The sequence below is a fragment of the Diceros bicornis genome, chromosome X, assembly GCF_020826845.1.
Source record: "Diceros bicornis minor isolate mBicDic1 chromosome X, mDicBic1.mat.cur, whole genome shotgun sequence".
NCBI classification, from domain to species: domain Eukaryota; kingdom Metazoa; phylum Chordata; class Mammalia; order Perissodactyla; family Rhinocerotidae; genus Diceros; species Diceros bicornis.
The window spans coordinates 109189066-109432672 of NC_080781.1; the positions used below are offsets into that span (position 1 = coordinate 109189066).

Consider the following 243607-nt stretch of genomic DNA (forward strand, 5'->3'; position numbering starts at 1 on the left):
TGAGGAGTACTGGTCAAGTATTTTGTCAAATGTCCCTCGATTTGGGTTTGTCTGATGTATTTCTCATGATTCAACCAAGGTTATGGACTTTGGGGAGGAAGACCACCGAGATGAGTTGCTCTTTTCATTACATCACATCAAGGATGCATACTGTCAACATGACTTATCACCTAGCTGAGGAGTGTTTGTTAGGTTTCTCCACTATAAAGTTATTTTTTCTCCCTTTCCATAAATCTACTCTTTGGAAATGAATCACTAAGCACAGGTCAAACCCAAGTGGTGGGGAGGAGTTAAGGCCCACCTCCTTGAGGGGCAAATATCTATATAAGTTAATTTAGAATTGCTCTTTACAGGAGATAGGTCTCTTCTCCCTCATTTGTTTATTCAACCATTTATGTCAGCATGGACTTATGAGTATTTATTATATACTTTGAGTTATAATCCAATGCTGCATTATTTTGTTGTTCAATTTCTTCCAGCTTTAGCCTGTGAGAATTCTTTCAAATTGGCCTTTTGTGTCCCTTTGACATGCACCTACCTTTTTTTTTTTTTTTTTTTGAGCACTTCCGTACTTTCTGTCACTCTAAGATGCTCCAGGCTCATCTTGTATAGTTCCTGCTCCAGCCCTATAATCAGCCATTTATCCAAGGAGCTCTGGTTCCTTTTATTTGAGATGAGTATTAGAAACCAAGATCTGGGTGGTAAGTGTGCTCATTGCTATGGAGATGTCATTTCTCTAAGGCTCTCTCAGCTGTCAGAGCAAAGAAATACATGCACGTATCCTAATCTCTTTATATATACACACTATAAATATTGCTATGTAACCATGTCTATATTAAATTAAATATGAGTCCTTGCAGATGTCTCTGACTAATCCATTAACACATGGATCATTGTAGCTTTCTCCTCTTATCAATAACTTCCTTCTCAATAGTCTCAATAATGAGAAACCTGGCTCCGACCATTTACTGTTTACTTATTTGTTCAATCCCAACATAACATGTTCAGCAGTTTCAGAATTGCTAACCTGTACCCCCATGAGAAACACCTTTACCAACTAGAGTACAGTTTTTATGTATAGTCCTTTTTCTTTGGTGTCAGTTTCCAGTCAAAACACCGTTTTCCAAAATTACTTAGGTCAGTGTCCTTTTTTCCCCACCCACATTACCTTCTTAATATTAGATTCACTTAAATTATCTGTCTTTCTAATAAAACCTGTTGGGATTTGATGATGTACGTAGCCTTACTTATTTAGTAACTAAGCAGTGGCAGTCTTTTGTAGACAGCCTCCTGCCTTGCTTTCAGAAGGCATAGCATTATCCTAAAGCAGTTTTACAGTTCTGTCCTCTTGCTGCACTAAGGTTTCATTCCTTCAACAAACATCAAGTGCTTAGTCTGTGTCAAGATCTTGAGGGAGCCTAATGGAGAAGCAGACAACAATGATGATTCCATCCAGACTCTGCGTGATTAAAGAGGTTGTCTTCCCTTATTTTAATGCCAAACCATTTATAAAATGTTGGGTTAAGTAGAAACCCAATTCTCTAATTCAACATGCAAGCAGGTATTTCCCCTTGCTTATATGTAAGCAGTATTCTCAGTTATCAACAAAGCAAACTTATTTGAGAATATATAAAATTTGTTGACATCTTAAGGAATTAGTAATTCATTAGAAGATACGAAGTCCATTCTCAAAGAAAAGTCATTTCTAATTTAGTTATGAATAACTTAATTTTTTCTCCTGATGAAAGACATGGAGGTAGAGCCATTCTAAAGGACACTCTAACAGTTGAGAATATTGGTCATTGGGATTCATGCTGTGGGTCGTTATAGAGACTAGCCTGACAGCCCCATAACTTGGTTGCAACGAGTCTGCCTGTATTAGTCTGCTAGGGCTGCCATAACAAAATACCGCAGACTAGGTGGCTTAAATAACAGAAATTTATTTTCTCACAGTTCTGGAGAATAGAAGTCCAAGATCAAGTTGCTGGCAGGTTTGGTTTCTTCTGAGGCCTCTCTCCTTGGCTTGCAGATGGCCACCCTCTTTCTGCCCCTGCACAGGGTCATTCCTCCGTGCACATGTGCCCCTGGTATCTCTGTATGTCCTAATCTCACTTTCATTTAAGGACACCAGTTACATTGGATTAAGCCCCGCTTTCAGGCCCCATTTTCACTTAATCACCTCTTTAAAGGCCCTATCTCCAAATAGTCACATTCTGAGGTACTGGGGGTTAGGGCTTCAACATGTGAATTTTGAGGCAACACAATTCAGTACATAACACTGTCCCCAAAAGTTATTTTATTTAAAATAAATCTAAAAAGTGATAAAACTCTATTAACAGGAAACAGGGAAATTGGAAATACTAAAATTAATTACTCAGCCTGTGGCTGTGTTTTTTCGGGCCCTGTGTTTAAGGTTATACATGAAATACATCTAAACCAGACAGGCCCAAAGATGAAACAAATTGCCAGCATAGACTGTCAAGGCTTATAAGTATATATATATATAATGTTTAGACATGAAACAGATACTTAAGTGTCTAAAATCCAAACTCATTCCTTCACATGCACTGTATAAAACCTTTTAAACATCTTTATTGATATGTAATTCACATACCATAGAATTCACCCATTTAAAGTGTATAATTCAATGATCTTAGTTGTGCAACCATCACCACCAAATTTAGAACATTTTCGTCACCCAAAGAAGAAACCCTATACCCATGAGCAGTCACTTCCCACTTCCCATTTCCTGTCACCCAGTCCCAGCCCCAGCCACACTAATTTACTTTCTGTCTGGACATTTCATATGAATAGAATCATACAATATGTTCCCTTTTGTCCCTGGCTTCTTTCACTTAGGTTAGTATTTTCAGGGTTCACCCTTGTTGTACATTGTACATTTTGTTTATCCATTCATCAGTTGATGGACATTTGTGTTGTTTCCCATCTTTGTCTATTATGAATAATGATGTTCTGAACATTTGTGCACAACTTTTTTATGTGGACATTTGTTTTCATTTCTCTTGGGTACATACCTAGGAATAGAATTGCTGGATCATACGGTAACTCTATTTTTAACTTTTTTAGGAACTGCTGAGCTGTTTTCTACAGCGGCTGCGCCATTTTGCATTTCCACCAGCAATGTATGAGGGTTCCAATTTCTCCGCATCCTCATCAACACTTGTTATTGGCCCTTTTTTTTTATTATAGCCATCCTAGTGGGTGTGAAGTCCATTGTCATTGTGGTTTTGATTTGCATTTCCCTAATCACTAATGATGTTGAGCATCTTTTCATGTGCTTGCTCTCCATTTGTATGTCTTTGGAGAAATGTCTATTCAAATCTTTTGCTCATTGGGTTATTTTTCCTTTTGTTATTGAGTTGTAAGAGTACTTTATATATTCTGAATACAAATGCCTTATCAGATAGATGATTTGCAAATATTTTCTCCAATTCTATAAGTTGTCTTTTCACTTTCTTGATGTGTTCTTTAAAGCACAAATCTTTTTAATTTTTATGTATCTATTTTTTCTTTTGGTGTCATATCTAACAAACCATTGCCTAATCCAAGGTCACAGAGATTTACTCCTAAGTTTTCTTCTAAGAGTCTTATAGTTTTAGCTCTTACGTTTAGGTCTATGATCCATTTTGAGTTATTTTTTATGTATGGTGTAAGAAAGTGGTCCGACTTTATTTTTTTGCATGTGGGTATCCAGTTATTCCAGCACCATTTCTTGAAAACATTATTCTTTCTCTATTGAATTGTCTTGCCATCCTTGTTGAAAATCACCTGACCAAACTGTAAGGGTTTGTTTCTGGACTCTCAATTCTATTCCATCGATCTATATGCCTATCCATTTGCCAGTGCTTGATTACTGCACCTGTGTAATAACTTGCAATTGGGAACTATGAGTCTTCCATCTTTGTTCTTCCTTTTCAAAATTGTTTCAGCTATTCTAAGTTGCTTGCATTTCCATATGAATTTTAGGATCAGCTTGTCAATTTCTGCAAAAATTTTTGGAATTTAATGGAAAAATTAACCCTAGTTCTCTAATAAAAAATATTTTTGATGTGCTTCTGAAGAGCTTATCAGAATTTGAAAAGTCTTTGAGAACCAAGTTTGAAGCAGGTGGTTGAGGCTAAAACAACATAGGAATAATTTCAAAGCAAATGATTTTCAGAGAATCACCTGGATTGCCTTGAACCATGTATAATATGCTTTGGATCTCAGAAATTCATGAAGGAGTTATAATTATGATTTCACTCATTTTTTTGCATATTTTCTGAGTTTCTACTATACCAGGTACTGTAAAGAATAGAAAGGTAAAGTATGGCCCTTTCCTTCAAAGGTCACAATCATAACACATTAATAGAAAGCTTTCCCCACTATTAAAACTTGTTAATAAAGCCTCTTCTGATTAATGCAAGGGCATAAGCAGTGTGAGGATCAGTTACACATTTATTCAACTTCCAGTTTTGTGGGAAACCTAAATCTTAGGAGGATTTGGGAAAAATCTATAGAGAAACCATGACTTAAGGATTATTTACATGCAAAATATTACCTTTGGAGCAGTGTTTGGGAGAGCAGAGTTGGGTTATATATGCTGATTGCTGGCTGGGACTAGTAGCAAGGCTTAGGCATACAGAGGATTCAATGACTGGCATATATGATCTATAAGATGACACAAATTCATGAGAAATCCCTTTTAATTTAAAATATTATTTATTTTACTTTAATACTTGCTCATTGTAGAAAACTTGACATATACCAAAAAGTATAAATAAGAAATAGTCACCCATAATACTGCAATTCAGAGATAACCAATATTAATGTCTTAGTGTATTTAACTTTATGCATATAATTTTTAAAGAGTTTATATAATTATACAAGATAATTTGAATAATATGCTACATATCATGGGCCGCTTTCATGTTTTTTCATGGTGCATAAATGTTCCATCATATGGACACAATTTAAGCAATCTTTTAAACATTCAGGTTGTACCTCTATTTTATTATGAATAACACTTGGAGATGTAGAGGTAAATATTTTTGTCAGAATTTCTAATTATTTACTTAAAATGGTAGATCCTTAAAATGAAAGTATACAGCATGAACTCTTAAGGACAAACAGTATCATAGATTGTAAAAATCTTTTTCACAGGAATTGGGAGCCACAGATTGTAATCTTGGTTCTAGTCACCTTGTGACTTCAGGAAAGTTAAGTAATTCTCTGAGAGCCTAATAAAATGAGGTATTTAGATTAAGATTCTTTCTAACTCTAATGGTCCATGTGCCTGTCAGCATTCCTTCAGAGGCAGTGCAGCTAAGAATTTACTCACTTTCTTATTTGCTCAACAGATATTATAGAGGACCTGTGATATGCAAGGCACTCACAAATTATGTCCCCAGCGAAGTCGTAGCCATGTGAAGTCTGTGGAAGTCAAGCCTGGGAGCTCGCTTCCAGAGATGGGATTCCTGGCAATAGAATTGACTGGCAGAAGAAAGGGGGGTGGGTAACAGAGTGGGCTCGCCGCCACTCCCTACATGTCTATAAGGCTGGCCCCACACCCAGGTGTATCAACTCCTCTGGCTTTATTACACTTCCATAGCTTCATTTGTTGGTTTTTCACCCTGAGAAGGAATAACTAGTTAAGCTGGTATCAGTTAATTTTCCTTATCACTTGGCATATGCTAATAGTTAAGTATAAAGAAAAATAGGGCATTGGAAAAATGTTGGAAGGTACCAAGAAGGAAGAAAGGGAAGTAGATATGGGAGATGGGAAAACCCCGAAACAAACTCCATGGACCTCACATTTTTGCCTAGGGTATTCCTAGTTGTGTCACTGTTAGAAGCCATACCAAGGTTACTTACCTCTGGTATATGGAATGTTAGACCAGGTCGATGATAATAAATTGGTGGCTCACAGCCTAATCCCGACAATAACCAAAACTACCAGAGGCACGCACTAGGAGTCCCAAATCAGAGCATCGCTGAGAGCTGCATTGCAGTAAGTTCAGCTGCTCCTGAGGCTGGCGGGCAGTATTGGGCCCATGGCAACTAGGAACCTCAGCAAGGCTAAGCCCATCACCCATCTTATGCAACAGCCAGGACAGGTCAGGCTTTGTGCTGTTAATGTCTTTACACTCATGCTGACATCATAACTTCTGACCTGTGGCACCAGAATGGCCCAATCAGTGGCTGAGTTCTACCCCTAGAATTTCTAATTACAACTGACCATGCCCCAAATCAGTATATTGAGAAACATTTTCCCTGATGTTTTTTCCCCCAAACACATTCATCAGCTGAATCAGTAAATATTGTCTCTTCTAGGTGGTACTCAACATTTAAAATATTGCAGTGCATATTATTCATTATCTGGATAAGAAGACCAAAAGCATGACTTAAAATTGCTGGGAGAACAAAAGGCCTTAGATTTTCACCATCCCTAGTTGGGGGGGAGGGGAGGAATATTGCAGCAGATGGCAGTACTTTGCCTCTCCTGGGCCCACACCAAACAGAGAGGGAACCAGAAAACAGGAATGAACTGTACTAATCTGCTGAACCCCCAAACAAAACTCACACATATTTTAGTGAACCGTAGTGAAACTAGCCTGTTATTTACAAAATAAAGTGTTTAGTAAAGCAGTGCAAACCAGAACTGAACCTGTTTTCTAAAAATGTTAAATATGAGTAAAACCTAACTTTAAAATAATGGCCAAAGAGAACCTAAATTGAATCGTGCGTTGGTAAGTCAGAATCTATAATCAGAAGAGTCTTCTGGAAGATGCATTTTGGAAAAGAAAGGCACTCTTGGTGTTAATGAAGGTCTGTGTGTTCAAGGGCAGGAGTGGCGAAGCCCTAAGTATGGGGGGGGAGTGCAGACAGACTCAGAGGCTGCAACAGCTGGCACAGACATGGGTGGCAATGGGCGAGGAAGGTGGCAGAAAGCCTTAAAATCCCCTGGGAATCAACAGGAAATGGTGGAGCATATGCTGGAGAGGTCAATGAATCATGATTGTAGGGCCTCTGAGTGCCAGGCTAACAAATCTGGGTTTTATTCTGTTTGAGCAGGGAAAAGACATGCACAAATATGTGTTTTAGATTGTATTGAGCTAATAAAGTTACTATGCATGTTAAAGTGATATTGGGATATAAACAAAGACATCACTGAATTTAACATTGAGTGAGGCTCCTGGTCTGGAATGCTCTAAATATTCACAGTGGAGTTGAGGTCATTTAGGCATCCAGAAAAATAAATTCCTAAATCAAATGAAATTTTTATTGCCAGATGAATAAATTGTTGCTCAACTGAAAGAAAAAAAAAGAAGCCCTGGGAATCAAGTTGAAATAGATACAGAAGGCAGAGAAGAATGTTGCACTTCATTGTTGATTATTATGGATTGACTTCACCCATAGAATGTATATGAAAGTTGATCACAGGGCGTTGCAAGTATGAGGTGCTCTACAAATGTTCTATCTAAATTGAGTCTGCTGCAGTGCATAGCACAATGTGAAAAAGGTTAAAGTAATAGAAGAGAGATTGGAAATTATGTGTGACTTCATTGGCTTGATTTTTGCCTTGACATGGGCATTCACTAAATCAAAGGCATAAGCCATTGGAGGCTGCATTCAGTCAGCCAAGCTTTCATGCCTCTCCATTAGGGAAAGGATTTCTTTTAAGCTTATAAACAATTACATGAAAGCTTTTCACTCTCATGCATTAATGTCAAGAACAGGCCATTTTGTTTCTCCTTTTTCAAGGTCCTCTCCCTTCACTTCTCTCAAATTGTGGTCTGTCTGGTTGGTCCCCCTTCCTCAGAAGCACCTGAGCTTGTTAAGCATGCAGACTCCTGGGTCACACTGAATCAGAATCTCTGGGGGGAGGGAGGCAGAAATCCATTTTTAACAACTATCTAGGAGATTGCTTTGCACCCTCAAATTTAAAAATCCCTGAGCTGGGAATGGAAGTTCAAGCAGCTAACTCATTTGGTTAAAGGCCCAGAGGCAGACAAGTAGGGCCGTGGATTTGCCCAAGGCCTACACCACACAACCATTGATGGATGTGCTGGTGAATGTTTAACAGTCGCTTCTCCAAAAGAAACCTCAATTGGTAGCATTTGCCATTTCCATTGTGTGAATACTCACTGTGGCCAATTTCAAGCTACCAGTGTGACATCACCTAATGGGAACTTGAGAAGAGACACGCAGCAGTACACTTTTATATAGTATTTCCACCATACAGATACAATAGATGTAAATGATCTCAAGATCATATATAATAGTAAAAGGTAGGAAAATAATTAGGAAGTGATGAGTTTTGAGTATTTATTACTCTTGTCTTTATTATAACTTATCTTGTAATTTAAATTTTAATTATGACTGTTTAACAAATGGCTTGCACATTTAATGATCGCCTCTCACTGGTATTATAAGCTGGCACCATCACACAACTGCCTGCAACCCTTCCTGTAAAACACACTACTCTTCTTTGGCCTGTGGACTAATCATGGCACATGAGCAATCTCAGAGAGCCTGCCGTCTGCCCAGTGAGGAAGCAGCAGGGTGTTGGGAGGCTGGAGGTGGGGCTGTTTATAGAGATGGATTTGGCCAGTAACCAACATCCATGAATTGTTATTGGTTTGTTCACTCTTCTGGGGCCTGTGTGGCCACACAGAACCCACTAGGCAGCTACTCTAGCCTCATTCAGAGGCCTGCCCTAGAGCCTGAGCTAAGAAAAAAAGACCACAGGTGGTTGGGTATTTGTGTATGCCTGCAGCCCACAGGCCAACTGTCCTCTGCATCTTATACTCTAGCCCAGGATTTCCTGAGTGTCAAGCACAGACAACCTGCATCAGATGGGGGGAGGGAAGGAGGTGTGCTTAGAATGCAGAGTCCTGGGCCCCACCCCAGACCTCCTGAATCAGAATCACAGGGAACCAGGGCCCTGGAATTTGCATATTTACAAATTCACCAAGCAATTCTGATAAGCACTAAAATTTGAGAACTCCCTGGATTGGACCAGCTGTAGTTAAAGATAAGTACACATACCCCCAAGGGTACATGAAGACTCCAAGGCATATATAGGCACACATAGTTTTAAAGGCATCAATTTCCAGATCTTCCCCTTCCATATGTTCTCAGATATCCTAAAATCCGTCTGCCTGAGGAAGAGGCAATCTGCAGAATCTCCTTTCCTGCCTCCCCTTTCAAGATCACCTATATCTCCCTTGACAGACAAAAGAAAATCATGCTTCTCATCCACCGCAAAACTTACTATGGGGCATGGCCCCGGGATGTAAAAACCTCCATGGAGACAAACCAAATGCTGGTGTTGAGGCTGAGAAAATTAGTGAGTACAATAACGGGGTAACATATCTTCTTGCCAGTCAAGTGGTTTCCAATTCTTTGCTCTCAACAAAATTGAAGGAGTACCTAATTCTCAGCTAACCATTAAAAACATAACTTTGACAATAGATGACTGCTATTTTTTTATATACTTGGAAAGGATTCAAAGAATTGAGTGGCATTGCTTATAACAAAATTCTCATCTACTTAAATTTGTGAATAAGGTTTCTCAATGCTTATATCTATAAAAGGAAAGAAAAATAGAAATAAAATTGAGACTGAACCCTGTCTCCTTTTCGCAGTAAGAAATAGTCATCCACAGAAATATGAACTAATTGAAAACGGCTCCATACACCTCATTTAAAGCTATATTTCAAAAAAAAAATTTACTCGTGTTTATTAATTATTGATTAAAATTGTTACATTCATGTTGATTGAGTGTGTAGTGCTATAACTGTAAGGCTAACTCGATTCAGAAGAAAAGTTTTAAGATTTAGAGCATTATGGTCGCAGGAAATGAAAAATACAAGTTGAACGTGTGTATCTGATGTTTGCTGCAAGGAAGTATGACAGGATGATCAATATAAACCCTTTCGAGAATAAAAATATATTACATTAGGATAAAAATCTTGGAGAAAAGGAATAGAACTACACATTCAAGGAGAAAAGGGAATGATATATAGTTTTCGACTGTTAAAGAGAAGCTTATCCATGCGTTTTTGAAAGGAATGATGGCAGCTGTCAAAGTGTTATGGTATGAATCTTATGGTATATGAAATATATCTTAATAAAGTTATTTTAATAAAAGAAAAGTGGGAATGGGGTGGTGTGTATGGTATTTTGGAATATCTACTGACTCTCCTCCATTCCTAAAAATGAAGTTCTGAAAAAATATATTGGATTACAAAGTATTACAAAATTTAAATCAATTCTTCTACATTCAAATGGGCTGTTTTTTAATAGAGAAGTTTCCAAGCATTTCTTTAAAATAATGGTACATACCAGGGAGCAGCATGTGTTCTGGCTCTGCCATTAGCTTTATGACTTTGGGCAAGTAGCTTCCCCCCTCCCTGGGCCTCAGTTTCCCTATCTGCAAAATAAGGGATTGGGCACAAAGATATTTCAAGTTCTTCCAGCTCTAACACGTGATCTCACCACCTAATTCACCTTGTTGGTTTTTATTTTCCCTTCAGCTCTCTGTTTATAGGCCATTGTATAATTTCAGTTCCCCTCCACTAGAGGGTAGCCAGAGAAAGGAGATGAGACTCAAAAGGGTTCCTTGTATTTGTAGTCAGTCCTGACCAAAAAAAAAAAAAGTTGGCAGAAGAAATTGATGTTACAAGGACAAAAAAGAAATTGCAATTTCTGTTTGTTTTATTTGTCTTAGCTATTGTGCTCCTATATTACACAAAGAAATTATGAGAGAGGTGTTTTACATAATTTTCTTTTTATTCAATCTAAGGAAATCAAGTATATATATTTGTCTTGTCCAGACTGTCTGTTCCCAGCTAAGAAATTCAATCTTTATTAAATCAGTCTTCAAGCCCACCCCTTTCCGTTCTTTTTACTGGGATTTCCAATCGAGAATTTTGATCAGGAACCTTCATTGATTTCCATTTGCTTACCACAGAAAAAATTCTAGCTCTCTGGACAACTTTCTAATCAACTTTGTTTCCCACTACTCCCTAGAAATTATCCTGTACCCCAGAGATGCACTTTTCCATAAAAATCCCACAAATGTAGCCTTGGGGTTTGCGGGGCTACCCCAGCTGTGGTGTGGTAGAAAGAGCTGCAAGTTGGAGTCAAAAGATCTTATTGCACAGAGCTCCTTGGAGAAATGGCTGATTTCAAGGCTGGGCAAGGTAGGCACAAGATGATCCTAGAACTTATTGTTATATCAGGAATTAAGGAAGTACTCAAGATAAATGACGGGGGTATGTCACAAGGACAGGAACCAGCTTGATGGGGCCATAGGCCAAATCTGTGACAAATTGAGAACCAAAATAGGTAAGTACAGTAATTAATTATGAAACATTGAAAAAGTAGAAAGCCATAAGTCCATACCAATAATAAACATAAATAACTAAATAAATAAAATGGAGGAGAAGGGAGGGATCTTGTTGGCAGTAAAGTGCAACTGGTGAAGGTGAAGGAAGTGCTTGATTTGGAAATCAGCATTTTGCAACCATCATGTTAAATATCGGTTCAGACAAGAATCATCAATGGCTTTTGATTTGGAGTAGGATATTTGCATGATCTTAAAGTATTACCCGACAGATTGCCTGTTAATTTCATAGTAAAAAGAATAACTATACAGTGAAGAAAATGGACAACACCTTGACCTAGTGATCAAAATTAACATCACCAGTGAGGCACAGATGGAGGCCATGTGCCTTCAGATGTGAGACCCTGAGAAAGATCCAGCATCACCTATGTAGTACTCCAGATGAAGATGCATCACCTGAATCTAATCACAAGGAAACATCAAACAAACCCCAAATAAGGAATGTTCTGTTGGGAAAAAAAAGAGGGGGATGAGGACTGCATTCTTCAAAAATGTCAATGTCATAAAAGACAAAGAAAGTCTGTGGAAATGTGTCCAGGTTATAGAAGATTAAAGAGACATGACAATTAAATACATACTTGATCCTAGACTGGATCCTGCATGGGAGGGGGGAGAATGCTGTGAAGGACATTATTGGGTCAATTGACAAAACTGGAATATGACAGTAGATTACATAAAATTATTGTGTCAATATTGAATTTACTGAAGTTAATAACTTTACTATGGTCATGTAAAAGAATATTCCTATTCTTATGAAACGTACACTGAAGTATTTAGGGGCAATGGATCATAAATTATGTAACTTATTCTCAAATGATTCAGAAAAAAATATCAATATGTATACAGAGAGAGAGAGCATGTGCAAATGAGCTATAATAGTAATAATAGGTATTATCTGCACCATTCTTATTCTTACAACTTTTCTGTAATTTTGAAATTATTTCTGAATTTAAAAGCTTAAAATAAAAGATGTGTGGGCTGGCCCCATAGTGTAGTGGTTGGGTTCGGTGTACTCCACTTCGGCCGCCCAGGTTTGCTGGTTCAGATCCCAGGTGCAGACCTACACCACTCATCGGCAGCCATGCTGTGGCAGCAACCCGCATAAAAAATAGAGGAAGATTGGCACAGGTGTTAGGTCAGAGCGAATCTTCCTCAAGCAAAAAGAGGAAGATTGGCAACAGATGTTTGGTCAGGGCGAATCTTCCTCAAGCAAAAAAATAAAATAAAAGATGTGGTTGCAAATCCAGACCATGCCCCTTAGATCTCTATGACCACAGGCAACATATATGACTTCACAGCAGAGGCAGTTACCAATCATTGAGCACTGACCATGGGCCAGGCACTGTGGTAAGCATTTTACCTGCATTATCTGTATACTTCAAGAGAGGTTTTATCCCAGCTGTATAGATGAGGAAACTGAGGCTCAGAGAAGTTAAGTAACTTGTCCAAGATCACCTAGTTATTAAGTGGCAAAGTTGAGATTTGCACCCAGGTCTGATACTAATACCCCATTTCCAAAGAAGATAATAGTACTTAGTCATACTTTTTTTTTTCTTTTTAAGTAGTAATTTTGATATTCTAAAATATTATTTAATTAATTTATTTAACATTGTGATAGTGTCTTTTCTGTCTTTCTTCACTGCCCACGGGGCAGAGATCTTTGTCTATTTTGTTTAATGATATATTCCCAACCATCTGGAATAATGTCTGGCACATGGTAGATGCTCAGTAATGTTTTTAATGAAGACTTATGCCTTAGGAGTGTTGGGAGGATTAAATAAGATGATGTAATTAACACTTTTGGTATCCTTTGCTATAACTTTTGAAGAAGTTTGTAACTTTTTTTTTTTTTTTTTTTGGTGAGGAAGATTTGCTCTGAGCTAACATCTGTGCCAATCTTCCTCTATTTTGAACGTGGGTTGCCGCCACAGCATGGCTTGACGAGTGGTGTAGGTCCACACCTGGGATCCGAACCCGTGAACCCAGGCTGCCAAAGTGGAACATGCTAGATTTAACCACTACGCCACGGGGCCAGCCCAGTTTGTAACTTTTGAGCAGAGGCCCTGTCAATTCTATCAAAGCTTTGGGAATGACGAATCTCTCCTCATAGAACAGAAGTGGTAAGGCCTCTACCTTGCATGCTTGCGATCAGATAGAAAACAGGCAGGCCAAAATGCATGCTCTGCTTGCATCTATGAAACATCTTAAAGGCACTAAATTACTGGAAAGTTTTTCATAACTTAAGACTGAATTTTAAAATATAGGTAGTTTCCAATCTGTCAATTCCTGGATACTGGCAAGGAAACCCGTTTTTTCCCAAGGGAGACAGATTTTCCATGCCATTAGAAATGAAAATGTGATAGTAAGATCTCCATTCTAGGAGCCCAAAAGAGCCTAAAAAATTGGAGGGTTCGCTGGAAACTCAAGAGGTGGAAACTCCAGACCAGACCAAACAACATTGAGATCTCAGGCATTTTCTTAGTGCTGGCCCCACTTTAAGGAGGAATAAAAAGAAATAATGGGAAAAAAAAATATGTCAGCCAAACAAAAGTAAGAGATAGTCTGTGATTTTCATGAGAACGGTGTCTAGTTTTGCTAACCACTTAATCCCAGCCCCTAGCCCAGTGCCAGCATACAGTACGTACTCAGTAAATATTCATAAACTGATGGACTGTGAGCTTTTGCTGCAGTAACAACCTCAAATCGCAGATACTTAACAACAACAAATCTTGCTCTCTTGCTTGTGGTTCTGTAGGCTGGCTGTGGGTCTACTAGGCTCAGCTAGCCTGGCTTCTTAGGCTTGAGTTCAGGTCTACCCCTCCATCCAGCACCCACACCAAAGAAGAGCAGCTACTTGTAGCAAGCTCATCTTTTAGTGGATGGCAGGTGTACAAGAAAGAAGCAAAAATACAAGATGCCTCTTAAAGCCTCTGCTCAGAACTGATACACTATCATTTTGGCCCATGAATATGGGCCAAATGGAATCATTGGTCAAAATAGGTCACATAACCAAGCCCAACGTCAATGGAATGGGGAAATATACTCCACCTACTCTACTGGGTGGGATGTACTGCAAAGTTGCATGGCAAAGGGTGCAGATGTATAATTCTATTGTAGGGAAAAGGTAGAGATGAGAGGGGCTGGCCTGGTGGCATAGTGGTTAAGTTTGCGCCTTCCGCTTCAGCGGCCCAGGGTTCACCGGCTCAGATCCAGGGCAGAGACCTACTCACCGCTCATCAAGCCATGCTGAGGTGGCATCCCATATAGAAGAGCTACAACTCTACAACTATGATACACAACTATATACTGGGGCTTTGGGGAGAAAAATGAAAAAAGAGGAAGATTGGCAACAGATGTTAGAGAAGGGCCAATCTTCCTCAAAAAAAAAAAAGGGTAGAGAAGAGAATAAAAATCCAACATTCCAGACACTCTTGTCCATACACCAGAGCAGAGTTGAGGTGGCTGTGAAGGCCTGTTTATGTTATTATGATTATATTTATTCATTCATTTGTGCCTTATTTAATTAAGACCTATCTCTTGCACTGGATAAGAGCTCCTTGAGGGCCCAGATGGTGTCAGGTTTGGCTCATCATTGAATCCCCAGCATCTAGGACAGTGCCTAGTACATAGTAGGTGTTTAATATTGTTGAATTAATGGATAAATAAATGGATCTCTGTGTGTTCTATTAGAGTGTTACATGACCCACCTCTCGTTCTAGAATCTCAGTGTGTGGGGCCGGCCAGGTGGCGCAAGCAGTTAAGTGTGTGTGCTCTGCTGCAGCGGCCCGGGGTTCTCCGGTTCGGATCCCGGGCGCGCACCGATGCACCACTTATTGAGTCATGCTGTGGCGGCGTCCCATATAAAGTAGAGGAAGATGGGCACGGATGTTAGCTCAGGGCCAGTCTTCCTCAAGAAAAAATTAAAAAAGAGGAGGATTGGCAATAGATGTTAGCTCAGAGCCGGTCTTCCTCAGCAAAAAGAGGAGGATTGGCATCAGATGTTAGCTCAGGGCTGATCTTCCTCACAAAAAAAAAAAAAAAAGAATCTCAGAGTGTTTCACTCTGTAGTCAGAAATGCCCTGCAATCACTTCAGAGAGGAGAGGTCACTGTTAGGGTTTGGAAGAAAATATTACAAAAGGACAAAGGCTTGTTTAAGAGATTCTAGAAGAGAAACCTACAAGCTGAAATTTAGGTCTGATTCTACAATCACAGAGTGTATCTGCAAAGCCTTGATAAGAAAGGTCCCTCTGGTGACACTTGATTTATGGCATATATCGAAAGTTAGAGATAACACGTTATCCAGTCTTGCACAAAAACTCCAGGACATACACCATTAGACCAAGGAGAAAAACTCCTTACACAAGCCTCGAAGGGAAAAAAGAAATCATTACTGCCCATTTACTTAGTCATGTTGAATAAATCTTAGTTGTTAAATAAAATGGGCCTTATTTTCAGTTAACCCTCCAGGGGCTCTCTGTGCTGTCAGACAGAGATGTTCTGTGAAGAACCTAGTTCAGATACAGGGAGAAATCGAATGCCTACCTGACAGAGAAGCAAAGGTATGCCCTTCTGTACGTCCCACATTTTTCCACAGAAATATCCTAAAGCAGAGTCGTATGAATGCTGTAAGCATAATATTTCATTGAAGTCTTGGATTTTACCTTACAAATCCATGCAAATTTTGCTTTTTACTCCATAATATACCCAAGTTTGTTGTAATATAAAAATTCCATTTAAAATCACTCGTCGTGGGCCGGCCCCGTGGCTTAGCGGTTAAGTGTGCACGCTCCGCTGCTGGCGGCCTGGGTTCGGATCCCGGGCGCACACCGACGCACTGCTGCTGTGGCTATGCTGAGGCCGCGTCCCACATACAGCAACTAGAAGGATGTGCAGCTGTGACATACAACTATCTACTGGGGCTTTGGGGGGAAAAATAAATAAATAAAATGTAAAAAATAAATAAATAAAATAAAGGAGAATGTTTTAAAAAAAATAAAATAAATAAAATAAAATCACTCGTCGTCTAGTAAAATGGACACTCCAGGAAAATGCACCTTGTTGCTTTACATATGACTCCTTCTCCATCCTACCCTACCCTTTCCTAGGCTCATTTACCCCTGTTTGAGAAACAAGTTTTTATCCTTGTGCTGAAGCTGTTAACCACGTTATAATATTTAGATCTGCCTGGCTAGACTTTGCCACCTTATACAGAAGGGATTACCAAAAGGGATGCCAGAAGGGAGTTGACGGGCTCTTAAGCAAGTGAAAACCAAAAAATCAAAATCAAGGAAAGTGAGACAATACTCCAAGAGGTTTGGGGTATTTCTCCAGGAGCTCTGTTGTGAATGGTATTGAAAGAAGCAGTGAGCTCTTTTGCTGTTCTGCCCCCATGGCCTAACTTGAGATGTCTCTAAAATCCCATGCCTCTGGGATCCCAGCCTACAGAGATCACCCAGTCTCTTTGCACAATGGAAATGTGTCTGCCTGGTGGGGTATAGGTTGTCTAATAGGATTAGAGGAGAGACTTCTTTTTATGATTACAAGAGTAATTCTCATTCATTATGTAACAAGTTGAAAAGTATAAAAAAGCAGGAAAAAAATAAGCTGATGACCCAGAACAGCTCCATTTTGGCGTATTTTCTTCCAGCTTTTTTTTTTCCAGCTCTTTCTTTCTTTTTTTTCTCTGTAACAGAGATCATAATACATATTTAAATTTTTATCTTGATTGTGTCGTTTACTATTATGGAATTTTCCTATGTCCTTAAATATTCCTTTAATGATTCTGTTTAATGATTGCAGAGTATCCTGATATCTAGATTGCCATAATTTACTCAACCATTCTCTTAATGTCAGAGGTTTAGATTTTTTCCAATTTTTCAGTTTTCTAAATAACACTTGGATGAACACTTTTGTGCACAAACTTTTGTCCACATTATAGACTGCACTTAGGTAAGTGTCTTAGAATGGGGATTCAAAGGATATGCACGTTTTTAAGGCTCTTGATACATACTGTCTATCCACCAGGGTTCTTAGTTGCAAGCAACAGAAGCTGACTCTGGAAGGTAAAGCAGAAAAGGAGTTTATTGAAGAATATTGAGTCTTTCACAGAATTGTTGAGAGGACTAGATAATCAAAGCTAAACTGCCAGAAACAATGCCCCAAACCAGGTCACAGAACAAGCTTGATAAAAAATATATCATAGTCTATGTAAATGGCAAGTCCTAAAGTTGTATATATATGGTGGCCTTGAACCTCACTATAAAAAAACTCACCACCCTGCACTGTCACCAGCATAAAAAAAACAGGACTTCTTCCTTTCTTCACCTGTGTCAGCAAAAATGGAAGTTCCATGCAGAGCCTGGTTTAATTATCTTCCTCACTACCCAATCCAAGTCTCCTGAGAGCAAGGGTGACGTCACATGCTTGCAGGCCAGCTGCAAGAGACACTGAGCATCTGAGACAGGCCTTTTCAATCTGGAATTTCCACAAATATAGAAAGTAAGGTTGCCAGATAAAATACTGGAGGCCTGGTTACATTTGAAATTCAGATAAACAATAAATAATTTTTTATTGGGATATACTTTTCTTAAGAATTATTCATTGTTTATCTGAAATTCAAACGTAACCAGGCGTTCTATATTTTTATTTGCTAAATCTGACAACCCTAATAGAAATGCTGTTGAAAAGATGATGGGCAGCCATGAGTGAATATTTCAAACACCCACCACACTATCACATTGCTTTAGCAAAAACAAGCACCCACAATTAACAGGAGTTTCTAACTCACCAATAGTAACAATTTGAAAAAATGTTTGCTAATTTGATAGACAAGAAATGATATGTAATTATTGTTTTAATTTACCTTTATTTGATTTTTTGTGAGGCTGAACAACTTTTCAATCCTTCAATATTTTTCTCTCTCCTTTTGTGAACAGGTCAATCTTGCGCTGGTCATTTATCTGTTGGGATCGTTCTGTGTTCATTAACAAAGAGAACATCGGCTCTTCATACAATGAATATATTATCTCTGTGCCTAGCTTATTGTTGATCTTTTAATTCATGATCCTTTTATTTACAGAGGTTTTACATGATCAAGTCTCTTGCTTTTCCCTTCATACATAGAGCAATTTTCCTCTAGAGATCAGATAAATACTTACTTATGTTTTCTTCTAGTTTTTCAAAGTTTGACTTTTTTTTTTAACTCTTTAATGTGCATGGAGTAGGGTGATGATAAATAGACTTTTTCTAAACAGTTAACCAATTATCCTAGTAGGATTTGCTGAACAATCCAAGGGGTTTCTTTTTCAATACACGTGTCAATGTAGTCAGTTTCTCTCTTCCATTACCTGACAGCACTGAGCGCTTTAAATTCCTCCTTTTAGCATATCCCTGTGACTTAAAACCAGCACATACCAATAACGACAGGAATCTCATTTGGACTCCTCTAATTGCTCATTTTATACATTTGGATTTGTAAGTATAGACATTCAAAAGCTCTCTCTGTGCTCCTAAGAACTATACATGACATTCAGGTGATTCAAATGATGATGGCGTTATATCTTTGGGGACCAAATGGCCTGCCTGCCTCTATGTAGATGTATACAACTGGGTCAAAGAATATGAATGACTTCTCCCAGAATTTTGATCTCTCTCTAAAATAAACCTTTTATTACAATAAAATATTGTTAATAATGATTTAATCTCTATTTGGAAAGAGGCAATACACAATTTATAGCAAGATTTAAAGAAACACAAACACCCAAGTGCAATTCAATATCTTCTTCATTAAACCTCAAATATCAAGCATAGCTTAACCTAACACTTCTGTTCCCTCTTTTTTTCACTCACGATGCTTAGGGTGTTGTTCACCAAAGAACCTTATCTGGAATACTTTCCACCAGTCTCAGAAAACATGTAAATTGTTTTTTCTCCTGTGCCTCATCAACTGTATCTTTTCCCTTCCATGACCCAAAACAGAAAGAAGAGAGAAATATCACCTTTGTATTACCATTTTGTACAGGCTCTCCCTTCCAGTGCCTGGATTTTTCCAATCAGGAAAAAAATTTGTTCTCCACTGAATCCCCTTATCCTGTCATTTGAAACACAGATCGGTGTAAAATCCCAATTTGCCTCATATATACGCAGGGCTGTCTCTCGTCTGGAGTCTTCCCCAACTCCCTTTAAGACTATTTCTTAGTTGTGAAGAAATCAGACCATACCTCCATCTGATATGTTTTTTTCAATTCAGGCAGTATGATATTCGTGGCTACGAACTCTGGAGCTAGGCGGCCTGACTTCGAATCCTGACATCTTTATCTACTAGTTCTCCACGTCTCAGCCTACTTATCTGTGAAATTACCATAATAATGGTACCTAGGCCATAGAGTTGTTATGAAAATTAGATTTTTTAATACTCGTAAACCACTTAAATAAGTGGATGGCACATAGTCAATTTGATATGTGTTAGTTCTTCAATCATGTAGCTGATTAGAATTCATGACCCAGTGTAACAATGGAAGAGAAATGATCCATGAAGTTTGGATGAAACTTGTAGAAAAAACCACCCCGTTCCCTGTATCCTAGTTTACAATATTATAAGTATGTATGTAATACAGAACTCAGACCAACTGCTACCCATAATTCAATATATTGTATTAATCTCTACTGAGAGGCTAACTTCTAGAATGTCCCTATTGGACACCCAAATAAGTAACCTAGGAAAACATACATTTCAGTCATCTCTGAGTATTCTTCATTGTTACATATGTGTACATGTGTCCAATGCAAGTGGAAACATTGTCCTCTGAATTTGGATTAACATCATATGAAACTTAGCAGATATCATTAGTAGGTACTGATAAGAGACATGTCTACAGTATGTAAAATATTTGTATCTGGGCAACCAATCAGTGAAAAATATACTTTTGAAACAAACTTAAGAATTTCTTATAAAAAGTTCGGATTTATTAGCAATAGATTGTTCATGGATAAATAAAAGTTTAAGAAAAACTAACTAAAATTCTGTTACTATTTTTTTCAGTTCTACTGACATATAATTGATATACAACATTGTGTAAGTTTAAGGTGTACAACATAATGATATGGTGCACACATATATTGTGAAGTGATTACCACAGTAGGTTTAATTAATACCCATCACCTCACACAGTTATAAACTTTTTTCTTCCTTGTGATGAGAGCTTTTAAGATCTCTTAGCAACTTTCAAATATATAAATACAGTGCTGTTAACTGTAGTCACCATGCTGTACATTACCCCCCCAGAACTTATTTACCTCATAACTGGAAGTTTGTACCTTTTGACCCCCTTCACCCAATTGCCCCACCCACTACCCCCACCTCTGACAAACACAAATCTGATCTCTATTCCTGTAATTTGTTTTTTTTAGATTCCACATATAAGTGAGATCATACAGTATTTGTCTTTCTCTGTCTGACTTAACTTACTGAGCATAATGCCCTCAAAATCCATCCACGTTGTCGCAAATGGCAGGATTTCCTTCTTCCTCATGGCTGAATAATATTCCACTGTATAAATATACCACATCTTTTTTATCCAGTCGTCTGTTGACAGACACTTAGGTTGTTTCCATATCTTGGCTATTGTGAACAATGATGCAATGAACATGGGGGTGCTGATATCTCCTCAATATCCTGTTTCCATTTCCTTTGGATATATACCCAGGAGTGGAATTGCTGGATTGTATGATAGTTCTATTTTTAATTTTTTGAGGAATCTCCAAACTGTTTTCCATAGTGGCTGTACCAATTTGCATTCCCACCAAGAGTGCATAAAAGTTCCCTTTTCTCCACATCCTCGCTGGCATTTGTTATCTCTTGCCTTCTTTTTTTATTTATTATTTTTTTTCTTTTTTTTTTTTGTGAGGAAGACCGGCCCTGAGCTAACATCTGCCAATCCTCCTCTTTTTGCTGATGAAGACTGGCCCTGGGTTAACATCCATGCCCATCTTCCTCCACTTTATATGGGACGCTGCCACAGCGTAGCTTGACAAGTGGTGCGTCAGTGAGTGCCCGGGATCTGAACCCCAGGCCGCCGCTGCAGAGCGCGCGCACTTAACCGCTGCGGCGCCGGCTGGCCCCTCTTGCCTTCTTGATGATAGCCATTCTAACAGGTCTGAAGTGATATCTCATTTTGGTTTTGATTTGCATTTCCTTGATGATTAGTGATGTTGAGCACCTTTTCATGTACCTGTTGGCTATTTGACTATCTTCTTTGGAAAAATGTCTATTTAGGTCCTTTGCCCACTTTTTAATTGGATCGTTTGTTTTTTGCCACTGAGTTGTATGAGTTCCTTATATATTTTGGATATTAACCCCTCATCAGATGTGTGGTTTGCGAATATTTTCTTACATTCCATAGGTTGCCTTTTCATTTTGTTGATCATTTCTTTTGCTGTGCAGAAGCTTTTTAGTTTGATGTAGTCCCACTTGTTTATTTTTGCTTTTGTTTCTTGTGCTTTTGGTGGCATATCCAAAAAATAATTGCCAAGACCCATGTCAAGAAGGTTTTGCCCTATGTTTTCTTCTAGGAGTGTTGGGGTTTCAGGTCTTACGTTTACGTCTTTAATCCAGTGGTGTAAGATAGAGGTCTAGTTTCATTCTTTTGCATGTGAATACCCAATTTCCCCAGCACGATTTACTGAAGAGATTTTTTTCCCTCACTGAGTATTCTTGGCTCCCTTGTCAAATTTTAGTTGATCATATATGCATGGGTTTATTTCTGGGCTCTCAATTCTGTTCCATTGGTCTATGTGTCTGTTTTTATGCCAGTGCCATACTGTTTTGATTACTGTAGCTTTGTAATGTAGTTCAAAATCAGAAAGTGTGATGCTTCCAGCTTTGTTCTTTTTTCTCAGAATTGCTTTGTCAATATTTTCTTTATGTTAATTGCCAAGTAAAAATTTTTACCATTTTAATAGCATTTACTATTTTTCCCTCTACAATTTGAATGATATTTACTATTTTTCTGGTTATAAATATAATGCATGTTCTATGTACAAATTTTTAGGAAATACAGGCAAGTATAAATAAGAATATATATATCACCTCTAATACTTCCATTTAATGATTACCACAGTTACCATTTTTGGTGCATTTCCTTACTGTTTTTTCTACAAATGTATTTGGTCATTCACAAATATTTATTGAGCAACTAGTATGTTCCAGATGCAGTTCTAGGTGCTGGGGATACAGCAGAAAACAAGGCAAAGTCTCTGTCCTTATGGAGCTGACATTCTGTTGTCAGAAATCAACAAAACAACCACAACAAACATAAAACATAGATAATATAATGTCAGGTGGGGTGAGGGACTAGATGGGATGGTTTGTTAGTATTTTAGATAGAGTGGTCTGACATGGCCTCTCTGTGGAGGTGACATTTGAACTGAGACCTAAATGAAGTGAGACCGAAAGCACAAGCAACAACAGCAAAAATCAACAAGTGGGACTGCATCAAACTAAAAATCTTCTGCACAACAAAAAGACAATCAACAAAATGAAAAGGCAACCTATGGAATGGGAGAAAATAAATGCAGACCGTATATCTGATAAAGGGTTAATATCCAAAATATATAAACAACTCATACAACTCAATGGCAAAAAAACAAACAATCTGACTTAAAAATAAGCAGAGGAACTGAATAGACATTTTCCCAGAGAAGACATACAAATGGCTAACAGGTACATGAAAAGATACTCAACATCACTAATCATCAGATAAATGAAAATCAAAACCACAATGAGCTATCACCTCACATCTGTTAGGATGGCTATTATCAAAAAGACAAGAGATAACAAGTGCTGGTGAGGATGTGGAGAAAAGAGGATCCTTGTGCACTGTTGGTGGGAATGCAAATTGGTTCAGCCACTACCAAAAACAGCATGGAGGTTCCTCAAAAAATTAAAAATAGAACTACCATATGATCCCCACTTCTGGGTATATATCCAAAGGAAATGGAAACAGGATATCGAAGAGATATCGGCACCCCCATGTTCATTGCATCATTATTCACAATGGCCAAGATATGGAAACAACCTAAGTGTCTGTCAATAGATGGCTGGATAAAGAAGCTGTACTGTATATATATGGTGGAATATTATTCAGCCACGAGGAAGAAGGAAATTCTGCTATTTGCAACATGGATGAAACTTGAGGGCATTATGCGAAGTGAGATAAGTCATACAGAGAAAAAAAATGTTGTATATCACTTATATATGGAATCTAAAAAAGTCGAACTTGTAAAAACAGAGAGTAGAATGGTGCTTATCAAGGGCTGGGGGTGGGAGAAGTGGGGAGATGTCATTTATGGGTACAAACTGGCAACCAGTAGATAAATAAGTCCTGGAGAGTTAATGCACAGCATAGTGATTATAGCCAACAGTACTGTATTATAAACTTCAAAGTTGCTAAGAGACTAGATCTTTACTGTTCTCACTACAAAAAAGAAATGATAATTATGTGACACAATAGAGGTGTTAGCTGACTATGGTGGTAATCATATTGCAATATATCAATGTAGCGAATCAATATGTTGTACACTTTAAATTTAAACAAGTTATATATCCATTATATCTCAATAAAAATAAATTAATTTTTAAAAAAGGTAAATTAAAAATAAAATAAATGAAGTGAGGGAGCGTTCCAAGAAGCAAGAAGCAGCAGTACAAAGGCCCTGAGGTAGAAATAAGTGTTGCATTTTCAGAGATTCTTGTCAAAAGGAGCCTTTTTGCTTAGAGGAGAAGGAAGATATGCCCAGGGGATAGGGCAACAATGCCTGACCTTCTACCACTAGCATCTTCTAGGGACTATGGCCGAAAGGAGTATATATTCACACATACAAAATTAGGATAATATACTAATTTTTATTATCTACTAACTGTAGATAATACTATATCTACAGTTTTTTTAATCTCACTTAAAAAAATTAATATTAGCATTTTTTCAAATCATAAAGAAACCACAATTTTTAAATGGCTATACTATAACAGATTTAATACTTATATTCAACATGTAGGTTTATTTCCAATTTTTCTAGATAATATTATTCTACAAAATTTTTATAAATAATGTTGTGACTGAGATATTTGTATATAAGTTCTTGTGAAGCAACAATGTTTAATTTTTTTTTTTTTTTGGTGAGGAAGATTAGCCCCGAGCTAACATCTGTTGCCAATCCTCCTCTTTTTGCTGAGGAATATTGGCCCTGGCTAACATCTGTGCCCATCTTCCTCTACTTTATATGTAGGACACCTGCCACAGCATGGCTTGACAAGCAGTGCTTAGGTCTGCACCCGGGATCCAAACCTGCAAACCTTGGACCACCGGGGCGGAGCACATGAACTTAACCACTATGCCACCGGGCTGGCCCTTAAATTTTTAAAGAAAGATATTTTTTGAAAAATTAACATATGTGATCTTGATTTTTAAAAAATCAAGTGGAAAATTTTCTTTCCAAGCACGTATACAGTAGTTTTTCCATATGCCAATTTCATAGCTACTGCTTAAATATTTATAGAGGCATTTATAGAGGCTTAAAATTATTTTCTCTCCATAAGGTAATTTCTGCCCTATGTCCTTTTCTTCCCTGATGGAAGATTTAGGGACATTGTCACTTTCAGCTAAAAGAATTATGGATCTTCAGTTTAGCACTTTGTCAACAAGACTCTGATGCTATCTCCTCTTTATATGTCTTTTCTTCAGATACCAAGTATTTGATTCCAGAAGGAGAGACTCTATTTGACTAAGTTAATTACTAACACTCATAGTGGGTGGAGACTATCACCACAAGCCAACTCAGATGTTGCCAGCCAGTCTACGGACTGACGTCATTGGCTAAGTGCCCATTTTTGGTCCAATCAGTAGCTACTGTTAAAGAATAGCCTAGAGCAACTTGCTTCAGCAGGGGATTATGGGAATAGACAAGATCAGTAGGCATGCCCAATGCTGATTTATATGTCTAATAGGAGAGAAGAGAAGCTTCCTTTCTCGATCATTGGGTACTCTATAGTACATTCGTGGAGAGAGGCCAGTCCAGGGACTCCAAAGGCAGGGTTAGAGAATTTCACGTGGCTCTCTCATAAGCATCTCAAACTCAACATGTCCAAAATTTAACTCTTGATTCTTTCTCTAAAGTCCTCTGCAATCTCCACTAGTCTTTCCCATATCAATAAATGGCACAACCATCCAGACAAGTTTTAAAGCCCCAAATCTGGAAGCCATCCTTGGTTCTTCCTTCCTACCTAGTCCTGACATCCATTATTCAACAGGTCCTGTAAGTGCTATATATATATATATATATCTCAAACTTGTCTGCATATTTTCATCTTTACTGCTATCACTCTAGTCCAAGCTATCATCATCCCTCACCTGAGCTACATAATTGCCTCCTAACTGGTCTTCTTGCTTCCATTCTTGGCCCCTACAATCCATTCTTCATAAAGCAGCCATAGCAATCTTAGAAAAACATTAAAGTGGATTACATTACTCTTCGGCTTAAAGCTCCTCAGTGGTTTCCCATTGTTTTTAGAAAAATGAAGGGATTGAACTAAAAAATCTACAATGTCTCCTCTGGATCAAAAATGCTGTGCTTCCTGTGAGGCAAGGCATAGATACGGGAACAGGAAAGGCATATATGGGAGATAATGAGTAAAATCAGCCCAACTGGAAAGGAGTTAGAAAGTGATGTAAATGATTTGAAAGATATTTGGGGGTCAGGTAAAGTCATTTTGACTTTATTCTCTGGATAATGGGGGAGGCTATGAGGGTTTTAAAGAAGAAGGACATGATAAAAACAGTCTTTGGGAAAGACTTAACTGAAGGCAATGTGCAGTCTACTGTTGTCAGCAAGGACTGAAAAATAGAGTGGTGACTGGGGAGATGGAAAGAAAGGAATGGATGTTGTACATCTTGTAGAAAGAACCAAATTATTCCAGGGGTGTAAGAATAGTTCAACATCAGACAATCATTCAATGTAAATCACAACTTAATGGATTAAGATGAAAAAATACGTGATTATATCAATAGGTCTGGGGAGGGGAGGGAAGTACCTGATAAAATTCATCACTCATTCATGATAAAAACTTTAGCAAGCTTGGAATAGAAGGGACTATCTTTAAATTTATAAAGGGTATTTACCAAAAAAACTTACAGCAGATGTCATCCTTAATGTTAATAATACTTTAGAAGAATTCTCATTAATACAGAAATTGTGTCTACTATTCAACGTTGTACTGGAGAGTCTAGCCAATGCAATAAGAAAGAAACAGAAGAAGTATAAGAATTGGAAAGGAAGAAACAAAGCTGTTGTTACTTGCAGATGATATGATTGTCTATGGAGAAAATCTAAGATAATCCACAAACTATTAGAACCCATAAGAGAATTCAGCAAGATTGCTGGATACAAGATCAACGTCAAAAATTCAGTAGGGTTCGATATACTAAGAATGACTAATCAAAAAATAAAATAGAAAAAAAGATCATACTCACAGTAGGACAAAAGCTATTAAATAACCAGCTTTTTATTAAGTAAATTTAACAAAATATATGTAAAACCTTTCTGGTGAAAATTGTAAGATGATATTACTAAAGAGAGAGGTATACCATGCTCAGTGATGGGAAGACTCAATATCACAAAGAGATCAGTTCTCCCCCAATTGATCTATTAATTCAATACAATTCCAATAAAAATCCCCACAGGTTTTTTTGGGGTGTGAAATTTGATGAGTTGATCTTCTAATTCACATGGAAGAGAAAAATGCCAATAACTAACACATTTTGAAGAAGAACAATATGAGAGAATTTTCCTTACCAGATATGATGACTTATTATAAAGATATAGCAATGAAGACATTGTGGTATTGGCACAGAGATAAATAAGAGGTTCAGTGGAATGGAAGAGAAAAGCCAGAACAGACTCACCCACATATGGAAACTTGGTATAAGAGAAAGGTGACTTTACAAATAAGAGGAGAGAGGATAGACTGTTTATTTAATGGTGCTAGAACAATTGGTTGTCCAGATTGAAAGAGATTGATAATATTACATCCCTACCACACATCATGCACAAAAGAAAATCCCAGGATAATCAAATACTTAAATAGAAAGTAGAATGTCAATGCCTTTTAGAAGAAAGTCTGATAACAACAAATAATCATGAGGATAAGGAGAAACGAGAATTTTCACAAATTGCTTGTACAGCTCTGTCTCACCACTTTGAAGAACAATTTGCTAGTTTATGGGAAAGGTGAGAATGGGCTTGCCTATACAAACTCCAGAGAAACTCTTACATAGGTTCACAAGGAACAATGTACAAGAATGTTCATTCTAGTACCATCTGTGATGGTGAAAAATTGGAAATAACCTACAAGTCAATAGGAGAATGGGAAAACAAATCGTAGTATATTCACAATGGAATAGTATATAGCAGTTCAAAGGAATGAAGTAGATACACATGTGTTAATGTGGATAACACTCAAAATCGTTATGTTGAATTACAAAAGCAAACTGTAGGATGATGTGTACAATATACCATTTATATAAAAATTTAAAATACACAAAACAAAATTACATATTGTTTATAGATAAATGCATATGTAGGGCCGGCCCGTGGCTTTGCTGTTAAGTGCACGCACTCTGCTACTGGTGGCCCAGGTTTGGATCCCGGGTGCGCAACGGTGCACCGCTTCTCTGGCCATGCTGAGGCCACATCCCACATACAGCAACTAGAAGGATGTGCAACTATGACATACAACTATCTACTGGGGCTTTGGGGAAAAAAAGGAGGAGGATTGGCAATAGATGTTAGCTCAGAGCTGGTCTTCCTCAGCAAAAAGAGGAGGATTAGCATGGATGTTAGCTCAGGGCTGATCTTCCTCACAAAAAAAAAAATGCATATGTAGTAAAAGTATAAAAACCTTCCATGGGAAGTTACACGCAGACTTTAGATAGTGGTTACCTCTAAGTCAGTGGGGAATACGATTGAGGAAAGGTACAGAGGAAATTTCAAATGTATTAATAATGTTTTATTTCTCGAAAAACTGAATTTTTTTTGGAATTATATGAGGAAATGGATGTTACCTAAACTTGTTGTGGTAATCATTTTGCAATATATGTATGTCAAGTCATTATGCGGTATACCTTATACTTATACAGAGATGTATCCCAATTATATCTTAATAAAACTGGGAAAAAAATTAAAAAGAAAAACTCTGAAGCCCATAGGGCAAAATATTAAGATTTGGCATGTCTGAATGGTGGTTAAATAGGTGTTAATTCTCTGCTTCTTTCTATGTGTTTGAAATATTTCATAAATTCACAACATTTTAAAAGAATCAACAAGACTGGGTGACTGATAGAGTGTGGGTGTGAAGTTAAGAAAGGAGTCAAAGATGACTCAGGTTTCATTTCTGGTGATGATGTCATTGACAGAAAAAGAGAAGCTAGGGAAGCTGGCTTTCTAGAAGATACGGAGCTATGTTTCTGACGTGTTCATCTTAAGGAAACAGCAGAGCATCCAGCTAGAAATGCACATTAGGATGTGTGAAGCTGGAGTTTGGGACAAGAAACTAGCCTGCTAAGAGGGAATGGCAAAGCAGGCCATTTTCCTGAGCCCCACTCTGCCATCACATCACAGGAGCCAGGCGATAAGAGCGTTTAATGGAGAAGAGATTCAAGAGCCAGGGCATGAGGAACAATGCGGATCAGGTAATGAGGACTGAGGAAAGGTTGTTGAATACGGTGATGACTTTCTGGCGAGAAGATTGCGTCACGCAGTGATGAGTCCAGGTGGCAGGCAGCTACGGAATGAGTGAGCAGCAAAGGAAAGGGAAGCAGTGTGGCCCATTCATTTTAGAAGATGGGCAATGAAAGGGAGGAGAGATACTATATATGGTTAATGGATACATATATATGTAGTAAAAGTTGAAAAACTTGCAAGGGGGGCCGGCCCGGTGGCTTAGCAGTTAAGTGCACGCGCTCTGCTGCTGGCGGCCCGGGTTTGGATCCCGGGCGTGCACTGACGCACAGCTTCTCCAGCCATGCTGAGGCCGTGTCCCACATACAACAACTAGAGGGATGTGCAGCTATGACATACAACTATCTGCTGGGACTTTGGGGGAAAAAATAAATAAATAAAATCTTTAAAAAAAAAAAAGAAAAACTTGCAAGGGAAGTATACACATAGACTTTATATATATATATATATATTCAGACATACACATGTGTATATGAATATATGCATATTTATATATATGTGTGTCTTAGTCCGTTCAGGCTGCTCTAACAAAATACCAGAGACCGGGTGGCTTATATACAATAGAAATTTATTTCTTACAGTCCTGGAGGCCGGAAGTCCAAGATCAGCATGCCAGCATGGTCAGTCAGGTGAGGGCCCTCTTCCAGGTCGCAGGCTTCTCATTGTATCCTCGCATGCCAGGCAGAAGGGGCTAGGGATCTCTGTGGGCTCTCTTTTATAAGAACACAATTTCCATTCATGAGGGCTCCACTCTCATGACCTAATAACCTCCCAAAGACCCCACCTTCTAATAACATCACATTGGGTATTAGGATTTCAACATATGAATTTTGGGGGACACAAACATTCAGACCATAGCAATATGTATATATAATGGAATATATTTTAATCATTCATGATATTAATTAACAGATTATTCAAAATCTATCACAGTGAACAAATATGGTATATACATAATTATACGTATATATTATATGCCTGTTCAAATTTTCAGCTTGTGGAAAGAGGATATGAAGAAAGAATTTAAAATTTAGGATAATCCCAGAGCCAAAATTTCAAATGGACTACCAGTTACAATCGCAGAAAAAGAAATTCTCAGAAAGTTGTTCACGTGGAGTACTGTGAGGGGGACAAGAAGTCAAAAATACACCGACTCTGTGGACATTTTCAGCCATTTCAGGAGAAATATGAAGCCCAAGTCAACAGCCATTAAGGATTAGATACAAAAAATAAATCCTCTAAGAGGGAAAAATTGCTCTCTAACTACTAGCAGCAAAGCAATACAATGGCAAAGCCTTGATATGGAAAGATTCGGGCTCTCTCATATTCACAAACCAGGAGAAGAGCAAGTGACCACATGAAGTCACTGAGCTGGAGGAAGCCCAGAAAATTAAGTAAAGGGCCAAGGAGATGGAGTCGTTTCCACAGGATAATAGACCAAACAGCATTTCCCACGTGTATTTGACCAAAGGACACTCTTCAAATTATCACGTGTGGCTGGAATTCCACCAGAAGCTCAAGATATAATGCTTATTTGAATTCAAGTAGACAACTAAGCAACCAAAACGTTTTACTGGCAAATTAAATGCTGCAAGAAAAAATTATGATTTGATTCACATGCTTTACAAATTTTATGAGACACCAAAATACCTATGATAACATATTTAGATTAAATTATTTTTATTTTATTAAGAACAAAGTATATTAAGCTCATATAACTTATGTTTTTAAGTTTTGTTATAAAATGTGACATATAAAAAGCAAGGTTTGGGGCTGGCCCAGCGGCATAATGGTTAAGTTTGCGCGCTCCGCCTTGGCGGCCCAGGGTTCATGGGTTTGGATCCTGGTGAGGACCTATGTACTGCTCATCAAGCCATGCTGTGGCAGCGTCCCACATACAAAATAGAGGAAGATTGGCATGGATGTTAGCTCAGCAACAATCTTCCTCAAGCAAAAAGAGGAGGATAAGCAACAGACATTAGCTCAGGGCCAATCTTCCTCACACACACACACAAAAAGCAATGTTTAAAAATGAGTGCAGTGCTTTTGTGTCTTTTTATCGTATTTCTTCACATTATGAACAATTGTGCTGAGTAGGGATTTTATATCATTCAGTCATTAAACAGATATTTATTGAGTGCCTACTGCATGCCGAGCACTGTTCTAGGTGCTGTGGGTATAGCAATGAAGAAAACAGACAGAGCGCTGCTCACACATAGTTTATATTCTATCGGGGAGAGACAAACACTAAACAACACACACAGGTAATAAGTGCTTTGGGGAGAAAATAAAACAGAGAAGAGAAAAAAATAGGGGGGCTGGGGCTGGGCTGCAATTTTAAATGGGGTGTTTAGGGAAGGCCACACTGAGGAGGTGGCATTTGAGCAAAGGCTGGAAGAAGGGGAGAGAGGGGGCCACGTAGATGTCTGGGGTCACAGCATTCCAGACAGAAAAATTGGCAAGTGCAAATGCCTTGAGGCTGCAGCCTGCCTGGCGTGTTTGAGAAACAGCAAGGAAGCTGGTGGGCATGGTGCCAGTGCACCAGGGGGAGAATAGAGGAGGGCAGAGAGGTCACCGGAGGGCACGAACCACTGTAAGGACTTTGGCTTTTGCTGAGTGAAATGAGGAGCTAGTGGACGGTTCTGAGCAGATTGCTATGATCTGACTTTCATTTTAACAGGATCACCCTGGCTGCTGTGTTGTGAACAAACTGAAGGGGCCAAGGCTGCAAGCAAGGAAACCATTTGGGAGGCTGATGCATTACCTAGTAGAAGATGATGGTGCTTTGGACCAGGGTATTGGCATTGGAGGTGGTGAGAAATGGTCTTATATTTTGAAGGTAGAGCCACCAGGATTTGTTGATGTACGGCATGCAGGGTGGGAGAGAAAGAGAGAAGTCTAGGATGGCTCCAAGGTTTGGGGCTTGAACAACTGGAAACATGGAGTTGCCATTAACTGAGATGTATAAGCCTTTGAAATGTTTTTGGGGAAGATGATGAGAAGCCTCATGTTGGACATATTAAGTTTGAGATGTCTATACTAAATCCAGGTGGGCGCTTGAGTAGGCACTTGGATGTACAAGTCTGCAGTTCAGGGAAGAGACCTGAGCTGGAGTAAATCTGGAAGTTGTCAACATATAGATCTGTGCTGTCTAATGCAGTAGCCACTAGCCACATGTGGCTATTAAACACTTGAAACGTGGCTAGTCTGAATTGAGATGTGCTGTAAGGATAAAATACACACTGGATTTCAAAGACTTAATACAGAAAAAAGAAAGTGAAAAGTCTTATTAATAATTATTTTATATTGATCACATGTTGAAATTATATTGCAGAGATATTGGGTTAAAGAAAATACATTAAAATTAATTTCACCTGTTTCTTTTTACTTTTTGCATGTGGCTACTAGAAGATTTAAAATAGTCTATGTGGCTCACAACATATTTCTATTGGACAGCACTGGTACAGATGGTATATAAAGCCATGAACACTGGATAAGATCATCAAGGGAACAAGAGGAGTGGCCAGAGAAGAGGTCCAAAGATTAAGCCTTCTGGCATGCCAACATTGACACACACACACAAATATATATATATATATATATATATTTATATATGTAAATATTTGTATTTGTATAAATGCTTTTCTAGTATATAAATATATATATTGTATATATACACACACACATTCAACTTTATTGAGCTATAATTGTAAATAATAAAGCACACTCATTATACATATAGATGTATATCCATGTAACCACCACTATATTTTGTTTTAATTGCAACTTAATATGAAGAAACCATTTAGAATAGATTGATTGGAGCAAACGGAGGAACACAAATATCCTGTTTTACAACATTTAGGTACTCTTTATTTCAGAAATCATTTCATTCTAGATAACTCAGCTCCTGAGTTTTTAGAAATCAAAGGCTCTAATTGTTTATATTCACTTGTAATTATTCCAACTTTGTTAGATTCAGACTCGGGTTGAGCACCATAAGACTCTGGTTTTTGCTTATTTTGTTTATTTGTTTGTTTGTTTATAACTTTTCTTTCAACCAAAATACCCTGGGGAGTGAGGAGAGTGGGTTCATACAGCACAGGGCCACTTGCATACCACTGAACAGACTCCCTGCACATCTCTGGTGGGGGGCCATTCACATCGTCTAGGATGTGATTGGCGTTCCCTAGAATTGCTCAGTGTGGCAGCCCTCATGGTGCATATGTTTAATACGTAATTCCGAATGTCACAGTAACTGGAATCACTGGGGCGGACAGTATATTTCAGTATGATGTTCAGTTGGTAAATGCTGCCTAAACATCAATCCCCCGACTATCACATTGTCATTCTCCTGATGATCTTTTATGGACTTACAGCACTTTTTGGGCACAGCACACCATTTTGAAAGGCAGGTTATCACATAACAAGAACAACCATATGAATGTGTTCCCTTAGACACCATCGTTCCAAACACTTTCTGGCTTCCTCGGCAGTCTTTTTTTGCCACCTTATCCATGCCAAACCAGCACACAGAAGCAGTTTATCAGGGTGTGATTAACTTTAGACTTTTCGAGGAAGGAAATTGCTGAAAACAGGCAATGTGTATTATACTGCTATAGTTTTACAAGCACAACTTTTCTCTTTTCATTATGGAAAATCTTATATACAACAGACACAAAAGCAGAAAGAATAGTGCAATGAATCCTTATATAGCCACACCCAGCTTCAACAATTATCGGCTTTTTGCTAATCTTGTTTCATCTGCCATCACCCCCACCCCCATTTTTTCTTGCTGCAGTATTTTTTATCGAGCTGAAATTCATATAACATACCGTTAACCATTCTTTTAAAATTAAAAAATTAATTGTGATAAAAAACACATAATATAAAATTTACCCTCAACTATTTTTAAGTGTACTGATCAGTAATGTTAACTATATTCACATTTTTGTGTAGCAGATTTCTAGAACTTTTTTATCTAGCAAAACTGAAACTATACCAATTGAACAACTCCCCATTTCCCCCTCCCCGCAGCCCCTGGCAAACACCATTCTACTTCTGTTCCCATAATTTTGACCACTCTAGATAGCTCATGTAAGTGGAATCATACAGGATTTGTCCTTTTGTGGCTGGCTTATTTCACTCAGCATAATGTCCTCAAGGTTCATCCACGTTGTAGCATGACAGGATTTCCTTCTTTTTTAAGGTTTAATAACACTCTACAGTTAATCTATTTAAAATGTACAATTTAGTACATTCAAAATGCTGTACAGCCACTACCTCTCTCTAGTTTCAAAACTTTTTCATCATCCCAGGAGAACACCCCATATCCATTAAGTAATCACTCCCCATTTCCCCCTCTGCCAACCCCTGGCAACCACTAATCTGCTTTCTGTCTCTATGGATTTGCCTTTCCTGGGTATTTCATATGAAAAGAATCATAGAATATGTGACCTTTTATGTCTGGTTTCTTTCACTTAGCATAATGTTTTCAAGGTTCATCCAAGTTGTAACATGTATCGGTAAGTCATTCCTTTTTATGGCTGAAAATATTTTATTATATGGCTATACCACAATTTGTTTACCCATTCATTTACTGATAGACATTTGGGTTGTTTCCACCTTTTGGTTATTATGAATAATGCTGTTATAAACATTCACGTACAAGTTTCTGTATGGACATATGCTTTCATTTCTCTTGGATATATACCTAGGATTGGAATTGCTTGATCATATGGTAATTCTATGTTTAACTTTTTGAGGAACCGCCAAAATGTGTTTTCCATGGCAGCTGCACCATTTTACATTCCCACCAGCAATGTATGAGGACTCCAATTTCTGCACATCCTGGCCAACACTTCTTATTTTCTTTCCTTCTTTCTTTCTTTCCTTCTCTCTCTCTCTTTCTTCCTTTCGATTATAGGCATCCTAGTGGGTGGGAAGTGGTATCTCATTGTGGTTTTGATTTGCATTTCTTTAATGACTAATGATGTTGAGCATCTTTTCATGTGATAGTTGGCCATTTGTATGTCTTGGGAGAAATGTCTATTCAAGCCCTTTGCCCATTTTAAAATGGGGTTGTTTGCTTTTTTCTTATTGAGTTATAAGAGTTCTTTATTTATTCTGGATAGTGAACTCTTATTGGATATACAATTTGCAAATATTTTTCCCATTCTGTGGGTTGTGTCTCCATCTTCTTTTTTTTTTTTTTTTGTGAGGAGGACCAGCCCTGAGCTAACATCCAATGCCAATCCTCCTCTCTTTTGCTGAGGAAAACTGGCCCTGGGCTAACATCCGTGCCCATCTTCCTCCACTCTATATGGGACGCCGCCACAGCATGGCTTAACAAGTGGTGCATCAGTGCACGCCCGGGATCTGAACCAGCAAACCCCTGGCGCAGCAGAGTGCACGCACTTTTAACCGCTTGCGCCACCAGGCCGGCCCCTCCATCTTCTTGATAATGTATTTTGATGCACAAAAGTTTTTAATTTTGATGAAGACCAATTTATCTATTTTTTCTTTTGGCACTTGTGGTTTTGGTGTTGAATCTAAGAATCCATTGCCAAATCTGAAGTCATAAAGATATACCCCTATGTTTTCTTCTAAGAGTTTTATAGTTTTAGCTCTTATAATTAGATCACTGACCTATTTTGAGTTAATTCTTATATATGGAGTGAGGTAGGGGTCCAACTTCATTCTTTTGCATGTGGAAATCTGGTTGTTCCAGCACCGTTTGGTTTAGAGACTATTTTTTCTCCATTGAATGGTCTTGGCACTTTCTGTAGTGATTGAAAGCAAATCCTAGACACTATGTCATTTCATTTGTAAGTACTTTAGTTTGCATCTCAAATCTATAAAGACTGTTTTTTAACATAACCATCATGCATGGTCATATCTAACAAAATTAACAACTATTCCTTAATATCATTTAATACCCAGTCCATATTCAAATATTTCCTATCGTCTCAAAATTTTCTTAAAGCTGGTTTGATTGAAACAGGATCCAAACAAGTTTCACGCATTCAGACACAGTTCCTTTCACTCTGATATACCAATTACAGCCTGAATCCCACCACTGCCACCACAGGTGACAGGTGAAAGCAAGCACAAACAGTATAATCTTCCATTCTTGGCACTGGATGTTGTCTTTTCCCTGTTTTAATAATATTGTTCCAGTTGTCAATTGCTACATAACCGATCACCCCAAAACTTAGTGGCTTAGAAGAACAACATTTATTTTATTATCTTTCATCGTTTCTGTGGTTCAGGAATTTCAGGAAGAGCTAAGCTGGATGGTTCTGGCTTGGAGTCTCACATGTTATTGTGGTCAGATGGTGATTGGAGCTGGAATTGCAGGGGTGCTGAAGCAGCAGGGGCCTGACCAGGCATTCTTCTCACTTCATATAGTCTCAGGGCCTCTCCATGTGGCCTCTCCACATGGGCTAGTCTGGGCTTCCTCACTGCAGGGTGGCCTCAACACAGACTGCTTACAATGGCAGCTCAGGGCTCCAAACAGATATCCCAAAGAACTAGCTAGACAATGTATCCCTTTTTATGACCTAGCCTCAGAAGTCACATTGTGTCACTCTGCCATAGTTACAAGCCCACCCAGGTTCCAGGAGAGGCAACATAGACCCCCAGCCTCATGCGTGTGCAACCTGTGCAGTCGCACAGGGCTCCACACTCAGAAGGGACCCACACTTGGTTTAATGTTCTCCTGTCATTGTCTTAAAATTCTTAATACATTTGAAGCAAGAAGTCCTACATTTGCCCTTCACACTGGGCCAAGCACATTATGTAGTTGGTCTTGTCTTGAAGGCAGAAGTGTAAAATCACATTGTAAGAAGAGCACGTGGAACGGGAGACACCGTTGCGGCCATCTTCAGGAAATGCCGTCTGCCACAGACAGCTAATGCTTATCTGAGTGCTTACTGTGTGCCAGGCGCTTTACTTCATTGAATTTCCACAAACATGTAAGCCAGGTACTAATTATTATTCTCATTTTGCAGATGGGGAAAATGACCTGCTCATGTTTACTCTGTTAGAATGGGAACCAGGATTTGAAGCCAGTTCAGTAAGACTCTTGTACCCTAGTGCTTCCCCACCATGCTAGTCTGCTCATGGTGATTATAAACCTTCTCATAGACCCTGACCATTTGGGTTGTTGTGCTCCTGTTAGTTCTCTAGGGTGGTCAGATAACGGACGTCAGCATAGCGCCTGGCACATAGTAGGAGCCCAACAATCTTTCACTCCCCTCCCGCCCCCTTAGTGTGCCCACCAGTTTTGGTTGCGTTGGTTACCATTAGGCCCTCTTTTTGACATCAGTAGAAATAAGGTCCTTTTTATTCAGTAAATGGTGATTGCACACCTACTAGGTGTCAGGCTGGGTGCTTCTCTGGCCTCTGACATGGCTCCGTCCCCTAGGTGGTTTGTTTTCCTGTGTCTGAATTAAATCCAGTCTTGCCTCCTGTACAAGGAAGCAGTTTGAACTAGAATTTAGTCACCAGGTGATTTCTAAAGCCTGCTCCAACTCCAAGTGTCTGCCCTCCCTGTCCTTGCTCCTGCTCCGATCCTAGTCCCTGCAAGTTTCTGGACACAAGTGATCTGTCCCTCAAGGCTCCTGAAAGTCCTCCTTTGCTCTTTTCAATGCTGCCCCAGAAAGAGCTTCCACTCAACTCGCCCAGCGCCGAGTCCTCATCTTTCCCCCCTGGACCACTGGGTCTCCTTTGAGTTTCCCATTCAGGAATATACACTTACAGTACAAAGTAACATCTAATGCTTTCTACAACACTTGAAATGCTTAAGACCCTTGCATTCGCATTTTCAGAGGCATATCATTAGCTTCCTGCAGGGAAAAGGGTCATCCTTAAATCCACAAACATTTATGGGTAGAGCATTTTTATTACACTCTTTAAAGGAGGTGAATTTAGAAAAAGTAAAAAAAGAGAGTGAAGTTTGTGGCTTTGTCTGGGGACTAAGAAACCTCTCATTATTCCAAGTGGTGAAATAGGCTGTTAATATATATTCAATATGGTTTATATTATTAAAAATGTCTTATAATTGCAATAGGGCTGTCGCTTTTTCAAATACTCATATATTACACATATTATTGTATCCAATCTGACGCTATCACTATAAATTCACGGATGATGGATCCATAATCAGATCAAGTGAGATAGAGTTTTTCCCAGGGCCTTCAGGTTACTTGACACTATGTGGTGTATTGGAAAGGGAACTAGAAGACCTGGGTTCTATTTCTGGCTCTGCCAAATACCATGTGACTTGTCTTTCTCAGTTTCTTCATCTGTAAAATGGGAAAAATAGTCTTGGCTCTACCTACCTCTCGAGGTTGTTTTGAGGATTGAAAGAGATAATGGATATAAATGTGCTTTGGAGACTATACAGCTCTCCACAGTTACAGTTTGCTTGTTATAAAGGCCTCGACAACACAGAGAAGTGGGCATGGCATCACGATTGCTTTTGTTTTGCTTTATATTTATCTTATCCAAGTAACTGTGAACATATTCTCTTTGGAAAAGCCTCATATGATAAATTTATATATTTTAATTAATTCTTGAGTGACCCTTATGTGCTGGGCACTGTTCCAGGCCCGCCCTGTCCAATTTAGTAGCCACTAGCCACATATGGCTATTGAGCACATGAAATGTGGCTTTTGCGACTGAGGAATTGAATTTGTAATTTTATTTAATTTTAATTAATTTATTTTTAAATATAAAAACTGATATGTGATACAGATATCGGAAAACTTTTTAACAAGTTGTATATGTGAATCTACTCTTTCAACTAATGTTATGAAATCTAAATACAGACCATGGATTTCTTATGAAAATTTAGCATCTGAACAATATAAGGGTGAAATACACTCTGGATTTCGAAGACTTACTATGAAAAAAAGAAAATAAAAGAATCTCATTAATAATTTTTATATTGATTGTATGTTGAAATGACAGTATTTTGGATATATTGGGTCAAAGAAAATATACAGTTAAAATTAATTTCACCCGTTTCTTTTTACTGAATTTTAACGCGGCTACTAGTAAATTTAAAAGTACCTGTGGCCTGCCCCGTGGCTTAGCAGTTAAGTGCGTGCGCTGGGCTACTGGCGGCCCGGGTTCGGATCCTGGGCGCGCACTGATTCACCGCTTCTCCAGCCATGCTGAGGCCGCGTCCCACATACAGCAACTAGAAGGATGTGCAACTATGACATACAACTATCTAGTGGGGCTTTGGGGAAAAAAAAAAAGGAGGAGGATTGGCAATAGATGTTAGCTCAGAGCCGGTCTTCCTCAGCAAAAAGAGGAGGAGTAGCATGGATGTTAGCTCAGGGCTGATCTTCCACACACACACACACACACACACACACACACACACACACACACACACAAAGTACCTGTTGGCTTGCATTGTAGCATTGTATCTCTATTGGATAGTGCTGCTCGAAGCATTGAAAAAACAGTGAACAAAGCAGACAAAATGTCCTGCCCTCATGGAACTTAAATTTTAGTGTGGAAGACAGATGATAAACAAAATAATGTAAACATATATATATAGTACACCAAATGGTGGTAAGGGCTTTGGAAAGAAATAAAGAAGGGTAAGTTAGATACGAGATGGTAGGAGGATTACCATTTTAAACAGGGAGGTCAAGGAAAGCTTAACCGAGAGGCTGACATTGGGCATGACCTAAAGGAGTTGAGGGAGTAAGCAATGAAGCCATGTGGGGAACAGCCTTCCAGGTAGAAGGAACAGTAAGCGAAGGGACCCTGATGATGGACAATGCCTGACATTTCAAGAAACCACAAGGAGGCTTGTGTGGCTCCAGCACAGAGTGCAAGGGGGAAGATCAACAGGAGATGAGAGCAGAGAGGTATGGGAAAAGAGATGTGGTGGGACAGGTCGTGGAGATTGTGATAGGCAGCTTCTGACATGGGCCCCAATGATCCCTGCCTCCTCCTGTTAATGCCCTTGTGTAACTCATCCTCTTGATTGCGGGCTGGATGTAATGAATAGAATCCAGCAAAACTGAGGGGATGTCACTTCCAAGATTATGTTCTTAAAGACTGTGGCTTCCACTTGCTGGTAGTCTCTCACTCTCTCGTTTGCCCACTTTGATGAAGCCAGCTCCCATGTTACGGCTTGCCCTATGGAGAAGCCCATGTGGCAAGGAACTGAGGGCAGCCTATGGCTAACAGCCAGTAGGGAACTGAGGCCCTCAGTCCAGCAACCTGTGAGGATCCAGGTCCTGCCAACAACCACTGAGTAAGCTTAGCAGCAGATCCTGGCCCAGCTGAACCTTGAGATGAGTGAGGCCTCAACCGGCACCCTGATCATAGCTTTCTGAGAGATCCTGGCCCCGCACTTTGATTGCAGCCTAGTGAGAGACCCTGATCTGGAGGACCCCGCTAAGCTACGCTCAGATTCCAGATCCACAGAAACTGTGAGATAATAAATGTGTGTTGTTTTAAGCTGCTAAATTTGGGGGTAATTTGTCTCATGGAAAGAGATACTAATACATTGGATCTTGTAGGCTACTCTAAGCAAAAATTGGGCAAGGAGGGTGATTAGAATCACTGGCTAGTATGTTACAAATAGACTGTAGGAGGGCAAGGGGGAAAGTAAGGGGGTCAGGTGAGAGGCCACTGAAATAGGCAAGATATGCTGGTGGCTGGGACTAGGGTGGTACATGTTGGTAGAGATGGTGAGAAGTGGCTGCATCTTGGATGTATTTTGAAGGCAGAGGCAACAGGATTTGCTGTTGGATTGGACATGGGGTGTGTAAGAAATGAAAGAGGTTTTTGGCCTGAGCAACTAGCAAAGAACTGTCATATACTGAGACAGAGGAAACTACAGAAGGAACAGATTTGTGGAGAAAGAATAGGAATTAGGTTTGGGGCATACTTCATTTGAGACACCTACTGCCCATCCAAGTGGGGATGATGAACTGGATCTATAAATCTGGTGGCTGAGGAAGGAAACATAAATTTGAGAGTCTGCAGCATTTAGATGATCAAATGTGCAAGTCGCCTTGCTCCCCACTCCCACTTCCCATCCATGAGCCCACTGTTAGCTCACGTATAGGGACATAGATACACATGCGCATATATTATTGTTTTCACAAATAAGATTGTTCTGCAACTCGCTTTTTAGCAATATCTTTTGCAGCTTTTTCCATCTAAGTACATACATATATACCTCATTCTTTTTAAATAGCTGTAGAGGCCAGCCCCGTGGCTTAGTGGTTAAGTGCGCGCGCTTGGCTACTGGCGGCCCGGGTTCGGATCCTGGGCACACACTGACGCATGCTTCTCCCGACATGCTGAAGCCGCGTCCCACACACAGCAACTAGTAGGATGTGCAGCTATGACATACAACTATCTACTGGGGCTTTGGGGGAAAAATAAATAAATAAAAATTAAAAAAATATAGCTGTAGAGAATTCCTTGGTATGAATGAACCATGTATGCCCATTTATTCATTCATTCACTCAACAAATATTTTTTGAGTACCTACTATGTGCCAGGCACTGTTCTAGGGATTGAGGATAAAGCAGTCCATTATGGATGGATACTTTGTTTCTAATACTTTGCTATTACAAACACGGATACAATGAGCATCTTCATGCAGGCATCTCGGTTTACTTGTAAGAGGTTTTATTTGGCAGTGATTCATAGAAGTGGAATTTCTAGGTTAAAGGGCTCAATGGCATTTCTGATACTCGAATCTCAGGTTTAATTAGGATAGTGTTAAACTGGCAGGCAAATTTGTGATGCAATCAAAGATATTTAACAAATGTGGAAAAGAAATCACCCAATAAAATGCCCTATTGGAAGCTGTGGGATTGCCCCTGCAATTTCCCTTTACTCTGTGAGTGTAGTCATGCCCAAATCCTACTCATCTTCAAAGGCCAGCTCAGACACCCCTTCCTTCAGGAAACCTTCCACAGACCCTACTGGGATGCGATCTCCCCTGCCTCTTTACCTCAAGTATGGTCCTTGTCACATACTACCTCGTATCATAAATACATTCTCTACTAGACTTTCATTTTTTTCCTGAAGGGAATGGACAGTGTCTTTAATTCATCCTGCATCTGCCCTCATGGCATAGCACAATGCTCAATGTTTGTGTAATTAAACAGAAGCCCTAAAGCGAAAAAGTGAAACCTATAGTCTCAGGAATGAGCGTGGAGCCTGCACAATGACCAGATGGTGTTTGTACACCATCAGTGTCACATATGCTTCTGATGGCTCACGAGGTTCTGCAGAAATGGCCTACTTCTCCGACTCCATCTCACACCACTCTTCTTCCTTCTACGCTCTAGCCACACTGGCCTTTTTTCTGGCTCTGAACACACTAAGTCGGCTCCCTTCTCCAGGCCTTTGGACCTGGCATTCCTTTTGCCTGGAGTGCTCTACCTCCTGCTCTCTGCTGGCTGCTTCTTTTCCGGCAAGACTCAGCTCAGTTTTCATCTCCTCAAAGAGGCCCTCCTTGACCATCTATTCTAGATTAGGTCCGCAACTCCAGTTACCATCATATCACCTTAATTCTCTGCATAGTATTTATCTCTTTCTGAAATTAACATGTTCATTTGTTTGCACTAGGATGTAAGCTCCACCAGAAGAGGGACCCTGTCTGTCTTGTTCAACTCTGTGTACTTTCAGTGGCTACAATAGAGTGTAATAGTAAGGATGCTTTGGGCTGAAAGTAACAGAATATTCAACTGAAAGTCACATAAACCAAAAGGGTTTACTTTTATCACACACAAAGGAACTCAGAGGTAGGCAGTACTAGGGTTGGTTCAACAGTTCAATGCTGTCCAGATTCTGGATTGGCTTTATCTGTGATGATCTTTGCCTTCCCTCATGGTTGCAAAATGGCTGCCAAGGGCAGACACATCAAACACCCCTCTCAGAAAGAAGAGGGGGCAGAGGTCTCTCTGCCCATCTCTTTTTATCAAGGTGGAAACACTTCCTCAGGAGCCCTCCTCCCACAGCTCTCTTTTATATTCCGTTGGCCCAAACTGAATGGGAGTTGAGATGATTCCTCTAGTAAAGAAGAGCGAGATTATCGTGATTTTTTTAACCAGTCATAATTCATCACCTGGAGCTGGGCCTGCCTTCCCTAAGCCCTATGGCTCTGCCCTATACCCAAAGCAAACCTGAGCTCTCTTAGCAAGGAAAAAGTGTTATGGCTCTTGTGGAGGTAACCAACAATGTGGGCCACACAGGCATTCTTGAATTCTCATGCTGATTCGCATGCATGAATTCGTGCTGATTCACCTACATTCAGCAATTAACATACTTTATATACACACCCACCGTGCAAAGCCAAGATTGGTGATACAAGGCCTCTACCTTTACAGGACTTCCAGGTCCCAAGCCCTCTTGGACCCTCTATCTGTGCTTTACTGGGACTAATGTGATGACTGCTGATATAGACTTGCTGCTAAGAGACCTGGCCTTTTCTGGGTTCACAGAAACCATCAACCATGCCCTTGTTTTCATAACAAAGTCCTACATGTAGGTGTGACTGTTTGATGTTTGCAGCTGAGAAAAGTGGGGAAAGTGCCCTATGGCAGTGGTAGGAACTTTCCTAGAAGGGCTGCATGGTTCCCCAGAAATTATTGGCCATTTCCAAACTCACAAGAAATGAGGTAACCAGACAGAAAATTGCTGCCACCAGCGGAGCCTCTCACTGTGCACTTGCCGAGGTTTTAGAAGGTCACTAGTACTTCAAGATTCCCAGCCTTATTTCTGTCTTAAGCATGTTTGTTTTACATCTAGTTAGAAGATGTTCTTTGCTTCTGGAAAACAATTTCTTAGAAGGTGAAGAGGATAAAGAAAGAAGTAGGAAATGGAGAGGTGATAGGGCACACGTAAAAGCTTCTCGAAGACCACTAAGTCCTCCAGACTCCAGGCAATGGCCTTCCCAATACCACCCCCACCCCACCCCCAGTGCACAGTCACTGCTGAACTAGACAACCTGCCATAGGCTCAGGCCCCACCGCCCAGCTCTCCCTCGCCCTGGTGGGGATGGGGAGTGGGTTCTGCCACGGAAAGTTTCCACTCCCCGAAGCCTGCTCCCTCCCGGGGTTGCCCCCGTGAGGAGGACCGACTGGGTAAGAAAACGGTGTGAGAGGACAGGACCAGGCGAGCCACTCCGGCCAGAAAACCGCTCTCCCTCCTCCGACATCAGCGCGACCCCTCCCCGGCGGAGCACACAATAGGCGGCCGCTCCACGTTGTTTCCCAGCCCCTCGCCGCCTCGGCCCCGGGGGCCTGCGGGGTGGGGGAGGCGAGAGTTCCCCAGCCCTCCTGCGGCCACAGCAGCCTCTGGGGCAGGAAAGGAGCACTGGGGTGGAGTGGAGCACGCCCCACACTTGGAGACATTTCGGCCCCCCCCCCCCCCCCGCGAAAAATGAAGCAGCCAGATCTCCCCTCCCGGATGCGACTGCACCAGCAACATCAGCTTCGGGCGGAGCCCGAGCGGTTGCCACTTCCCCCCTCTTCCCTCGTGACCCTCGCCCCCCCCCACTTCTCCCTCCCCCTCCACCTCCACCCCCCTTCCTCGCCAGACACACCCTCCTTCTGGGGCTGGTCGCGAGCAGAGCTCGGGCGCTCTAGGGGAGGGAGTGGCCGCGGCTGCCGCCCGTGGGGCAGGACAGCGAGCGAGCGAGCGAGCCAAGGAGGGAAGGAGGGAACGAGGGAGGGGCGGCGGAGGGAGGGAGGGAGGGAGGAGCAGCGGGAGCCGCGCCGCCGCCGAGCTGCGATGTGGCCGGCCGGCCGGCGTGTAAACAGACGGAGCAGCAGCGGCCGCGGCCGCCCCGGCCCGGGGCAGTGAGCACGCCCGCGAGCCCTGTCCGTCGCTGCCATGGCCGAAGTGCGCAAATTCACCAAGCGGCTCAGCAAGCCCGGCACGGCGGCTGAGCTCCGGCAGAGCGTGTCGGAGGCCGTGCGGGGCTCCTTGGTGCTGGTGAGTGGCCGGGGGACGGGGCGTCCCGGGGGACGCGCTCCGGGCGAGAGCGACGGGGTGGCTTCGCGCGCGCGGGGGCCGGGACCGGGACGGCGCTCGCGGCGGCCGCCCGGTGTGCCGCGCGCTCTTTCTCGGCTTCAGTAAGTTTTCGCACCGGCCGCCGCTTGCCGGGGTCCGAGTCCCAGGCGCCCGCTGACAGCGCTGCGGCTGCCCGGCGCGGCCCGGCTGGCCGCCGACAGGCTATCGGGGGCTGGGGACGGCTGCGCGGGAGGCGGGGGCTCCGAAGCGGGGCCCGGGCCGGGGGGGTGAGCTAGGGAGCGGACCTCGCGCTGCCCTAGCCCCGGCACAAAGAGCCGGGGACCAGGGCGCCACGAGATCCTGATTCCCTCCTGCAGGCACCTGAGGCAGCCTAGGCGGAAGGATGCGATGTGCGTTTTGCACATACACACTCGCGCGCGCACACACGCACCGTGTACACAAAAAAGAACCCCACCCAAAAAGCCCCGGGCGCCCTAGCTCCGGCGGGCGGTGAGAACAGAGGAAGCAGAGCGACTTCCTCCTGCTACTGGGGAGAGAGGGTGGTGATGGGTGTGTGGAAGGGGTGCTGCTGCAGCTGCTGCGGCGGAGGGAGGGGATTGGAAACAGCGAGGTTCCGGGGCCAGTGGGCGCGGGGTCTGCCGCAGGGCAAAGGTGTCCCCTAGAACCCGAGAGCGCTCCAGAGGCAAGGAGATGGGGGCGTAAAGGTTTGGGGGAAGATGGTGTGTGCCAGTCCAGGGATGGAGGACCTGGGGTCAGAGTCCCACCGCTCAGGGCTGGGGGATGGGGATTTGAAAGCGCACTGACCGCCTGGAAGCCCTCCCGTCGCACCCTCAGCCTCATCCGGATTGTCTGACTCAGGAGGGATGCGGATGGGTGCTAACGGGCACTTGCCCCTTCTCCTGTTTGCAAGACACTCGTTGCCAATTTCCTGGACTAGCGAGCAAACCCTAAAGAAGCAATCAGACTGGTTAATTAGCGCTTGTTTTGTTACTTTGGTTTTTTGGTCGTTTTTGTCTCTCTCCTCTCCCTCCACCTTACAGCGTGTCGTCTGCTGTGTTTAAATTTCACCACTTGTAAAAGTGGGCTCTTTTTGTTAAGACAACTTATCATCGGAAGGGAACTTCACAGCTTTTCCTTGTAATTTTTCTGTTGATCTTGTAGAATCTGCGATAAAACCAACATTAAAGGGAGGCCAGGGCCCTGATCCCAACAGTGGAGAAAGTTGACATTAGTGGGAGTTCTGGAGGAGGATCAAAGGTAAAATATGTACCTTTGAGATAAAGATCTGATCCCTAATAGCTACAACTGTGCAAAGCCAAGTGACTTTAAAGAAATCTCTCGATTATGGCTGGACCCTTGAAAGTTTGATCCTGCTGTTTAGCAGAGCTAAACCCAGACCTTTAATGTTGTTTTAATGGACCCAGCTTATTGTGTGTTTCACTGATTTTAGAATGAGGTCCTGTTGGGGTCAGATTGGAACCTCCATTGTCGTCACAGCCGGTTAAGAAAGGAAGGCAAGCTGTATGCAGGGCGTTTATACCAGGGCTCTCATCTTGTATGATTGTTAACAAGTGATTCAATCTGCCTAGCACAGGAAACGCTTTCCTAAATTCAGGAAGAAAGCCTTGCTAGAGCAGAGGTGGCTGGCCCTTTACCAGGTCGTGTGAAAGGAGCCTGTGAAGTGGACAGATGGTCTCAAGAGAATAAATGGGACTCTGCAAACCTTCACTGGGATTTGACCAGCATGTGACCTGCCACCCTCAGCAGCAAAAAGTTAACATTAGCGTGCTTGCCCAGGATTTTAGGTTTTAAAAAGAATTTTGTGTGGCACAGGTGCAGCTGCCCCTTCCTAACCATTGGCTCTGGCAAAGCTGGAAAAACTTAGTGGTAGGAGACTCTTCTGGGAGATGCTGCCAGCCTAGCTTACTTGGGACCTGGGCCCCAGATTTTTACCAGGCAGGGCACAGGAATGATATTTATTTACTAGTCTGGTATGTGATCCCCGTTGAGATTTTGGGGGTGGGGGAGAACAGATTCTAGGAATCTAAACCAATATCTCTTGAACCCCTACTATGTGCAAGACACAATGCTAGACACCCTATAATTAGAAGTGAATGTGGATGACTTTCTTCATTTGTTTTCATTAGTTCCAGCCTGGGTTGGGTCTGTGTGTATGTGTTTGTCAATAGAACACCCAGATGATGTACCTAATGAATTTTAGATCATTCATAGCACCTTAGTGAATGCTATTTTTAAGCAGTTCAGTCAATTCAGAAATAAGGAAAGTCTAGGGCCTGCCCCGTGGCTTAGCGGTTAAGTGCGCGTGCTCCGCTGCTGGCGGCCTGGGTTCAGATCCCGGGCGTGCACCGACGCACCGCTTCTCCGGCCATGCTGAGGCCGCGTCCCACATACAGCAACTAGAAGGATGTGCAGCTATGACATACAACCATCTACTGGGGCTTTGGGGGGAAAAAATAAATAAAATCTTTTAAAAAAAAAGAAATAAGGAAAGTCTTAAATGGAGTGGATTCTCCTAAATGGCTCTGTTTCTTGGGCCCTGCTTTTCTGACACAAAGAGCTGTTAACCAGAGTTAGCAAAGCCATGGGTGGCTGGAGAGTGAGGGGAACGTGTGGCAGCTGCTGCCGCCATAACTTCTGATTCTGTCTGATTTAAGCCCCAAAGTGTTTATTAGGGACAGCTGAGGTAGGATTGACACTTGCTGCTATAAACCAATGACACTGACGTTAGGGCTTCAATATGGAGTCACATATCCATAGGACTTCATTACGGAGCCATTTCTCGAGAAGACCAAGCTCTCTCCTCTGCTGTATCTCTCACTAGAACTTGGAAAACCCACCAAGCTGTACAAATGCACAGCAGATATACAGTATTTCCTGTTTAGGTGGTTTTTTTTTTTACAATTATACCCTTGTTGACATGTTGCTAACGTCATACAGTTTTGCTCACTGTTTGAAAAATTCCGAAGGCCTGGGCTATATATAGCATGTAGTTGTGTATTCAAATCTTCATTCAGTTCTTAGTGCTTCCACGAATCTATTAACCGCATCATGAAGCAGACAGAAAGAGAGACTGTTTCATTGCTGCATTTTCCTATAAGTTCGGCGTTTTTGTGAAGGTCAGTTTTAACTCAGGGAAAGGGATAATTGCAGAATTAACCACTGGCAGACATTTCTCAAGAGGGGCTTGGGGAAGAATATTATAACGCGAGTGTATGTGATTAACTGAGAAGTGTTTTCATAACGCTGTTTTTGTTATAATTTGGGATTTAGCTATTTGTGCCTCAGGGGAAACAAAGGCAGTTGATATACTTGTATTCTGTCTGCCCTTAAGAGGAGTGCTTGTGTCAGCCTGGGAAAGTCGCCTGGTAGGTGTTTAAATACTGTTTGCTTGCCACTGAACTTACCGTCAATTCCTTGTGCGCCAAAGGATCAGGAAAGAGTTGCTAGATGTTACAGTTTGTAGCCCCTTGAGGCAGGGTGATGCATGCAGCGTCCCCTGGCTGGCACTGGCCAGATTTCATACAGTAACTCCAGTAGAGAAAAACTCTTCCCAAACTGAGAATGGCAGAAAAGCGGCTGCAGCTATTGACTCCCCCCACCCGCCACACACAACTTACCTTTGCGTGGAATGTTCCTTAGGTTCGCATTTAGGGAAGGCTTGAAAAAGAATCAGCTCCCCTGCTCCCTCTTCCCAGGGGAGTTAGTGGAAAGTACTTAATATAGGACAAAACAACATACCCCGTGGAATAAAGCCAGTTTCAACGGGCTTCTTGAGCAGGCGTTTCCAGTTCAGAGACTTGGCTTGGCTCTGAATGAACTTCGAGTCAGGAGTGTTCATGGGAGTGTTGGCACCTAGACATGAAATCGGCTCACTACTCCTGTGGGCTTCTCCAGCTTAGGAGGGCCCAGGGCAAGCCACTCCTGGAGGAGCTGTCCCAAAGCCTGGTGCAGAGTTTGCTGTGAACCGTCTTGGAAGCACCAAATAGTAGAATTTGTTTTTTAAGACAAACATATTAAACAAATTCTCTGGATTATTATTATTATTTTTGCTGAAGAAGATTCGCCCTGAGCTAACATCTGTGCCAGTCTTTCTCTATTTTTTAGTATGTGGGCTGCCAGCACAGCATGGCTGCTAACAGAGCAGTGTAGGTCCGTGCCCAGGAACCGAACCTGGGCTGCTGAAGCCTAGCACGCTGAACTTAACCACTAGGCCACCAGGGCTGGCCTGATTCTTTTCCTATTCTAATCATCAGTAAGCCTTCTTTTTGAAGTGTTTATTGCTTTTTTATATAATAAATGCATGTTTATTGTAGAAAAGTTAGAAAAACAGAAAAAGAATAATCACTGTCTCATTACTCAGAGGGAGCTCTGTTAATATTCTAATGTATATATGTCAAAACCCTTCTCTCTCTCTCTGTGTGTATGTATATATGAAAACATGAATTGAAAAGATATACAAACTTTTAAATAATTTTTTCACTTATCGATATCTGATGAACTTTTCTTCATGTCAATAAATATAAATCTACATAATCATGTTTAGGGACTGCCAAAAATTCCACTATGGGTGCACCAGAGGTAATCATCCTTTATTGTTTGATATTTTGATAATTTCTAATTTTGTGGTGTTATAAACATAAGCTGTCCGTTTACATTTAAATTTAAATTAATTAAAAATAAAGAAAATCAGCTTCTACATTGTACTTGCCACAGTTCAAGTGCTCAATTAGCCACATGTGGCTAGTGGCTACCATACAGGACAACACAGATAGAGAACATTTCCATCATTGCAGAAAGTTCTTTTGGACAGTGCTGGTATAAACATTAATTGAATGAACATCTTTGAGCAGGCATTTTCAAACTTGCTAGATTGTCCCTTTAGGATAGATTTCTAGCATTGGAATTGCTTGTTCAAACAGACACATTTTTAGTATTCAGAATTCCTCTTAAACGTACTGTTAAATTGCTCTGCAGCAAGTTGCTGCATTTGCTCTGCTGCACCAGCAGAATATGCAAGTGTTCATTTCCCCTCTCCCATGCCAGCACTGGTTATTAGTAGTTTTTAATCTTTGCAATCTGATAGGAGATAACTGGTACATCACTGTTCTAATTTGCATTTCTTTGATGACTCTTGAAGTTGAACAGTTTTTCATATGTTGATGAGCCATTTGTGTTTCTTCTTTTGAGGATTTGAGTGAACCTTCTTACAGACTTATTTCCTTGTTTGTAATTCTTGCAATAACGGTCTCCACCCCAAAGGTTCTGTTTCGATAGGTCTGGGGTGGGGCCAGGCATCTGTATTTTTAAAAACTACCCAAGGTGATTCTGATGTGCACAGAAACGCTGATCTAGACTGCTTGCCCACTCAAGGCAGGAAAGTCCCCTACACGTACCCCTCACAAATGATTATTTAGCTTCTCTTTAAACACTCCCTGCCTATTAGAGGGCTATGTTAGAAAAGGTTCTTGAGCTGAAATTTACTCTCTGTAAGTTCCACCATGGGCTAGGCCTAGGTCTGCCGTTTGGAGCCACAGAGAATATTTTTGCTTCCTGTTTCACATGACAACCCTTCAAATATTTGGAGACGGCCACCATGTCACTTTTAAATTCACTCTTTTTTTTTTTTTTGAGGGAGATTGGCCCTGCACTAACATCTGTTGCTAATCTTCCTCTTTTCTCCCCAAAGCCCCAGTACATAGTTGTGTATCATAGTTGTAGAGTTGTAGCTCTTCTATGTGGGATGCTGCCTCAGCATGGCTTGATGGGCGGTGAGTAGGTCCACACCCAGGATCCGAACTGGCGAACCCCAGGGCGCCGAAGCAGAACGTGCAAACTTAACCGCTATGCCACCAGGCTGGCCCCTAAATTCACTCTTCACAAAGCCAAAGAGCCTTCATTTCTTTCCTTCGTTCCTCACATGACTTGGTTTCAGGATTCTTCACTATCGTGATCATCCTGTTTGGGCTCTTTTCCAAGGTTTCAATGTTGTACTTAAAATGTGGGAGGCAGAACACAGGCCCAAGAGTCAGACCTGGGCTCGAATCTGACCTCTGTTACCTGCTTGCATTGTGAACTGAGGCAAGTAACCAGATCTCATTTTCCTCATCTGTGAAATGGGGGTAAATTGTTGTACCTACCTTGTGGGGTTCTTGTGAGGATTAAAGAAGTAATATATAGAAACCATCTGATGTTTAAGTGATTATAAAGGTTAAAAAAAATCTGGTAAAAAAAGTATTCTAGAAGAATCTATCACAGAATACAGTGGAGTGGGGGCAATGTTTCTTACTTGTTCTGGATATGAGCCAAGAAGTCAGGGGCTGTGTATTCATCTCTATTCCCAGTGCCTCACACAGTGCCTGGAATGGCAACAATACGTAGGAGGACTGGGTATTGGGTGACTGGGCCAGGTGACTACAGTTGTATAGTTCCAGAGAGAGAACAAAGGCTTTAACTGAGGCAGTGAGAATGGAGATAAGGTGGAAGATTTAAGAGGCATTTCAGTGATAAAATCAACAGGATTTGGTGATTCTTGAAGGGGGAGGAGAAGGGGGGAAGGAAGTGGGAGGAAGAGAGAGAGAGAAGGGAGGAGGTGGAGTCAAGATGAGCTGAGGTGTCTCAGCTTGGGTAAACAGGAGGATAAGCGCGTTTGCTGATAGGGGAAGGGAAAAAAAAATGAGCAACCTCTACTTGAGAGGGTTGTCAGGGCAAAGCCAGGTTTCAGTTAAGCAAGGCGGCGAAGAGAACATTCTAGGGAAAGGCTGAGCATGTAGGCTTGTGTTTTGGCAAAAGACTAGGGTTCTTGAGGGCAGAGAAGAAAGTGTTCCAAGTGGGATCAGGAAGGGGAGGAAGAGGCAGGGTTGAGCCGACAGAGATGAGATTGTAGGCGAGATTAGCTAATTGAAGAGGTTTGCACCTTTGGGGGTGATTAGGGAAGTAAGAGGCAGGGTGGGGAGGAATGGTCTGGAGGCCAGCCCCAGACTTCCAGTTAGAACGGTGATGGGAAGTTAGGTCACCCCCTGGGCCGCTCCCCCTCCCAGGCTTTGAGCTGAGCAGCCTCCTTTCCCAGGTGCCTGAAGAGGCTGAATAGGATGTTTCCTGCCCTGAAGGGACTCACAAGCCAGGAAGGGAGATTAGATGCTTGCAAATAACTGAAATGGGGAAGCTAGAAGAACAGCAGGAGGCTAGTGGTTCTGCCTTCTATGTTATGTTACTTGCATCATCTCTGTGCCCTCTCCCCCCATGCTCTTTTTTTGTGATCCTTAACATTTTTTTCAAGACTCGGGTCCTTTCTGGGTTCAACAATGCTAAATAGGCTTTTGCTGATGAACAGTTAATCTCTATGGCATTTCCCACATTTATTTGACTACAGAGCCCCCCTTTTTTTATGGGAGTTGGGAAAGTAAATGGTAGCATCTAACACTCTGAGAAATTCGTATATAGCATACATATGTAACTCACCTTGGCGTTCCTTTACCTTTTTTGTGTGTTTAATAAAGAAGGTTTTTTTTTCTTTTTTTTTCCTGAGGAAGATTGGCCCCGGGCTAACATCTGTTGCCAATCTTCCTCTTTTTGCTTGAGGAAGAGTCACCCTGAGCTAACATTCGTGCCAGTCTTCCTCTCTTTTGTATGTGGGTTGCCACCACAACATGGGCGCCGACGAGTGGTGTAGGTCCCCACCCAGGAACTGAACCCTGGCCGCCAAAGCGGAGCGCACTGAACTTAACCACTAGGCCACCGGCCTGGCCCCGGCATTCCTTTGCTTGACCTCTGTGGACTGCAAGAAGTGCTTGCTACCTTCCCAAATTCCCAGTGCTCCATCTCAGGAACTCCCCTTGCTTGTTGGTTGGAATTCAGTTCAGAGGAATCATTCACCTACCTGGTTTTGCTTTCTTCTGACATACAGAATCTTCAGTAAGGCATGTTGAAAAATTATTGTTTTTTTTTTTTTAACACAGAAGGGAAGGCCAGAAACCACAGGAGGGAGAAGGAGCTAGAGCTGTTTCCCCTTTTCTGTAAATCCTATGGTAATTTCATGTACATATCTCTTTGGGATTTAGATCTCTTGGTTTCCTTTAGCTTTTGTCAGGAGGGCACAGGGGTGCATGGGTAACATTGGCCTGTTGCTTATATCAATCTAGAGCCAGATGCCTTTTTGATTCTTGCAGGACCCTACCTTGGAGGCTGCCAGAGCAGTAACTGGGGCAAAGGGACAGTCTCATTAGCTCCATTGCCTGGAAGCTTCTGCTTGTTAGAGCAGAGTGGTTACAAGTGGGCTCTGGAAGCACACAACCCAGGTTCAAAGTTCAGCTCAGCTACTCTGGGTGACCGTGGGACAGTTATTTAACCTTCTGTGCCTTGATAACCATCTCGTAGGCTTGTTGAAAGGCTTAAAGGAGTTGTTGCATGAGAAGCACTTAGAGCGGGGCTTGCCACATGAAAAGCTTCTTGTTACTATTCCCGGGCTTTATGGTGGGCAAAAGAAGTCTTTTGTGTATGTGTTACAAGCCAACAGAAGTTCAAAAGTAAACTGGCAGAAGGGAAGCAGGTACCCTTGCTTTTTTATTTCCTTGCTCCAAATCATGCCCAAAGGGTGAGCTACGTGGCTGAGCCAAGAGTCACACCCATCCTGGAAGAATAAGCTGGCAGACCTCTCTCCATTAGGTTCTTGGTAGTATCCATTCCCAGTTGGACTTGGTCATATTGAAGAGCCCAGTGAATGTGAGCTAGGGCTCTGGGTCTTTGGCAGTTCTCGCCTTCAGACTAGTCTGATGAATGAGTAGGAAGGCTAGTCCTGGAGTGGGGAGGAACACCCTGTCCCATGCCCTGGGAGAAGGTCCTCCAGTCTGGGAACTTTCATGCATGGCTTTTGGCAGAAGCATTCACCTTTATGACGGTGTGTTCAGTGAGGTTGATGGCAAAGGGATGGCTAGAGGAGAATTGGGCTCTGTATGGAAGACTAGAACTTCAATGCTCTTTCCTTCTCAGAACTTTATTGACATCCCTTTTGCTCATTAATCTTCACTTTAAAAAATTAAGTGAATATTGAAATTCAAATGCCTTTTTTTTTTTTTGCTGAGGAAGGATTAGCCCTTAGCTAACATCTGTGCCAGTCTTCCTCTATTTTATATGTGGGTCACCGCCACAGCATGGCTGACGAGTGGTGTAGGTCTGTGCCTGGGATCTGAACCCACAAACCTGTGCCATGGGCCACCGAATTGAAGTACACTGAACTCAACCACCATGCCACAGGGCCAGCCCCTCAAATGCCTTTTTAAAGATCTATTTTGGGAACATGTATTTTAGTGGAAAAATTTTAAAGCTTAAAGGTCTCCTACGAAATTAATGTAGTTTTATGTTCGGCTATTCTGGTTTTGTGGTAGCAGGATAAGTTCTGTTACGAATAGTGTGTATGAGTTTCCAGCGTTGTTGATACCGTGGAAAATATGCCATGTGTTCCAGCCACACGTGGTTTACCTATTGTCTATGCACAGCCTCACACATTCACGCCTAAATTTGCTATTAATGATTTCCTGGAATTCTTCTCCACCTTCTTTTTATTGCCCATTGAGTTTATTGTTGACAGGAAGTTGTATTTTTGCCTTTCCTGACAGCTTATGTCAGATTATATATGTTTCAAGCTGCTGAGAAATGTTTGAAGATCTAATGATACCTCAGCTTTCCCATCATGTTGCTTTTCCTAACGGCTGAAACCTTTTACTGGGTGAGATTTAACTAAGGAGTCAAGTGTTCTTCCAAGCCTCTGAGACAGAACATCTTTATTTGAAGTGTTTCAGCGAAGTGTGTCAGGAGGCTGGGGACTGCATTTCTATAAAATGTTATTTAGACGATGACAAGATCTTGTATTTTCATAGCTCCGATCTTATGAAGAGTTAAAAATGCTCTTGTGCCTATGACCTCACATGTTCTCAGAGGTCACTATTAAACACATAGCGCATTGTCGTCACCTCTCTTTTGTAAGTGGGGAAACAGGCATGGTTTCAAGTGAGGCAGGCTGTGGGTCATCCAGATTCACTAAATGACAGACTAGGTAGTGGACTCCAGGTGTCTCGATTCCTCTGGAGTAATTAGGTAAAGAAGCAGTAGCTCCTGGGCCAGATTCCACACTAAATCAGGTGGAGGAAGCTCTTTTTGTGTGGTTTTGGTGATGATCTCCTTCTATTGGGAAACAGTGTTTATTTCTGAACAAGCTTAGGTCTCTTTAGTGGGAAAGTAGGAGGTGTGGACAAAAAAAAAAGAGGGGTGGGGTTGTTATTGAGAAATGTGGGCAAGATCAGTATAGATTCTTCCTTGCCAAAGTAAGCCTAAGGATTTGGAGAACTGTTTGCAATTGGCCGCTCTTCCTTTCTTTGCTATTTCAATAGCTATATGGAAAAAAGTCTCCAGAACACTGGCTCTGCAGAGGTACCTGGGATCATTTTCATGGAACTGTTTTTATGATTTTTTTTCAAGCGGGTTAGTGCTGTCCAAAAATAACAACATATATATTTCTCTGCGTGCCTTTTATATTAGTAGTTTAGTTTTCCCACTTGAGAAACTGCCAGCTTTAGCCCTTGCAGGACCTGTTGTGAGTGTTCGTGGTGTGAGTGCAAGAGTGCTGTTGGCATAACCAGTTTATTTTCACAGGTTAACAAGTTCCTAATGCTCCAGTGCATTAGATGGTTTCCTAGAGACCTGAAGGAGGGAACACCACCTTCTAAGGTGCCTAACTTACCACCAAGAAATAACTGAAATCCAGGAGGGCTCTGAATTAACTTGCAAATATTGAACTAAATTGTAATTTAAAAGCTCATAGGGGCCAATAGTTCTCCTTCTGTCCAGCAGAGTGTTTACATCACGCTCCATTGCTTGTGGAGCAAAGAAGGATCTCCCTGCTAACCTGACCCCGGGGAGAAGTGCCCCTCCATACGACTGACTGACTTGACTGCTTGTAGAGGAACTTTGCCTCTGTCTGCCCTTCGAAATGAAACGGTCTGGCAGAATTCTCACCAGGAGAGCCAGAAGAGAATTCTGGAAGGCTTCTCTCTTCAGTTCTGTAATTGAAGCCCAGCTCCCCCTCCTTGCCTCCCTCCCTCCCTCCTGTCTCCGCATGTAGCTGGAACTACTCCCGATGCCCAGTGCTGCCCACTGCTGCCCACTGCCGGCTCAGCACCACCGCAGGCTCAGAGACCAGCCTGGGCCTAAGCAGGGGACGTCAGAGGACTCTCGAACTCAGAGCTCAGGTTCTGGGCCTCAAGTCCTATAGGCTGCTGGTTCTGCCCAGTTTTTAAAATCCATTTCTTGTCACTAGATTTTATCTTCTTCCTTACTCCCTCATGTCACTGTCCTAGTCACTGTGTCCTTGTCTTGACCCCCTACCCAGTATCTAACCTCCTGCCTTGGTTTTCTGGCCAATTGTCCAGTTCCTCCAGGAGTGAGGTCTTGCTGCTAGCCCTGAGGAGGGCTGCCTTGCCCTCACCATGACCATAGAACAGGTTGAACTCAGCACAGTGGGACTGTGCCCTGAAGGGGCAAGGGTCTGCTTAAAGAACTCAAGAGGAGGCAGAGTGCCTGGGATGAGGAGGCCCAGCCACTGGCCCCGCTGAGGGTTGGACTAGATGCATGGCCTGTTAGTTTCCTGTGGCTACTGTAACAAATTGCCATAAACTTAGTGTCTCAAAACACGACAGATTCATTATCTCACCGTTCTGGAGGTCAGAAGTCCGCCGAGGTGTCAGCAAGGCCTCACTCACTCCAGGAGCTCTAGGGGAGAATCCATTACCTTGCCTTTCCCAGCTTCTAGAGGCTGCCTGCGTTCCTTCACTCATGGCCCCTTCCTCTGTCTTCAAGCCAGCAATGGCTGGCCATCCCCTCTGACCCCATTTGGAGCAAATTGCTCCTTCTGCAGGCTTATAGCCTCTGACTAGTTGTGTTGGTTTCCTATGGATGCCTTAACAAATTACCACAAACTAGGCTTAAAACAACAAATTTACTCTCTTATAGTTCTGGAGGCCAGAAGTCTGAAATCAGTATCGCTGGGCCACATTCCCTCTGGAGAATTTAGGGAAGGACCTGTTCCTTGCCTCCCCCAGCTCTGGTAGCTGCCAGCATTCCTTGGCTTGTGGCTGCATCACTCCAGTCTCTGCCTCTGTGGTCACATTGCCCTCTCCTCTTCAGTTGTGTGAAAACTCTCTTTGCCTCTTTCTTTTTCTTTCTTATTTTTTTTTTGTGAGGAAGATTGGCCCTGAGCTAACATCTGTTGCCGATCTTCCTCTTTGTTTTTTTTTTGCTTGAGGGAGACTGTCCCTGAGCTAACATCTGTGTCAATCTTCCTCTAATTTGTATATGGGACGCTGCCACAGCATGGCTTGATGAGCGATGTGTGGGTCCGTGCCCAGGATCCAAACCCACGAACCCCGGGCCACCAAAGCAGAGTGCGTGAACTTAACCGCTACGCCACTGGGCTGGCCCTCCCTCTTTCTTTTAAGGTCATTTGCGATGGTGTTACCACACAAAATTGAAGTTCTCCTACCTGATGTGCGTAAAAAATGCCACTTATTACGGCATCAACTTTTGGGAAAAGAAAACAGCTTTATTGCTAGATCAATCTGCAAGGAAACGGGGGGGTGTGCCCTCAGATCTGTCTCCCTAATTCAGGGCATAGGGCACAGTTTATGGGATGAAGGGCAGGGCAGTGTGAAGTGTGGAGATAGATGATTGGAGGTAAGGAGAAGTGAGGTAATTGATGATCTGCACAAGCGTAGTCAAGCTTCATGCCTCTTCATAGGATGCATGTTCACAAAATGGTGGTGGTACCATGTTCTGAGGGTGGAGTTTTCAATTCTTTGAAGTCAAAAAGGTCACTTATCGGGCATTTGCACAGGCCCAGTTGATGGGTTGGTGGTCTCATCTGGCCTGAACTGGACAAGGAGTCTCAGATCCTGAAAAACCATTCCAATTACTCTGTTGATAAGATGGGGTCAGTTGAACTGGTCCTGGAGGGCCCGAGGTTACAGTGGCATTTAGGGCTCACTCCAATAATCCAGAATGATTTCCTCATCTCAAGACCCTTGACTCAATCACGTGTGTAAAAACCCTTTTGCTATAAGGCAACATTTGCAGGTTCCAGGGATTAGGATGGGGGCATATCTTTGGATGGGGGGTATTTTTCATCCTATCATGCTAGTTCTTCAGTTTTAGAGAGGACTGATTTCATTCTGCCTCATAACAACTTCTCTCAATCCTTAGAATGTAAAGGCCTTAGGAGCTGGCAGGAGAGTGGAAAGAGCTAATGCATAGTAGTCATAGTGCCAGAAGGGCCCAGCAGTTCCACTGACAATCTGTGTTGCCTTGGGTAGGTTATTTAACTTTGTGGAACCTCCTTGTACTCATTTGCAAAATGGAAATAGTAATATCAACCTCAATGGGCCTTGCAGAGTTGTTTATAATAGCAAAACAAACAAACAAACCCCAAATTTAAACAACCTAAATGTTTGAAAGTAAAGCATCAGGCAAATGAACATCCGTACACCAGAAAACCAAGCAGCCATTAAAATGACATCTATGTTTATTATTGACATGAAAAAAACATTTAGGTTATTAAGCAGCATGCAAAGTATGATCGTATTTTTGTAAAATGATGCATATGTGATATGTGAATTTAGTTAATCACTCTGTGCCTCAGTTTCCTCATCTGTAAAATGGAGATAATGATACTACTGACCTCACAGAGTTATTGTAAGGATTGAGTAAAATAATACAATAAAACACTTAGAACAGTGCCTGGTGGGGCAGGCCCCGTGGTGTAGCAGTTAAGTGCATGTGCTCTGCTGCTGGCAGCCCGGGTTCGGATCCCGGACATGCACTGACGCACCGCTTGTCAGGCCATGCTGTGGCAGCGTCCCACATAAAGTGGAGGAAGATCGGCATGGATGTTAGCTCAGGGCCAATCTTCCTCAGCAAAAAAAAAAAAAAAAAAAAGAGGAGGATTGGCATGGATGTTAGCTCGGGGCTGATCCTCCTCACAAAAATAAAAAAAAAATAAAGAACAATACCTGGAGCATAGGAAGCACTGAATATATGTTAGCTATTAGTATTGTTATATTCAAAGAAAACATTCTCAAAGAGGGTGTGTGTGTGTTTACAATGTGTGTGTGTATATATAATATTAATAGTGCATATCTTTGGATGGTGGGATTAAGAGTACATTTTATTCTTGCTTTATATTTTTTGGTTTTTGACATGCTTATTCATTTATTTTACATTGAGCATATGTTATTTTTATCATCAGAAAAAGTAGAATTCAAGTTCCATACTTTTCAGACTTGCTATATTTATGTGACATATATAAAAAATACATATGTGACATATAGTGTCTATATAGTAATTAGCATGGTGCTGTTATCATTAAGATAGTTTCACCTGTAATCCTGCAGCTCCTTGCCCATGGCTTTGCACATCTCACATTCTCGGCTGAATCAATAAAATTAGGATGGTCTAGAAATTAGAGACTTCAATTCCCATTTGCTTTCCATTCCTATCTGCTTCAGTATTCCCTAAATTTTGATCTCAGTGAAGTGAGTTTTTAAAGGGTATATATTATATGTATATACACTCACACACACGATATATATGCCTGTATGTCTACATATATCTATATAATATTTCATATTACCTTTACAATTTTGAGAGGCAGAAATGCCTACCCTGAATTTTCTGAAATGTGAATTAAAATTGCTGTTGTCTTTCTTGCATGTGAAATGTGTTTCAGGTTGTTAATACTGTAGTCATCGTTTGCTGCCATTAACGGTATTAATTACTAGAGGGACTTAAATTTCGAGTAAAGCTAATTAATAGGTGATATGCATTGATATTGCGAGGATTTCTGGTCACAATTTTCCTGATTTTGAACATGCTGTATCTTTGTTCTTTTATTTAAAAATAATCGTCGATTTCTTGTGGATTTAAAAACAAATGGGTGGGAGAATTCCTGATGAATTAGGAGCTTTGAAATGGAAGGTCTTGCCTCTGACATTTAAGATAACTAGATTATGGTGCACATCTTGGTAAACGGGGTCTCTCCTTCCCTCTGTAGTGTGTGCCTTTTTTTCCTGTCAGCATGCACATCCTTGAGTTCATTTCTTTTTTGTTGCTTCTGTTCTCCTTTCCGTCTTCTCCGCACCACATTTCTTACTCCTTTTCTTTCCAGCCCCCACCCTGATCATAATATGAAACTAATATATAAAAATTGATTTGTTGTATTTAAACTGAGTTTTGAATATTTCCTCTTCATAATTTGAAACGTAGAGGGGAGGGAGGCATAGATAGGCAGGACACAGAGGATTTTTAGGGCAGTGACGCTACTCTGTCTGATACTATAATGGTGGATACATGTCATTTTGCACTTGTCAAAATGCACAGAATGTACAACACCAAGAGTGAGTGCTACTGTGAACTATGGACTTTGGGTGATTATGATGTATCAATGTAGGTTCATAGGTTGTAACAAACGTACCACTCTGGTGGGGGATGTTGATGGTGGGAGAGTCTGTGCTTGTGTGTGGGCAGGGGGTAGATGGGAACTGAACTCTCTGTACTTTCTGCTCAATTTTGCTTTGAATCTAAAACTGCTCGAAAAAATTGTTTGTTTTAAAAAAGTAAGATGCATGAGATATATTTTGTGTGTGAAAAATAAATTTAAATGTAGTTCTTTTTTGCTTATGTGGACCTTTAATTTTTCTCCCTGTCAATGGTCCTAATTTTTTTTCCCATCCCTGGTAGTTTGGAAGGTTACATTCCCAGCTCTCTTGCCAACTTGTTTGGCATAATTATAAAAGAGAGCAAATGTGGATTGAACACTTTGAAGGCTTTGGATGAAAAGTGCTAGGTAAAAGCAAAGCAATTTTATTGTCAGAGTGGGGGATTATGAGTCAGAAATTTTCAGGTCGACTCCTCACTGTATGATCCTGGAGGCAATGCACCGTGCCGATGAAATGGGTGTATGAACCACCGAAATCAAGGTGAAGAGGTACCTGCTAATCAAATTCAGGCTTTGGTACAGCTGTGTTTGCTCAATGAAGCCCGTGTGCAAATCAAATAATTTAGCATACATTAGGAGAATCTCATTTTTGAATAAACTTGATTGGAATCCTTTGGCAAAGCAGAGAATCCTTTTGTAATGCAAATGACCACCCACTAATTTATGTATTTTGTAAGGTAGGATTTAATGCTTTAGGTTTTTATAACTCCTGTGCCATTTAAAATCAGATTGTTTCGGCGCCTGGGAGAGAAGAATCGCTCTGGGAAGTTGTGTTAACTCCTTCAGCCTTGAGGAAGCCATTTAGTCAATTATTGTTTCTGGGGGAACTAAATAATACCCTTGTCACCTGAAAGATTTAAAATAGCCTTTGTAAGTGGCTCCTTAGTCTCTGAAAGAACATGACTCATTCCTTCATCGTAACCTGAAAGAAATCCAAGTGTCAGAAGACACTGGGAAATGGTCTTAAATTATACTTCTGAACATCAATACTGGAGGTTTTAAATATTAGGAAACCAATATGATATGGGTTAAAAGTTGATGGTTGGAGTCACTATATTAGGATGTGTGTGAAAGGGCAAGGGGTGGATTGGCAATCCTTTCTAGAATATTCCTTGGGGAAATTCTTGCTGGCGGCATTAAGCATCTTGAGCTCTGGCTGTACTCTGTGTACCATAGGTTATCTTATTCTTTTGTCCAGGGAGCCTACCCCCCCGACCCTCTGCATTTCATTTATGTTTAGACATGACTCCATAATGTTTCTTCTGCCAGCTTTAATTAGGGTTGCTTCCCGCCTCAAGCAGCCCTTGGATCCATCTTCTGCACATGACCAGTGAAAGGAAACTAAGTGTATTAGAACAAGTCTTGCATTAGTGCTGGGAGATAGATTGCATTCCTGTACCTCTTAAAACCCATGTTCTTGATGATGTGAAATGGGGCTGTGGAGGGTGAGGTTCTTCAAGGCCGGGTCAGCCCTTGCCTTTCATTGACCTCAGTGAATGCCACTTAATGGAAAAATATGATCAGGGTTCGCCCTATGGAATCATTGCTTACTATTGTAGATGACTCATTGGAACTAGTGTGTTAGAAAATCACTTCCAGATGTGTAGCAGAAGCTTCCAAAAGGAAGAAATAAACTGGAAAACTGGGTTAGTTTTCTCTTTTCTTTTTATGATCTTAGGGCCAGAATCAAATCTTTCTGTATATGGTTAGTCAACATACATTTGGAGTTCTAAGTAGTATGGTTCTGTTCACTTACTTTTAGACTGCCACCCACGTAAGTGGCGGGCTGCCTTCCACCTGCCTCCTTATCCCATATCAACTTGTGCCCTCTCCATGCCTCCCGTCTTCTCACAATGATGAATGGTCTGGAAGCCTCACCTAGTTCCTCAGGTGTCGGCCTCATTCTTTTATCGTTATCAGCAAACATTTATGGAACATTCCTATGTGAAGGCACGTTGCTAGGTACTATGAAGGATGGAAGAAATATCTAATTGGAGAGCAGCAGCAGAGTGACTGAGGATGTCAGCTCTGATGTCCACATCTGGGTTGAAATGCCACTTTTTTGGTTATGGAATGTTGGGAAAGTGACTTAACCTTTCTAAGTCTCAGTTTCTTTGTCTATAAAATGGGAGTGATGGTGATAATAATACCTACTTCATAAGGTAAGTGTGAGGCCCAAATGGGATTATCCCTTGTTCACACTTGGCATCGGCTAAGTAAGTGTTAGCTATTATTCATCTAATTTGCCTCTGTGTATAGTTTGTGTGTGTCTGTGTGTGAAAGAACGTGAAACATGAGTTGTTGACTGATGCCCTCCAAGAAGCAACCACAGTGTTTGATTTTTTGAGATTCTCTTTAAATTGATTTATTTCACTGCAGCATTCCCTGGCTCCTCCTATTCAGTGAATTTTTAGTTGGGCCCTCTTGAGAGAGGTAACGTGTTGTCATCACTTGGAGGCACCAGATGACAGATCTTGCAGATCATGCAATAGTCAAAAGGAAAATATTTGTAAGTAGCACAGCCTGGAGCCCTTGCAAAAGCCAAGACTGCTTTAACGTGGTGTTTTTGGTAAATAAAATCTTATGTTTTTCATCCTACTTATTTTTTTTACAACTTACCTATTATCACATTATATTTGAGCAGTTTTCAGTTGGATGTGTATTCTCCTCCCCAGATTTCTAATCAGTAAATGGGCTTCTATATTAGAATGTGATAAAAACATTTCTAAATCTTAAAAGCTGCATCAGAAAAGGAAAAGATCATGGGCCGGCCCCGTGGCTTAGTGGTTAAGTGCGCACGCTCTGCTGCTGGCAGCCCGGGTTCGGATCCTGGGCGCGCACTGACGCACCACAGCGAGGCTGCGTCCCACATACAGCAACTAGAAGGATGTGCACATATGACATACAACAATCTACTGTGCAAAAGATAGTTGGGGGAAAAAATAAATAAATAAAATTAAAAAAAAAAAAGAAAAGGAAAAGATCATAACCATTACTATTCAATAGAAATTTACATCTCTACTCTTTTTGAAGAGTTAAAAATAGTTAGGAATTGGTGAAACTGCTACAGAAACTACTGTAGTGGCTAAGAGGTGCACGCCTGAGTTAAACAGCCCTGGCTTTGAATCCTGACTGTATTAGTTTTCTATTGCTGCATAGCAAATAACCACAAATTTAACAGCTTAAAATAACACACACTTCTTATCTCTCTGGGTCAGAAGTAGGGGCAGGGCTCAGCTGGAGTCTCTGCTCAGGGTTTCACAGATGTTGGCAGGACTGTGTTCTCATCTGGAGGCTCAGGGCCCTTTTCCCAGCTCCTTCAAGTTGGCAATTCAGTTCCTTGTGGTTGTAGGACTGATCGTCCCGTTTTCTTGCTGGCTGTCAGCTGGGAATGGCTGTCAGCTCCTAGAGGACATCCTGAGGTCCTAGCCATGTGGGCCTCTCATAACATGGCAGTGTACCTTTTCAAAGCCAGCAGGTGAATATCTCTCTCCAGGAAGGTCCCAGTCCCTCCTCTAGGGATCACCTGATTAGGCCAGGCCCACCCAGGGTAATCTCACTTTTGATTAACTCGTAGTCAATTTATTAGTAACCTAATCAGGGAAGTGATAATCTTCACAGGTCCCACTCACATTCAAGGGGGAGGGGATTATACAGGGCAAGCCGACTTGGGGTAGGAATCTTAAGGGGCATCTTAGGATTCTGCCTACTGCACTGACTATATCACTCACTTGGGCAAGTGGCCTAACCTTGCTTAGTCTCAGTTTTCTCATTGATAAAATGTGAGCATGATAGCATTTTCTACCTCGTAGGATTATTGCGAGAATTCAACGAGATCACACATGTAAGGCGTTTAGTGCTTAGCAAGCCTTCAATAAATGTTAAAATTATGGTAGAGAAGAGCTACTTTTCTTCCTCCCTTCTTACCTTCTCTTTCACTCTCCCTGTCCCCATAATGAAAGGGCTTTGACGGTGGAGCATGTGAGCATGTGCTAAAGGAGTTGAGGTGTTTTTTCTTTTCCCTAATGATTTAAGTACAAAAAATGATTCCCTAAAAATAAAGGTTATTTGCCACTGAGATTTCTAAGCCAGTTGTGGAATGTCTGAGTGAAGGCCTTCCTACAGATACCCTTGTAATTTGATTCTTTGCTCAATGAATGCATGTGCGGTACTCAGTTCATGCGCTCCGCTGCCCTAGGGTTTGAGGTGTGTTTCCTAGTGAAGGGAACAGTTTCAGATATTAGTCTACTTATGAAAAAATGACTTGGCAGATCAGTGACCTATAATTGAGAATCCCTTTGATAGCAAATGCTTACTTCGTAGAGCAGGAATTATCCCTTTACAGGGCCTGCACCAGGTGCTGTGCTAAATGCCTTACATGTGTGATCTCATTGAATTCTCGCAATAATCCTACGAGGTAGAAAATACTATCATGCTCACATTTTATCAGTGGGAAAACTGAGACTAAGCGAGGTTAGGCCATTTGCCCAAGTGAGTGACATAGTCAGTGCGGTAGGCAGAATCCTAAGATGCCCCTTAAGATTCCTGCCCCCAGTCTGCTCACCCTGTATAATCCCCTCCCCTTGAATGTGAGTGGGACCTGTGAATATTATGAAATATCACTTCCCTAATTAGGTTACTAATAAATTGACTTTGAGTTACTCAAAAGTGAGATTATCCTGGGTGAGCCTGGCCTAATCAAGTGATCCCTAGAAGAGGAACTGGGCCCTTCCTGGAGAGAGAGATTCTAACCTTTAGTCTAAGGATATTCAACGGTTCAGGCACACAGTAGTCCTGAAATTTAGAGCTAAGTTATTCATATAAGCTGCTGAGGCACAGCCATTTCAAGGCATTTGAGTATGGTTCCAGGGCCATTCCTAGAAGAAAACTATGTGCTGCTGCTTCTTATTGCCTTTGGAAATTGATTATACTTCAATAATACTTGGAAAATGAATTCCCACGTGACAAATAGTTGTTTAGAAGCCCCATTTTGCTGGGGGGATTGCTGAAGGGGAGCGGGGGGAGGAAGAGAGAGAGGGAGAGGTGGCAGGGAGGGATGTGAAGACAAAAGCAAAGGGCCGAGACACAAAAAAGGCAATGCTTGCAATTTACAAACACAGGGAATCACTTCTGGAGATTTTGATTCTTCATGATGAAACTGAACTTGGGTATCACTTTTCACAGGGGTATGACTTAAATGTTCCACTCCATTCAGTAGTAACAAATCTGCTTGTTTATCTTCCATGTGAGAAGTTTGGAAGTTGGAGTGTGTCAAGAACCAGCCAGAGAAAGGAGGGTGTAGCTTATGAAATGTTTGCCTGGTAGAACTGGGGAAGCTTAAAAGTCTATGAGATCCCCTGTCCCCACCCCATTGGCTCTCCTACCACAGCCAGCATGTGTTCCCTCTCAGTGACTCTTACTGGTACGCAAGTGTCCTACAGCATTAGCTGCCTAAGGAGGAGCCAAGTTGGGGTAGGAGTCATGAGTTTGTTACCTCATTGAGAAGACCTCAGTTCTTGTTCCTTTACCCATGGAAGAGAAGTCAAAAAAGAGGTATAAGGATCCCCTTCCCCATCTATACTTTAGGCTGTCTGCCTGCCCCATAAAAATTTTACCTGCACCTTTAAAAAAAAAGTAGATTAAAACCTTTTGTGTATCAGAAGACACTATCAAAAGAAAGAAAAGGCATCCCATGGAATGGGAGGAAATATTTGCAAAACACATATCTGATAAAGGATTAATATCTAGAATATATGAAGAACTCCTCCAACTCAACAACAAAAAAATAGACGACCTGATTTAACAATGGGTGAAGAACTTGAGTAGACATTTCTCCAAAGATATGCAAATGGCCAATAAGCACATAAAAGATGCTCAATGTCACTAATCATTAGGGAAATGCAAATCGAAACCACAGTGAGATACCTCTTCACACCCATTAGAATGGCTGTCATCAGAAAAAATGGAAAATAACAAGTGTTGGAGAAGATGTGGAGCAATTGGAACCCTTGTGCATTGCTGGTGGGAATGTAAAATGGTGAAGCCACTGTGGAAAACAGCTTGGCAGTTCCTCAAAAAGCTAGATATTGAATTATCATATCATGCAGCAATTGCACCCCTAGGTATATACCCAAAAGAACTGAGAGCTGGGACTCAAACAGATACTTGCACACCAGTGTTCATATCAGCATTACTCCCAGTAGCCCAAAGGTGGAAACAACCCAAATGTCCATCAGCAGATAAATAAAGCGTGGTACATATGTACAATGGAATATGACTCAGCCTTTAAAAGGAATGAAATTCTGACACATGCTACAACATGAATGAGCCTTGAAAACATCATGTTAAAGTGAGATAAGCGAGGCACAAAAGAACAAATATTGCATGATTCTACTTATATGAGGTTCTTAGAATAGGCAAATTCATAGAGACAGAAAGTAGATTAGAGGTTTCCAGGGGCTGGGGGGAGGTGGGAAGGGGAAGTTAGTGTTTAATGGGTACAGAGTTTCTGTATGGGATGATGAAAACATTTGGAAATGGGTAGTGGTGATGGTTGTAGAACCTTGTAAATGTACTTAATGCCACCAAAGTGTGTGCTTAAAAATGGTTAAAATGGTAAATTTTGTGTTATGTGTATTTTACCATAGTAAAAAAAAAACCAAAATAAATTTGATTATTTGTTTTTGGATTATAACAGCAATACTTGTTTGTGCTAGAAAAATTTGGGGAAAAACAGCAAGGGAAAAGAAGAAAGAATCACCCATGATTCCACCACTCAGAGTACATGAATCATTAATGTTTTCATTTGACTGTATTTGCTTTCAGCTACTCTACCCTTGTCAGTAAAAATGACAGTCACTTTCTACCACTTTCTGTATAGGTGGTAAAATAGTGCCTGCTTGTTCCCTGGTGAAATTTTGGCACCTTAAGCAATCCACAAACAGAAAGGAAATAAAAAAGGCCTCTGAGTTGTGAAAAACGTCGCTGCCATGGTGGGCGTTCTGTTGCAGAGCTTTCCCTCAGCAGCGCCGTGGTTCTCAGGCCGTGACCACATCGTGGGAGCAGCCGCTGGGAAGTGCACAGGCACCTAGGGTCAGCAGGTGTGGCTTCCAGCTAGTTTTCTGAACAGTGTATAAAAGCGCTTTAAAGTCTTTGGTCATGCTCATGCTACACACTGAGCCCTGGAGCAGCATCACATTTAGTTGTCCATTCGGGTCCTTGTTATACCTAGAAAAGGTGAGGGCTCTTATCTCTTGCATCAGCTCTCAGCTGTTCTGTCCACCGACTGCCCCCAGGGCCTTCTGAAAGGAGCTCTGACCAGGGGTCCCTAAGGAAGAGAAAGATGCTGGGGCATTGCAGGGGGCTGCCTCCACCTGTTTGCCTGAAGACCACCTCCCTTACAGCCAAAAAGCCGCTGCTCTCAGGTTGTGGTGTTCACAAGAAAGCAGGGCAAGCATGTGACCTGGCCAGTGGCTCTGGCTTCGACACTAGATGCCAGTGCATCCCCCGGTTCGGGAAGCTCTCGCTGGACTAGGCCTGGATTGCCTTCTCAGAGAAACCTCCAATGGTCAGAGAGAAGAGCAGAAGCTTCAATGGTTTAGCAAGGGATGGGGCGACTGACACAGAAAGCTCTTAAGCATTTCACAGGGCTCTGCCTTGAATTCTGGAACGAAATTTATTTGCTTTCCCGCATGAAAATGGGATGTTATTTAAATGTGGGATGAAAATTGGATTGAAGAGAGTAGACTTAAATGGCAAGAAACCCTCTGCCTATATATACTTAAAACAGAAGCAGTGATCCGGTTTTGCCAGAATTATCTTGATTGTGAAATATGTAAGCAGCGGCGGTGAAGTAATTACACTCATCTTCCTCCTTAAACACAGAGGGATTCCACATGCAAACAAGTGCTGTGCTTTGGATGGTCACCACCATAGGAGCCCACACAGTCACTCCCTAATGTCGTTGCTCAAAACACAGAGAGTTTCTCTCAGAATGAGTGTATAAGTCATGTGAGATGACCAGGGCCCTTACTATGTAGTCCCATCTCATATGTATTTATTTTTATCATGTATGTATTTTTATCATTAGATGAGAGTCTGCATTTTGGTAATAAAGGAAAACTATCATTTAAAGAAAAACCTGACTTCTAATGGGTTAATTGCATTTCTCTAAGTCTATAATTACATCATTGTTGCCATCTGTCTTTTCTTTTTATCCAGCTGATATAGGTCCAGTCATTTTAAGCTAGAAGGTTCTCTATCTTAGGCTGGGGCTTCACATCGCCTGTTGAAAATCCCTAGAATTTTTAACCCCTTGTGTGAGAACTTGGATAAGGATTTACCTGTTTTACTGTTGGAGTAGTATGCCACGCACAGAGCAGGCGCTCAGGAAATATTCATTGGTGGATGTGTCTTAGAAATCAAACAGATTTTTGATCACTAGTCCCAAATTCTTTATATCCTGAAGTTTCTCTTGTATTATTTGCACACTGTAACTACCAGAAATCAACAGTATGAATCTAATTTTGAAGAAAAAAAATAGAAAAGAGATGGAGGAACATCAAAATGGTAACAGTGGTCATCTATGGATGGTGGGATTCTAAGTGACTTTTATTTCCTTCTTTATATTTTTGGATTAAAAATTCTTCAGTGGGCCGGCCCCATGGCTTAGCGGTTAAGTGCGCGCGCTCCGCTGCTGGCGGCCCGGGTTCGGATCCCGGGCACGCACTGACGCACTGCTTCTCCGGCCATGCTGAGGCCGCGTCCCACATACAGCAACTAGAAGGATGTGCAGCTGTGACATACAACTATCTACTGGGGCTTTGGCGGGGGGGGGGAATTCTTCAATGAACATGTAATGCTTTCATAGTTATACAAATCGATAAATTTTATATAAAAATAATGCAACCTATTTATATGAAGCTAGTAAGGCAGTAGATATTAACCTTTCTTGGGTCACACACTTCTTTGAGATTCTGGAAAACTCTGGAGCCTTTTCCTAGAAAGATGTACATACAGCATTTTCCATATAATTTCAGAGTTTCATGTCCCATGTAGCCCGTCCAAGGATCACTAAAGACCCCACATTAGGAACCACTTTAGGAATGGAAAAAGTGGCACCCAAAAAGAGGTTGGCTGCAAAATAAATGTGGAAGGATGTAGAGTTATATGTATATTGTTAACATCAGTGTGGAGGCGTTTGATTCAGTAACGTGGCCCTTGCATCAGACTGTGCAAATCAATGAGGACACCATTGTAAGAGAGGGGATTTTCCGTTTGTGAAACCTCAAGTGTCTTGTTCTATAGGCCACTGCACAGGGAACTAATAAGGAGTAAGTAAAAGCCTTGCGGATGGGGGAGCCCAGCTGAGCCTAGGGTTTGTATCTGTGTAAATGAAGCCCCAGAGCACCCAGTCAGGACTTTTTCCAGCAGCAGCAAAGAAAAACAAGCAGGGGGTTTGATCCAGGGCTGGGGAGTGGCTGTGGATTCAGAATGTGGTTCAGAATGACAGGGGGTTAGTGAGAGGGCTATTGGCCATGGGGTCCGGGTTGAATTGCAAATGAGAGCAAGACAGCAACGTGCTGCTATATTCAGAGAATGGGCAAGGGTTATGTTAGTCTAGTTGAAGAATGTACTGGGGAGAAGGAGAGACACTTTGTCGTTATGACGGTGGTTCAGTCGCGTGCTATAGGTAGAGACAGGGTCGTTCTAAGTCTAAGGTGTCACAGCGGCATTTGCAGGGAATGAGGGTTAGCATTGCAAAATGGGGATGCTTAGATAAGGGTGTGGGGGGAGTGCTTTCTGCTAGTGCTTCTGGACATGTGTGACACACATGCACTTTTGATTACTTTTAGAGGGCGAAGCAAGAAAATGTACCTGTTGGCACATTCAGCACGTGGTGGGGATGGAGAGAGAGAAGTTGTTTAGGAGGAAGTTTGGCAACGGGAAAACGGTTACCAGCACCAATGGAGATCTGCTTGAGTCATTAACTTTCTCTCAGGCTAATTCAAATGTGCAACCAACATGATTTTCTACCTCCTGACACTTTACATTTCTTCGTGTAGGTGTGCCTGATTTTATGAGAGTTTCCTGTATGACATTGTGAATTTACCAAAAGAGCAATTAATGGGTGATGATGCATGTTATTAAAGTGTTCAATAGCAGAGGTCCTTTGGACAGCCACCTGGATGTATGTATTTCAGTGAGTATTTTGTAGATTGCGGTTATCTTGAAAAATTGCAAGAAGCAGAAAATCTTAATGCGGAGGGTTAGAAAGATATTGACAGTGGATTTGTAGTTTGCTCACTCATTCAAGATATAATTTGGGGGAGCTGAGAACAGAGCAGTGAGTAAGACAAAGACTGTGCAGTCACAGAGCTTTCATTCTAGTGAGGGGAGAGACAGAAAAGGAAATGGACAGGCACTGGGGTGGGGAAGGAAGTATAGGTCCTAGCTCTGGGTTTGAGGAGTGGGAAGTACCAGGTAGGAGGGAGTGGCCATTTGTACCTAAATAGGTTGGGTAGCTTCTTGGAATCTTGGGGTGGGGTTGAGGGAAGAACTAGGCAGAGGGATCAGGATCACCAAAGGTGGGATAACGTGCCCTGTTAGGATATCTGCCCTCCACGGTTGGAGGGCTGGGCTGGAGGCTGAGGGTGGAGGCCAGATCACAAAGGATCTTAGAAGCCTTGCTAAACAGTTTGAGCTTTTTTCTACAGGCCATGGTGAGCCATTGAAGTGGTTTAAACAGAGGACTACTGTGATCCAACTTGTGTTTCATTGCAAGTTTAACCATTTTGGATTAAATTAGCCATTGAAAAGGTGTTGGGAACAAATTAAGTGCGGATTGGCAGCTGTACTTTTCAAAATGAAATGTTCAGGCTAATTTAATCTCTATCACGTAAGGAAGATGCGAGCATTTTTTTCCCCTTTCTCTTTTAAAGAAAGGCTCTTCACATAAACAGAGCTCTCACTTTATTTTCCTCAATAGTTTTGTATCCAACTCTAATGAGTAGTTTTCCATAATTCAGTGTATTGCTCTTGGAAAATGGAGACAATGGGGCAAATTTTCAGCCTATGCTGTCATTTTATGGATTAATTTCCATTAGTGCTGACCTTCTGGCTTTCAGTGCATAAATATGAGTAAAACATCTGGTCCTGTCATTCCTCTGCTGGCTCCCCATCGCCTACACTAGGAAACAGTCCAAACTCATGCCTTGGCATACGTGGCCCTCCATTGACGTGCCTTTCCAGCTCATGTCGGCCCTTTCTCCCTGTTCTGTACGTCCCCAGACTTGCTGAACACATGGTGGCTTTTATGCCACCACGTGATTACTTATGCTTGCTTCTTTGCCTGTGATGCCTTTATTCACCTTGCCTGCCGTGGGCATTTCTATTCAGTCCTTCAAGGCTCAGCGTACCTGCTGTCTCCTCTCTGAGCCTCCTTCATCAGAGGAGTTAATCTCTGCTTCTCTGTCCTCTGTCCTGGCCCCATTGTATTGTGACTTCCTGTTTAGGGGTCTGTCTTTCCCTCAAGCCCATGAGTTTGTGAAGGGCAAGGCCTATATCTTGCCCATCCTTGTTTTCTCAGCTTTGTAACCCGTGCCTGGCACATGGTCGATGCTCAGTGACTGTGTGGAACTAAGCTGTGTGTTTTGTATTTCTGTTTATAAAATCTCCAGAAGGGCCCTCAAGGAATGACATGGCAGCAAGCCTCACTTTTGCACCAGACCGGTCAGTGGAATCCATGGCTAAAGTGTAGGATCCTCAGATATTGATACCTAACCATTCTAGTGAGGAGCAACATGGTTTTTGTACTGGGAACTCATCTCTTACTAAATACTGGGTGGATTTTTTAGATATAAGGAAGTAAAACCGTGTAAGTTTTATCTTTTCTCTTTTAGTTTTCTTAGTAGCTTTGTTGAGATATAATTCACATACCATACAAGTAACCCGTTTAAAGTGTATATTTCAGTGGTTTTTAGTATATTCACAGATATGTACAACCATTACCACAATCAATTTTAGAAAAGTTTTATCACCTCAAGGTTATTAAGACATTCAAAAGACCTTTTATGGGGGTCAACCCGTAAGACTCTTGTTTCAAATGGTATCTCTGGTGATGGAGAGTTTGTCATAGGGAGGGAACTGGCTTAAAGATCCTTACAGAAGGAACCAAACATTATTGATAGGGCAGGCATCTCATTTTAAGAGGAAGATGTATTAAAAAGCTCAATAGCCAAGGGATGGTTACCAAGGGATGCTGGTCTGATTTAACATCCTTTCCTAAGAGTAAAGAGAGGCCAAGCTATGGGAGCTGTACCACAGGGAGATCCCATAAAGCTGGGTAATATGGACAGGAAAGTGAGAGATGAGTTTCTGGATGAACAAGAGCTGGGGAAATAATTGAAACTTATTAATAGGAGAGTAGGTTCTGAGCTTGATTACGCTCGGCTAAAGCAACATGAGAGTGACTGTGGACTAGACACTAAGGACAGTCTGTCTAGGATGTGTCAGGGCCAATAGGACAGTGAAATGTGGAGCATGATCGGGAGGGCTTTGGCAACCATCTATAGACTCCTGCCTCACCTCACCAGAAGACTGAACCTAGCTCAAGAAGTTGCGCCTGTGTAATCACGAGCGGGTACGTGGGTAAACATGGATCCCATCAGCATGTGCTGAAATATTATACCAAGAAGTGGGGCATCTCCTGACATTTTCAAGAGGTAACCTTAAGAACAGTCAAAGGAGCGATCACTTTATTTACTTTAAATAGCTTTTAGAATATATTATCTCGTGAAGTGGGAATAGACTGAAAATACTGGTAGGTTCAAAAAAGGCAGAGAGAATCCCAATCAATGGATAGATCCAATATGACTGATTATGGAAGATGAAAATGTTTGTAGAAAGGTACATTTTTGCCCCTGTCAAGGTTGATTTTCAAAATGGGGCCCATCAATTTTCTTTACTCCATTATCAGGAGCAAATTAATGGGATGAGTAGACTGATGGTGAGATCCAGTGTGGAAAATGGTGTGCGGCTGTTTTATAGATTACTGAGCTTTTGTATTGCTGTGTTCAAGTGACACAAACAGGACCTTTAGGCTTTTATGTTGCCCCTGAACATACATAGTTTAGCTGGATAAATCCACATACCTCTAGAACATCAGTGCACTTTAATTTACATTTTGTCCTGCTTAAGAATGCAAGGTGTGTTATGGTTCTGTTTATAGAATTCAGGAAAAAGTCAGTGAGATTTCTTTTTTTTTATTGCAAGTTTACAGTGGGCACCAAGATCCAAGGCAGGTTATAAATTAGTTGATGGGCACAAAATGAGTACAATCTAATTTCTCCTTACATGAATGAATTATCTGAAAAAATTTTGTATGTCTATGTGAACTTGTTAAATTCTTTGATTTGTTAGAAAGAAAGCCATTATGTATAACCAAGGTGCATTTTTTTTCTTTTTGTCAATAATGGTTTGCTAAAGAATGGAAACAATGTTCTTTTAGTTTTAAAAATGTCTTTTGCCATTCTCTTAATTTATTCAAGCCTTTCTTTTCATTTTTAGCTCTTTTTGTCTTATCTTTGAGTCATTTAAATGCTTATTAGCACAAAGTGAGCACAAAAAGTCAGGAGTGATTGAATTCAAATCAGTTTTCCTACCTGTCAGCCAGCATATTGAGTAAGGTTATAATTAGTGGTTAAAATGAAGTTTTGGGGTATAGAGGAGGTCATTGAAATTCTATTTATTCATTTGTAGATAATCTAGATTATTTGCATAATATTTGAGTTTGCTGTAATGAAAAACACTTCTTAACTGAGTTTGAATTAATCATATAGTATGTATACAGACTTGTTTATTTCGTGATTTAAAAAATAATGTAAATTTTTAGTAGGTTTTTAAAAATAGTTCTTGAGGGGCCGGCCCGGTGGCGCAAGCGGTTAAGTGCGCGCGCTCCGCTGCGGCGGCCCGGGGTTCGCTGGTTCGGATCCCGGGCGCGCACCGCTGCACTGCTTGGTAAGCCATGCTGTGGCGGCGTCCCATATAAAGTGGAGGAAGATAGGCACAGATGTTAGCCCAGGGCCGTCTTCCTCAGCAAAAAAAGAGGAGAATTGGCGGATGTTAGCTCAGGGCTGATCTCCTCACAAAAAAAAAAAAAAAAATAGTTCTTGAGTTTATAAAGCCAGCTAAAATAGAATTGGAAAAGGGAAGTAATTTGGCATTTAAAAAGATTTCTTTCCTGTGTGAAAACTGTAAAGAGGAAAAAAAAATGTTTTATTTTTCCTCAGTGTTTCTATGTTAGATTTAAATACCTTTAAAATCCCATTTTGCTGATACTTAGAACAGTAAATGGTTCCTAAATTAAAGCTGGGATCTGACAGTTAATTCTGAAAGAGTTAGCAATGGCTTGTCCTTCTCGCCTTGTGTGCTGCCATTTGCGCTTGGAAAGCATACATGTAAGGTCAGTCTCTGTATTATTCAGCTGGTTATCCCTCACGAACCACAAAAGCTTCTGGCTTTGTAGTTCTCACGGCTCTCTTCTAGGTTCTGTGGAGGATACCGAGATGAATTAGACACGGTCCCTTGACAATATCTTACCGTTGTTTTTTTGTAATTTGATTCTTACCCACTTGAAGTTCAATCTGCCAACTCCTTTCCCCAAAGTAAAAAACCTAAGGTGCTAATCCCTCTCATTGATGGCAAATGCTAAATTGGAAGCAACAGCTTAGAAATGCAAAACTCCTTATCCAATTACACTACAAGCTCTCTAAGCCAGTCATGCTGGGCATCATCAGGGGATGAGAAGGCAAGATCTCCCTTTGGTAAAAATGATAGCTTAGTTTGAGTAAGCATTAGCAAATCCTAAAATGCAAAGTGTGTGCAAGGAAATGAAACATGGTAGGAACGAGGGTGGGGAAATGTTTTGTCCTTGTTAACTTCAGTGCACATAGGTTTATCATGGTTAAGAGCACTGGTTCTGGAGTCCATCAATTAGAGGTTTGAATTCTGTCTCACTAATGTGTGACACTGGACCTGCCTGAGCCTCAATTTCCTCATCTGTAAAATGGGCATAATGAAAGAACCTCCCTTGCAGGGTTTTGGAAAGAATTAAGTGAGATAATGGATATAAATGTAAGTGGCAGAGAAAGTACAAGGCAGTTTCTTCCTCCAAGTGTTTATGATCATGCTAAGGAGACTAAAGGGAAACCACCCACAAAGCAGCTTTGTGCTATATATGAGTCAAGGCCACAGTGGTTGGGAAAGACAATAAGAGCGATAGGTGAGAGAGGTTAGAGGCCGGGCTGTCACAGGAATAACACGAGCCAAGGTGTGGAGAAGGAAGAAGCGTGACCCAATGGTCTCATGAAAAGTATGATTTTTTTCCCCTTAGTTGTTTGCTTGAAGAAAAGTCAGTGTCTTGAATGCAATTTGTATCTGGGTTTCTGTGCCAACATTTGTCCTGAAAAACAATCTTTGTTGAAATATGTTCATGTCTATTTTGCCAAGTTGGGTTGTACTAACTGAAAAGATAGCCTTGCCTCCCCTTGCATCATCACCAGATTATATTAGCTCAAAGCTTCTTCAGTACTTGGAGTTCCTATTGGGAAAGAGGGAAAGAAATGAGCTAGTAAAAGGTAATCATATGATTTAAAAAAGACAAGGTCATAACAAAGTCGAATACTCTTTATTTGAACATTATGAAAAAGTCCCTTACAGTTATGGTCCCTGTGTTGCCGTGCCCTGTAAGGTCCGCCTCTAGAAATCTCTAGTCTACAGAGGTGATGTTTCTTACTTCTCTTAGTCACAGCACAATTTTGCTGCTCCTCATGCTCATGCACCACTCTTGACAGTTACCTAGTCTCTGATCTTACAGAATTTATCAACAAAAGAAGATAAGATGAAATGATCAGAGACTACATCTACCCATACAGGGAAATTCTTCTGATTGATATAAGTGTGAATAGATGGGCTCGCACACTTTAGCGCATAAACACTTGTGCAGTTGCTCTGTTGGAAGAAGATGTGGCTATCAGAGGGTATGACAGATGCACCAAAGCCAAGTGGGGCTTTAAGTTACAACTTGAACGTCTGGGGTTTATCCACCTCCCCCACTAGACCGTGAGCTTCTCAAGGGCAGGGTCTGGTTCTTTTTCATCTCTGCATTGCCAGGGGCTAGCACAGGGCCTGGACCTTAGTAGGGACTTGATAAATGTGCTCTACACCAAACTCTCTTTCTGCATTGCCGGAAATTGCATGCCCCCAGTGACCATTTGGAGTGCAAAGTGTTATTTTAAGACATTCTCTGTGGAGAAAGCACTCCAAACTCTGCTACAAATGTTTGAAACAAAAGGGGAGCTGAATGCCTGGGGGGGGGGTCTGGAGAAATTCCTGAGGGAGGGAGGTGGAGGAATGATGGGAAGGAGAGACTCATTGAGTAACCTCCTCTTTTTGAGTGTTACTTCTTTCCTAAGATTGTTGCTATTTTCAATAAAAATATGTTGAGATGCCATTGAAACTGCAGTCTGATTGCAATACTGCAAAAATGAACTTCTAACTTTTGGGCTAAATTATTCTCTTTTTCAAACCAGTTGTTGCCATGCTTCCTGTTGCAGCGAAACTTAATTGGGAGAATGGGCAGGGAGCGATGGTAGTGCAGGGAGATTTTTGAATTGGTCTCCCTCCCAGTGTGCTACAGAAGGGATTCTGTGAAAGCAGTGTTCACTTTAGACTTGCAGAAGAGACATTCTTAGAATTCTTAAGGGGAACTGGTTTCTAAAGTAGAAGATTTACCAGTAAACTAATGACCTTTGGTGTAAGATCTAAGCAGAAGTAACCCAGCCTGCATTGTTGACAGAGAAATATTATGTGATTATTACTGCTTTTTAAATGAAATTGAAATTATATGGTTAGGTTTCTAATAATAGCATAAATAGGCTTGCTAATAATGTGTGCTTTTAAATACATGCATGATTGGATGATTGAATATATACATGGATATGTATATATATATTTACATGTTTGTTTTAGGATTATAAGCTTGTTTTTATATTTATACATATATAGTTAAGATGATGAAAGATCCTGTACAGTGGATGTGCGGAGACCACCACAAAATCGTAAGGTCTGAGTATATGATGCTGTTAGTGACTCCTAGTTGGGGTCTGTTGTTTCCTGTCTTTGGAGCAAGAAACAGACTGTAACGGAATCTGTACTGATGAGCTTCTTTTTTCAATCTCTGTCCTTTCACTCTATGTCAGAAGTCAGAAAGTTATTTCAATTTGTAGAATCGTGCATTTCTGCACAGTTTCAGGGTTCACACATGGAAGTCCATTTAGATGTGGTCCTTAGTGGCCTGAGTAAGCCTGGAAGAATGCACTGCGTCCCAAACCGTGGTACAAAGATTGACATTTAAAAATTTTATTTTACTGGAAATTAACGAAATACTGAGTTATTTTCCTTTATGGGGGTGATATAAAGCTTACGGTTTCAATAAATGTATTTCAATGAAGAAGAGATGTGATTTGAAGAAAAATATGAAGTATATGATAGTGCATAAGATGTGCCCCAGATCTCAAAGATTGTATGTGAAGAAGTTGAGTTTGGCAAATACTGCTAAGCAAAGAAAAAGGATCGGGAGTTGGAAGACCTGGCTTTGAATCCTGGTTCTGCTACTGGATGTAGACAGCTGATCTTAAGCCTCTGAGCCAGTTTCTTCATGTATAAAGTTGAAATGGTGGTATTTTCCTTGTCTACTTGACAGGTTTTGGTAAGAAACAGGCAGTATGTATATGAAAGTGTTTCTTTTCTTTTCTTTTTTTTGTAAGGAGATCAACCCTGTGCTAACATCTGCCAATCCTCCTCTTTTCTTTTTTTGCTGAGGAAGACTGGCCCTGGGCTAACATCCATGCCCATCTTCCTCCACTTTATATAGGACGCCACCACAGCATGGCTTGCCAAGCGGTGTGTTAGTGCACGCCCGGGATCCGAACCGGCGAACCCCGGGCCGCTGCAGCGGAGCGCGCGCACTCAACCACTTGCGCCACCGGGCCAGCCCCTCAAAGTGTTTCTTAAGACTGCAAAGTGATCTTCAAGTGAAACAACGAAAGAATACTAATAATATTACTAGCAAGTTATTTCCAGAGAGCTCAGGGATCAGTGAACGAGAGCTTTCAAAGGCAAACCGTTTTTTTTTCTTTAGGGTGAAAACCGAGAAGGTTCCAAATTTAGGTTGACGGTTTTCCTGTCACTACTTAGGAAAAGAAGACTGAAACATATGCTTGCCTCTCTCTAGACTGTGTAAATGCTGTTGCCTTTTACTGAACACTGCTACAGAACGGAGAGAAGTACACAGCGGGACCTTGCTGTTATTTGAAAGTTTATCAAGAACCGTTTATTATGACAGTTTTCTTGAGTTATGAAAAAGGATCTTTTCAGGCCAATCAGTGCACAAACTGGCAGGAAGGAAAAATTACAAACCTGAGAGAAAGACCCTTTTTGTGTGTGATAGAAGCTTTATTTAGGGTAACTCTTTAAGTCTAAAAATAAAATGATAAAGCTGAATAGGAGAGTTAGATAAGGGGTATGTTCTAGACTGCAGGGCAGAGCCACCGTTAAATCATGATCATTCTAAAAGTCAAAGGTTTTCCTTGTCTCTGATGGCAACAGAGTTATACCGGAATCGTAGTGGAAGGGAAATGTGGGCTGTGGTTCTTTGAGGCTGACTCCTACTGTAGCCTCTCTCCTCCACTTCCAGTTTGAATTGTGCTTTTAATGCCTGGGAGAGGAGTGGAGACAAAAATGTGGGTTGGAGGCAGCCGAGGGGTTCGGGGAGAGGCCCAGCCCCTCCTCTTTTTCTTCTTATGGAGATGAAGCCTGATTCACAGGCCTAGATCTTCTATTGGAGGAAGATTTATAGGACCCAGAGTAGCCCCCCCAACTTCTACAATCAAACTACCTCTGAAAAAGGAAGTAGGAGTGAAGACTCAGAACACTTAGTTTAATCAGTTTTAAATGAAAAGTGAAACCTTGTTTTCTATAACATGCATATATGGCCTTCAAAACACATGGGGAGCTGTAAGTTTCATTTTTAGGAGGCATATGCTATACATTTAAACAAGTGATTCATTTTGACATATGCTTTTCCGTATTAATTCGACAACTACATTAGATAACTGAAGGAAGTTTTTTTTCTTTTTCAAAGTTACTTGGAGTATGTACTGGTGAAATTATTGTATAGGGAGGTTAACATGCTAATTCAACAGGTTAAACATTGAGATTTGAGGATTGTTTTTGCAATCTCTATTGGGAGGATAGTTGGCACCCAAAGCACGACTTTGAAATTATTTTCAGTGTCTAAGGCCTGCCTTCTTCGATGGGGCTTTGTTCATTTAACTTCTCTGAGAAATTGATCCCAGACTCTGAGTGTTAGAGCTGGAAGCTGCAGTCACAGTTTTCTTTCACTTGGGGCCATGAAAACATGGTAGATATCGGATAAGGAGATCACGTTTTCCTATCAGAAATCTCTTGAGTTCCCAAATAGAAATTTTTCCTCTGTTTCAACTCATTTTGCACGAGTATTCACAGACATGATAGGGATGATCTACTTGATTTGATCTCATGGGTCTACAAATCCAACTTTAAGACTTGAAGTATACCTTTGTTAGGATCCTTTTCCCCCCAGATTTATCAAGGTATAATTGAAAGATAAAAGTGTATATATTTAAAATGTACAATATGATGATTTAATACATGTATACATTGTGAAATGACTACCACAATCAAGTTAGTTAACACATCTATCACATCACATAGTTACTTTTTTTTTTTTTGGTGAGAATGCTTAAGATCTACTCTTAGCAAATTTCGAGTATACAATACAGCGTCATTGACTATACTCCCCAAGCTGTCCATTAGATCCTCAGAACTTACTCATCTTATAACTCAAAGTTTGTACCCTTTGACCAACATTTCCCCATTTTCCCCCATCCTCTTGCCCCTGACAACCACCATTCTACCTTTTTTTTTTTTAGATTTCACATACAAGTGATACTATACAGTATTTGTCTCTCTCTGTCTAGCATAGTTCGCTTAGCATAATGCCCTCCAGGTCCATCCGTGTTGTTGCAAATGGCAGAATTTCCTTCTTTCTCATGGCGGAATAACATTCCATTGTATGTATGTATACCATATGTTTTTTACCCCTTCATCTGTTGAGGGACACTTAGGTTGTTTCCGGATGTTGACTATTGTGAATAATGCTGCAGTGAACATTGTGGTGCAGATATCTCTTCAAGAAACTGATTTTATTTCCTTTGGATAATCGGCAGTGGGATTGCTAGATCATATAGTAGTTCTATTTTTAATTTCTTGAGGACCCTCTATACTGTTTTTGTTAGGATCTTTCAGACTTGTTGAACACTGATTCTCATTGGTTAGAGTGGTTTACTCTAATCTTTCTAAGTAATCTTATAGAGGAAACTCTGAGATGCCCCTCAGATATGGAACTGCGATATAGCTGTGACCTATTGTGAACTGTATATAAAAACTGTTCTCAAAGGATTGTGTGACTACAGTATACTGGAGACTGCCTCAAATACTGTGTACACAAATATAAATATAATCCCTCTTCCAGTATGATACAAAGTTTCAACATATCTTAAATCCATCTATTATGATATTAATATATCTTAGATTCAAGTTTTCTTTATAGAGTTTTTCTAATAAAATATTCAAGAAGAATAATTTAATTTGATTGAAGTAAAACATTATTATTAGAAATCACTAATATATACCCAACTTGGTCTCGAATAGTGTGTTGAGACATACCTCTGGTTGAATCTGAATATCTCAAAGTTCATTCAGCAATTAATGATTGGATATCTGCCATGTGCCAGGTACTGTTCTAGGTGCTGGGGTTATAGCACCTATTTGTTTTATAACAAATAAAGGGAAATCCTTGCCCTTAAATAGGCAGAGAGGTAGAATTGATAGTATATCAGATCGTGGTAAGTTCAGTGAAGGAAAAGATGATAGGAAGGTAGGTGATGGGATCCTATTCCAGGTTCAGTACCTTGCACGTTAGTATCTTTGTGTATTTCTGAGGGGAGGAAAGGCTGCATGAGGTAGAAAGAACAGAGCCTTTGTAATCTCAGACCCAGGTTGGAATTCCAGCTCTGAAGGTAGGCAAGTTTCTTAACCTGAACTGAGTCCAGGGTTTCTTCATCTGTAAAATGGGGACAAAGATTAAGCCTATTTTGTAGGGTTGTTATGAGTATTACATGAGAAAAGGTAGAGAAAGCACTTGGCCTGGTGCCTGGCATATAGAAAGGGCTCAGTAAATGCAAACTATTATTACTCTTATTAATAAATCATATCCTGGATTTCTCAGAGTCACTGACCCTGCTCCTTGTAACCTTAGCCTCAGGCTGGGGCCCTACCATCAATGGCCAGGTCTCCTGGAAGTCCGACAGGGATCCACTGACTTTGCCACCTGGAACCTCCCCCTTTCATGCCCTGTCCACTGGATCAAGCATCTCCAGTACCCGTGCTTGCCCCAGCTATGCCAGAACTTGATACATCCTTTGGAGAGCGTGCCTGGGTACAGAGTAGGCACATGAATGTTGATACTTTTCTCTCCTTCAGTTCCCAGTGAATAGCGCATATTTGGTAAATATCAACTGACAGGCTTCCATATATGTCATTTTTTGTTTTACCTTAAATTCAATAGATTTTTGGAAGGCACCCGGATAAGCAGAGTACAGTGCTATCTCTCCAGAACTTTTGTCTTTAGCACAGAGGTCTGTGTGTGTAGGTATGTGTTTGGTGTGTGTGTCTAGTTATGGAGAATATTTCCCTTGTAAAAGTGTCTAAGTGCTTAGTGTCATCAATAATCCCTTCTTTTGTAAAATAATGTATCTTTAGCACATAGAGAAGAGCTTATCTCTTGTGAGTTGGACCACATTAACTTTCTTTTTGTCTTTTATTAAGGAAAAGACCAAAGTTGTCGAGCCCTTGGACTATGAGAATGTTATCACCCAAAGAAAAACCCAGATTTACAGTGACCCCCTCAGAGACCTACTTATGTTTCCAATGGAAGATATATCTGTGAGTTCACAAGCTCTTCTTTGAAGAAAAAAACTGCATTTTCCAAGCCAGTTCTTATAGCAAGAATGTTCTTTGTCTTCTAGATCTCAGTGATAAGTCGTCAACGCAGAACAGTGCAGTCCACTGTACCAGAAGATGGTGAGAAAAGGGCCCAGAGTTTGTTTGTCAAAGAGGTAAGAGGCTTAAAGGCCACAGAAGAACATTCAGCATATATTTAAAATATTCTTCCTTTAGTGTAAATGGAAAATAAAATTATTATAACTTAACTGACCTACGTAACATGTCTATATGATGTGATATAGAGGATACAGCTTAAATACTTTTTCACAAGTAGCATGTGTTCTTAGTCTTTTTTTGGATTTGAATACTCTTTGGACTTGGAATCAGAGTGTTCAAGAGAGCATATAAATTGAGATTTATTACTGCCAGTTGGTTTAGGAAGATACAGTTAATCCCCAAAGGAAGATTCCAGTACCAACATTTCCCAAGTGATTTTTAAAAGTCTGTCAGCTTATTGCCAGACTTTTAAGAAGTGGGTATATATGTACTTTTTCCTACATTTCAAATTAAAGATTCCTATTTTCTTTCAGTGTATTAAAACCTATAGCACAGATTGGCACGTGGTAAACTACAAGTATGAAGACTTCTCTGGGGACTTTCGAATGTTGCCGTGGTAAGTTTAGAATTCAAGGGAAACTTTCAAGAGGAGAGTTATTAAACATTTTACCTTTTTTTAACCATTTGTGAAACTTTTTTTTAAGTTTTTTTTTTTTTAGGAAGATTGGCCCTGAGCTAACATCGGTTGCCAATCTTCCTCTTTTTCTTTTTTCTCCCCAAAGCCCCAGTACATAGTTGTATATCCTAGTTGTAGGTCATTCTAGTTGTTCTATGTGGGTCGCTGCCTCAGCATGGCTTGATGAGCGGTGAGTAGGTCCACACCCAGGATCTGGACATGCAAACCCCAGGCCGCAAAGTGAAACGTGTGAACTTATCCACTATGCCACCGGGCCAGCCCCATTTGTGAAACCTCTCAATTATAATTTATAATAAAGCAAAGCCTGAAACAGCCAGCATGTTTGGTAAATGTATTTTGGGTAATTGAATATGTTTTAACTTTGCTCGTTGAAATTTTTTCCAAAATGTATGAGTTCACTTTTTGGCTTTGGTTCATCTATATTGACCATGAAATCATCTTTATTTGATTCTGGATAATGGAGTGAGCGTTTTCCAATGGTGTCGATGAAAAAGCTAGAAGATATTTCGTTCAGTTTCATGACATCCCTTGACGACAGTGCATCTCTTTCAGTTGCTGTGAGGACACTGACCCAGGAGCCAGACTGTTGGGGTTCAAATCTTATTTCTGCCACTTACTAGCTGGATGACCTTGGGCCCGTCACTCAGTCTGTTTGAGCCCTCACTTTTCTCATCCATGATACTACTAACCTCACAGCATATTATATAGGAAATGTTTTGGAGAAATAAGACTTTGTATAGCCTTTTATAGTTTTCGAAGTACTTTCCCAGAGGAGAAAAGCAAGTTCTAAAGATAACCTTTTTTTTTTAAATTTTTATTTTATTTATTTTTTCCCCCAAAGCCCCAGTAGATAGTTGTATGTCATAGTTGCACATCCTTCTAGTTGCTGTATGTGGGACGCGGCCTCAGCATGGCCGGAGAAGCGGTGCGTCAGTGCGCACCCGGGATCCGAACCCGGGCTGCCAGCAGTGGAGCTCGCGCATTTAACTGCTAAGCCACAGGGCCGGCCCCTAAAGATAACCTTTAAAACTGAGTCCTAAGACGACCAGTTCAAGGTCATACAGCAAACAGATGGAAGAGCCAGAATTACACTATGTTGTTTTTTGACCTGGGGACAGATAAGGCTCTGTCCCCACTAACAGCTCGGGCACATATTCCTTGGCAATTGCTGCCCTCCCTAAGTATTTGGACTTAGTTATGTCTTTGCTGCACTTGTGGGAGTCCTTATAGAAAAGGTAATGTCAGTTTAGTCAGAGGGGAGAATCTGAGTTTCGAAAGGAGAAAAGAATTTCTCCTCCTTATGTTTCGGCGTTTTCTTGGTTGTGAAAGAAAGAAGCCTACTCATCTTGCTTTTGTTTTTTTTTGTCCTGTTCAGTGTCTAAGATAATTCTCTTGCATTTTCAGCAAATCTCTGAGACCAGAAAAGATTCCCAATCATGTATTTGAGATTGATGAGGACTGTGAGAAAGATGAGGTAAGAATGGAGGCAACTGCACTGGTTTCTTCAAGGTCACTTCTGCTGAGAGATTTCCTTGAGAAAAGATGAGGGAAAGAATTGTTTTTGAATCATCTGTGGCCAGCTTTCAAACTAATGAGTGTTTAAAAAATTTTGTTTTAAATTGTTGCGTTTCTGAATGGAGTTTAGGAAAAATCAAGTGAAATGGGCTGTGATTTGTATATAAACATGTTTTCCCACCTGAGAAACATGTCTGTGGAGCGGCTTTTCCCGCACTGGGCATGTGGTGTAGTAATTCATCTGCACTCTCCTGCCTGATAGAGCCCTCTTGGGACAGATGGCCCGGATGTCTGTGACATTCTGAGGTGCAGTTTGAGTGTTTACATGATGCAGAAGACTTTCCCAGAAGACAGCCCGTACGATTCAGTAAATATTGAGTGCCTATGGTGTGCACAGCACAGAGCCTCTCATTCTATAGTTAACAATTTCAAGTTTAATCAGGCATCTTTGCGGTGGTGGGGGAACTTTATGCTTTAATTAGAAAATGCGGCAGGGCCTAGTTTGTGCCCCTCAAATGTTTGATTAGATGGCTGGCGGCTGTTTCACTGATGATTTTCGCTCTATTTCAGGATTCATCTTCTTTATGTTCTCAGAAGGGTGGTGTGATAAAACAAGGCTGGTTGCATAAAGCAAATGTAAATAGCACCATCACAGTTACCATGAAGGTAAGAAGTACTTATTATATTATTTCATCATTTTAAGGATGTTGTCCTGAGTAGAATGTCTGGAGACAACATTTCTTTTAAAAAAATTTTTTATAATGAACCCTAGCAAAAAAAATCTCTAATGAGAGGATTCTCACAGATGTATGGAATTTTAAAAATCTGAAACCTCAGGATAAATTTAGAAGTGCAACTTTTTAAAGAAATGTGATTATTATCTTCTGAATCAGGAAATTTAAAAAGGTGGCTGTCAGTTGAATGAAGTAAATAGCTTTGAAACAAAAGGGCATCAGAAGTTCCTATGTGGACATGAATGTAATGGATAGAAGGATAGGGTAATCCATTTATTTAGCAAATATTAATTAGGTACTTATTACATGTTGGTTACTGTGGGAAAATATGTGGATATCTAAGATGGGGTCTCTGGCCTCCAATAGCCTCCGGACTAGATAAGAAACATACCAAATTAAGTACTGTACAAAGCGGTACCTTAGTGCTGTCAGAACTAGAGAGTTTTGTAGTTTGGCCAGAGTAGTGAGTTTGTGTACAGGGTTTGTGTGAGATAAAGGTGGAAACAGAGAGAGGAATAAAATTGTGCAGGGCCTTGAATGCCTGGGACATGAGGTTGGCTTTTGTTCGGGAGGCTGTGAAGAGTCATTAAAATCCAAAGGTAAAACCAACCAGCTACTTGAAAAATCTGAGCAGAAAAACAAATTATTCTCTGATACCAAATATAACTGTTCTTTCAGATATTCAATATAAGATCATGTGGCTTGCTGAGGGTGATTCACACTTCCATTAAGTATTGAAGGTCATTCTATCTTTCACAGAGCCTGCAAGCAGAAACCATGGGTGTCTACCAAGGGAACACTCAAATTTTATCTTAATTTAATATTTTGCCTGCTGCTTTCCATTTAGTGGTCATGTCCTATTCTCACTTTCGTTTTCAAGCCCTGAAAAGAAGGAATCCAAGTGGTAGGATGCTTCCCATATGTCTCCTGCACCTAACCAGGGGCCTCAGCACGTGGTGATGATAAGAGAATCCTTTTTTTTTTCTCCTGAGGAAGATTTGCCCTGAGCTAACATTTGTTGCCAATCTTCCTCTTTTTTTGTATGTGAGCCACCACACAGCATGGCCACTGACAGACAAGTGGCGTAGGTCTGCGCCTGGGAACTGAACCTGGGCCGCTGAAGTGGAGCCCACCAAACTTAACCACTAGGCCACTGAGGCTGGCCCAGGAGAATCCATTTATTGAGGACTTAATATGTGCCAGGCACCATACTGAGCATTTTGTATTCTGTATCTCATTTAATCCTCATGGCAGCCCTTTGGTATAGGTACTATTATTATTCTTAGTTTACAGATGTGGAAAGTGAGGCACAAAGAAATTCAGTGATTCACCCCAGGTCACACAGCTCCAAATTTTCAGAGGTGGATTTGAACCTAAGTAGGCTGATGCCTGAGCCTGTGCTCTTAACCGACACACTATTGGTGCTCTCTGGCTGAGTGAGACTCAAGGCTTTGTTATAATATATCTCCTATCAGAGTTATTGGGTTCAGAAATGCGTGTGTGAAGGTTGTGATTCTGTGCACATTGTCAGAAAATGTTTCTATGATTTTTGACTCCACTCCCTTCCCCTAACATTCTCAAAATATTAAAATGTTTTATCCATACTTAAGCGTTAGCCCAACATTAAGTAAAAATAATGTATGGAAATCTGGATTCATAAAAGAAGACATTTGGGAGTTAATATCTTTAAAAAACAATTCACCACAGGATTCCTTTCAATAGTGAGTTTCTCTAATGCCTTTATTGCTTTACATGTAACTTTTTTAGGAGCCCATGTGTTATAAATCAAAATATAGTTGCCTGTAAAAAGTGCATGCTTTACATTTTCTTTCATAGTTCATGAACTACAGATTGGATGATGTTGTAGGCAGAATAATGGCCCCCCGCAAAGATGTCTGTGTCCTAATCCCTGGAACCTGTAACTGTGCCCTTAGGTGGCAAAGCAGAGTATCCTGAGTTATCCAGGTGGGCCCAGTGTAATCACAAGGGCCTTATAAGTGGAAGGGAGAGGCTGAAGAGGAGAGTTAGGGAAAGAGATGTGAGGACAGAAGCAGGGTCGGAGAGCCATGCTATGTTGCTGGTTTTGAAGATGGAGCCACGGGCCAAGAAATGTGGGCAGCCTCTGGAAGCTAGGAAAGGCAAGGAAATGGATTCTCCCCTAGAAACCCCAGAAAGGAAAGCAGCTCTGCTACAACATTGATCTTAGCCCAGCGAGACCCATGTCCGACTTTTAACCTACAGAACTGTGAGAGAATACATTTGTGTTGTTTTAAGCCACTAAGTTTGTGGTAATTTGTTACAATGGCAATAGAAAACTAACTCAACCAAATTAGTCAAAGATTGATTGTTTAGCTGTATATTATCTATCCCCGAGGTTGCAAACTCCACCGTTACAGGGGCCAGTCAGGAACCATAAATTCGTGAAGTGGGTGGTGGGTCTGAGGCAACCTGGTGGCCACACGGCCTGGCCGAAGGGGACAGCTGCTGCTTGTCTCCAGCTAATTGTTATTGCTCTGCTGCTGCTGAGCTAGGCTCTTTGCTTTTGTGTGTATTTATCCACAGCTGTTCATCTTTTGGCCACTTTTTTTTAGCGAGATAAAATTCACATACCATAAAAATACTTATTTCTTTTTAAAACCTCTCAAACAGTAAGCAAAGGAAGGAAAAGAAGACTAAACCAAATTGGTCATATGTGCTACACAGCTCTTTAAAAAAATGAATAGGGAGTAATTTGAAATATAAAGTCCATAATGAGATTTGGGAATTGTTTCTGGTCATGGATTTCATTTATCTCAGCTTGTCTCCATTATGGATTATGGATCTCCATTTTGGATTTCTGGGAGCTGAATAGATAGCCTATATTCTTCTGGTTTCACATCCTAAGCCACAGCAGTGGTATTGTATTTCAGGGTTTATCACGGCTAGAATGGGCATGAGAGGAAAGTTCAGCCAGATTCAGTTAAAAGTGTCTGAGGGATTTTGCCAAGATATTTTTTTCCTATAAGAATTGTTTTAACTATTATTTATTTCAGCATCGTTAAAACTTGCAATGTTTATTGTGCTCTCTTTGTACAGTCAGGTGTCACTTAACGATGGGGATACATTCTGAGAAACACGTCGTTAGGCGATTTCCTCATTGTGTGAACATCATAGACTGTACTTACACAGACCTAGGTGGTATAGCCTACTACACACCTAGGCTCTATGGTACTAATCTTATGGGACCACCGTCGTATATGTGGTCCATCCTTGACCAAAACGTCATTATGCAGCGCATGACTGTATATCAGTAGAGGGCATGTGAGTGTATGGAGCAGGCAGGTGGAGGATTGGGCATGGGTAGCAATTTTGTTTGAACTCACGCTTGTCCCCTTAGGTGCCCTGTTACAGAGTGGAGGATCATACCTGTTCTTCCTGCTTCAGGCCTGGATTGGCTGAGGCGTAGGAGAGAGGCTAAACCTAAAGGCGGGTGAGCAGCTGGCCCAGCTCTTGGAGAGTTGGGAGAGGCAGAGACAGAAGAACTGAGGCAAAGGGCAGACAGAGTTTATGAGACATTCTGAAAGTAAAACTTCTATATATTTGTTTCTACTTTGTTAGTCTTTGAAGTGAAGAATATTAATGAGTTTCATAAGCAAACGGCAAGATGATTCGGGTATGCCATTATCTGAGTCATTCTCCCGATACTGGTGGCAGTGCATCTGGAGTCCTCTGCCTGCTAGGACCTCCAGCCCACAGTGGTGAGACCCTTTGGTAGCTTTAGCAATGAGCACCACAGGGCCAGAGCTCTCAAGCAGAGCTGAGAGCAAAGAACCAGTGTTCTATTGGCAAATTCAAGCTTTGATAGCCCCTGCAAACTCACAGCAGACTAACCAGGAAGCTACAGCAGAAGGATGTGGGTATTAATCATGACTCACTGGCAAATAACAGCCTGCAGGAGCCGTGCATCTTCCCTCCTATTTTCTCTGTGCCTCTTTGATGCGCTGTGGCTTGACATTGGCCTGCAGATCCCTCTGGGGTTGACAAGGATTAAAGCAGGGCAGCTTGGTGCCTTTTACAGTGAGGTGTAAGTTTAAGGGTTTTTATTCATTTAAAAATTTCTGGATTTTAAAGATCATGTAGAATCAGTGCTTTGGAAAGTTTGAAATTATGCACAACGACTGTAAACTATTTTTATAAACAAGTCCGAGTCCTTTTCCTGGACATTTTTACTGCCAGAAATAAGGGAATCTGATAGTAAGAAAGGGAGAAATAGAATCATGAGGAAAGGTGGAAAGAAAAAGATGAAGGCAAGACAGTTAGAAAAGATTCAGCAAAGTCCAGTCGATAAAAGGGTATCAGAAGACAGACTTTATAAAGTGTTTTGAGAAAGCAGTCACACAACCTATAATGCAATATGAATGATGTGGCCAAGGTCATTCGTATATGGGCTGCTTTAGAAAGTTACACCTCCCTAGCTAGCTGCCAGACAGTTTTGCAAGAAAATTCAAGTCAATAGTGATGGGCTCTAGGGAAAAGGGGCTGGTGAAGGAACTAAGCTGAGTTCTTCATATTGGAAGATTATAAGACCCCGTATACATGGAATAAAAATTTGCGTTTCTCCAGTATACACCTTTCCGTCAGTTGTGGTCAGTTGTTAAGATACAGTCTGCACCATTTTCTGCAATTGTTGTTATTTTCCCAGAAGTACTTGCTGAGCATCCCTGTTATTGGCTGAGAAACTAGCCCTGAGGAACCCAGGCTCCAGGAGAGCTGCTAATGATGTGCATCTCTTCACAAGTCCCAGTTCTCGGTGCCCAAGCACTTCTTTTCCCTGAGGAGGATGCTGGCATCATGCGTCTCTTGCGAAAGCTCTCTTGGTTGTCTGGGCACAGTGACCATTTTACTCAGAGCTTATAATTTGCTTTGTTCTTGGTGTTCATGTTAAAACAAGACAAGCCTTGTCATAGGTGATTAATTTCCTCAATTTTTACTTTCTAGTTAATGAGAACACACCCCATTGCCACTCTTCAATTCCTGGAAACGTTTTGGAGAGAAGTTTAAGATATCATAGAGAATAAATGATCCCTTGGACAGAAACCCCAATCCTAACAGAAACCTGTTCATTTACATTCTCTCTTTCTCAAGTAGCTGCTAGAGGCATCTGCTTTTTTCAACTGATTCCATATCAGTGAAGGAATTTAATGTGGACTAGATAGCTATGATATTGGACATGACCTTCCCCTGGTATTTAGAACTATTTTTCCTAAGGGATATAATGATATATGGAATAAGGAAGAATCTGATCTCGAGGGTGGTTTTTCATTAAAAAAAAAAAATCTGTTGCAGATTCTTGGCCAACCCCTGGGACACCCACCTTTATGCATCCTCTTGGCTCAATTTGGTCACATTCCTCCAGCTCCCTCCTCCCCATTCTCAGCAATTAAACGTTGAAGTGTCTTGGTATGTTATCGGGGTTGCAAGTTCAACTGCTTGATGAATGACTCACTTCTGGTGCCCTTTTTTTTTCTTTTTCACAAAAGAGAACCATTTGTTATATATCCAGAGCCTGAAAGCCCTCGCTTATTCTTTGACTGTTACGGGAGGGTTTTCTTCCCTTCTGCAGTGGGAGAACAACAAATCAAAAGAGGATTTTACCTAAGAAAGCACTTATGGTATTAAAATAATTGCTGCGAGGCCAAAGTCACTGTGTTTGTTGGAACAAAAGGAAGAGAAAATCTTTTCTTTTTGATCTGTTAGTGCATTGTATTCTCAAGTCTACCAGACAGTCTCTCACAGCTAACAAATGGATTACGCTCATTTTATGGGTAAGAGATTTCTCACTAATTTGTTTTTTATGTTTTCTTTTCCCTCATTCATTGGTGACAGTTTAAAACCATTTATTGGGAGATTCTTATGTGCCAGACACTATGAGGAATCAATGAATTCATCACCAAATATATATTGATTACCTTCTTAGTACAAGGTGTTAGCGCTGCAGAGGGTAGAGAGAAGTGTAACAGGTAGAATTTAAAACCTATTTGGGGAGATGAGACACACAATACAAATAATATGTTGTTTAAAGGTGGTACAGAGACCAAGTTCTATATGAGTCCAGATCACTGTGATCTGGGGTCAGAGAAGGCTTCTTGAAGGAGATGGAGCCTCAAAGGAAGGGAAGCAGAAAGGAGATGAGCGTGGCAGGCAATATGTACAGGGCAGCTGTGTTAAGTGAAGTTGGGTAGTCATGGGAGATAAAGTTGGTTTGGTCCTTTGGTATCTCCCTGTGCCTCAGTTTCTCCTCTGTAACGTAGAGCTGATAATAGTGATTACCACACAAGGTCATTATGAGGATTAAACGATGTAATATGAGGAAAGTACTTAGAGACTGTAACGTAGTAAGCACGCCACAGATGTCAGCAATTGTCATTATTTTATATTCGTAGTAGGATTGTGGGAGTGCCGTGAATGCTGGAACAGGCATGTGAGCCTTACCGTGTGGATAATTGAGGGTCATTGAAGATTTGAGCAGGGCCATGCCGTGCTAAAATACAGCTGATAAAATAATTTGTCTAATGAGAAGGGTGGATTGTAGACCTCTCCTACTAGACTTGGCTTCAAACTAAATAGTTAAATCTTTAGTGCCCAGATATGGTGGAATTATTTAAGAAAAGCTATTTGATTTTTTAACCGGTTTCCCAGAGGCTAGACCTATGTGATATATTAAAACTTGGTAGGACTTTAAAATGATATGGTGGAGAGCGATGAGTGATATATTAGGTTGCCAACCTACTGGTAGGGGTTCTTCAGCAGGATGACGTTCCTGACATTCTGGTGTAATTAACTACAAGTCAGTTTCGTGATAAGTCATGGGGTTTTCTTCCCCATTGTTTCTTTCATCTTTCGTTAGAACAGCTCTGAGACCCAGTATGTCTCTTGCTCTCCTGCTTTCTCCTTTTCCTCGCTGCCTCTTCTTTTCTATTCTATCTGAGAGTCAAGTAAGTGTCCCGCACCCCATTTCTGCATTGTTTCTAGCCCACCTACTTTGCCGAAGCCTTTAGAGCATCCTTTCTCAGGGCTCCTGGTTCATGTAATTGAGCAATAAATAATTACACTGTAGGTAACACACATAGGTAAACACTCTTGAGATTTGTTATATAAAAATGATAAAAGGCTCTCCTAATTTGAGGATACTAGGTGCTCAAACTTTCCTGCCGTCCATCTTTGATTCAACTGAGTGACAAAAGGCCTTTGTTCCTGCTCCAGAAAGGGTCATGTGGTAAATGTTCAAAAGGTTGTCATCCAGACAGCTCAGGGCTTTCAGAAGACTTGGCAAGACCTGATTCCAGAGAACTGTCTCTTTTGGCTTCCTCTCTGTTTTATTCTTCTGGGTGGTCTGAGTGGGCCACTCGTCAGGATCCATGCTTCTCACTGAGTAAGGTGGAGAATTTTCAGCTGTGTTCACCATCTAGGAAAAATGATAAAGGTGAGGAAGAGGAAGAAGAATATGGGTGTTACAGAGAAACACCATTCTATTGGATGAAACCACTGGAGAATCTGCACTGGAGAATGAATTATTCATTCATTCATCATTTATTTTACACAATTTTATTGAGTCCAGACGCTGTTAGAGGTACTGGGGATATAGCAGCCGATGACACATGGACTTTAGCAGTCTAAAAGAGACAGACAGCAAATAAATAAACAGATGAATAAGATATATTTGGGTAGTGATCGTTCTATGAAGAAGATAAAATAGGGTGCTATGATGAGGGCAGGTGGTCATAGAAGGCCTCTCAGAGGAGGTAAGATTCAAGCAAAGACCAAAGAGGTAAGAGAGTGAACTATGTGGGTATGTGGGGGAAGAGGAGTCCAGGCCAAGGGAACAGAAAGTGCAAAGGCCTGAAGGAGCTTGCTTGGGGTGTTTGAGGACCAGCAGGTAATCCAGTGTAGCCGAAGCAGGGTAATTAGACATAAAGTCCAAGAAGTAATTCGAGGCTAGATCATGTACATCACCCCAGGCTATGGTGAGGATTTGGTGTATTATTCTCTCTTGATGGGAAGACAGTGGAAGGTTTGGGCAAGATTCTCTTTGTTTGTCACTGTCATAGGATTCTGATTCCAGTTGTACTATTGACTTGCCTGTGTGACTTGAGTGAGCTCTTGGTCTCTCAGTTTGCTGTTAGGTAAAATGTAGATAATGATGCTTATCCCCACATGATATTACAAGAATTAGCTATTGGTTACAAAGGACTTGAGGCCTTCAGATGAAAGGTATGATATAGAGTAATTACCACTGTTCTATATAGTCATTATTTTAATAGCTGTCTTCTTTTTGAAATGGAGAAAACAATGTAGACCTGTACCCTAAATAGCAACATCTTGGGAATTTAAAAAATGTCAGGGAAGTCATGTTTCTGATTTTCCTTTTGGTTCCATATAAGAGATTTCGGATACTCCTTTCCTCTTTGACAGGTACCTTAACAGCTTCCTAGAAGTTGAAACCCAACATATATCATAGTGTGTTAGAATGAGAAGACATCTTAGAGATCTTATAGATCTGTTGTTGGGGCAGAGTCTCATTTCTGTAGAAATGTCTTTTTAAAAAAATTTCTTGCTGTACAAGCTGTGAGCTTCTAGCCTGTAGGAAATCCCTTGGGGGGAGGTTGGCCCCCTCCCCCCGACCCAGCCTAGGAAGGCTGCTGTGTTATTTGTTCAATTTCAATAAAATTATTTATAGATCATGAAAAAAATGATCTTACAGATCATCTTGTCTGATCCTATCATTTTCCAAGAGAGGAAACTGAGAGAATCAGAGTCTTGAGGAGAATTTCACTGCTGGTGAGCAGGAGTGCTGGATGAGAGTCAAGATGGTCTGACTTTCAGGCATCTGCTCTCTCCCCAGATTCATGAGCTACCTACCTCCATGTCACATTTAGACATAATTGCAGTGTTACAGGAAGTGATTTACTGTAATTTTAGATCCCTTTCCATCTCTATTCTAATGATGTGCTTTGCTAATATTGGAAGTGGCGGCTGCCACAAAACATCTTTGCTTGATGGGGCAGCTGTATGTGAAAAAAATTTCACAGACTATAATTTGACTCTGTGCTACAACTGTTTTGCTCTGTTTTTCCCTTCCTCTGTCCCTCTCTTTGTTGCTGGCCGTGGACTCTGCAAGTGGAGTCGACAGACTGTACCACTGAATCTATAGACTTTGAGTTTTAGATTTGATCATAGTTCGGATTCTAATCTGGTTGTAATTTTTTCATTTCAGTTAATTTTTGCCTGGAAAATGTATTTTAATTTTTGTCATACATAATTATTATAACAACTTTTAAAAAGTGTTGTTTTGTTCATTTGAAATGAGCTCAGTATGTAATTTAGGACTTCTGGTCCCATAATTTTGATAATGGATATGTACCATTGTCATGAAAATAAACAAAGATATATATATAATATCACCATTCTGATCAACATTTTCCTTGTGTATGAATCTAGATTTCTGCAGTCATGGCTCCAGTAACCTTAAATGTGGGTGAGTCAAATATGAGAAATATGTATATATTCTCATATTATGAAATCACACACACACACACACACACACACACACACACTTTCTGTACCTTCGTATCCTAATGCAGTAACATTTACTTGATTGGCATTGAAAAACAAAGTGATATTTTCTGCTTGGACTCCTTTCCCTTGATGCCGCATAGCCCACACGGCCACTCCCTGGAATGGAAGCTGTAACATTTACCGGTCTAACCTGTTAGGGTGTTCCTCACACCGATATATTTTTGTCATTCATTCCAAAATCAGTGATATTTAAACAAGTCAGAAATAACTACAAGCATATTATTTCTTTTTACTGGTTTTCCTAAAAAGAAATGCCCCCTAACGTGTTTCTATAGTTTGCTTACTCATGCTACGGAGAAATAAATTGTTGATATTTCAGGTACTTTGCCAGAAGTTAAGTAGTTTTCAAGAATAGTCTTGCCAAATAATACTCTTTCCATAATTAAAGTTCTTGAAATAGAGATCATATTGGATAATCAGATGAGTGATTGAAAATGGCAAGCTTAAATCTTAAAGCCAACTTCTGCAAGTAAGACAAGATACATAGGAATGTGTTTCCTGAATAATCACCAAGACTCTATTTCTTAGTCTCTCTTGCCGTTCCCACCCTGAAATGATTTTAGATCCATCATCCTGGGGAACTTTACTATAACAAATGCTTGACACAGCTTGCAGTTTGTGGCTTATTGAAAGAAGCTTACATTCATGAAAGAGCTCTGAATCCCCTTTTTTCACCTCCTTCATCAGGTCCAAGACTTTAAAAAAAAATTATTTTATTGATGTCATATTGGTTTATAACATTGTGTAAGTTTCAGGTGTACATTATTATATTCCAGTTTCTGTATAGACTGCATTGTGTTCACCACCAATAGTCTAGTTTTTACCCATCACCATATGTGGCCCTTTACCCCTTTTGCCCTCCCCCCCAACCCCTTCCCTTCTGGTAACCACCAGTCTGTTCTCCTTATCCATGTGTTTGTTTATCTTCCACATATGAGTGAAATCATATGGTATTTGTCTTTCTCTGCCAAGACTCTTTTTAGGGGAGAGTAGAGGGGCTACATGAATGAATCAAGCTGTCTTCCTCCTTTTCCCTATTCCTGTGGGTTTCACTGTGAGTTATAGCAACAGGTTATTCCTTAACTGTTGTGAATCCCTAATTTCAAACGGATGGCACAATCCCATTGGACCTATTGACTCAAATCTCAGCATGCAGGGCACTCAACAACAACTGGTAGGCAACTCATGACTCTCAGTGTTTGCCTGTGAGTGCATTCTAAGCTGGACTTTAGAAACAGGGACACTGGAACAGCGTAGATGAGTGCAGCAAGATGTGCAGGTGAGATGTAAATATATGCTAGAGGGCTGTGTGTGTATGTATATATGTTTCTATATTTATGCTTAGATTTGTGGTGATGTGAATGAAATTTTAAGAATCTAATCATAGTTTGCAATTAAATGGGAAAAGGATACTATAATGAAATGGATAGTGATTCAGATAAAAAAATGCTTTATAAACTTAAAGTGTTAAAACTTCTTCTTCTCCGGCTGGCCCGGTGGCATAGCAGTTAAGTTCGTGTGTTTCACTTCAGCGGCCCGGGGTTCGCTGGTTCAGATCCTGGGCGTGGACCTACTCACCGCTTATCAAGCCATGCTGAGGTGGTGTCTCACATAGAAGAGCTACAACTCTACAACTATGATGCACAACTATGGACTGGGGCTTTGGGGAGAAAAAAGAGGAAGATTGGCAACAGATGTTAGCACAGGGCTGATCTTCCTCAAAAAAAAACCCAAAAAAACAAAAAAACTTCTTCTCTAGATATTTGATTAACTGAGAGTAAGTCACTTGACTTCAAATTCTCTGTCTTAAAAAAATGAAGATAATTATAATTCCTCATAGCTTTTCAGAGTTGTCTGAAGATTGTCCGGATATAATGCCTGTGGCAAGCTCTTCAAGATATTTAGTTCAAAGAAGCTGTTTAAATGCAATGTATATGTAACAAATGTATCATTGCTGGGTTTTCCCCCTATAGGTATTCAAGAGACGGTATTTTTACTTAACTCAACTTCCTGATGGTTCATATATTCTCAATTCCTATAAAGATGAGAAAAATTCAAAAGAATCAAAAGGTTGCATCTACTTGGACGCCTGCATTGACGTTGTTCAGGTAGGGCTATAGAGGTAACCTTTCTTTCTCTTTCTTGAAGAGAGTATTGATCAACTCTTAAGAACCTCAGCATTTTTTTGTCTTGGTTAATGGCATCTCCATCCACCAAAACATTCATTAGCTTCAGCATCCTTTTGAGTGCCCCACTCTCGCTCTGTGCCAGTATTCAAGTGTTTACCCAGTCCTTTGGAGTCAAGAGTGCCTCTTGAATCTCTTACCTTCTTTCCATTCTCTGCCCTTCCTCTGGTTGTCCCTTTTATCCTCTCTTGCCTAGAGTCTCACTTTCTTGCCTCCTGATTTGTTGTCCTGCTCCAGTCCTTCTTCCTAAGAAATAGATGGGGACCTTCACTTGCCTACTCAGAACCTTTTGGCTCTTGATCTGTCGTCTTGCAGAGTGATATCTAAAGCTCTTCCCATGGCATTGCAGGCCCACAGTGATTTGCCTGTACCCTGCTTTCTAACTCCATCCCCTCATACATTCTGTGCTCTAGTCACACCAGGCTAAGTGCCCCAGAGTTTCACATGTATGTGGCTTTCTCATGTTTGTTTCTTTGCTTGGCGTATACTTTTCCCTTCTGTTCCTGTTTGAACGTTATCTTTTAAGACTTGGCTCAGATGACACTTCTACCATGAAATGTTTTCCGTTTCTTTCCTCACCGGCATGCGCACTAAGTGGAATTAAGCTCCACCTCTCCTGTGCTACCACTTTACTTTTTCCTCCATCATATAACTGAATCATACTCTAATTTGTCGTTAATTCTGCACACTCCGTTTTGGATTACAGGGACCATGTCTTATTCATGTCTCTGTCCCTTGTAATAATTAGCAGTGTTGTGCACACAGTAGGGGCTTAATAAATGTTTGCTGATTTGAATTACTGAAGAAGCCTGGACATAGACGGGGTGGGAAACAGAGAGTAGAGAGATGATCTAAGTAGGAATTGGATTGACCAAAAGATAGGAGCCGTTACTATAGAGCCTGAGTGGCCTGGTCGACCAGAAGCAGCACTGGGCTGATTAAGAGCCAGGAGATGCCTGTTAAATGCCCTTACCTACCTGAATCCTAATTTTCCAAACTCTAAAGTGGGATTAATAATGTCTGTTTACTCTATCAAACGAGATTGTTATGAGGATCAAATGAAAAAATGCTTTTAAAAACATAAAGATCTGTGTGAATAGAGGGTGCCTTCTTTTTTAATATATATAATAGCTTTCTTATCCTACTAGAAGAAAGAGGCACATACAATTCCCAGATTTTCTCAATTAGCTCTAGTCTGGATTGACCTTTCTTTAGAGTGTTCCCGGGCTCTGCTTTCCCCATCTATTTATGATTCCCCCTCCCAAATATTTTCAAATATATAAATCTTTATGACTTGCTACAGCAGTTTAATTTCATCCTTTACTATCCTTTGAAGATGAGAAGGAGGAACTTTCTCAGTTCCTTCTTGAATAATGACCATGCAGTGGAAAATTATTGATTCATGAGCCTTTCTTGAAATTAATGCTGAGGTATTTGGGAGGGAGAGGAGTGTGTCATTTCTTTTTTCATGATGGAGAAGGTGGTAATATAAAAGAATATGTCATCATGTTTGAGGAAAGCAGGAGGCTTTTATTTTCCTTGTGTGCTAGTATTCAGCATAGGCCATTTCCATATTTTTTACTGGGAGCCACTATGTAATGTGAACCAACTACAGTCTTCTTTTCTGCTGCTATGATGCATTTCATCTTTTGCATGGGAAAGTGAATCAGGTATCGATATTAGGTTTTATGGTGTGATATAAAGCAAGTCCCAGATTTAGTTCAGGTCACATTTAAGCTTATTTTTAAGTGCTGATTTTGAAAATCTATAAATATGCAAGGAAAACTTGAAGCAGGGTGGAAATACCAAAGCCATTCACTTATTTTTATGGTGCTAGTTTGATTATCTAAATGTGAAGGGTGTCATAAGGCCTTAAATGATAATACTCACTCAACAAGTAGTATGTTATGCGAACTTTGTGCATATACCACTGTGCCCAGTACTGAGGGGGACAAAAAAGATGTTTAACATGGTCATTCATTGTCTTGGAGTTTCTGATTCTTGTTGAAAGAAGCAATTCTTTCATGAAAGTGTTGACGTACATATATGCTCGGCTGAGGTAAAAATAAATAAACCAATGAAATCTAATATTAAAAGGGCAACTAAATTAACTGAACACATGCTTTTTTTTTTTTCCTCTAGTGCCCCAAAATGCGCCGTCATGCTTTTGAACTCAAGATGTTAGATAAGTATAGCCATTATCTGGCTGCTGAAACTGAGCAGGAAATGGAAGAATGGTTGATAACTTTGAAAAAGATTATTCAGATCAATACTGACAGTTTAGTGCAAGAGAAAAAGGAGACGGTAGAAACAGCACAAGGTCAGAATTTTTAAATGATTCATTATTGAGGTAAAGCCTTTGTCTTTAATGCATGGGAATGTCCTTTGCGTAGGGTGACTATAGAACTCTTAATCTTGAAGGTTGACCTACTTCTTCATTAAAAGTGACTATGGAGGTTGATAGAATTTTTTAAGAGTTGATGCTGCATGGACTCTGACGTATGAAATATAACCAGACTAAAACGGATAGGGAATTCATGGCAGATTTTCAAAAGTCCATTGAAGTTTTCCCTATGCTTTCATAGTCAAAATTCTTTGCAATAAATCTAGTAGGAGAGGATGGGGTGGGAGAGATAGTTAGGATATTCCTCTTAGGTGATTAGTAATGGTCTGCATTGGAACATCTGCTTTTAATGAATTTGCAGATGATGAAACTAGCAGCCAAGGAAAAGCCGAGAACATCATGGCCAGTTTGGAAAGGAGCATGCATCCGGAACTGATGAAGGTACATCTTTCTTATGGCAGCTTGCCTTCAACTGAGACAATGCAGGATTAGCTATTAAAGTTTTAATGCTGGATTCCATTTGGCACTGTCATTTCTAACTTAAAAACCATAGCAAATTAGTGAAACAGGTAGAGATTGTAAAAGGAAGTTATACTCTTAAAGTTGAACTTGTAAGTGCCAACTAACAGTTTGGAAAATCTTGTATTTTTTTCCTAGGTGCCAGGAAGTACTTCTAGGTTCTTGTGACTTTATTAATTTTGTCTGCTACTTCTTATTCAGTTTAATTACTGTATGTAATTCGTAAAATAAATATTCTTCATTCAAGGGGCTATTGATGCAGGTTGAACATGATATTCAGTCTAATGATTTGCATATGTTAATTTCATATGGAAATCATATTTTCTCCCTATATGTAAATATGTATGTATATGTATATGAATAATTTCATCAGATAAAGATTTTAGTGCACAGACATCATTTGTGTTAATTACTCTGCTCTTTGGAGTTTGAAGTGAGCCAATTTTGAAAGGGTAGAGGGTGATTATCGTACCTATCTTAGTAGGTTACGCATTTTACTCTGTGGCTCCTATCCTATAATAGATTAGAAGGTTATGACCCATTTATCCATTTAAATCCTTGTCAAGCCTACTTATATTTTTACTTTATTCCTCTTCCCAGACTACTAAGTTATACAAGTTTAGACGTTACTTTTTTCTTTTTAAAATTTACCCTTAAGCTTCAAAGCTATTTTCCAAAATTTAAGAATACACTCATGATCCCCTGATCTAGGTTTTGTATGATTTTGTAGATTTTAATGTATCCCCTCTGAGTCTTTGTCATTTCAGACTGTACAGCCCATGATGTTTTTCCTAAAGGGATGGAATCAGAATTGTATATAATATTACATTTTTCTAATGCCGTGAATATGTAAAAGATAGTGTTTTCTCTCTTGTTTATTTCTCTTTTGCATCCAAAGTGTCTTGGATTCCTTTTTTTGTACTTATTATGGGTTGAACAATATTCTTGATGTTATGAGAGGCACATAGAAAGTCTAAGAACCTGATCTATAGCTTATTGTGGGTCATAGTGCCAGCGACTGTCTGCCAAGCAAGCATTCTTTATCCATCTTAAGTACATGGAAATGGAAGATGGTATATTTTTGAAGCTGTGTCAGATTGCTAGTTTCACACAAACTATATATTTAACTGGTATTTAATACTGTTTTGAAGGAAATAAGGTAATGTTTGGTGTGCATATGCATATATATATATATATTTTTAATTTTTAGTATGGAAGAGAAACTGAACAGCTAAACAAACTCAGTAGAGGAGATGGAAGACAGAATCTCTTTTCTTTTGATTCGGAAGTTCAGGTATTAATGATATATGTCTTTAAATAATCCTATAATTGTTGCTTATTTGGATACACAACATTTATGAAATGAAATGTTGAAATCACTGATTTTGGCACCACTGGGCGATATCGATTGCTTTACATTTGTCTTGTTCGCTTTGAACAGGGAGCTTAACAACAACTTCATCAAGGACTGTCACATATACAAATAGTTTGGGACTGAATATGCGTTTTATTTCTCAGTTCTCTATATTCTTTTCACTTCATCTCACTCCTCTAAATGGATAAATCAAATAACCTTTAAAGATGGTTTCAGTGCTCTTTTAACCCATTAAGTACAATTGTGATCTACTAGCAGCAAATATCTGCAGTATCAAGAACACTAAGTCATCTGAGACATGTGGTTTATTTTCCGCTTCTGATTCAGGTCTGTAGAACCCGGATAATTTTCATATCTGGCTTAATCCCACTTTAAACGGAAAGTGGTTCAGGGAAGTGCAGGTTTATGTGCGTATGTATGTATGTATTAACCTCTTTCTTGAGAGTTGGGTAGGCAATTTTTGTACTAAGATTTATGCAGTTAATGTTTAATTCCACGGTATTTTCTAATAAATTACTGATTTGTTTAAATGGAAAAATTCTACCACATACAAGTATTACAAATATTTTTCCTAATGGAAAATATTTCATGAGAAAATTAAATTATTTGGGGGAAGATGAATGTTTTTGGTTTTCTTTTCACTTTTTCTACGTGAGATTTCTAATTAAAATCTTTGGGACTTTTTTTGAAATAGAAAAGTATGCATTATAGGAGCATTATAGTTTTTTTCTCAGTGAAAATATGTGATAAAATTGGGGAAGACTGATTTTGTTTTTGTTTCTTTTTGCTTTTTGCTTTATACAGTTTTATAAATAAAATTTTTTTAATTTGAAATGGGAGAAGTTTATAGTCTATAAATAATGCAGAAATTTTTCCTTAATAAAAATACCACACAAGAAAATAAAATCATTTCGGGAAAATTTGTTTTCAATGTTTCATCTCCTTCTTTTTCCATAGCAGTATTTATATTGTTTGTGTAAGTTATATGATTAGGAAAAAAAGTATAGCAGGCCTGGGGAATGTTAGTTCTAAGATATTCATTCAGAAATTTACTTGTTCCAAGCGAGTCTGAGCCTTTGATCCCCCCCGCCGATGATTGGGCTCTAATTGGACATGTCAGTCTCTTTCATTGTATACAAAGAAGCCAATTGACTGTGGTTGAAACTCTATCCAGTATCTTAAAAAAATTTGTGGTGTAGTGTTTTTGTGGTCATGGAACTGAACTGATTTTATGTTTGAGTTTAACAGTGAGCTACAGTGGAGAGAAATTCACAGTTGCAATGAAACTTTAAGGAGAAAAATAGAATTTGATGTTGATTATGGAAGGCAGTCTCACCACAGAAATTCATGTTGTATGTACTGAGTACCTTCTCTAGGTGAAGTGCCATCCCATAATATCAGCCTTCTCTTTCGGCCTCAGTTCAGTGTTTAGAGACATGTTTTCTACCACTGACCTTAGAGAATGAAGAAACACTACTGACTGAAGAGGATGGCTCCAAGTTTGCACTACCGGAGAAGGCCATATGTTCCAACGTTTGCACTTGCAGGCCTCAGAAGGGAAAGGATTTGGGGGCTGGGGTGGTTCAGTCCAGTTTCTCTTCACATTCCACTGTCTGAGTAAGACAGAAAGGAGAGCAGATAAATGGGCGGAAATTAGAATTGATCTCCATGGCAATGACTTGCCTCCGCTGGCTCCACAGAGAGATAAGTGTTCAAGAGGGAGCTGTCTAGTCCCACACATTGGTATTCCTTTTGTAGATAAATAGACTCGGGGGAAAAATCGTGCTTTCAGGTACACATATTATACTTCAGGACCTTTTAAGGAGGATTTTGTCAGTGATACAGGCTAGGTCAGAATGGCTATAATTATCTAAGACTCTTCAGGCACAATACCTGTTTTGGCTTGAATTACTTAGGCAATTGAGAAAATTTCTTGTGTTTCTTGGCTTGAGTTTTCCATATTGGCAGTATATTCTGCTCAGATTCACCCAATCATTTCCCATCTGCCATGTCTCTGGTCTTAATGAAAGTATAGTCAGTTGTCCCACAATCTATACTTTTCCTCCCATTTATGAACAGAATGTCTGTTCAGACATTCAGAATGAACAGAAGATGAACTTTGATTGCCTGAGCCGTGTGAGCTGAGGAGGAGGATTCTATGAGTTTCTTTGAGGAGGGACAGATTCCTCCCCTGCTGAGAGGAATTCCTTGACTCCTAATATCTTTTTTTAAACATTTTTTTTAATTTTGAAATACCAATAATTTTTAAAAATATATCTCTGTGGCAGCCAGGGTACATCCCCCAGCTCTGTTAGAAACTGAGCTCAGTGTTTATCAGTTTCCTAAGCAGACGCCTCTCCCTCTGTTCATCATTTAAATGTAGGTGGTCCCCAGGGCTCCAGCCTTATCCTCCTTGTCACCCTAGTTACCACTGACTCCCAAATCCAGCTCTCCAACCCAGACCTCTCCTATTTTTCCAACCACTTACTAACGTCACGGGAAACTCAACACGTCCCAAACTGAACTCATCATCTCTACTCGCACTCTCCCCATATCTGCTATTCATTTTTATTTTACAGCTAAGTTCGTAACATCACGATCGACTGAATCTTTCAAGTTAGAGACCATTGGGTTATTCTTGATGCTTCCCGTATCCATTCATGTCGATTTTGCCTCCTCCACAGCTCATAAAAGAAACAAAATTCCTACCATCCTGGAACATACATTTTGTAGGAAAGACAAACAATAAACAACTAAGTAAATATAAAAAAGTAATGTTAGAAAACAAAATCAAGGAAGGAGAGTATAGTCTGTCAGAGAGTGTGTAGTTTTATACAGGGAATTAAGGAAGGTTTCTCTGTGGAAATGCCAGTTGATGAGAGACTTCAATGAAATGAAAGAGTAAGCCAGGCATCTATCTAAGGGAAGAGGATGCCTGACAGAACAGCAAGTGCAAAGGCCCTGACGTGGGAGTGTACTTAGTGTGCTGGAGAAATAACTAAGGAGGCCGGTGTGACTGGAGCAGAGAGTAGGGGGAAAAGGCAAGAACAGTGGAGATGAGGTCAGACGAGTGAGGGGAGGTAGGGAGTCATGTCATATATATAGGGCTTTGTAGGCCATGGTATAGACTTGTGACTTTCCTATTGCCTTCGATCAGAGTTTAATCATCTCCCTTCAGGATTTCTCTATCAGTGTTTGAACCTTAATGTAAGAGCTCTATAAAGGCTTGTTGAATGAAAAAATAAGGGTTCAAATGAAGAACGGACAGAGAGAACTGTTGGATTCTGCAATTTTTACTTATAGATCTCTATTAATATGAATCCTATATATATATTTTTTGGAAATGATTCATACTATCTGTTTTGTAGAGGTTGGACTTTTCAGGAATTGAACCTGATATAAAGCCGTTTGAGGAAAAGTGCAATAAACGTTTCCTGGTAAATTGCCATGATTTAACGTTCAATATCTTGGGTCAAGTTGGAGACAATGCAAAAGGACCACCCACAAATGTATGTATGACTTTTCCTTCTACCTCCCTTAAACCAGTGCCTTAAGGAAACACGTTTCTTTTTTATCACTGAGAACTAATTTACTGGATGAAAATTCCATTGCTACATGTTATGATAAATTTGACATCGAAGAATTTCATACATGTCTTTCTTTTGCCAAAATGTGAATATATTTTCAGCTTGAGAGGATTCATGCAAGTCTTACCTATTCAAAATAGCAGAGGGAGTAGGCTCTTGACATTCAAGAGGGACATGTCCCCAGAACCTGGAAAATCCTCAAATTTGTGAAGTCTACTAGAGAATATGACTTCTGTAAAATTGGCTCATCGCAGTGAGTAGGGAACACCAAAGCTGTGCGGGGATGCAGACACTGTGAAGTCAGCTAGCCTCACTCGCTACTCCTGTAGAGTGAATTCATTTTGTTCTGCACAGAAAATTCTCATTATTAGCTGTCACGGGTCGTTTGAGTTGCTCAGAAATACTTGAAACTATAAATGTAAAATCGCCCAAGAGACTGCATTTTATGTCATCTTTATTTTGGGGGTCTAGTTTTATCTTTCAAAAATATCCACACTGATGATTTATTTTCTTACAAAGTAGCTGAAATGCACTAGCAGACTTTCTGTGTCTAAAGGGTTAATTTTTATGCCATCTGGCATGAAATTTCTCTTTGTGACCAGCTTTCAAATGCCATCTGTAGAGAGGAATCATGTCTTCCAAAACTGATGATGAGACAAAGCTTTTGTCAAGTAGTTTGATGTTGACTGATATTAGCTCATATGAAATGTATAACCCAGTAAGCTGTAACATAACAAAAGGGAAGATTTATTTCTACTCTATCATATTGGCATTATTTTAGGTAATTTCAGTAAACCTATAGAGAATTAAATTTTATTCATAGAACAATTGATGTTCTTTAAATATGGCTTCTGATTTCTACTCATTTAAAAAAATTTATAAGATGAAGTTATTTATACCTGACAAAAGTTAAAATTTGATAGTCTGTTATTTTAGAATGCCTTCTTACATGCAAATGAGCTACAAGGCAATTTTAGCTAAATGTTGAATTTAGAAAGGAACTGTAATCCCAGAAACTTGAGGAATAAAGAAAATTATTTTGTAATTTGTGTCCCTCCCCCACCCCACCTAAAAAAGTCTTAGTTTAAAAATGTAATTGTTTTCATTCCCAGGTTGAACCCTTTTTTATCAATCTTGCCTTATTTGATGTAAAGAACAATTGTAAGATTTCAGCTGACTTCCACGTAGACCTGAATCCGCCATCTGTCCGTGAAATGCTCTGGGGCGCTTCAACCCAACTGGGCGGTGATGGAAACTCAAAAAGCTCTTCACCTGAGTCTTTCATTCATGGAATTGCGGAATCTGAGTTACGCTGTGTAAAGCAGGTAAAGAATGATCTTCTAGCCTTGGTAGCACATTCAGAATCAGAAACAGAAACATCGTTTGGTTATTTCATAGTTTCAGGCCAACGTTTTCACGGGTATTCATTCCATCTCTTGTAAGGTCTGTGTCTAGGTGTTTTTCTGGTGACTGAAGTTGGAAGGAAAAAATGGAAACCAGCAAATATGCTAGTAATACACTGGTGAAGTGACATTTCAGTGGGACCATCATGTGAGTCTCAAAGGAAGTATTTTGTGAGATGGAATGCAGATAACACAGACAGATACAGACACACCCCCATGCCCATGTGCACACTCTGGTGCAAGGCAATAGGTGCCTGAAAGGCTTGTTTCTTTGAAGAAAACATTGACCCGAAAATAACCTCCCATCCCTAATTCCCGTTTCTGTTATAAGTAGGTAGTTATAATGGAGCATAAAGGCTCTTTATACAAGGAGTTCTGGTTGAAAAGCAGTGGGAGGGAACTTCTTGTGTCACAGCTGTAAAGCTACTCTCTTCTGTCCTGTCTGGTGCAAAGAATCCCCTTTAGCAGGGGTCTGACAGTTCCCTGGCATGTGACCTCTGACTGGACTGGAGGCCATAAGAGGTTAGGCTGAGTAGAATTGATGGTCTGCCTTCTGGACTCTTGCAACTGACAGGAAACTAGAGTGTGGCATAGAATTAAAGTGGGAAGAGGCATAAGAACAAAGCAGCTCACATTGTAAGGAGATTTATTTTTCCCCAAATAAAAATATTGTTCCTTTTTTTCCTGATTATAAAGATAAGTACATTATTATGTAGAAATTTCAAACAATACAAAAAGTATAAAGAAAGAAGTAAAAATCGCCACCTATAGATGATAACTATTAACATTTTGGCGAACATCTTTCTAGACATCTCTGTTATGTGTATATAAATAGATAAACGTTATGTATACTCTTATACAAACTGTTATATTCATGCTATTTTTACACCTACTGTGTTCATTTAACATCATGTTTATTCTATATCAATATCTCTGGATCAGTCACATTCTTATTAAAGGCAAATATGGTATTCCATTGATTTAGCTGATTAGGATATTTCTAATTTTTGGATATCATAAATTACACTGCATCGAACATCTTTGTGTGTACATGTTAGCTCGTTTGTTGAATTATCTCCTTAGAATAAATTCCAAGCATTGGAGTTTTCAGGGTCAAAGATTATGCTCATTGATACAGATTGCCACGTGGTAGGGGAAAACTTATATGTGTTGTCACTGCCCTCTTTGGGCTGTGGGTCTTAGCTGTTCCCTAAGTTGCCCCTTGTTCCCTTACGGCTCCTTAGTTTGTTACTCAGACCATAGTTGTCACATATGTGAACGTTCCACTACAACAGCCTATGCGTCTAAAAGTGAGATCCAGAAAGTACAGTATTATCAGTTTTTGAGAATCTACTATTGAATTATATGTTTAAAAGTTCCCACACAATGTCAAATAAGTCATTTGAAGCCAATGATGTATTTACTGTATTATTTCAGCGTACTCAGCTGTGTGTCCAATGCAAGGAGTTTAAATTGTGGTTTCAGGTGTCATCCCACTTGTAATCTAGGTCAGGAAGAAAATCAACATTTTTTGAATATCTCCTATGTGCCAGAATTTTCCATTGGTATCTCATGCGATCATCATAGTTTTGTGAAGTTGTATAATTATTGCTGTTTTGCAGATGAGGAAACTGCAGATCAGGGAGGTTAAGGAAGCTGCCCATCATTACATAGCCAATAGTGGTGAAGGCAGGATTTGAACCTAGGTCTGTTTGAAAGAACTCAATCAACAATATTAGGCAGAATGTAATTAAGTGCTGAAGTATATAACACAGTGGTAGGAGAGGAGTTTGGAATGTGAGGAAGGGTCAGTGGTTGGGAATTAACTTAGAGGACTGCGCAGGAGACGTGGGACTTAAGAGATGCCTCAAAGGAATGGATAAGAGCTGGAAAGGGGAGAACGATGGGCAGTGGCCTCAAAGGGCTTGATCATTTTGCACCCTTTTTCAAATCAACTAAAGATACCAGGAAGTGGTCATTTACTTCAAACAGTTGAACATTTAATTTTGAAGAAGTCTTTTTCTCAACAACTTCCTGTTTATGACTAGGAAGCAGTACTATGTACGAAAGAGACTGAATGTAGCAGATGTGAACACTAGTCTCAGCTCATCAATTTTTCGGCAATAACAACAATTTAAACGCTTCTTATTGCCAGTGTATTTCTCTAGGTACTTTATCTGTATGAAGACATTTACTTCTCACAACACCCAGGTAAAGTAGGTAGATACTGTACCATCCCCATTTTATGGATGTGAAAACTGAGGCACAGAGTGGTCAAGTGGTTTCTTCAAGGTCATAGAGCTAATGAGATGAGGAACAGGACCTGAACCTCACTCTAGCAGGCTCCAAAGCCCAGGTTTTTACCCCTATACTTTACTGCTTCCTTGTCACCCTGAGGAGAGGGAAACAGCTCAGTTCCCCAACATTCCTGGAAAGGGCTGTCTGGCAGCCCGGTCCCTTGCAGAAAGACTATTCAAGTGATGGCGTTGTCTATAGGGAGAGGCAGCTCCCAGGGCTTGGAGGATGGTGAGTGTTGTAGGGGTATTCTAGACCCTCCCCATCCACTCCTTGGAGTCTTTCTCTCCAGTGGCTTCCTGGGGAGCAATGGGGTGACCACAGGAAAAGGAGAAAGTTGGGTCCATTGAGTAGTTTTGCCTCCCTGACACCAAACAGCCACTGTGACCAGTCACTTCACTCTCAGCTGCCTGGCAGTTCCTTCCAAGATGCCCTGACAGAGCTCAGTCCCCCATGTCCTCCAAGGTCAGAGCTGACTGACCTTGGGTTGGGGTTGTGGGCGAGCTGCTCACTCTTGGGAGTCTGCCTCCCTGTGGCTCTGCGGGCTCCCTGCTGGGGGGCAGCAGTTGTTCTGTTGGTTAAAGGGTGCAGAGCCCCCACCACCACCATCACATGCCCTGCCATGCCCTAGGGGGCTATGTAAGTGCTGGGGACTGGGATGGGGGGACCTGACCCATTCTTTAGAGAGAGGGGTCAGTGAAGTGGGTAAGAGTCACCTTGAGGGGTAGGGAGACAGGCACATCCCTGCCTCCTTGGTGGGAAAGGAGGCCTGGGCCAGAGGCCATGCCCTGAAGGGCCAGACTCCTAGCCCACACGGGATTCCTGGGTGCTCTCTGGCTACCCTTCTGTGTTCTGGGGACAGAGGGAAGGCTAAAAACTGAACAGTCAAAAGGTAAAATAGCCCCAGAGACTGACCATCTACACTGGAATCTCTGGTCAGTTAAAAAATGACCATCTCTGTGCCCCAGCATCCTTGTCTGTAGACTGGAGGTAATGATAGTCCCTGCATCCAGGGGCTGCTGTAAGGCTCCGCCCAGGTGTGCTGTCTCCAGAAAGCACTTGGCCCTGTCCCAGGGCCACTGTGCATGCTCAGTACAACAATGTGGCTGCAGGTAGGAGCAGCAGTAACAGTGATCACAGATAAACAAGTGAAAGCAGCTTATACTTATCAGTTGTCGAATCGTTTAAAATTATAGTACTCATTGCTGGCATCAGTGTGGGGAGATGCCCAGAGTACTGGGAATGGGGAACAATAAGTGCTCAGTGAATGTCAGCTATAGCAATAGCAGTAATCAATATTACTATCCTCATCCAGCGCTATCACATGAGATGTTGGGTGCATGGGCCTCAAGGCTGAGAGGCAGGATAGCATGGGCTGTATAGTCTGGAGCTGGTGGCAGTCTTCTTCAACCACTTACTTGCTGCATAAACCTCTCTAAGCCTCAGTTTCTTAATCTGTAAAATGTGTATATCATAGTGCCTGCATTCGAGGGTTTTTTGAAGACTAAGATAATGAACGAAAATCATTAGCACAATTATGTGACAATAGGTAAGCATGAGATGGCACTCAGGGTACACTGCTCAGCATACCTCCTGCAGGGGCAGCTCAGGCAGTGTGCCAGCCGCATCTCACAGCTCGAGCAGCATGCTCCTGGCAGTGCCAGGCATCAAGTTCTGTGGCCTTGAGATGATTTGGGCCACTCTAGTAATAACCAGGTACCTAATGTGCATTACTTCATTTCATCTGTGCAAGAAGTTTATGAAATCGCTATTGCTATCATCATCCTCATTTCCTAGATGGGAAACCTGAGTCGTAGACAGGACGTGACTTACCTAAACCCATAAATGATGGAGCCAGAATTTGAACCCAGGAGGTTGGACTCTCAAGCAGTTTTTAAGCACTTCGTTCCATGCTTGAGAATTCAAACCTGGACCAGCCATTACTTGGGATCCTTACAAGTCGTTGGACTTGGGGGGAATTACTTAGTGTCTTACACTCAGTTTTCTCTTCTGCCCAGAGGGTTCTATCTGGAACAGATGAGATAATGTGTCTGAAATGCTTTGAAAACTGGAATGCACTATCTTATCACAGGTGGTAATATACCAAGTAGAAAAATAAAACTTAGTAGCATCCCAGTGATGGATTTTTCCACTTGAATTCAATTGTGTGGTGCTCCTTTAAACAACAGACATAACCAGCCTTTAGGCTATTGGAACATGTTATGTTTGGAAGGAGCTGAACTGGACAGGGGATGACATGGTTGTTCCACGTGCATTCAAAGAAGACTCATGCAACCTTGGCTGCGTACACATTAGTAATCTGAAATAAAGTGTATGGGAACAAAATGAGTTTTGGATCCTCTGTTCCCTACCTTTACACTGAAAGCACCAGAGCTCTTGAACTGCAACAAAGGAATGTTTTCTATGGGGTGGTTTAGTTTTTATGTTACACAGCAATAAAGTATTTTCTTCCTCCTAGCTGCAATTAGTATTAATTGTGAGTGAATTGCTCTTGAGTTACATGCAGCTACATTTAAAAATGCATATCCATTTCCACTTGAGAAATGCACACAATTTTAGCACATGCCAAATAAGCCAAACAATACCCATTGTATTAATTAGGTGTAAGAATGCACTTTGCAGACACAACCAAACACAAGGCGCTAAGCAGCAATGGTGACACCTGCACTTTGGGGATGAATAGATAGGAAGTTGGTGACAAAATAGAAAATCCATTTCGAAAGGAGCATCGGGAGCTTTGAAAACTGCATGAAAGGAAATGCTGTCTATTTCCAGGGTCCTGGACATGATGCTATGTTGAATATCAACATTCTATGCTAAACACACTACTAGGAGTCATTAACCAAGTAACTGTATGTATGAGGTTACATTAAAAAGTCTGATGGAAGTTCATTTTTTCCAGGGCATTTTCTCCGTGACAAATCCACATACTGAAATTTTTCTGGTTGCAAGAATTGAAAAGGTGCTCCAGGGAAACATTACGCACTGTGCGGAACCCTACATCAAAAATTCAGACCCAGCAAAGGTATTTGTAAAGACGGTTTGTGAATACTTCAGCTTAATGTGGAATTTGCCTTTTCCTCATATTTTAAATGGTATTGTTAATTAAGCTTCAAAAAAAAAACCACTTATTCTCTGAGTGTGCAGTATATTCTGAAAATATACTATGGGAGTAAGCATGCTAAAGCTTGAACGTGACCTTTTTCCCTTTTCATTTATGTTCTGTTTACATGACGATCTGATTTCTGCTTGCTTATCAAAATAAGAGCTAAAGGCTTTTAGGCAACACCTGTTCATTGACACCGTATCCTTGGCAATAGCCATTCTTTTTCTCTCCCAGCCCTATATACAGCCCTAGAATGTCAAAGCTGGGAGGGTAAAGATGATCCAGTCCTGTGGTTCCCAAATGCCAGTCTGTACTCAAATTCGCTCCTGTGTGTGACAAAATGAGAAAGGAAAGACAAGAGATAGTGAGCGATTCGTGAAGCTAAATGTATTCAATTCAGAAGGCTGGCCTTTATTCTGAGATTTTGCCCTTCCTACTTTTTAAACGTTACACCTATCTATCTTTCATGAAATGTAGGCATGTTACATGGTAGGGATTGTTTTTCATGTTTAATGTCTTTAAATGGCAACATCGAAAGTCAGCAACCCCTATAACCATCCAAATTTCTGGATCATGAAATCCAAACTTTTAGAAATTATTGATCTAATCCTCCCCTCTCATTTTCTAAATGAGAAAACTGAGGCCCAGAGAGGGAAAGCGTTTGTGACACCGCTCATTAGCAGCACTCCCGCTAGTGAAGATTTATGAAGAGTCAATCCGTTGTATGTGGCATTTAGTGGTGTATCCAAATAGTGTTTATTAAGTGGAAGATGCTGAGGAGACACGTGACTAATTTGTGGGAGGGGAAAAAAGTCTCAACAATATAGATAAAAGCCTCTAGCATTCGGTATCCCAAGGGATAAGGATCTAGCCAGCATTTCGTAGCCTGTTTAGACTCTATAGGCAGTTAATCTCCTTTGTCATCTCCAGTGCCTGTGCAAACAGCAGCTCCTGCCCACATTCAACTAATTGCATTGACTCTTGGTCACTTGGCTTTTATCTTGGGAAGAAAAAGGTCATCTGTATCCACAACAGACTTCTACAAAGAATGAGAAGTGTCTGCCTGCTCATGTGTGAAAGGAATTACACGTTAAAACTGCTTAAAATTTTCTCAGTGGAGATCTTTGGTACAAAACGTGCCCCGCATCTATTTTGTCTGTCTTCTGATATCTGATGGAGGCTCTGTTCATGAGAAAACACAAAACCTTTAAGAAATACTTTGGTCTTGGGAAGTGGGGAGATGATGTGTGTTGTGCTTTATTTGTAGCTATTTCTCTCTATATTTTTAAAATAGATTTTGATGGTTTATATCAGGAAGTTGGGGAAGTTATTTTTCTGGGTGAGTCCCTGGTAGTTTGAACAAATGTGAGCCTATCTTCTTTCTGACCTTAGACGGCCCAGAAGGTGCACAGGACAGCTAAGCAAGTGTGTAGTCGCCTTGGACAATACCGAATGCCCTTTGCCTGGGCTGCCAGGTTTGTACAAGTATAATCCTGACCGTTCTATTCACGCTCATTTGTGAAGTTGAAGCCTCTTGTTCTTGCCAGCAGCATTCAGCAGTCTGTTTCTGACAAGCTAGTTATATCTTGGGACACCTGGGATGTGTCTTAGTCCGTTCAGGCTGCTATAACAAATTACTGTAGACTGGGTGGCTTAAACCATGAACATTTATTTCTCACAATTCTCAGGGCTGTAAGTCCAAGATCAGGGTGCCAGCATGGTTGGGTTCTGGTGAGGACTCTCTTCTAGGTTGCAGATAGCTGACTTTTCCTTGTATCTGCACGTGGTGGAAAGAAGGTGGACTAGCTCGCTGACATTTTATAAGGGCGCTAATCCCATTCATGAGGGCTCCACTCTCGTGACCTAATCTCACCCCAAAGGCCCCACCTCCTAATATTATCACCTTGGGGGTTAGATTTCAACATATGAACTTTGGGGGGGACACAAACATTCAGCCCATACAGGATATAAGAATTCTTTCTCTTAGAATTTGCTGTGCATCAAAGACCCTTTCATTTCTTCACATGGCTTGCTTCAGGGAAATTTTCTTTGGCTTGGGTTACTGATCTGACTGACACCACTTAATTTTATTATATTTTAAAGCAGAGCTTATTTGCTAAAGTGATGGAATTTTTTTCCAGAAAACCAGAAATTGTAGTGAATTATGTACAATATGCCCACTATTTCAGAATTGGCTGGGTTTATGCTTTGAAAAGCTATCATAGAATAATTCTGGAAAATATACTAAAAATTAGAAGGCAAAGAAGGCAGTTGTTAAGTGCAAGTGTGTAACTAATGAATAGATTTTCTTCATTCCTGATGACAAATTCGGCAAACCCTTTAGGGGTAGTGTATTTGGAAGCGTGTTATCTATACCACATATCTTATGGTAGATTACATGATTTTTTTTTCCAAATCTTGCGAGTCTACATACAGTGATGACTTAAAACGTGTCTCTTGCTTATCCCCGCTTTGAAGTACAGGTTCACTGGTTGGTTTGTGGTACAGCCTGTACAGCTCACTGGAACTTCTGGGGAAAGGGCACCATGTTCTGAGTAATTCAATCAATTATGTTCAGTGGGTGCTGGGGAATAGCATAAGGGTAGGAGATTCTAAGTTAATTAACGCTTCTGTCACTATTTATGATCATTTCATTTTTTGGAAGGTCTCAAAATGCATTGTATGTTGGTAGATGAAAGGGCACATTGTCCTTGTTTTGCAGACTGGTAAAAAATGCTAGCCAACATTAGGTGAAATGCAAAGAGTAATGGAGGTTGTTATATTTAGGCATTATAGAAGGTGAAGTATGGCTTGTAAATATAAGGATCCTTAGTGATGCTCCAGCCTGAAAAGTCAATTACTGCTGCTGCTGCTCTTGTTATTATTATTTACAGTTATTAAGTGCTAACTCTGTACAAGGCAGTGGTCTAAGTGCTTAATGTATACCTTCTTAAGAGGTGGGTACTATTATCCCCCTCTTGGAGACAAGGAAATTGAAGCACAGAAGTAAAAAAAAGAATCCTTGTCCAGGTTCACACAGCATGTGTGTGAGCAGAGATCAGAACCCACGGCACCTGATTTCGGAGCCTACCTAGACTGCTATGGCTTACTACCCGCCATCAGGCCATAGCAATAGCTGCTCGATGCTGTTTTGCCAGTAGAAAAGTTAATTTAAAAATCTTCAAAGTTAGAAGCTTTGATCCTCAGTTCTCATGAGGAATTATGCTATTTTTTCCTTCCCAAATTGTTTTGGTTGTCAGCAGTAGCAGGATCTCACTCTAAAGGCTTGGCTGGGATACTTAAAAGATATATAAACCCCTGTTTACTGAAAATAAAGGAAGTATGCTTAGAAGTAGGAACAATGGTTAACGCCTATAACCACATCTTCAGAGGCTCTGCCAGGGGAATTCTGTTTCTGGCTATAGCTGCTTCCAGTGTGTTGGGTGCTTGTACATTACTTCCATTTTAGCAGGAAAATAGCTGCTTAAAGATGGGAGAAGGGGAGGGGGAGGGAATCATTCAAATTCATATTGGAAATTCTACATACATATTGTGAACTCTCTATGTAAATTGATCTTAAAGATCGAATTTAATTTTTATCAACTTTATTGAAATATACTTTACCTTCCATTAAAGTGCACATATTTTATATGTCCAACTTGATGAATTTTCACAAATGTATACAGTCATGTAACTAGCACCTCAGCCAAGGTATAGAACATGTCTCTCACTCCAGAAAGTTTCCTTATATCCCTGTCCCGTTGGCCATCCCACCCCCACCCAGACAACCACGGATCTGATTGTTAGCACTGTAGGTGACTTTTACCTGTTCTAGACCTTCATATAAAGGGAAGCACGCAGGATGCACTCTTGCATTTGGTTTCTTGTGCTCAGTCTGTTTCTGAGATTCATCCATATTGTGTATATATCAGTTGTTCATTTTGAGTAGTAGTCCATTGTATGAATATACCACAATTTGTTTATCCATTCACTTGTTGATGAATATCTGGGTTGTTTCCAGTTTGGGGCTATAACAAATAAACTTGCTATATACGTTCATGTACCACGTGGAAAGATGAATAGGAGAGGAATTGTAGGATCATAGGGTAGATGTATGCTTAACTTCATGAGAACTGCCAAACTATTTTCCAAAGTAGTTTTGCCATTTTATACTCCCACCAGCACTAATTTTGTCTTAATTTATAAATACTTTAGATTTTAAAAAAAAAACCTTTTGTTGCTCTTTTAGACCCATTTTCAAAGATACTCAAGGCTCCTTGGATCTGGACGGGAGATTTTCTCCTTTGTATAAACAAGACAGTAGCAAGCTTTCAAATGAAGACATTCTCAAGTTGCTTGCAGAATACAAGAAGTAAGTGTGTGGAATTACTGCAGTTACCCAATGTAATAGATGAATTATAATTTCTTAAAATGATGAATGAGTCGTATATGGGAGAAACTGAATGCTTAAAGTTTTAAGTTTGAATATAGGGTAACTAACGTGTTTAGTAATCATAAATTTTAAATATAAAATATTCTTATTTTACACCTAGGCCAGAGAAGACCAAATTGCAGATTATTCCTGGGCAGCTAAACATCACAGTAGAATGTGTTCCTATGGATTTATCAAGTAAGAACTCATGTATTGCAAATAAACCTTAAGGGCTATGTTTGAATCTCAGGTTTTTATCTTTTCAATATTTTTCTTGTGGTTTATATGGTGTATTAGTTTTCTAGGGCTTCTATAAGAAAGTGTTACAGACTGGGTGGCTTAAGACAATAGAAATTGATTCTCGCATGGTTCTGGAGGCTAGAAGTCAAAATCAGGGTGTCCACAGGGCTGTGCTGCCTTTGAATGCTCTAAGGAGGGATCATTCCTTGCCTCTTCCTAGCTTCTGGTGGCTCCTGGCTATCCGTGGCAGCCCTTGGTTTGTAGCAGCATCATTCGTTAATGGTGTGATAGCATCACATGGCCATCTTCCCTTTGTGTTCTCACATGGCCTTCTGAGAGCACCAGTCATTGGATTTAGGGCCCACCCTAATCCAGTAGGACCTCATCTTAACTAATTACATCTGCAAAGAGCCTATTTCCAAATAAGGTCACATTCTGAGGTTCTGGAGGACATGAATTTTGGGGGGACACTATTCAACCCAGTACACATGGTGAACAGTTACAGATTAGGAAGTGAATTAAGTTGATTTTATCAGATGCCGTTTCATATATAATATGTGACGATGTGAGTCAGTTTCTGTTCCCTTTTGCCTTGGATAAGTTTCTTCAGTTAAGGGATCAAAAAAGAGGAGAATTTCTTTTCTTGTCTAAAGACATGACTCTAAGATCCCAGAAGAAAAATAGAAGACACAAAGGACACTTTGCAGGAAATAAAATGAAATGGCTGGTAAATATTTCAAAAATCTTCGATCTCAGTAATAATGCCACTAATACCAATTAAGACAGCAAGATGCTCTTGCTCATCTGTCAGTTTTACAAAAAGGTTTAAAACAAAACTGTCTAGGGGCCGGCCCGGTGGCGCAAGCGGTTAAGTGCGCGCGCTCCGCCGCGGCGGCCCGGGGTTCGCTGGTTCGGATCCCGGGCGCGCACCGACGCACTGCTTGGTAAGCCATGCTGTGGCGGCGTCCCATATAAAGTGGAGGAAGATGGGCACAGATGTTAGCCCAGGGCCGTCTTCCTCAGCAAAAAAAAAAAGAGGAGGATTGGCGGATGTTAGCTCAGGGCTGATCTCCTCACAAAAAAAAAAAAAAAAAAAAAAAAAAAAACAAAAAAAAAAAACAAAACTGTCTAATGCTGGCTATGGCCAGGCACCATCACCTATCGTGGATAAGAGTACAATTTGGCAATAGATATCCATAGATGTCCATAACTAAGGCATTCCAACTCTGATGTTCTATCCATCCATTTATTCACTGAATAGCATTTATTGAGTACCTACTAGGTGCTTTAAAATTATGCAGATTAAAATCTAGGAGTGACAGGCAATCAACAAGAAAACAAATAAATGAGTAATTTTCCATCTGTAGTTGGGATGGGCTGCTTTAAAAAGGGTGGCCAAGGAAGGCCCACCATGTGGCCCAACCAGCATGTGATGGTTGGGACTGTCCATTCCCCACTGAGGGCATCACGTATGTAAAGACCTTGAGGTGGGAGAAAGCTTGGTTTGTATGAACAGAAAGGAAGCCAGTGTGGCTCTAGTGTAGCGTGTGATGGGAACAAGGGAGAGAGGAGATGAAGAAGGAGAAGCGGGAAGATCACATCATGCGGGGAAGTGTATAGACCATGGTAACTCCTTAAAAGATTGGCTTTTATTCCAAGTGCAATGAGAAGTCACTAAAGCATTGTAAGCGGGGGAGTGGCAATTTACATTGTAAAACATCTAAGAGTATAATGGATTGTTCTTTTCCTAAAGAAATAATTTGAAATGTAGACAGGAGTTTACGCATGAAGATGTTCTTTGCAGTGTTTACATTGGGAGAAAATTAGAAACAACCAGAGTCCAACACCGTCAGAGTGGTTAAGGCAATTATAATACACTGATACCATGAAATTTTATGCAGCCATGAAAAATGATGTTTATAAAGAGTTCGTGGAATAAGACATCAGATAAAATGCCAAAAAAAAAAAAAAAAGCCAGGGTAAAATTCTATATATACAGTGGGATTTTTGTGTTGTTATATAAAACATACATAGAAAGAAGACTGGAAGAAAATATGCCAAAATATTAACAGTAGTTATTTCTGGGCAGTGGAATGATCACTTGTTTCTGTGTACCTTTTACTTCATACCTCCAGATGTTCTATTATAAGTATCACTATATTAATCAGAGAAAACCAAACCCAACAAAAAATCCTGTGTCCTCAGGTCCGACTCTCCCTGTGTCTTCCTTCTCCATCAATGTGGCTCTGCAGCAAGCACAAGCAGTCTTAGAGCCCCTTAATTAGATGAATAACCTTTACCACAGTGGCTACTTCAATAACATATGGTTCTAGACTATTCAGAGACTTTGTGTTTTTCGTGTTCAGGAGTATTGAGTTTATTATTGGTAGCACGTCATAAGATCTGTAGTTTCAAAAGGCTTCCATTATTTCTTAGGTGAAAATTTGCACCTGCACCAAGTTAACTTTTAAAAAGTGACTAGCCATGAGCTAATCGGAGGCATAAATTTACTGTTATTTCCCTGATACCAATAAAAACTTACAGTGAAGGCTAAATTGCAGCCACAGGAGGAAAAATGTAATGGATTTCTTTGCAGAGTTTAAATTTGTCAAAATTATGATGTGTTATATTTGGCAAATCACTCTACTCTACATTGAGAATGAAATAGCAATCCACGTCTGGGTTAAAGGGTTCCACTAAAATCAACATCAGGCTACTCCATCTTGTCCTTTTGGGTTCTTAAAGTGGTTGTATGACTTTTTGTCAATCACTAAGAATTCTGTTAGATCACTCTTGGAGAACACAATCCATGTATATTTTTTTAAATGCAGGAATGTGTTAATGATTGTTAAATTGTATTATTGTTGCCTATTCTTTTTTCTTGCTATAGATTGTATTACTTCTTCATATGTGCCCTTGAAGCCTTTTGAAAAGAATTGTCAAAATATTACTGTGGAGGTTGAAGAGTTTGTTCCAGAAATGACAAAATATTGTTATCCGTTTACTATTTACAAAAACCATCTGTATGTATATCCCTTGCAATTAAAATACGATAGCCAGAAAACATTTGCCAAGGTAAACAGTGTAAACTATACATTTTGGAGTATAAAATGTTATTTATAATCTTCTTGTTTTGAGATTCATATTGAATGATTAATCATTTTAGGCGAGGAACATTGCAGTCTGTGTGGAATTCCGAGATTCGGATGAAAGTGATGCTAGCGCTCTAAAGGTTTGTTTATGATATTCATAAGCGTACATTTTTAGTGGAGAGAGAGATTTTGATACTTGGTAGTTTCATACGCTAAGTTTAATTTGTTTAGATGTCGAAAAGAAAATGTACCAAGCGTACATTTTTAGAGGAGAGAGAGATTTTGATACTTGGTAGTTTCATATGCTAAGTTTAATTTGTTTAAATGTCGAAAAGAAAATGTAGCAAAGTGATAAATGTAATATTGTCTTTTCTACTCTTACACATTAACTATAAGAATTAAATATTAAGAAATGACAAAATGAGGTAGGAGCATATATAGCTTTAAAAATGGGTAAGTTTCATATACCAGAGTTTTGCCTTTGCCCCACTTTATTTTGCATTGCTCCGATGCCCAATCACAAGGTCATTTTCTCCTGTGGCCTGGTGGTTTATAATGGTACCATCAGGGGAGTATAAACTCCTTTCTCCTTGAAACCAGAACGGGCTTTGAGCTGACAGAAGCACAGCATGACTGCTTTGATCTGAGATATGACTTGTACTCAGTGACTGGCCAAATGGTGCTTCCAAACTTGGATTAGTGATCTCTGAAAAGCAGAAACTCAGTATTAGCTGATACAGCAATCCTTAAACATCTGTCACTTCATAGTGTCTTTACATTTTTACTCTTTAATAGCTGGTTTTTACTTTTTGCTCTTTAGCCCGTTAATCAGAGTCCTGAAAGGAGTCAGAACATCTGGCCATCACACAGTGTTTATCTGGCTCCCCACTTCTCTAGCTTGAGCCTAAATCAGACAGATGGATGGCTGGTCTTCCACTCAAACCACCTAGGGAAAGAGGCTGGAATGCCCCTAAGTCATTGAATGTGTAATAGCCCCTACCTTTGAAAAGAGATTTTTTTTCCACTGAGAAAACTAAGTGAACATAAGGATTAGCTGGCTCAAATTAGGTATATTTTCTCTGATTCTCCCTTTAGTGGAGATGAGAATAACTGTTCCTTTTCCCCCACGCAATATCCTTTTGTATACTTAAAGATTCTTAGGTTACCTCTCCACAGTTCCTGCAAACTGCCTTCAGGACCGTATTTAAGGAAAGTTGGCTGTGCACACACATGAAGTCTCAGTTTCATCTCAGCTGGCCTAGAGGCTGGCTCTGAAGTAAGCGAGGGAGGCAATTGGTACCTTGGCATGCTGGCTCCAAATTCATCCTGGAGCTTATTAGGCCTCTGGAAGTGAAAAACTCACACTAGAAATGAAATCGGATCTTTCCATGGAGCCATAGAAAGCCTTACATTTATTTTATTGGTATAACAGAAAGCCAGTGGCTCTTAAAATGTGGCTTGTAAAGTGAGAGAACAGTAAGTCTGTCTGTGGCCTAATGGACTTTCAATTTTTAATTCCTTTAGGCTACGAATGTGTCTGTTGGTTGGTTGGTTTGTTTTAACTCCTCATCTTGCCCACTGCACAACGAAAATGCGGCAAATGTTGCCGACTGGCTGAGGGAGAGCTTCTCATATTAAAAAATGCAAGTAGCATGAGAGAAGTAAACTTTACAGGCCTGGTTGGAGAGTGTTTCCCTTCCATATGATTAGAAGCATTCCGCTTTTTACTGTCAACTGGTTTGAAATTGCATTTCTTGGGTGATGGAAATTTAGAAGCATCTGTGCAGCCAAGTTAGGCGATGTCTGGGGTGGTGTCTGGAGTGAGTGTAAATGATTCAGAATTTACAGGCTCATGGTGAGAGCGGGTGAGCTTGGCCGTGACCCTGTGCTCACAGATGCCTCTAACTGTATATGGTTCCGTAGCATCGTGTTTAAAGACCTGCACTGAGTGGTGACTCTGTTTTCCTTCTTTTGCAGTGCATTTATGGAAAACCTGCAGGGTCTGTTTTTACCATAAATGCTTATGCTGTTGTCTCGCATCACAACCAAAATCCAGAGTTCTATGATGAGGTAAAAACACATTCTCATGTTTATCAAATGCAATGGTTGCTCTTCTTTTTCTCTTTGAGTCATTTCCATCATTTTATTTGCACTTTCAATCCCTAAATGTTTTGTTCCATGAAAATAGAAAATGTCTCATTAAAACAAAGGGCCCCTGCCTTCTTGGTGCCCTTTGACGACAGTGGGAGATTTGCCCACAAGTTGAAGGGGCACTCTGGCATGAGATAACAATGTAGGAAACAGACTCCAGACTGAAACTAGGAGTCTAGCCCTGGCCTTGGCAACAACTGACTCTGTGACCTTAAGCAAGTCACTTCCCCTTTCTGAGTCTCCATTTCCTTAGCTTTAAAATAAGAAATTCAGAAGAGATTTTCTGAAGGCCCGTCTAGTTATTTCCTGTTGTGGTTCCACAGCCTTATACTTACAGAGAAGGTGCAGCCTCTTTGTAAGTGAAATGCTTCAAGAGACACAGAAGCACAGCTGGGCCACCAGAATCCCACTGGCTGTGTTAAATGCCTCAGTGAAACGTAGACAAAGGGGTGTGGGGTGTGCTCCTGGTTTCTGTGCTCCCTTCCTCAGTCTACCTCTTTGACCCTGTCTCTGCCTTTCTTTCCTTCTTCCTGCTTCTCTATCTCTACATCTCTGTGTACTTCCCAGTGTCTCGTTTAGTGTCTCTGTCACAGCCTCTTCTAGTCTCTATATATCTGGCTTATCCAAATCTGCAGACTGCTTTTGATTCCCACGTGTCTCCATGGAACCTGGATGTGAAGCCCAGGCCAGAAGCTCTGCTGTTTCTGTTTCTCAGGCCTCATCTCTCCATTCCTGGCTTTGTCTGAAACCATCCCCCCACTGTCATGATTTTCCCAGGTCCCCATACTGTCATATGGAGGCTTTATACCCCACCTTAGGCCTTGCTCATTGCTTTCTCAATCCAGTGCCCCTAGTTGCGCAGGGGATGGGGAGGTGGTGCCTTGCGTTCTTGCCACCCAGGGAGAGAGTATGCCTATATTTATGTGCAGCAGAGCATTAGATACCCAGATGGTCTGGATGCTGTGAATAGGCATGCTCCGTGATGAAATATACCTACAACAGAAATTAGTTATAACACCGAAACCATGGCTTATGTGAATGATAATTAGGCCAGATGTCCATCGCCAAGCTGTTTAATATGTCCCTCTCTATAACCAATGCCAGTCACTACAGAAAGCTTGATCATGTAGTAAGTAATCCACATTATCTTTAGGATGCCAGAAATGGACAAGCTTTTCAATCATTCACTATATATTGACCAGGAGAGTGAGTGAGTGTGTGTGTGTTTGCATGTGTTCCTGTGCAGGTGCATGCGTGTGTGTTAAATCAATTAAATCTGTAATGTGTCTCCTACATACTTCCAGGAGGCATTACAAATGTTCAGTTGGGTTCTGATTGGAAAATTATTTGAGATGGTTGTATGGAAGTATTAATTTTTTAGGATTAAATTAATGTGTCGGGGTGAGAATTTTTATTTCTTCATTCAAGAGTAAAGCTGTGTTTTTTTCCTCAAGAAACTTATATGAACTGTAATTTGTGGATACCATAATACCATAGTGACCTTTGGCACATTTATTTGTAAAGGCTTATATATTTTTTTCATGCAAGGGAGAGGGCAATGACTTAGGAAAAATTAGCCTTTCAAATTCAGTGCACAGTTTAGATAGATTGCATTCACTGGCTCAGATTGAGTTACATAGTATCCCTGGGCTGGAAGATGTGGTTTTGAGCCAGTGTTTGAGAAAATCCTGCTGCAAAGTTGAATCCAGCAGAATCCACTGGTCTCTCCAGCAAAAGTAATAAATCAGCCCTCACAACCCAGGAGAATGTTGTCGTCAAACTGAAACTGACCAGAAAAGCATTTGGAATATATTTAAATGATATCTAGTATTTGACCCCTAAGTATGTCATTGGGAAAGTATGATGATACTGAACCAAGGTCTGACTGTCCAGCTGGACAATGAAAACAAAGCGAAACAAAGTGCTATGTGTAATTTTGCTGTCATTTCAGATTAAAATTGAGCTTCCCATTCACCTGCATCAAAAACATCATTTGCTTTTCACTTTTTATCATGTAAGTTGTGAAATTAGCACAAAGGGAACAACCAAAAAGCAGGACACAGTTGAAACGCCAGGTACGTGTGCTCTTTAAATGTCTCTCTATGACTATTGAAAATCGAATTGTCTAGGATTTAACCTCTTTTCATTAAACTACAGACCACTTCTTCCCCTCATCAAAAAGTACATTTCTGAGTTAAAAAGTTCATTGATAAAAGATGAATTATATGTTCATTTCATCATCATTTCTACCAAATGTCATGTCCAAATGCTGGCCGGTGCACTTGGACTACTACAAGCAACATGAAGTAATGTTGCCCTTCTCAGAGAGAAACACGTATTGTGCTGCAGTATTTTTGTTATTTCTTTTATATAGAATGACCCAGCAACCAGAATTTTCCAGTTCTGCTCACTGAGGAAAAAGGAAGTAAGCCCAGAGCCAGGGCCGTTTTTGAGCCTGAGGGAGATTAGGGGTCACCTGGTTCTAGTGAGAAGAGAACAGATTTAACAAACTCGAATAAGCTTTGGTTAGTGAAGTCCCAGTCCTGGTCCCCTTCAGCAAGGCTTTAGGTAAACCACTGGGAAGCATCCTTAGAAGAACATAGAAGGCCCTATGAACATGGCCTGTCACACACATGTCCTGGGATTCAGATCCAAGCTAGCCTGGATCAATCTTAAATTCATTCATTTATTCATTCATTCAGCAAATATGTCTGCATATTTATTATGTACAAAATATTATAATAGGTACCATGGAGAATCCAGTGGAGAATCACACATAGATCTCATCTTAAGTGAGCAGATGATCTAGTAAGGAAAGAGACCTATGTAGACAACGATAATACAAGACAGAAAGTAGTAGTTACCAAGAAAGTGGCACCATGAGCTCAGAGCAGAGTGAGTTATTACTTAGCTGGTAGAGGAACAAGTGGCTGGGAATCAGGGAAGGCTTCCGGGAAGAGATGATGTTTGGGTGAGGCCTTAAAGGGCAGGGTAGAGTTTGATAATGCAATGATGGCAGAAAGGTGGAGGATTCCAGGATAAAGGAACAGCTTGTACAGAGGCAGAGTATTGAGGGATATAGACAGGGAACCCAAGTCGTTCAATATGACTGAAGCACAGGGTGCTGAGAGAGGACTCACAGGAGGTCAGGTTGAAAAGGAGGCAGCAGATCGTGGAAAGCCTGTAACGCCAGGCTGTGGATTTGATTTCATTCTATCACCAATAAGGAAATATTGAAGGGTTATAAACACCAGTAAGAGCTGTTTTGCAGGAAATCCAATCAGGTAGCAATATAATGGGGGAGGTGAGTTGGAGCAGGAAGAAGGAAGGAAGGGAGAAACACCAGTTAGGGGGCTATTTCAAAAGTCCAGGAAAGAAAGCAGGCCACACGATGGCAGCAGCAGGGGGACGGAGAAAAAGGGAATTGCAGGAGAAGAATAAATTGGCCTTGGCAAATGATTGGCTGCTAGAGAGATGATTCAAAGTTAGCACTGAGGTTTCAAAACTGGAAAGAAGGTATTGCCAAGTAGCAGAATTGTGGGTAGTGTGGTCCTGTTCTCTATCCCTATAGAAAGTGCAGTTCACCCGTTCAGGGGAGGAACCTTGAGGGTTGAGAAGAAGTCTGGCAGAACAATGAGAACCCATGAGAGTGCACCTCCTGAGAGACAAATGACTATTTCCTTATCCAAATCCCAGACAGAAGTGGGCAGGTTGCTCAGTGGAGCAGGAGATAGTTATTCTTTGTGCCACTCATCACTGTTAACTGTCCATCCTGTAAGTGGCTTCACACCTTTGAGCTAGATGGTGTGTGCTTGACATTGTACCTTCATAGTTTCCAAGTGTTCTGTATGAGTGTTGACTGAGAGACACCCTTGGCCATGCTCTGATTAATTCACAGTGCAAAAATGTTGGCCTCGGCAATTCCAGAGCCAGAAAGTAGATTAGTGGTTGTCAGGGACTCCGGGAAAGAGGAAATAGGGAGTGACTTCTAAGGGGTATGGTGTTTCTTTTTGAGGTGATGAAAAAGTTCTGGAATTAGTGGCAATGGATGCACAGCTCTGTGAACATACTAAAAACCATTGAATTGTACACTTTAAATAGATGAATTGTGTGTTGTCTGAATTATATCTCAATAAAAATTTCTATGAGAAAAGTTGCCTAAGAACAAGAAATATATTTTCTTATTTTCTGGACTGGAAACCTTTTGTCATTTGTCTGATTTTCAGTTTAACTACTTTGACAGAGTCCTTTTGAATGGTTCTTCTGCTCATGTTACTTTCCTCTGCTTTTTATAAAAGGAGATCTCTGGGTAAACCATTTTTGAAGTTGTACTAGTAAAGATGCCCTTAAGGCGTATTTCGGAGTCTGAGAAAGTCATTTAGTCTACTTAGAGAAAGCAACATATTAGTTTTCTTTTAAGAATTAAAGCATTTGCCAAATTAAACACTTGAATGAAAACATTCTAACCAGATTTGTGTTGACTTCTGTGTTCACAGTATAAATACACGCATACACACACACTCACGCGAAGAATTTTAAAGAATCAGAAAGCAGTGGCTTTAAAAAGTGCTCTCCAGCCAACACCCTCTCTCATATGCCAAAACTCAGTCCAGAGCAAGCTTTTTTACAGCTGAGTTATAAACACTTGAAGCCCAGAGTAATCTCTATAATGGAAATACTGACACTGCTCAACTTGAGCAACACAGATGGCTCTGGCTTTTTTAGCTCTAACATGATGAGTTTTCTAATAGAAAGCCAAGGGGCTCTTTTGGGTAGAACTATTAAGAAATGTAGAGACTGGGGAAAATCTCTTAGTGGATTCAAGTTGTAAACACTATGCCCTGGCTGCATTCTCCTGCTACACCTCTTCCTTCTATAATCCGGAAAACTGCGTAACTAAATACTGCCTTGTATACATATGGAATGTAACCTTGACTCGTGACCTTAATCTTCCATAGTAGTCCCTTCCCTAGGGTTGCTGTAAGGAATTTTGGAACGTGGTGATTGCTGTCTGAGATAGTCTCAGATATGAAACTCTGCACTCTCAGGAGGAATGAGAGAGATCTGAATCTTTAAAAAAATAAATCTACCAAAAATTGTCTCCCAAAGTGTAAAGATAATGAGATTGATGCACTTTTCAAGTTTTAAAGTGTTTTCATACGTTGTCTCACTTTGGTCTCTCAATAACTCTTATCAGATGGAAAGCCTGTGTGTTGGCGTTCCCATTTTTATAGTCAAGGAAATAGAATAAATAACCTGTTAGTGGCCAGGCTGGGATTAGGAAGCGATCCAAACTCATTGTTCTTCCCCGGTGCTCAGATGCCCAACACCTGGACTTCCTCATGCGGACCTCCGGAAACAGCACCACCCTGCTCCCCAGCACTCAGACATTTGTGTAACTAATTGCAGTTGCAATTTCATTTCTCATGGTTCGTTATTGTCTTGGCAGTTGGCTTTGCCTGGGTACCTTTGCTGAAGGATGGTAGAATCATCACATTTGAGCAGCAGCTGCCAGTTTCAGCCAATCTTCCCCCAGGCTACTTGAATCTGAATGATGCAGAATCAAGAAGGGTAGGAAAATATCCGCATTTGTTGAAGTAATCATGATTAAATGTTTAAAAAGTAGCATTCTGTTGGCCTCGTTGATAGTTTGGTCTAGTTGGTAGCTACTCAAAGTGTGGTCTGAGGACTGGTGCTGGTCCCCAACAAAGACAAGTATGGGAAAGGGTGTTTAGAAACCTTTGTAACAGTTTGACAAAGTAACCTCATGTCTGTTGATTCTAATAACAATTTTAAAAACAGGGGCTCGGAATTTGTGTGTCTTTTAAAACAATCCATTTATTTAGTAATTCATTTTTGTTGTAATTTATGAAAATATCAGCCTGCAAAGGATTGGAAATTCAGAATGATTTAGGATATATTTATTCTAAAGGCAAGTGATCTTCTCCAATAATTCCCTAGGTGTGAGACTGACACATTGGTTTCTGGAAAAAAACTGTTGAAATGCATAAAAGTGTTATATGTTGCTCATCTCTGCATCACTATGTTACAGAAACTCAGTCTGTATTTTCTGTTCACAGCAATCTAATGTGGATATTAAGTGGGTAGATGGTGCAAAGCCTTTGTTGAAGATTAAAAGCCACTTAGAGTCTACCATTTACACTCAAGTAAGTTGCATCATTGGAATTTTGTCAATTTTAATACTTGAGTATATTTCTTGATTAATATAGACTATTCAATATCTACTGCCTTAAAGAAGTTGTGGCCTGAAAGACTTTCTCATTAATAATAACATCACTCCTAATAATAGCTCAAATTTTATAATTCTTCTCAAATTACAAAATCCCTTTATTCCTATTAACTGATTTGAGCCTCACAAAACTCTGAAAGGAATGTGGAGGCTAATTATCACCATTTTTAAAAAACAAATTTTATTTTTTTGAACAGTTTTAGATTTACAGAAAAATTGTGAGGATAGTACAGAGAGTTCCCATATACCCTGTACCTAGTTTCCCCTATTATTAACATCTTACATTAGTATGGCACGTTGGTTACAATTAATGAACCAATATTGATACATAATAATTAACTAAGGTCTGTACTTTATTCAGATTTCCTTAGTTTTCTCCTGTGAATGCCCTTTTTCTGTTCCAGGATTCTATCCAGGATAACATATTACATTTAGTTGTCACATCTCCTTAGACTCTTCTTGGCTGTTACAAGTTCTCAGACTTCCATTGTTTTTGATGACCTTGTCAGTTTTCAGGAGTACTTGTATTTTGTAGGATGCTCCTCTATTGGAAATTGTCTGATGTTTTTCTCATGGTAAGACTCGAGTTGAACACAGAAATTTGAAGTCAGTGGATCATGGATGGCTACTACAGTTTACTCTTAGCCTCAGCATTCATGAAATCAAATGTCTGTAGGAAGCCTCAAGCACCGTTTGAAAAATCATGCTCCTTAGTGTGGCCTACAAGGTCCTTTTCAGTTCCCCCTGCCCGCCTTACCATTTTATAGATGAAGAAACTGAGGCTTGATCAGGTTAGATGACTTACCCAAGGTCACACAGGTAATAATTAGAGGAAACAGGTCAAAATTCAAATTTCATTATTCCAATTCCTGATATAGTCCATGCTGGTCCCCAAATCAGTGTATATGGATTCCATAGAGGACAGCTGGACACTTGTCGGTGAGGTGCCATGGTAAATTGGGCTCTGAACGCCTGAGACTTCTGTTCTGGTAACTCCCTCCTGCTACCTTTTCTTCATCTGTTCAGACCTCTATTCCTGCCCATTTCATTAAAATGTAGAAGCAGCCCAACTTCACTAGTCGAAAAAGGACTTAAATGAATGTTTGGCTAGTTAGGCATAAAGTGTGGCCTACCCAGTTTGCTGAGGTCCATGCTGAATGTGCCTGGTTTTGCCGCTATGTGTGACGGTCAAGAGGACTATGGGACATGGACACATGTTGGTAGCTGCACTTGCCGAGTCTGGGCATTAGAATACCCGGATAAATAGGTTTGCAGGATGTGGGAGGAGGGAGAAGTAGAGCCTGTGTTTGAGGGTAATGAATCAAATTTCATATGGTTCTGTCCATCTGTTTTTCAGGATCTGCATGTACATAAATTCTTCCATCATTGCCAGCTGATTCAGTCAGGCTCCAAAGAAGCTCCTGGAGAGCTCATTAAATATTTAAAGGTAAATGAACAGCAGCTTTCTGCGAAAGGTTTGTTTTTCATGTCTTTCTGTTGCCACGTTTTGATGTGTGGGGAAAAAAAATCAAACTAACGCTTTAAAATACTTTTGACTGCATATCCTCAAGAGACCACTTTGTATTATGTACTTTTCCATCAAGTGGCAGTTTAAAAGCAGACAGCAGAGTTGCTACGTTAGGGAGAAAATGTTATAGCCAGAATTTGATGGCATATTTTTGAAAATCTCATGAAAATGTTTATTTCAGCTCCATAAATTGATTTTTCAGATCTTTTCTCTTCTTGCTGACTGCCCAGTAAAGGTGCAGAATACTATGGGGAAGGGCCAGGAGAAAGGAAATCACTTTTGCTTGGAATAAAATGTGAAATGATTCCTGTGTCCCTGGGTAAAAGATTATCAAAAGGGTCAACTAAAGAGAGAAAAACCTAATTTTGGCATGTTGCATAGGAGAGTCTTAAGAAACAGCATATTTTATCAAACGTGTTGAGAATCCAGGACTCTGTTTATTTCCTGACATGGTAGGACTGCAGTCATCTCGCAGGGCCTAACTGACGGTGGCTGTTCCTTTGCCTGCTCCTTTAGTAGGTCAGCCATGGCAAGTCTGAGGAATGTTGATTTTTAAATGAAGCCTCTACAGGATTTCCCTTTGGACATATGTTATTACTTAATGATATTCTCAGGAAACAAAAGTGTTCATTTCTTTCAGAGAAATAGTAGGACATGAGATAACATGTATGGGTTCTAGAATCACACATTGAGTTTGTGTCCCAGATCTGTCACTTACCTAGCTCTGGGATTGACCTTGGGCCAGTTACTTAACTTCTCCAAGCCTTTGTTTCTTCCTCTGTCACATAGGGATAACAGTAACGCCAATTTATAGGGTAGTTGTGAGGCTTAATGAGATAGATTATCTGCTGTGTAGTAATCATTCATTCTATACTTTTATGGCCCAGGCATCGTTCTAAGCATTGGGAATATAAGTGAAGAAAAAAAACAATATCGCTGTTGTCAGTGAGCTTGCTTCTTGTAGAGGCAGATGGACAATAAACAAATAAATGAATAAATATATCTATGCCATGTCAGGTGGTAATAAGTGCTGTAAAGAAAACCAAAACGGGGCCGGCCCCGTGGCTTAGCGGTTAAGTGTGCGCGCTCCACTGCTGGCGGCCCGGGTTCGGATCCTGGGCGCGCACGGACGCACCGCTTCTCCAGCCATGCTGAGGCCGCGTCCCACATACAGCAACTAGAAGGATGTGCAGCTATGACCTACAACTATCTGCTGGGGCTTTGGGGGAAAAATAAATAAATAAGATTAAAAAAAAAAACAAAACGAAAAGAAAACCAAAACATAGTGAAGGGGAATAAGGAGTGATAAGGGATTCCTCTTTTAGATAACGTGGTCAGAGGAGATCTCTCTGGTAAAGTGACATTTGACAGAGACATAAAGGAAATGAGGGTGCCAGCTATGTGGATTTTGTGGGGAGAGCTGGGAACAGCAAGTGCAAAGGCCCTGAGGAACTTGCATGGTACATTGAGGAGCAGCAGGAATTCCAGTGAGGCAGGTACACAGAGTGGTAGGTCACCACATTGGAAAGGGAGCTGGGGTGCTAGTCGGGTAAGGCCTCATGAGCCATCGTGAGGAGTTTGAAATGTACCTCGAATGAGATGGGAAGCATTGCAGGGCTTTGAACAGAGGAGTAACTTTGGTTTTTAAGTATCATTCTGCCTCCTGTGTAGAAAATATACTGTTGGAAGGGTAGAAGCAGGGAGATAGTCAATAAATGGTCACTATTGTTCTTAATTATCATTGAGAGATATACTAGGCATCTAACTTTCAAATCCTTTCCTTGGGTAATGTCTAGAACTCCAGCTCTATGTATGAGTGCTTTGTCTGTTAAGATCTTTGGATTTTTCTTCCAGGAAGCTTTGTAAAAGTTTTAAAAGAATGGAATGAAGCAGAACATCATTTTCTTGTACTGGTATTCTTAAAATGGAAAAAAAGAAAGTACTCATGTTTGTGTCTTAAGGGTGTGGAATTTCTGATATTTGTGACCTGTGCTCGCCCTCTAGTGGCAGTGAGTGAAATGCCATGTGATTACAGAAATAGCCAAATTCCTGTATGGAATGTTAGTGCTGAAAGGGGTTCTAGAGATTTTTTTCACAGATGAGAAATTGAAGCCTGAGTAGAGGTGACTTGCCTGTGGCCATTCAGCTGGTTAGTAGCAGAGATGAGTCGAGCCTGTGACGTGTCTCTTGATTCCTAGTCCCATGTTCTTTCTACCAAACCTTGCCATCTATTGTCCCTGTAAATGACATTGATTTGTCGGTTCATTTAACATCTACATGTTGAGCTCTTAATGATGTATTTAATATTTTCCTAGATGCTGTGGGGCTTGTAGAGGAGAATAATTTAGGGTCATTGTCCATAGGAATCTTACAACCACTTGGAGAGAGAAGATACAGATAAGTCAAGTGACAGTTATATAAGTCAGCAGTACAAATGATAGCCCAAAGCAATATGTGATTAAATGTCAAATGTGTGATACACGGTGTAAGTGCTAAGAGTTCAGTAAACTGAGGAACCACTGTGACTAGAGGGCTCCCATCTTTATCTTACCCTTTGGTTCCTTATTTTATTCATTTATTCAGTCATTCCCCACGTATTTATTGAGCACCTACTATGGGCCAGATATTGTATTGGGTGCCAGGAGTATAATGGGGAACAATTCAGACAGCATACCTGCTCTAGTTGGGGTAGAGAGATTACAATTGAGTAAGTCATTTTAGATAGAGGTGAGGGCTGTGAAGAAAATAAAACAGGTCAACGGGATCTAACATGACCAGGAGTGCATTCTAGATAGAGTTGTCAGGGAAGGCCTGTCTGAGGAGATGACGTTTCAAGCCAAAAAGAAACTGAGACGAATGAGACGAAGACGACCACAGGAGTTAAAGCTGTGTAAAAGGATAGCAGGATGTTGCAGCAGGTGTAAACACTTTGTGGTGGCATGTTTGAAGGACAGAAAAAAAGAAAAGACAGTGTAGAGCTCAGTGAGCAGCGAGGGGGGAGGATGGCATGTGAGTTTGGAGAGATAGGCAGGGCACATGCAGGCAAGGGAAGCCCTTGACAGCCTTTTGTGGTGGTTTGTTTTGTTTTTAACAAAGGGAAAATGATATTATCAAACTTGCCTTTCAAAAAGAACACTCTGGGGGCCGGCCGGGTGGCTTAGCGGTTGGGTGCGCGCGCTCCGCTGCTGATGGCCCGGGTTCGGATCCCGGGCGCGCACCGACGCACCGCTTGTCTGGCCACGCTGAGGCCACATCCCACATACAGCAACTAGAAGGATGTGCAGCCATTATCTACAACTATCTACTGGTGCTTTGGGGGAAAAAAAGGAGGAGGATTGGCAATAGATGTTAGCTCAGGGCTGGTCTTCCTCAGCAAAAAGAGGAGGATTGGCATGGATGTTAGCTCAGGGCTGATCTTCCTCACACACACACAAAAAAAGAACGCTCTGGCTGCTGTGTTGAGAATAAATTATAGAGGAGCAATACTGGTGCAGGGAGATCAGTTCTGCATGGAAGGCCCATCTCTCTTTTCTACGTGACATTATCCTATTTATCTTTTAACCTTCCTCCTCTCTGAAGACTTATTGGACATTCCCTGCCCACTTGCAGAGTCAGTTGCTTCTTCCTTTGTGCGTGTTATATATACCACTGTGGTACTATTTACCTCTGGTATTGCTGTGATTTAGTTCCATGTCTTTTTTCCCTCGTAGACTGTGCACTGCTTAATGGTAGGGACCACGTTTTTTTAAATGTGTTTGGCAATTGGAAGTTCATTCAATATGTCTTTGTTGAATGAGTGAACGAATGGCTTCACTGAAGTGGGGTTTGAAATTGACTTGGAAGAGTGGCTAGGATTTGGCTAAAAACTGAGAACAAAGGCACAAAAGCAGAAATGTATATGATATATTCAAGGAGCAGTCAAGACACCAGCTTGGCCTTGTGAAGAATGATGAGCGTTAAGGCTAAAAACGTAGGTTGGGTTTTAAGTAACTTGGACTTGATACCCTAGGTCAGAGTTTTTCAACCTTTGTACTAGTGATGTTTTGGGCAGGATAATTCTTTGTTGTAAGGGGCTGTCCTGTGCATTGTAGGATGTTGAGCAGCATCACTGGCCTCTACCCACTAGATGTCAGTAGCACCCCCCAGTTGTGACAACGCAAAATGTCTCCAGACATTGCTGGATGTCCTGGGCGGGGAGTGGCGGGTAAAGTGGCTCCTGGTTGAGAACCACTGCCTTAGGTAATAGGAAGGCATAAAAAAAATCTTGGCAGGAGGTGGTCTGATGTAACCAGTATTTGAGGAATAATAATTTGGAAATGAGAATTGGATGTATTGGGGGTAAGGAGAAACTGTACAGAGACCTGCTAAAAAATTATTAGACTATTTTGGTTGTAGGTTAGAGGGTCCTGAAAAGAGGTGATGGCAGTAAGGATGGAAGAGAGGGGGCAAAAGGAAGGAAAAACTTGAAGGATAGACCATGGGTTCTTTGAGCTTGACATCTTGCGTTATGCATCTGATTGAAGAGATTACTGTTGAGATGATTCAGGTATAGATGTTTTTTTTTTTTAATAATTTTATTTATTTATTTTTTTCCCCCAAAGCCCCAGTAGATAGCTGTACATCATAGTTGCACATCCTTCTAGTTGCTGTATGTGGGACGCGGCCTCAGCATGGTGGGAGAAACGGTGCGTCGGTGCGCGCCCGGGATCTGAACCCGGGCCGCCAGCAGCGGAGCGTGCGCACTTAACTGCTAAGCCACGGGGCCAGCCCAGGTATAGATGTTAATGGTGAGAGGAAGGATGGAAAGATGGAGCAAAAGTAAGGGAGCCTATGAAAGATAAACATTGAGTTCCTTATTACAGAGACTTGTCTCCTCCATCTCTATTTCCCATAGCACTAAACATTGAATTGATGTAGAAGGTGCTCAGTGGGGTTTGTTTTCTTTTTTTTTGGTTGACTGGTTGATTCAATGAGTGAGCAAATGCGTGAGTGAATGAATGAATATGGAGGGAAAGGAAGGAAGAAGAAAGAAATTTTACAAATTTTGCTGCTTGCATCATTTCTATGTAAATATGAACACATTTCTTCTTTTTGATGTTAACACACCTTCTCACTAGAGACAGAATGTTAGCACTTTGAAGAAATGTATTATGAGGATGTCAGAATGCAGAATTGCCTCAGTTTTGTAGATGGTGCCAGTGTAAAGCCAATTATATATAGAAACACACTTTCCTGAAGCCCACTTAACTTCTCACCAGATTAACTGATGGCCCACGTTTCCCTGTAAAACACACTGAATGCTGGGGGCTAGTATGCCAGTCTCCAGTACCTCCAAACATGTCCGCCCCCTCCTCAATTGAATGTTGGTTTACCAAGAGTCACTTGTCTTTATTCCAAACCTTGTTTATCCCAGTTATACTAGTTATCTTCAGAAAAGCATTTAATATTAAATCAACTAGGGCCGGCCCTGTGGCTTAGCGGTTAAGTGCACGTGCTCCGCTACTGGCGGCCCGGGTTCGGATCCCGGACGCGCACCAACGCACCGCTTCTCCGGCCATGCTGAGGCCACGTCCCACATACAGCAACTAGAAGGATGTGCAACTATGACATACAACTATCTACTGGGGCTTTGGGGGAAAAAAGAAAAAAGGAGGAGGATTGGCAATAGATGTTAGCTCAGAGCCGGTCTTCCTCAGCAAAAAGAGGAGGATTGGCATGGATGTTAGCTCAGGGCTGATCTTCCTCACACACACAAAAAAAGTAAATAAATAAATAAAACTGTTTAAATAAACTAACAAAATCTTGAGTGCCAAAATAGAGATGTGGATAAAGTAATTAACAAAGTCCCCTATTTCATGAAGCTCACATTTAAGTGAGCTTATATTCTAGTGAATATATCTCTCATTACTTAATTTTTTTGTTGTTTCACCTTTGCAAGTTATATCATATTTCTGTTTGTTTTCATAACTAATATTGACTTATTTTAGTGTTTGCATGCCATGGAGATCCAAGTCATGATACAGTTTCTACCTGTAATTCTTATGCAACTCTTCCGAGTTCTCACAAATATGACCCGTGAAGATGAAGTTCCTATCAACTGCACCATGTGAGTTTTGGTGTTATAATACGAAGAAGCAACTTTTGTTTCCTTGTGCGTTTCTTCATTTTAAGTATAAATTTATCTTCCAAATGAGAACCCAAAAGTCAGAAATCTAATATCAGTTTTCTATAGTTTCATGCTTCTCAGACTGGGGGATTTGCATCCCCAGGGATAGATGGTACCAGAAGCCATGAGATAAACTTACTGTGTTTTCCTCGACCGGGGGTTCTAAGACTGCTGCATGTTAGAATCACCAGGGGAGCTTTAAAAAATATCTGTGCCCAGATCACACTTCATACCAGTTAAACCAGAATCTTTGCAGGTGGAACTCAGCATCAGTATTTTTAAGTTTCCCAGGCAATTCCATAATGCAACGAAGTTTGAGAAGCATTGCCCTTGACCAATGTTATCCAATAGAACTTTCTCCAATCATGGAAATGTTATACATTTGTGCTATCCAAAATGGTAGCCATTAGCCACATTTCGCTGTTGAGCACTTGAAATGTGGCTAGTGCCACTGAGCCACATGTGGCTAGTGGCTCTCATATTGGACAGAATTGGCCCTAAGCCATCAATTTTTACTCAAAAGGATAGGGAGTATTATTTTTATGTGAAAACAAACAAGGATATATGGTAGAGTAGAATGCAAGATGCACCCAAATTTTGAAATTGAAACAGGAGTCTTCAAAACGATTGAGCTCAGTGCTGGATGTTTCTGGCTTTGCTGCTTCTGCTGTTGCCAGAGCCTCTCCCAGGAGGGCTCAAGCTACACACACTTGCACCCCGTTTGCTCTTCTCTGCTGTGGGGGATAGTCTGGTTGAAAATTTAAGAAGCATTGCTCTAGTCCACTGGTTCTCAAAATGTGGTTCCCAGACCAGCAGCATCAGTATTACCTGGGGGCTTATTAAAAACCCTAATCATTGGACTTTGCTCCAGACATTCAAACTCAGAAACTCTGGGAGAGGGGCCCAGCAATCTGTTAACAAGCCTTCCAGAGGATTCTGATGCATGCTAAAGTTTGAGAATCGCTGCTAGTCTCTTAACTATAAAACTTTCTATGAATTTTACATTTACTTTCAATTTTAGTTCATATCATTATACCCGTCCTGTCTCTCCCTTCCCTTTTCCCCATCTGTTGACATGCTTTTCATTTTATTTTTCTATTCTTTTCCTTTTAGTCTCAGTAGAGGGGATTTCAATATTTACCTTGCTTGAGGTCTTTTCCTACATAGTAACTATTACCATACTTCACATGTATACAGAGATTTAGAAAGGAGATGAAACATCTGGGTTGCCAAAATAAAATCTTCTTTTGAACCAGGAAATATATTTTACAAGGCCCTGAGCGTGTTAGAGGCTGAAATCTTCGTTAGACCCAAACTACCATTACATCTTATGCAGTCATCTCACCTTTAATTCTTCAGGCGGGGTTAGGTATCTTTAGGGTTAGATATGATGATCTTGTCTAACAATCAAACTTTGCTAGTGAATTGGAGCCTGACGCGCTGACTTTTGTGAATGTTGTTTCAGGGTTCTCTTACACATCGTATCAAAGTGCCATGAAGAAGGCTTGGATAATTATTTAAGATCCTTCATAAAGGTTTGTGGAGTAAGCTGTCTTTCTGAGCAATTGATTTTATGTGAGAATTTTGTCTTACGGTTCCTTTTCTTTGTAGTATAACTTCCGACCTGAAAAACCGAGTGCTCCTCAGGCCCAGCTGATACACGAGACTTTGGCTACTACAATGATAGCAATATTGAAACAGTCTGTAGACTTTTTAGCAGTAAATAAACTGCTAAAGGTAAGGAAACAGGACACAACAGGGAACAAAAGCAGCCAGAGACGTTCTTGTTTGGTACCCACCCATTTCACTTCTAGTCTTTCATCATTCTCTCATGTGACCCTCCCTTTCCTCACCACTTTGCCCTTGTGGGCTTTCTCCTCAAGTTCTCCACAGAACCTTCTTCATTCTCTTCACCTTCCCTACCCACCCCTGCCCCCAGTTGAATGTGTAATAGAAAGAATTGTGTAAAAGAAAGATAGACCTGGGTTAGAATCCTGTATCCACGACATAATAGTTTTCTGACCTGGGGCCTATTATTTAGTGGCTCTGAACCTCCACTTCCTCATTTCTAAAATACAAGAAAAGCATTTAACACATCGTTTCTGGCACATAGTAGGCACTCAAATGGAGGCTCTTATTATTGTGATTATTTTTAATATTTCTATTATTAATGGTAGAATTTCAGTTTCAGGTATCTTAGGATATATCTACTTGAGCCTTCTCTGTACCCTTCAAATTATAATTATGCAAGCACCTACGCTGCTTGGGCTGGCCCCAGTGTTCTACCAAGGGCCAGGCTGGGTCCCTCGATGGGTGCAGGCAGTAATAAGATTCATTGTCTGTAGAGAATTTAAAAGCAATAATAAGTTAAAAGTTGGTTCACTCTAATCACCACATGTAGGCCATTCAAAAACATTGTCAGTGATAAAATACCCCTCCCCACTGAGGCAAACATTCCCACCAAATGCCCTTTGTACATCATCAGCCAGCCCTGAGGCACAGTATTACCTTTTTACTAACACAATTTGAAGGTATTCTGTGGGACTTTGATAGCGAATTGTGATCACTTTAAAATGTTACTCAAGTTCAGAGACAAAATCCATACTGATTTGTTAGACTTTGCTAAGCTTCGAAGATTTGGGTGACTATTAAAGATTGATTTTTATTTATTTGTTTATTTTAGTACTCATGGTTTTTCTTTGAAATTATTGCCAAGTCTATGGCCACATACTTATTGGAAGAGAATAAAATTAAGGTAAGTAACCTCAAGAATAATATTTAACATAGACAAAGAAGGCTAATTTTATTTACAGGTAGCCATGACATGCAAATCCTCTTTTATGGTAAAGGGTTCTTAGCCCTTAGCTTTTTCAATTTTGCTTAAAAAAAGAAAACAATGGATGTATTGTATAAATCTGAGTTCTGACGGTTCATATGTTTTCAAAGTCTAATCTTCAGAGACTCTTCCACATAGATTCTTTCCTATTTGTCATGTAAAATGCAGTACCTTTGAAACTTTCCCTTTGTCTTGTTGTTTAAAAATGTCTATGTTTAAAACATTCACCTGGAAGAAAAACAAGCACCAAATCAGAAATAATCTTTCTCTCAGCAAGGTCTAAGTCACGTGCAAAGTTAAAAACACTTTATGTAATCGATGTGTTCCCGGAATGTGGTGTTATACATCTAGTTGTATTTTGAAACTGTTTTAAAGTTACAAAGAAATTTTCTTAGTATAGGAATTGTAAAGCTAAGACTTATGAAGGAAAAAATACTCACCTCACGTTTATCATTTTTATCAGAATTTTCACAAAATGAGTTTACTGAAATTGAGATGCATGGATGCATACATACCTTGTCAGGAAAAAAATGGAATGAAAAACTGGGATGTGTCTGCATCTCAGGAACATGATTCCAAAGATGGATCAGAATGACCCACTCCTGTTAATGATTTCAGTCAATTATATTATTAGAAGTCCAGATAGTTCCTATAGTCATCTGAAGTGTACATTGAACTAGCAATGTCATTTTTAAGTTGAGGGAAAAATTATACTCCAGTGAAAAAACACATTTATATATAGAACGTATTTGAAAATAAAAATGGCAATTGATTTAGACCTTTTGCACCTCTGACTTTTTTCTCTGCCTATTTAATTTAAGCTTCCCAGAGGCCAGAGGTTTCCTGAGGCATATCATCACGTCTTACATTCATTGCTTCTTGCAACAATTCCCCATGTGACGATTCGCTATGCGGAGATTCCTGATGAGTCCAGAAATGTCAATTATAGTTTGGCTAGCTTCCTGAAGGTGAGTTGAAGGCAGCCAGAACATGGTAAGGAATTATTCTTCACCAATATGGTCTTGAAAGCCAAAGAAAAAAATTACCCACTTCCTAGAGACTTAGCTAGGTCTTTATAAGGCTGCTGGAGAAACTTTTGACTGAATTGACAAATCAATTCAGTTAAACAGCAAGTTTGATTTTTTTCTTCCCCCACTGAGATGGCTAATTAATTAAATCAGAGGTCCCACACAGGTGGCTTAGCCAGAAGGCATGTTTTGCTTGTTTCACATGACGTTTCTTCAAATATATTAATTTGAATGCCATTAGATGGGGCACATACTTTCTATGTTGCCACAATCCTCACCACTCCTTAGTGTGCCCCTGACTCTCTTTATGCATTTAAGTTGCTTCTCTGATCCCTTTTGGCCTTTGAGTTTGCAACTCCTGAACTAAAGCAACCCATTTGCTGGTGTAACCACTGTCTACATGTTGCTAATGCATGTAAATGAAAATTGTTAATTTTGGTCAGTGAGATTATTTTGTTTGAGAGATACCAGAAACTCCTATATTTATGAAAGACAGCACATTTTTCATTATTATATTTTGTTGTTATCTGTATGTAAGGGGCAATGCTGGAATGCAATTGTTCTGTAAAGTGGGTAACAACAATATTTGTTACAGAGAAGGGGCATGGGTTTGTAATATGCTTAGTTTTTACTTGCTTCTTTCCACTCTCCCTCTTCTCACAGCTCTTCATCACGTATCAACCTTATGTTAAGAACTTCATGGTCAATAAACCATCCAAGCAGTTTTAATGTCTAACATATCCTTGTTTTCTTATTAAAAATTCACAACTAGGTTTCAGATCTCCAGAGTATGATTTTCTGATATAAGACCTCTCTTTGCCAGAATTAAAATAAAGTTTTAACACTATTACATAAGCCTTTTTGTCTATTAAAAACCAAACATCCACATATCTTTTTAAAGTAAACTAAGGATGAGACTATCTGAAATGTAAAATCTCAGTTTCTTCCATGGAGTTTAAACTGGAAGTTTACTATGTAAAGGGAATAGAACATAGTTGATTTAATAGCAGTATTTACTTAATTCAAGTCAACAAACATTTGTCTGTCTTCTGTATGAGGATTCAAAGATGTGAAAGGCTGTCTCTGTAATCACATTCAAATACATATGTAAGATAAAGTGTGGTGACTGTTATACTGAAAGTTCACACAAAATACAATAGGAAAGCAAGAAAGGGAGGGATTATGACCGGGGAGCATGAACAGAGACTAGAAGAATAGTTCCCCAAGACAAGAAATGAGAGTGTTGCAGGTAGAGAATCCACGAGCAAAGATGAGATATGCACATTCAGGAATTGCTTAGGAATGAGTGAGAAAGTCATTTTGCAGAGAGTTTGGGATGTGTCTCCAGAGGTAGCGCTGGAAAGGCCATCTGGTGCCAGATGATGTGAGGCCTTGAATGTCAGGCTACAGCATTTAGATTTTCATCTGTATGCAATGGAGAAACACCAAAGATTTTTGAGGATAATTTTATTGCTGGTATGATGGAAGAAGGGAAGAAAAGACCAGAGTCAGGGTAACCAATTAGAAGATCAGTCCCTCTCCCTTGTCTGCCTGGCAGAGTCCATTCATCGTTTAGGCTCAGCTCTTCCCTAACCTTCCCATGCAGTGTTGATCACCCCTTCTGTTGTTTACGCATGCTTCACATACTTCTATGGTACTTCGTATTATGCTGTATTTTAATTATTTGTTTATTTGTCTTTACCATTGGACAAGAGTAAAGACCATGTCTTATTCACCTTTGCATTCCTCTAGAATGTGGTACATTGTCTCAAACACAGTAAATCCTCAAAATGTTTGTTGGATGAAGGAATAAATATAAGCCTACCTCATTAATCCAGGTGAGAGGTGATGAGGGTCTGACCTAGGGTAGTGGCAGTGAAAGTTGAAAGGAGAGATGAGAAGTGAGATGCAAACAGCTGGTTAATCAAATACTGAGTTCCTTCTATTTCATAGGAATATTCTAGGCACTATGGAGAACCTAAAAAGAGATAGTTCCTATTGTCCTATCTAGGTGAAAACACAGGAAAAATAATAAGAGAATACAAGCTAGTGTAGAATAAAGTGTTTAAAGGGACCTGTGGACCAAGGTGGTTAAGGAGGATGGGACTTCATCAGAACATTGAAGAATGGGCAGGATTAGGTAGAAGTAGTGATAGAATTGCTAGCTAGGCCTAGCATAAGCAAAAACCCAGAGGTGGGAATACACAGTGCATCTTGAGGGGATGAGCTATACTGGGAGATAAAACTGAAAAAGTAGGTGGGGACAAGATTGTGAGTGTCCTTGAATGCCAAGCTAAGGAGTTTGAAATTATATTAGAGGCAATAGGGAACTATTCAAAGCTTTTGGGAAGGAAGGGGACATGACTAGGGCTAGGACTTAGAGATTAATCTGGAAGCAGTTAAATGGATAGAAAGATTAGAGGCATAAAGACTGGTTAGGAGGCTAACTGCCATTGTTCAGTTGCAAGATAATAAGAGCCTTAAGCAGGACAATGACAACAGGCAAATATGAACAACTAGTAGGGATGTCACAGAGGAATAATGTTTTTTTTTGGTGAGGAAGATTAGCCCTGAGCTAACATCCAATGCCAATCCTCTTCTTTTTGCTGAGGAAGATTGTCCCTGGGCTAACATCTGTGCCCATCTTCCTCTACTGTATACGGGACGACGCCACAGCACAGCCTGACAAGCGGTGCGTCGGTCCGTGCCTGGGATCCGAACCTTTGAACCCTGGGCCACCAAAGCAGAGCGTGCAAACTTAACCGCTACGCCACCGGGCCGGCCCCGGAAGAATGTTTTAATAGGCCAAGACTTCACAGGACACAAAGAAAAACTTCCTTTTGGTCTGAAATGTTTACATAGGCAAGCCCCACTTTCAATAGCTAACTGACCACCCTACACTTCACTTCGAGCTTTGCGAGTTGACCAAAGTAAGGAAGCATAGCTGAATATATTACATGTATGTGTATGTATGTGTATATATATATGTATGTAGATGTATGTATTTGTGTATGTATATATATATCTTATTTTGAAAATTGTACAGTTGAGTCCCAATTCCAACAATAAGTCACTTGCCCTTAATCTCTTTCTTTAAGGTCACCTAAAGCTCTGAAAGCAATTATTCTATTATCTGTTAAAGTGAGAATGTCATTCCTTAATGTGGAACAAATTAAAAAATTTTTAAATTTGAAAAACTTATACTTGACAGACTTTTAGAATTATGTAACTGACTGTTCATTTTGATTTGGTTTCTTAGCGCTGTTTGACACTAATGGATAGAGGATTTGTTTTCAATTTGATAAATGACTATATATCTGGATTCAGCCCCAAAGATCCTAAGGTAAGTTATAAGGACATAACTGTAGTCGATGTCAGACATTAGAACATGAGACCAAGGGTGACATTTATTCTCCTCTCGAGGATTTGGAACTGCTGTTTTTGTTTGGGTACTTTGAGTATAGTTGTACCTCAAAGCAGGGAATATTAGGTAGTGTTTTGGATGTCCCCAAGACAGCCCACATGTTCGGTGGTTCACCTGAAAGACTCACAGGACTCAACACATAGTCATAGTCACGGCTAAGATTCATTACAGCTGCGCAGTAAGGATGCTCAGCTGCATGAGTAAGGGAAGAAGACATCAAGTGGAGTCCTTGGCAATCCATGTGCAGGCTTCCTGAGCGCCCTCCCGCCTGTGAGGAGTCACATGGAGCACACCCTCTCTCCAGCAGTGAAAATGCAGCCACATGTGTGCAATATTTCTGCAGGGAAGCCCATTTGAGACTGGGAGTTTAGGGTTTTTATTGGGGGCTGGTCATGTATTGGAGGCTGGTCAAAATTCCAGAGTCTCAGAAAAGAAAGGAAAACAGGTGTTCACCATAAATCACATTGTTTGTACAAATAGTCTGAGCAGGCTAGCACAGAAGGCACAACCTTATCATGTAGGGAACGTTTCAAAATCTAGTTTCCCAAATGCCAGCCAATGACCAACGTTGCAAGTAGGCCCTTTTAAAGAGAGCAGTCTTGGGCCTGCTGTCTTAACTCTTTCCTACACAGGTCCCATCTCAAGATATGCTTAATATACTAAATGCTTCTGTTGTGAAAATTATTGCTGTATATTTAATTATTAAAATAGCCAATGCCTACCAAATATGAGTTAATGTGTAATTTCTTGCCGCTTAGGTTCTGGCCGAATACAAGTTTGAATTTCTGCGAACAATTTGCAATCACGAACATTACATTCCTCTGAACTTGCCAATGGCATTTGCAAAACCTAAACTTCAGCGAGTTCAAGGTATGTATTTGCATTTTACATCATTTGGACTTGTTTTCCCTTTTTTTGCTAGCGCTAGTATAGTATAATGTTTTTTAGTTAAACCAGTCATCTTAAAGATATCTCAGAATTGTTGCTGTCTGAAGATAGATTCATTAATGGTATTCTGCATTTCCATCATAGTGTCAGTGGTAATATTTGTAGTATGAAGAAATGGGGTGTGTTACATAGATTGCTGCTTAAACACAGATGTCAGATACTAGTAAAATTGCACTCTGTAGTAGTGTTTGGGCTCTTATATGAGACTAAATTTAGAAAAAACTATGTAAACTCATTTCTGCTGAAAGGAGCATCAAAAGAGAAATATAAGGGCAGAGTAAAATAGTAATACATGTGTACTGAATTGATGAAATGCCTTCAGTTATCTCCATTGCTAGTTGTATTGAATGCTTTGTTTGTCTAGCACTATTCTTATGTTACTATGTTTTTTATTTGTCCCTTTTCTTTTCATATATTAATTAGATTTTTTTTCATTTGCGGTGGACCGTTTGACTTCAGTAGGTAGGTTTAACTCGGTTCACTCTAAAGTAGTTTGCTGTCTTTAAAAACAATTGATTTGATGAATGGCTAAGATGGACGGGGGCTTTGTTTGATTTTCAAATCCTCCCTAGCCAAAATGAGGCTTTAGTTAATGGACCCAGAAAACCTAGGAGGCAGTGTGTTTACTTTTAAAATCAGCTTGAGCATTGCTAGAGGAATCAACTTTAAAACGCTACCCTCGGAAAACGAGTTTCTGCTCAAGCCAGCATGGGGGCTGGAGGGTATCTGTCCTTTAGGTGGGTGTCATCACTCCCAGGCTTGCCTCCCTTCTCTCTGACCCTGTTTAACGACTGCTCAGCCATAGTTTTGAAGGTGTGGATGAAACTACTGATTGGATTTATTCAAATCACTGAAGTAAAAAACTTACTACCATTGCAAAATCTACCCAGAGAAGGCCACCTGGGTTAGTCAACACTGGCCCTTGTGCGTGGAAAGTGATGGGGATTCACAAAAGAGCATGACCAATGGCGAGGAGAAAATCCAGCTGCCTTTGTCTCTAGAGGAGTATCTGCTGAGCAGTGGTTTTAGTGATGGAATTACAGCCAGTGAAAATGGGGAAAAATACTTAAAAACTCAAGCACCCCTATTCAACTACTCCCTTACTAGATTCTGAGCATGTATAGCTCAGATACTTCCCCCAATATTTATTGATAGCTCTGAGGAAGTCAGGGAAAAGAAGGGGTGGACAGATCATCAAGATTTAGGATTAAATCTGACTACTCATAGCATTTATTAAGTCCTAACTGAATACATAGTATTATATTAAGTGCTGAAGAGGCCAAAAAAGAAATAGAAAACATATCCTTCAGCTTTATGGCCTAATTGAATTAAATGATAGGAGAGAGGAAAGAAAGACAGTAGAAATCTACTGTAGAAATTAGTGAACTTGATCACAATCCGTTCTGAGTAGCTATAAAACAAGGCCCAACCATGATATTAGCAGCTGGGATTTAAAATGGGATATACAATGGAGTGAAAGACATAGTTTGCAGTGATGACTTTATGAAATAAAATATTTGTGTTTGTGTGGTGATGAATTGGAGTGAGATGAGGCTGTTTATCCTTTTGTTCTTCTGTCCCATTGTATTTGGGCCAATGTATAAGATTTACTATAACAGTCAATAGTTAGTACTGGTAGAATGATTCAGTTGTCTAGTTTCTCTTCTTTTTTCTACTTTACAAGTATAAACAGATAAGTAAATTAAGTATTGTATGGAATTACTCAAATTTGTAGTTGTAACTAAATCTCTTCAGATATAAAGAAATGTGTTAAGACATTGCCAAATATAGAATTCTTTCATTCTAGTTCTATCCTAAGATTTCTAAGAGTTAAGAAGAATCTAGGGACTATGTTACCCACTGAAATTGTCATTAAGGCTATCATCTAGCCCCAATTATGAATGCCCCTGTCTTTAAATTTTTGCATGCTCATTCTATATGATAAAAGAATTGTTCAGATCCATTAGTAATAAAATCATAGCTCTTGCTAGCATGACCACATATTACTAAAGAATATAGTATATTAATGTTAAAGTAATTTTTGAATATTTTTATAAATGGGTTTGAAATTTCATTGTACTGCAGATTCAAATCTTGAATACAGTTTGTCAGATGAGTATTGCAAGCATCACTTCTTGGTTGGTCTACTTCTGAGGGAAACCTCCATTGCTCTTCAAGACAATTATGAGATCAGATATACAGCTATCTCTGTCATAAAGAATCTTTTGATAAAACATGCATTTGACAGTAGATACCAGCACAAGGTAAGGATGTGCATGCAATCATCAGTATTGCATTAGTAAATTTCTGCTAAGATTTTATATTAAAGTTTTCAGTAAGGAAAATAATATGAGCATTGATGAAAACATTTTTACAAATAAGGTTTGTTTCAGTTTCAAATGATTTTTAAAAACACTGTTCAGGAGCCAGCCCGGTGTCACAGCAGGTAAGTGCGCGTGCTCCTCTTGGCTGGCCCAGGGTTCGCAGGTTCGGATCCTGGGCGTGCACCAACACACTGCTTGTCAAGCCATGCTGTGGCGGCGTCCCATATAAAGTAGAGGAAGATGGGCACGGATGTTAGCCCAGGGCCAATCTTCCTCGGCAAAAAGAGGATTGGTGACAGATGTTAGCTCAGGGCTGATCTTCCTCACAAAAAAAAAAAACAAAAACACTGTTAAGTGTTGAAGAAAAACACTGGTTTCTTAAATCGTAAAGAACAACATAACTGCTTCATGATTTGTTACATGAACTCATTATGATTAACAAAAATCAGAGGCCGGCCCGGTGGCATAGTGGTTAAGTGTGCACACTCCGCTTCGGCGGCCCAGGGTTCGCAGGCCCGGATCCCGGGTGCGCACCGATGCACCCCTTGTCAAGCCATGCTGTGGCGGCGTCCCATATAAAGTAGAGGAAGATGGGCACGGATGTTAGCCCAGGGCCAATCTTCCTCAGCAAAAAGAGGAGGTTTGATATCGGAAGTTAGCTCAGGGCTAATCTTCCTCACCAAAAAAAAAAAAAAATCATATACAGTTGTAGCCATGTGTACTCTTTCAAATATATATCCTTAAATATATATCCCTAAATAAACATATTATTGATTATTAAGTGATTAATAAGCATAAGTATGTCAAATATAAAATATGTAATATGAGGGTTTTTTTCTTAGTGAAAAAATTGGGTGTGGCTGTAAACCTTACACACGTTACACATTGTCTGTGTGAAGGCCACAGCTGTAGTTATTTGCTGCACCTTTAACATATTTATTCAAATCTTATTAATATTAAATCCTATGGGCTTCAAAAAGCAGACTGAAAACTGTATGGATTTAGAATAACCTGACTTACTTACCTGGTATCAAATGGCTCGAGGTAACATCATATTGTTTCATAATTAATAATTTGTCCCGTTGTTTTTACATTCAAATATAAATAAAGTTATGATGTCATTTATTATAGTCATTTTGGAAAACTGACGTGGAGATGGATTTTATTTTTTCTACAATATTCCCATTTGTCCTTAATAAACAGAAAGTGCCTATCAGCTTCAGTCAGTTATATTTCTTTAATTACGAAGATTCTTTTTTTACTTACAAATTTTGCTAGTTTTCTTCATGTGATTCTATCCTAAAGTAGATTTAAACTTCTTAGCTTTAAGATGTTATTTCTTTCTTCCTGTAGTTTGCATTGTTTTTGTCACATTATAACTATAACAACATACTTCCACTTAGTATAGTTTGCTCTATTATGTGCCATTTTCTTTTTCATGAACGTTGATATTGACTTAACACAAGTTAACTGGTAAAATATATCTAATGAAAAGGTATCTTAAAAGTCATCCATTCCAACCAAGCTTTGTCAAACCTTTAAAAATGCCAGTTACCACTGGGTTCTGGTTAACTGCTGCTTATGCCTAGTAGTGGGGAAAAGGATCTTATGCAATGTGGAGGAAAATGTCTTTAGCCCTGATTTCAAAGGAGTCACGGGAAAAGTACAAAATGAACTTCCCCTCCCTTAAGCAGGAAGTTGTATTTTTTCCCCGCCTCTTCAGATGAAAGTGAAGGAAAATGGAATTTCACTATTGTCTTACCTAGAGGTGGAATTTTAAATATTTTATATCACATATTTGAACATTACTTAATTAAATTCTGAGAACAGTATATGTACACACACCGCCCCCCCCAACACAAAGAGCTATTGCTATCTGTAAGTAAGTGAAACACTATGCCTATTTGAGTGTTTGAGGTTTTCAACTACGGGAAAGATTGAAATGCCAAGCTCACTACCCTTTCAGCGACTTCTAAAGCCCTTTCCTCTTTGTTCAAAAGTGTCAGACAGGTATTCTCTCCAATAGAACTTTGTTTGTTCATGGGCTTAGTTAACCAAAGCTTCAATTCTTGTATATTGGACGAGGATATAAACTGTCGTTTCTCTGTTTGGTGCAAAAAGTTCACAGGTAGCCTGAGTAAAAAGGTCATTTGTCAAATACATTCAAGTAAAACATATTCACCATTAACGATGATGCCAAGGTGTGGGTAGAGAGGGCAGCTTTAAGCCCCCATAATTTCCGTCAGGTCCCCCAAAGTGACCCCAAATAAATATACAGTCAAGAAAAAAATGCTTCCAAGGGAAATGCTGCTTTGAGACTAGAACCCCCCTAGTCACTCCCCCTCAACCCTATTGCCACTCCTCAGCCCCTCCTGTAATGAAATTCTGGAGATGTCACTGGTCCCTATTGTGTGCTTCTCATAAACTGCGTTGGGAGATCTCCTAACTTGTTATAATTACCATGAGACATCTTTCCTTTTCAGAACAAGGATGTCCTGTGTCTAACATTTGTCCTGGGGTCTGTATCAGTTGCTGTACCCACTGCAAGTGATGTTGACACCTAAGAGAATTGCAATTTCAACTTGGGCTGTGGGGAAATCTTTTTCCCATTTTTTTCTTAAGTAATCCATGCACATAGTAAAAAAAGAAAAAAATCAAAATGCCTGTCTCCCATGCCTTACCTTCATGCCCCAGTTCATCTCTCTAGGAGCAGCTACTGTTATCAGTTTCTTGTATATACTTCCATTTTATGCATGCACAAGCCTATATGTAATATATATGTAATAGAAACTATAATGCATTTTTTCTTTTTTCACTTAATACATCCTGAAAATTAGATCTACCACACTTAAAAAAAGTATGCATGGTATTCTATCATATGGATATATCTTATTTATCTATCCTGTCTTCTATTAATAGATTCTTAGGCTGTTTTCTGTCTTTTGTGAAGGCAAAACTTTTCATGTATTTTGCACTGACTCAATGTTTTCCTGTGTCCTGTTCACCTGAGAGACTGTAGTATCTCCTTCGTCAGTGATCACTATCAGAACTAAAATGGACCCCCATCTATAAGTTATAATATTAATAATAGCAGCTAAAATTTATAGAGGACTTGCTATATGTCAGACACTGTATTAAACTCCTCACATGTATTAATATCATTATTATTATCCCCATTTTGTCAAAGAGAAAACCGTGGTTAAGTGACTTGATCACAGTCAAGAAACTAGTAATGGGAGATCTGGAATTCATGTGTGTCTGAAATCCAAAATCTGTGCTCTTAACTACTAGATTATACTGCCTCTCAAATCTTAAGACTATACTGCCTCTCAGATCTTAAGTGGGACACTGAAAAATCAGAGAACTGCCAGAAAAAGGTGATCATGATGGTGAAAAATCTTGAAACCAAAGCCATGTGAAGAATAAAGGAAAGTACTAAGGGCTATTTAGCCTTGTGAAGAGTGAATTAAGACGATTCATGGTAACTCTCTCCAAATATTTAAAGGGTTTCCATGTAAAAGTGGAAATAGACTTAACTCTTTGTAGTTCCAAAGGGCAGAGATGTGCCTAGTAGGTAGAACTTACAAGAAGTAAATCAGCTAAAGGACCTTCTTTCTAACAGAACCTGTGAAAGGGCTGGCATTTTTAAGGAGAAGTTTGAAAACTAACCATTTGTCAGGGATGCAGGTAAGGGCCGTTCCTGCCTTGGGCAGGAAGTTGGACTAGATGGACTAGATCAGTGGTTCTCAAACCGCTATGTACGTCAGTATCATTTGGGGCAGATTCCTGGGACCCAGCCCAGACCTATTGAACAGAATCTCCTGGTGATAGACTCGCTTATTGATAGGCTTATATGTTAGAAGTAAGTCTGTTAAGAAGAGTTCCTGAAATTCACAAAAGAAAAAGTGCAAATGGCCAATTAACATATGAAAAATGCAAATTAAGGCAACTATGAGATACTATTGATATGCATTCTATAGATTGACCATTGTGCCCTAGAGGCCTTATCTAAGTCTCCAGGCAAACCTCCTAAAGTCCTGAAATATGGAGGGCAGCTCTTGTGCCATCACAACCACTGTTTTTGCTGATTTGAGTATATGTACATATCTGGTGAAGAATGTCTATAGCTGAGAAGAGCAATAAATAAATATGTATAAGAGGTACTGCATTAGTTAAGACTGCTAGTGGCCAGCTTTATTTACACATTTACAAATATATCAATCTCCCAAGTCTTATCACTGATTTAGGGGACCAAGATAACATTATTTTAATTGCAGCTTTAATCAAAGCAAAAAATGTTTCTTGAATGAATATAGTAATCACCATTTTTTCACTTCTCCCATTTGTGCATTCATTCAGCTGATGTAGGTTGACCATCTGCTGTGTGCCCAGGCAGTGGGGATGAAGCAGAGAATAAGATAGACAGGAACCCTACTCACATGAAACTCAACCCTCACTAGAGTTAAAGAACAGCACTAATATGATCTGCTTTATAGGTCAACTGCTATTAAAAAAATAAACTTTTGCCTTTTACTTTATGTAGTTATGTTTGAGGGATATGATTTGCCCCTGTATCATGTGTAAATTCAAATACCAACAAAGTTCTGTGGTAATTAGTTTTGAGACTATAAATGCAAATAGACTCAGGCTTCACTAATTTGCCATGGATATTAGCCTGCTTTTAGTCTTGAAACTGATAGATGGAGTCAACTTTATTTGTAATATATACGTATTATATACCTATTAAGCTTTTGCTAATTATTTTTCAGAACCAACAAGCCAAAATAGCACAATTGTACCTCCCATTTGTTGGACTGCTTTTGGAAAATATACAGCGATTAGCAGGTCGTGATACCTTGTATTCTTGTGCAGGCGTGCCGAATTCTGTAAGTAGTAATGTGTTTCTATTGGTGTTTTATCTTGTTTGATTGAATGTATTGGGTCATGTGCTGTATGGTCTCAATGTTCACTTTTTACTCCAGTTTGACATTTACGCTTTTGCCTAGAGCAGTACTTCTCCAACTTGAATGTGCGTGTGAATCACCTGGGGAATTTGTCATGCCACAGCTTCTAATTCAGTAGGCCTGGGGTGGAGCTTGAGATTATGTGTTTCTAACAAGCTTTTGGCTGCTTCTGGTCCAAGGACCACACTCTGAGTAACAAGGTCCAAGAGAACACCAAGAATCCCTTGTACCCAGTGTTTTGTTTTTAAGATTTGCTGCTGTTCTATGCCTTCATATATTTATTCAACTTGAAAGCTGAACAAAAGAGTCTTCACTTCCAAAATATTAGGCACCAGGGATTAAACTGTATTCCTTTGCTTCTCCCCTCCCTTGGCAGCTTCCTTTTCAGCACTTCTTGGTGAGTTGCTTTTAGCTCATCACAATTGCTCTGTGCTTTTTTCTCCCCTTAGAATCTTAGAGTTGAAAGGAATTTTGAAGGTGATCAGTCTCCCATTTGACAAAACAACCTTTCACCATTGTATAATTAAAACTTTCCTTCTCATATTTGACCTAAAAGGTTTTCTATCCACTTATCCTAGTTTTGCCTTCTAGAGATACATAGAACACATCTGTTCCCACCTCCACATGTTACCCCTTTCACATGTGCCTTCTAAATTTTTCTCCAAGCCAGATTTCTCTACTTCATCATTTGTCATTCCACCAGATATGTTGGTTATACTCTTCTGGATATGCTCCATTTTACCAATGACCCTATTAAAATGTGGTGCTCAGAATTGAGTACCCATTTATAGTCTTTATAGTCTGCCCAGTGGAACTGTTAACCCCTACCCCCCCACCCCCACCCCATGTTCTGTATGGCCCAAGATCACCTTCACACTTGCAGTAGCCGTGTCACATTGTTGGGTAGCAAGTTAAGCTGTGTCCTTTCCAGCTTCCTTTGGAAATTCCCCCTATCAAATGTCCCAGTTGATTTGTCACGCCTGCCCTGGGTTCCTTAGAAAGCTGCTTTAAAGCCTCCCTGATGGCTTGATTGCCTGGAGCCTCCTGATCATGATCATGTGGATCAGCTAAGTGGGGATGCTGCATCACCTATCTGGAGGCCAGGCTGGTTTGTCTTCACAAACACAGTAGCTCACGCTACTCTAGTAGCTCACTCTACATTTGACAGCAGTATTTGGAAATATTTTACTTATCTGTTCTTTCTTTTGCAGCTCAGGTTCACCTAGGGCTTCTGGTCACACCTCTCCTTCTAGCATTGGCCCTAGTTCCAAGGAGGAGAACTGAACCACGTTTAGACTGCACTAGCTGCAGCTTTTACCAGCCATCTAGAGTTATGTCATCTGGCCAGAGGTCATGATTACAACAGTATGCTAGTCCTCATTTTTTGAAGAGATGTCACCTAAATACCAATACTGATACCTGATTTAGACTTTCACAGTGAGCTTTGTTCAAAATCAGTGTACCACCTCATTCTGTTAATTCCGATTTCTTATCCTAGTGTACAGATTTGTTTAAATGACAGAGATATCACATTGTGTTACAGGCATCCAGGGATGAGTTTGCATGTGGCTTCACTTCACCTACAAACAGAGGGAGTCTGAGCACTGACAAAGACACTGGTAATTAAGTCCTTTAAAGACTATATGTTGCATGGCTGTTTAGAAATGTACCCTGTACTTCTCTGTATTTCTGAAATATTTCATAATAAAAACTATACATAGCCTGATCTCTACTAAATTTTAATTAAAATCTGACTCACACTTGCAGCCACATTTCTTTGCTTAGGTTTCCTTGTCTAAGCTTATTTAAAATGTAGCTTCAGGCCGGCCCTGTGGCTTAGCGGTTAAGTGCGCGCACTCTGCTACTGGCGGCCCGGGTTCGGATCCCGGGCGCGCACCGACGCACCACTTCTCCGGCCATGCTGAGGCCGCGTCCCACATACAGCAACTAGAAGAATGTGCAACTATAACATACAACTATCTACTGGGGCTTTGGGGAACAAAAGGAGGAGGACTGGCAATAGATGTTAGCTCAGAGCCGGTCTTCCTCAGCAAAAAAGAGGAGGATTAGCATGGATGTTAGCTCAGGGCTGATCTTCCTCACACACACAAAAAATGTATCTTGGTATACTGAGAAAATAGAGAATAATAAGAAAAACACTGGTTTCCAATCCTCTTATCTGTCTCCAACGTTGGACAAGACATTTCCCTTTTCTGGACCTGAGTATCCTTATCTATAAAATTCTCTCTCAAATTGTGTGGCTTTGTTTTATTACTTTCAAGGAATTTCTTGTAGTTTCATACATAGTAAAGTTTTCGAGAGGTAAAGAATTGCTTACTCTTTATTTGGCTTATTACGGTGTTTTGATATAGTATATAAACTTCACATTTTAGATGACCAAGATCTATTCCCTAAAATGTATCTTTACTTAAATTAACCCACTTGTTTTTAAAAATATTTTGACAGTTCCTCCTGTTGCTAACAAGGACTTGGCTTTTTTCCAGCTTATGGGTCTTTTCAAAATGGACATGGAATTAAGAGGGAAGATTCAAGAGGTTCCCTCATCCCAGAAGGAGCAACAGGATTTCCAGATCAGGGCAGCACTGAAAATGTAAGAACCTAAATATATAGGATAGCCGTAGTGATGTGTTAGGCTACAACAATCTGTCTCTTTATATAAATAAGCAGCTCTCTACTCTCCTGTAGTTCATCCTGAATCTGTAAAAAGCATCCCATAATTCTTGGATGTTGTAGCAGTTCCTTCCTATCCTGGCAGCTGCTACTTGGATATCTTAAACTGATTATAGAGGATAAGGCATTCATCTTGAAGAGTTCCAGCTTTGAATACCTCCTTTAACCTTAGCACACTGTAACCTGTTCTAGAGGGGGAAGGTTCAAGTTTAACATATCTAATGTACTTTGTCACTTAAATCACTCCCTGGCAGGACTGATTCAGCCTTTCATTATTTTGTAATAGAGTAGTGACATTAACATGGGAGAAAAAAAAAATTAGGTCTCCAAACTGATGATCTCAGCATCCCAGCATCGCTTAATCAGAGTATATTCTCTAACTCTTCCATCAAATTGTTTCAAACCTAACGTTAAAATTTGGGATACGTCTGCCTGGAGACAGAGAAACCTCATTTTAGAGCAGTAAAGCCTGTTACACTGCTATGTAAATCATAGAATCATATAAAATTAGAGTTAGAAGGTCTATAAAAATAATAAATTCCAACTCTGAATTTACAAATGAAAACTGGGATTGTGACTTAGGACAATCACACAGCTATGGCAGGGCCAGACCTGAACCTAGGCTTTCTAATTCCAGCACTTTTTCTCCTTATATCGTGGTGCTCTTAGTGTGCATCAGAATCACCTGGGGGGCTTAATAAAAATAGATGGCTGAGCCTCACCCCCAGAATTTCTGATTCAGTTGGTCTGGGATGGGGCCTGCTACTGTGCAGTTCTAAGTTCCCAGGTGATGCTGATGCTGCTGGCTGGGAACACCCCCTTGAGAACCACTGGACTATACTTATACCTTGAGCCTTTGGGTAAATAGTAATTTATTCATAGAGGTTCCTATTTCACACCATTTAGAATTATGACAACAGACACTGTCAAGGTAAGGCAAATAAAAGGCAAAGAGGCTAAATGACTTAGTAGTCACACAGCTAACAAGCATTCAGAACCTAGATGTTTTGCTCCAAGTGAAAGTTCATTCTTAGTAAATCCTACTTTAGTAAATGTATATCCCCAGCCCACTTTAGCTCAACTGAAAGTATTGGTTTTTAACAAGGGTAAATTCTTTAGGAGATTATTATTACTCTATTCATATAAATTCCCAAATAAGTCAGATCTTGTCATACTTAACAAATGATATTTTAACAAAAGTCATTAAATAATAGGAACATCACTACATTGTAGAGGCTCTAGTTTTGAAATATTCCTCTTTAATGTAATTATAATATTATTAACCCTTTTTCATATAGATTTTCTGACCTATTATTTGGAGGTTGGATTTTAATAAACTCTAAGGAGAGATTCAAATTAAAGAGTTTAAAATGTTTCTTATGCTTCCATGTACCTCAGTTAAATTCCTCCTCCATGTAAAAGCTATTTTTCCTGGAATAGCAACATATGATTATTTAAAGTTTTTACTACTAAAACACGGAACCTATGGGAATAAACATACACAGTATTCATGGCTATATCTTGAAGAAGACCCCATGGTAATTTCCAACGATATTACTTGGTGCAGTAGCAACAAAGATTCAGCCCATTTACCTTCCAAGTGTGATAGAAAATTTGTATTTAGGCTTAGAATTTTTCCAAACAGGATTAATGACAACAATAGTTATTGAGCTAAATGCTATGGAAACTATAGTACCAATATTGTTTCACAAAAGTCCTGTCTTGATATTACAGACCCGACAGAGTTCTACAAGGAGTAGTGTATCCCAGTATAACCGACTGGACCAGTATGAAATCAGAAGCCTCTTGATGTGCTACCTGTATATAGTGAAAATGATTTCTGAAGGTGAGTTACCAGCATGTTAAGAATGGACTCTACTACACATCCACCCTCACAGGTTCACAGGTTCAGACAACAAATATTTAACCATCACCTGTTTTGAGAACACATACACATTAGAAACAGATCTTTGAAGACTCTGACCTTAAAATGTTCCTGCATTTTAACTTAAAATAGGTTCATTTTGGTCATACAGGTTTGATTCTTTGAAATAATTTTTTAAAAAATTTAAAAATTAATTTCTAAAATGAGGCAATAGTTTTAAAAGTACTAAACATTTTTTTTATGCAGAGCATATAATGCATTAAATGACTAATGTAAACAGAAGGAAATAATAACCAGAAGTCATATTTAATACTCTAGCTTTTATTTGACCCAGGATTTGGAAAAACAGAAGCAAACAAAAAGACAGGAAGGGTTCTCTGAGGGTAAGGAATGCCGTTGTTATCTCTGTAGCACTGTATGGTATCGTATGATGTCAGGTTCTTTTTCAAGCTCTTTTTTTCCCCCTTCGTGTGTATAATTATATTATTTACTAGTATTACAGTTCCTCTTGATATGATAGAATATAACCAAAGGATTTTCATAAACTGCATGTCCTCTGGAAGTAGAATCAGAAGGTTAGCTTACTCCCAAATACACATTTATTTATACAGTTCTCTCCCTTTTCTCAATATTTTTACTCAAAAAAAAATGTATGCAGGAATGAAGAACATAAAAGCACCTGGGTTCTAATCATCATAATCATTATATTTTACTTAAAATCTATTTTTTTGTTTTAAAGCAATTAATATTTACTAAAAATAAAACTTTTTTGTAATCAGGCAGGCTATAAAAACATAAAATAAGTTGATAGTTAACCAGCTAGAGAGACAGTAAAACAAATCAGTAGCGAGATATGAATAATAAATTCTAAAGTACATTAATAAATTAATAACAAGAAAAAATAACTAGAATCTTTAAATTCTAAGAATGTATGATTTAAAATAAAAGTCAAAGATTCTACTGAGGCTATGTGATGGGCCTCCATGTTTTGGGAAAGAAATCAGTAAAGGGAGATCATTTTCAACCCTGGTGGTATTTCATTCCAGGAGATAATGGATCACTTAACAACTACAGCCACAGCTCACTGTTTTTTATTTTCCCACAAGGTGAAAAGTAGGGGAATGTGGAAAGTGACTGCTAATGTGTATAAGGTTTCTTTCTAGGGTGATGAAAATATTTTAAAACTGTGGTGATGACTTTATAACTCTCTGATTTTACTATAAACTATTGTATTGTCCACTACTTAAATGAATGAGTTTTATGGTATATGAATTCTCTCAATAAATTTATTTTAAAAAAAGGCCCAAGAGACACATGAAAAAAAGAGAGAGCAAGCCAGCCCTGAAGGCCTCATGGTTAAAGTTTGGTGTGATCTGCTTTGGTGGACTGGGTTTGGTTCCCGGGCACAGAACTCATCCATCAGTGGCCACGCTGTGGTGGTGGCTCACATAAAAGGACCCAAAGAGGGGCCGGCCTGGTGACGTAGTGGTCAAGTTCGCACGCTCTCCTTTGGCTGCCCAGGGTTTGTAGGTTCCGATCCTGGGCGCGGACCTATGCACCACTTATCATGCCCTGCTGTGGCAAGTGTCCCACATATAAAGTAGAGGAAGATGGGCGTGGATGTTAGCCCAGGGCCAGTCTTCCTCAGCAAAAAGAGGAGGATTGGCAATGGATGTTAACTCAGGGCTAATCTTCCTCACCAAAAAAAAAAAAAAAAAAAGGAACCAGAAGAACTTACAACTATATACAACTATGTACTGGGCCTGTGGGGGTGGGGTGGGGCGGGGGAAGGAAGAAAGAAAAGAAAGGAGGCAACAGAGATTAGCTCGTGACGAATCTTCCCCTGAAAAAAAAAGAGAAAGAAAGTAGTTGAACACCACCACAGCCCAAGGAAAGAAAGATGGGAGGGGGAGAAGAAAGGAGGAGGGGAAGATGCATTGTTGACTAGTTCTCCCCTCCTCCACTCCAGGACACACGCACACATGCGTGCACACACACACATACCCACACACCATATACCGTGATAACCAGTGACAAGCCTCTGGCTGCTTTTCTTATGTCGTGGGTAAAACCATAACTGCTTTGTTTCTTGAGAACTTCATAGTTGCTGCTTCTCTTGTAAATGTTGACCTTGCTTGCTAAATATTTGGTCTCTGTTAATTAGGTTTTTCTTTCTTCTGCTCTTGCTTTTTGATTTTTAAAAGCATATTTTGAATAGCTAGTATACAGTCTGTGTCACATATCTTCTTTATCTTTTGTATACATAAAGTCATGCTGTATGATATCTGTAAAGTCATATTCATTTTATTCTGAAAAATATCTGCTTCTGGATCCTTCTCAATGGATGTATTATAGTTAACTTGTCTTGTCCGGTATTTTAGTCACTCTAGATGTATTTAAATGTTGAACTCGTACAAGTCCATATCCTTGAGGTCTTCTCTTGGCTTTCTGTTATTGGTTCATAAACAGTAGTAACTTAATTTCAACAAAAAGATGGTAAACGTCTACACTTTTATACGGAAGTAGAGCGATTCTGAAGAATGAATTTCCTTTTCTATTTGTAGCTGTATTTTATTAACTGGCAATAATTCACTGCTTAGTCTTAGTCATTTGCCAAACTGTTTTGTTTTGCTTTGTTTATTATATCCTGAGAAATGGAATCAGAGTCAAGGGTTATCAGTTACACAGTCTGAATTGACAGGAAGACTGCCCTCTTGTAAAAGAAAAGCATTTTCCTTAAGAGAGAGGATGGGGGAAGCTACATCCTCCTTTTTTCTGACTGCACCCTGGCTTTTCTCTTTATTGTAGACCTTGAAATGACACTTCGGGTATCATCTTGAGGCTTACCAGCACCATACTCTGCACCTGTATATTCATTAGTATTCTTGCTTGAAGCCGATTGTTCTTTGGAAGTTGTCTGGTTACTGCCATCTCTCACCGAACACCCAGTGTTGTCACCAGCAATACTAATTGTTGATCTTCTTTTCCCATTAGATCTTAAAGTATAGTCAAAAGGAAATACATTTAAAGGGAGCATTTCCTTACTCTGTGTAAAAGGGGGAAATAAACTTTTCTTACAATCAGGCATATTTTCCTCTGATGTTTCAGATACTACTTGAGTAGTTAGGTTTTCTCTTGTAGAAATACTGGAAAGGCTCCAAGAGAAGTCAACCTGAGTTTCACGGCGTGGTGTGGAGATCTTCTGTATGGCGATGTGTTTTCTTTTTGGCTGGCCAAGCCTGTCTTCAGGAAGGTGTGAGACACCTTGGAATTCATACCCCCTTTGAGAACCAAGTGTAGGCGTTAAAAGAAAACCTGACTTCTGGTTGGCACTAGCTCCTGTGAAAGTCTTATCGCTCTTAGAGGCGGCAGTCTTCTCAAGAGAAGTCTCTGGCACCTCAAAGAGGTCCTGACTGTAAAATGGAATTGAAACCTGTGAACTTTGTTGCTGTTCTTTTTGTTCTCCAGATTCCACCTGTTCAGTAGGTGATTGCTTTATCCCTCTGATAGGCAGATGCACCTGAGTTTCCTGTGCAGGCTCCCTGACTGAAAAAACTGACATAGTCTTTTGAGTACAAGGAAAGAAGTCATCATCACTATCAGAAAAAGAAGGGCGAAACTGTTGCTGATTCAATTTTAGTCTTGCAGAAAGCTCTTTATTTTCTTCTCTTAACTTATTCCTTTCTGCAGTGAGCTCGGCAATAAACTTAAGATTTTTTTGTTGGATATCATAAAATTCTTGCTGTAGTGTTTTCTTATATGCTTCATTCATTGAACAGCGGTTACATATTTTTGCCTTTAACTGTCTCCGCAAGTCATGAATGGTGCCAGTGAGGACTTTCTGTTGCTCAGTTAACTCTTTAATTTTGGCTGTGGAGCCCGTCCACCTTCCATCTGCCAATCGCTGTTTCTTCAAACTCTCTAATTTTGCCTGTATACGGTGTAGCTCTTGGTCATGGAGCTCTTTTAGTTTTAGCCAGGTTTTTTTAAAATCGTCAGATGACACGTCACATACACTAAGGTGCGATTCATCTTTTTCTGAAGGTGCGTTACCACCTCCTCTGTTTCCTCCACCCATGTTCCCTGCCTGCATCATGTCTCACCGACTTGAGATTTGGAAACGGCTGAGACAGGCCAGCGGCTTGACAGGGCCGCCGCTGAGAAAATGGCGGGGGAGCTGCTGACTAGAGCTGGGCCGCGGAAACGATGAACCCGTCACCCCTTTTACAGACCTGCGAAGCTGCCTCAGGACGCAGGGCAGGCGTGGGGGTCGCTCGGGGATAGACAGAAGGTCCCGGTTTTCTGGTGGAAAGGACGTTAACAGTCTTTTGGTGAGAAAAGCCGGTGCGCAGAAGGCGAAAGACGGCGCCTTCACACAGCTCTGTGACGAGAGGCCGGAAACCCAGTGGCTTCTGGGTGAGCCTTGGCTTGTCTGAACCGGAAGGCACCCCAAGGCGGGGGGGAGGAACGGACGACTGCAAATCGCCGCTTGCTGTATATTTTCCAAACAAATCTAATTTGACTCTATTTTAGCATTTTTATTCTTCATGAGCAGTATTTTATAACCATTGAAAACTATCAATACTCATGGTCTTGAAAACAATTGGAAGTAAAGTCAAACCCCCCCCCCCACTACCCCCCTGCCCCACTCCCCCATATAGCCAACATTGCCTAGTCTTCCATCTCTGTGTTGTAGAGGCTCTCGCTCGGTTGGCAATTCGGTCATTTGCCTACTTTTGCAATACCTAGAGGATTTTACATTTAGAAGAGGATCTGCTGACACCATTAGCTATATCTGAGTAGGATAAAAAAAGGAATGGGAAGTTAAGTGGCAGCAATATTTTTCTTTTCTTTTTTGTTTTTTTTTTTTTAGATCTCAGTGAGTGGGTGTGTTGGAAGTAAGGAAAGAGATAGGTCAAAAGAAGTATATGTAATAGATTTAAGGTATCTTTATATCTGAAATAGTTCTATATATTTAGTTCTATATATGTGTGTGTATATATTGTTAAACATAAACTGAGGCATATTAAAAATTTTAAGAGTTTATTTGAGCAAAAATGTATTCAAATCAGGCAGCATCCAATCTAGCAGACAGAAAGGAGCCCTGAGGAGCTATACAAAGATGAAAGACGTTTATAGGCAGAAGGGAGTGGAAACAAGGAAGTTACAGTAGGCAGAAAAGCAGGTTGGTTATTGCAAAGTTACTTTCCTTTAGGAAATGGCAGAGGTCTGTCTGTCAGATTGCCTAACCAGCAATGATCAGGTGATTCCTGATTGACTGGTTTGAGATTCCATTTCTGGGAGAGCTGAAACTGTAAGTTAAGTCTTGGTTTGGTGACATGGGGCTGAGCAGAAATGACTTCATTTTAGGCCTGTTGTTTTGTTTTTAACTGTGTGTGTGTGTGTGTTGCCAGGACTTCAGAGTTTATAATCCGAAGGTAAAGAGGAAAAAAAAGAAAAATTATGTCTCTTCTAAAGTTTAAAGTTCTCAAACTTTCTTGTTCACAGAGCCCTATGAGTAGCAAGCAAAGGTACTTGACCCTCCCTTCAGAAAAATGCACATAAACACAACATCTTGTATAAAATTTTAGGAAGTTCACTGAAAACCCCAGGTCTTCCCTTCCTCTGTCTTTAGGGATAATATAAAGATTAGGATAAACCATCCAAAGGAACATTTATTTACAAAGTAAATAAAAATAATTGTTGCAGTTGAAATAGTTACAGATTAAATGATATCTTTGGAATTAATTCAAAAGAATACAATGTGTGTATTGGGCAGTGAGATGGGAGAGGAGGATTAGATGAAACAGAATTGGCCATGTTCTGATGGTTGTTGAAGCTAAGTTATTGGTACTTTGGGGGTCACTATGCTATTTGCTCTAAATATTTCGAGATCTAACAATTTATGTATTCCATTTTCAGATACTCTCCTAACTTACTGGAACAAAGTGTCTCCTCAGGAGCTCATAAACATTCTCATACTTCTAGAGTAAGTTATATCAATTTATTTTCCTAAAATTTTCCCTTATTTGGGGGAAGTTAATTTTTATACATAATAAAATGTTGCCTTTTTTTCTGTTTTCAACAGCTTATTTGCTAATGTAGGAAATGTTAAATTGTTTTGATAGTATAGACGCTGGCATACAGGTTCTTCACACATAGTAGAAAAACATGGAGGTGGAATACTTGTGATATTATAGAAAACTCTAACTAATAATAGACAGCCCAGCAGGAGTCTTTCTGTGATCTGGAGAACTAGAAGTGGCGTCAGCTGTCCTAAATCGTTCATTTAGAGCAGATGCTGGCTTAATGGAGCAGCTTAAATGATTGGAATTTATAATTTGTACTCTTCTGTAGAGCTGAGTAATTCTATCAACTCCAGAAAAGCATATATGTGTATCTCCATTCCAAGGCATTTGGGGAAAAATCTAGTCTTCTTCCCTAAGTGGAGATGGGAAGTTGTCCTGTATTGTATGCTGAGCTATTTTTACATCATTATTGAAAAGCTAAAAGAAAAATCAGAATGAAATGTAAGAAATTTTTAAGTAAATAGCACATATATATGATATTGTATGTGCATGTCTACCAAAGCAGATAGATATTTTATTAAAGTCTTTCAAAATTTTGCAGGAAATGTCAGCAAACAAAACAGCAGTTAAGATTTAAAAAAAAATTAATTATACTGAAATATTTACTAATGAAAATATATGATATTGTGGATTTGCTTCAAAAAATACAGGCGATAGGGAGGGTAGAGGGAGAGCAGGAAGACCTGTTCGGGGTAGAGGTTAAACAAGAATGGCCATGAGTTGATAATTATTGAAGCTGGTGGGTGATGGGTACATGGGAGTTTAGTATGCTATCCTCCCTACTTTTGTATGGGTTTTTGAGATTTTCAATAATAGGAAGTATTTTAATGCCATTGTAAAAAAAAAATATATAGCAATTGCCCCAATTTTTAGGGCTTAAGAACCTTTTTTAGGTATTCATGACTAAGCTAGAGATCTTTGCTATGATACGTTATAGAGCACAAAGGATGGTTTGTGTTGACAGTGTTTTAAAAAAATATCATTACAATTGTATATGAAAACATGGGGCTTTTTGATGCTAATGTAATTGTAGCAAATAAATGTAGAAAGATATAATATGGCAAGCCCACATAACCAAGTAGTTATGTGTATATTTATTTCTGTATACCAAAACATACATTATTGTAATATGACTTAAATAGATCATTCTTTGTAACATGAGTTTTTAAATACCACTTGTTAAAATGCAGAGTATGGTAATATCTTACTAACATGCTGTTATTTTTCTTTCTAGGGTCTGTTTGTTTCACTTTAGATATATGGGGAAAAGAAACATAGCAAGGTAATTCCCATAGCACTGCAATTTCCACTTTTCCTTCTCTTCCAACAGAGGGCGGTCTTAATCATGCCATGTAAAACCTAGATTATTAATTTTGAGTTAACATTAAGATACTCATGATTTATTTAACATGTCCTAACTCAAAGTTTAAATTAAACTAATGTGAACTGATGTATTTTTAAGTTTTCCAAACAGTAATGGTTAGACTGATATGCAGAGTTTCTGTTCTAATCCGAGAACAGATGCTTGTCTTTTCTGAAGGATGTGAGAAAGGGCTAGATCCAGGGGAAGACAGGAAATCATAAAATGAGGACAACCGTAAGGTCTGTACTTTTATCTACAGTCTATCAATACTCACCTCAGTTACTAAGGTAAACAGATCTCTAACAGCAATTGGGACATGCAGTGTATATTATCTATTTCTCTTTTTGCTGTGTAAGTCTTAGTGAAATAAATACTTAAGAAAATGTTTGAGGGACCCTACAGAAAAGATTACTTGCTTATTTTAATAAGATGTATTTTAGGAGTAGAGTTAGTCATTAAAGGAACTCAAATAGAGTTTTTTTTCCCAAAGTTAAATTTCGTGGGGGCCGGCCCCGTGGCTTAGCGGTTAAGTGCGCGCGCTCCGCTACTGGCGGCCCGGGTTCGGATCCCGGGCGCGCACCGACGCACTGCTTCTTCGGCCATGCTGAGGCCACATCCCACCTACAGCAACTAGAAGGATGTGCAACTATGACATACAACTATCTACTGGGGCTTTGGGGGAAAAAAAAAGAGGAGGATTGGCAACAGATGTTAGCTCAGAGCCAGTCTTCCTCAGCAGAAAGAGGAGGATTAGCACGGATGTTAGCTCAGGGCTGATCTTCCTCACAAATAAATAAATAAATAAATAAATAATAAAATAAATAAATTTCATGGCACTTCCAAAAACTAAAGAAGCAGTTTGGATGGAGTTTAGTGCTGAGTCTCTGGAACATCCTAATAATAGGTAATTCAGGTGACGATTTCCACTATTTTCCCCCATGACTTGGAGCTGGCATAGTAACTACTACCATGAGCCTTAACCTCTAAGATTCTTCTGACTCTCCTACTATGATTACTATAGAGGATAGACAAACTCTTTTTCTTCCTTAGTTCATGTATGACTCAGTTGTAATTTTTTTAAATGGAACCTTAAAATTAAAGGAAAACTTGCAAATCCTAGCAATAGACATGTTTTGTTGTTGTTAATGTCCTGGAGTCGATTCCGACTCCTAGTGTCCCTGTGAACATCAGACAGAACCCTGCCCCGTCTTTATGCACCATCCTCTTACCTTCTAGCACTGTATCAGACGATGCTGCATTACTATTCATAGGGTTTTCATGGCCAGTTTTTCAGAAGTGGGTGGCCAGTCCTTCTTCCTAGTCTGTCTTAGTCTGGAAGGTCTGCTGAAACCTGCCCACCGTGGGTGACCCTACTGGTATTTGAAATCCCGGTGGCATAGCTTTCAGCATCACAGCAACATACAGCACCTACAGTATGACAACTGACAGATGAGTGCTGTGGTTCCCTGACCGAGAAGACAATGTGTGGCAGTGAGAGCTCGGAATCTTAACCATTAGATCACCAGGAGACATGGTTACAGAGTAAAAATTTCTGATCCAAGTTTAACTCAAGTCCAGAAACAGATTAGATTGGCACTCATTCTTGAACATCTAACTCCAGGAATTCTCTCCGCTTCCTTGCAACTCTGAGCATCCTTCTCACTGTTTTCTCTGACTCCTGTCCTTCCTCAACTCCTGAGAAAAGACGGAATCTTATTGGAGTGTTGGTTACTTTATTCTGATGTTTTTGAGGAGAAAGAGGGAAGTGAGAAACTCTTCCTAAGTGCCTTAATTATATTCTTATAGTATAACCTATTTTAAATATACATTAAAGGGCCGGCCCCGTGGCCTAGCGGTTAAGTGCGTGCACTCCGATTCTGGCGGCCCGGGTTCGGATCCCGGGCGTGCATCCACGGGCCGCTTCTCTGGCCATGCTGAGGCCACGTCCCACATACAGCAACTAGAAGGACGTGCAGCTATGACATACAACTATCTACTGGGACTTTGGGGGGAAAATAAATAAATAAATAAAATTATTTAAAAATAAATAAATAAATAAATATACATTAAAGCTTCATACAATTTCCAGTAGCTCCTCATTTAAGCCAAGTAATAGTTGGTACAATACTGAGCATAGTACAGTGTTTATGTGGAAACTTAATCATTTATTAGTTAAAAAAAATGTAACATTGAGATATATTGTTAGAGTATTCCAGTGCCTAACTTTAAAATTTATTTTAGGGTGCATGATGCCTGGCTGTCAAAACACTTTGGAGTAGACCGAAAATCACAAACCATGCCAGCTCTCCGAAATAGATCAGGGGTAATGCAGGCCCGGCTTCAGCATCTTAGTAGCCTGGAAAGTTCATTTACACTTAATCACAGTAAGTAAAAATGTGTGTAGGGTACCCATTTGAAACAGACATGTAATGCTATTTAACCTTAAAGAAGTCTTGGCTTAAATCACCAGTATGATTGTAAGTGATTTTTCATACATAGATATGTTTGCATATCTCTATGGGTTTATATACAATCATGTCATCATGATTGTATAATATATGAATATATAATAAAATACATGAATATATAATAAAATAGATTTTTTTTAGCAATTTTAGGTAGTGGTGGGTTTTATCTTAGGTCAGTATTAATTAAATTAATTTTCCCCACTGAATTGTTCTCATCATATTATTTTACATTGGCTATCCTTCATTCCTACTGTTAAACTTTAGTGCAAATAATGGCATCTTAATATAATAGTATATATAGTATTTGTTTTGAGTTACTGTTGTTCATTCAGTGATTTTAAGGGATTACGCCCTCTGAGCTGACTGCAGAAACCAAAGAACTATAAATATTCTTTTGACAAAGGTGTAGTTCACACAGGTTGAAGTATTGACAAGGCAAACAGGACAAGGAGAGAAATCTTGCCCAGCTGGGGAAGCTAGAGGGTTATATAAATGGAAGCTGTCCTCTGAAAAGCAAATATTAATAAAAAGTCAAAGAGTGAGAAAACTTACATTTCCATAAAGTCCTCTGGAGGTTGCAGAAGAGGAAGCCAGCAAAACTGGCTTTGTGATAAGGACTAATAATAAAAACAAATGTCTTGAGCAGATGGACCCAGAGCCAATAGATTCCAGACTTTTAAAAAAAATGCAAGTCGGGGCCGGCCCTGTGGCTTAGCGGTTAAGTGCACGCGCTCCGCTACTGGCGGCCTGTGTTCAGATCCCGGGCGCGCACCGAGCACTGCTTGTCCGGCCATGGTGAGGTGGCGTCCCACATACAGCAGCTAGCAGGATGTGCAACTATGACATACGACTATCTACTGGGGCTTTGGGGAGAAAAGGGGGAAAAAAAGGAGGAGGATTGGCAATAGATGTTAGCTCAGGGCCGGTCTTCCTCAGCAAAAAGAGGAGGATTAACCTGGATGTTAGCTCAGGGCTGATCTTCCTCACAAAAAAAATAAATAAATAAGTAAAATAAAAAAAATGCAAGTCTTATAGCCTTCTGCCTTGCTCTGGTCACTTGTAAAAATATAATGAACTTCCTTCAGTTGGCCCAGATGCTTTATTTTCCTTCTAATTTAGAAACAAGTCTCATATCATTGGTATAATTGAAAACATCTGGCCATAGGGCACCACTGTGTGTAATATAGCTGAATTTCTGTGAGGTTCTCATTTTTGCACACACAATTAGTGGCACGGCGTATGACTTCCTAGTTACATCACCATAGATCATCACTGAAATCTTGTCTCCAAAGAAGTGGGCACCTCATTATGTGTTGCAGAGCTGTTGATACAGAACTGAAGTAAAAATCAGTAGAATTGATTGACCAAGACCATATTTGATTAGGGAATAAATACAGTGAAACTCATTAGGTCTGCGGGTGTTGAGAGCCTCCGTTCATCTTGCTTGTCTCTGAGTCTTTGGGGGAAAAGTATTCAAAACTCTTACGTGAATCTCTGTGTTAGGCAGTTTTCATTTACTTTTTTTCCCCTAGGTTCTACAACGACTGAGGCAGACATTTTCCATCAGGCACTTCTTGAAGGCAACACTGCTACGGAAGTTTCTCTCACAGTGCTAGATACCATCTCGTTTTTCACCCAGTGCTTCAAGGTAAAAATGAAGAGTTAGAATTCACTTGGCATCATGGCAAAGAAAACATTCTGCAAAAATTAGTCAGAGGAAGCATAGTGTAAGGAAAAGGCCCAAATGAGCAGTCAGGAAATTTGGATGGCAGACCTAGTTTGGCTACTGTGTGACCTTGGGAATTCACCAAGACTCACTTGCCACAGCCAGGAACTGATGGGGGGTTGGACTCATTTGCCCTTAGGCTCCCTTCTACCGCTTAAATTTTGTTTTATTTTCATGTTTAAAAACAGTTTTTTTTCATACTTTTATTAAAATATTCAGTAATTTTTAGCCCAAATGATTACTGAATCAGTTTGTCCAGATACCCGTGATGGGGTACCCGTGACGGAGTACCCGTGATGGTGTGTGATGAAGTGTCTTGTCAGACTAGATGATATCCAGGCAGGCTGGCTGGCTTCCCTAGTCAGGTGCTTAGTGGGTTTACTCAGATGTTTGCCTCTCAGTACAAATCATCATTGCTATGGGAAAAAAAAAAAAAACACGGTAAAAGCAATTAGCTTGCAGGATTGTTAAAGGAGTGAAAATAAGATAATGCATGTGAGAGTGCTTCGAAATGTAAAAACTATATAATGTAAGGTAACAGTGGGAGAAGTCAAAAGTGAAAAATCTTGCTTACTTTCACCTGAGTTATACAGATAATTTTTTTTTCTTTTCTCCTCCCTTCCCTAAGTAATTCAGTTAATTGCTTCAGCCTTCCAGATTTAGTATGGAAACCTGGCCTGTGCTTTTCGAAGAGGCTTATAAGGGAAAACTGAATTAGATAGTAATAAGAAATAGGCTGCAGAATCCCGTTATGAAGTATTAAGTTTGTTGTGATTAAAATGCAACCCAAATTCATTTTTCATTGTGCTAATAAATCAGAAGGACATTTGGTCTCAAGGCTTGCATTGTATTCCTTCCTCCTATTGAAATATTTCTTATTTATTTAATCAACCTATCTCTTAGATGTCAAGGCACTATCCTAAGTGCTTTACAAATATTAACTCACTTTGTTCTTGTAGGGCCAGAGGTGGAAAAGGGGAATGACTGCAGATGGGCACCAGGGATTTTTTTGAGCTGATGGGAATGCTCTAAAATTCCATTGTGATGGTTGCACAACTCTGTAAATTTACTAAAAATAATTGAATCATATACTTAAAATAGATAAATTTTATGGTATGTAAATTGTACCTCAGTAAACTTACAAATACAAATAACGAACTCACTTTTATTCCTCAATAGCTTTGTGATATAGATACTATTATTATTTTCATTTTAAAATGAGGCAACAGATTCACAGGGAAGTTATGTCACATAGCTGGTCAGTGGCAGAACCAGGAGTCAGATCTAGGCCAGTTATCACAAGAGTCCATGCTTCTAACCACTAAACCATGGTTGGAAGTAGACTAAAGAAAGAGCCAGAAAAATCTAACATGATTCAGGGATTCTAGCTGTTGATGTTACCATTAGATCTGTCACAAATTTGCATATTATTTTGGTTTGTTGTTGTTGTTGTTGTTGTTTTTGGCCCAGTTGTAACCTGCTAATTAGTTTCTTGAGTGATAGGAAACTAATGCTAGAGAATTAACCAATGCTTTTTAAAAAAAAAGATTCACAAACCAATAGATATTTCTCGACAATTTTTTGTTTCTTTTATGTTTCTCTTTGCAAGGAGCATTTAAACAATTTAGATGGCCTGTTCAAGAGTGATACCTGTTATTATGTCTACTCAGAGAGGGTTTAATTTGTCACCCGTGGCTAAACATATCCTATACTAAACATACTTTTAAAAGTAAATTAGGGGAACCAGACAAGGATGCCCACTGTCACCACTCCTATTTAACATAGTACTGGAAGTCCTAGCCAGAGCAATCAGGCAAGAGAAAGAAATAAAAGGGATCCAAATTGGAAAGGAAGAAGTGAAACTGTCACTATTTGCAGATGACATGATTTTATATATAGAAAACCCTAAAGAATCCACCAGAAAACTTTTAGAAGTAATAAACGAATACGGTAAAGTTGCAGGATACAAAATCAACATACAAAAATCAGTTGCATTTCTGTATACTAACAACGAAGTAGCAGAAAGAGAAATTAAGAATACCATCCCATTTACAATTGCAACAAAAAGAATAAAATACCTAGGAATAAACTTAACCAAAGAGGTGAAAGATCTGTACACCGAAAACTATAAAACATTTCTGAAAGAAATTGAAGAAGACGCAAAGAAATGGAAAGATATTCCGTGCTCTTGGATTGGAAGAATTAACATAGTTAAGATGTCCATACTTCCTAAAGCCATCTATAGATTCAGTGCAATCCCTATCAAAGTTCCAACAACATTTTTCACAGAAATAGAACAAAGAATCCTAAAATTTATATGGAACAACAAAAGACCCCGAATAGCTAAAGGAATCCTGAGAAAAAAGAAGAAAGCTGGAGGTATCACACTCCCTGATTTCAAAATATACTACAAAGCTATAGTAACCAAAACAGCATGGTACTGGCACAAAAACAGACACACAGATCAATGGAATAGAATCGAAAGCCCAGAAATAAACCCACACATCTATGGACAGCTAATCTTTGACAAAAGAGCCAAGAACATACAATGGGGAAAAGAACGTCTCTTCAACAAATGGTGTTGGGAAAACTGGATAGCCACATGCAAAAAAATGAAAGTAGACCCTTGCCTTACACCATGCACAAAAATTAACTCCAAATGGATTAAAGACTTGAATGTAAGACCTGCAACTATGAAACTTCTAGAAGAAAACATAGGCAGTACGCTCTTCGACATCGGTCTTAGCAACATCTTTTCAAACACCACATCTGACTGGGCAAGAGAAACAATAGAAAAAATAAACAAATGGGACTACATCAAACTAAAAAGCTTCTGCACAGCAAAGGAAACCATGAACAAAACGAAAAGACAACCTAACAATTGGGAGAAGATATTTGCAAACCATACTTCTGATAAGGGCTTAATCTCCAAAATATATAAAGAACTCATGCATCTCAACAACAAAAAAACTACCAACCCAATTAAAAAATGGGCAAGAGAACTGAACAGACATTTCTCCAAAGAAGATATACAGATGGCCAACACACACATGAAAAGATGTTCAAAATCACTAACTATCAGGGAAATGCAAATCAAAACTACAATGAGATATCACCTCACGCCCGTCAGAATGGCTATAATTAACAAGACAGGAAACAACATGTGTTGAAGAGGATGTGGAGAGAAGGGAACTCTCATACACTGCTGGTGGGAGTGCAAACTGGTGCAGCCACTATGGAAAAGAGTATGGAGATTCCTCAAAAAATCAAGGATAGAACTACCATATGATCCAGCTATTCCACTGTTGGGTATTTATCCAAAGAACTTGAAAACACCAATTTGCAAAGGTACATGCACCCCTGTGTTCATTGCAGCGTTATTCACAATAGCCAAGACTTGGAAGCAACCTAAGTGCCCATCAAGGGACGAATGGATAAAGAAGATGTGGTATATATACACAATGGAATACTACTCAGCCATAAGAAACGATGAAATCCAGCCATTTGTGACAACATGGATGGACATTGAGGGTATAATGCAAAGTGAAATAAGTCAGAGGGAGAAGGTCAAATACCGTATGATTTCCTTCATTAAGTAGTAGATAATAACAATAAACAAACACATAGGGACAGAGATTGGATTGGTGGTTACCAGAGGGGAAGGGGGGAGGGAGCAGGGTGAAAGGGATAATTCGGTACATGTGTATGGTGATGGGTTGTAATTAGTATTTTGGTGGTGAACATGATGTAATCTATGCAGAAATAGAAGTACAATGATGTACACCAGAAATTTTTACAATGTTATAAACCAATAAAAATAAATAAATAAAAGTAAATTAGGTAATAGACTTTAAAATAGAATTGATATTTTCCTTAATTATTGCATTATTTAGTCTTCCTCAGAGAAATACGAAGGCTAGTTGCCTTGTATCTGTTTTTAATTTACTGATTTCTCAATTTAGAAGCAATATAGTTAGGTTAATAGAAATTACTCTTCCCATACTAGTTCTATATTTGCTGTGTTACATTGGAAAATAATTTTTTCATCTTTTTAAAAGGATGGAATTAAATGTACATATAGTTTATGTAGTATTTTGAGATTTCCAAGTTGAAAGATGGCACAAATGTTTTAAAATTATATTAAACTTTTAATTTTTCTGAAACTGTTTTCAAGCAGTAGTTTGATAAGCAGAGATTGGTCAAGTCAGTTCTCTCATTCGGCCGGGGGGAGGGGTGGCAGCATAAACTATTTCTAGAAAATGTATTTTTTTCATGTTTTGCAGAGCCAACTTTTAAATAATGATGGCCACAACCCATTAATGAAGAAAGTATTTGATATTCATCTTGCTTTTCTTAAAAATGGACAATCTGAAGTGTCACTGAAACATGTATTTGCTTCACTGCGGGCTTTCATTAGTAAGGTGAGGAAAAAACCTTTATAGCTGCTAGTGGGCTCTCTTCATGGCAAGAAAGAAAGAGGGGAACGAGGGCCATTGTGATGACGTTTGCAAACCTCAGATAATGAAGCCGTTAATTACTACCTTTGTAAATATAAATACAGAATGGCAAAATACATAAAGAGGGCCTGACCAAGAATCCCCTAAAATCAGGACATGCTTTTTATTTCATCTTGTCATTTCTTCTCCTTTTCAGTAGGCTCCTTTGAAGAGTGTCATTTTCAAATTACCAGCATTGCCAGTTTTTATTCTTTTTTGCTTTTTAAAGTATTGTGCTGAGGATAAGTCAGCTATTGGTGCACTCATGTATAAGCTCTTTGAAAGCCGAGATCAAGTTTTATAACCCCAGGGTCTTATATGATATCTTGCAAATGGTAGGTACTCAATATGTGTTCAGATGAATGAATCCTTCCTTTCAATGCTAATTTTATCTGTGGGCTCTAAATTTTCAGGTCACTTACCTCTTCTAAGCCAAAACCTCAGACTAGGCTTTTAGGAATAAATATGACTGAAACAGATAGCAAAGATTTATTTCTGGTCTGTTTTTGATAGCTTTTAAACATAATAAAAAGCCATATAAACCAAGATGGAGTTAAAATTTTGGAAAGGCATATTCTAGACCTCCACTCTGGTATGTATAACTCCAACAAGACAAATTAAATTGATTGATTTGTGTAATAGGATAGCTAAGCATGGAAAATTTTTTTGTCATCATTATTTGAATGGCATTTAATTGATACAGAAATTAGGTGGATTTGAAGGTTGCTTTTTAATTGCCACTCTTTAATACAATTTGTGAATAAAGAAATATATGGAAAGCTGAGTTCAATACAAGCGTGTTACAAGAAACTAAGGGAAAGAGATTCAGAAATAATTCATGTAACAAACAGTTACTGGGTAAGTACTTACTGGTATTAGACACTGCGTCAGGGATACAGTCTGAGGGCTTATTGTCCAGTAGAGGGAAACACACACAAAGATAGACAGACACACAGACACACATATACATGCATGCACATCCACAAATAACATTAGGATAAAAGAAGTCTATACAGAGAACTGAGGGTGGGCAGGAAAAGCAGGGGAAAGGCTCTCATTTAGCAAAAGTTTCTCTGCAGCAGTGGAGCTAGGATTTAGTATAGCCTCAGCAAGAGATGGGACTGAAGCATGGAAGTGGCACAGTTAGATTTGTATTAAGATCAAATTGGTGCAGGCAGGGAAAAATCTCTTTGGAAAGTAGTGTGGAAGATGGATTGGTGGCAATACCAAAGGCAGTAAGAGGACCTGTTGCAATAAGCTAGATAGGAGATAAGGGCCTAAAGGCGATGAGAGTGGAGGTGGAGCATCAAAGGCAGATATAAGCCATAGTAAGGAGATAGAATTTGTGGGACTTGGTCATCAATTCAATGGATGGTGGGATATGGTGGCTGATGTGAAATATAGGGAAAAGACTACATTTGGGGTAAAAGTTAATGAGTTCTGTCTTGTGGACCTGTTGAATTTAAGGTGCCTATAGAATATCCAGTTAGAGCAGTTAAGATTGGCAGTCGGGGGGCAGGCCCTGTGGTGTAGTGGTTAAGTTTGGCACGCTCCACTTCGGTGGCCCGGGTTCGCGGGTTTGGATCCCGGGCATGGACCTACACCACTCATCAGCCGTGCTGTCGCGGCAAGCCACATACAAAATAGAAGAAGATTGGCACAGATGTTAGCTCAGGGCTAATCTTCCTCAAGCAAAAAAAGAGGAAGATTGGCAATGGATGTTAGCTCAGGGCGAGTCTCCTCAGCAAAAAATAAAAAAGATTGGTAGTCGAAGATATAGATCTTTGCTCTGGAGAGAGATCTGGGTGAGAGAGCTAGACTTGGAGTCATCATCTATCCATTCATCCATACTATATTTATTAAACACCTTCTCTCTGTCAAGCACTGTACTAGGAACCAGAGATACAATGGTGGAGATACAAAAGAAGCGTAGTCTGCCCTCATGAAGCTTTCAGTCTAGTGGGGAGGAGAGAGACAGAAAATAAACAAATAAAATAGTAATTATGATAAATTCTAAGAAGGAATCAAGGTGCTGAGATAGAGAATAATGATTTGTGGGCAATACCTTACTTTAGATAGGTTTGTCACTTTTAAAATGAGACCTGAAATATGAGAAGGGGGCATCCAGTTGACAAGCACAAGGAAGAACACACTAGGGAGAAGGACATGCATGCATATGCAAAGGCCCAGAGTTAGGAAAGAGCTTGAAATTCTGGGAACTGAAAGGCCCAGTTTAGCTGGAGCATAGTGAACTAGGGAGATCATCGGCATGAGTGGTAGTTGCAGCTGTGGGAGTGGTTGAATTTCCCCTGGAGAGTATATAGAGGAAGAAGCAAAAAAAAAAGGTCAAGAGCAGGGCGTTGGAGAAAAGCTACATAGAAGGGATTGGGTGAGGAATCTGTAGAGGATAGGAGAGGGAGCAGTCACAGAAGTAGGAAGGAAGGCAAGAAAGGGTATCATGGAAGCCAAAAGAGAAAAGAGTTTCGACATTATTATGGGGTACAGAGTGGTCTAATAAGATAAGGGGGAAAGGGAGTCTGTTGGAATTGGCAATTAGGAGGTCACTGATGATTTTGGCTATTACCCACGCAGAGAAGTGATGTAGGTGGAAGACTCATTATAGTGGATGAACTACACTACAGCTATGCCCTCCCTTACCCCTTTATTTTCATACTAGAGTATCTTGCCCAGCAGGATTTGGCTTAATCTAGTGAAACTATTGGTGAGATTTACCAATAGCCAATCAGAAAACATTTATTAAACATTCATTATCTGTACAGCATTGCGCTTGGTGTTAAGGTGATAAAAAGCAGGTAAATTCCTGTAACATGGGCTTAAATTCAAGATTCCTAAGAAATAATTTTGAAAAGGTGGTGCTTTAGCTTCATACTCCCTGAAAAATATCCATTGTGTACCCTGAAGCAGCTTACCACTTGCTTGCCTGGACATGTAAGCAGGGGAGATTGTAACAAGCCTGTCTTAGATGTATAGTTTGTCTTCCACAAAGCAGACTGAGTACATTCTCAAAGTAACAGCCATTTGGCTGTTTTGAAGGTTAGATAGTTACTTTTGTATTTTTTTTCTATGCCAAAATCTATCTTAATCAACATCGTTTATGAGTAGAGGATGCATGTGTATGTTTGGTGTGTACACTTCATCTATATCCCATTTTGTTGAAAGATCAACTTTACTTGCTGAATAGATTCCAACTATAATTTTCTCAGCATTTGGAAGTTCAAAATATAAGGAACCATTTAAATATAAAGCAGAGAGTAAGTAATGCTGATTGTCCTTCCCATTTTTAAGGCCCAAATTGAGATCTGTCAATCATTCATCATTTCACTCATTCGTGAATTTAATACATATTATCGAGAACCTACTTATCATCTTTTCCGGAACATCATGAGCTCTTTTCAGATCTGTAGCATTTATAGTCAGTACCTCACATTTTTGTGGTGACTTGTATACTGACTTGAATTGTTCTGCCATGGACATGTGCTGGTCTTGATGTTTTTAACTGGTTGGGTTCTCTAGAGGAAAGCCCTAGCCTTATGGTGATTTCATATCCTCAAAGCACCCGGTATAGTTTTAGGTTGAAATATAGTAGGCACTTGACAGTTGATTGATTTTTATGATTGGGTTTTCAGATATACTTACTTACATTTTTTCCGTTCTTTAGTTTCCCTCAGCCTTTTTCAAAGGAAGGGTAAACATGTGTGCTGCATTTTGCTATGAGGTTTTAAAGTGCTGCACGTCGAAAATTAGCTCAACCAGGAATGAAGCATCTGCACTTTTGTATCTTCTGATGAGGAACAACTTTGAGTACACCAAAAGGAAAACCTTTTTGAGGACACATCTGCAGGTCAGTGAAAATCGAAGCTCCTCTTTCTTCTATTCAATCTTTAGCCTCTAAATCAAGATCTACAACTACCCAGTCCGATACAATAGCTATTAGCCACATGGGCCATTTAGCGCTTGAAATGTGGCTAGTCCGAATTGAGATGTGCTGTAAATATAGAATACACATTGGCTTTTTTTGTGTGTGTGTGTGAGGAAGATCAGCCCTGAGCTAACATCCATGCTAATCCTTCTCTTTTTGCTGAGGAAGACCAGCTCTGAGCTAACATCTATTGCCAATCCTCCTCCTTTTTTTCCCCCAAAGCCCCAGTAGATAGTTGTATGTCATAGTTGCACATCCTTCTAGTTGCTGTATGTGGGACGCGGCCTCAGCATGGCCAGAGAAGCAGTGAGTCGGTGCGCGCCTGGGATCCGAACCCGGGCCGCCAGTAGCGGAGCGCGTGCACTTAACCGCCAAGCCATAGGGCCGGCCCCACATTGGCTTTTGAAGACTAAGTAGAAAAAAAGGTAAAATATCTCAATTGTTCTATGTTGACTATATGTTGAAATGATATTTTGGATATATTGGGTTAAGTAAAATATATTAAAATTCGCCTGTCTTTATACTTCTTAATGTGACTACTAGACAATTTAAAATGACATATGTGGCTCACATCATATTTCTATTGGACAGCACTGCTCTAAAGCATAGGTATTAAGAGTGTAGACTAGTTCAGGTTGCAGGACTGCCACACACTGTGACCTTGAGCAAGTTACTCCCTAAGTCTCTCCGTGCCTCAGTTTCTTCATATGTAAAATAGTGGTAAATATTTGTACCTACCTCATAGGGTTGTTGTGAGAATTAATGAGATGATTAAATAACAAACAAAACACTTGTTAGATATTCCATAACAGGTAATACAGTCTTTTTTTTTTTATGTTCCAGCATGTCCAGTTAGTGAAAAAATGAGAGAAGTCTCAAAGTTCAGTGGAGAGCATGAACTTCAGAATCAGACCTACCTGGGCTTGAATCATAGCTCAGCTACTTACAGTGTGAGCCTAGGCAAATTACTCAATCTGTCTCAACTATTTGCCTCATCTGTAAAATGAGGCCAAGTATATTTCACCTTGCAGAGTTATCATGAGGATTAAAAATAAAGTGTGTGTAGTGCAGGCATGATGCCTAGCACGTAATAGACCCTTAGCACATGGTAGTTGTTGTTCAACATCTCCATATGTTTTTGCTTATTTGATGAAACAGTTCTGAACTTAACCACAATTGGGACTTCTTGGCTCAGTAGGCCGCTTTGTAACATGGGAAATCCTTGATCATATTTATATCTTCACTGCCATGGTCTGTCCAATTGGAGTTGTTTATTGGAGACTGGGTTATAAATGGAGAAACAGCCATAAGCAGCTTTTTAGAAATGTCGTCAGTAATGTAAAAATCTGATAGAAGTATATACTTCCTGTAAAAATCTGTTCTATAGTTACTTTTGGATACTAGGGCCAGCATTACATATTAGGCCTTTTACTATTCGCTTTTATATGAGGTGTCACTCGAATACCACCTTCCTCCAAAACATTTCTGCAATTAGTGTGCAATATGCCAGAAATTCCCCATTAGAGTCCATTCTTCTGGGTCAAAGCATCAATTCTCTCAAATCCTTTATTCAAATATAAATGAATTAATAAATGTGAAGACTTATAACCATGTCTGGCATATAGTAAGTGATCGATAAAGAGTTAACTAGTATTATTATGATTATGATCTCCTTTGTCCTCATAACAGCTCTATAAAGTAGATGTTATCATCTCCATATTACAAATGAGGAAAGTGAGGCACAGAAGGGTTAAATAACTTTTCCAAAGCCACACAGTGAATAACTGATAAAGTCAAGATTTGACTCTAAGGTAGTTTGACTCTAGAGGCTGCACTCATAGCTCCTACAGCATCCTGCTTCCCAGGATCAGGGGTAAAGCATCCAGCCATTAACACCTTAGCATGAGTCATTTAGGCATTCATCCAAGGAATCCTGAGAGATTAAAAAGCACCATCAAAGGCCGTGACATAGGCTGCTGTCTAAACTAGGTAGGCCCTAGTCAGAAATAAAGAAGGGAGCTAAGGTGCTGGAGTTGGGGGTTCAGCACACAGAAATAGACTAGTGAAAAGGAATGAGAAACCATTAAAGAAAAGCATTATTTCTTCCCAACTTTGCCATAGTTACTTACTGCCTAGCAAGCATATTCAAAGTGGAGACCTGACCACCATTGTATCAGTTCACTATTATGAAAACAGTTTTAGATCTAGCTGTGCTATGAGTTTTAAAAAATTTTTCACATCGAACCAAGAAAAGTCCCAATAAAATTTGAAGTTATTTTAGTAGAAGAATTTAAACCCCTCATGTATGAAGAAAACAGATTATGATGGAACTGTGTAGAATCTTTAAAAGAAGCATTTCATATGAGTGCTTATGGGCTTATACAATAATTAAAATAAGCAACATTTGTTCAAAAGACATTTGAAAAACAGTGTTTGCTTCTTCCCACAGATAATAATTGCTGTAAGCCAGCTGATAGCTGATGTAGCACTAAGCGGAGGATCAAGATTTCAGGAGTCTTTATTCATTATCAATAATTTTGCAAACAGTGACAGACCTATGAAGGTATGTTCTCACTTCAAGTAATAAATTAGAACCACTTTCACTGTCAGGGAAGTTTACACTCCTGAACTGTCATTGGATTCACAATTTTTGATAGTGTAGAGTGTATAGAATGTGAGCTTCATGAGTCAAGGCTTTGTCTTGTACACCACTGTATCTCTAGCACCTAGAACACTGCCTGGTACATAGCAGATATTCAATATTAGTTGAATGGATGGATGAATGACTATTCTATGTATACATAGTTGTTTTGGTTAGTAGGATTTGAAATTTTTTCTGGGCTTGATTTCTAAAGTTGCTCAGAAAAGAAAAGGATCCTTTCTTAGCAGTTGTTACCATGTATAATATTGGTTAATTAAGCATTGAGTTTGAAATTTCACTTCTTAGAGTAGCTAACAGCTGCCTGATCCATTGCCAACAGATAAGGAATTCGTTATTCCTCAGAAGGGATTCATTAGTTGATGATTTTCTGAGTTTCAAGAGTCAGCTGTTAACTGATTGTGGCTTGCCATAGATACTTATTGACAAACCCAAGCCCAAGACTGTTGTTCTTAGGCACCAGCTGGCTGAGGCCAAGCCTGAGACCCTGACCACCATTCCTCTTTCTTACCCATCTGCTTAAAACCTATAACGTTGTAAAAATTCATTTGTTGTTTTATTGCATGGAGAGCAGGTTCTGATCTTCAGTGATACGTGTGTCTAAAGGAAGAAGAGTCCTTTGCTAATAGAGGACTTTTCCTCCCAAAGGAATCATCCCCTTCTTGGGAAAGGTCATCTTCCAGCATAATTTGACAATATTGTGTAAAATCTGAAAAAAAAAAACCCTCTCAGTCACAGCATACTTGATGTTTGGGACGTGTAGAATCTATGTACCAAAAAATATTCCCATAGGAACGTTGCTTAGACTGAAAAAAAACACTGAATAATGCCAGCCATTCTCAGGCTGGGAAAATTTGCTTTTCAGCCAGTTCTACTGGCTCCCTAGGGGGATCAGTGTCTGCTCCAACTAATCCCATGAGGACAGAAACAGCTTATGTCATTTAGGATCTTTTACTCCTACTCTAAGAGTTTATTTTACCAGTTATTACCATCCTTAATTCCATGTTATATAAAAGTTGGATTAGCAACTTTTTCAAAGTAAATGGGGTCTGTTTTGACTCTCCTTGATAGGATGTCTTTTTTGTGACTCATTTCTGAAATGACCTAGTTTTATTCTGCTAGGGCAGTCATTACCAATCAACTCTATTACAACAATGTATGCCTTTCGCCCAGTAAATGGAGTCTCTATTCATGTATAAGAGGGGATTTTGTATGTATAATTATTATTTTTAAAGGGATCAAGAAGACACTTTTTAAAACTGTTTCCTCCAGATTTGATTATATTCACACCAAAAAGCTCCCTAATCCCTCTGCCTGTTCTTTACTCATCTTCTCTGAATCCTACAATTGTGATTACTCCAGTGGGGTTAAGAGGAAGTGATAGGACTTTCTTAATAGTGGCCAGGATAAAGAGGAAACTCTAACTTAGTGATTTTGGGGGACAAAAACAACACTTTGAGAGAGGTCAGTAATTTCTTTAAACTCTTTAAGAGTGTTTTGTGATTCATAACCTCTTATTTGTATAAGTGGAAATCTTTGCCGTGTGGTTTTTACCTTAGTGTGTGTGGTGGTCAGTGGATGGGATAGGTATGCTTGTCAGTATGGAAGAGTGGCTAAGATCACTAGCTCTGGAGCCAGACTGCCTGGGTGTGAATCCTGTCTCTACCACTTACCAACTGCGAGACTTTGGCCAAGCTTCTTAAATGCTGTGTGCCTCAGTTTTCCCATTGAGAAAATGAATAATAATATACTTAATTCATAGGGTTGTTATAAAAATTAAAACATGTAAGGCACCTAGACCACTGCCTGATGCATAGTAAGCTGTCAATTTTTAGTTGACATAATAATGGCGAATATAAATTACTCTCATGGCTGTAGAATTCACAGTGGAGGAGCTGGGGTTCAAAGCTGGGTAGTCTTGCTCCAGGGTCCATGCTTTTACGTGTTGTGAATATACTGCCGTCAAATATACAGCCTTTGAAGGCTGAGCTAGTTGGATATTTTTTTTTTTTTAATTTTTTCATTTTATTTTATTTTTATTTTTCCCCCCAAAGCCCCAGTAGATAGTTGTATGTCATAGCTGCACATTCTTCTAGTTGCTGTATGTGGGACGTGGCCTCAGCATGGCCGGAGAAGCGGTGCGTCAGTGAGCACCCGGGATCCGAACCCCGGGCCGCCAGTAGCAGAGCGCACACACTTAACCGCTACGCCACGGGCCGGCCCCTAGTTGGATATTTTTAAAAGAATTAATTTAAAGCTCTTTCGATATGCCACATGCCAAGAACCAAGAACCAAATACCAAGAACTGTAACAAGGAGTAAAAATCATATGTTATTCCCATGATTGGGTGCCAAGGCTTAGAGTAACTACATCAGTAATACTGATAAACATGTCTTTTGTTTGTTTTGAAATTAGGCAACTGCTTTTCCCACAGAAGTCAAAGACTTGACCAAGAGAATCCGTACCGTTCTTATGGCCACTGCTCAAATGAAGGAACATGAGAAAGACCCTGAAATGCTAATTGATCTCCAGTATAGCTTAGCCAAGTCCTATGCAAGCACTCCAGAGCTCAGGAAAACCTGGCTTGATAGCATGGCGAAGATTCATATAAAAAATGGAGATTTTTCAGAGGTGACTGCCTAAGGCTTTATTCTAAACACAACCCTGCCAACCCCCTGCAGCACGTTCTGACAGTCCTTTCTTTGTCCTCCTTTTTCAGGCAGCAATGTGTTATGTCCACGTAGCAGCTTTGGTTGCAGAGTTTCTTCATCGAAAAAGTAAGATACTTCTGTTCTTAGAGATGGGGAGAATTTCAGTTAGCACAATTGTTTTTATCTTTGTAGCTTGGAACTATGAATGTGATATGATTGAGCTCTGAAAAATATGTTCACCTTTAGCCTCATTCAGTGTTAAACAGAAGTTGTTATAAAAGAAAACTGGATTGTTCATTTTGCCTTCTGCTTTCATGAAGAGTACAAGAATAAGTTAAATAGTACAGGGCCAGGCCTGAATCCCAATGTTTATTTTCCAAGACTGTGTCTCTGGAAGACTGCCACAAATTAAATTCTTCTCAAGGCTCCTGAGAAGCTCTAGATAATACAAATCACTTATTTTCCCCTCATCTGCCTCAGCTTCACCAGCAACTGCCCACAGACGATTTCTACAGCCACTTTAGTGCAACAGTACCTTGCTGTTAAAAGGAAGTCAGCACATCAGCAAGAAGGCTGAATGAGACATCCCTTGTTGTATACCTCCCTCCACAACAGTTCAGCATCCATCCATGGGCAAAATGCCTTTGTGGGAGCTGTGGGATCCAGCACCGTGTGCTAAGAGACCTATGAGGAATCTCGCCCCACTGTGTATCAGATAGTGGGGAGACAGACCTTGGACCTGCCTGTGGACCCTGCAGTGGCCCATGAATTGACTTCAGCCCCTCTCAGCTACAGTCTGGGAGCTCCTGGAGAGCACTGTCTTAGATAATCACCCACGGATGACAGAGCCTTGGTGGAAGTCCAGGAGTCAGTGGAGAAGTTCCAGCATGCCATTAGAGAAAAAAAAAAAAAAAGAAAGAAGTTTGGCTGTATTGGAGGAGGTAAGAGGAACAGTTTGACTTGACTTGTGTCACCCCTTTCCCAAAGTGGCACAGCTCAGTGCCAAAAGAGATCTTCTCGCCCGTGATTTCTTCTGCGGGGGAAAGTGAGAGCATGTGAGTGAGCACCTAGCTTCCCTAGCAGTACAGGATACTGCCAAAGAGGCCCATTTCTCTCTTGCCCCATTCAGAGTACTGAGTTGTGAGCTGCGTGACTGGGGAGTGGGAAGAGGCTGCAAGAGCAGCAGATAGGACTCTCAGAGGGCATTAAAGGGACACGAATCCTACTAACCACATCACAGACTTCATCAAGCAGCCCACCAACAAGCCACGAGGGACACTTAGCCCATGGATCCCCCAACTGGCCCACGGGCACCCCCAGTGCTCCATGTGCCTCAATCACATACTCCCCTATCCTATAGCTGTGTCCCTATGCACATTTCTGATGGCAGTGAGAGCAAGCTTTGGCAGACAGCTAGTGAGCACATGCAGAAAACCAGCCAGAATCTGTAGGCCAGGGAGAGACCACAGATGTGGTCTTTAGCACCACATTTGGGAAAGCAAAAGGGAGGCTGTTAGCACCTGGCCTGGTGTGTTGCATGATGGAGAGAAGGCATACAAGCTTAAGATTTCTGCCACAAGAAATGTGGAGCAGGTGTATCCACAGAAGATCTGTGAAAGCCTCAGAACCCCAAGCACAGCAGATGGAAGGTATTTCTCTCCCAAAGTCAGTCAGTAAAGATGATTGGAGATGACTGCTACTTCAGATGTGAAGACAGCAATGCAAGACTTCAAGGAATGACACCACCAAAGAATCACAATAATCTTTCAGTAACCAAGCTCAAAGGCATGGAGATCTACAATTTACCTAATAAAGAATTCAAAATAGCTGTTTTAGGGAACCTCAATGAGCTACAATAAAACAGAAGGACACTTCAACAAAATCAGGAAAACAATACATGAACAAAATGAGAAGTTAAAGAGATAGAAATCATAAAAAAGGACCAAACAAATTCTGGAGCTGAAGAATGCAATGAATGAAGTGAAAAATGCAGTAGATACCAGCAGAATGAATAAAGCAGAAGAAATAATCTGTGAATTAGAAGACAGAACCTTTGAAATTATCCAGTCAGAGGAGAAGAAAGCAAAAAGAATGAAAGAGGGAAGAAAGCCTACGTGATCTATGGGATACCATCAAAAGAAACAATCTGCAAATTACTGGAGTCCTAGAAGGAGAAGAGAGAGAGAAGGAGAGAGAAAGCATATTTAAAGAAATAAGGGCTGAGAACATCCCAAATCTGGGGAGACGTTTGGACATCCGAGTTCATGAAGCTCATAGATCCCCAAACTCAACATAAAGAGGTCTTCTCTAAGACACATTATAATAAAACTGTCAAAAATCAAAGAGAATCCTAAAGGCAGCAAGAGAAAAGCAGCTTACAACTTATAAGGGAATCCTCATAAGGCTGTCAGTGGATTTCTCAGCAGAAACCTTACAGGCCAGGAAAGAGTGGGATGATATGTTCAAAGTGCCGAAAGAAAAAAAACCTGGCAACCAAGAATACTCTATCCAGCAAAGTTGTCCTTCAGAAATGAAGGACAGATAAAGACGTTCCCAGGCAAACAAAAGCTGAGGGAGTTGCATCACCACTAGACCTGCTGTACAAGAAATGTTGAAAGAAGTTCTTCAAGCTGAAATGAAATTAGTAACTAATTAGTAACATGAAAACACATGGAATGGATTCATATGAAAGGATAAAGAACATGTGGTGTATATATGTTTACACACACAATGCAATATTATTCAGCCATGAGAAAGAACGAAATTCTGCCATTTGTGACAACATGAATGGACCTTGAGGGCATCATGCTGAGTGCAATGAGTCAGACAGAAAGAGACAAATACTGTATAATCTCACTTATATGTAGAATCTAAAAAAGCTAAACTTGTAGAAACAGAGAGTAGAATGGTGGTGGCCAGGGGCTGAGGGTGAGGGGAAGTGGGGAGATGTTATTCAAAGGGTACAAACTTCCACTTATAAGGTGAATACATTCTGGAGATCTAATGTACAGCATAGTGATTATAGTTAATAATACTGTATTATATACTTGAAAGTTGCTGAGATTGCAGATCTTAAATGTTCTCACCCCCCAAAAAATGATAATTATGTGTGGTGATTAACACTACTGTGGTAATCATTTCACAATATATACATGTACCAAATCAGCACACATACCTTCAACTTACACAGTGTTATGTATCAACTATGTCTCAATAGAGCTGGGGTTGGGAGAGAAACTGAAAAGAAAAGAAAGAAAAAAAAGGAGTCATGGTCTTGAAGGGCTTCAAGATCCAGCAGGTCTATTTCAGGAATCTGCCTGAAAGCTTCCCTTTCAAAAACAGTATTGTTGACTACTGTAACAACTATTCAAATAGTAAAACAGTTGAGTTAGGTTTAAAAATTGATTGGCGAGCCAGCCCTGATGGCCTAGTGGTTAAAGCTCGCTGCTCACTGCTTCGGCAGCCCAGGTTTGCTTCCTGGTCGCGGAACCACACCACCTGTCTGTCAGTTGCCATGCTGTGGCAGTAGCTCCCATAGAAGAACTAGAATGACTTACAATTAGGACATACAACCATGCACTGGGGGTTTGGAGAGGGAAAAAAAAAGAGGAAGATTGGCGACAGATGTTAGCTCAGGGGGAATCTTTCCCTGCAAAAAAAAAAAAAAAATTGATTGGCAATGGACATTGCAAAGAAATCTCCCACTATCTGTCATAGTGGCCAATCTACTTTCTTTAAGGCAGTTGAATGAGTAGCATTAGGGCAAACTGAAACCATCTTGTGGGAGTCATGTCACTCTGGTTTTGGCTATGAGAACACAACCATGTTTCGTTTTGTTTTGTTTTGTTTTTTAATTCCAGAATTCCTACGGTTAACTATTTATCTTTCATTTCACATCTAAGGCTCAGTGTCTGATTGCCTGCTATTCCACCCATGTGGAGAGTCTTTTTCTAAAAAGAGTCCTCCCAAACATGGTATCATGACTAAAATGCAGATTCATTTTACTTGCATTTAAAATTAATACTTTCTGTTTGATACTGAAATTCTTTGAACAATCCATGTGTTTGAAATTGGTACACTCTGGTTTTCTCCTTTTAGTACATATGTGGTTTTAAAATGGAGAAAGAAATTATCAGAAGTCCCTGTTTGAGGTTTTTTCTCTGTATCACTGGTCTGCCTGTGAAATTACAGGCAGACCAATATTGAAATTGTATGCCTACAATTTCAAATAAACTAACAAATATGAGAACCCTAAACATGGTACTAAATAAATTTTCAGGTGTATCTTTCAGATAAATTAGGTTAATATTATCTCATCTTTTTAATTAGTAGAAATCTAAAATAAGAGTTTTATGTCTACTAAGTATAAAACTATGTCCTTTAGATACTGAAAATAGTTAAATATATTAAAATATTTCCCTAGAGTTTTTTTCACAAGTGCAGAGACTTAAAACTAAGCAAAAATCAAGAATTACCTCCATTATCAATCCTTAAGCTTTAGAAATATAACTATAGGATTGGACAAATTAGCAACTAAAATAGAATATAAATATTGCTGTGGTTTTTTGGACATTAGCTTGAGGCACCTAGCCTGAACACCAAACAATGTAACATGTTTCAACAAGTGGAAATAGGGCTTTTAACGAGTCATTTAAATATTTCATAATACCTTCAAGGTTTTTTAGAATTTATCCTTTATAGAAATCAAAGAGTCCATCTCTGAGTAGGAAAAAATAATGTTTTGCATTTTACACAAAAAATAATGTTGAATTTAGGGCAAGTTTACATATTTATTTATAAGTGCCATCTATTTTTAAACCTGGAAAATTCTGCTTGCTTAAACTAGAAAACCTTATTCTAAAACGGTGACAGTATTAAAATTCTCAGGGATTTCCCCTTAGCTTCAATCATTCAAATGATCCAAAACACCTTCTTTTGTTCATTAGCTGATTAAACTAGAATAGTTATACTAATTTAAAACACAAGTCAAAAACTTGATCTGTTAACCTGTCATTCAGTCTGAGAACTCCATGATCTAGATAAGACCTGGATATTCACAGAGGAAATAAAAATACATTTGAGTGCAGAACTGGAAAAAAAAGTTTTATTTACACTTAAGACAAACTTCTTTAACAAAAATAATTGAGCAATTCTAGAACCCTTTGTTTTCTATCATTGTGTCCTTTGATAATGAAGGCAAAAGAGGAGTTAGAATATATTTTAAATCTCTGACGTATCAATTGCCAAAACTTTTCTGTTTTCTCCAAGTCCTATGCCATTTCTCTTGAAGTCATTATAAAGCATTGTTTTTAATCAAGATGGAATGACATACTACTTACCAGCTGATGCACTGGAGACAGATGTTCTCCTGTTTAGAGTTCTCAAAAAAAAAATAATTTGTCCCATTGGGTGGTTGCCTAAGGAAGCAAGGGCTTGGGCCCCTGCCCCGCAGGGGAGACTACAGAACACCAGTGAGGGACCATTTCTAAATGGTTTTTATCATGTTTCAGGCACTGAACTGAAAGGGAAAGGGGAGGGAGATGTGCAGTTCTCCTTGCCCCACTCCCACCCTCAAACTTCTTGCTCTTTCTACCAGAGAGCCCTTAAGGATTATCATTCTCTTCCTTGTACCTAAGTTACCGCTGGTGGTGATACTGGGTGTTACTTACTCCCAGCCTAAAAAAATATAAAATAAAAGACAGATCTAAATTTCCTCATTTCTCTTTTGTCTGAGAACCTCAAAATGGTTTCGGTCTCATTCTCTGGAGGCTAGACTTCGTATACGTCTCCCTCTTTTCTTCCTGAGAGAGAGCACAGCTGTTTTCCTGCAGGGAAGACAAGAGTCAAGTCTCTGCATTCTTCCACCACCACATAGCATTGATGGTCAGCAAAGCTTTACGCCTGGAGGGCTCCCCTATCAACCCAGAAAAAGGGATTTCCTTTCCCATAGAGTCTGCTCTTTTCCTTCCTTAGAGGATAACGTTGCTCCCTTTCCCAAGTGTTTGCACCCAAAACCCGATAGCTTAAGTTCTGCAAAGCTTTTTTTTTTTTTTGTGAGGAAGATCAGCCCTGAGCTAACATCCATGCTAATCGTCCCCTTTGCTGAGGAAGACCGGCTCTGAGCTAACATCTATTGCCAATCCTCCTCTTTTTTTTTCCCCCAAAGCCCCAGTAGATAGTTGTATGTCATAGTTGCACATCCTTCTAGTTGCTGTATGTGGGACATGGCCTCAGCATGGCCAGAGAAGCAGTGCGTCGGTGCGCGCCTGGGATCCGAACCCGGGCCGCCAGTAGCGGAGCACGCTCACTTAACCGCTAAGCCACGGGGCCGGCCCTCTGCAAAGCTTTTTATTCCCCAATTTTTTCCTAATTACAACTTTTTCCCTTTTTTGCCCTCCCTCAGGACTCTTACTTATCCTTCTTCTGACCAGCAGTCTTATTTTATCAAGGGTTGGACTGCTTGCCCATCCTCCAAACTCCTCCCCACTTTTTTCATGGGATAATTTGTCCTGACGGTAGTGTTCTCTGCTTGGACAGTTTGCATCTTGCTTTCCCTAGGACAACAGTTGGGAATACACAAGCTACAGCTATGAAGGGCAAGGTCAGGAATCCAGGTCACATACCAGAAATATTGAGAGCAGACTCTCCAAGACCACCTTATATAATGCTACGTAGGGCTATGTGAGATCCTTCAAACACATGCGTCCCTCTGTTGGGATATGTACACTGGCCACTTCTAGATTCACCAACTTGTTTCATCTGAAAATCTTCCTAGGACTAAGGGGAATCAGAATTTTCCCCAAGCATTTTAAAGACCCTAACAAACCAAAGGGTCCTCATATCATTGGATAGTTTGGTGGGTGTTGATGAGGGAAGCAAACAAGGGATATAGTCTCCTTTAGATAGAGGTATGTCATCAGGCATAAGAATCAAGATAACACACTTAGCAAGAATAGTGGACTCTGAAGCTGAAAATCCATAGTAGTCATTACACCAGATGATGCAGATGACAGACTCCAAAAGTGGGCATTGACCAGTTTTTTTCTGAGAGGAAGCATAATTTACCCTCTTTCTACTTAAGATACACACCAGAAGACTCTCTCCCAAGCCTCGTCTGATCTCAGGCATAGGAGTGTGCCCCTTTTTGTCCTCCCCTAAACCACGGCATTCTAGAAAAATGCTAGATTTAGAGATCACTTAAAATAATAATCTCCTTGGAGCAGACAGGAATTTTTTTCCCCAGTCATGGGCCTAGCTGCCTGAGGCCTTCAGGGATTGACCCTTTTCTTTGTTAAGGCCTAAATTCTCTTTTTAAGGCTCAGTGAATCTTTTCTTTCTTTTTTTTTTTTTTACAGGGAAAGATTCGCCCTGAGCTAACATCTGTTGCCAAGCTTCCTTTTTTTTTTTTTTACCCCTCCCCAAAGCCCCAGTGCATGGTTGTATATCCTAGTTGTAAGTCATTCTAGTTCTTCTACGTGAGCCGCCACCACAGCATGACACCCGACAGATGAGTGGTGTGGTTCTGGGACCGGGAAACAAACCCGGGCCGCCCAAGTGGTGAGAGCACTGAACTTTAACCACTAGGCCATCAGGCCTGGCTCAAGGACTACATTCTTTATCTCTTCACTCAAGTTTTGGGGCCCTCTTCCTTACTGCCTAGCTCTCGACTTCATAGAGGTGATCAAGTGGGACATTTTCTCCTAAATTTCAAAAAATTCTCCTAATGTACTACTACTCAAAGAGTGGCCCATGGAGCAGCTGCCGGTCTGAGAACTGTCTGTTACTGGTCTACAGCAAAATAAGGAGTATTATCTTGATTGTAAATCAGCTATGTCACTAAGCACAATGTTTCGTTCAGCTGACTATTTTTTTTCATAGAATTTGTCAAAGAACGAAATGACAAATTGATTTACATTCTGGTGCAAGTTACTTATCTTGTTGTGGTCCAGCACTTTGAATAGAACTCTCCTAGAACAGACCATTTTAGGCATGCTTCAGAAATGAAGTGTGTCATGCTCTGTCTTCAGTGTCTTTTATTATTTAATTTCTTTGAACAAAAACAGCCCTCAAGTCCAGTGGGTGAAAGTAAATCTCATTTTCATTTCTGCCTCTCCTTCCTTAACAGAAATCTAAGAAATTTATATAATGTTATAAACAAACGTCACCTCAATGAAATTAATTAATTAATTAATTAATATAAGGGGAAAAAAAAGAAATCCACTGACTACTCCCTATGTGTTTCTCCATTCTTGAAAAAGTACTTCAAAATAACCCCATCTTCCCTCACCAGAATACCATCTCTATCTCTCATAGAAGTGTGGTGCTTACCTGATAACTTCTGTTCCATCAAGCATCTTACCAGAGGGTGTATGTCTAGTTAGCGTCCATTGACACAAGAAGAGTTGGCAAAATCCAAGCCCTGATCTGTGACCTTTTTTTCTACCAGAATTCTGAGAAATCTAAATATGAGGTCTGCCTTTTGTAAACCTTCCTTCTTCCTTCCCCACCCTCTAACCCCAGGAAGCTTACCAGATATTTAGTTGTGAGTAGGTCATTATTTCTAAGCATCACTATTAGAGAGGTTGTAGAATAATAGATTGCAACAGCTGTTTGTTCCCTCGTGACCAGCCACTATCAGAATTTGTTCCCTTTGTGACCAGCCACTTTTCACTAACTGGCAGATTCTGTTATAAGGAAGCTGAATTTTCCTTAAACTCTAAAATTACAGCCCACTTAGATAAGGGTAAAGGCAGCCACAGCAGGAGTGTTTGGACGTGTTCCCCTGTTCAGAATATGTAGGGCAACCACGTGGCCTTTTATACCTAGACTCTTGCTTGACAGTAACAATTTGGTCCACAATCCTACAGCAGCTGTTCTCAGCTTGAGCTCACTTCCTACTTCCTAGGGATTCAGCTCCAGTGTCACTTACTGTACCAGCTAGCAGCAATTATTTTATTCTGTCTTGAGAAAGTTAGTTTGTTTATTGGTAGCTTTGTTTGGTAATAATTGATCGAACACTTCTTATATGCTAGGTTCTGTTCTAAAGACTTCATTTCATTTAATTCTCATAAGGTAGCTATTATCTCTTTTACAGATGACAAAACTTTTTACAGGCCTAGAGAGATAAACAGGTCTAAAATCATACAACTAGTGATAGAACTGGGTCTGACTCTGGAAGCTCTGGTTCTTCCAGTGCCCCGTCCTGTTTCTCCAAGGATACTTCATCCCTGCCAACTGTTTTATATTTCTGCCTCTCTTACAAGTCCTAGGGTAGGCCTCCTCCAACAACCCACTTCCTTTTCCAATTCTCCAGTGAAATTAGGAACTAGAGATGGTTACAAAAGCTCATTCAGTGGTTACCTGAAAAGTATATGCCCTCCTTGTTTAGGTGACAAACCATAAATGTACACAGGATCAAAGTGTTAATGACAATTTTTAGATTGTACTAGGGAAACATTTACTATACTAGCTGTTGAAGATGATGCATAGTCAGGGAATGACATTTGTAAATAACTTGAGCTCACTTTTTGGGAAAAAGACTGGTAGACTGTAGTTGATGGAAATAATTTATAAAATTCTTTTTTTGTAACTGAAAATTGCACTTATGACTTTGATCCTTACAAAAATGTCTATTATTTTTAGGGGTAACCAATTCCTGTAAGGCTGTTATTTATAAAACACTTCTTTTTTTAAAAAAATATTCTATTGAGGTCATATTGGTTTATAACATTGTGTACATTTCAGGTGTACATTATTATATTTCAGTTTCTGTATAGACTACATCGTGTTGAACACCAATAGTCTAGTTGCCATCCATCATCATATATATGTGGCCCTTTACCCCTTTTGCTCTCTCCTCACCCTCTTCCCCTCTGGTAACCACCAATCTATTTTCCTTATCTGTGTGTTTATCTTCCACATATGAGTGAAATCATACGGTATTTGTCTTTCCCTGTCTGACTTATTTCTCTTAGCATAATAGCCTCAAGGTCTATCCATGTTGTCGCAAATAGCATGATTTTGTCTTTCTTTATGGCTGAGTAGTAATCCATTGTGTATATATGCCACATCTTCTTTATCCATTCATCCGTTGATGGGCACTTGGGTTGTTTCCAAGTCTTGGCTATTGTGAATAATGCTGCAATGAACGTGGGGGTGCATATATCTTTTTGAGTTAGAAAACACTTCTTTTTCTAATAAATTTACTTCACTGCTTTTTATTCACACAGAATTATTCCCTAATGGATGTTCAGCCTTCAAGAAAATTACTCCCAATATAGATGAAGAAGGAGCAATGAAAGAAGATGCTGGAATGATGGATGTCCATTATAGTGAAGTAAGATTCCAGAGCCTGCATTGCCAGTTATATAAATTTAACTTATTAAAATTTATTTATATTGAAAAATTATTATAGCTAACTTAATTTGGAAGGTAACTACGAGTTGATGAACTATAAGCATTAAAACTGCCCAAGGCAAAGATGTCCCTGTTTGGAATGTGGAGTCCTGTCTCTGGAACTGTTCCTATTGTCTGGTTTAAGAAATGCAACATTTATCATCCTCAAATCACCATCCCAGTAACCAGATCAGGATCAACATACTTTGGAAAAATCTCCATAAAAAATATAGTTAACAATGTAACAGCTAAGCAATGTACTCAGCTAAGCAGAGTATGCATACAAGTATTTTTAAAATGGAATATTTCTGCTCTAAACTTCATGTGGAGAGCAAACAGCTTCAGTTGTCAATCAATCACCAGATATGTATTAAGCACTGACTTATGAGCAGGGCTCTGTACTTGGCAATATAGGAGGTATAAAATAATTAGATATGGCTGATCCTTGACCTCTAATGTCTACCTGAAGAGAATACTATATATATCTGAATAATGTAGACAGATGTTCCAAGCAAAGTCAGAGGTGAGAGAGATGTCTTGGAGCTGAGGTAGAACAGAGGAGGTAACGATTAGAGAGGGGTTTGAAGAGTGAGGACACCCTGAAGGCATTCTGCAGAGAACAACAGGGACAAAAGTGAAGAGGTGGGAAAGTATAAGGCATGTTTGGGGCACAGTGAGTGGCTCCTTTCAGCTAAACAGTGGGTTCGCATAGATAAGAGTAGTAGTTGACGTCAGATTTTGAGAAACTTTGAATGTTTGGGCTTTATTCAGTGGCATGTTAAATTGCAATCAAAGGTTTTTGAGCAGAATAATGACAAGATGAAAGCAAAGAAGGTGGAAGGTTAGTTTGGTGGTAATGTGGGAGAGGTATTGGAGGGAGATGGATAGAGGCTGGAGGCAGAGGCTAGAGAGTGGGCTGCCCTAAGAGTCCATACATGAGGCAGTTGGGGCCTAAACCCAGATAGTGACAGATTCAGGAAACACTATGAAGAACAGAGGAGGACTTGATGGCTGTGGGAGGGGAACGGTCAAAGGTAGCTCTGAGATTTCTGGTTTGGATATTACAGAAAAATGACGGATGATTTTACAGGGAGGATGATGGACTCAGTTTTTGATGTGTGTTGAATTTGAAGTAAAAGGTTGTCAAAATGGAAATAACCATCAGGCCATTAGAAATTTGGAACTGAATCTAAGGAGAGAGATCCACATCTGGAAGTCATATCTGTGAGAGAACCAAAGCAGGGTGAGAATGGGAGATGATATAGCAAGTGAACACCAGAGCACCAAAGACTAAACCATAGAGAAGTTCATGATTAAAGAATGAGAAGACAAAAAAAGAAAAAAGAAAAGAAACAAACAACAAAAGCAGAGAGATTTAAGGGTTGTAGTCCCTTAGAAATACATTTTTAAAAATTTTTTGTTCATTACAATAACATTGGTTTATAACATTGTATAAATTTCAGGTGTACATCATTATACCTCTATTTCTGCATAGATTACATCATGTTCACCACCCAGATACTAATTACAACCCATCATCACACATGTGCTGAATTATCCCTTTCGCCCTCCTCCCTCCCCCCTGCCCCTCTGGTAACCACCAATCCAATCTCTGTCTCTATGTTTTTGTTTGTTGTTGTTATTATCTACTACTTAATGAAGAAATACATTTTTAAAAAATTGTATTAAGTAACATAAGCAGTCAGGTTAAAGTGACAGAGACACACTGTATGAATTGTTTTTTTAAAATACAAGCACATCTCAAGTTAGCTCTGGTTCATTCAGCTAAGATGATATGCCTAAAAGCTTTACCTACTGTTTCTATATGAGTCTCTCTCCTCATCAGTAAAATAAAGAAAATAATACTATCCTGGTCACTTCACAATAAATGTGAAGGTCCTTTATAAGTCATTAAGCGCTACATAAATAAGGCCTGCCTTATCGCTGACCTACGTGACAGTGAAATTTCCTTTTACTCCCAGAACCTGGAAGAGTAGATATTTAAAACATGTTTGCTGAATTAATTAATCATAACAGAAAATCAGGATACTTGAATATTAATCCCAGTTCATTGTTTTACTATGAAGCCTTGGGTAAGTTAATTCACTTCTTGGGTCTTAGATGATTTTCCAGAGACCTCCAGTTTTTATGGGCTGACAGCGGATTCAGGGGAGTTCCTGGGAGATAAATGGTTCAGCACAACTGAAGTTACATCCTTGCCTTCCAAACAGCAGCTTTAACTCATTCATAGAAATGGCCTTGAGCCTGAGCCTTTTTTATGTTCTCATGGAGAGCAGTAATGTTTCTTATTAGTCAAGAACTATAATTAATTTCCCATGTAAACACATTTGTTGGAACTCTAGTGTTCCACAGTAATAGTTTATACATACTTTTAATTTGATGTATACAGATAGAATCATGATCTACAAAGTGCCATTTTATGTTTCAATTTACGTAATAAGGCTTCTTCGCATGCCCTAGCCAACGGAAAAATAACTGACACGGATTTACAAGTGTTATTGAAATGAAAAATACAAATTGTTGTCCATTTAGTGCCTGTATTTAAATACATGAGTTAAACTAATAATAATGAAATTTAATTTGTTTTTATATATGTGTGTGTGTGTGCGTGTGTGTGAGGAAGATCAGCCCTGAGCTAAGATCTGCCAATCCTCCTCTTTTTGCTGGGGAATACTAGCCCTGGGCTAACACCCATGCCCATCTTCCTCTACTTATATGGGACGCCGCTACAGCATGGCTTGACAAGCAGTGCGTCTGTGCGCGCCCGGGATCCGAACTGGCAAACCCCGGGCCCCTGCAGTGGAGTGTGTACACTTAACCGCTTGCGCCACCACGCCGGCCCCCAGTCTGTAGGGTTTTAGTAGATGCCCTTTATCAGATTGAGGAAGGTCTCATCTATTCCTTGTTTCCTAAGAGTTCTTTTCTAATATCGTGAAGAGGTGTCAAGTTTTTCAAATGCTTTTTCTTCATCTATTGCTGGAGATATCATTATTCTCTTTATGTGGTATATTACATTGGTTTTTCTCCTAATTGTAAACCAATTTTACATTCCTGGGACAAACCTCACTAATTTGTAACAGATTTTTAATTCCCCCAGAGTTCTTCCTTCCCACTCTTGCTATAAATTTTAATTTGGCTATGAAATGTTAATACACCGATCATTTATTCAAGTAGTAACATTTAGTGCACAACTGCTATGCACTGCCACTATACTAGTGACTGAAGAAACCAATATAAATAAGTTATTGTCTCCCTACTCTTGAAGAGTCACAGCCTATTTAGAAAGTCAGATATGTAGATAATGGGCAAGTATAGTGATAAATATCCACCCAGTGAATTATCAGAGTGGGAAAAAAGGTGTCTAGTGTCTTGCTGCTGTGTGTTGATCAGGAGAAGGATCCTGGAAGAGGTGATACCTAAGCTGTTTTAAGGAGATTAGCCAAGTGAAAAGGATTAAAGGACAAGAGAGTACAGCATGAACAATGGCACAAAGTTAAGACAACACCCTGGTGCTTCAAGGGAACTACTAATAAATAGTTGTTGGAGCATGAAGCATAAGGCTGGGCGTAATGAATGATGAAATTATAGAAGTATCGGCCACAACATTGCAAGCTTTGTGTGCCAAATGAAAGAGCTTGTCCTTTGTTGTGTGAATGATGGGGAGCCATCTGAGATTTTAAGAAGGGGAGAGGGACATGGTCTGGTTTACTTTTTAATCAGAACCCTTTGGCGTATTTGTGGAGGATAGATTTGAAAGTGCCAAGGCTGGAGGCAGGAAGATCAGTTAGAAAAAAATAATGAGGTCTTGAACCTTAGCAATGCGAGTAGAAATGAAGAGGAAGGGTCAGATTTGAGAAATATTTAGGAATTAAAACTGGCAGAACTTGGTGATGAACTGATTAGAGAAGGAGTAAAGAAAGAGAGTGCATTAGTTTGCTAGGGCTGCCATATCAAAGTACACCAACTGGGTGGCTTGAAACAACAGAAATTTATTGTCTCACAGTTCTAGAATTTAAAAGTCTGAAATCAAGGTGTCCTCAGGACCACGCTTCCTCTGAGACCCTGGGTAGAATCCTTCCTCACCTCTTCCTAGCTTCTGGTGGTAGCTGTCAATCTTTGGCGTTCCTTGGCTTGTAGCTGCATCACTCCAGTCTCTGCCTCTGTAGTCACATTGTGTTCTCCTGTATGTCTCTTGTTTTCTTGTATTATATTAAGGGCCCACCTTACTTCAGTATGACTTCACCTTAACTAATTACATCTGCAATGACCTTAGTTCCAAGAAAGGTCACATTCTGAGGTACTGGGAGTTAGGACTTCAGTTTATCTTTTTTGAGGGACACAATTCAACCCATAGAGTCAAAATTGCTTGTAGTTTTCTAGTTAAGGGTTTATAGGGTGTTGACACTGGCTAGATAGGAAACACAAGTGAAAGAGCTATTTTAAGAAAAAGATGAATTCAAAACTGTCTAAAAAACATACAGGAAGAGCCATTTTAGCAAATCAGTTCTGTAGGTCTGAAGTGCATCTCTTTAAGATAGAAACAAGTTGTTAAAGACTTATAGATAGCATCAGTAATTGGCTTCATCTTTTTATTGTTGAGAACATGAGGTGATAGTTCACAAAATAGTTTGTTTTGTAGCAGCTGTTGTTCTGGCAAGGTCTGAGATCTCTATCTTGAGCTCTTATCCTATCATCCTCACTAATTTTAGAACCAACAGTCAGGATAGAAGCATTCTTTACCAAAATCACATTTTAATAAACACTTATATCACTGACACAGCAGCTTGAAAGTTGTCAGATTTTCTTAAGACTCTATTATGTGTAAACATAAAGTCAATATAAAGGAAAAATAATGGACATTTATAGGCTTAGTGGAATTTACCCTATTAGACATTCAGACATCCTCAGTTTGAAACAAACAATATAGCCCCTTTTAAAGATACTCCTCAGTGTGTTACCATTTATAAGTACAGTTAACATCTTCATTATTTTAATAAACAAAATAAATAGATGTAGTTTACTACTGTCAATATTAATTTCATGTTTTTAAGAGTGGTTTCAATTTCAAATATTTCAAGTATTTGATTTAGAAAATACAGTTACACAAGTATACTCCTGTGCATTTCATTAAATTTAATACATTCTGTTTGTTCTTTATTCACTTGAAATGGTTCAAAATTTATTTGCCTAGAACTCTAAAACTATCTCTAATTCCTGATTACATTTTTCTCTTAATGCAGGAAATTTTGCTGGAGTTGCTAGAACAATGTGTGGATGGCTTATGGAAAGCAGAACGTTATGAAGTAATTTCTGAGATTTCCAAGTTGATCATTCCAATTTATGAGAAACGTCGTGAGTTTGAGGTAGGTAATTTAAACATTTGTATCACTGGCCTATTTGTTGTTGAATTGTGAAGAGTTCTTTATATTTTCTGGATATTAAACCTTTATCAGATCTGTGATTTGATATTTTATGTTACTCTTAGAAAAATGGTAATATAGTATGTTACTATCACGCTACTATGTGCCCTCTGAAGACTAGAAGGTTAATTATATTATGACATTTGTTATTTTATCGTAGAATATAGATACTTAACTTGGCGTATCATTTTGACACATTTGTCTAGTATGAATGTTAAGATCTTTAAAATGCTGTGAAATCCTAAAATTAGAATCCTACCTTATATTCATAAAAATTTTCCAAATGAAGTTAAGGGTAAAACATCCAAAATGTAAATTGAAATTTAGATTATACTAGTGGTTCTCAAAACACTTTTATCAAGCCCTCTCCCCTCTTCCCCTCAGGGCATAAAAAACCAGTGTTGTCTTCACTAAAAAAACTATTGAATTTCCATGTTGCCCTGGGAAGAGGCATAGGCATGATTCTATTCTTTGCAAGTCGACAGGGAGACTAAAGGTGCTGGCAGATGACAATAGGGGAGATAATAAGATACTAGTAATAGCCCTATTATGAGAAGTTTTTCTAATTTAGTCTGCCAGATAAAACTGTTGATAAAGGGTAGTTAATAAAGAATAGTAGTATAATGAACAACTGTTGCCACCAGCACTGAACAGGGAATTTTTATATTCAAGCCTCTGAGTCCGTATCATAATTTCTACCTCTACTGTGCTGGGAAAGGGTGATTTAGGATTCAAGCCACTTGTTTTGAAAAGCAAAGCAATTTATCCTTATATATAGCAGGTAGTTTTACTGTTGAAGAAGTTTCCAAGAGTGAAAACATATACATTTAATATCATCTGGGTAGTGTTCCTCTGCTCCAAATTGACTCTGATCAAACTCACTTTTTCTTCCCAGGTTCTGGGTCTTTCTCTCTTTGCCATACTTTTGGTGTATATGGGGCATGCCTGAAAAATCATAGTGGAGTTCAAGTGATTATATTAATAAGCAAGAGTTAAATAATTAAATCTAGGTCATATAGATGGCAAAGAATACCCTGTGAGACAAGACAAGAATTGGCATTACCTCTTCTATCTAAGCATTACATCCTAAGAACATTTGTAAAAGTTTCAAAATACCCACTTTATTACTCTCAAGTTGAAGATCAGGTGATTAGAAACCGAGGGAGCATTTTACTACTCTAAGGAAGTGATATTTTCTATAGGGGAACTACTCCTATTTCCTTGTATAAGGGTGTAAGAGTCTGTATAGATCCCCTAGCATTCTGCATGAGATGAAGTAATTGCTTCTAGGACGCTGATGTATAATTTTTCAGTGTATCGTTATGAGATGGACTGAAAAGTGTCAGAGATAGCAGCCATAAAGGTAAGGAAAATTTCCCTCAAGTTAAGCTCAACTGCAGGAAATAATATGAAAGAATTTTAGAGAACGTCTGCTTCTGTGTTTCCCTTTTTTATTGAAGTGAAATTCGATCCAATTAACATGCAATTAACCATTTCCAAGTGTACCATTCAGTGGCATTTAGTGCATTCCTGATATTGTGCACCTACCACCTCTCTTTAGTTTCAAAATGTTTTCATCACCCCATAAAAACATGCCATATCCATTAAGTAATCACTTTCTACCCCATCGCCCATCCCTTGGTAACCACTAAACTGCTTTCTGTCTCTATGGGTTTGGCTATTTTGGATGTGTCATAAAAAAGGATGAATAGAAGATGTGACCTTTTGTGTCTGGCTTCTTTCACTTAGCAGAACATTTAGAGGTCTATCCGAGTTGTAGCATGTCTCAGAACTTCATTCCTTTTTATGGCTGAATGGTATTCCATTGTATGGCTATGCCACAATTTGTTTATCCATTGCCAGACACTTGGCTTGTTTCCACCTTTTGGCTGTTATGAATAGTGCTATTGTAAATATTCATGCATAAGTTTCTATATGAGCATGTTTTCCTTTATCTTGGGTATATACCTAGGAGTGGAAGTGCTGGGTCATATGGTGATTCTATGTATAACTTTTGAGTAACCACCAAACTATTTTCCCTTTTCAATTCCCACCAGCAATGTACACATTCCACATTCTGACCAACACTTGCGGGTTTTGGTTTTTTGTTAAAAACCATCCTAGTGGATGTGAAGTAGTATTACATCGTCATTTTGCTTTGTATCTCCTTAATGACCAATGATTTTGAATATCTTTTCATGTGCTTGTTGGCCATTTGTATTTCTTCTTTGGAGAAATGTCTATTCAAGTCCTTTGCTCATTTTTAAATTAGATTGTCTGTCTTTTTGTCGTTGAATTGTGAGAGTTCCTTATATTTTCTGGATACAAAAACTTTATCAGATCTGTGACTCACAAATATTTTCTCCTGTTCTCTAAGTTATCTTTTCACATTCTTGATAATATTATTTGCAAAAGGAAGTTGTGCTTCCTTTTTCTGGGTGTGCAGAAGAATATATTCTTTGAAAACATTTGTGAACTTGTATAAGAGCAGTCCTCACTGAGGCTTACGCTGTTATTTTTGTATCTGCATTTTATTTTCATCTCCAAAAGCTTTAACGTGAATTGTTTATCCTCATCTCTCCATGTAAGGGCTCAAGCAAAACGTTTTGCTTCTCTTTCAGTTAAAATAATTTAGCTTCTCTTTCAGTTAAAATAATTTAGACACATAGAAAATAGTAGTCAATAATACAATATATTTCAAGTATACACTACTATTGACATATGAATGAAATGAATCATGATATTTAGGAATACTGTGTTATTTGACCATTTTAAGTTCTACCCTTAGACCTACAGTTGTTGAGGAGTTTTGTCTAGTTGTGACAATGGGGGAGGGGGCTGTGAATGACCCAACCAAAACCATTTTGAAAAGGAAATAATGTTGCTTTTTTCCCCTGTGCATTTACCTTAGACATTTAGTAATTAACCAAAAGACAAAGCTGATTTGTATATTCTCATTTTTCAGAAACTTACTGAAGTTTATAGAACTCTTCATGGAGCTTACACAAAAATTCTGGAGGTTATGCACACAAAAAAAAGACTTTTGGGCACTTTCTTCAGAGTTGCCTTTTATGGCCAAGTAAGTATATATTAGTTCATAAAGTTGTTTTTCTTTTTGAACATTCACCTTTGAATCATTAGATTACTATAGCAGCAGTTCTCGCTTCTAGGATTCTCTCTAGATAGAGTGCCCATCGCAACAGTGGGAAGCCTCCTTTCTAAGTGTCAAGTTCACTTTGGTTCCCATATCTAAATCCATTAGGTCAGAGTACAACATAGAAGATTTGAATTTTTCCCTCAGTTTCATTTTCTGTTACACTTCTTAAAGTAGATATTTAATATCTAGTACTGAAAGCTTTCAAGTAAAAACCAGGTAAGTATACCGGGAATGAGAAAAATCAAGTGTGGAAATCTTCAGGCCAATATTATGTTCATACGACTGTGAGTTTGAAAATTCTCACTTATTTGAAGTTAAAAGGGTGAATATATGCATGTGGCTTTTACTACTATTATTTAAAATGTATTTCAAATACATTATTGCTGGTTATTTAGTAGATTAAATGCTGTGTTTGCTGATACTATTTATAAATTATTATATGTTTAACTTTATAATAGTCTTTTTTTGAAGAAGAGGATGGAAAGGAGTACATCTATAAAGAACCAAAGCTCACTGGCCTCTCGGAGATTTCCCTGAGACTCGTTAAACTTTACGGTGAAAAATTTGGTACAGAGAATGTGAAAATAATTCAGGATTCAGACAAGGTAACATATACCCTGCATTTCGAAATCATTATTTGTTAGTTCCAAGCATGGTACATTGTTCCTGACTTTTTCCTTTTTTAGCTAGTGAAGGAGAAGCATGGAAATAGAGCCTTTCCAGATAGTGAGAGAAAGGACAGGGGCTTCAGAGTCAGAGAGCAGGATTCAAATCTCCATTCTCTGCCACTTACTAGCTGTGTGACCATGGGAAAGTTACTTAACCTCTCTGTGCCTCATTTTTCTCATTAGTAAAATGGAGCTAATAATAGTGCCTTCCTCATGGAGTCGTATGGATTAAATGAGTTAATATATGGACAGTGATTAGAGTTTCTGGTACATAAAAAGCATTCACTACTAATAATAAAAGCCAGCATGCTCAATAAAGGTTAGCTATTACTGTGAATGCTGTTGTGCATTGTGATTCTCAATTTCATACTTGATGATTGTCATCATCTTGGGGCACACATTTTATTCTAGGATATCTTTATTCAGTAGTTACATTTGCAATGAGGTAGGATTAGGAGAGAGGCCTTGAACCTTGCTCTAAAGGTTATACATCCCACCAGGCCCCGCCAAGGCAGGATGAGAAAGGTTCCAGCAAGACAGGCCCTTTCCTAGGAAATGCGTAGTTCCCTATAGGCAGAACTTCGGGAAAGAACAGTAGGAATGCCTGACGGTCCTTAGTTGCCACAGGTATGCGGAGGATGAGAGCTCATTTTTAAGGTAGGAAGGACCTATACAGTTCAGGACCTGTAGGCCACAGCAATATTTACTGAGCAGCTATGATGTGCCTGGTGCTATGCAAAGCACTTAACAGCTAGTAGGCAGCATTGCCATAGTGAAAAGCCCATGGCAATAGTAAAGACACATCATTGTCTACCATGAAAATGATCTTTTCACTTCATAGACTTACCTATATCTCTGGGAGATGGTTTTATCTCAGACATGTGCCTTACATGGACTTACAACTAGAATATACAGCTATGTACTGGGGCTTTGGGGAGAAAATAAAAATAGCTCAGGGCAAATCTTTCCCAGCAGAAAAAAAAAAAATAGCTTTGCTGGTAGGTTCAAAAGTCATTAATATTTGTCGAAACCTTTCTGCTTCTTTCCTTATCAGTTTCACTATTTTGTATTGTTTTACTGATTTAAGAGAACAGAATATGTTATCTCTTTGTAGCCAGATAGGCTTGCTGCCACAAGCCTGCTGATACCATAAATGGAAAGTTACTGGAAAACCAGGCTTGCCAAACAACATGCTATTTTCTACTTTATTCTGCCTCAGAAAACCTGGCCAACAAGTGCTAGTGACAAACCACCATCAGGCGGCTGGACTCCTGACATTTGTATGCACAATATTTTAGTCATTCATCATAGGCAACAGACATAATAAACAGCTGCTACTTTGAAAATCCTTCTTTCTTTCTTCATGTGTGAAAGTAAAAATTAAAAACACTCTTTTACCTTGCCAGAAAACAAAATCTGCTTAAGGACACAGAAAATATGAAGAGAAGGTTGGCAATATTTTCCAATATTTTAAACATTTGCGTCCTTGGACTGAAAATTTCACATTTAAGATTTTATCTCGTAGATAAATACACACATCAAGATGTATGTATGAAGGTGTTCATTGCTGCAAAGTTGATATAGCAAAAACCTGGAAGCAATCTAAATGTCCATATGGCTAAAGAAATGGTATTTACCCATATAATAGATATAGTAACCTAGGTGTTAAAAAATTTTAGATTTGTAAGTGTTGATATGAACCTATCAAGATATACTATGGGGGGGGGGAAAGGTGAGGTGCAAGACATTATGGATAGGATGATCACTTTTGTGTAAAAACTGATATTCACATATATTCACTTGTAAATGCTTAGGAAATTTCTGGAATGATACATACAAATTGTTAACCATGGTTATCCCTGAGGAGAGGGACTAGAGTCTTACATGAGAAGAAAGAAATTTTTTATTTTTCATATAAACCCTCGTGTACTGTTTAAATGTTTTACTATATACATATTTTACTTTTATAAGGTTAAAATCAGGCTTGACCTCTTTTTTGTTTCCCTTCTGTGATTTGTCTTAGCCAGATAATTACCTCTCTGGAGAAATCAAACTTGTTAATGGTGGAGAAAAGAAGGTTAGGGTTTCTGGAGATAGGCTTTTAGATTTTTATGTAAGGACAAGTAGAATGGGTTCAGAGAAGTTAAAAGATGCTAAGAAACTTTCTGTCCCCTGTCTGTCCGCCTATATATGTGGAGGGGAAAAGGATACAGGGACTGTTTCTTGGGAAGTTTTTGTTTTCATTTTTTTTGTTTCATTTTTTGTTTCCTACACTAAACACAAAAAGGCCTGACTATCATAAATTGCAAGGATATTGACGAAGTGACCAACACCCGAGGCACAAGTTTAGTTAGGAGAACACTGAAAGAAGAGGGTCCTGGGCATCATCTGGAGTTAATGGAGAGCCTACTAGGGGAAGAGTATTAGGCCCCACAGTTTGAAACTCCAACAGGGACACTTCTGGGATTTATCTTCAGCAGCATAGCTTCTTAACATGGAATTTAGACTCTTCATGAAGTAGTCCATAACTACTATAATTTTATGTCTCTGGAATAGAACCATTCTCCTTTCCTGTGGTCCCCTTCCTCCATAGAGTAGGATCAATGCAGTCAAGAGTACCCACTCTTACACTGTGAATGTCAAACACTGCTTGTGGGTGTACACGTTGGTAAGCTTTTCTATAGGGTAATTGGATAATATGTATCAAAATCCTTAAAACCATATAAATCTTTTAACTAAGCAACTTCTCCTCTGGGAATTTATCCTAGGGAATAAATCAGAAAAAAATACATACAGTTTTAAATACAAGGATGTTCATCAGAGCATTATTTGCAGTAGCAAAATGTTGGAAAACAACCTAAGTCCCTATTAATGAGGGACTGATCCAAGAAACCATGTTTATCCATACAGCCATTAAAAATCATGTTAATAACTACAATATGTTTTTTATTGTGATAAAACACAATAACATAAAATTTACTGTGTTAAACATTTTTATGTGTGCAATTAGTGGTGCTTCCAGTACCATGTTGGATAGAAGTGGCGAAAGCAGGCTTCCTTACCTAGTTCCTGATCTTAGGGAAAAGCTTTCACCATTAAGTATGATGTTTGCTGTGGGTTTTTCATAGTGGCCCTTGATCAAATTGTGTAAATTTCCTTTTATTCCTAGTTTGTTGAGTGTTTTTATTATGAAAGGGTGTTGAGTTTTGTCAAATACTTTTTTTTTTGCATCAATTGAGATGACCATGTGGTTTTTTCCCTTCATTCTGTTAATGTGTGGTGTATTACATTGATCGATTTTCATATATTGAACCATCCTTACATTCTAGGAATAAATCCCACTTGGTCCTGGTGTATAATCCTTTTAATGTGCTGCTGAATTTGGTTTGCTAGTATTCTGTTGAGAGTTTTTGCATCCGTATTCATAAGGGATATTGGTCTGTAGTTTTCTTTTACTGGCTTTTTCTGTCTTTGGTGTCAGAATAATGCTAACCTCATAGAATAAGTTAGAGAGTGTTGCCTCCTCTTCAGTTTTTTTGGAAAAGTTTGAGAAGGATTGGTGTCAAGTTCTCTTTTAAATCTCCTTACTAATTCTACTAGATCTAATAGATCTAAAGATCTATTCAGATTTTTCTATTTCTTCATGGTTTGGTCTTGGTAGGTTTTATGTTTCTAGGAATTTGTCCATTTCATCTAGGTTATCTAATTTGTTGGCATACACTTGCTCATAGTACTCTTATAATCCTTTTATTTCTGTAGAATTTTGGTAGTAATGTCCTCATTTTCTTTTCTGATTTTAGTAATTTGAGTGTTCTATATTTTTATTTATTAGTCCATCTAGTTAAAGGTTTGTCAATTTTGTTGATCTTTTCAAAGAGTCAACTTTTGGTTTAATTGGTTTTTATCTATTATTTTTCTATTCTCTGTTTCATTTCTCTCTGCTCTAATCTTTATTTCCTTCCTTCTGCTGGCTTTGAGTTTAGTTTGTTCTTCTTTTTCTAGTTCCTTAAGTGTTAAAATTAGGTTGTTGATTTGAGATCTTTCCTGTTTTTTTAATGTTAAGTGTTTATAGCTATAAATTTCCCCCTTAACACTGCTTTTGCTGTGTCCCATGAGTTTTGGTATATTGTGATTTCATTTTCATTCATCTCTAAATATTTTCTAATTTCCCTTGTGATTTCTTCTTTGATCCATTGATTTTTTAAAAGGAAAAATTTCCACAAATTTGTGAATTTTCTCATTTAACTTCTATTACTGATTTCTAACTTCATCCCATTGTGGTCAGAGAAGATACTTTGTATGTTATCTATCTTTTTAAATCAATTGAGACTTAATTTGTGGCCTAACATATAGTCTATCCTGGAAAATGTCCCATGTGCACTTGAGAAGAGTGTGTGTTCTGTTGTTGTTGGGTAGAATGTCCTGTATATGTCTATTAGATCTAGTTGGTTTATTATGTTATTCAGTCTTCTATTTCCTTACTTACCTTCTGTATTCTATCCAGTATTGAGAGTGGGGTATTGAAGTCTCCAACTATTATTGTAGAACTGTTTATTTCTCCCTTCAGTTTTGTCAATATTTGCTTCATATATTTTGATGGTCTGTTATTAGTGTGTAGATGTTTATAATTGTTGTATCTTCTTGCTGTATTGAACCTTTTATCAATATATAATGTCTTTATTTTTCTCTTGTAACCTTTGTAAATTTAAAGTCTGTTTTGTCTGATATTAGTATATCCACCCCTGCTTTCTTTTGGTTACTATTTGCGTGGGATATCTTTTTCCATTCTTTCACTTTCAGCCTGTGCATCTCTTTGGATTTAAATGAGTCTCTTGTGGGCAGCGTGAAGTTGGGTCATGTTTTTTTATCCAATCTGCCCATCTCTGTCTTTTAATTACAGAGTTAAATCCATTTACATTTAAAGTAATTACCGATAAGGAAGGACTTACTTCTGTCATTCTGCTATTTGTTTTCAATGTGTCTTAAAGTATTTTTGTCTCTCATTTCCTGCATTATTGTCGTCTTTTGTGTTTAGTTGATTTTTTTTGTGGTGAAATGGTTAAATTTGTTTCCCATTTCCTTTTGTGTATATTCTTTAGCTGTCTTAATTATTTGTGCTTATGGGGATTACATTTGATATCCTAAAGTTATAACACTCTGATTTGAATATATACCAGTTTAACTTCAATAATATACCAAAATTCTGCTGCTTTAAAAGCTCCATCCCTACTCCTTGCAGTTGTTGATGTCACAGAAAATTACATCTTTATACATTGTGTGTCCAAAAACATAAGCTAATAATTTTTAATGCATTAGTCTCTTAAATTATGTAGAAAAAAAATGTAGACTTATAAACCAAAGTTACAATAGTACTAGCTTTTAGACTAATAATTTTCTAATGTATTAGTCTCTTAAATCTTGTAGAAAACAAAAAAAGTGGAGTTACACACCATTTACAGTAATACTAGCTTTTATAATTTCCCATGAATTTACCTTTACTCAGATCTTTATTTCTTCATATGGCTTCCAGTTACTGTCTGGTGTCCTTTCATTTCACCCTGCAGGACTCCCTTGAGCATTTCACGTAGGGCAGGTCTAGTGGTAACAAACTTCCTCAGCTTTTCTTTATCTGGGAATGTCTTAATTTCTCCCTCACTTTTAAGGATGGTTTTGCCAGGTATAGGACTCTTGGTTGACAGATTATTTTCTTTAGCACTTTGAGTGTATCAGCCCACTCCTTTTTGGCTTCCAAAGTTTCTGATGAGAAACCTGATAATCTTATTGAGGATTCCTTGTATATGACGAGGTACTTCTCTCTTGCTTCTTTCAAAACCCTGTCTTTGGCTTTTGACAGTTTGATTTCAATGTGTCTCAGTGTGAGTCTCTTTGAGTTACCCTATTTGGAGTTTGTTGAGCTTCCTAGATGTTTATATTCATATATCTAATCAAATTTGGGAACTTTTCACTCATTATTTCTTCAAATGTTCTCTCTGCCCCTTTCTCTCTCTTTTCTCCTTCAGGGACTCCCACAATGTATATGTTGATCTGCTGGATGATGTTCCACGGGTCTCTGAGGCTCTGTCACTCTTCAGTCTTTTTTCTTTCTGTTCCTCTGAGTCGATAATTTCCATTGTCCCATCTTCAAGTTTGCTGGCTGTTACTTCTGCCTGCTCAAATCTGCGTTTGAATCCCTCTAGTGGATTTTCATTTCAGTTGTATTTTTCAGCTCCAGAATTTTTTTTGGGGGGGGCTCTTTTTAGATTTTCTATCTCTTTACTGCAATTGACTTTTTTTTTTGGTTAGGAAGATTAGCCCTGAGCTAACATCTGGTGCCAATCCTCCTCTTTTTGCTGAGGAAGATTGGCCCTGGGCTAACATCTGTGCCCATCTTCCTCTACTTTATATGTAGGACGCCTGCCACAGCATGGCTTGATAAGCAGTGCATAGGTCCGCACCCGGGATCTGAACCTGCAAACCTGGGCTGCTAAAGCAGAGCACACGAACTTAACTACTATGCCACTGGGCTGGCCCCTGCAATTGACATTTTTTTCATACATTGTTTTCTTGACTTTCTCCATCTCTTCGTTTAGTTCTTTGACCATCAAGACAGTTGTCTTAAAGTCTGTTTCTAGTAGATTTGCTGTCAAGTCTTTTTCACGGACAGTTTCTGTTGGTTTATTTTTCTCCTTTGAATAGGGCATACTCTCCTGTTTCTTTATATGCCTTGTGATTTTTTTGTTCTTGTTGAAAACTGGACATTTGAATCTAATAATGTGATCACTCTGGAAATCAGATTCTCCTTTCCCTTCCCTTCTCTTCCTCTTCTTTCCCAGGATTTGCTGTTTTTTGTTTTTGTTTTGAATTGTTGTAGGCTGTCTCTGTGCCAAGGATCAGCATGAGGTGTAAACTTAGGGTCTTCTCAGGCCTTTTCTGAGCCTGTGCCTTCCCCTGGGCATGCAGTGATTTTCCAGTTTTCCTCATACATGCAGTGGCTTTTGAATGTCCTGGTCTTCAAGGTCTGGCTCCCAAGAGGGGAAAAAGAGGAAAATGAAAGGGGAACAAAAAAGGTACCAGTCCTTTAAATCCCCTGGAAGTCACTTCAGCCAGAGGGGGAGGGGCTTGCAACAACAATGGCCACAGCCTTTGACTGGACCTCTGTGATCAGAAGCAGCAATCTGAGCACTGATCCCCAATATTTGGAAGATAGGATCCTTCTTGCCCATCCTGGCTCCCACAAACTGTTCCAGGAACATGTACACAATTGTCTGCCATGGGGCTGAGGGGTGGGGGTGTGGGTAGTTGCCATTGTCCCAAGAGCTGAAATTGACCAAAATCAAAATTAACTGCAATTTTCTGTCCATTCCTTACCCTGGAAGTTGCAAGCCTTCAATAGACTCTACAGTTCCAAAATAGTTACATCAGACAGATTCTGCAGTGTAACTAACTGTTGTATGGGTAGGAAGATAGATTTCTGGTGCTCTGCCATCTTCTCAGAATCCTCTCTATAATATATTTTTATTGAGGTGGAATTCAAACGTACAATTAACCATTTTAAGATGTTTTTAAGGAATCAGATTATAAAGCAGTGTTCACTTTGGTCTCAGTTTTGTAAATATATGTGCGTACAAAAAAGATTGGAAGTGAATATAGGAAAATGTGAATAATGGTCATTGCGGAGTGGTAGGATTAGTTTTTAATTTCTTCCTACATTTCTGTAATCTCCAAATAGGTTTCTGTAGCTTCTTTATAATCAGAAGGAAATGATCTTTAAAAAAAGAACAAAGACCTCCTCCAGGTGTATATTCGGTTGGGAACACAATCATAATGGCAGTGTTCCTCAATTGATCTCATAGGAGTTAGTAACTTACCTGTACCCCCTTTCTCCTTCCATTGACTTAAAAACAAAACTTTCTTACTTTATAGGTAAATGCCAAAGAGCTTGATCCAAAATATGCTCATATCCAAGTCACTTATGTGAAGCCCTACTTTGATGACAAAGAACTCACAGAGAGAAAGACCGAGTTTGAAAGAAACCATAATATCAGCAGATTTGTTTTTGAGGCTCCTTATACATTATCAGGCAAAAAGCAAGGTTGTATAGAAGAACAGTGCAAACGCCGTACAATCTTGACTAGTAAGTAGGACTTTGCATGATAACTTCTTGTTTGACTTGATCCTTTTTAGTGTACACAAGTAGCAGCTGGCCAGCAGGAAAAGGTAACTGAAATTTTAATCATTCGTTGTTCTGCTGTTCAGTCACTAGCTTGCACAAACATGGCTGTGTTATAAACCATAGCTTTCCCGTGTGTAATTCATGATTGCTCTGAGGTGTCTCATAAAGAGAATTTCTCCCTCAATCCTGAAGTAGTAAGGTACTATATGGTACCCTAAAGTATTTTCTAGAGAAAGGATGGGGAGAATTAAGCCTAATGGACTTTTTCTTTAATTTGGCTGTTGGAACAAATGATTTTTTAAGATAGTAAATCCATCTTAACATTTTAATAGCTTCAAACTCGTTTCCATATGTGAAGAAGAGGATCCCTATAAACTATGAACAGCAGATTAATTTAAAGCCAATTGATGTTGCTACTGATGAAATAAAAGATAAAACTGCAGAGCTGCAAAAGCTTTGTTCTTCTGCTGATGTGGACATGATTCAGCTCCAACTTAAATTGCAGGGCTGTGTCTCAGTGCAGGTATGTTGATTGCCAAACATATATTAAATGTTTCTTAATGTTCCTCTTACTTTCCTAAGGGCACAGAGCAAGCATTAGTTGTAATTGTGTTATACTCTTATTGCATGTAAAAACCTGTGCATTACTTTTTATTAATGCAATAAAGAAATAATGTTCAGTTTCTACAAATTTTGTGTTATGTCAGAGGACTTTAACATAAAACCCTCTGACTGTAGCCAATCCCTATATTTGCATATCAGAAATCATTGGTTTATTAGAATATCATCTTTGCAGATTATTTGCTTTAGTTAATCATTTTTTCAGATAAACTTATAGTAAGAATAGTAGATATGTTTCTCAGATAGGGATTTTTAATGTATTTGGGTTTTTTTTAAAAAGAGAAATGCAAAAATTACTTTTTGATTACATTCTGACAACTCTCTCCTTTTTCACCTTTTTGTAATTTAGGTAAATGCTGGTCCATTAGCATATGCAAGGGCTTTCTTAAATGACAGTCAAGCCAGCAAGTATCCACCTAAGAAAGTAAATGAATTGAAAGACATGTTTAGGTAAGTGCTTTGTAGTTTTCAGATTGGACCTCTATTCTTTTACTCCATTTTCTTCATAAAAGATACCGAAATATTCACCAAATAGTATCCCTCCAAAAAAGGACCTTCTCTGTTCTCTTTTACAATATTTAAGTGACCTCCTAATGGTACTTTAAGTAGTGAGGAAAAAGCGAGATCTCTTTCTTGCTGCAGGACACTAATGGTGTTCTAGTGACCAGAGAGATTAAATACGCCAATTTACTTTATTGCTTCGGATATTGTGACACAAACACAAGCCTACATTCATTACATGATTTCCTCCTTTCCCTGATTGACCTTGTGTTATAGCATTTCACACCATTTAGGGTAGGAATAAAAGTGGAGTTGGGAGGGTTAGATAGGCTTGCTCCTGTCACGTGTCCCTAACTTCCATTTGGATTCTGCCAGTCTAGAGCATGCAATGTCTTGTGTTGAGTGAGCATCCCTGTAAGCTAAGGCATGTCTGAATGGTCTTGCATTAGAAAAAAAATCTGTTTAATATATAATAAGAGTTTACATCGAGAATAAGAGAGACAGTTGAGTAAAATAGACTAAGGAGAAAGATGATAACTTATCCACTCATTTGTTCCCGACTTACTTCATTTATTTTTCCTGTCTGTGTGTTATCAGCTGTTCTAGGTTGCAGAGTAGCCAGTAGTCATTCATTCACCAATATTTATTAATGCTTGCCATATATCAAAATATTCTACTAGTTGCTATGACAGGGATACAAAACAAATGGGCAATGAGGTACTTTGTTCCCTAAGACCTATATTCTAATTATGGACATTAAGCATAAGCACATGAAATGATTGAAAAATACTTCTACAAGTCATCAACTCTGTCCCCACTCTTACCAGCCCAGGGCAGATACTTCATACCTATAGCACCCAGCTCTGTACTGGGTACATAATGAGCCCCGAATAAATTACTTTGGAATGAATGACTCATTATCTACAGATGCAAATTAACATTAGCACGACGTTAGCTGATACAATATCAAGTAAATGACTGAGCAGGTAGGCTTCCTAGAGGATATACGTTTTGAGCTGGGTTTTGAAGGAGGTAAGAAACCAGAGGGAAAAGAAAGGAAAAGGTATATCAGACTTAGGATGTGGCATTAGCAAAGGCACAGTGAGAAAATGTAGGATTCTAATCTTCCTTCTAGGCAAGCCATGGTTAAAGTAAATATCAAATTGATTGTCAATGAGACTTTCTAGGAATAAATAACAGAACTTTTATCTTTGATCTTCATCCACAGGAAGTTCATACAAGCCTGCAGCATTGCACTTGAACTAAATGAGCGGCTAATTAAAGAGGATCAAATTGAATACCATGAAGGGCTAAAGTCAAATTTCAGAGACATGGTGAAAGAATTGTCTGACATTATCCATGAGCAGGCAAGTATTGGGGGACTGAAAATGAAAACATGATCTGGGGTCTCTGAAGTGTTCCTTAGCAAAATCTATTAGTTCGAAATGCATAACCTTGAAATTACTCAGTCTGTATTTTAAAATTTGCTCATATTATCTTTAATCACTTAAATGACATAATACAAATTGAATTTAAAGCAATTATCTGGAGCAATTGCTAAAGCAATTGTCAGTAATAAGCCATTTTGTTCTTTGTGCCACAATGCCATTAGAAGTGCCTAGCTGAGCAAGTCTGAATTGATACTGTGAGCATGGATAAGAGTCTCTGAAGAAGGGTCCTAAAGAAGTGAAATGATTGGCTCAGTAGCCAAGTCTCTAAATGAATATTCCTATATTAGCTGTAAGAAACTAGATACTGTCATTTAGGTGAGATCCTGAGTGATTTCCAAAATTTGGAAATTGTCTTAATACACATACAGCCTGCAAAACTCTCTATTTTCATAAAACTTCTTAGCATTTTAATCTATGACTGAGTGTTAATGACAATTACAGCTAACTTAGTAAAACACAACCTGAAAAATATAGAAGCGAAGACCTGTTCACCACTTAGAGCCAAATTATGTCATAATTAAGTAGTTATGACTTTTTATATACCTATTTACCTTAAAACCAGAGTACTCCTGGATTATCCTGGTAAACTTCATTCCTGTATTGGAGTCTTGAAATTTGTGTTTACAACCACTCTATATATGGATTGTCACTTAAGTATTTTAACATCTTCAACATGTTTGTAAAAGTCACAGTATGATAGTCTGGTCCCTCAATGACTGAGCCTATTAAGCCTATCATAAAGTCTCCTTCATTTCTTGAGTCATGAAAACACCCAATAAGATAAATATTTGCTTTGGAAACTCTTCAAACTCTCAATTTTTAAGAAATTAAGACTCCTTAAAGGAAACAAGAGTGAACTACAACCCTTTAGGGAACGTATTCTTAGAGCTGGTTCCAGAAAGGACAACTTCATCTGTCCTGGTATCTGTTTTTCAGTGATTGCTTGAAGGCACTCCCCTCTGTGAGATTGTAACCCAAAGGGTGTACTTACAAATATGCCAGCGAGAGTTAGTGTCTAAAGAACTGCGGTGTAATGATGGGGAAAAGAAAAGAAGAGATATTTCTAGGAAAACAAGAGCTAGTTGACTTTGAATCAAGCTCTACCTCTCCGAGCTTATTTTGTATGCTTTCTATTAGAAAGGGCTGTGGGAAATATAGTTACAATTAGCCCAAGGTTTCATTGAGTGACTAGGAGTCTAATTTTCCAACCATTGTCATCTTCTCAGTATGGAGAAGCCAGTCAGCCAGACTTCCATTATCCCATCTGTTCAATGAGACTGGTTATCCCAGTCTCCTGCTCACCCATTCTCCATGTCTGGGAATTTTGTTGGCTTGAGGAGTCTGGAATCAGTGTCCGGTTTCTTCTTTTTGCCATCTTTACTTCTATTTAGCCCACTTAGGAGTGAGTGCGAACTCTTCCAAGGCATCCCTTTGCTGCTCAGTTTTCAGAGGCCCTTTTTGTCTCCTTCCCAAAGCAGCCAGGTGATCAGGACCAGGAAGATAGGGAACCATTCCACTTCCTTTATTGTCTGTATCTCAAGCTCAACCCAAGAGTACGGTGTGGGTACACCTTTCTTCACCATCACTCTTCTGAGGTATACTTTTGTCAAATAGACTACTTAATTTGTTCCTAGAAACTGTTTAGTTTATGAGTTTCTATTCTTCATAATCCGTAGAAAAGATAGCAAAAACTCCTCCTTCACAAAAGATATAAAACATTTACACGTGTCATATTAAGCCAATGTGTACTATATTACAGTTATTTAATTTGCATGCAACTGCATGACCTAGCCTTGCACTCTAAATTATTCAAATTGAAAGCAAATTATTCAGTTTACTACTATTACTATGATAAAGATATTTAGAACAGTCATTTTATAAAGTTCTTCTTTCGCTGAACCTTGGGTTTTACAAATGTGCTGTTGTATTTCTCACCTGTCTCTTTCATTTAATTCCCATAAACCATGGCTATTTTATTTAGTTGTAGAGACTGATATTTTAGACCCTTGATATTAAGATTGATAGCTAACCAAGAAAAATCTTAGTTTCTGTTGGCTTATATTTATGCAAGCTGTCCTGTCACAATGCATCATATTCAGACGTGCCTTACTTTTGGGATGTCATGTCACTTACGTGAATTTTTGTATCAGTATTTCCTATTAGATTCTCATATAAAAGAGAGCTTTTTTTTTAGTCATACACTGAGACACATTATTTCCCAAAGGAAAATATAATAATACAAAATAAGAAAGAGTAGCTGTGTACTGAAATATGAGTTATTCTGTTGAGCTCCATAAATGATTACTTGACAAAAAGATATGGCCTGGATATTCCTTTGCCCTTTTCAGTGTAATCTTTTACAGTATGCCCAAATTTATAGTCCTTTTTAAAATTGCTTCAAGCATTTGACTTTTTAATAGGGACTTAGATTATCTTAAAACTATTAATTGCAGATTTCTTAATTAGAGTTGGTGGTGGCCATTGTAGGATCTGTCTGGTATGTTTTGTTTTCTTCACAATGGGTACCCTGTTCACTTGGCACCTCTGACAGGTGTGGATAATCAATTAGTCGTCTCTTAAACCTCTACTGTGCTTTCAGGTTAGTGTCATGAGTTATGGTTTTTGGAAGAGGAAATTTCTCTCTTATGGATTTTATATAAGACATGGTCTGTGGCAACACAAATGATATGACTCATTACTACCACCATAGAACAACTTGCAGGCTTAATACTGAAGTTTCAGAGCTAACTTGAGCACCAAGTATTGAAAGCTTGAGACCTAAGTTGGGACTGTATAGTAAAGAGGTTGGATGTGATCTGTATGTTCTTCTTGTCTTCCATCTAACCCAAGCATAAGATCTCTGTTGCTTTTGATCACACAAAATGGATAATTTTTAAAGTATCTATACCAATATGGAAAATATGTTTATATACTTATGAGATATAAAATTTATATTTTATATTTATGAAGCTCTTCATTTCCAAGAAAAATCTTCTGTATCAATTAGCTTATGTAATTATAGTGTATCTTTAGAAATATGCACTTATGACTTTTGTCTTCATTTAATATTATTTCCCAAGTCTCTAGGGGAGGAACCTGAGTATCTGCATGTTTGAAAAGCCCCACAGGTGATTCTGAGAACCACTGTTTAGAGCTCTTGTTATGACCATCTGTTAAAAAAAATATTTTAGATTGCATTACCTCTCACTTCTTATTGAATTTTGTATTTTACAATCTTTTGTTTTTCTTAATGAGTAACCAGATCTTTTCTGCTTTTTTGATATGCTGCCTTTGTAATACAGCTTTGAAGACTTAAGTCGGTAATGTTATTCTTTGCTCTTTCTGCTTTATGTCATTTTAATTGGCTAAGTGTCAGTGATAAATTGAAATATGCCTGTAATTTCATATACACATATTTTTTTGGCAGTGGCTATTTTCCTTCATGATAAACATGCCGATTTCTTTTGTTTTAGATATTACAAGAAGATACAATGCACTCTCCCTGGATGAGCAACACATTACATGTATTTTGTGCAATTAGTGGTACGTCGAGTGACAGAGGTTATGTTTCCCCAAGATACGCTGCTGAAATATGAGGACATGCAGATGTAAAGTGACAACGAGACTGACCTTTCTCAGGAATATTCGGAGCTCTGCAAACGTTAAAATTTAAAGATTTGATATACATGGAGTCTTTCCTCCTGACACCAAAATTTTCATGCTTTCAAACAGGGTGCTTACATATCTGTAAATATTTAAGCGACTTGAAAGTGCCTGGAAAATTGCACCACTGTGCTTGGTTTGTACTTTTTTAGGTAAATCTATATACTGAGAAGTAGAGCTCAAAAACGTGAATTCAATTTGCTTAATAATCCCTTAAAATAATAATGGTACTATGTAAAATTGTATAATGGAACACAATAAAAGGTAAAACTTATTTGTAATTAGAAGTGAAGGAAATAATACTTTGAACTTAGCATTTTTCTTGACAGGAAGCTCAATTCGTTATCATACTAATCCTTGGAGAAAAAAATGGATAAAAATTCCATAAAACATGGGTATTTCAAGTTGGGGAGATAATTTGAAATCTTGCCTACTAGTAGTCAAGGCTGGGCTAAAGGAAACAAAAAGCATTATATAGGAAGGAAAATCTCACAAGGAAAGGATAGCCATAGAAATACCAAGCTTACTGTTCCTTTGAGTTTTGATCTGATGATGCTAGTAATCAGGTTGATCTCTCTCTGACAGACAAGACGAGGGATTCCTATGTGGCATAGACTTCCCTAGCAAGCAGCATCTGTTGCCAAAGCTTCGTCATCTGAGGCTATCCATAAAGCTAGACAAAACATTTCTGAGAATTCGCAGTCAGTACATCCTATGCAATTTCAAAGCTTCAGCAGAGTCTGAGGTAGGCATTTTGTAATGATTATTTTCTTAGTTTACAACGTTAAAGAGCGTTTTGATAGAACTCAACCGGTGCAGCATTTCTTGGGACAGTATACGTAATTGCCACAGATTTAGCACCTGCCACCTAGGGATTACATTCCGAACTATGAAAACTCTCAGACTACCTAAATAATTCAGGAGAAACAAAGATGTGAAGAACTTTTTTTAGCTTGAATTACCCACATAATTTTGGCTGCCTTTCATGTAAACTTTAAGTTCTAGACTTATTTTTCTTATGTAGTTGAGCCTGTTTTACAGACAAAAAAGACACTGAAATATAGATGGACTGCATGGAGCCTTGGCTTTTTTAACACTTTGTGATCAAGTAAATCTTAGAGATTATACTCCTGGCTTGGCCATTTTTCTCTACATGTCATTTTTAAGCTCTCAGGGGAGCATGAAATTATTTACTGAAGGTTAATTTTGTGTTTTAATAGAGGATTCAAAAGTATTTCAGAGGCAGTTTGTAATTCCTTAATATCTTAGAGTAGCCTATAGAGTTAGTTCCACCTTTAAGGTGACTGTATTTGGTATGTGTGTGTAAGGAGCCGTCACCTAGAGTGAGTGCTGCCATCTGAGAATGAGGCACCTTGGGGAAACTCCAGTGCTCTTTTCTTGATAACCAGTCCCTATCATGTCCCCCAGCACAGTGTCATGTACTGTGGATAATTTTTTAAAGTATAATAAATGGTACCTGTCCTCAAGGAGCTTGCAGTCTAGTTGAGGAGGCAAGATATACACAAAATTAAATAATACAAGAATTAACAATAATAAGAAACGTTGTATATGAGCACTGCCAAATGAAATGACACTCTTTGTAACTCATATCACATTCAAAGAATCAGAGGTCACTGTGAATTGTAATGTTCAGGGACAGTTTCATGGACAAAAGTAAGCCTTGAACAGGCTTTCAAAGATGAAAGGGTATTCTAGGCAAAAAGAACATCATGAGCAAAGGTGCCAAAAAAAATCAGCAGAAGTGTGGGGGATGATGAGGAGACTAGTTTTCTTCAAGGATCTAGATTTTGGAAGGTCTTGAATGCCAGGATAATAGTATTTGGACTTTACTCAGTAAACATGGGGGAGCCAGTCAAGGTTTTTAAACAGAGAGATCACTTGATTAAATATTATTTTTACACATTTAATCCTTCATATTGCTGCCAGATGTATTTGAGATAGAGAGAGATGGAAATATGGAAACCAGTCAGACAGCTATTGCAATAATCTAGTTATGAGTCCACAAACCCCTAGATAGGAACAAGAATGAAGAAGAAATGACAAGTACAAAAGACATTATGTGGAAAGACTGGACATGACTCACTGATGGCTAAGGAGAAAAAAGGAAAAGTTAAAGATAATTTTGTGTACCGTGGCCAATGAGTTCCCCAGGTTGTGGCACAATTTCACTAGATTTATTTCACCAACTTTCAGACTAAGGGCAACAAGCTATAGAGAACAAGGTGGGTTAGACTAGACAAAGCCAGGAAAATGTGTTTTGAAATATTGCATATATTAGGTATTCCTGTTGATATTTCATGAAGTGAAATATCACTTCATGTGTTTAACAATTTCATGAAGTGATTTGGCCTCTACAAATTAATTCATATCAAAGAATACATTTCTGCTATACTGATTGTTTTGCAGTTAAGCTTGAGTCCAATTTCCCCTGGAAGCTATTTCTCTTTGAACATATTGTAAAATGTGAACAAGTCACCATGGGTAGTGTTAGTTTATCACTACAGTGATAACCCATAGAGAAAATAAGTAATTCCATGCAAATTCTCTTGGTAACCAGTTGTCACAGTGGCACATGTCTGTAGATGGGATTGTTTTTACCATATTTATATGATTTGACTGCCTATATAAATACAGTAAACATCTTTTAAAAAATGAAATAGAAAGCAGCAGTGGTAGCGACAGCCTTGGAACCTTGACCAACATGCATAGAACTAGAGATGACTCATTGGTTAATTATCAAACTAAGTAGGTCAGTATAATAACAACCCAAGCTTTTTATTATAAATACTAGTTTTATCTGAAATGAAGAACCTGAGCAATGTATTAGAATAATAGGAATTTCCAAACTCTTCAAAATATTAATAATCAGATATATATTTCTGGTTTCTGATCCACAAAATGGTGGACTACCTTCAGTCTTGGTATTGTTCTAGCAGTACACTACTTCAGCTATCAAAACAGAAAGGGAAAGGAATAGAATAAAAGTTGGTTGGGGCTGGCAAGTGGGTTTGTGTAACAGGGCTGTTCCCCTATCCTGGGAGTTGGCCAGTAAGAACGCTTTGTTTTTCTGGTTCTGGTTACAATAAATGCTTTTTTCTAGTCCCTAACCACGTAATGGTCACTCTTTAAGAAAAACGTGTATGTTTATCCAACTCCTGATTGAGTTGTGACTAAATTCTTCAAAGATTTTGCCTCTGGGTATGGCATTTTAAAACTTATTCCAACATGCTTTTTTCTCTTCTGTTTTTCCTCTTTATTGAGATATAGTTCACATACCATATAATTCACCCATTTAAAATGCACAATTCAGTGATTTTTAGTGTAGTCACAGAGTTGTGCAACCATCACCACAATTAATTTTAGAACATTTTTATCACCCCAAAAAGAAATCCCATACACATTAGCAGTCCCTCCCCATTGCCTGCCAATTACTCCCCAGCGCCTGACAACCACTAATCTATTTTCTGTCTCTATGGGTTTGCCTATTCTGGATGTTTCATATAAATGGAATCATACTATAATGTGGCCTTTTGTGACTGGCTTCTTTCATTAAGCATAATGTTTTTGAGGTTCATCCATGTTGTAACATCTATCAGAATTTCATTCCTTTTTGTGGCTGTATAATGTTCCTTTGTATGGATACATTACATTTTATCCATTCATCAGTTGATGGACATTTGGGTTATTTCCACTTTTTGGCTATTATTGATACTGTGAACATTCATATGCAAGTTTTAGTGTAGACATGTTTTCAGTTTTCTTGGGCATATACCTAGGAGTAGAATTAATGGGTCATATTGTAACTCTGTGTTTACCCTTTTGAAGAACTGCCAGACTGTTTTCCACAGCAGCTGCACCTCTTTACATTTGCAGCAGCAGTACATAAGGATTCCAGTTTCTCAATATTCTTGACAACACTTGTTATTATCTGCCTCTTTGATTAACACCTTCCTAGTGGGTGTGAAGTGGTGTCTCATTGTGGTTTTCATTTGCATTTCCCTGCTGGCTGATGATGTTGAGTATCTTTCATGTGCTTACTGGTCATTTGTATATCTTCTTTGGAGATATGTCTATTCAGATTCTTTACCCATTTTTTTTTAGGTGGTGTTGTCTTTTTATTGAGTTGCAAGAGTTCTTTATATGTTCTGGCTGCAAGTCCCTTAGATATGATTTCCATAGATCTCTCCTGTTCTGTGGGTTGCCTTTTCACTTTTGTAATGGTGTCCTTTGAAGCCCACAAGTTTTTAATTTTGGTGAAGTCCAATTTACCTATGTTTTCTTTTGTTGCTTGTGCTTTGATGTTGTATCTAAGAAGACTTTGCCTAATTCAAGGTCATAGAGATTTACACCTATGTTTTCTTTGAATTTTATACTTGAACTCTTACTGTTAGGTCTTTGATCCATTTCAAGCTAATTTTTGTATATAGTGTGAGGTAGGGGTCCAAATTCATTCTTTTGCACGTGGATATCCAGTTGTCCTTGCATCATTTGTTGAAAAGACTATTCTTTCCCCCATTAAATTGACTTGGCACCCTTATCAAAAATCAGTTGACCATAAATGTATAGGTTTGTTCTGGCCTTTCAGTTCTATTCCATTGATCTATATGTCTATCCTTATGGCAGTACCACATAGTCTTGTTTACTGGAACTTTGTAGTAAGTTTTTAAATTGGGAAGTGTGAGTCTTCCAACTTTGTTCTTTTTCAAGATTGTTTTGGATACTCTGAGTCCCTTGCATTTCCATATGAATTTTAGGATCAGTTTGTCAATTTCTGCAAAAAAAATAAAAGGTAGCTGGGATTTTGGTAAGATTTGCTATGAATCTATAGTTCAATTTCGGGAGTATTGCCATTTTAATGATATTAAGTGTTCCAATCCATGAACCCAGGATATTTTTGCATTTATTTGGGTCATCTTTAATTTCTTTCAACAATGTTTTGTAGTTTTCAGTATACAAGTTTTGCGCTTTTGTTAATTTATTCCTTAGTATTTTATTCTTTTTAATGCTATTGTAAATGGAGTTGGTTTTTAAATTTCATTTTCAGATTGTTTATTGCTAGGTTGTAGAAATATAACTGATTTTTGTATTTACCTCGTATCCTGAAACCTTGCTAAATTCATTTATTAGCTTTAATAGTTTTTTTTTGTGGATTCTTTAGTGTTTTCTATATATAAAATCATGTCATCTGAAAATAATTTTATTGCTTCTTTACCAATCTTGATTCTTTTATTTCATTTTCTTACTTAGAACCTGGCTAGAACTTCCAGTAGAATGTTGAATAGCAGTGGTAAGAGCAGACATCCTTGTCTTGTTACTAATCTTTGGGAGAAAGTGTTCAGTCTTTCACCTTTAAGTATGGTGTTAGCTGTAGGTTTTTCATAGATGCTTTTTATCAGGTTAAGTTCCCTCCAACATGATTTGGATCTGTTTTCTGATCCAATTCTCCCAGTAACCATATGATCTCTATATGATGTATAGGGAAATAGATGACAAATGGTTAAGAAATGTACTCAAGATACACATCAGATTAGAAATGATACTGAGGAATCCTGACTCACAGTCCACAGTGTCTTCAACTATTCTGTACTATTTTCTATGGTCTCTTGCTACAATTTCCTGCAACTTTCTAGAGAAACCAAAAAAGTTTTATCTTCCCCACTTTTTTACTAAAAAGGTAGCTCTATAAGGGTAGAGTCTGTGTCTGGTTTTTCACCTTTGTTTCCCCAGAACTGAAAAAGTGCCCAGCATGGAATAAATGCTTGAGCAGTCTCAAGGAAATAAAGCCAGTTTAGATAAGCAGATATTTCTGCAGCCTTTATTATGTGCAAGGCAATGTGGACAGGTAGCTCAGCCCTCAGAGAGATTGTGGTTGAGGGAGATAAGACATAGTCACATAAAAGATAATATGAAGAGGTCTGATAATAGCAAATCGCTGATAATGACAAGTGTTTGAATAGGCAAGAGCCTTTCTAGATGTATAACAAAAAAGCCTTTGTGGAGGAGATAGGGCATGAACAGAGCCTTGAAAGATGGGTAGAAACTAGCGTTTGTGTGTTGAGGAAGTACCTTAGGCAGAGTTCTTAACAGGAAGTTAAATAATCAACTTCTTCATTTTAATTGTTATATGAACTCTGACTATTAAAACCAATCACTACTACAAGGGACATGCAAAGTAAAAACAGTAATAGAGTGCATGCATATGAAATCAGGTAACATTCTCTACCTTGTTTTTCTCAGACTCCCGTATCCTTTGGTCTTAGACTCAAACTGAATAAGTCAGCCTTTTCTTTTTGTCCAGAAAACTTATGCTCAATTTGCTTCACTCCCCCGAGAAAGAACCTTTTCAGCCAACCTCAGTTGACTTCTGATCTACAAGTCTCATTCTTTATGTACTGTAGCGTTTTGTAATGTTCACTGCTTCAGTAGATCTCCCATGCTTGAGGGCTTAAAGGCTCCGGACTCTCATCCTGCCTGCTGACTGCATGTGCCTTTCATAGGAAACCGATGGAAGCTATCATGTGAGCAGGTCAGGGCTGCAGTCTGGGAATTGTAGACCATTCATTCATCACACATTTATTAGTTACCCATTGTGAGCCAGGTATATGAATTATCAAGGTAGTATTCAGAGGGCAGATATGCAGATGGAATATTATAATCTAATAGATAATCCAAGGGTAGTCTTCTTCTGTCATTAGCTGTACTGAGTCTTCTGAATTCGTGTCCTTGAAGAGAAACATCTTATGTCTCTTTGAGGGATGTAAATGATAGGACCTAGCACTGATGTATTTGGACATTTAATATTGAGAAGCAAAAGCAAAGCCAATATAGATGTGAAGTTATGTTCAATGCAAAGCTGACCGGGTCCTATAGTACTCATGCAGTGTTATTTCAGAATTTTTTGTGGCATAATCAGGATTTGAGATGCCTCCAGAGTCACTGTAATGGCATGATAATAGTACTATGTCCCCCCTCCTCATCCCAAACTAAATCTAGACACACAAAATAAGAGAATGAGAGGGCCTGGTGGTTAAGTTCAGCATGCTCCACTTCAGTGGCCCAGGTTCAGTTCCCAGGCACAGACCTACACCACTCGTTGGCTGCCATCCTGTGGCAGCGACCCACATACAAAATAGAGGAAGATTGGCACAGATGTTAGCTCAGGGCAAAACTTCCTCAAGCAAAACGAGGAAGATTGGCAACAGATGTTAGCTCAGAGCGAATCTTCCTCAGCAAAAAAAAAAAGAAAAGAAAAGAAAAATTAGAGGATGAGAGAGGAAAAATGGTGGAGTTGACAAAATTATCCCTATCAGAACAAGTACAATGAAAATGAGACTTCCAGAAGGAAACTTTGCTATACTTTGTTCCACAACAACTGCAAGTAGTTACAGGGTCAGCTGAATACAGTTCAGGTCACATGTAAGAGAAATTCATGGAAATAATTTTGGATATTTACACAAAATGGTTTGTTTCTGAAAATAAGGTAACCTCGCCACCACCACCTCCTCCACTTCCTTTGTTATTGAAACAAAACTCAATCAAAGTTGTAGCTCTGGAAGGAGACTCTTCAGGAGGGAAAATTCTAGTGCTATCCCTATTAGTTTAACCATCTTGTGATTCTTCTTATTTCTCTGAACTGTCACTACTGTGATGGTCCTCAGAGGTATTTCGTGATAACTCTGCTTCTAAATGAAACTCTTTGATGGGGGCAGGCTAATTCGGGGTCCCCATAGCCTACCCGGGGGCTTTGGCTGCCCTTTAATGATTATTCTCATTTTGAGAGGTTTGGCATTCCTTCTGTATAGCATATAGTGGTTAAGTGCACAGACTCTGAAGCCCGACTGGCTGGGTGAGAATCCCAGCTCTGTCATTTACCAAGCTGTGGGACGTTGGGCACATTACTTAACTCCTCTATGCCTTCGTTTTCTCATCTTTAAAATGGAGGTATTAATTGTACCTACCTCTTAACATTGTTGTGAAAATTCAGTGAAGTATGTAAAGCATAGAGAATGATGCCTGGCACGTCTATATAATTGTTATGTCTATATACGTGTTAGCTATAACTATAACCTTTACCCCAAAGCATAGCAGAATTTTGCCAACCACTACACCCTCTATGTCTCTGGACCCATCCCTTCCTTCCAGGCGGAAGTGGGGTAGGGACAATGGATGGGTCAAGGTCAGGCCATTTTTACCATTTGGTTTTCCACAGATCACCTCTGGCCTCACTAGATCTTGCCCTGTGATGGAGATCTGTGCCCCCATGCAGGGACATTATTTCCTGTGTGGTATGGGCACCAACAAATACACACAGATGCTGGTGTTAACAACCACTGTTGCTTTACTGGTGCATCCTGGCTGAATATCAGCCCTGCCCTTGTGTCTGTCTTCCTGAACAGAATCCGGTTTTTTATAGGTTCCATACACATCTGAGCATTGACGAGCGATCTCTTATGCTCCCCGACTTAGGGTCTCTCTGCTTACTGGCACCTTCTCTGGCTTCCTTCCACTATCAGAACTACACAGAAGTGGTTTTGGATTTGAGATGCTCCCTCAGTATTCCCTCTATAGAGTCTCGAGTACAGAGCCTCCTTCAGTTTAATTTAATTTATACCTTTCATTTGGATTTCTGCTGTCAGTGCTCACAGATAACTGTTCTACAGCTCTCTTGAAATAGATCAGAAAGGTTTTCAGAATTCCGCTTCCCCATCTCCTACACGTCTCCGTAGCTATAGAAATCTTTTAGGGGAAACTTTGTCCAGCCAATCTTGTTTAAAGACATTTCACTCTCACTTTGGGTGATGGGGCTTGGAGTTGAAGTCTACTGTCTCCTCCCTGCATTTTAGTCAAATGCTGGCCCCTACCTCCCAAAACCCTCCTAGGCACTGTCCTTTCCCCGCTCAGTCCTTTCATCTCTCCAAAAGCACCCCCATACTCCTATGCTATGCACTCTCCTCACGCTAGGTTCCCAGTGCCCACTGTCTGGATGAATCACTTTCCACAATCATGACTCCTAACTGCAGCTTATCTTACCTAAGGGCATTTCAGCAAGTCTCCGCAGCTGCTGCAACGCAGAGAAACTGACATTTAGCCAGGATCTGACAAGTCTCCACTAGGTAAACATCTTGAGATGGAAAAGACTATAATTGCCCTCTCTCCACCCCAAATCTGAAATTTTTCTCAGAGATGGATACCTCTCTGCCCTCAGTCTCCATCCCTGCCAGGTCTTTCCCAGCAAGGATTTCTTCCTTCAGATGGCCATGAGCAAATCAGTCTCTGCCCCTGCTTTGCTTCTTCCTCCTCCTGCTCTGATGTTGAGACATCCCTAGGAAGTCAGCTACCCCACAATCCCACCCCCTCTACCAGGATGTGGCAGAGTAGGGGGGGGGGAGTCTTGCGCTTCCCCTTTCCAGGAGGCCAGCTGGCCAAGACTCTGAACTGCCTGGATCCCAACCTTCCCCACTGGCACCCTGCTGGCTGACCTCACATGCTCACTTCTTTGATTATTCGTTTGCTCCATGGTCCTTTAAATCTTAGATCAGTGGTTCTTAATCAGGAGTGATTCCCCCACCCCCATCCCACCTCCCCAGGGGACATTTGGCAATGTCTGGAGACATTTTTGGTTGTCACAACTGGGAAGTGGGGTAGCTACGGGCATCTAGTGGGTAGAGGCCAAGGATGCTGCTAAACATCCTACTATGCATAGGCAGCCTCTCACAACAAAAAGTTACCTGGCCCCTAATGTCAGTAGTGCAAAAGTTGAGAATTGCTGTCTTGGAAGGACTGCCTGTCTCACTGGACTCCTTGATGGCTACTGCAACAGCTGGTTTGTTCTCAAGGATCCTTTTGCTGGTCATCCCACCAATAAGTATACGGGTAGATCTCTCTTTCCTACTAATGGCCATTTTTACCCTCAGTGGCAACTGTCTGCCCCCTTGCATGCTTGCAGACCACAAGCAGTAGTGTTCTGCCTGACCTTCATTTCTAACTCGGCACTTAGCACGTTGGCCATACTCACCAAGCTGAGGATGCTCACCGTCTGCTTCATGATCTCTATGGCTATTGCTTCCACTTTCTGGTGAAGTCTTTCTCACTACTAGCAACCTTCCAACTTGCTAACTAGGCCAAACAATTCCAGTCCCATTGCTGCTGCCCCTTATGAAGCAATTTCTTTTAATAAAATGAAACCCAAGACCCCTAGATATTAGCCCTGAAGGAAAAGCAGTAGATCAAGAGGAATATCTACTGAAGGACATAAAAATAAAGTCCTGAGTCAATGGAGAAACATACCTTGTTAGAACTACAGAACAGATGTGACTTCTCTCAAATATCTGTAAATTCAATGCTACCTCAATCAAAATCTCAAAAGGATTTTTTAAAACTTGACAAAATGATTCTAAAGTTTATCAGAAAGAATAAAAATGTAAAATATCTATGAGAATACCCAAAAAAGAGGAGTAAGAAGCAAAGGCTTGCCCTAGCAGATATTAAAATGAATAATATAGCTAATTAAAACTGGGTATTTACAGAAGAACAAAGTTACAGGATTGACACTACCCGACTTCCAGACATACTGTGAAGCTACAGTAATCAAGACAGTGTGGTATTGGTGAAAGAATAGACAAATAGATCAGTGGAACAGAATAGAAAGTCCAAAATAGACCCACGTAAATATAGTCAATTGATCTTTGACAAAGGAGCAAGGGCAATACAATGGAGCAAAGATAGTCTCTTCAACAAATGGTGCTGGAACAACTGGACATCCACATGCAAAAAGACGAATCTAGACATAGACCTTACACCCTTCACAAAAATTTATTCAAAATTAGAATCACAGACCTAAGTGTAAAATGCAAAACTATAGAACTCCTAGAAAATAACATAGGAGAAAACCTAGATGACCTTGGGTATGGTGATGACTTTTTAGATACAACACCAAAGACAGATCCATGAAAGAAATCATTGATAAGCTGGGCTTCATTAAAATTAAAAACTTTTTCTCTGCAAAAAACAATGTCAAGAGAATGAGAAAACAAGCCACAAACTGGAAGAAAATATTTGCAAAAGGCACATCTGACAAAGGACTATTGTCCAAAACATACAAAGAACTGTTAAAACTCAACAATAAGAAAACAAACAACTCAACTAAAAAATGGGCCAAAGACCTTCATAGACACCTCACCAAAGAAGATATACAGATGGCAAAGAAGCATATGAAAAGATATCATGTCCCTCATACAGCATTAGGGACATGCAAATTAAAACAGCAATGAGAAACTACTACATGCCTATTAGAATAGCCAAAATCCAGAACACTGACAACACCAAATCCTGGAAAGGATGTGGAGCAACAGAAATGCTCATTCATTGCTGGTGGGAATGCAAAATGGTACAGCCACTTTGGAAGACACTTTGGCAGGTTCTTATAAAACTAAACATACTCTTACCATATGATCCAGCAATCACACACCTTGGTATTTACCCAAAGGAGTTGAAAACTTATGTTCACACAAAAACCTGCACACAGATGTTTATAGAAGCTTTATTCATAATTGCTAAAACTTGAAAGAAAGATGTCCTTCAATATGTGAATGGATAAATAAACTGTGGTACATTCAGACAATGGAATATTATTCAGCTCTAAAAAGAAATGAGCTATCAAGCCATGAAAAGATATAGAGGAACCTTAAATGCATATTACTAAGTGAAACAAGCCAATCTGAAAAGGCTACATACTATATGATTCCAACTATATGACATTCTGGAAAAGGCAAAATTATGAAGATAGTAAAAAGATCAGTGGTTGCCAGAGGTGTTGAGTGGGGAGGGCTGAATAGGCAGAGGGTTTTTATGGCAGCAAAAATACTCTATGATACCATAATGATGAATACACACCATTATACATTTGTCCAAACCCATAGATTGTACAACACCAAGAGTGAACCCTAATGCAAACTATGGACTTTGAGTGATTGTGATGTGTCAATGTAGGTTCATCAATTATAATAAATGTACCACTCTGGTGGGAGATGTTGATAATGGGGAAGGCTATGCATGTGTGGGTGCAGGAGTATATAGGAAATCTCTGTACCTTCCCCTCAGTTTTGCTGTAAACCTTAAACTGCTCTAAATAAATAAAGTCTTAATAATTTTTGTGTGTGTGTGTGAGGAAGACCAGCCCTGAGCTAACATCTTCCAATCCTCCTCTTTTTTGCTGAGGAAGACTGGCCCTGGGCTAACATCCGTGCCCATCTTCCTCTACTTTATATGGGATGCTGCCACAGCATGGCTTGACAAGCAGTGAGTCGGTGTGCCCCCGGGATCCGAACCTGTGAACCCCAGGCCACCAAAGCAGAGCACATGCACTTAACGGCTATGCTACCGAGCCGGCCCAATAATTTTTTCAAAAAACTGGACATTCACTAATATAGAAATAGGCAGAAAAATGTAACAGAATAGATCCATGTGTATATAAAAATCTATACGACAAAGGTTGCATTTCAGGAAATAAATCAGGGCCGGCCCCATGGCTTAGTGGTTAAGTGTGCGTGCTCTGCTGCTGGCGGCCCGGGTTCGGATCCCGGGCGCGCACCGACGCACCGCTTCTCCGGCCATGCTGAGGCCGCATCCCACATACAGCAACTAGAAGGATGTGCAACTATGACATACAACTATCTACTGGGGCTTTGGGGGAAAAAATAAATAAATAAAATTAAAAAAAAAAAGAAATCAATAAATAGTGTTGAGATTATTTAATAAATAGTGTTGGAATAATTGGCCAAGTGTTTGCACAAAATTTAAGGTATCCCTACCTTATTATTTACACAGAAATAAACTTCAAATCAATCAGAGATTTAAATGTAAAAAAACTCTTAACTAGAATTGAATATGTGTTACTATGTGTACAATCTTGAGATTGAGAAGGTCTGTCCAAGGAAGACTCAGAATCTAGAAGTCAAAAAGGAAAGCAATTAATAAATTTGATCACATATGATTTAAATTAAAAACATTATAAGTAAAGTCAAAATAAAAATAACTGAGTAAAATATTTGTAGCACATATGATAAAGATAAATATCCCTAATATAAAAACAGCTCTTGCAAATCAATAAGATGAAATTTCTCAATAGGAAAATGGGTAAAGGACATGAATAGGCAATTTGCAGAAGGGAAAATGCATATGGTTGATAAACATATGAATAAATGTTCAACTTTCTTATTAAAGAAATGTAAATTAAAACATAATGGTCAAAAGAGGAGGGGCTGGCCTGGTGGTGTAGTGGTTAAGTTCACGCACTCTGCTTCAGTGGCCCGGGGTTCGCAGGTTCACATCCCAGGTACGGACCTACACACTGCTCATCCAGCCATCCTGTGGCAGCATCCCACGTAAAAAATAGAGGAAGAGGGGCACAGATGTTAGCTCAGGGCCAGTCTTCCTCACCAAAAAATAAAAAAAAGAGGAGGAAGAGACACCTTTATTAAACTCTAAGAAGGAACAAAAAGGAAATAAACATCTGAGACATCCAGCCTAAAAAAAGACTGGCACAACTTCAGAGACACCTTACCTGGATTCCTTTTTCTCCCTGCTTCTCACCATCCACAACCTACTTCTCACCCCAGGAGGTCCCTCGCAGACATCTTGACATCTTCTTGGTGAAGAATGAAAGTCAGTGTTCCACTGGACATGCCAATGAAGGCTCTCCCTCCCATTTAAGTTTTATTTCCCTTGTTTGGGAGATAGGCCTTTTACCAAGATGACTGACACTGGCAGTTGACTTGTCCAGGTGAGAACTCACCCCTAAGTCATAAGGGTTCTACTTTGCTCTGATTGGCCCAAACACAGAACCACATCTCAGCCAAACAAAACAACCTCAGCATTCATAAAAGAAGACTCATGCTTAGGCAGTAATACAAGTAGTATAATTGCAGAACAGTAATGAGGAAAGGAGAAAAAAGTATGTGGAAAGGAATGATGATGTTAATAATAACTCATATAGTACTTAAATATGTGTGCTGGTACTATTGCAAGTGCTTTGCATAAATTAGCTCATTTAATGCTCACTACAACTTTGTGAGGTAATTACTAATATATCCCCATTTTATGAATGGGGAAACTGAGGCACAGTGAAGCTAGATAACTTGTTTGAGATCACACGGTCATTAAGTGGCAGAGCTGGAATTTGGACCCAGAGAATCTGGTGGAAAATTTCACGCTCTTAGCCACCACAATGAGAGGAATCGAGAGAAAAAGAAGAGAGATCCAGGAAAATAAAAAGAGGAGGAAGGAAGGAAGGAGGAAGAAAAAGTCAGTTCACTGACACTGGAAGGCAGTTGCTAGATGGTGCTTAGCCTCCTTCTCCAGCCCACACTCAGGCCCTTGCAATGTCCCCTCTGTCTCTATCATCAAAGCTTTCTAAGTTTATTTGCTTTGGCCCAAAAGGTTCAAACCAATGAAATAAATGGTGTCCAGAGGAATCAATGTTATTTTTATATTGTGAAAAACAATTGTTTTCAGAAGGAATCTGTGTGAATTCAGAAATGCAAAAATGCTGCCTTTTGGGTTTTGTTTTTCTCCCCTCTGCCTAAGCACAACCTAGAGCAACAAAATCTAAATATCCGCTTGTGCCCCTTTCCTCACCATTTAGCTGTAATTTAAATAGGAAAAGGCCTTACATTCTAGGAATACTGGAGACTAAACTGAAGATAACTCCAATTTCTCAAATCAATTCATAAAAGCCCTCTAGTCTTCACCCACATTATGCCACATCTTTAGGATTCTATAAGAAATTAAAGCTTGGGGCCGACACCATGGCCTAGTGGTTAAGTTCAGCACACTCCACTTCAGCAGCCTGGGTTTGGTTCCTGGGCGCGGACCTACACCACTTGTTGGCGGCCATGCTGTGGCGGCAACCCACATATAAAATAGAGGAAGATTGACACAGATGTTAGCTCAGGGCCAATCTTCCTCGGCAAAGAAAAAAAAATTAAAGCTTTATGTCTAAAGCAAACACTGAAATTCAAGATAAAATTGGAGCTCTAAGTCCTCTACCAAAATAGTGGGAAGAGACTATGAAATTTGGAAATTCACTTCTGGAGAAGGGAAAGAGCACCAATATTCACCAACTCAGTGTCCAGCCTGGGCCTCTCTCTTGAGATCTAGAGCTTTATACCCAGCTGCTTACTTGGGGGACCCACAGGCACCTCACAATCACCATGCCCCCACCTGAGCTCCACTTCCCTGGAAACCTGCTCCTCCTCCTGTGTTCTCTGTCTCAGTGATGACACCACCTCCCATCCAGTTACCCAGGCCAGAAACCTACAAGTCATCTAGACTAGTGGTCAGCATACTTTTTCCATAAAGGGCCAAATATGAAATATTTGAAGCTGTGCAGGCCATACAGTCTCTGTTGCAACTACTCGACTCTGCTGTAAACAATATGTAGCAAATGGGTAGGGCTGTGTTCCAAAAAAACTTCAGTTATATGTGCTGAAATTTGAATTTCATATAATTTTCATATGTTATGAAATATTCTTCTTTTGAGTTTTTCCCAACTATTTAAAAATGTAAAATCCATTCTTAGGTCAGGGGTCGTACAGAAATAGGTGGACTGGATTTTGCCGCTCTGGAATCCTCACTCTCCTTCCTTCCCACATCGAATCAGGCAAGTCCTACAGATCTCACTTCCTAAATAGTTCTTCAATCTGTCCCACCTCTTCTTCCATATTTACACCATGTTAGTTCAGATACTTGTCTGTGTTGCTTTCTGACATGGACAGCTGAGCAAAATTGAAGACTGCAAGGAAAGATCCTCTACGACTATGGTACGCAGAAGTACATGCGCTTCTCATGTGTTTTAAGTTCCTCATAGTGTGAAGCAAAAGCTACAGGTTAGTTTGCTTCTTCCTTCATCAGGCACTGGAGAAACAATATACTAACGTATGCCACTGTTTTCTGCGGTGACGTGGGAGGATAGAGTAAATGTTGCTCTGTAATCTAGTCCCAGTAAAAGAGGCTACAAAGCAGAGAATGGAAGAGACAACTGGAGTGCATGCTGGCTCTATCTAACCTCAGGGGCTGGCTGGACTGGGTCTGGCCCCTTTTCTCCAGTGGCCTCTAGACTGGACATTCAGACCTGCTTTAGCTCGGAGCCACACCATCTGCATGTGGCTAGGATCCAGCCAATCTGGCAAGGACATATGAGGCATTTGCTCCTCAATTTCTAGTCTTCTGCCCTGTCTACACTTTCAGTGTGGCATTGGACAGCAGCAGCATTCTTCTCTGGAAACACGACCAGTGCCCAAAACATCACGGGAGCTCGCCCTGCCTACATGATGATAGTCACCAAGTCTTGGTGGGAGCAAGAGACATTAGGTAACTCACTCTTTGATGTCATTCCTCCTATGTAAATGAAGAGGAAAGCCAATGCAGTTCCTATTTTATTTTATTCATTTGCTAGAATTTAAGAAACATTTTAGATTTTTTAATTTTTATTTTTTTGCTGAGGAAGATTCGCCCTGAGCTAACACCTATTGCCAATCTTCCTCTTTTTTTCTGCTTGAGGAAGATTGTCCCTGAGCTAACATCTGTGCCAATCTTTCTCTATTTTATATGTGGGTCGCTGCCACAGCGTGGCTGACCAGTGGTGTACGTCCGCACCTGAGATCCAAACCCACGAACCCAGGCTGCCAAAGCAGAGCGTGCAGAACTTTAACCACTATGCCACGGGGCTGGCCCCTTAGATTTTTGATTTTCTTTTTTCTATGTTGTCTAATAAGTCAGTTTCTTAATACAGCATCTTTTGGCTTATTTTGGATAAGATGATTGTAAGTATCTACATGTCTTTTCATTGTAAGTGACTTTTTTTCTCATTATAAAAATGAGCTGTGACAGCAAACCACTCATTGAATAACACAAAAATTCTTCCCACAACAAACACCTAGAAATGTTTTATAAAATATAACAAATAGATATTTCATATCATCTCCCCTCTCCTCAAACCTCCAGTTTCCTCTCCACCATCTCACCGTCAGCAAAAGATCTTTCTTCTGATTTCACTGAAAAAAACAGGAGGAATCAGAAGACAATGTTCTCATTCTGTCTTTTGCCAAATCTACCAACCTCCCTGCTGCCCTTCCAATCTCGTGGCCATGTATATGCTTGACGGCTCTCAAATTTGTATCTCCAACCCAGATTTCTCTAAACTCAAAAATCCTATGCCCAATTGTATAATGACCTTTCCGCTTGCATAGCTCAGATTTAACCTGGTCAAATCAGGACTCTTGGTTTCCATCCCCCAAACCCGCTCTTTTTCCAGGTCCCCATCTCAGTAAATGTCATCACCACTCAGTCAGCTGCTCAGGCCGGAAACCAAGGAGTCGAGTCGATCGCCTCTCTCTTTCTCTCCCACTTTGCATCTAATCCTTCAGCAAGTATTTTTGCCTGTACCTTCAAAATATACCTCTAATCTGACCCTTTCTCGCCACCTCCATTACTACCATCCTAGTCCAAATAACTTTCATCTCCTGCCTGGCCAACCGCAATAGCCTTCTAGCTTACCTCCTTGCATCCACCGTTTACTACCTTAGAGTCTTTTCTCAACTTGACAGCTGAAGTGATCCTCTTAATTATTTTATTTTTTTTCCCCCAAAGCCCCAGTAGATAGTTGTATGTCATAGCTGCACATCCTTCTAGTTGCTGTATGTGGGACACGGCCTCAGCATGGCCGGAGAAGCGGTGCGTCGGTGCACGCCCGGGATTTGAACCGGGGCCTCCAGCAGCGGAGCGAGTGCACTCAACTGCTAATCCACGGGGCCGGCCCTGAAGTGATCCTCTTAAAACATACGGCAGATCATGTCATGCCTTTGTTCAAACCCTCCAATGGCTTCTCTTCTCACTCCAATAAAAGTAAAGCCTACGAAGCCCTGGCTGATCTGGCTTGCCCTTTGCTACCTCTGGAGCACCGCTGCCATCCCTCACCACTTTCCCACTCTGATCCATCACACAGGCCTCCTTGCTGTTCCTTGAACATGTCATGTCCACTCCACCTCAGGGCATTTGCACTTGCTCTTACCTCTGCCTGGAATGCTCTTGCTCAAAATAACACCCTAGCTTTTTCCCTCGTTTCATTCAGGTTTCTATTCACATGTCATCTTATCACAGAGGCCTTCCCTGAAATAATAACTGCTCACCTCACTCCTGGCACTATCCATCCCCTGATAACATGCTTTATTTTTCTCCATACCAATTCACACCCTCTGACATTATAGTATTGCGTTTTCTGGTTTGTTTATGGTCTGTCTCCCTCAACTAGAATGTAAGCTTCACGAATGCAGGGCCTTTGTCTTGTTCACTGCTGTAACCCCAGCTCCAAAAATAGCTCCTGGTCCATAGTAAATGCTCAATAAATATTTATTAATGAATGGCTGAAAGGCACAGTTGAGAGTGCAAGAAAATAAGATGCCAGAAAAGAAGAGAGAACCAAAAACTAGAGTGGTATACAGGTAACCTGTGATCTAGTGACTTGAGATTTGACCACTGTGGCTAAGACTGTTATCCCGTAATATACATTCTCCTCTATAGCCATAGTAACAGAACTCCTAATTTTTAGTTGGACACATGACCACCCAGAATAAAGACTACTGTGACTAAGTTCTGACCAATGAGATATAAAAACAAATGTCACACGGAAGCTACTGAGAATCTTCCTTAAAAGACAGCTGCCATGTCCCATCTTCTTGACCTTTTACTCTTTCCTGCTGGTTGGAATGTAAAAGTGAAGGCTAGAGCTGGAGCAGCCATCTTGGACCATGAAGTAACCTGAGAAACAGAGATCACACAGTGTGGAAAACAAGATAGAACAAGCCTGGATGCCTGAGAGCATGGTGGGGACAAACACTCCCTACCAGCCTGGACTGCTTTTCTCTGGACTGTTATGTGAGAGAAATTTTTCTCTTGTTTATGCCACTATTATTTTGGAGCTCTGTTGCTCTCAGCTGAACTCAGTACTAATCAGTGCAATGCACGTACAGAGAGAGGAGCCAAGGCCTTGGAACCAAGAACCTCATATAAGCCCTGGACTCTCAATTAGCTATTCCATCAGTGAGATGGCAAATTAGAAAAAAAACCTATCCACTGGCAAAGGAGGCTAAAGGAAAGATTGCCTACCTAGGCGTGGGTTCTGGGCAGAAAAATAGAGCTCCCTTGAGAATTCATACCACTAATAGGGAAGGATTTCCCTAATGAGATATAAAAAGCACAACCCAAAGGGAGAAATGATAAATCTGAGCATGTTGAAATAAAAAATATAATTCTGAATGGCAAAAGACAGCATAAAAGAAGTTAAAGACATGCCACAGACTACATAAGCAACAAAGGATCAGTGCAAGAAAATATCAAGAACCCTAGAAATCAATAAGAAAAAGACAAATAACGTAGTAAAAAGCAATGAGGACAAGACGTGAAGAGGAAACTTTCACAGAAGAGGAAACTTTAATGACCAGCAAACAAATGAAAAGGTGCCCAACGTCCGAATTGATTATGGAAACGTTAATTAAAATAATAACTCACCCTTATCGAGACCCATATATGTTCCAGGCAACATTCTAACTGCTTTACATAAGAAACCACTTCACACCCATCAAACTGGCAAAATTTTTAAAAGCAAAACAAGTAAGTTTTGGCGAGGATGTGAAGCAATGGAAACTTCTAGATGGACACCTAGAGAAACCTCCATGTATGCCCAAGAATGTTCATGGCAGCCCTATTTGTAATAGTGAAAAAATGGAAACAATATAAATGTCCTCCATCAGGAGAATGGACAAGTAAACATACACACTCTGGAATACTTATGACAAGGAAAATGAATGAACTAGAGCTACATGGATCAACATGAATGAGTCTCACAAACAAAATGCTAAAAGAAAAGGCAGTTTCTGGATGGTAGGTACAGATTACCACTTGCATATAGTTTTAAAATATGCAAAACAATCCTATATTATTTGTGACTACCCTCATTGTAGTGGTAGTATAAAAATATTCAAGATAATGGCACCTCTAGGGAGAGATGGTGTAGGAGAGGCTCTAAGGAGGGTGCATACAGAGTGCTGACTCCTTCTATAATGTTTTAATTCTAAAAAGGAAACTCAAGTAAATATGACACAGGGTTACAGTTTAATGAAGCTAAGTAATGGACATATGTGTGTTCATCATGTTGGTCTCTATACATTTCTGTAAGCTTGAAATATTAACAATAAAAATATAAAAACAAACAAAAGTATTCCAGTCATTTTGAGAAAAAAATATTCGAAAGTAGCGAAGAAAAATTACATGATCCCATCACCCAAAAATGTTAACATTTTAGTCTAAATTTTTCTTTGAATTCTGGTACTTATTGAACCCCTACTTCATGCCCAATCAGGATAGTGGACATTCTAGATACCCTGAACTAATCATACTGTGACATTCCTGAATGACTCCCTGCCATGTGTGCCACTGAAATCTCTGGCAAAAGGGTCATAGCTCTGTTAAGAAGTATCTTTAAAATGTATGTTTAAGGTTTTTCACTGAACAAATATTCAATATTCATCAAAGGGAATACCCACATTTTCTAAAAATAATGGTAACTAATACGTTTATTGAGCATTTGCTATGCCAGGACATGTTCTAAGCACGTTACATGTATTAACACATCTAATCCTCACAACAACTCTCGGAAGTAGCTGCCATTATTATCATAATCATTTTCAAAAGGAGGAAGCTGAAGCACAGAGAAGTTAGGTGACTAGCACAAGGTCACACAGCTAGTAAGAGAGAGAGCCAGGATTCATACCAGGCAGTCTGGTTCCAGAGCCCTTGCTCTTAACCACTCTGCAACCTTATTTTCAGTATCGTGAATTTTATAGCAGTGATACTTTTGGTTGGTTGTGTGTGGCAAGAGGAATCATTAGCATGAATTGATAATTGAACTCCAACGTAGCGTTGCCTTAACTAATCTCACTTCATGGGTATATGGCTTGTCTCATTAATCAGAGAGCAAGTTTCTGAAAGGCAGAAGCCATATTTTAAGACAACATTTTTTTGTAGATCGCTGTGTACCTTCAATAGTGTTATTTGCCCACAGAAAGTACTTACTGAGTGATTGAAGGGAAATACAGAAAAACCCATGAACCTTTCCACACAGAGGCATAAAAGTTTAATTTCCTACGTCAATCAGGAAAAATATTCCTCAAGAGAGGAATTGTTATGGTTTTCATTATTATTTTGGTTTTCATTAGCCTTTTTGTTAACGACAGCTTTATTGAGGTATAATTCACCCATTTAAAGTGAATTCAATGGTTTTTAGTATATTCGTTGAGTTGTATGACCATCAGCACAATTTAAAACATTTTCATCACCTCCCGAAAAAACCCTCTGTCCATTAGCACCATTAGCAGACATTCCTCTCCACCTCCTCCCAGCCCTAGGAAACCATCAAACTACTTTCCATCTCTGTAGTCTTGCCTCTTCTGGACATCTCACATAAATGGAATCAGACAGTATGTGGTCTTTTGTGACTGGCTTCTTTCGCTTAGCATAGTATTTTCAAGGTGGTGTATCCATACAAGGAACTATTATTTGGCAATAAAAAGGAATGGTTCATTAACTATTTTATGCAACCAGTTTACTAATATAATTAGATTTCAGACATATTTATACTTAAAAAATTTTTTTATATTTTTTAATTGTGGTAAAATATGCATAACATAAAATTTTCCATGTTAATCATCTGTAAATGTACAGTTCAATGGCATTAAGTACATTCACATTGTTGTGCAACTATCACTGCCATCCACCTCCAGAACGTTTTCATCATCCCAAACTGAAATTCTGTATGTATTAAGCAATAACTCCCCATTTCCCCTCCCCCCAACCTCTGGCAACCACCATTCTACTTTCTGTCTCTATGAAGCTGACTATTCTAGATACCTCATATAAGAGGAATGATACAGTATTTGTTTTTTGTTACTGGCTTCTTTCACTTAGCATAATGTCTTCAATGTTCATCCATGTTGTAGCATGTGTCAGAATTTCCTTCCTTTTAAAGACTGAAAAATATTCCGTTGTTTGTATATACCACATTTTGCTTATCCATTCATCTGTCAATGGACACCTGGGTTGCTTCCATGTTTCAGCTATTGTGAATAATGCTGCTATGAACATAAATGTACAAATATCTGTTCAAGTTACTGCTTTCAATTATTTTGGATGTATACCTAGTAGAATTGCTGGATCATATGATAATTCTATGTTCAATTTTTTTTTTTTTGGTGAGGAAGATTGTCCCTGAGCTAACGTCTGTTGCCAATCTTCCTCTTTTTGCTTGAGAAAGATTGTCCCTGAGCTAACATCTGTGCCCATCTTCCTCTATTTTGTGGGAAACCATCACAGCATGGCTTGATGAGTGGTGTGTAGGTCCACGCCCAGGATCTGAACCCCAGGCTGCCGAAGCGGAGCACGCAAACTTAACCACTACGCTACCGGGCTGGCCTCCTATGTTTAAATTTTTGAGGACCTGCCAAACCATTTTCCGCAGCGGCTGCACCATTTTACATTCCCACCAGCAATGCAGAAGCGTTCCAACTTCTCTACATTGTCACCAACACTTGTTATTTTCTGTTTTTTTTTTTTTAAATAATAGCCATCCTAACGGGTGTGAAGTGGTATCTCATTGTGGTTTTGATTTGCATTTCCCTAATGATTACACCTTATTTTTTGTCTATTATACTTCATTTTTAATAAATCCTATTATCTGTTAAATGCTTTAAGAGATTTAAAGAATCTGTTTACAAAAGGAATAATTCCCACGTTTGTCTAGAAGTTATTAAAATTAGTTTGTTTAAAGTCAAATATACCTGAAACTGAGAAAACTAATTGCTTCAATACTTTAAGCATAAATGTGGTAGGCCCTGTGCTAGACACTGTCACAGGTTCGGTTCCCCAGGAAATAAACTCTGAGACAGAGTTTAGAGTGCAGGCTGTTAAGTAAAGAGTGCCCTTGGGATGAATACTGTGGGAGAGAAGGAAAGAAATTAGGATTGGGGTCCTCAATAATTTTTAAGAGTTTAAAGAGGTCCTGAGATAAAAAAATTTAACAGCCACTAGTTAAGAGAATACTAGGGGAGGTAAAACCCCAGTCACTTCAAACCAAATATTTATCTGACTACTAAAATTGGAAGACCCTCTCCCACGTCTCATACCTCTCTGTCTCAAATCTCCATTCCTTTTCCCACTCTTTCCTAAAACTCTCTCACCTCCTAGATGTGTTTCATTCTGCATTCTGTCTACCGTATACGTCTGTCTCACCTTCTACTCCATATCCTTTCTGCGGATTTCAAGAAATTAAATTGCTCCTGCTTCCATGCTGGCAGTAGCAATCTCTTTGATGAAGACAGATACAATGCATTATATACAGTTTGTTTTGTAGAACTTCTGAATCATAGAGAGGCATTTTGTTATTGTATATGCTAACAGTCAGGAATGCATTGCATTTCATCTACATGGTAAGTTGAAATTGCACATTTGTAACAAAGAAATTTCAAAAAATACCAACAGCGTCTATATAAAATTTATTGTGAAAAATAAAAGTATAGGGGGCCAGCCTGGTGGCGCAAGCTGTTAAGTGCTTGCGCTCCGCTGCGGTGGCCCGGGGTTCGCCGGTTCAGATCCCGGGCGCGCACCGACACATCGCTTGGCAAGCCATGCTGTGGCGGCATCCCATATAAAGTGGAGGAAGATGGGCACGGATGTTAGCCCAGGACCAGTCTTCCTCAGCAAAAAATAAAGAGAAGGATTGGTGGATGTTAGCACAGGGCTGATCTTCCTCACAAAAAAATAAAATAAAATAAAATAAAAGTATATGCTTAATTGCCATCAAAAGATTAGACTCATATTTGGATGATGCCCATTAGAAATATGGAAGTTCAACACCTCTGTTTATTTCAATCCAAGTGTGGAAACCACCAGAGAACAGAAAAACACCCAAAACTCCACTAAGTGCCAATGTTCCTCCAGTGACACAATCTATCTTGAAAGAATGTCATGCTACAAAGGACACAGAAAAAGCAAAGATCTGAAGTAATTGGAGTAAGGAATCACCACGACAATCGAATGCCAAATTAGAAGAGAGATTCTTCTTTGGTCTAGGGAGTTTTTGTTTTTTGGAAACATAACGTGTTGCTTTCTCCAAGCATCACACAGGCACACAAAAATACAGCTTTCTAAATATAGTTGCAGCTCTGTCACAACAATGATGACAAAATTTTCCTCTGACCACAATATGTTTGAGTACAAATGGTTCCTCTTTCCAGGCTCTGGTTTGTACAAATACAAATTCCTAGTGAGGTGACACCCACTCTCCCACAGCAAGACTCCTTCTTGAGAGTAGACAGTGAGGATCTGGCTGTATTCTATAGGCGAAGGCGCTTGGGAATTAAACTGTTTCCTAGCTGGTGAGTTCTACGGCTTTATACCATTTCAGAGAAACTGATGATCCCAGCTGGTCCAACTCCACCATGACCAGCCTAGAGTCCCACACAGAGCTGGCTGCATGTTGGGCAGGACCTTTGTCATCTTGTGGAATGGGAATCAGTGCACACGGCACCACTGTCTCTCCTCCTGTCCCTGCTGTGCCACCAAGCCCTTCCACGCTGACCCTCTTCCCCAAGGGGCCTCATTCACCATTGTATCTTACACATGTAGCCAGCTGGGGATGAACGGGTAAGAGGAAACAGGAAATTGAATGACACTAAAGGAGAATTGAAAGAAAAAGGACTGAGAACAAATGGGACAATGTCAGCAGAAAGGAGAACAACAGAAGCGGAACCGCAAAAGACAAGGGAACCCTAAAGATGAAAGAGTACTAGAACTTCTAATAATAGTTCCAATTTATTAGTGCTTACCATGTGTTAAGCACTGGAGAAACATTTTATGTGAGTTTCTTCATCTCATTTAATCCTTACAACAAACCCTGCGGTAGGCGCTATTGTTATGCCTGTTTTACGCAAGTTAAAACATGCTCTTGTAATGAAAAAAGACCCCAAACCCCCAGCAACATTTAAAACGAGTCGAGAGGAGAGGATGAAAAGAAACAGTAAAAAATGGAACGAATAGAAAGCACAAAATCAGATGGTAGAAATAAGTACAAATATATTAGAACTAAACTCTACAGTTAAAAGACAATGATTGCCTATCGGATAGAAAAAACAAATTTGCACTTTGTGTTGTTTCCAAGACCACATCTAAAACAGAATGGCACAGAGAGGAAAGTAAGGATGTGGGAAAATGTACCAGGCATATGCCAACCAAAAGAAAGCTTATGAAGTTATAATAATATTAGTCAAAATAGACTTTAAAGCCAAAAGGTTTTGGCTTTCGTTACTAGGTTAACGAAAATTACTTCATAATGATAAATGACTTGGTTCACTATGAAGCTATAACAATTCTAGATTTGCATGCATCTGATGAAATAGCCTCAAAAACACATATATAAAGCAAAAATCAGCAAAATTATAAGGATAACTTGACAAATTCACCATCATAGCATCATAGTGGGAGATTTTTGACACTTCTCTCAGTAACTGATAGGTCCAACAGACAAAAAAAATCAGCAAGTATATTGATTTGACAAACACGATCCACAAACTTGATTTAATGGACACGTGTGGAACATTGGGCCCAATAATTGGAGAATATACATTTTCCTTGAACACTCGTGGAACATTTACAAAAATAAACTATTCATTGTATCATAAAGCAAACCTCATCAAATTTGCAAAGATTGGTACCATCCTGGAAACCGAGGATGCAAAGAAGTTAAACGACAGGCTGTTGCTTCCGTGGCTGAGAAGTGGCAAGGCCGGCCTCTGGTTCTTAGCCCAGAGTGCACACAGCCGCGGTGCAGCACTGTGGATGCTACCAACTAGGTCATGCTGCAGTTGTCTTGCTTTAAATAGTCCAGAGTAAGAACAGGCCATCCAGGTGAAGAGTTGTGGGAGAGATGGGGTAATTCGGGAACTAAATTGGGACAAGTTTTGCTGCTCCCCCACCCTCCTCAACCTGGTGCTTTCCAAGTGAAAAGTGAGGCCTCGATTCCTTGCTTGCATAGGGAACTGTCCAACAGCCAGGTAGGCAAAGTGACCTCTGGGAGTGTGCAAATTAGAGCGTTGATTCCTGGGAGGAGTCACAGCTATGCAAAGAGCCCCCTCCTCCGAGAAGCTTTGTGGATTGAAGGGACAACTAAGAGGCGAGGGGGACTGGAGGTTTCTATGGTCAAATGTAAATATTAATTACCCTACACGACGAACAATGGAGACTTTTCAGGGCAAGAAGGTGCAGGTGACTAACATGCAAATGACGCATTTGAATCTTTAAACTGAGGAGTCCTGAGGCTGAGAAGACAGAGAGAGAGAAAGAGAGAGAGAGAGACTAATGTTAAGGAGCTGAGTGGTGAGGCACTAAAAAAGCTGTCCTTAACAGTGTGCAAAGATTGGGCCCTGTCCTGGCTGGGCCAGGGAAGGGGACAGGGCCTAAATAGGGTTTTAGATCCAGGGTGGAGAGGGTCCAGTGAAAAGTTTGCAGGGGATCCTGGCTGAGATGCTGAGCTAGTGGTGATACCGGCTCAAGACAAGATTGACATAAGGGAAGCCATATTGTAGAAAAGAAACCCTATTGTAACTTTGAATGACCTCTGACTAACCAACCCAGACATGCTCTGTGGATTTTATGGCGCCTCCCAGCAGCAATAAGTTGATAACTTTGTTCTCTTGAGTTCCTTAGGAATGCAATGACCCCCGAACAGAGAGTCTATGCTGATAGCCATCATCAATGAAAACTGAAAGATCTGGTGTGGCGACTCCCAGCCTGTAACACCAGAGGGTCAACATTCCTAACCCTCCTCCCCTATAACCCACCAGCCTATATAACTGCTGTAAGATTCTGTGCCCCCCTGAAGATGGTTCTTTCAGACATGAGTCGGCCATCTTCCCTCTTGCTAGCAAGCTGTAATAAAGTCCTTTCTCTCCTACCTCCTTGCCTCTTGACTATTGGCACGTCTTGCAGTGGGCAGAAGACCCCCCCCTTGAGCGGTAACAATGGCAGCAACGACAGCACCACAACCAGAAGCCAAAGAAGGAGCCCAGGATGCTGATGCACAAAGGCCCTTCCTCTTTCAGAGACCAAAGTGCTGGAAAGCAGAACAGGGCCATTTCCAGAGAGGAAGGTTTGTAGCCTGAAGGGAGTGAGGCCAGGGAGCCACCAGAGGCAATCTTGAAGGCTTTCAGGGGGAGCATGAGAGAGTAGGGGTGCTAGACCACAGGGCATACTCTTTCATAGAGCAGCACTCCAAGTAGTTTGGCTCAGGGAAGAATTAGCATCACCACCCCTGGAGTCTGACTGGGGAAGCCCACAGTTTGCCTGGAGGCTGGACCCTGTCCCTGACTGCTAACATCTCAAAGTCTTTCCCTGGCCTTCTTGCCTCCTGGCAAGAGTTAAGGAAGTCTTGGTGATTCATTTTAGAAAGCCAGATCTCCCAAACCTCACTTTTGTTATGTCACCACCTTGCTCATAAAAGTCTTTGGTGGCTCTTATTGCTTATGAGATTGAGCCATAAACCGACTGTTGCTCACTTATACTCTCTCTCTCCCTCTCTCTCTCTCCCCCTCCTTCTCGATCTCCAAGTTCTGGTTACCCTTCAAGGTCTAGTCCAACCCCCATCTACTCCAAGAAGCCTTCAAAAGCAATTCCAACCACACTGGTCTCTCTCACCTTTCTCTGAAACTTGTACC

At 39.7% G+C, this 243607-nt stretch overlaps 1 protein-coding gene across 2 annotated transcripts; it reads left to right on the top strand.

Moving 5' to 3' along the window:
- The first annotated feature begins 45011 nt into the window (after positions 1-45011).
- DOCK11 (dedicator of cytokinesis 11) lies at positions 45012-215895 on the top strand. Of its 2 annotated transcripts, XM_058536579.1 has the most exons (54): positions 45012-45197; positions 82780-82896; positions 82980-83069; positions 83487-83569; positions 85055-85124; positions 85736-85831; positions 97488-97622; positions 99843-100020; positions 100406-100485; positions 101774-101857; positions 105307-105447; positions 106638-106850; positions 112147-112269; positions 113743-113825; positions 116600-116722; positions 116904-116980; positions 119913-120097; positions 120189-120254; positions 122092-122184; positions 124217-124340; positions 127715-127836; positions 128346-128432; positions 129873-129962; positions 136031-136149; positions 137675-137744; positions 137821-137946; positions 138893-138964; positions 139867-140013; positions 143333-143416; positions 144256-144367; positions 144869-144907; positions 146531-146709; positions 151539-151655; positions 153277-153352; positions 154238-154344; positions 156159-156270; positions 162232-162298; positions 163633-163680; positions 166003-166145; positions 167762-167877; positions 172239-172376; positions 176131-176313; positions 178841-178954; positions 181466-181681; positions 181770-181827; positions 191931-192037; positions 197358-197480; positions 200503-200616; positions 201153-201299; positions 209286-209496; positions 209868-210058; positions 210506-210606; positions 211886-212024; positions 215582-215895. In XM_058536579.1, the coding sequence occupies exons 1-54, from the start codon at positions 45096-45098 to the stop codon at positions 215702-215704; spliced, it is 6261 nt and encodes a 2086-aa protein (XP_058392562.1). In that variant the 5' UTR covers positions 45012-45095; the 3' UTR covers positions 215705-215895. The 2 variants fall into 2 exon arrangements, with proteins under 2 accessions (XP_058392562.1, XP_058392563.1); XM_058536580.1 differs by lacking the exon at positions 144869-144907.
- The last annotated feature ends 27712 nt before the right edge of the window (positions 215896-243607 follow it).

Excerpts from the sequence above, each read along its gene's own strand:
- DOCK11 (XM_058536579.1), top strand. The coding sequence starts at position 45,096 with ATGGCCGAAGTGCGCAAATTCACCAAGCGGCTCAGCAAGCCCGGCACG. Across the intron at positions 129,963-136,030 it reads AGCTCATTAAATATTTAAAG|TGTTTGCATGCCATGGAGAT; the intron begins GTAAATGAACAG and ends GACTTATTTTAG. Across the intron at positions 200,617-201,152 it reads GAGTTGCCTTTTATGGCCAA|TCTTTTTTTGAAGAAGAGGA; the intron begins GTAAGTATATAT and ends ACTTTATAATAG.